Genomic DNA, 253,415 nt, shown 5'->3' on the forward strand with positions numbered 1-253,415 from the left:
GCAATTTCCTAAAGAACAACCTTGAGATGCTCTAGTTCCTAGTTTGCTGAAAGACCACTGAGCTACTGATACTTTATGCTTGTGAAGGACTACAGATTCATAGGAGGGGAAAGGGAATGCAGTAAGGAAAAGGAGAGAAAGAAAAAATGCAAACTTTGGAACAGCTGATAAGAATCTCTGGGGCCACAGGCATATAAGAAAAGCTATCATATCCCTTCATCCCTAGCATCTCAGCTGGAGCAAACTTCTTTAGAGAGATCATTCTTTTCTTTTTTTTTCACTTTTTAAAAAAAATTATAACTTTTTATTGACAGAACATATGCGTGGGTACTTTTTTACAACATTATCCCTTGCACTCACTTCTGTTCTGACTTTTCCCTTCCCTCCCTTCACCATTTCCCCTAGATGGCAAGCAGTCCTATACATGTTAAATATATTACAGTATGTCCTAGATACAATTATATTGCAGAACTGTACAGTTCTCTTGTTGCACAGGAAGAATTGGATTCAGAAGATAAAAATAACCCAGGAAGAAAAACAAAAATGCAAACAGTTCACATTCATTTCCCAGTGTTCTTTCTTTGGGTGTAGCTGGTTCTGTCCATCATTGATCAATTGGAACTAAATTAGATCTTCTCTTTGTCGAAGATATCCACTTCCATCAGAATCCATCCTCATACAGTATTATTGTTGAAGTGTATAATGGAGATCAGTCTTTTCTTGGTTGAGCTGAGATTTTTTTTTCTTGCTCCTGAGTCAAAGAGTTCAATTATTCATGTATTATACTGTCCACCCTAACCTATGTAAGGTCCTTATTATCTATTTTGCTTTTTGTTTGGATAAATGTTTCCTTGCTCTCCATGATTGTCTTTCAAGTAACAAATATTTGGTGAAAGAAAGGTAAACTGACTAAAAGGAAGCTGTTACTCTCTTCACCGGAGCAACAAGGAGAAGTGGCTTTTGTCCTGTTTGTTGTCCTGTTTGTTAACAAATTAATAGTAATTTGCATTGAATTTCATGGGAAAAGCCTAAATATCTAGTCTTAGAGTTAAGAAGACGTGGGTTCAAATCCTGAGTTTGATATGTACCGGGTACCTAGATTCCTAAGTGCACAAGGAACTCTCTAAGAATATAGGGTGAAGATCGCATTGATAGTTGGAATTTCCTTTGAAGGGAAAGATGCTCCCTGATTCAGTGAAATCAACAGATCCAGTTCATTATAAGTCAAGTACCTTAAGCAATAGTCTTAGTTCAGTCAATATCTTGTATTGATTAAACAACATTGTACCTCGAGCTGTAAATATCTGATGTATTAAAGATATAATTCCTGTCCAATAGCCCTCTTGAAGACATGAGTGTGGAGGAATGAGAACTGAGCCATGGTCCTTCTACTGAACTAACTCGAAAATTGCAGTCTTCCTTGGACACATGGCATAACAGATCTCATTAATCTAAATACATCCCTGCAACATGATCCACCCAGAGTTCCAATGCCCACAGTTTAAAACTCTTAATACTGATAAACTGAAGCTCACCATTAAGTGAGTTGCCCAAGAGTCAATGGCAGAACCCAGATGTAAACTCTAGTTCCCTGATTTTAAATTCATTGCTTCAAAACTGGAGAAGGCATAAGTGTTATATTCATAGTTTATCTGTGAGAGGTCTGCATAGCTTATGCGTAGCATGAAGTAACTGAAAAGTCTTAGAGTGCCAAAAATTTTTGAGGAGAGAAAAAGAAGGAAATAAGGAAACCTTACTTGGTCCTAGCAAGTAATAATTCTTCACATTTACAGAGTGCTTTAAGATTCACAAAGCACTTTACATTCACAATATTAATTGATCCCTGCAATGAACCTGCTATAAAATTATTATATTTATCATTCTCTCCATTTTTCAGATGAGGAAATTGAGACCCAGATAACAGGGTTACTACCAAGAAGCAGAGATGGTATCTGAACCCATTCAAACCAGATTACAAATACAATGCTAGTTTCCATGATGATCCCCAGTTTCATAAAAGGAGAGTGGACAGTTATTAAAAGATTTCCCCAAGTTCTTTCTACAAGATATTGACTGAACTAAGACTATTGCTTAAGGTACTTGACTTATAATGAACTGGATCTGTTGATTTCACTGGATCAGGGAGCATCTTTCCCTTCAAAGGAAATTCCAACTATCAATGCGATCTTCACCCTATATTCTTAGAGAGTTCCTTGTGCACTTAGGAATCTAGGTACCCGGTACATATCAAACTCAGGATTTGAACCCACGTCTTCTTAACTCTAAGACTAGGTATTTAGGCTTTTCCCATGAAATTCAATGCAAATTACTATTAATTTGTCAACAAACAGAATTATATGTGTGTATGTGTATTTAGTTAGTTCATAGGTTAGAATGAAAGGAACTTCAAAGATTATCTTTTGTTTTCCAGACAAGAAAATTGAGAATCAGTCATAATAAGTGACTTGCCATTGATGAACCAGAAAGTTGCATTGAAAGTAGCATTTGAAACCAGCTTTCCTATGATTCCATGACCCATGCTCTTTGCACTATCCCTTATTATCATCAACATTGTAATCACCACTATCATCATCATCATCATCATCAACACTATCATTATCATCACCACCACCATCTTCATCATTATTATCATCACCACTATCACCATCATCATCACACTATCACCATCATTATCTTCATCATTATCATCACCATCATCATCATCATCATCATCATCAACACTATCATTATCATCACCACCACCATCTTCATCATTATTATCATCACCACTATCACCATCATCATCATCACACTATCACCATCATTATCTTCATCATTATTATCGTCACCACTATCACCATCATCATCATCATCTCACTATCACCATCATTATCTTCATCATTATTATCGTCACCACTATCACCATCATCATCATCATCACACTATCACCATCGTTATCTTCATCATTGTCATCATCACCACTATCACCACCACCATCATCATCATCTCCATCATTGTCATCATCACCATTATCACCACCACCACCATCATCATCATTATTATCTTCATCATCATCACACTATCACCATCATCATCATCTCCATCATTGATTGTCATCATCACCATTATCACCACCACCACCACCATCATCATCATCACTATCACCATCATCATCACACTACCACCATCATCATCATTATCACCATCATCACCACCACCACCATCATCCTAATTCTCAAAAGTAGAGGCAGTGAGGGGTATAATGAAGAGAGTCATGGGCTTAGAATCATGGACATTTTAAGTTCAAATTTGTTTTTCAGATACTTCTTGACTGTGTGACTCTGGGCAAATCACTTACCATCTTTTAGTCTTTTTTTTCATTTCATTCATTAACTCAATCAATCAATAAATGCTTATTAAGAGCTTAATATATCAGGTACTTTGCTAGGCACTGGTAATAGAAAAGAGGTAAAAGTCAGTCCCTGTCCTCAAGGGAGATCATAATCACCAGGTAAAATGGGCTGGGCTGTCTTGATAAATATTGGATGCCTTCTTACTGAATTTCTTCATGTATAGTCATGGGAATTCTTGTCCTGATATGAGTTGAATTGGATGCTACTGGGGTTCTTTCCAACTCGAAGATTCCACCACATTTGCAGTTAGAGCTGCTGGAATAATAGGGCGTGGAGACTAAATATCCTGAAAATGTTGTCCCTTGAGCAAGTGCTGTAGGCAAACAAACTCTACAATCCCTGAGAAACCAATTACTACAGCAAATCTCAGGCACCTTCACTCTGTAGATCTATGACTTCTGAAAATGCTTTCAACTATGCCAGTGAGAGAGATTGGAGTTAATTTCATAATGCATTAGGCACTTATGGGAATAACTACTGATTTTTCCCTCACCCCAAATAACTTTCAATTAAGGAGCATGTACAAATCCAAACTATCTGGAGTACAAGCAATGATTCATAATTTATTTTTTTTATACACTGGTTCTTCCCATCTCAGCCAGTCTGGAAATTCAGCAGCCCAGTCCCACTCAGATTGGCCCAGGAGCTTTGTCCTACTCCATTTCTGATCCTAAATTCCATATGTAGTCTGGTTGCACCCCACCCTTCTGCTTTCTCCCAGGGTTTTGCCATCTTAATTACAGAACTCAGTTTGGCGGACTGATCAGCCTCGCCTTCTGCAGCTCAGAACTCCTGAACTCAACAAATCTATGCAGGTTCCCCAGTGCATTTATAAAGTAGATTTATAAAATAACAAGGGTCAAAACCCATGCAATAGTTCTAGAGAGGGCTGGAATATCTTGTACAAATGTCCTGCTGCAAGGAAAATTTTTCCAGAACCGTGTACCGCTGAATAAAATCAGCTTTAAGAAAAAATGACTATGCTATTTTTTAATTTCTTTTCTAAGTGTTTCTTAAGAATATATAGAATAGTTGGGACACAGAGAAATTGAGGGATGTGCCCAAATTACAGAATCAGAGGCAGAATTTAAACTGAGATCTGACCCCCAGGCCAGCTCTCTATCCATTTGATTAGTAATGTCATCCTCAAATAGAAATGGGAACTACTCACCTAGACACAAACTGCATATTGATTTAGCTTTAAAATATGATATCAGTTGTTTTAATGCATTTTAAAAAATATTTTTGAATATATGTTTCATTGTACTTTTATTTATTTTGTCAGATATTGCCAAATTACATTTCAATCTGGTTTCAGCTGCACTTGGGAATGCTGAGGCTGAGTATTTGACACCTCCACGCACAAGCTTGCTGCCTTTCCCTCAGGCACACTGCAACTTAGACCATATATGGTATATTATCTGCTGTCTACACTGGTATAGGGAGTTCCTCATGGAGAGCTCCAGGTCTAGACCAATAAAGTCCCAGATCCAGGACAGAACAAAATTGTAAATTTTACAAACATCAATGAACAGGAAGATCTTGATATGCAAGAAGAACAAAAAGGAGAATTGTAAATGAACCTGTGAACTTTGGTTCACAGTTAGTTATAGTTAGGAGAGCTCTTTCATTCTGTATTGTCTGCTATATATTCTTTCTCTGATTACTGTTTTGCTATCGGTTTGGATAAATTGATTCTTCATGTATGTACACATATTTTTTTCTTACATATACATACACATACATGAAGAATCAAATCATTTGAGTAAAATTATTTTTTATCAAAAAAAACAATTTATTCAGGTCAATAGCAATATAAAACTTCATATAATAGTAACACAATTGTCCTCTTTGCAGCCTTTTTCTGAATTTCTTTTTTTCCCTAAGTATTTTTAGTGCTTTATTAACATCTTTTCCCCCTTTTGGGGGCATGTTTTTGTTTTTTGTTTTAACATGTCTCTTACTACCTACTAACTCTATCTCTCATTTTCCACTAATAAAATCTAGGTCTACCAGGCGGTAGAGCCCTAGGTCTGAAGTCAGGAAGATATGAATCAGATACTTACTAGCAATATCACCTTGGTCAAGTCATTTATCGGCTGCCTGCCTCAGTTTCCTTAACTATGAAATGGGAATAATAAAAGCACCTCTCTCTCAGAGTTGAAGTAAAGATCAAATGTGATAAAATTTGTAAAATGCTTAGTACAGTGCCTGACACACAGTAGGTATTGAATGGATACTTACTTGTATCCTTCCTCCCTTCCCCTTTAACAAATATAAAGTGCTTAGCACAGTGCCTGACACACAGTAGGTGTTAAATAAATACTTGTATCTTTCCTCCCTTCTCCTTTAACAAATAAGTGCCTGCCACACAGTAGGTGTTGAATAGATATTTGTATCCTCCCTCCTTTCGCCTTTAATGAATACAGTTATGCAAAGTCAATCGATAAATGGTTGCTCTTGAGACTTCTCATAGCATCCCTTATCTGGCAGAAACCTAAAGAGAAAATACTATAAAAATATTCAACATAGCCTATATTAGTTCAGTTCTACTTTTCTAAAAACTTAGATGTTATCTATTATAAGAATGGACTTACTTCTTCCACTTCTCTCAATCTTTTTATGTCCTTAAGCAGAAGCATTGTAGATAGAGCTCTGGACCTGGAGTCAGAAAGACCGGAATTAAAATCTGACTTACTGTGTGACCTTGGACAAGTCACTCTTCTTGCCTCAGTTTAAAGGAATAAGGAACTTTAAAATGAGGAAAACAATAGCACCTTCTGGATTGTGAACTGATCCAGCCATTCTGGAGAGTAATTTGGAACTATGCTCAAAGAACTATCAAACTGCGCATGCCCTTGGAACCAGCAGTGTCTTTACAGTGTCTGTATCCCAAAGAAAGCACAAAAGAAGGAAAAGGACCCAGTTGTGCAAAAATATGTAGCAACCCCTTTTGTAGTGGCAAGAAACTGGAAACTGAGTGGATGCCCATCAGTTGGGGAATGGCTGAATGTTATATAATATTATTGTTTTGTAAGAAATGATTTCAGGCTGATTTCAGAAAAGCAAGGAGAGAATTTCATGAACTGATACTGAGTGAAGTGAGCAGAATCAGGAGAATATTGTACATAACAATAGCATTATTGTATGATAATAAACTATGACAGATTTAGCTCTTCTCAGCAATCCAAAATAATCCCAATGGATTTGGGATGGAAAATGCCATCTGCATGCAGAAAGAACTATGGACACTGAATGCAGATCAAAACATAGTATTTTCATCTTTGTTTTTCGTCTGTTTTTCTTTTTCCTCATGGTTTTTCCTTTTGTTTTGATTTTTCTCTCCCAACATGACTCATATGGCAATATGTAAAAAATCAATATATACATATAATCTAAAAAAACTTTAAAAATAATAACAATAGCACCTATCTATCAAAGCAATTGTAAAGATCAAATGAGATATTTTTAGCCAAAATTGCCATTTTTATCATAGTAGCTTTGCCTAGCCATGAACAATTAATATTTTTCCAATTTCTTTAGGTCTAATTTTATTTGTGTGAGAAGTGTTTTGTACTTATGTTCAAGTAATTCTTGGATTTGTCTTGGCAGATAGAACCCCAAATATTTTATTTTGACTATAGTAATTTTATCAAATGGGATATTAGTAAAGTGTCTAACACATAGAAGGTACTTAATAACTTTTGGCTCCTTTTCCTTCTTCCTTTCTCTTGTCTTTCTGAACTAGATTAGAGCTTCTCCTAGTAAAGGCTTCCTTTCTCTTCATCCTGTTCCCTCCAAACTCCTCCAAGACTTTGCTCCATTGCTCTCTCATGCATATCCGATATTTCCAGCAGCATAATAGAATAGAAAGAAGATTTGATTTAGAGAGAAAGAATCTGAATTCAAATTCCTACCCTACAACTTATCTGAATGACCTTCGATAAGGTTCTATTTCTGGGCTTCACTTCCCTAGTTTATAAAATTGGGGGATAAGATCATTTAACACTAACATCTCATCCAGTTCTAAATCTATGATCCTTTGATTTCCGCTGTATCCTTACCTTTGATTTCCGCTGTATCCTTACCTTTGATTTTAAAATGTGCTAAGGTTTTCACCTATCCTTAAATAAAACAAAATAAATAATTAAAAACCCTACATTTCTTTGACTCTGTTGTGCCTTCAAGCCATCATCCTATTTTATTTCTCTGTGGCAGAGAGATTAGGAATCTGAGGATTTGAGACTGAATTTTTGCTCTATCCCCTCAGTCACTCCCTTCTTCCCATATCAGGTTCCCCATCAGTGAAATGAGTGTTACATCTGATCTTACCCAGCTCTCAATCTCAGATCCTCTGATCTTCCACTTCCTGACCACTCCTTAAACTTTATCAATGGAGACTATCTATTCCTTGGGCGGGAGGACCTGTCACAGACTGAGGCTGAAGGAGATCTACGGGTCCCAAGTGACCCAGGACAGCAGTCCCGGTGAGGAGAGTAAATCCAGAGTCCATCTTTCTATATAAAGAAACTGCAATTAGACCTATCACCAGGTGGAATGTTGGTACACTGATGATTGAGCATTCTGTAAAGGTGACAAACACATAACCAGTGGGCCCCAAGGGACTCCTAACACTTCCTACTACTGCCCAAACTGAATTAAGATGTATTCAGGAAATAACTAACAAAATAACTAAAAATATATTAAAATATGATTTGGGCTTCAGTGATTTTTTAGTCATGTTCAACTCATCATTTGGAGTTTTCTTGATAAAGATACTCGTGGTTAGCTAGTTTCTTCTTCAGTTCATTTTACATATTGAAGAAACTGAGGCAAAAAGAGTTAAGTGACTTGTCCAGGATTACAGAGTCAATAAATGTCTAAGACCACATTTGAATTCAAGATGAGTCTTCCCAATTCCAAGCCTAGTGCTCTGTCCATTGTGTCACCCAGCTGCCTATTAAAATATAGATAATATTTAATATGTGATTTTCTAGGTCAACATGTATCTGAAAGAATCCCTATACATGTCTTAGTAAGGGCTCCTTCCCTTTTCATTTGAATTTGATACCACTGGAGAAATCACAGCAGGGGAAATGTTGCTGATGAGAGTGTTTTCAGAAAAACTAAGCAATGGGCTAAGGTTAGTAATCTGGCATAGATAATAGAAGTAAAGTTTTATGGGCAGAAATTGGTATCTGGAATAGAAACAGGGTCAAATCAGTTCCAAAGTAAAGTGTGAAGAAATACACCAGATGCTAGTAAGGAGATCCAGGATCAGCCTTTGAGATAATCAATAATGGACTTTTAACAAAAAGTTCTCTTTAATTTGTTCCCCTCAATTTTCCTGAGGGTTGATGAGTTAGGAAGAAGCAAAGACAAGACAAGTTAGCCATAATCACACATTTAAGTATCAAATTCAGGCTTTAAGGCCATCACTCCTGATTCCAAAGCTCAGGTTCATTGTTTAAATACGTTTTATTGATGTCTTTTGTTTTTACAGCACAGTCATTTTTGGACATTGTTCCTTCTTCCACCTCCTTTTAGTTCTTGGCTTTCAAACTTGAAAAGACAGCTTTCAGATCTAGTTAAATGTAAAAGAAATGTAAGAGAATCTCTTTATAGGAAGCTTTCAGTTGCTACTCAGACCTAACAGTTTCATAAAATACAAATTAAATAAAAATTAAAAATAAATTAAAAATACATATTAAAAAATAAAAAATAAAATTTAAAAACATATGAATGTTATGAAGGTGAGAAAACCAAAGATAATTTTTTATTCAACATCAAAAGTTTCATCCTAGAAAAAAATGGCCTAAAAGTAACAAATGTTGTGAAAGCTTTTAGGGAAAGGGAATCCTATATTGCCCAAATTGGTAAACTGGTTTAAATGAGGTCTATATGAGGTCTTGCAATTGAACATGGGATCATGAAATTGTAATTTGTATCAATAATGTTTGATTTATATCTTATTTATATATGTATTTTATAAAGCTATATATAGTCTTGTAAACATTTCTCAGGTAAAAACGGGTCATAAGTGTTTAAGAAGCCCTGTTCTATTACATATATGTAAATTTGTCCCATAAATAGAGAAATCATTTCTATTTAATGAGTATGGAAAGTATTCCACCATAATGGAAACCACAATAAACATAAGAAAATTCATACTGCAAAGAAACCATTTGCTTGCGTAGCCATTGTATGTGGGTGTGGGGGAAGAGAAGGTGGGATCTGGTGGTTACATTTGTCCAGGCCTTTCTATTTACCGCCTAATATCAACTTACTTCCCAGATGAACTTCCTGTTATAAACACTTTTTCCACTTCAAGAAATAGTAAGGGAAGAGCTTTGTCTTTGGGTTTTTTGTTAGCTCCAAACTCTCATCTAGAAACAGACTTATAAATATCTTCTCTCTTTCCCCCTCAGTTGCCTCCTACCCACTGTATTCCCAGTCAGTACGCTAGCAAATACCATAGTTAACAGATTAAACATTTTAAAGCAATCATTTGAAGTGTCATAAAGCTCAATTTTTTAAAGAGGAAGAGAGAAGATAATGTAACTTCTTTGGATTCCCTTTTTGTTTACAGAAATAGTGGAAAGAAAAAAAAATAAAGTCTATCTGCTATAAAAATCTGGACCTGTGGTTTACCAGAGCAAATAGGCAATTCTTAGATTACGCCTGAGAGCCCTAAAAGGGGAATTTGTGCAAGATCACCCAGACAGTGTAGTCAGAGAGAATACAAAAAGCCAAAATTCCCCAACTCTGCAATAGACCCTCTATCCAGCAGGGCAAATCTCATTTCTTTTTTTCCCTCTTTTCCCTCTTATAATTCCATTTATTATTCTTAAAGAATGCACTCATCAGTGCCCATCTATTAGTGAAGATCTAAACAAAGCATGTGATGGTAATGGTATATTATTATACCACAAGAAATGACGAAATGGATGGTCTAGGGAGAAACCAGACAGACTTGCATGAAGTGAGACACAGGGAAGTGAGCAGAAGCAGGGAAATGGTTTATAAAAGAGCAACACTGAAAAACTTAACAAATTCCGTTCAAGACAATGGCCAGCCACTTCCAGAGGGCTGATGATGAAACCTGCTGCTCCTTCAGCTCACTAAAGAGAGTGAAGGGGCAGAATAAGTCCTTAGATAGAACCAATGTGCAAATTTGTCTTGCTTCACTTGGTATATATATATAGTCAGGAAGACTGAGTTCAAACTTTTGGTCTCAAGTCACTTAACCCTAAATTTATGCAAAAAAAAAAAATTAGCATTGGTTAAGTTTAGAATAATTTTTTTTTTCTAAAAAGCTAGAATAATATTCACCAGCTAAGAACAGGCAAGCAGCTTGCTGATATTTTCCAGGATCTTAGGGCAAAACTGCAAAGTATAAATTTGTTTAGTAGAAAGTAGTTCTAGTAGTAGTTTCTCTTCTTTCACCCCCTGTTATTCTCTCTCTTAGGGATTCTTTAGGTTGCATCCTAACACTCTAAATCTCTCCATCCCTGCATCCAGTCCAAGCTTCCCAACATATTGCACATCCTCTCTAGGTCACTTCTCCCTTTCTCCACTTCCTTTCCATCATCCATTCTTCTCTAGATCCTGCCAAAATTTGTTTCCATTCCTCTCTGATCACATCTAGGTATTAAGAGGAAATCCTTTATGATTAAAGTAGTTCATACAAAGCTATAAATGACTGGCAAATAATTTCTTGGTTCAGTGCTTCCGACCAGGACCAAAACAGGGTGTTAGCAACTTGACACCCTATTTTAGAAGGTTGTCCCTTAAGCATAGCTGCAGATTTGGACTCCAGGCTCAGCTTTTAAGTAAAGCTGCTACACAAAGTTTCCTGCTCTACAGAAAGAGAACAATTTATTCAATAACAAGCATGTGAAAATACAATTTTGAAAGTCAAGACTTTGGTCGAGACAACAATCCACTGTGATTTCAGAGGACCGCAGCGAAAGAACGCTAACCACTTGCTGACAGAGAAGTGATGGATTATAAATATGGTGAAGGAGATATACAGTTTTGGACATGGCCAATGTCAGAATTTGCCTTGCTTGACAATGCATACTTATTACAAGAGTGTTCTTTTTCTTTCCCCTCCGGAGTAGTGGTGGTGGATGAGATGGAGAAGAATAAAAGAGTGAGGGGAAATTAATTCTTATTAATTAAAAAAAATTAATAGAAATAGGAGTTTCTCTACTCTAAAAGTAATAGCATTCCCATCAGCCCCACATTGCATCGCATCTAGGGAACCCTTAATAGATATTCTTTACTTCCATCCCCACCTCTGAGAATTAAAACTAGGTGATAGATATACTAAGGACAGTGTGATGAACTACAGACACTCAAGAAGATCAAGATTTACTAGTATTACTTCTGACTGAGTCAAGTGAAGTTAAGTCAAGACTGAGAAATCTTTTCAGAACCACATCAATGATTAGAGATGGAAATAGATATAATTGGCTTTTTTGAGGAGTGTGCTTGGTACAATGGACCAACATTCATAAAGAGATAGATATAAACATATACTCTCTCTATATATATATTAATATATAGATAGCTATATATTATATATAACATATATATGACTTTTATATTTAACTTTCTCAAAACAAGATTTACTTCTCTCCTCATATATATTATGTATATATATACAAAATGTAGTCACAAATATACAAACTTAGTTTTCTTCCTCCCTTGTTCCACCTCTGTTTTTGAGATGGAAAGGGAATTAGAATCATAGCTTAGTTCATTTCTATGTAGTTCCATTTCTAAGCCTCACACCCCATTCCTACCTTTAAGCTGGATCCCAGCACCCTGATCTTTCCAGATTTCCCTGCCAGATTGGCTGGCTACAAAATCTTCCCTGGAACCCCAGCTTCAATCTGAAACTAAGAAGGACAAACGAAAAGGAGCAAACAGAACCTCTGTCAGATCCATTTCTTGAAGCCGAGGGGTAAAACCAGGAAAGCAAGAGAAGGATTTCTTCTCCTCACTGGTTCAGTTTATGGCATCTGTGCTGTGGGTGAACTGTGATCTTCACCCACTGGACACAGCCGGAAGGTACCCATCTTTTTATTCCCCTAATTGTCCATTTCCCAAGATTTATACTTTTATCATTGTGTTCTTGGATTTGGATTGGCTTTTCTGGACCAGAAGCAGATCTTATTTTCTTCAAGAAATATGGGTTATCAAATCAAGACTGGGTTTAAGCTTTGTAAGGTCTCATCAGCCTTACTACTCCCTTTCATCACTATCACATCATCTGATTAAAGGAGGGGTATATGAGTTTAGAATCTAGGAGGAAGTGCAGAAAATTTTCTGAAATTCTCAATCTTGATCCTAACATGTAAATCTTGCATTTAGGTTTATATTAAAATGTATTTAAATTTATTATATTTTCAAAATGATTTTATATCTCTTTACCCACTCAACTCCCTCCAGGACACAGAAGCCCTCCAGGATAACAAATTAGCATAGCCAAGCAAAAAAAAAATTCACACATTAGTTGAATCTGAAAATTTATCTCATTCTGTACCTCTAATCTATCATCTCTGTACCTAGAAACTGGACGCATGACTCATCAGGCTTCTGGAGGTAGAACTGATCATTAAATTTGACAGAATTGTTCTGTCTCAACATTATTTTTCTTTTTTTTTAAATTTTTAATAGCTTTTTATTTATAAGCTATATGCATGGGTAATTTTTATTATTTTTTCTTTATGTTGTTGAATAATACAAATTGCTCTCATCGTTCTGCACCATTCTTAATCAGTTCATACTACTCATATTCTTCAAAATTATCTCCTGTCATTTCTTGTGGTGTAATAAGGTTTCATTACATCTGCAACCCAAGTTTCTAGCAAAGCTGGTGGAGAGGATGCTGATGTTCTGACTCTACAAGCCTGCTTTGTAAAGGAGAGACCATCTTCATTCCTTCAATAAAGTCACACATAGTTACACATTCCAGGAAGGAGACATCCCTAATTTCTAGTTTTGATTAGAATATAGTAAGGCTTCTCTGATTTCTGTTTGTTATTTGCTTGGATAAATAGATTTACCTTATTCATTTTTTGCAATGGTCTTTTCTATTACTAGGATTTTGTGGAAAAGTGTCAAACTGGTGAGCATAAGCTATAATGGGATACTTACTATTCTTGAGTTATCAGTAGTAATGAACCAAAATTTTTGTACTAAATTAGAATCATGCTCACAAAACAGCAATATGGGAGGGGGGACAGTCCCTCTTTTAAAACAATCTCATATCTCCTTTTGCTCCATTCTAAGAAGTTTCCCGTGAAGAGGAATGGGCAAGATTCCAGAGGCTGGATTATATTTTGAAAAACATCAGAAAACTCCCTTGTCGGGGACAAGTAAGAATTGTTATATTCACTGTCAGAAGCAACCATTATTCTTTTTGCTTCTTCTTTTTGTTTGTTTGTTTTTAATAACAAGGAAGAAGGACAGGAAAGACTTATAGAAAAGTTTCAAGTATAAACAAAATTTTAAAATAACGAACCCACTTGATAGTAAATGGAAATAAAGACTTAATAAGCCTCAGTTGTATTTAGCTCTAAAACCAAAGTGGTGGCCAATTAGAAAAAAGCAAATTACCTTTTCTATAAAAGGTCAGTCCCAGATGATATTCATCTAGAAACAGATGAACTTTTTCTTAGACACCCAAAGCTTGAAAGGGGCTTCAGGGAATGGGAGTTAGAGGCTAGTTATAGCTCTTTTACTAATTGGCTATGTGACCTTCAGTAAATTATTTAATTACAGAACTAAGAGCTAGCGGATACCTCAGAGGCTCTTTAGCCCAACCTGTACCTGAAGAAGTGAATTCAATTCCACAAAAATGTGTTGGATGCCTACTAGATGCTGGGCGCAGTGCAAGTTGACAAAAATGGAGTCATCCTTGAACTCAAGAAAACACTCAATAAATAGTCATGTAGCCTTTTTTCCTGAATACTTCCAGGCAGAGTGTGACCACTACCTCCCAAAGCACCCCATGCCATCTTGGTACAATTCTAATGACTGTTCCAAGCCCAGATTGTCCCTTTCTCCTCCACCACACGGGTGCAGACCCCAACCCTGCTGCTAACTCATTTAATTTCATGTCAATATAAAAGTCATTGCAGGTGCTGCAGTATGAAGGCTGCTTGTGGATGTGAAGTGATTTGATTGGAAAATTGATGTCAGTGAAAATGCCACACAGACACTTTCCATTTAAAAGCCTTAAAGTCACAGCATTAAATCATGTAACCGCATGCCAGGAATACGGTGTCATTAGCACGCTTCCATTATCAGGAGAGCAATCAAATATGAGGTAGCTCTCACCTTGGTCTGATGAGTCAGAAGCCCTGACAGTTATTCAGGACAGAGCTGCACAGACCAACCTGCCAAAACAAAAAAAAAGAGGGGGAGGAGGAGGGTTTACTCTGAGAAGATGGCTACATATTCTTTTTTTTTTCTGTCAATAGTATTTTATTTTTCCAATTACATGAAGTTTATTCCACATTCATTTTTGTAAGATCGTGAGTTCTAGATCTTTTCTCCTTTCCTCTCCTCTCTCCTCCTTGTCTTCCCTCTCCCCAAATAAACAATCTTATCCATATACAATCATTTAAAAAATATTCCCATATTAGTCATGTTGTAAAAGAAAAATCAGAACAAAAGGGAAAAATCACGAGAGAGAAAATGCTAACAAACAAACAAACAAAAAAGGTGAAAATAGTAGGCTTTGATCCACATTCGGTCTCCTTTGTTCTCCTGGATGTGGATGGCATTTTCCATTCCAAGTCTATTAGAATTGTCTTGGAGCTGAGAAGAGCTAAGTGATCTAGTGGATTACATATTCATTTTAAATGACTACACTGGGAGAATACCTGGAATGTTTTAAGAATAGCAGCTCTGAATCCTGTTTCCTGACTTAGAGTTGGTGACCTTGTGGATTTTCCAAGGTCTGGAAGTGTTTAGAATCAGCCTTCTCTACTAGCAAGATGGGAACAACAATACCTACAGATAAGGCAGAAGAAGAATGCATATCAGGGAGAGGTCACTGGAAAGGAGATTATGTTTGCCAACAGCTGGTGCTGGAATTTGAATGGATAATATCAAGCAAGGTGAAATGGGAGATGATTAATTAGTGACTTTTCAATTTTTTTTTTTTTACATTTAAATGGTATTTTATTTTTTCTGATTACATGTAAAGATAATTTTTAATATTTGTTTTTTTAATAAGATTTTGAGTTCCAATTTTTTTCTCCTTCCTTCCTAGGCAATTTAATATAGGTTATGTATGTGCAGTCATATAAAACATATTTCCTTATTAGTCATGTTGTGAAAAAAGAAACAGCACAAAAGGGGGAAAAAACTAAGAAAAGGTGAAAATGATATGCTTTGATCTGCATTTAGTCTCCATCAGTTCTTTCTCTGGGTGTGAATAGAATTTTCCATCATGAGTTTTTTACATTGTCTTAGATCATCATATTTCTGAGAAGAATGAAGTCTATCATAGCTAATCATCACTCAGTATTACTGTTACTGTACAATGTTTTTCTGGCTCTGCTCACTTGACTCAGCATCAGTTCATATAAGTCTTTCCAGGTCAGACTGTTTTGTCTTGATCAGATTTAACTATAGTTATTAGTGAATCACATTTAAATGATTTTGTTAACATACACCAGGACTCTTCCCGGTTTCATATTGCTTTTTCTATAGGAATTAGATAAACTATCCTGGAACTAATTCATATTGTACATTGGAGATATATCTTTTTTCTCTCTCTTTGGGAATGTCCAGATAGAAGCCATAGCTTTGACAAAACTAGACCCATTCCAGAATTGCTAAGTTGGAGGATTTATTAGGGAGCCAAAGAATGTGAGAATGAGAACTATATCGGCTCCTAATAAATGTCAAGGTTTCCTCTGCAAAGAACTAAGGATCATGTGGCTGAGTATGGGTGGAAAGTATTGGGGTACCAAATCCTTTATTCCCAGCTCTGTGTTTCCTTTAGCAGGACACTCATCATCCTCAACAACTTCACATTCTAATAGAAGGAGATAACATATATAGCAGAAGGAGAGTTTTTGTTGTTTGGAAAGTATTTTCAATATTAGAGTAGGAAAGTGAAATAGTGTAGGGATTGTATGAGTTTTAGAATGCCTTGGAAATGGTAGGAATAAGAGTGTAGTTCCTTGTGTTGCTAACTTTACTCTAAATCAGGGGTCCTCAAACTACGGCCTGTGGGCCAGATGCAGCAGCTGAGGACATTTATCCCCCTCACCCAGGGCTATGAAGTTTCTTATTTAAAGGCCCACAAAACAAAGTTTTTGTTTTTACTATAGTCCGGCCCTCCAACAGCCTGAGGGACAGTGAACTGGCCCCCTATTTAAAAAGTTTGAGGACCCCTGTGTCTAGTTATCATCTCTCTAAATTCATCTTCATCACATTCCCCACAAAAATATTCAACACAATAATATTCCATTTAATTCACATACTACTAGATGTCTTATCTTAAATTCAATATGTACAAAATGTAATGTACACACTATCTTTTGCCCTAAACCTTACTCCACTCCTACAACACCATCCTCCCAGTTCCTCAGGTTCCCAACCTGGAATCATTTTTAACTATTCACTATTTCTCATTTTCCATAGTCGGTCTCTTGCCAAGACCTATCAAATTCACCTTTGCAACATCTTCTGAGCATTCCATCTTCTCTTCTCTGACACTGCTACTTCCTGGTACAAGCCCCCATCACTTCATGCCTGAATTATCACAATAGTTGCTGATGGGTTTGTCTCAAGTCTCTCCCTACTCCAATTAATCCTCCATTCAGCCACTAAAGTGATTTTCCTAGAGTTGAGTTCTAATCATGTCACCCCTACTCGAAGGGGTCCTTATATGCTTGTGCTTTCCTAACTCTTCTTTCCCTCCCCTTGAGGCTCTTGGTCTTTCTTTTAAACTCCTCCTCAAGACCCATTTTCTGTGGTTCGAGTTTGGCTTTGGACCAATCCTTCCCTTCATTTTATTCCATCCCTTCCCCTTCCTTCTTATTTGCCTGCTGAGTGAAATGTAATTGTGTGATGATCTCTTCTCACAATACACTGATCCAAGCCCATTCCAATAGACTTGGGGTAGATATATCATCTGCATCCAGAAGAACTATGAAGACTGAATGTGGATCAAAGCATACTATTTTTATTGTTTTTCTTTCTCATGGTTTTTCCCTTTAGTTCTGATTTTTCTTTAACAACATGAATAATATGTAAATATGTTTGAAATGATTATACATATATAACCTACATCAGATTGCTTGATATCTTGGGAAAGGGCAAGGTAAAAGAGGAACAGAAGGGGAAAAAATGGATGTTGAAAGCTATCTTTACATATAATTGGAAAAATAAAATACTATTAAGTGAAATTTATTTCTGTGCCCAATTGTGTCTATTATTTCCTCCTTTGATGGTTTAGATGAATGTGAGATTTCTATGTTGTCCTTTCTCTCACCCCTTTTCTCCTTGTTTTGTATAGCCCTCTACTTATGCATCCAAATTATGTGAGATAATTTGTCCACCTTTCCTCTCTCTTCTATCTTCTTTCTCCAGTGTGTTATTTTCTCATTCTTATCACTAAAACATAACAAAACCACACCCAGGAACTTCTGTCTTCCTCTATAACCCCTGATAAGGATAGGATTCCAAGGGAATATATGTATTATTTCCTTATATTTATATGTAAACAGTTCATCATTATTTAGTCCCTTAAATTGCTCACTCAAAACAAACTTAACAAAAATTGTTAATCTTTTTGTATTTCTGTTCACTCCTGTGTTTATATTTCAAAATTTTTGTGCAACTCTGGTCTTTTTGTCAGAGATGATTAAAAGTCTTTTTATCTGAAGGTCTATTTTTCTTCTTGTGGGTTTAGATTTAGTTTCCAGGAGTAAGTTGTTCTTGTTTTTAAGTCAATGTATTGTGTATTCTGGGTTTCCCAATTAGGATTTAGTCTGATGTATTTTCTAGATCTTTGGGAGGAATTGTAGGGAGAGTTTGGCTGTACTACTTCCTTGTGTTCTGAAATCTTCCATGGTTTCTCCATTACCTCAGTGCACCATTTTCTAAACTACTTCCCCAATGATGACTATCTAATTATTTTTGGGAACTTTCCTTCTAACTTTGACTTTACTGAAGAACATGGTTAATTTTAAAAATATACAATATTTTATTTCCCCCAATTATACTTTAAAACAATTTTTAATTTTTGTTCTTTATTGTTTGAGTTCCAAATTCTATTCCTCCCCTCTTCTTGAGACAGTAAGCAATCAGATGTAGCTAATATCTGTGAAATCATGTAAAATGTTTCCATATTTAATCAGTTCATTTATATATTTTTCCTGTTACATATGAACATTTTTTTACATTTGTCTTTAAAGCTTTTGAGTTTTAAATCTTTTCCTTCATTCTTCTTCATTCCCCAACCCCACTGAGAAAGCACATGTGAACTTATGCAAACTGTATTTGTCATTTTGTACAAGAAGATTTAAATAAAAGAAAAAAATGAAAGAAATAAAGTGAAAGATGGTATGTTTCAGTCTATAGTCAAACAGTAGCAGTTCTTTTTCTGGAGGCAGAGAGTATTCTCTATCATTAATCCTTTGGATTGTCTTGAAGCTTTATATTGCTGAGAATAAGTCATATTCACAGTTCTTCATCAAACAGCATTGCTCTTACTGTCCACAATGTTCTCCTGATTCTGCTCACTTCAGTTTGCATCAGTTCGTGTAAATCTTTCCAAGTTTTTCTGAAATCATCCTGCTTGTCGTTTTTTATAGCACAATAAATAGCCCTTCACAATCACAATCCACAGCTTGCAATCATTCCCAATTGATGGGCATCCCTCCAATTTCCAATTCTTTGCACTGCAAAAAGAGCTGCTATAAATATTTTTATATAAAAATAGGCTCTTCCCCTTCCCCCACCCTTTTTTCATGTCTTGGGATATTGATCTAGCAGTGGTGTTGCTGGATCAAAGGGTTTTATAGTTTTATAGCCTTTTGGGCATCGCTCCAAATTGCTCTCCAGAATGGTTGGATCAGGAGAACACACTTAAAAGAGTAGTCTGCGATAAAGGGTATAAGCATTTTTACTAACTTTCTTAACATAATTACAAATTATTTTCTGTAATAATGTACTAAGCCTTAAATGACACCACCAACAATGAATTTATGTACTTTTTGGTCCACAATTCCTTCAACAATGGCTATTTCCATTTTTTGTCATCTTTAATGATTTTCTAGCTATGAAATAAAAACTCAGAGAAGTCTTTTAAAAGGAAGTACCCTTTAAAAGTCTCTGTGCCAGAAGTCACATAGCAAGTGTAAAACTTTCCAGTCATACTTATTTCACTTTCCCTTCTACCTAGATATAGACAAAGGATATTTTTGTGAAGAGGGTTGAGAAAATTCTTATCTTCCTACTTCTAGAGAATGAAGGATTTATAGGGAGATTCAGAAAAAATTAAATTTAACTGGGAAAAAAAATCTTTGCAGAAAGTTTCTCTGATAAAAGTTTCACTTTCAAGATATATAAGAAACTGCTTTAAATTTGTATTTTTTTAAAAAGTCATCCCCTCATTGATAAATGATTACAGTTTTTCAAAGAAGTCTAGTTATCAATAGCTATAAATATAGCTATAAATGCTAATAATTAGAGAAAGACAAATTAAAGCAACTCTGTGATTCACCTCATACCCATCAGATTGTTAAAAATAATGAGAAAAATTATAAAAGTTGGAGGGGCTAGGGGAAAAGGGGTAACTTTACACATTGCGTGGTTGTGAATCATTTTGAAATACTAGAGTGGTTGAAAAGAGTTAACTCCATCACAGTTGATCATCACATAATCTTAATGTTGCTGTGTATAATATTCTTCTGGTTCTACTTACTTACTTAGCATCAGTTCACACAAGTCTCTCCAGGCTTTATTGAAATCATCCTGCTGATCATTTCTCATGGAACAACAATATTCCATTACATTCATTTATCATAACTCATTCATCCATTCCCCAATTGATGGGCATCCATTCAGTTTCCATTTCCTTGTCACTACAAAAAGGCTTATACAAACATTTTTGTACATGTGGGTCCTTTCCCCTTTTTAATGATCTCTTTGGGATAGAAACCCAATACAGACACTGCTGGATCAAAAAATATTCACAATTTGATAGCCCATTGGGCATAGTTCCAACTTGCTCTCCAGAATGGTTGGATCCATTCACAACTCCACCAATAATGAATTGTGTTCAAATTTTCCCACATCTTCTCCAATAATTAAAAGTGTTCTTTTCTGTCATATTAGCTAATCTGATGGGTGTAAGGTAGTATCTCAGGATTGTTTTAATTTGCACTTATTTAATCAATAATGATTTAGGACATTTTTTCATAAGACTAAGGATAGCTTTAATTTATTTATCTGAAAACTGATTCTATCAATTGGGGAATGACTCTCATGCTTACAAATTTGACTCAATACAGGCTGCTTTCAGATTTTCAACTATGAAAGGCTTAGCTTTTCTCAGCAACGTAGTGATCCAAGACAATTCCAATAAGATAAAAAATATCATTCACAAGCAGAGAAAGAACTATGAACATTGAATGTGGAAGAAGCATAATATTTCCATCTCTTTTTGTTTGTTTGTTTGTTTTGTTTCTTGTGATTTTCCCCTTTTGTTCTAATTTTTTCACAACATGACTAATATGGAAGCATATTTAAATCATTGTACATATATAACCTCTATCAACTTGCTTGATATCTTGGGGAGGGAAAAGGTAGGGAGGTAGGAAGGAAAAATATTTGGAACGTAAAATTTTACAAAAGTAAATGTTGAAAACTTTAAAAAGTGTTCATTTTATTTGAACTTGTTAAGTTCAGAGAAAAAAATTAAAAATAAAAAAAAATAATAATTACAATTTATGAATGAATAATGTAGGTGAATAAAGTGATGGGCCTGGAATCAGGAATACCTGACTTCAAATCCAGCTTCATATACTTACTAGATATGTGATCCTGTAAAAGCCACTTAATCTCTGTTTGCCTTAGTTTCCCCATCTACAAAATGAGAATAATGATAGCACCTAGTTCCCAGTGTTGTTGTGAGGATCAAATGAAATAACATATATACAAACCTTAAGGTGCTATATAAATGCTAGTTATTATTATGAATAATGAATCTCAGTGGGTTTCATTTGAAAGATACTAGAAGGACTGTGTTTAAATTATACCTTGTTCTGGTCCCACAGTCTCATGTGTGCCTTCTAGTCAGTATTGGAAGTTTATAATTAGCCAGTATAAAATGACAGTAGCAGGAAGTAAGATTGCAAAGGAGACCCTGTCCCAAGATCAAAACAATATAATTCACAAATTGTATCCTATATTATCCAAAAATCACATCCTGCTAATATGTGCTAAATCAGAAGAAATCATCTAGACTTTGTGGTCAGGAACTATATGATTTGTAAATCTCAGACAAATTCCAAATACAGCCCCAAGACCAGAAGAACACCAAATAGTGCTTGATAATTTTGAGATGATGTGGACATGTTGTTACCAGAGAGAAATTAGATATGGTCATGTACTAATCCCCAAGGTAGCACAGGTAAGTTTTTTCATTCTATCCTCCCAAAAAAAACTATAAAAATGAGACCTCAAACTCCTGCCCTCAAGAACTCTTCATGGGGTCTGTACTGACCAGTAATTCCAATTCCAATCTCTGCTTATGTGAGTGATTCTCTGTGCTTCTCCTCTTCCTCATACTGCCTGCTTTCCTTAACCATACAATATCCTTTCTCCACACTCTCTGCCTCTGTATCCTTTTCTCTGCTTATCTCTTATATTTATCTCTATATCCTTCGTGCCTTATTAAAGCATGACTGCAGCTTCAGTTCCTATTGCCAGCTCAGTCAGCAAATGTCCAAAGGATCAGGTGTGAATGTCCCATTTCATAATTTCACAAATTAATTACCAATTCAATGACAAAATCTGCTAGAAGGAAGGAGAAGCTATTCTAGCCCTAAGCATTAGAATGACACAAGATGGGAGGACCTTTTAAAATAATAATTTTCCTTGGCTCATAAGGATGTAGGTATTGGCTACAGAACAAGGATACATATTGATAATCTTAATTCTGGTTCACATTGACCCAGTTCTGTTGCATTTGAGCTGCCAAGACCTCTTCTGTTCTTCTACTTCCCCAGGAAGATGTCATTTGGTGTCTGGTACAATTGTCAGACCCGAGGAAGCACTATGTCTCCTGAGCTGAGTTGCGTGGTTTTATATGTCTTTAGGGCTACTTGATACCACAATTCCAGTGCAAAGCCTTAAGTTATACTTAAAACAAAAAAATCTTCATGCTCTAATTGCCTCCATGGAAGGGGGCTACTGTCTGTTAGCATCCCCCAACTCCCAGTGGCTTGTAATCTTATCCCTTCTATAGGCTGGAGACTTCTTTGAAATCCTATCTGCAACTCCGTCTAAGAACTTCCCCCATGAAATCTTAGCTGTTCCCTTAGATCTGGTTCCTCCTTTTAATGTACACAAACTTGGTTATAATCTACCACACAGTATTACTGAGTAATACTGTAATTCTACTTATTTTGATGTGCCATCATCAAATAGTCCCAGATATGAAAATATGGTAAGTATTGTCAGGAATACTTTATGGTGTTGACTAGACACATCTTTTGCTTGAAGGTTCTTACAATTTAGGGAGTAATACAGTGCAGAGATACAATTTAATTTGAATAACTTTTGTCAGTTGTGTACAACTCTTCATAGTGTTTTCTTGGGAAAAATACTAGAATGGTTTGCCATTTTCTTCTCCTGTGGATGAAGGCAAACAGGATTAAGTGACACAGCTAATAAGTATCTAAATCTACATTTGAACTCAGATCTTCTTGACTTCAAGTCCAGTGCTTTGTCTACTAAACCATTCAGAATAGATTTATTATTAACTAAATACTTTAAAAACTTTTCCTTTCTTCTACCACTCCCATAGCGGTAAGTTCACTATAGTAAGAATCACTGTAGAGGATCAGAGGGACATAGATTGAGAACTTCTTTTATAGATGAGGTCCTTGAGACCCAAAGAGCTTAAATAATTCACCCAAAATACACAAAGTATAAGCCACACAGCTGGAAATTAAATCCAGATTCTATGACTCCACATGGTTTTCCATCAAGGTACAAAATTAAGGTCCCTGAAAATGACTAAATACAGAAAGGACCAAAGGAGTTTCTGTTTGACCAGGGAAAGTTCTCCCGAATCCATACTCTTTAATATCCAGAGAATCCAAGACTAGAATCTAGACTTCTGAGTCCTTTAACAAATAGTTAGCCTTACTGGATGTTGTGAATCAAATTTCAATTTAGAACTGCATTGTTTTTCCCATCCTCCTTTGTTACTCTTTGACGCATCAGTTATAGGGGACTAAACTGTAATCTGTCTTTCATGAAACCTGGGAGTTTCTGCAGAAATCCTGGGAATAGAAGAAGCTATGGTAGTACAGCTGCATGATACATGTTCTATTATGTATTGTTTATTATTATTACTTTATGTATTATTAATAAAATTATTAATTATTTAAAATTATGTATTATTATTTTATGCAAAAAGAAGAAAACATTGTATATTATGTCCAAGTAATCTATCTTTTCATATAAGTGGTTGATTATTATACTAAGACCATACCACATGCCTAAAGTTCAGTAAATTACAGCAGATTCAAGACTGGGATGAGATGGGGGCTCAGAGCTATTCTGACTGTCATTAGTAGATTCTGGTAGGAGATGGTGTTTCTAATTGGTGGACACTCAGAGCTCTCTAGTTTTGCTAAATGCACACTAAGTTCAACAAGATCAACAAACAAACCCAGAGAGAGACAGAGCCAAGGGATAAAGGGTTATTGATTCTCTGAAAAGCACAGAAAGCTTGTCCCTTCTTCTCAGTGAAGTACAGTACAAAACCCCACAGTCAAGTGGGACAGAGCAAAAGTCTCTACATAGATATCAGGTTAGTTGCTAACAATTTTGCTTTGGCATAAATACACCCATTTGTTTCCAGTAAAGGTGGTGGGAAAAGTTCTGGATTTGGAAGCAGAGGAAATAATTTCAAATTCTGACTTAAAAAACTTGAGACCATTTTTTTCTTCTTTGGAACTTCATTTTCCTCATTTATAAAAATAAGAGTTTGATTATCTGCTCTAAACTAATAAGGCTAAACTGATTTCATTAGAAGTCTACATTAATTATTTGCTGATTAAATAAAAGTAGTCTCCATCACAGCCACTCAAAGGATTATTGCAGATCCTCCAGATCCCCAGGGCCTACTGTGTATTTGGCTCTCATTCTTTAAAAACTAGACCAAACTTCAGAGTTTTAATGTCCCCCTTTGCCTCTAGCGTACTTCACAATCCTATTCAATAATGGAGGCAGTCAGATATTTCCTTCCTTCCTTTCATTCTCCTGGCAATCTCTACATGGAGGAGACTATTTTAAAACTGGCCAACTTCCTTCTTATCTTCCACTCCCCTTTATCCTGCTGTCAACGGATTTATTCCTTTTTTAAAACGATGAACACTGGAGATGAGCCTATGGAAGATGGATATCTTTATAGTTTTTCATTTTCTTTCATAACTTTTTTTGGGGAGCGATGGAATGTCTGGTGAGATTTCAAATGACCTTATGTCATCCTCCCATAGAGCTTATTTATTTAACTCTTAAAAATCAAATTGGTGGGAGGCAGAGTACTCTTTCCAATCTGTTTTGTTTTATGATGAGATAATTCAGCAAGGTTTTAACATCATTTGAGCATTATAAGCTTCTGCATCTTTTTTGTGCTGAAATTTCTATTTAAATTATTTTTATTTCTTCTGTCTCCCTCTTTCCCCTTCTCTATATCTCCTCTTTTTCCTTCTTTCTGGTCCTTTTTCTCACCCAGATTTTCTTAATAAATTTATGTTTTGTAAAAGAATTTTATTGTACCCAGTTTGGAATGGCTACATTTCTTTTTCCATCTTTTTATGGTTCTTCATCCACACTCCCTTTTCTCCCCAGAATGTCTTTTTGTTATTAGCATCCCCTCTATCCTTTCCTTACTAGTTCCTATCATGTCTGGTCACTGTTTTGGTTTTGACACCATTAATATAAATGTACAATTGTTCTTGCTAACCAACACCAGGTATATCTGATGTTCAGATGAGTTCTAATAAATTTTTTTTTCAGAAGAAAAGAAAGAAAAACAGAAAGACTGGGACCCTAATGCATTGCTGGTAGAGATTTGAAGTTATCCAATCATCCTGAAGAGCAATTTGGAACTATGCCCAAAGGTCTATAAAACTGTTCATACCCTTTGCTCCAGCAATACCACTAGTGGGGCTATATCCCAAAGACATCCAAAAAAGGAGAGAGACCTATCAGTACAAAAATATTTACAGCAGCTCTTTTTGTGGTGGCAAAGAATTCAGAATTTAAGAAGCCCATCAATTGGGGGCTGTTTAAACAAGCCATGGTATATGATTGTAATGGAATATTATTGTAGCATAAGAAATGAAAAACAAGATGACTTCAGAAAAAACCCAGAAAGAATTATATGAACTGATGCATAGTTAAGTGAACAGAACCAGGAGAACATTGTACACAGTAACAGCAATATTGTACAATGAAGAACTATGAATGACTGAGCTGTTCTCAGCAATGAAGTGATCCAAGACAATCCCAAAGGACTAATGATGAAGCATACAATCTGCCTCCAGAGAAAAAACTTATATTGACTGAATACAGACTGAAGCATGCTTGAAAATAAAATAAAAAGATGCATTTTAAAAGGACTTTTCCCCTTCCCCTGGCATGCTAGGATGAACCTTTCGATGTAAATGTGTGAAGGTTTTTTTTTTCCATAGGCATTTGGATTTCTCAGAAATTATCCAAGAAGCCATTGCCAAGATTTTGCTTCTTGCTGTTGCATTAATGATGATCCTGTTCTCTGTAATTTGCAGCCAATCACATGTCTGCATGTGTTGAGTAATCCTGACTGAATGACTAACAGGAAGAGATGTCTGGCAACAATACTGTCTTGATGAATGAAAAATGCAAGCCCAACATACCCCTCCACATTTAAATCCCCTGAAGCCACAATACTCACTGTGCCGACACATTTCTAAAAAGTCTGTATTTTTAAAATGTGATTTGCAATCTTTAGAGGCTTTGGAAGGGCCCCCCAAACTACCTGGCCCCCATTAGATGAGATTTCTAAGCCAGGAAGACATGATGTTTGTGATGAAATAAGGAAGTTTGCGAGGGTAAGTTCCGGGGAGAACTAGGTCACACTCACATCAGTATCGATATCAGCATGCATTTACATGTCTTCTCTATTTCCAAATATAATCATAGCATCTAAGAGCTGGAAAAGACCTTAGAGGTCATTTAGTCCACTCTCTGACCCACTGAGTCATCCTGGTGAAGTGATTAGAGAGATGTCCTTGGAGCAAAAATTTGTAAGTTTAGGGCCTGCTTCTGATACATACTGACTGGGTGAATTCTGGTAAATCACTTAACCTGCCAATGCTCTAGCTAACTCTCTAGGGTACAGGTTATTTACCTGAGATCCACGAACTCCTGGAGAGATTTCAAGAAATCTATGAAATTATGTGGGTAAAAAAAAAAAATACATCTTTATTTCAAGAGAATTGATTTCCTTTTATTTTATTCCTTTAAAAATATTAGTCTGATGTATACTTATATTGTATTTAATTTATACTTTAACATATTCAACATGTATGGGTCAACCTGCCATCAGGGAGAGGCAATGGGGGGAAGGAGGGAAAAAATTGGAACAAAAGGTTTGGCAGTTGTCAATACTGAAAAATTTAATAAAAAGCTACAATAAAAAAATAAATAAATAAAAATATTAGTCTGAGAAAGGGCTCTATAAGCTTTGTTGCTCTGCCAAAGGAGCCCATGGCACAAGAAAAACTTAATAACCTCAATTCTAAGGATCTAAATTTCAGACAAAGTGTCTAACTTTACTGTTACAATATTCCTCATTCAATTATTTACTATGAAAACATAGATACTGTCTCTATGGCTTGCTACATTTCCAAAGAAATGGTCATTTTTTTTTTTTTGAGGACTTCCAGAAGTAATCAATCCCTTCTTTTCTAGGGTTGCTCATTTCACTTTTACAGAGTAGTAATTGATAGTAAAACTTTCCTATTGAGCCAATTTTTTTCTACTGTGTTCTCGGGCACTGTACACACCCACAGCATCTATGCATTTCCCCGAAGAGAGTGACTGGAGGGTGGGGAGGAGATGGGTGGAGAAAGATCCAGCCAGTTGGCTGGATCTATAAGTTTTGCCCTTCGCAGTTAAGTGTATGCTCTGGAAGAACCAAACTGCTGGTCATTATAAGGAATGGCCTCATAAATTAAGGAAGACTCCTTAATGGATACAAACTTAATGGAGGAAGGAGATAGAAGGCAGCGAGGGAGGCTAAGTGCTACCTGGAGAGTGCCTAAAGATCTAGAGAGTAAAAATTCACAAAGCTGAATTTTATGGCTCAAAATCCAATTCACTTTTACAGATACCTGGGATGGGTGGCTTGTTCTCAGAAAGTTAATCATTAGGAGGTGGCTATAGTCTCTGAAACCTCATTACTACAGATTATGGGCAAGTTTATATTCCATGGAGAGCTGTCCTTGAGGTACCTCCAAACAATGATCCATGCCCACTAATTTCATTGGGTTTATGGGGAATTCCTCAAATTGATCAGTAAATTCTCCTAATCACTCCCAATTATATTCTGTTCAAATACCTTCATATCTATGGTGCATTAAAAAAAAAAAAAAAAAAAAAAAAAACAACAACAACAACAGCCATAGTTCTTTGTTTTATTTTCCTAACTTTAGTTTCCAAATTATTTATTCACCTTTACTTAAGAAGGGAAGGAACAAAGGGGTAAAACCATGGGAAGTAGAACATAGCTATTCTGTCTCTTAGTAATTTACCTCTTTGGGATGGGAACTGAAAATGAATTCCTGGCTTTCAGAAGTTAGAATTAAACCAATCTAATCTTTTTAGTTGTAGATCTGGACCTCCCATTAGCATTTTTCTTCAGATAGTCATTTAAACTCATCAGCATTCTTGCTCCAGTTTCCATTTATTCCTTCCACAAAAAAGTAAAGCAGTATGATTTTTGTTTTGATTTAATTTGAATATCAGAATTGTTTAGAATCAGAATCAAGTAAGTAGATGAGCTCTCAACTTGGTATGAAAAGGTTGTTCAAATCCTACCTCTGACAATAGATATTTGTTCACATAGGGGCAAGTCACTAAATCTCTCAGTTTTCACATAGATAAAATGATAATTATTGTAGACCCACCTCAGAGCCTAATTGTTGGAGATTCAAATGAGATAATGTGTATAAATCATTTTGCAAACCTTAAAGTGTTATATAGAGAAAGGGATCAGAGAGTTCTGATTTCATTTATGCAGGGATCTCCCATATAGGGAAACTCTTTTTACGAATACAGGTTTATATCCTTTATGTAAGTTAGAATCTTAAATTTGCCTAAACAGGGGTGGCCCACCACAAGCAAGAAGCCTGAAAAAATTTCCAAAATGGAACAAAATCATATTAAAATGTTGAGAAATATTTAACAAAATAAGCAAAAATACAAGTTAAATAAAGTTAATTTATGGTTTTCTAGGTCAATATGTGACCTCCAGGGATCAGTTTCTATTTGAAATGGACACTATTGGCTAGAGCATTGAGGAAAGGTGGTGATCCAAGCAGTAGGATATTGTTAGCACATGTCAAAAGTACGCTTTGAACTCAGAACTTACTAGCTGCAGGGACATCTCTATGCACTGAACTGCCCTCCTTTTCAGGATTGCATAAATATCAATTGTTATCCATTTAAACATTTGCATTTGTCAAAAGAAGCTCAAACAAAATTTCCTGATTAAAATAATTCCCTACAAACACACACCCACACCCACACCAGTGCTTGTCTGAATGTTAGCCCTTAGTGTCACCATTGAACAGATTCATTATTTTCTCCCCATCATGTACATCCCAGAAACACAGTGCTGGGCAGCAGACAGGGCATCAGGCTGAGGGTCAGGAAGACTTGAACTGAATTCTGATTCTGTGATATATACAGCTCCCGAGCAAGTTATTAAACTGTTCAGTACCTGCTGGTAACTAAGTTGATTTGATTAAGAACAGTTCCTTATTTGTATAGGTAGAAGGAATTTTTTTTTTTTTGCAATATCAAAATTTAATTTTAATAGAGATATAAGTATTACATGAGCAATTTTGAATAAAAATCAAAAATGAAAGAATTCTGAAATTTTGTAAATAGTATTTTATATTTTCCAATTGCATGTAAATATAGTTTTCAACATTCATTTTTATAAAATTTTGAATTACAAAATTTCCTCCCTCCTTTCCCTTCTTTCCCTTCCCCCTTCCCAAGACAGCAAGCAATCTGATATAGGTTACACATGTGCAATCATGGAAACATATTTCCACATTAATCGTGTTGTGAAAGAATACTCAGAACAAAAGGGAAAAGCCAGAGAAAAATTGCCTATTCATATCCTTTGACCATTTATCAATTGGGGAATGACTTGTATTCTTATAAATTTGATTCAATTAGTAAAGGGAATTTCTTGACAAAGAATTTTAAGATACCAATGAAATCATTATCCCAGATCAAAATATATTCTTAATCATGTTTTTATACTACTTCTTAACTGCAAGACATCCTTGATACCAAGCTATAGGTTGATTGGTCCTTACTACAGAACCATGCCTTATCTCCCATGATTTCTTCTTTTTAGCTAATTTTTTAAAATTCCAAACTTAAGTACCAAAATGACCACTTTCACCTTTAGCAGAAAGGGTATTCTATTTGAAAGTCTGTATTTCCATTTTACATGCTTTTAAAATTGTTGTTGTTGTCCAATTGTTTTCACTCATGTCTAATTCTTTGTGATCCCATTCGGAATTTTTATGGCAATAATAGATAGTTTGCTCTAGTGGAAATTTTTCCAGCTCATTTTACTGATGAGGAAACTGAGGCAAACAGGACTGAGTGACTTTCCCAGAGTTAACTCAGATAGTGTCTGAAGTCAGATTTGAACTCAGGAAACTAAATCTTCCTGACTTCAGGCTGGGCAATCTATCAACTGCTTCACCTAGCTGCCCCCAAAAGCATTAAATAAATTCTGTTATTTTCAATGTTTTGCTTCTCAATTAATTTTTTCAGTTTGATAAAAAAACAAATGTCTCTTCTTTTCTAGGATTGAGTCAAATATGTTATTTCTTTTCCATTCTTTGTGAGTTTTTTTTAAAAAATTTAGATCATTGAAATAGTTGGAATTTAGTGTAGTGTGATGAGAAGTAAATTCAACCTTTTTTAAAAATTACTGTTTCCTCAACAATTATAATTGACATCTATACACAACTTTTTTTAGTATGAGTTTATCAAACACTAATTTTAAAAATAATCATCTGATTTTGAGTTTTCTGTTTGGTTTCATAGTGACAGATAACTTTTTCATAATTATTGCTCTAGAAAAAGTCACTCAGGAAACTCACTCTTTGGTTGTTTTTTTTTTTCCCCTTGATTCTTCTTGATATGTTTGTCTTTATTTTTCCAAATTTTGTTATGACCTCTAATTATAAGAAAAAAAAATCAATGCATTAGTTTTGGAAATATAGCTACTTTTACTCGTAATGGATTGTTCAGTCTGATCAGAGAGAGATCAGTTACAGAAGGAAAAATTCAAGAACATAACTATAACATAACATAAGCAGTTGAGTTTTAACAGCTTATCAATCAATTGTCCCAGTAACTGTCAGAGGGTGGAGCTTTAAAACTCCCAAATAGCATTAACTAATTAACTCTAAGCCCCAAAAATTTTACCTCCAATAACAAATATCATAACAGAAAGAAATTTCACCTCAGTAAGTTCACAACTTAGAACAATTATCATATCTAGGTAGATGTTACATGAGTGAACATTATACATACAAATCAGTTTGCTTTTAAAATACGCAATACATAGAAAAACATCCCAAATTGCATATTGTCCATAACAAAAACATTTTCAAAAGGACAAAGAGAAAAAACTATTATGTTCAGAGGCCCTTTAAATAACCTCAGAATGACCCAATACAATCAATTTAAACTTATACAAAAAACCCAATTCCACATAAAAGAATTCAAGAAGGTTTTTTTTTTTTAACATAGCAATTAAACTAGAAATACTCGGACCAAAGTATGGATCACATTTATGACCATATCTCTTAACCAAGAATTATGAAGAAACATAGGCATGTCCTTAAAAATCACACTTTGCTGCACTGCCGCAATCAGATAAGAAAAAAAAAGCGGCAAGAACATACTCAGGGGGGTGAGGGGCGGAGAAGATTCCATATGGCCACCCTTTCCCCACTCCTGCCCCCTAGAAAAAGCTTCCCTCAGGTTCCCCACTCAATTTCCTACATGGGGATCCTTTTCCCATCAGTTTCCCAATATCAGGTTTCTTCCCAAATCCACCCATTTCCAATTTTCTCTTTCCCCCTGACTACATACTTAAACAATCTCCTTTCCTTTAAATGTTAGCACCTGCTCTTCTATATATATTTAACTTTCCGAACTTTCAAATCCTTTTCAATCTATTTTTTTTCCTTTTTTTTTTTTTTTTTTTTTAATTTCTTCCTTTCTCTCCCTTTTCTCCCTTTTTCTCACAGGCTGCTGCAGTCAGCCAGAGACAGAGAAAGAGAGAGAAAGATTTTTCAAACTTCTTGATATTTTCTAAGCCTGCAACACAGAGGCTGAATCCTTATCTCTTACAAGCTTACTAACTTTTAACACAGACACACACAAACAAACATGGAGCTCCAATTTACTATGCACAGTTGCAACGTTGTTTTCCAACCAACAACATAACAGACAAACCACACAGAACATAGAACATATATGACAGACTACACAGTTACAACATTAAGCAAACATACCATACCCAGAGGGTATTCTCCAGCGTCCCAGAAAATACCCGTCTCAGAATTTGTAAACCCGTCGGCATTTATTCTGAGACCACAGGTTGCAACAACAGAACAGACCAGAACCAGAACCAAAACCAGATGGTACCCCAAAAGGTACCCAGACATACTTACTCTCCCAAATGCCGAATCAAATGCCGAATCGATTTCATTGTCCACTGTAGGCCGGACTGAGGCTGAAGAACCGCTTCCTTTTAGCCAGAGTGCTGGTCTTTTCTCAAGGAACAGACCCAGGTCCTGAGCCCCCCTCAGGCCTAGGTGGAGACCGAGAGGTCTCTAATCTCTAATGCAGTTCTCAGTTTCTATTATCTCGGTGGGAACCTCCAAATTGTAATGCCGGAGAAACTGAGGCAGGAGAGAGATTAGAGAGTTTTTAATATTTTATTAATGGGAGAGTAAGATTGACTGGACAGGACTCTCGTCTCAGATTATCCAGTCAGACAGAGATAAGTATACTGGGACCAAGGAATCCATATTGGTCCCAGGGCTGGAGGACCCAAAGAATCCAGCGTCCAGCATACAGCTGCCAGATGCCATTCTCCAGCAATGAATGGAAGAACAACAACTTCTTAAATACCTTTTTGGAGACAAAGAAGAGAAAGGGAGGGAAGGTTTTTTTATCAGGGAGGGGAAGCCATAAAACCTAAAAATTCCAGAGACAAAGAAGTAAAGATATCATGGGTTGGTCTTGGAATATTCTAAAGGAATATTGTAAATCCATAAAAGAATCAGGAGAGCTACTCTTTTATCTTGCTAATTCATAACCTGAGAGCAAATAATCCTTAGTTTTACTGGGTCAGAGACAGAACAGTTAAGGTAACTGAGACAGGGAAACTGAGTCAGGACAGTTAAAGAAAACTGTGGCATAACAACTTAAGAAGGGAAGGAACAAAGGGGTAAAACCATGGGAAGTAGAACATAGCTATTCTGTCTCTTAGTAATTTACCTCTTTGGGATGGGAACTGAAAATGAATTCCTGGCTTTCAGAAGTTAGAATTAAACCAATCTAATCTTTTTAGTTGTAGATCTGGACCTCCCATTAGCATTTTTCTTCAGATAGTCATTTAAACTCATCAGCATTCTTGCTCCAGTTTCCATTTATTCCTTCCACAAAAAAGTAAAGCAGTATGATTTTTGTTTTGATTTAATTTGAATATCAGAATTGTTTAGAATCAGAATCAAGTAAGTAGATGAGCTCTCAACTTGGTATGAAAAGGTTGTTCAAATCCTACCTCTGACAATAGATATTTGTTCACATAGGGGCAAGTCACTAAATCTCTCAGTTTTCACATAGATAAAATGATAATTATTGTAGACCCACCTCAGAGCCTAATTGTTGGAGATTCAAATGAGATAATGTGTATAAATCATTTTGCAAACCTTAAAGTGTTATATAGAGAAAGGGATCAGAGAGTTCTGATTTCATTTATGCAGGGATCTCCCATATAGGGAAACTCTTTTTACGAATACAGGTTTATATCCTTTATGTAAGTTAGAATCTTAAATTTGCCTAAACAGGGGTGGCCCACCACAAGCAAGAAGCCTGAAAAAATTTCCAAAATGGAACAAAATCATATTAAAATGTTGAGAAATATTTAACAAAATAAGCAAAAATACAAGTTAAATAAAGTTAATTTATGGTTTTCTAGGTCAATATGTGACCTCCAGGGATCAGTTTCTATTTGAAATGGACACTATTGGCTAGAGCATTGAGGAAAGGTGGTGATCCAAGCAGTAGGATATTGTTAGCACATGTCAAAAGTACGCTTTGAACTCAGAACTTACTAGCTGCAGGGACATCTCTATGCACTGAACTGCCCTCCTTTTCAGGATTGCATAAATATCAATTGTTATCCATTTAAACATTTGCATTTGTCAAAAGAAGCTCAAACAAAATTTCCTGATTAAAATAATTCCCTACAAACACACACCCACACCCACACCAGTGCTTGTCTGAATGTTAGCCCTTAGTGTCACCATTGAACAGATTCATTATTTTCTCCCCATCATGTACATCCCAGAAACACAGTGCTGGGCAGCAGACAGGGCATCAGGCTGAGGGTCAGGAAGACTTGAACTGAATTCTGATTCTGTGATATATACAGCTCCCGAGCAAGTTATTAAACTGTTCAGTACCTGCTGGTAACTAAGTTGATTTGATTAAGAACAGTTCCTTATTTGTATAGGTAGAAGGAATTTTTTTTTTTTTGCAATATCAAAATTTAATTTTAATAGAGATATAAGTATTACATGAGCAATTTTGAATAAAAATCAAAAATGAAAGAATTCTGAAATTTTGTAAATAGTATTTTATATTTTCCAATTGCATGTAAATATAGTTTTCAACATTCATTTTTATAAAATTTTGAATTACAAAATTTCCTCCCTCCTTTCCCTTCTTTCCCTTCCCCCTTCCCAAGACAGCAAGCAATCTGATATAGGTTACACATGTGCAATCATGGAAACATATTTCCACATTAATCGTGTTGTGAAAGAATACTCAGAACAAAAGGGAAAAGCCAGAGAAAAATTGCCTATTCATATCCTTTGACCATTTATCAATTGGGGAATGACTTGTATTCTTATAAATTTGATTCAATTAGTAAAGGGAATTTCTTGACAAAGAATTTTAAGATACCAATGAAATCATTATCCCAGATCAAAATATATTCTTAATCATGTTTTTATACTACTTCTTAACTGCAAGACATCCTTGATACCAAGCTATAGGTTGATTGGTCCTTACTACAGAACCATGCCTTATCTCCCATGATTTCTTCTTTTTAGCTAATTTTTTAAAATTCCAAACTTAAGTACCAAAATGACCACTTTCACCTTTAGCAGAAAGGGTATTCTATTTGAAAGTCTGTATTTCCATTTTACATGCTTTTAAAATTGTTGTTGTTGTCCAATTGTTTTCACTCATGTCTAATTCTTTGTGATCCCATTCGGAATTTTTATGGCAATAATAGATAGTTTGCTCTAGTGGAAATTTTTCCAGCTCATTTTACTGATGAGGAAACTGAGGCAAACAGGACTGAGTGACTTTCCCAGAGTTAACTCAGATAGTGTCTGAAGTCAGATTTGAACTCAGGAAACTAAATCTTCCTGACTTCAGGCTGGGCAATCTATCAACTGCTTCACCTAGCTGCCCCCAAAAGCATTAAATAAATTCTGTTATTTTCAATGTTTTGCTTCTCAATTAATTTTTTCAGTTTGATAAAAAAACAAATGTCTCTTCTTTTCTAGGATTGAGTCAAATATGTTATTTCTTTTCCATTCTTTGTGAGTTTTTTTTAAAAAATTTAGATCATTGAAATAGTTGGAATTTAGTGTAGTGTGATGAGAAGTAAATTCAACCTTTTTTAAAAATTACTGTTTCCTCAACAATTATAATTGACATCTATACACAACTTTTTTTAGTATGAGTTTATCAAACACTAATTTTAAAAATAATCATCTGCTTTTGAGTTTTCTGTTTGGTTTCATAGTGACAGATAACTTTTTCATAATTATTGCTCTAGAAAAAGTCACTCAGGAAACTCACTCTTTGGTTGTTTTTTTTTTCCCCTTGATTCTTCTTGATATGTTTGTCTTTATTTTTCCAAATTTTGTTATGACCTCTAATTATAAGAAAAAAAAATCAATGCATTAGTTTTGGAAATATAGCTACTTTTACTCGTAATGGATTGTTCAGTCTAATCATGAGCTGGGGTAGGGAGATAGGCTTTTCTGGATTCCTTTCTTCCATAATTTCCTTCAAAAATACATTTGTAACTATCTTTATATAGGTCTTATATGTCTTGATGAATTAATGTCCACATATTTGGTGTATTTTATTGCTGGCATAAAAGGTTTCACTCAATCTGTTTCTCTGTATTCTTGCTGGTGGTTTATGGAAATACAGTTGGGTTTCCAAGTTCATATTGAATTCTGCTATTTTACTAATATCATGTATCGTTAACAATAATTTTTTGTTGGATGACTTTACAATTGTACTGTTTATAAACAGAAACAGTTCAACTCCTCCATTGTCAATTCTTATTTCTTTGATTTCTTTTTTCATATCTTATTGCTATTCCTAAATTTTCTAAATCTATGTGAGATAACTGTGCCAAAAAAACAGCTCTTTTCAATGTAAATACTTTTTAACATTCCTCGATCTTAAATATCTATTTGTTGTTTGAGATACATCTTTATAGAAAGATGAACCCCCTAGGCAGTATGGTGGAAAGAGTATTCGTCCTAGAATCAAGAAAACCTGAGTGAGTTCAAATCCCCTCTCAGATTCTTATTAGCTTTGTGACTTTGGACAAGTCATTTAAACTGTTTGCCTCAATTTCTTCCACTGCAAAATGGAGATGATAATAGCACCTATTTCCCAGAGGTTTTTTGTGAAGATGAAATGAAATAATAGCCATAAAGAGCTTAGCATAGTGCCTAAGACAGAAGAGATACCATCTATTTTAAATTTTTTAAAATACAGATAAGTGCTGTATTGCATTAAAGGTTTTCTCTGCATCTAATGATATGATCATGAAGTCTTTATTTTTTTTTCTTGTTCATAAAATGTATTATATTGATTGTTTGCTTGGTATTAAATCATCTACACATCCCATTTAAGCATATTATATGGCCTTGATGGTGGTTTTAAATACTTATCTTTTGGCTGGAAGGCTTGTTTGTTGTTCAAAGTCTTTCTTAAAGTAAAAATGCCTTTCAGTAAAGTTTTCTAAATTTGCTCCTCAAATCTCCATCTTTAGACATCATAAAAAATGCTGACTTTTACTGATAATTTGCAAGATAATTTTGGGTTCATGGACCAAGTATCTTAATGTCCTAAATATTATATTCCAATTTTGATAATCTTCCATGAAAAGTTAACTGTAATTTTAAAAATATTTCCTTGGTAAATGAAGTCCTGTTTTCTGGCAACTAATAGCATTTTAATTTTATCCTTGAAGTCTTTTGAATTTAATCAGGCTATGTCTAGGCATGTTAAATTTTGCATTCTTCCTTGTGGGTGTCCAAAGGATTCTTTCTATTGAATTTCATCAGATGTCTTCAATAATTCTGGAAAATTTTTTTGGAGAATTTATTGAAATACAAGCTCAAAATTCTCTTGTTTTTATTAATCCTGTACAATGTCTGTAATCCTGACATTGCTATTCACGAGTCTGTGTTTTTTCCCAACAGTATGGATTAATTAAAAATTTGTTTTTAATTTTTATTTTTGTGATTAATTTTGTGACTTTAAAAAAACCAAAAATATTTCTAGCTGATCTATATTGTGTGCATTTTGCACTGGAGTAGGTCTAGTGTTTTTTATTTTTTTGGATTTTTTTCTATTGTAATCTGTATTTTGGTCACTTTGTACTCTGTTTCTTGATTTTTTTTTTTTTTTTGCATTGTAACAACTTTTCAATCACATTCAATTTGCTAGAATGGCTTTTAACTTTTTTTTTAGATATTTATTTTATTTATTCCTATAATTTATTTAATAGTGAGAATTGTTGCTTAATTTCTTTAAATGTATATTTTATTCACTTTAAGACATCCCTAGATATAGATGCTATTTCTTTTTCTATGTAATTTGCTTTTGATAGTTTTCTTGATTCAATTGTTCCTTTGATACATCTCATCTCTGTTGAGAGGTGGGAAGCAGACATGTTTAGCATCACAAGATCATAGAATTAGGAGCAGTTAGATGCTGGCCCTGAAGTCAGAAGGACCTGAGTTCAAATCTGACCTTAGACACTTAACACTTCCAAGGGCCCGCATATAACTTCCTAGTTAGCTATATGACCCTGGGCAAGTCACTTAACCCCAATTGCCTTAGGGAAAAAAAATGGATCATAGAATTAGGACTGGAGAAGATCTTAGAGGTCATCTAGCAAAATTTACTCATTTTACAGGTGGGAAAGGTCCAGAAAGATTATGTGGCTTAACCAATATTTCCATAATATATCAATATCCATGTTTCTATCAGTTTGTTCATCTGCAAAATGGACACAATAAAAACACCTATCTCCTACATAGAGAAATAGAGAGGAATATAGATATGGAGAGTTTGCTTTACTTTTAAATTTTATAATAAAATAAAAAAAGAAATTCCATTTAAAATAACTGTCAATAGTATAAAATATTTGGGAATCTATCTGCCAAGGGAAAGTCAGGAACTATATGAACAGAATTATAAAACACTTTCCACATAAATAAAATCAGATCTAATCAGTTGGATAAATATCAAGTGCTCATGGGTAGACTGAGCAAATATAATAAAAATAACAATCCTACCTAAATTAATCTACTTATTTAGTGCCATGCCAATCAAATTCCCAAGAAATTATTTTACAGATCTAGAAAAAATAGTAACAAAATTCATCTGGAAACTAGTATAGAAGAAATTAGGGCTCAACCCACACTTAATACTATATACCAAGATAAAATCTAAATGGGTTCATGATTTAGACAAAAAGAGTAATATTATAAGCAAAATAGAGGAACATAGGATAGTTTACCTCTCAGATCTATGGAGACGAAAGGAATTTCTGTCCAAAGAAGAACTGGAACTTATAACTGAACATCAGATAGATAATTTTGATTATATTAAATTAAAAAGTTTTTGTACAAACAAAACTAATGCAGACAAGATTAGAAGGGAAGCAATAAATTGGTAAATCATTTTGACATTTAAGGGTTCTGATAAAGGCCTCATTTCTAAAACAGAGAGAACTGAGTCAAATTTATAAGAATCCAAGCCATTCTCCAAATGATAAATGGTCAAAGGATAAGAACAAACATTTTCAGATGAAGAAATTAAAGCTATTTCTAATCATATGAGAAGGTGCTCTAAATCACTATTGATCAGAGAAATGCAAATTAAGACAACTCAAATACCACTATATATCTCTCAGATTGGCCAAGATGATAGGAAAAGACAAGGATGAATGTTGGAAGGGATGCTGGAAAACTGGGACACTGATACATTGTTGGTGGAGTTGTAAACGGATCTATGCCCAAAAAGTTATCAAACTGTTTATACCCTTTGACCCAGCCGTGTTTCTACTCGGCCTATATCCCAAATATATGGGATATGGGATTAAAAGAGGGAAAGGATTAGGGTTAGGGTTTTGTGGCAGCCCTCTTTGTAGTGACAAGAAACTGGAAACTGAGTGGATACATATCAATTGGAGAATGGATGAATAAATTATGTTATATGAATGTTATGGAATATTATTGTTCTGTAAGAAATGATCAAGAGGATGATTTTAGAGAGACCTGGAGAGACTTATATGAACTGATGCTGAGTGAAATGAGTTTCTTCAGGAGATTATTATTCATGGCAACAACAACATTACACTCTAGTCAATTCTGATGGACGTGACTCTCTTCAACAATAAGATGATTCAAACCATTTACAATGGTCATGTGATCAAAAGAGCCATCTACACCCAGAGAGAGAACTGTGGGAACTGAATGTGGATCACAACATTAAATTCTCACTCTTTAAGAAAAATAAAATTAAATAAAATATATAATAAGATCAAACCACAGCTGTTAAAACTTTTTTGCTTTTTGATCTTGGAATATGAATTCTTATAAAAATCAAAGAAAGTATTTCCTCTTAAATCTAGGTAGATTGTCTTCTTGTACCCTTTTGCTTCAATTATCTCTTGTCAAATATCTCAGAGTTCCATAAACTTTTATTTATCTACTTCTTAATTGTTTAATATACCTTTAAACACAGCGTCAAACATGAGCATACTTAGAAGAACAGAAAAAGAGGATAATAAATGGAGCCATGAATTTCATAGTTACTTATTGGAACAGCTAGGTAGTGCATAATGGACAGACCATCAGGCCTGGAGCCAAAAAACTGGATTTCAAATATAAGCACAGACACTAGCTGTATGATCCTGAACAAGTCACCTATCTTAAGTCAGTTTTCTCACCTATAAAATAGGGATAATAATAGCAACTACCCTTCAGGGTTTCTGTGAGGATCTAGTGAGATGATATTTGTAAAGGCACTTTATACAATGCCTGGCATAATGTAAGCATTATATACACATTTATTATCATTACTTATACATATATACATATATCAATTGTTTATTATAATTCTTATATAATTATTAATATTTATTATATCAATGACATTCTCCTTGTATTCCAATTCATATATATGTATATATAAACTGTTTATTATAATTATTATTTATATTTATTATTATTATATCAATGACATACTGCTTGTATTTTTAAAAAAATTATAATTTCAACTTTTAACTTTTAAAGTTCTCTTGCTTAATTGTGTTTCCTTCTGAACCTCTTCTTGTTTTCTTACAGACTTATCTGGATTCTTACAAGAGCTTCCTTATAGATTTTCTGGCCTGTATCTCTTGTAATTCTTCAGATTACTACCAGAATAATTTTTCTTATATATACATCTGATCACGTCCTATTGCATGCTATTCAGTCTGGCCCCAGCTGATTTTTGTAGCCTTTTCTCATGACATTCAACTCCATATGCTCTACTCCAGTCAAACTAGACTACTTTATGGCTCCAATACTCCTTTCTGCTTTAGTTCATAGATTATGTGATACTTTGGATGGAGAGCCACTTTTAGAATAAAGAATACTTAGGTACAAGTCCCACTTCTGATACATACTTTGATTAGGTTCCCCCAACCTCCAAGGGCCGGCAGGCAGCTCTCTAAGACTAGATGTTGTTGGATTATCATTAGAAGGAGCTCCCTGTATCAATGGAATGATCCTCATCTCTGTTCTAAGATTAAATCTAAAGCTATGCTTTTCCAGAAAATCTGCCCTGAACTTCCTCTCACTGTCTTCTCCCTTCACAGGTCCCTCACGAAGCTTTCTTTAAAAGCTTTCTCCTGTTCTCATCAAGGGGCACATTATTATTATTATTTTCCGTTATGCCTTCTCCTCCTAATGGAATGCAAACTCCATGAGAATAAGAACTGGTTCATTTAAGCTTCCTATTTCTCCCAACTCTTAGAGAAACTCTAAGTATAGATCATATTTAAGCAATATTTTTTTTTATAGTTTTTTATTTACAAGTTACATGCGTGGGAATTTTACAGCATTGACAATTGCCAAACCTTTTGTTCCAATTTTTCCCCTCCTTCCCCTCACCTCCTTCCCCATATGGCAGGTTGACCAATACATGTTAAATATGTTAAAGTATAAATTAAATACAATATAAGTATACATGTCTTAGCAGTTATTTTAAGCAATATTTTTTATTACTCTATCTGCTGGTCTTCTCAATAAAGAAGTCTAATGGTAAACCCAAATGGAAATCCCAAAATTGTTTAAGTGTCATCATAGTAAAGGGAGGTGGTTGTTCTTAAAGGAGACTTATTGATTGCAGAACTCATAGCCTGTTCACAGAGGATGAACCAATTCTGTACTCTATGGAGTGGGTGGGACAGATAACAGAAACTACGTAAGAAAGAAGCTCTGTAGAGTAGAGCCAAAGGGGAGCTGAGCTCTGTCTCAATTGCTACTGAGAAAAAGGTTGCTACTGAAATGACTCGGTGACCCAATGGTGCAATAGTGTTCTAATGTGATTTTTTTTTTAAATCAATGATTGCTTAAAAGGGGAAATGGTATATTTATTAAAGATGAAGATGATATTAAAGTGAGAATAGGTAATAATGGACAGGATCCAAAAAGACTGGATCTCTGGTATGAGATTTATACCAGATGAATTAAAATGTATTAATTCATTAAAAAGTATTACTTTTAAATTACAATGAGAATGAAACAAAATATGAGAGAGAATGAGTGAGAGAGAATGTAAGAAAGAGAGAGAGAATGAAAGAAAATGAGAGAGAAAGAGACACAGAAACAGAGGAAGCCAGAGAGATGATATTCAACAAGTACAGATAGAAAATCTTATATGTGGGGTCATCAACTCCACAAGTTGGAAGAAGCATGATTTGTCTGAAAAAATCTAGGGTTCTGGGGCACTAAAAGCTCAGCACAAGTCAACAGTTATGACATGGCATCCCAAAAAACAAATGCAGTTTTCAATAATAATTAGAGAGGTAGGATGGTACAGACCATGAGGGAGGAAATAAGATTACCTGCTTTGTGACAAGCACTGTGCTAAGTGCTTTACAAATATTATCTCATTTGAGCCTCACAACAACTTTTTGAGGTAAGTGCTATTATCCCATTTTAGAGTTGAGGAAATGGAGATTAAAGGATTTGCCCAGATTCACAATTAGTAAATGTCTGAGCCTGGATTCCCATTCAAGACTTCCTGACTCTAAGCCAAATGCTCTATCAGCTACACTACCCAGCTGCCTAAAAATCTATAATAAACTGGGGGGAAAAAAAAAAAAGATTGAGTGAAACCCCAAGTTAATCTAAAAATTAGCCACAAATAGTGAATGGTAGGTTCTCCCTTATTGAACTGCAACAGCCACTAAGCAAGGGGAATAATAGTCTTACTGTACTCTGTCCTGGTCAGACCACAAATGCCACATTGTGTTCAATTCTCAATGCCACATTTTGTGAAAGACCTTAATAAACTGGAGAGTGAACAGAGGAAGGTAACCAGGATAGGGAAGCGGCTGGCGTTCATGGTTTAGGAGGATTGGTCGGAGAAACTGGGGATATTTATACTGCAGAAGAAAAGACTGTTGGGAGACACAATGGCTGTTTTCACATATATCAAGGATTGACAAGTAGAAGAAAGGTTAGATTTGTTCTGTTTGGCCCCTGGGAAGATGTTCAATGGGAGAAGTTGCAAAGAGGCTAATTTAGTCTTGATGGTAGGAAGAGCTTCTCAGCAAGAAGAGCCATCCAAAAGTGGAATGGCCTGCTTTGGGGGGGAGGGATTAGCTTTCTCCCCCTCTCTCTGTCTTCCTCTGTTTCTGTCGCTTTCCCTCTTCCTCTCTCATTTTCTCTCATTCTCTCTCTTTCTTTCTAATATTCACTCTCACTCATTCTCCCTATCATTTTGTCTCATTCTCATTGTCTTTTTTAAAGTAATACTTTTTAATGAATTAATACACTTTTAAAAAACTTGAATGTCTTTCACATGCTCCTTGTGCCCCAGATATCTTTTTTTTTTGTTAAACATGATAAAAATATATGTTTAATCTAATATAGGTATACATATTTATACAATTATCTTCCTGCACAAGAAAAATAAGATCAAAAAGTTTAAAAAAATGAAAAAAAACCTCATTGTCTTTATCCTTCATTCTCTCTTACTTTCTCTCATATTCTGTCTCATTTTCTCTGTCTCTCTCAATGGAGATCTTCAGGGAAAGATTTTATGTCCCCTTGTCTTTTCGGGGAAGGAATTAAGTTACTTATCAGATTCACAAAATTAATTCTGAGCTTGGATTTGAATTCGGGTTCTCCTGGTTCCAGGGCTTGTGCTTTATCCACTTACGTGCCTTCAGCCCTTATCAAATTTAATGTGAAGAGGATTTTTGTTCAGATCCAGTGGCCTTTGAGATAGCTTTGAACTCAGAGATTCTGTGATTCTCAGTTAAGTCTCAGTTAAGTATAAGTTTTATACAGAGTCCCATCCAACAGCTAGGTAGTCAGCTGGATAGAACTCAGGCCTGGAGTTTAGATGACTCATTTTCTTGAGTTCAAATCAGGCCTCAGACACTTACCGTGTGATTCCTGGCAAATCCTTTAACCTTGTTTGCCTTAGTTTCCTCATCTGTAAAATGAGATGGAGAAGGAAATAGGAAGCTACTCTAGTAACTTTGCCAAGAATACCCCATAAGAGGTCACAAACAGACAGACACAATTTTTTTTTAATATTTTATTTTATCTTATTTAATAATAACTTTATATTGACAGAATCCATGCCAGGGTAATTTTTTTACAACATTATCCCTTGCACTCGTTTCTGTTCCGATTTTTCCCCTCCCTCCCTCCACCTCCTCCCCTAGATGGCAAGCAGTCCTATATATGTTAGATATGTTGCAGTATATCCTAGATAGAATATATGTGTGCAGAACCTAACAGTTCTCTTGTTGTACAGGGAGAATTGGATTCAGAAGGTATAAATAACCCGGGAAGAAAAACAAAAATGCAGATAGTTCACATTCGTTTCCCAGTGTTCTTTCTTTGGGTGTAGCTGCTTCTGTCCGTCATTTATCAATTGAAACTCAGGTCTCTTTGTCAAAGAAATCCACTTCCATCAGAATACATCCTCATACAATATCGTTGTCGAAGTGTATAATGATCTCCTGGTTCTGCTCACTTCACTTAGCATCAGTCCATGTAAGTCTCGCCAGTCCTCTCTGTATTCATCCTGCTGGTCATTTCTTACAGAACAATAATATTCCATAACATTCATAGACCACAATTTACCCAGCCATTCTCCAATTGATGGGCATCCTTTCATTTTCCAGTTTCTAGCCACTACAAACAGGGCTGCTACAAACATTATATCTCTTTGGGATATAAGCCCAGTAGAAACACTGCTGGATCAAAGGGTATGCACAGCTTGATAACTTTTTGGGCATAATTCCAAATTGCTCTCCAGAATGGTTGGATTTGTTCACAACTCCACCAACAATGCATCAGGGTCCCAGTTTTCCCACATCCCCTCCAACATTCATCATTATTTTTTCCTGTCATCTTAGCCAATCTGACAGGTGTGTAGTGGTATCTCAGAGTTGTCTTAATTTGCATTTCTCTGATCAATACTGATTTGGAACACTCTCTCATATGAGTGGTAATAGTTTCAATTTCATCCTCTGAAAATTCAGACAGACACAATTGAAAATAACTGAATAAATCAGACATTACAACACAGGAAGCAAAAATTCACATTTTCACCCAGACTACATCATATTAAAACTACAATGGTCAAATAAAAATAGCAAATAAGAGCTCTTCTGTGATAGATATTAACATAAAAACACAAAGTATCCTTATATTCATCTAGGTCAGAATTTTATAGAATTTCTGTGTGTGCCCAAAATGACTGTGTCAAACATGTTATGATTTTATTTGTATTTGGTGTGGATCTGAGGTTTCGATAGTCTTGGTGGTATCATTTCCATATGGATGAGCAATTCACCTGTAATTTAGTCTGAGGTAGTGACCTGATCACCAAGAGAGATTTACTCATGGTTACACAGCTAGGGTGTGTCACAGGCAGCCCTCAAATCCAGGTCATCCTGATCCAAGAGCAGTCTTCTGGCTACTACTCTCTCTTCAATGACTATTAAAGCCTTAGGAAGTAATTATTCTGTGTTTTTCTTTGCTTTTCTATTCCTGTCCCTTTTACTTTTTTGTTGTTTTATGGTCAATATGTAAAACTAATATTTTCACATCCTTTGGAAAGAAATACATTATTTTTCAAAATGATTTGTTTTATTTAATAATCATCATCTTTTCTCATATTTAATTCCCATTGGTAGTGTTTCATACAGTTAACAATTTATGCTATTTTGTTATTTATAAATTGTATTACTTTATTATAATTTTAAACATAATTTTCATTATTATAGTTTTATGTTACATTCTAAAAATAAAAGTGATGCTGATGGTTTACAAGTGCTGACATAAACCTATTTTCAATTTGTAAAAGTAAATTCCCTAAAATTTTCTAATATAATAAAAACCAGAACTCTATAACAAATAGAAACACATTACAAATGGGTTTTAGTCCTGGTTCTGCCATGCTATGTGAACCTAGATGAAACATTTTTCCTCACTAAGGATGAGTTTTTGTATCTTTAAAATGAGGGGATTGAACAATGATATTGTGAATTTCTTCCAGTTTTATATCAAGTGATTATTTCGATTGCAAGAAAAGGCTTCCTTCAAATCTTGGTGCTTAAGGATCATAGAAAACCTTAAATGTCCAGTGTCCTTAGGCTAGAAACAAGAAGTAGAGGGATACTAGCAAGTCCTATTCAAAGTGTGACAATAACAACAAAGTGTGACTGGATATGCTGGGTAATGTTTAACAATCAGCTAGGGAAGGGGAGTTGGGGGGAGGGGGGGAGGAAATATATACACCACACTTTTAAATTTAGTTTGCATTATTTTACCATCATTTCTCAAGCGTAGACAGGCAATAAAAATTCTGGTTTGTAGCATTTGCCAATTTCTGAAGTATAAATGCTCTCACCGAAAAATCAACAGTACGCTTTTGATTGTAACTCTTGTATCAGAGATTCTCTCCTAATCAGAAGCCCTTTGGAGTCACTTTGGAGATACTTAAATTTGGGGGAGTTTGTTTTGTCCCACTTAGTGTCATATCCTCCAATAATTAAGCCAAATCCTTTTAAATGCACTCAGTTTCACTCTCTTTAAATGCACTTAAAAGAGATTTTATCTACAGAGTAAGAATACAGTCAAGATTCACAACACAATCCCAAGTCAAGAGAGCCTCTTTCCCCCTTCCTCTAATTCTAAAATCCTATATAGTCCCTTTGATTCACAGTAACACTTGGGAATTGCATATACTATAAAGCAATTATTAGTATCTTTTAATCAGTTCCTAGAACTGAGTTAGTGGTAAAATGAATGAAATGAACTTTCCTTTCTATTTAGGATTACAGATACAGAGTTAGGAAAAAAAAAAAACACAAACAAATTAGAACAATTTAGAAGTCACCTAGTCCCCATCCTCTTATTTTGTACATGAGAATAAGGATATTTATTGGGAAGTAAAAAGCAGGAACTGGTACTATGACTCCAAATGAAGCACTCTGCATCATTTTCCATCTTCACAATAGAAACTCCCTTAGAGATACTCATTTTTCTTTCATTGAAAATTTAAACAATTTAATCCAGCCCATTTATTTTCAACTAACAGACTGTAATGGTAATATAGATACTTTGAGAATAATATGATTTTTTTGACAATAACATATGACAGAGAGAGCTGCTATAAACCTAAATGAACTTTCAAAAGAACTTACATGTGAACTCATTTAAAATTCACTTAAAAGGATAATTAAAGACCTATAATATGGAAAATGTAGAACATGGCCCAATGTTTTAGGATACAAATAAAAGTATTGGAATTTTAAACTGAGAACATTTTAGTTTTAAAAAGCTAAATCCTCTGGAACTCTGGTATACTTAAAGCATAGCATTAATGTCATATCAAAAAGGACATATTTGGATTGTATTGAAGTGAATTCTGAGGTTATCTCATACATACAAAAACTGAAAAAATCTTGAGTTCATAGTTAAAGAAAGATATTGAGTGCTGAGAAGAGAATGACAAAAATTTATAGCATCAAATTTTAGCAAAAAGGTCCCCTAATCTCAATCTTATTTTCTATTTGGAGGTCATTTAATCCAACTTGGAGTCCATTTTGGGAGTCATTTAATTTAATTTGGAACCATCTTGGAGACTAGCTAATCCAATGCCCTCATTTTGCTATTGAAGAAGTCCAGACAGGTTAAATAATTTGTCCAAGGTCACAGGTCCTTCTGACAACACAGCAGATTGGCTATCCATTTTTTTTTAAATTTTGAGTTCCATATTTTTTTTTCTTTCCTCTCCCCAAGATGGCAAGCAATCTGATATAGAAGATACATATACAATATTATTATTACTACATTAACATGTTGTGAAAGAAGAATCAGAGCAAAAGGAAAAAAACATGAAAAAGAAAAAACAAACAAAAAATGTGAAAATAATATCCTTCAATCTGCCAGACTCTATAGCAGTGGTTCTCAAACTTTTGTTCTCAGTATCTTCATGTTGTTAAAAAACTATCGAGGATCTGTTCGAAGAGTTTTTGTTCACATGGGTTATATTTATAGCTATTTACTCTATTAGAAATAAAAAATAATTTTGAATTTGTAGACCCTCTGAAAGGGTTTCAGAGATCCCAACAATTTTTTGGACTACACTTTAAGGACCACTGCTATAGGTTCTTCTCTGGAGGCAGAGAGCATTTTCCATCATGGGTCTTTTTTTATCACCTTTGCTTTGCTAAGAGCTTAGTCATAGTTGATCATTGCACAATGTTGCTATTACTGTGTACGGTGTTTTCCTGGTTCTGTTCCCTTCACTCAGCATCAGTTCACATTTAAATCTCTCCAGGTTTTTCTGAAATCTCTGATGACATACTCTCACTACAACCGCACACACACATAATATTCTTAAGGAGAATGCACTCGATCTTGAACTACAAAGGGAAAGAGACATAAATACAGGGCTGATGGGTCAGTCAGTTGCTGGGTTAGTTCGAACAGGTTTCTAGTCAGGAATGGTTTCTCACTGGACTCAGTCACTGTGGCCACCTGGTTCATCTCCCTGCCACCGGTCAGTCTTCTCCTCCAAACTATCCTCCATTCAACCGTCCAAGTGATCTTTCTGAAGTTCGAGTCTGACCATGTCACATCCCATCCCTGCTGGACTGAATAAGCTCCTCTGCCTTCCTCTCACTTCTAGGATCAAATATAAAACCTTTTTGGTGTTCAAAGCCTTACATAACCTGTTTCTTTTACTCCCTGCCTTCTACAGGAAGCCTTTCCTGATCTGTCTTAATTCTAATACCTTCCTTTTGTTGATTATTTTCAATTAATCCAGTATATATCTTATTTGGACCTAGTTTTTCTCCCCTGAGGCAATTGAGGTTAAGTGACTTGTCCGGGATCACACAGCTAGGAAGTGTTAAGTGTCTGAGATCATATTTGAACTCAGGTCTTCCTGACTTCAGGGCTGGTGCTCTAGCCACTGAGCCACCTAATTGTTTTTAATACTGGTTTCTCCTGTTACTGATTCCAGTTGCTGATGTGATGATTGTTAGCTCTTCTGACCTTTAGAAGCTCACAAGGTTGTAATCTGATCCATTCTGTCTTCAGGTATTCATTCAGATAAGATAAAAGAGGAACTCCAAAAAACAGACAAAAGAGCGAGGGGTCACACATCTTCATAGACACATGGTGGTTGAATGGGGAGCTATAACAACGATTAACTTTTCCTGTAGTAGAATGACAGTAAAACATACTTCAAACATGGAAATGTATTCAGTTGTTTAGCTTAATCATATTTCCTTGTTAAAGGGGAGGATTCTATTAGAAATGAGAACAATTACAAGAAAAGGAGAGTCATTAGGAACTATCAATGTTAAACATTTCCTAAACATTTTTTTTTTAAAGAGATAGGTATTGGCATTTTTTTTTTTTTAGCTTTGTAGCCAGCAGCAATGGCATTTTAAAATATCTGAAAGCCAGAAAATTGAGGATAAATTCAATTAAGAAAAGTTTTGATCTTCCAAAAGTTTTAGAGTCATGTCCCAATTATATGAGGGATTTAACTCCAATATAGGCAGTTGAATGTTAGAAAAAACTTTTCTAAAGATGTCCTTGAGGTAAAACTGATTGATAACAGATAGATTTGAAAATCAATTAGAAAATTATATGATTATGCCTAGATATCTTTTTTAGATATTAGATTTAGATTTTAGATAGATATCTATGGCTAGATAGATTTTTTAAATCAGGGAGGGATAATTGGCATGCAATGTGACAAATTTTGATGATTCCAGGTTTATAATACAATTTCAGATCTAGAATTACTACTTTATCTTTATTCCTGTTTTAAAAAAAGTTTTTCCTTGAGATGATTCTAGATCTTTTATTGTTAGAATTGAATTTCATTATTTTGTTTAGCTCTATAAATTTTACCCTGGATCGTTTGTATTGTAAATCTATCCATGAATCTGTAAATGATTTTGTACAGTATCAACATGGTTCAGCTATGAGTAGTATTTATCCCTTCGGTAATTTTTCATAATTTCTTTAAAGATTGTCATGCAATCATATCAAAATGTCTTGATTATACATTGGTAGATTGGCTTTCAGATATTACATATATTTTGTAGCAGTTTTACATGATTTCCTTTCTATTATTTCTACCTGAATTTTGTCATTATGATGTAGAAATGTTGCTAAATTTTTTTGGATTTATTTTGTATCCTCCTTTCTTGAAAGTATTGTCTCAGTTTCTTTTGCTCATTCTCTGGGATTTTCTAAGTTCATGTTGCCAGAAAATAGGGAAAAGTTTTGCTTCCTTTTGGCAGAATATAGCATAACAAAACTTTAATAAATCAAATTAGTCAATTTAACAAATTCAACAATTCTTATGCGCCTATTATATATAAAGCACTGTGTCAGACACTTGGTATAAAAAGACAAAAATGAAATAATCTTTGTCCTTAAGGATCATATACTAGATAAACAACATAGGTCATCTATAGATACAGATCTAAAAGGAATCTTCAACATCTAGTCCAATTCCGTCTTATTTATGACAAAAACTGAGGAAAAGAAAATAACTTGTACAAGGTCACACATGTACACATACAATCACATGTTGTGTTCTGAAGGGGAAGGGGAGGTTGGAAGTTGTGATTTCTCTGGAGTAGGGAACTCACAATGAGAAAAAGTCCTCTACCAAAGCAGATCAGCAACTCTTTTGTAATTATAAAGTCAGAGAGAGTTGCCTGGAAGGCATTTAGAAGTTGAGTGACTTGCCTATGTACACACTGCCTGTATGAGTCAAAAGCAGAACTTGAAACCAGGCTTTCCTGACTTAAGGGAAATTCTCTATTGACTTCCTATGCTACTTACCTAAATGCAAGTTATATATGAAATTTTTATTTTCAAGAATGAAAGTGATTAAAACCTGTGGGATCAGAAAAGATCTCATATAGATCTCTATAGCATCTTTAGCCCTATGTTGTCCTTTCAGATATCGCAATTGTCTAGTACTAAATGCTGTACTACTGTTTTTGAGAAAGTTGATCTAAAGTTAATAAATTGAAAGTATAAGATTTTTTATATATTTAATTCCAGAAAAGGTGCACTTTTGGACCAAAGTTTATACTTTTCCCCTTTTATCTCTCTTTAATATTAACACCAAACACATTCTTCCCTTCTGTAGTCTCTGTCTGCAGTTAATATGTGAATTAAAAAAAAAAACAATTAAAATAGCTTATATTTTATCCAGAGTGGATTGGTTTTTAAAATATAGTAAATAACTTTAAAACCTCTTAGACATGAAGGAGAGGGTCAAAGGGAAAGCATCTTCACTGGCTACATAGAAATTTTACCAAGAATGGAACATTCTCTACCCTCTGGTCACAGCTGTCAAGTTTGCCATAGTAGATGAAGGTATCAACTCCTCTCCTGCAAGCTGTTCTCACCATATCATGTGGACTACTTTTCTCAACCAGTCCTCAGGTCGAAATCTCTTCCCTAATCTTATCCTCAAGTTTCTTTGATAAAAGTTTTCCATCGGAGAACAGTACCATTCTCCAAGACATAAATAAGCAAAAGATACATATGTGTGTGTGATCTTCAAAGGGGAAAAAAATCTAAGCTATCAAAACCCACCAAAAAATGCTCCAAATCACTAATTAAAGAAATGAACCTTTGAACAACTCTGAGGTTCCACTTTACTCATGAAAATGACAAAGATGACAAAAAAGAAAAATGACAATTATTGAAGTAACTAAGGGAGAACAGCCACACATTAAATGCACAGTTAATGGAATTGTGAATTGTTTTAGTCATTCTGGAAAGCATTTTGAGCTATACTTTAAAAAATCATTAAAATATATATAATACTCTGATTCATTATTACCACAGGTATACTTCAAAGAGATCAAAGACAGAGGAAAGGTACACATTGTGTGAAAAATATATATAGCAACTCTTTTTGTAGTAGTAAATAAATGAAAGTTAAAGGATTGTCTAATTATTGGGGAATGGAACAAATTATGACACGTGAGAGCAATAGGATATTACCATAAGGATATTACCATTGCCATGAGAAATGTCAAAAGGGATGGTTCCAGAGAAATCTGGGAAGATGGATGAATAGAGCAAAATAAATGAAAGTAAGATAAATCTAGGATAAAGAAGAAGTCACTGAAGCATTTAAAAAAACATACAGAAGAGAAAAAAGTCTAGGAAGAATCATATGTAATCAGGATAGGTTTGAAAATCACACATTGAATTTATTATATATTTTAAAAGAAAAGCAACTGGACTTAATGGAGATTATTTATATACAATTTTCCTTTTCAGTTCAACTACATATATAGAAACACTAATTTTATTTGAATTTATTTGAATAAAAATCAATAATAATTAATAAAAAGTACAAAATACCTTCCATATTTCAAAAGTACCAATCCCTCGACAATTCACCAGTTTTTGCCAGGGTAGAAAGAAGACAGATCTTCTCTCCATTAAACATCTTCTAGGAGTCCATGTTGCCAGGTTCTCTCTTAAAAAACTTACAAAGAATATATTGTTTTTAATACTTCAGGAGTTCTATGATCTAATTAGTATATTTTCTTTCTCCTGAACTTTTTCCCAGTTGAAATCATACATGAAAGATCCTTATAGTATTTATATGTGAATTATAAGATTAAAATTAAGAGTAGACCAATGGCTAGCAAACTAACAATTCATACCTTGAAATAGAGTTATTAATTCTGGTAAAGATGTAATATGAATACATGCAATGTTATTTCCAGTTTTGTGCTTCCTTTTCTCCATCTGCAACAATTGGTGACAAATCTGACAGATGTATTTAAGACACACATCTTTCTGACTGTAAATCCAATTTTAGGCAACATTTCTGAGCATTAAATTTAAAATTCATGAGAAAAGTACTAATGCTTTCAAATCTGGAGTCATTTTAGGATACTCATGTAAAAATGTGCAAATAAATAGATTTTTTAAAAGTTATGTGCAAATTTTAATTTTTCTAAAGAGATGTATTATTAGCAACTGTTCTCTTCCCCTTCTTTCTCCTACTCCCCCCATGAGCTTTTGAAAATGGCACTGGATTTAAAGCCAAATCAGAATTATAATTCAAGATCTTCCATTGTAATGTCTACGTGACATTGTGAAAGTCACAACCTCTAGGTTTTCGTTTCCTCATTGTTAAAATAAGGGAATTAGACCAAATGATTTCTAAGGTTCCTTAAATCACTGATTCTTATAATGTTACTCCTGATTCATTGGTTCTCTTAGACATTTCAGAAATCTTTACTGTTTCTTTCAGAGCCAAATGGAATGTGGCAGGAAAAGAGTTAAGGCTAGTAACCTGAAATCAAATTTTGACTGTCATTTCCCAAGGGACATAGAATCAGGGACAATCTATGTTTATTTTTATTATTTATTTATTTAAATTAATTATTTTACTTTTTTTATTACATATTTCTTCATGAATCATGTTGGAAGAGAAAAATCAGAACAAAACAGAAAACTCACGAGAGAGAGAAAAAAAACCAACAACAACAAAAAAGTGCACATAACATGTGTTAATTTACATTCAATCTCCTTAGATTTTTTTCTGGATGCAAGGGCATTTTCTGTCAAAAGTCTATTGGGTTGCCTTGGATCACTGAACAACTGAGAAGAACCAATCTTTTATAGTTGATCATCATATATTCTTGCTATTACTGTGTACAATGTATTCCTGGTTCTGCTTGTTTCCCTCAGCATCAGTTCATGTAAATCTTTCCAGGCCTTTCTATAATCAATTTGTTTATCATTTTTTATGGAACACTAATATTCCATTGCTCTCATATACCATAACTTATTCAGCCATTCCCCAATTGATGGGTAGCTACTCCTTTTCCAATTCTTTGCTGCCACAAAGAGCTGCTACAAACATTTTTGCACATGTGGGTCCTTTTCCCTTGGAGTTTTCCCTTAATTTCCTTGGGATCCAATAATGGCACTGCTGCAAAGGGTATGCAGTTTTATAGCCCTTTGGATATAGTTCCAAATTGCTCTCCAGCATGGTCGAATCAGTTCACAACTCCACCAACAATGCATTAGTGTCCCAGTTTTCCCTCCAACATTTATCATTATCTTTTCCTGTCATCTTCGCCAATCTGTGAGGTGTGTAGTGGTATGAATTGTATTAATTTGCATTTCTCTGATCAATAGTGATTTAGAGTATTTTTATAATGGCTTTAATTTCATCATCTGAAAATTATTCATATTTTTTGACCACTTATCAGTTGGGGGATGATTTGTATTCTTGTAAATTTGACACAGTTTTTTATATATTTTAGAAATGAAATCTTTATCAGAAACATTAGCTGTAAAGATTTTTTTTTCAGCTTTGAACTTCCCCTTTAATTTTGTTTGTGCTAATTTTGTTACTGCAAAAACTTTTTCATTTGATGTAATCAAAGTTGTCTATTTTGCATTTCGTAATGTTCTCTAATTCTTCTTTGATAATAAATTCCTCCTTTCTCCAAAGATCTAATAGGTAAACTATCCCTTGCTCTCTTAATTTGTTTTTTCTATACCCAAATCATGTATCCAGTTTTACCTTATTTTGGTATGGGATGTGAGATATAGGTCTATGCCGAGTTTCTGACATATTATTTTCCAGTTTTCCCAGAAATTAAAAAAAAAAATCAAATAGTGAGTTCTTATTTCAGAAGCTGGAGTTTGGGGGTTTATCAACTACTAGATTACTCTAAGCCTTGCTTATTGTGTCCTGTGTATCTAACCTAGTCCACTGATCCAACACTCTTATTTCTTAGCCAGTACCTAATGGTTCTGATACTTGCTGCTTTACAATGGATTATTAGGCCTGGTACTGTTAGGCCACCATCCTTTGTATTTTTTGCCCATTAATTCCTTTGAAAATCTTATCCTTTTGTTCTTCCAGATGAATTTTGTTATTTTTTCTAGTTCTATGAAATAACTTTTTGGTTATGACATTTGGTATGGCACTGAACAAGCAGACCAATTTAGGTAGAATAGTCATTTTTATTATATTAGTTCAGCCTACTCATTAGCAATTGATATTTTTTCTGTTGTTTAGATCTGACTTTATTTGTGTGAGAAATGTTTGTGTTCATATAGTTCCTAGGTTTGTCTTGGAAGGTAGACAACCAAATATTTTATTTTGCCTACAGTTATTTTAAATGGAATTTCTCTTTCTATTTCTTGTTGCTGGGACAATGTATTTTTAAATTGGATCTATGTAGATATATAAAGGGCAGCTGAGATAGGCAGAGGCTAGAGTCAGGAAGACTTGAATTCAAAAGTGACCTTAACCACTTCCAATCTGTGTAATCCTGGGCAAGACACTGAAGGAAATGCAAGGAAAACCCCACATGAGGTCTGACATGACCAAAATGAGGGAACATTAACAAAAGATATAGGAAGGGATTATTGAGAAGATAAAGAAAGAAGGGAGTGAAATTTCTTTCTTTTTTAGAACTGTCAACAATTATTTTATGAAGAAACATCATAAAGAGAATTTTATCAGTGAGTCTAGAGAGAGACAAGATGAGCAAAGAGAGAAGCTGAAAAAACTTTTCTTGTTAGGGTTAAAAAAAAGATAAGAGGATAGAAAGGCTTTCTTTTATGATGGACATTTAATCTTTGTCTTGATAAGAGGCAATTATTCTTGAGAAGACCTTAAGTGATGTCTTGTGTGAACCCAAATGTTGGAATTGTGTTTCCAGAAATAAGGAAATATCATTTGCAGTTATACTATTGGTTTGCTATGACTGATTGCTCTCACAACTAAAATGTTGCCTATTTCTCTTTGATCATTGTTAATAAATTTTATATTGAATTATTTTAATATTTATTTAATTGTAGGAGGTTAAGGGATTTAATATCTGAAAGGATATGACTAACTTTTATTCGGAAAAGTTTTCTCAGTTTACTTGAAATAACATTTAATTAGCTGATAGGATTTTGAGTTTAGTTGATCAGATTGGAGTTATGTTGAAATTAAGAAAGAAATGTAGGAACTAGTCAAGTAGCAGAGAGTCTGAGCAATAGTGAAATTGGTTGATCTGTGTAACCCTATAATGAGAGGCTTTCCTTATGCTACCTGTCTAAAAATCAGAACATACTGCATAGTTTTGTGTTCAGTCTCCTTTCAATCTCTAGAAAAAGACTCAAAAACTACAACTGAATTTGATATATTTCATGCAAGATTATTTCGGTAAACATATTAGCATTAACTATTTGGAACTAATTTTAATTTCAAGTAAATTCCAAGATTAATTCAAAACACATTTTAAGATTACCTACTATTTACTATCTTGGTAGATAGCCATACAAAACTAAAAACGTACCCGCCCTCCGAATAGTTTGCCAGGGGGAGAGATAGTCTGTCCAAGATAAGTAAATATAAAATTGAATGCTCATAATAAGGAAACTAATGATGGGAGATGAACTCCATAATCATAGCTAGTGTTTATATAAAACATCAAGGTTTGCAAACCACTCTATCCATCTTGATATAGGGCTAGTAGTTTAAGGACAAATTTTGACTGTCATTTCAAGAAGTACTTCACTATACACATGGGGACAATGTATTTTTAGATTTGATTTATGGGGATTTATGAGAGTTTTGTTGAGAGGACAGAAAGATGAAGTGAATTTTTTTTATTGATATATAGATGCATCATATCTAGAAATAGATATATTTATACATATATAAATATCCTTTTTTCTGTATCTTCTCTTATTTGATTCTTATAATAACTCTGGAAAGCAGTAAATACTATTGATATTACCATTTTAGAGATGTGAAAACTAGGCTGAGAATAGTTAAGTGAGGATTCAAACTCCGATCTCTTTCTCTTTGCTACAACCACCTCGATGCTTCTCAAATAAATCTCTAGATGTAATGGTGGTATGGATTGGAATGAGATTATTTTATTTGGGAACCAGAAAATATTAGGGGTTCTGCAATTCATAATACAACAGAAGAACTTTTTTCTTGTTGAAAAGTTCTTTAAATTGTCTCTATATAATGCTGTGGTTAATCTCCCCACCCCCGACAGACACAGTTCCAGCACAGACCCACACCCCTTTCATTTTTCTCAGTCTAGGCAGATTCTCTTCAGTACTTTGTGTTAACCACTTGTTTCCAATGTTTGGGATGCAAAAAAAACTGTACACTATATATGAATAAGGATCCAGCAGAACAGAAAACGTTTGCATAATTTTAGACATAGTGATTTCTAAAAAAGAATCTTAATACAGAATTTAAAAATCATTTTGCCTTTACCAGCATGGAATCTCAGATTTCCTAAAATCACAAGATTTACAGATGGAAGAGTCCTTAGAGGTCATCCAGTTCAGCCCCTCACTTAACTGAGGTGGAGAGCCAGAGAGGGTGTGAAATCCAATTAAGCAAATGAAATAGCTTATCCAAGATCACAAAGCTAGTAATTACCGAGTTCTTATCCTATGAATGAAGAAACGAACCCAGAGAGATTAAGTGAAGAATATTTATTTTGGAAATCGGTATAAAACTCAGAAGATGGGAATTCTAGACTTCTAATTCTATCACTGTGTGACCTTAGGCAAAATGTTTAATCCCCCCATGGGCTTCAATTTCCTCCTTTGTCTCTAATTGATTGTAAATTCTTTGTTTTTCATCTTTCATATCCAGCTTTTATTAGTTTCTTGCAGTGTGTATTTAATAGATATTCCTTGAAATGTATGATGATCTATAATCAATGACAAAGGACATTAGAGTCCTTCTTTAATAACCCCAGTTAGTTCAAGCTACTATATTCCTCCAACATCATCACTTGCTATTTATATATATATATATATATATATTTATGTGTGTGTGTGTAAATATGTATTTATATATGTATATATGTTATATATAAATAGGTATATATGTGTATTTACATATGTATGTATGTTATATTTATATGTGTATTTATATACGTATGTATATTATATATATATATATATATATGTGTGTGTGTATATATGCATACCATTTCAGTATTTTTGCCAAGAAAATCCTAAATGGAGTCAGAATCAGCCATGGCTGAAAAGATTGTAGGGAAAACTTACATATATATTTATATAGACATATCTGTATACACATGCACATATGTGTAAGTATACACATATACAGCACATACATAAATACACACATATATACACTTTATATATGTAAAAGTAAGGCCTGATTGGTCCCAGAGCCAAGAATTGTTGCTATTGTTGACTCGTGGCCAACTCCTCTGGCCCATAATGTCCATGAGGTTTTCTTTAAAGATTCTGGAGTGGTTTAGCATTTCCTTCTCCAGTGGATTAAGGCAAACAGAGCCAGGAATACCTGTATTTAAATCCTATCTCTGACACATATTGGCTGTATGACCCTGAATGATGGACTTGTGTTTTCAGAAGTCACTTAACAAGTGGGCAAGTTATTGCAACTCTAGGCAACTATAAATTACTGAGAAGTTGCCAGCCTGCATTGGTAAAGGGAGGTTCCTCATTCAGAATTTCCCCAAAGCAACCAGAAGTCCAGCCTCTAGATTGTTTTTGTTTATCTAAGAACATGTTATATTCCTATAATTTAAGTTTTTGGAGGGCAAGGGCCTTCTCACATTTGAATTCCTAGTATCCAGCAAAGTGCCTGACACATAGTAGGTGCCTAATAAATACTTCTTGGTGGATCAAATCCACAATTCTAAATTTCATTAAATGCTTCGTAGTTCAAGACCCACAAAATAAATCGGGGAAAGTTCAGTTACGTGAGCTGAAATTTTCAACATCTTTAAAAGCTAGGCTTATGGGTATTAACAAAACAAAACAAAACGCCTTATTATTATGAAATGGACTTTAGTACCAAATCATAAACATTAGGTACAACTCGTTCTTTCAAAAAGTGAGTAGTTGGTTCTTAGCCAGCACAAGCCAAGAAAAGTGGTAGAAATTGATCACAGAGGTGAATGATCGCAAAATGTTACTGAAATGATGATAGCTCACCTTTAATTAGCACTTTTGGCTTTGCACAGACCTTTACATGCATGATCTCATTTGATTTTACTGCGACCTTTTAAGGGCGATGTTACAGGTATTATTATTTTCATTTTACAGGTGAGGAGACTGGCTCCCATGCTTACCTAGCTACTGTTAAGAGGCAAGATTTGAACTACAAATCTCTCCAGATTCCAAAGCTTTCACCTTTCTTTCTGCCTCACACAAAAGCAGTTGCTGTGGATGATTAGATTAAGGTCTTTTTCCCATCTAAAATTCTATGATTTTGCTCAGTAAATCAACAAGAATTAATTTTGGTTAAATTTAAATTAGCTTATTCTTTCCCTCCAAAAACTTTTTTTTTTTTGGTTGTTAGGTTAATTCCCATCCTGATCATCGATTAGACTCTTATTTTTTTTTCTGGTTGCTGGCAGGGAGCAGGTCTCATTCTTTCTATTCTCTCCCTCCCAACCCCACCCAAGGGCACGGATTTAGGAGCAAATCCAGCCCCCAACATTTCAGATAACCTTCTCAGGGTCGTTCTGCACATTCTTTCCCAGAGAAAATTCCAAAACTTCTTTTCAACCACATAGGAGGAAGGAAAAAAAAAATTAAACACACAGTCCAGATGGCAAAAACGGAGATTTCTTATTTCGGGGTCTTCCTTCCCCAACCTCCCAGATCGGCGTTCTTACTCAGGGAGCCTGCCTGGTCGGGTTCCAGCCTCCAACTTTCAAGGCTAAAAGAGGCTCCCGTAAAAGTCTCTTGCCCATCGGGGAAGTGGGGAGGAAGGGAAACAGACATCTCGCCATTCCCGGACTACAGATCCCAGAGTGCCTTTCCTGCCCGTCTCTGCTCTGCCCTTGTTGTTGAGCTGAAAGGGCTTTGGCTGAGTTTCAAGGGAAAGTCTTGGCCTCTCAGTCCGGACTGGGAGAAACAACCACCAGGGGCCAAACTTGGGAAAGGGGAGGAGGAAAGAGAGGAAGAGGGAGTGGGAAAAGGCAGGGGGTGGGAGGAAGGAGAGCCCGAAGGGGGAGGGGCGGAGTGGGGGAGCGTGTGTCCAACCTGTCACCAACTCCTAGGCTGGGAGCTGGATCTCGGAAGAGAAAGTGGAGGGGCGGGGGAAGAGGAGGAAAAAGGAGGGCTAGGTCTGTGGAATCCACTCCCAAGAGGGGAGCGGAGGGAGGAGAGTCTCGCTGCAGCTCTGCGCCGAGCTGCCTGGCCCCCTCCTCACTCTTCCACCTTCTACTGGAGGAGAGAGAAGGGAGGATTCCCCCCCGCCCCCTCCCCAGCCCCAGGGCGGTTCTCCCCCAGCCAATCCCCGCTCCAGGGCCTTGCGGGGCCCCGCGTCCGGACGGTGGAACTTTGGTGGCTTCCCAGTTCCCAAAGCCCCTGCGCTCCCGGCTCGCTCGCGCGCCCTCCCCGAAGGCTTGGGAAGCGGGAGGAGACGGGGGTGCTGCGGAGACAGGGAAAGCTGAGGAGGAGGGTGCTTTGGGGCACGTCTGTGTGTGTGAGTGTGAGTGAGTGTGTGCAGGGCTGCCTCTCCAGCAGGGGGTGGAGCGAGTGCGGAGGCCAGGGGCTCGGGCTCGGGCTCCAGCTCCGGGCAGTCTCCGGGAGACGCTAGGCTCGCAGGGGCGGCTGCCCGGAGCGGGGCGCGCCCGGGGGCTGCGGCTCGAGGTCGGGCTCCGGCTCGCAGCGCCCCGCGCGTCCCCCGCGCTTGGGCTGCGGGACGGGCTCGGCTGCTGGGCGGCGGCGGCGGCCGAGGCGCGGGAGGGGCGGACTCCGTCGGAGCCTCCTTTCATGTCTGTGTGAGCCGGGAGCGGAGACTGGGGCGGGGGGCGGGGAAGGGAGAGGGAGCGAGGAGGGAGGGAGGGAGCGAGAGAAAGAGAGCAGAGCCCAGGAGGGGGAGTGCGCTCCCCGGCCAGCCCCGGCTCATTCCAGAGCCGCTCCTCTCCGCATCTGCTGGGGAGCCCGCAGAGGCGCCTTCGTCTCCCTCTCCGCTCCCGCCCGCCTGCCCTTCCTCCCGGACCGTCCGAGGAGGCCGGAGCGGCTGGGGGCGTGCGAGGCTCCGGCCCGCCCGGGCTGTGGCTGCTGCTGCTGGCCGCCCCTCGCCCCCCGTCTCCCCCACCCTCGCAGGACTCGGCGGCGGCCACGGCGGCGGAGCTCGGGACACACTCGCTCACCATGAGCGGCGGCGAAGTGGTTTGCTCGGGATGGCTCCGAAAATCCCCCCCGGAGAAGAAGTTGAAGCGTTACGTAAGTACCGCGCGGGCGCACTACCTGGAGCGGGCTTCGCACCTCGGCGCCTGCCTGTCCTTCCTTCCCCCTCCCCGTCCTCCTCCGGGTCCCCGACGGGGCGGGCGGGTGTATGCGCCCGGGGATTTGCACCCTAGCAAGCTCGGCCGCTTCTGCTGCCCACCCTCCCAGGCCCCCTCCCCCTTCCCCGGCCAGACACACGCGCGCACACACTCACAAATTCACATACTCTCATGCACACTCACACACACGGACGTGAGACTTTCTCCAGCAACTTTCCTCCCTCCCCTTTGCAGACTACGTCATTTACGACTTCTAGCAGTAAGACCCAGACCCTGGAGTTCTCTGGGAGGAAAGAAAAAAGGCTGTTAGGGTTTTTTATTATTCCTTTTCCTAGGGGCTGGGAAGAGATCTTCCTTAGAATATGCATCTTGAAATCTCAGTCAGTACTCGCGCATATTAGTATGATGATGCCCCTTACCTCCCCTCTGCCCCTTTACAGCCTAAAGGAATCGGAATTCCCTGTGGATTCTCCCTTACCCCCTCCCGCCTCTTTTTTCCTCTGTCTCCATCGCCCCTGTTTTTCTGCTAGATTCTTCCCCCTCCCTCTCCCCGCCACACCCCTCCCTGCTCTTGGGGGGTTGGGGGGTAGAAGGAAGGAGGATGGGGAATCTTAGGGGGATCGGATCCAGGAATTGCATTTCAAATGTCCAAGGGACGGGTTATTACCGTAGGACACTTGGTTTGCTGAACCGAATTGCAGGATCGAGGTGACATTGGAGTTTGGGGAAGGGGGGTTGTTGTGTTTTTGTTTTTGCAAGGCAATCGACGGTGGTTTGCTGAGAGACCAATTAATTTCTTCAGCCGGGGAAGGGCTGGTGTTTCGGGCTCCTATGCGCTGTCAAGTCACGTAGGAGAGGGAGTGCTGATGTCAGACTCCCGATCACTGAAGGGCTTCTTTCCGTGGGCACCGAAGCCGATTAAAAACACTATCCACATAATTGATATTGGGGGCTGTTTCCTTACCGAACCTCTAAAGCTTTTGGAAAAACAATTCCTTGAAAGAACCAGCTTGACTCCAAGCAGAGATTTGCGTCTTTATTCAGGGAGTTCCAGGATCCTGTTTCCTGGAGCCTTTTTTTTTTTTTTTTTAACTGATTGATGTCTTTACCACTGCTTCCTGAAAAGGAAAGGGATGACACTTTTGTCTTGGCCACATGCTTTCCTTATAAAAATGTTTCCATAAGTTTTTACTGGTCCTCAGAGACAAGAACTTTTTGTGTTGGGCACCTGTGCCTCCTGGTAGATGTTTATCTTTTTTATGATTAAAGGATAGGATTTCAGCTAAAGTTACTGTTTACTTTCTGTAGAATGGTCAAATTGCAGTCTAGCTTAACCCTCCAAGGTCCCACCAGTGAGTTTCTGGTTTCCTTTCTTCTAGAATTGTATTTATTGATAAGAATTAATTAGCAATTTAAAAAAGATTTGATACGACAAATTCCACCTAATTAGCATAGTGTTACCGTTTCCTTATCTTCAGTTTTGTCTGATTGCCCTAGCAAAGAAATTTGCTTTCACCTAAAACTTAGGGTGTTGAAAGGTCATTTATTTATTTATTTATTTATTGTAGGCAGAAGATTTAGAGCTGAAAGGGGCTGTAGAGATTTTTTAGTTGAGTCTGTCATCAGATAGACTTGGAATAGTGATTAGGAGTGCTGCTTTGAGCCAAGGAGATCTTGATTCCAATCCCACCTCAAACACATACTGGCAACTCCACTCCACCTCTCTAGATCCTTTGGTGTTGAACTTAAAAACATGAGGAGCCAGCCACATATTGACTTAGAAAATCACACATTAATATTATCTATAGTGATCTAGGTGCTTGGCCTGAAGTCAAGGAGGCCCAAATTTAAATCTAGCTTCAGACACTTAGTGTATGATTCTGAGAGCCCTGGGCAAGTCCCTTAATCCTTTCTGCTTCAGTTTTTTGATCTGCAAAATGAGCTGGAGAAGGCATGGCAAACTTTTTCAGTATCTTTGCCAAGAAAACCCCAAAGTGGGGATCACAAAGTCTCAGACAAGCCTGAAAACAACTCAAGAACCAAGTATTGTATTTCTATTAATTTTATTAAATATTTCCCAATTATATTTTAATCAGGTTTGCAGACACTAGGCAGCCACAAAATCTCCTGTTTGATGCCTCTGTTCTGGCTAGACAGCTCTCTAAGGCTGTACGTTGCCAAAAAAAAAAAAAAAAAAAAAAAAAAAGTGTTGACCTGAATTGGTAGAGGGAATTTACTATACCTGTGGAATTACAGGTCAAGCCCTTTCCACTCCCTTTTAAGGGATGGGATGGGATGGGATGGGATGGGAAAACTGAAGCTTGGAGAGTGACTCAGGTAGTAAGTTCCAGAGATAGGAAGGTAGTGTAAAGAACAGGCCATATCATCCAGTATAGATGTAGCCTGACTTTCTTAAGCACTTTGGATGAAAGAAGAAGGGAATTCACTGAAACAGTTACTGTCTGCAGGGGTTTAAATCACTGCTTTGCTTGTCTGGTTAACATGTGTGGCCATCTTGAAATGAGCATTATACCAGGGAGGCTCCCTTGAGGCCAGAATGCATAGTAGAGAATAAATGGTTCTAGCCTCCAGGGGTTACGAGTCTAATACATTATAAACCAAGGGGAAAATTCTCAGCCTTAACAGGCAGCCTTGTATTTGCAGGCCTTTGCAGTAATTCATTCAAATGTGCTGAAAATAATCACATGAAGTAGGATGGATTTAGTTTTCTTTTTGTCTGGACCTGTGATTTCATCAGCAAAGAGAACTTCTAGTGTGGAAACCTTCTTGATTTGTCATTTATAATGTTAGAAAGCTGCCTAAGAGCACCTGAGAGAGGTGGCCATCCTCATCAGGCTAATATGCATTACAGTCAGAACCTGAACTCGGGTCTTCCTGATTCTATTGCTGGCACCAAGGGATAGAGATACAGCTTGGAGGAGAGAAAGATGAGAAACGGGGTGATTTGTGTGAGAAGCAGCAGGAGGACCAGTTTCACTGACCCATAGAATTTGGGAAGGAGTGGGTTGTCAGGGGGAAAAAAAATTTATTAAGCACCATTTATTTACATGCTGGGTACTGTGCTAAGTGCTTGGGATGCAAAGGTAAAAGATGCCTTTTGTTCTCTAGAAACTCCCAATCTAGTGGGGGGAAACCCAGAAGGGAGACTGAGGCGATGGGCTTTAAATGCAGAACAGAGAAGTTTGTATTTGATTTAGAGATAATAGGTAGCCTCTGAAATTTAAGGAAGGGAATGCCTTGGAATTACTTTGTGCTTTAGGAATGGCGTTGTGGAAACTGTAGAGTGGATTCTAACATGGAAGAAGACTTGAAGAAGGGAGACTTACTAGGTAAGAGGGGGTGAGGGTCGGTGGAGAGAAGGGATAGATGTGGAATCGGATCCACAAGACTTGGCAGCTGATTGGAAAAGAAGGGTGAGAGAGCGCAAAGAGTGGTTTTCTCCTTTGTTCCTCTCACATATGGTGTATGTCTTGTAGTCTTCCTAGTTTGTGATGTTCTTGCAGATAAGAGTTGTTGCTTTTTTTTCTCTCATTATGTTTCTTGGGGGGAAAAGAGGGTTGAATTGGTATTAATTGGCTAATGATTTGTCACACAAGAACTTGACCTCAGACCTTCTGACTCAAGTCTTGCTACTGACATCACATCATGCTGCCTCTATGGTGATGGAATGAGCCAGGGCAAATTCTCCAAGACCATATACACATGAAAATAGGAAAGGAATGGCTTAGAGCCAATAAGTAATCATAACAGCTGATATTCTCATAATGCTGAGGCAACCAGTGGTGCAGTGGATAGAGCCCTAGGTTTAGAGTTTAGAGAATCTGAGTTTAAGTCTAATCTCAGATATTTCCTAGTTGTGGGATTGTGAGCAGGACACTTCACCTGCTTGCTTCAGTTTCCCTAACTGTAAAACAGGGATAATTATAGCACTAACCTTCCACATGACGATCAAATGAGATATTTATTAAAAGTACTTATCACAATGCTTGGCTCATAGTAGTTGCTTAATAAGTGCTTATTCCTTATCCTTTTTAAAATTTACAAAGCACTTTGAATTAATTATTGAAGTTGAATCTCAAAAAATCTGTGAGTTAAATACAACAGATACAAGTTTTTTTTATGGATGAAGGTCATAGAGGTTAAGTGACTTCCTTGCTTGTGGTCAGCCTGATATCTACTTTTTTGTGATACCTTTTGTGTTTATTGAAAGTAGAGCTTCTGGATTTGGTTGTAGGACACATCAGATAACACATTTCTTGCCTCAAGCAGATTATAATTTCCATGGGGAGATGAGGGAGAAATTGCTGGATGTAGTAAAGTATAAGACAAGTCAGTATATTTTTAAGCTAGTATGATTTATACATACTGGAATTCAATTTGACATCTATTTTTAAAGCACCTATTATGTTCACGGCAGTATAACATTGTTTTTTCATGTTTCTTTTTGCATTCCTGCCTTCTACACTCTCTCTGTCTCTCTCTTTCCTCGCTCTGTCTCTCTCTCTCTCTCTTTCTCTTTCACAATCTCTGTTTACCACACCATCGATGGGAATAGGTCTTTCTGTTCTAACAGATGTCAGCTGGTTTCAGCTCCACCATCATAATCTAAGACACCCCCAGACTTGGATAAGGGAAAGAGAGTTTGGTATTGACTGGAGTATTTAGGCAAAGGTTTCCCCTGGGAGGAATGCCCCGCCAGGTAGGCAGACGGGGGCAGAAATGAAGGTTGAAGATACTGGTCAAGGAGACCTTAGGACAATGTAATAGAACGAACATTGAATTTCATTTCCAGCTCTCTCACAGTGGTTCTAACTTTGGCTGGGTTGCTTTACTGGGTCTTATTTTCCTCCTCTATACTATGGGGATACTTAATATTTGTGGACAGTTGCGTAGTAGATAAGACTGCCAGAAAGACTCACTTTCCAGAGTTTAAATCCAGTCTCACACACTTACCAACTGTGTGACTTTTCTATTTGCCTCAGTTGCCAAATCTGTCTGGATAAGGGAAATGATAAATCACTCCAATATCTTTGCTGAGAAAATCCCAAATGAAATCCCAAAGCAATTGAATAAGAGTAATATTTGCATTTTCCATCCAACCAGGTCTCTGTAAACCTTAATTGTCAATTGAAATGTTATTCAGCTTTAAGAAAAAAAGTTTCTTTATTAATATCTTCTATATTAAAAAGTTGGGAGAGTGAAATGATATCAGCTAGAAATTGAAGGGAAAAGGTAGAGAAAAGGTATGATATAGGTTCTGACTAAATATCAAGGGGAATTCCCAGAATGGCAGTAGGGGATAACTGGTCTATCACCTAGATAAGCCCTGTGACTAGAGTGCATAAGAGGTAAGGCTAAATTGTATGAGATGGGGATTTAATGCAAAATAAAGTCCTCTTCACTAGAGGGGTCAGGAAAAGTTGGGTTCAAATCCTGCTGTAGGAACATGGTAACTGTGACTCTGGTTAAGCCAAATTACCTTAGCCTGTTTTCTATACAAAGGGGACAATACTAGGACATCACCCAAAATTCCCCTTCTCCTATTATTATGTCTGATAACGATGGTTGGCATCTGTATAGCAGTTAGCAAGCTTTAGATTTGTTGTCTGATTTGATCTTTACAAGTTTTGAGGATTGACAATGTCAAATATGCTACAAACCTTAAAGTGCTTCTTAAATACTAGCTATTATTATCCACTCTGCTACACTTTCTCAGCTTAAATCTGGTCTTATTGATATTTTTGGGCTGTCATATTAGGTGACTAGAAAGTTGCATTATTCTCAGGTTTGGTCTTGGTGCCTGCCCATCAGAATCGCATCTGATAAAGTGCTTTCTGAACGCCAGAGATGTATTCCTGTACTGATGCAGTGCTCATACTTGTCTTGGAACATTCTTGCTTTCTGGAAGAAATTGTAGGTAAGCCGGTGCAAGAACAGAAATAGCTTGTTTATAATTTTATACTTTTGACTCTCTGGAAAAACAGCTTGAAAGTGAAGGAAAGAATACTGGAGAGCATTCTGGATTTGGAGTCCAAACATCTCTGTCACTTACAATTTACTTGTAGTCTTGAACTGTTTAATTCCTGTTTCCTCCAACCCCACTCTCCCTTTTCCACCTCAGTTATTTTATGTATAAAATAAATTAATATTTAAGGTCCCTTCTTGCTCCACATTCATTCAGTAAGCATTTATTAAGTTGATGCAGTATGAAGTTGTGCTTCAGTGCCTAGGATTTAGACAAAGAAATCATTCTACCTGCATAGAGCTTATATTTTACTGGAGATGAGAGGATAATAGAGATACACAGAGAAGCAAATACAGAGATTTTGCAGGAGGGCTTGAGCATTAATGATTTTTTTTTGGGGGGGGGAGCGGTAATTTTCATGGCATTAAAAAAAAAAAAAGATGTTCGCCCTGAGTTATATTCCTACAGTATATTTAAGCTCTTCTTGAGTTGCGTGTTGTTTTTTTTTTAATAGAAGAGAATAATATTAAATTAAGTGCGAGATTTCCTTGTATTGAGCAAATTTTCCTCCCCAACCTTCTTTTATTCCTTTGGCTTTGTTTTTTTCTTTTTTAAAAAAAATTCCTGTGTTTGCCCAAGAGTCAATGTCTTTTCTCACTTACCCCATTCTTGGCTTTTCTAAAATATTAAAAATCTATTCTTTAATATCTCTATTACTCCTTAACCTATTACTGTTCTCTAAATATGCTGAATTTTAAATTTCCACTTGTTTTTAATCTTCTGGTGATATTCACATACAGATTAGCCTTATAAGGGCTTCCTAAGAATGAAACCTTAGCCTTCTCCATAGGGAAGGTCCTCTGGAAAACTTTCCCATGTTATTCTCACACAATATCAACAGAACCCTCTTCCTTTAGGATGCTGTGTTAAAAGGGGAGGGAATTTAAAGATCTCCTAAAATTAATTAAAAGATCTCCAAACCTCTCATTATAAAAAATAGGAAAGTAAAGTCCCAGTAGGGTATCAGAGGATGTCAGAGAATTCCAATCTCACCTCTGCTAATTTTCTGTTTCTGTGGCCAAATATTTCAAAGTAACTTGACTTTCCTTCTCTGCTCCAGTTTTCTCATCTATCAAAGGGGAGAGCTGAACTCAGTAGATATTAAGTTCTCGGTTTCAGCCCTAAATCAGGGAATCTCTGTGGTTTGTCCAGCTTTAGCTTTATCAGTCATAATTCAAAAGTAGGTCTTGGCTCCAGACGAGTGAGTTTTCTGGTGCGTCCAAGTGCATCCTTCTCATCATATAATTCTGTTTGACAGTGTGCATGATGCTTTAAACAGGTCTTTAAATTCTCGATAAGGCTGAAACTCAGTGGTTAGTCTTGGCCCAGATCGGGACCCTTTCCACCTGCAGAGGAGTCCTCCTGTATACCTTGCCATAAAGTCCAGACACCAGGTTTGGGCTCCTTCCTTATACCAACCGTCAGCTCTTAGGCAGGTGTGTGCTCACTGGGGGGGAATTCACTTCTGGCTCCACAGCCCAACGACCTGTTCACTGACAGTTGGCCCCAGAATGGGGTCCAAGCCACTTCTTGGGGTTTATATTGGGCACCCAGCTTGGCTTCTGTCTGCAGAGCAGCTGTCAATTTGTCTGAGCCCAGGGAGTATGCCTGAAAACAGAAATACCCTGCTGGGGGGCCGGGGCACATGTCTGACACCTGGTGCCTGACCACATACCAGCCCCGCAAAGGTTTAAGAAGGATCCTTGGACTCCCGCTGCATTGTCTGTTTGAAGCCTCCGGTCTGGGTGTAGTGAGGGGATGTCTGGGGCTCCATTTTATTCTCTTTCCTAAAGAGCTTCAAACTTGATTTTGCCATTAGCAGGCAAAAGATTCTTTAACCCTCAGTTGGAATTGATGTGAATTGTACAAGTGAATTATTAATTAAAAAGTACTTTAGTTTTAAATGACTCACGGAGACTTAAGTCAGAGCCCCTGGAAAGGGACCTTAGAAACCATCCAGTCTGAGCTTACTTTACTCTCAAGGAAACTGAAGCCATCAGGAAGCAGTCCGTGTTAATTTATATTAGTATTTCCTCTTTACTTTGCAGTGTGATTTATCTGCTTCTTAGATTAAACACTGAAATTGGGGTCAGGAAAATGTGGATTTGAATCTAGTCTCAACACTCAATAGCTGTGTGATCTGGGCCAAGTCACAAGCCTCAGTTTCCCTATTTGGACAGTGGTCATGGTGTAATTATTCCTGAATCAGGAAGATTTGAATTCACATCCTGCCTCCTGGTTGCTTAATTTCCATTTCCCTCAGTATGTTCATCTGTAAAAAGGGGGAAATAAAACTCTTCAGGGTTATTGTGAGGATCAAATAAGATAATCTTGTAAAGTTCTTAGCACAGTGTCTGGTACATAGGAAACACTATATAAATGTTAGCTGTTATTATTATTAAAGAGCTTTGCAAACATAAAAGCCCTATATAACTATGACTTTGGGGGAGGGGGGAACCGACTGTATTTTGGTTCCTGAGACTGAGGCTAAATTACCCAAAATCTCTTGTAAAATTTGCCACATCCTCACATCTGAAAGCTGGCATTTTGGAGATCATGGACTAGTTTTTGGAAGTTGTCTTAGTTTGGTGTGGTATTTGCAGAACCAGGGCTGTTGTTTTAGTAATTTTTCTTTTAAGGCTATTTTTCTCCAATAAAAATACCATTCATGATACAGCAGGTTTTTGTTGGGCTTTATCAATTAAGTTGTTTCTGAACATTTGATTGGTTGGGTGGTTGTGTTAGTTGAGTATTGAAAATAGTAATTAAATTTACAATATTTTAATTTGGTGAAATTCTAGGAAACTCCTATCTCTCAGTTGTTGTGCCAGTAGGGGCTGTTATAAGCATACTTGGGTAATAGAGCTGACAGCTGGACTGATGTTTTCAGCGTGTGTTTTGCCACAAGAGGTTTCTGGAATGGACACTTAAAGAATAAACTAACCTAAAGTATTTTTTGAAGCTGAAATGAAAAAAAAACCCAAACCAATTGAAATTCACTATATCAACAATAACAATTCATATTTCTACATTGTTTAGTTTGCAGAGCAAAAAAAAATTTTTACTTTTACCACAGAAACACCATGAGGTAGGGGGTAGTATTATTCCTATTTTGCAGATGATAAAATTGAGTTTAAGAGGTGAATTCATTTGTCCCAAAGTCATTGTCAGAAAATATTTATGGAGTTCATATCAAGTGTGCTGAGTCCTGGAGATAGAAAGTTTAAAGATTCAGACGTCCTCTGCCTGGATTAATGGAGAGAGGGATCCAGCCTCAGAGTCTGAAACACTCAACTACCTCAGACACATGGTAATTCTGTGATACTGGCCAAGTTATTTATTCTTTCAGGTTCCCCTGAGACTCTACTTTCTCTCCACCTACCCATAACCTCCAACTGTCCAAGATCACTTTTTTTTTTTTAACAGTATTTTGTTTTTCTAAATACATGCAAAGATTATTTTCAGTATTCATCTTTGCAAAATCTGTTCCAAATTTTTCTTCCTTTCTTCCCCCCCTCCCCAAGACAGTAAGCAGTTCGATATCAGTTAAATAAATGCAGTTCTTCTAAACATTTTCATATTCATAAGACTGCAAATTAACATATGAGTTGAGCTCTCTTTGTATTGGTAATTCTCCCTGTCAAAGGTCCAGCCCAAGACACGTCTCAAATATGAGGCACCATCATAAATAAATATGTTTATATTTATTTTCATTTTTTTAAAAGGAAACTGATGCTTTTAGTCACATATTTCGAACAGTTAAGGCTACAGCTCTACCACTGCCGAAAAGTAATTTAACCTCAATGGGCCTCAGTTTCACCATTTGTTAAGGGTGTAGACTGAATGATCACTTTGGTTCAAATTCTATTATTTTCTATTGCAGTATTGCCAGTTTTTCTTGTTGGCTTCTGCTGTAACTTTTATGAGATGTTGAAAACACTTGAGATTTAAAACTGGAGAAACCTGGTGTTATTTGGATACTTGGATAAACTGTGATGCAGAAGAAACCGGGCAGATTCTTAATTGAAGTTACTTTTGGGGACCCATAATAACAGTAGCATTTAGAGATTAGCAATTATATTGTCCTTTAAGGTTTACAAAGGGCTTTGCTAATAATTATCTTGCTTTGTCTTCACAACCACTCTGGGAGATAGGTTCCTGTTGTTATCCCCAATTTACTGATGGGAAAACAGAAAAACAGAAGTTAAGTGATTTGCCCACCTAGAAAGTGGCTGGATTTAAATCCAGATCTTCCTTAGTCTAGCCCTAGCACTTTATTTAGCTACTTATGCAAAGATTAAGTCCTTGCTTTGAATTAGGAGGGCAGCCAGGTGGCGCTGTGGCTGGAGAATTAGGTCTAGAGTTTAAAGACCTGTGTTCAAATTCAGCCTTAATTACTACCCGACCCGGGCAAATCACTTAACTCTGCTTACCTCAATTTCCTTATCAGTAAAAAGAGCTGGAGAAAGAAATGGCAAACCACACCATTATTTTTTTCCAAGAAAACCCCAAGAGAGTCACAAAGAGACACAACTGAACAACAGCAATCTAGTTAAATAAGGCATAAATTAAAAAAAAAAAATTTAAGTAATATAGGAATTGAATAACAGTTGGAAACAGCCAAGGCAGTGTATGGTCAGTTGCCAAGGGGACTTGAAAGGTGTCCATCACGACTATTATACAAATTGTCTCTTTCAACTCAGGTTTTTTTTCCCTGAGGCAATTGGGTTAAGTGACTTGTTCAGAGTCACACAGAAAGGAAGTGTTAAGTGCCTGAGAGCAGATTTGAACTCAGATCCTCCTGACTTTATGGCTGGTGCTCTAACTATTGCTCCACCTAGCTTCTCCAACTTCCTAGATTCTTTCAAGGCATGTGCTGCCTCCTACGGGAAGCCTTCTCTGATCCTTTCTTGCTATACTTAATTATACTAAACAGTCTGAAATAATCATGTCTACACTTAGGGAAAAGCGGTTTCCTTGAGGCTAACTGATTAAAAATGATACATATTATGTATGTAGGATTGGATTGGATAGAATTATTTGAAGCTGAATTGAACTCCTTTCATGCAGAGTTTTTTTTTTTTTTTTTAATGAGAGGATGATCAGGATAGAGAATGATAGTACAATTATAAAAATCGTGTTTAATGCCCTGAATTTGAGTTTTGAAGACTTCTGTTTCTCAGCTCCTAGTCTGGGTTAACTTTTGGTCATTCATTTAATCTCAGTTTCGTTATTAGTAGATTGTAAGGCAGAGAGAGTTTTCTCTCTAGATAGTTTGTCTTAGCTCTAAATCTTACAATCTTGTGAAATTAGGCAAATCAGGAAGCATAGGAGTCATTCCTTTTGTTTGTTTTCTAGATATATTAAATTTAAAAGTAATGTTGTGTAGACAGTTGCAACTAGGGGATCAGAGTTACTAAGATCCATATTCATTCTTATGGTCATGTGGTTTTTTAAAACCTGTTTCTGTGTGTGTGTGTGTGTGTGTGTGTGTGTGTGCTAAGGTTGAACATCATTTGAAAGCCTGTCCTGTCAGGAGTCTGTATCTGCCCTGACCTCTTGGTCTAGGTTGAGATTTGACACCAAGTGAATTTTCTGTATCAAATTGGGAAGGAATAATAATAATTAAAAAACAGGTCAAACAAGCAAAAACAAAATAAACCTTGTTTGGTCACCTGGGCTATGAGAATTCTGAAGGATTTGTGGGGCTTAAATTTTCTCCATGCCTGTTTTTTAACCAAATAATTCATTTGGGCAAAGCTGTTGGTTGACAAGGGGAGGGGGGGGGGATGTAGTGTGTTGTGGAGTCAGAATAAAGGAGGCTTTGATTCGTCGCTTCTGAGTTTAATCCAGGAAGGACCAGGGCTGGCTGCCCTGGGTGGCTGGTGTCTTATTCTGGACTTTGGAAGCCATTTTAGCCTGATTGCAAATGTCGGTTAGGGGAGAAACGCGAGCACCACTGGAGTGCATTAAGCTACTTGGAGCATTTTGTTAGAAGGCTTTAGTCATTTTCAGCTCTCGTGGTTCACATCCCCCAAGTTTAGGTCAAACTGTACTTGGCTGTTTGACCTTGGACAGGGTCAGATTTCTGTGTTCCTCAATTCTTGGTTTACCTCATCATTGCAACTAAGTATGTCCAGCCAACCTTTTTATTAACCATCTATTACTATTCCCTCCTACTCCACACATTAAGAAATAGACAATTATACTTGCTCCTTTTTTGTTTGTTTGTTTATTGGTGGATAAGTAGGATTAACTGGCTTCTTCCTCTTATTACTAGAGATCTTCAGCTCTAATGGTAATAGACAATTATATTTGCTACTTTTTTGTTTATTGGTGACTAAGTGGGGCTGACTGACTCTTCCTTTTATTAACAGAGATCTTCAGCTGTAACAGTACTGCCTTTATTTCCTCCCTTTTATAAATAAAGGGATGAGCTGTTAGTGTCTTCCTGTAGAATTGTATCTCTTTTGTATAGACCTGTGTTTTATGTGTGGTCTTTAAAAAAGGGAATGCTTTAGTCTTGGTTGTGTATCCTTAACTTGTTGATTTTTTATTTTTATTTTCAGAAAAATGAAGGTGTTGGTGTTTCCTAAGCTTTCTTCCAGTTCTAAACAATCCTATGAAAATATAGAAGTCAGAAGGATGACTAGGTTTTGATTTTTTTTTTTTTTATGAGTTTAAGGTGGATGGTAAGTGAAATGAAATATTTAATAATGAGAATATCCTAAATTTCCTTTAGGTTTGCAAAGCATATTACTTAGCAGTCTTAAGTGATCAAAATTTCATATAGTAAGTATACATGCATGTAGTCATATATATTCTAATACAAGATTAGCTGATTTAAGAAATCATGAAAAAAACCTTACATCAAACCAAAATGTTTGTTCAAACATTTTATAAGTTCAAATGTAGTGTTACAATTTCAATATGGACCAGTAACCTACAGTATACTGAAAAGGGACTATGGATCTCCTTTAATTTGTGTGGATTTTTTCCCATTAGAAGGAGTTTTCTATTCAAAGATAGAAAAAAAAAAAACCCCAACCAATTGTTGTTTCCAAAATTTAAGGCAAAACTCTTGCTGAATGCATACTATTGTGAGATTACAGTTTCCACAGAAGCTCTTATTCCCTGCCCCCCCCCCTCAAAAAAAAGAAAAAAAAAGAAGCTGACTATTGCAGTAAAATACATGTTGGGTTGTTATCTCCTCTACATTAGTTCTTGAACCCTTCTGATTACGACTTGTAACTGCCAAGCCCTGTTCTGCAGTATTATCTATAACAAAAATTTTCCACGTGGTGCTGGTTAGTGGAGCAGTAGCAGGCGTACAGTTCAGAAGGAATCTAAATCTCAAAGGAATGACACTTCTTGAGAAACGTGAGTTGCTACATGAAAAATATGGCATTTCTGTTATTCCTTGTTTTCTTTTTCTAAGTTGTTTCTGCTTGGGAAATTCCTTTTTAACTCAAGAAGTAGATTTCTTCCTTTCTTATGAACAGTAAGGAGAATGAAGGGTAATGCTTATGTTGTTTTTTAAAGTTGTTTTTTCTGAATTCATTTGACCTAGGTGCATCCTGTGTTATGATTTTTTTTTAAAGTGCCCCTAAAGGGAGAAAAAACAGTCACATTGTTTTATGGATTAAAAACAATATTTTGTAGGGCCAAAGAATTATTATCAGTGTAAAAATCTAGATCTTTTTGAAAGGGAAGAAAAATACTACACTTTTATTCTCTTCATTGTTTTGCTTTTCCTTCATTTATTTATTTTTCCTTTGCTTCCACTCCTGCAGTTAAAATATTTGGAAACTTTTTCTTGATACATTGTTCTGCTTTTTACAAAAAAAAAAAAAAAAAAAAAAAAAAAAACACCCAGAAAATTCCACTTTTAGTTTCAGGAAAAATGTGTCAATTCTGATGTTGAATGGTTCATTTGGATGTTAACTTGCTTGAATGGAAGATGGGATTGGGAAGGTTAAAAATATTGAGGTTTAGTTTAAGAAAATTATTTCTCTAGCAAATGAAAGTGTGATTGCTTAATCTAAATTTAGAGTTTTGGAAGTAAATTAGTTTTTCTTTCTTTCATTTCCTCCCTTTTTCCTCCCTCCCTTCCTTTCCTCCTTCCTTTCCTCCTTTCCATCCTTCCCTCTTTTCTTCTTTTCTTTCCCCCCCTTCTTTTCTCCCTTTCTCTCTTCCTTTCTTTTTTTCTTTCTCTCTTTTTTCTTCCTTCCCTTCTCTCTTTTTTTTTCTTTCTGTCTCTTTACTTCCTTTCTCTCTCTCCTTTTCTTTCTCTCTTTCCTTCTTTCTTCCCTCCTATATGAACCTAATTACTTATGTATGGACTATACCATTAAAACGTAAGCTTATTGAGGACAAGGTCTGCCTTTGCCTTTCATCATATCTACAATATGTAGAGTAATAAGAGAGCTTAATAAACACTTATTGATTGATGGATAATTTTCAGAGGGAGAATCTTATCTCTCATGGCCCCTGTTTTCGACTTTTTTCTTTCCTTTTTAGGATCAGAGATCTAGAAGTTGAAGGTACCTTAGATCATCTTCCAATCCCCTTATTTTCCACATGAGAAAATTAAGATGCAGGGAGTTCAAGTGACTTATCCAAAGTCACTTAGGTAGTAATTGGAAGAGTTAGGATTTGAGCTCCAGCCCTGTTTCCAAATTCAGTTCCCTTTCCATTTCATAAGGATATCTCTTTTCTAAGTAAACTTTCAGCATTGTCAGATAATGGTTCTTCCACTGCTTCTAAACCTAGACACAAAATGGGACCCTTATTTCTCTGTTGCTTGAGCATATCAGTAATAATCACTATGAGATTGGAATGCATTCTTCCCACAATGCGAATTTTCTATTTCCCGAAAGACAGTTTTAAGTTACTAGTGTTTCAGGAAATGTGGTTGGGCTACTTTCAGACTCTTAGAGCTCCTCCCTTAGATGACTACCTGATTAAAGAATTAAGTGCCTGCCCTGCTGGGTCAGCATAAATCCAGGGCACATTTCCATCCATGGCTCTTCCAGAGCAGCAGTAGTAAAGATGAAAGCTTTTGGGGTGGAAGGGGGTTGGGGGAAAGATGGCCACATTATATGGCCATCTGATCAATGTGAAGAGAAATGCTTTCATCTTTTATACTGAAGAGAAATACTTTGACTTAAATGCCACCTTGCTGTTTTGAATTCCAAAGGTGTTGTGTAGAACTTGATGAGGAATGATTACCTCATTCTGTCAGGGAGGTATTAATTGAACCCTTTCCCTCTGGCAAAATAATAATTGACCCCGAGTTGTGTGGGAGTCTAGGAGATCAAGTCCAAAGAGACATAGAGAAAGAGAAAGAGACATAGAAACTCATCAGCATTTAAAATATTTGGAAATACCATTATAAAAATGTTTGTGTTCTCTTGTGTCCATATAACCCAGGACTGAAAAGAGCAGCCCAGTATTGATCATGGAGTGCTGAGCCTTGGTTCCAGTTCCACTCCGTCAATAGCAATGTGACTATGGACAAAGCCACTAAAACTGTCTCAGCCTCAGCTTTTTTTTCTTTTTTTTTAAAGCTATAACTTGAAGATAGACCTGTAGAATCCATCTCCTAGGGGGTGGACTATGTGACTAAATGAGATAAAAATGTATGTATGCAGTCTTAGAGTGCCAGGTAAATGTGAGTCATATAGGATGTCCCTAAAACTCTTAGTGCAATCTTAAGCATGAATAGCATGAAGACTTTGGGGAACTTTTATATTATTGTTATCTAAGCAAAGGAGAAGTTAAAATAGGACTGGTGTGTTTGAGGGTGTTCCCTTTCATGTTTTTTCTCCTTTGAAGACAGTAGATTTGTGGGGCAGATTCACAAAGAATTTTTTAGGCTCTGAAGCAAGCCAGTAATTCAGTTCATTTCAGCCGGCATGTATTAGGCAGGAGGTACAAAAAACCAAATCACAAAGTAGTTTAATATAAGGGGTTTAATAGCAATATTAATTAATGGAATTAATACCAGTGTAATTTTAACTTAATTAATCTTAGTCCCATGACAGAGGATACTCCTATTTTGTCTTTTAAACAGTGGCCTAACTCTATTTGGCCAGGATTGGAATGACTGGCTCAAAGGTTATAAATTTAATTTAGCGTCCATATCCATTTATTTTGACAAGTAAAACCTCAGATGCTGGTCAGTAGTAACATTCTACAATAATATTAAATGTATATATCTGGTATATACCTGGCAATATGAAAGCTCATGATTTTTGTACTTAAAGACTTTTCCTGAGTAGTAGGATGACATTTAAAAGGTGTGTGTGTGTTCTCACAAGAGAATCATGAACTTTTTATGATTTTAAATCATAGATGTATGAATGAAAAGCAGTTCTCCAACATGGTATCATTCAAAGCGTTTTTCTCTCCTCTGGCTAGGATTAATCCCCTAAAACTATACTAGTCTATTCATGGCCCTAGGTTTCCATTAAAGAACATGATTCTGAGACAGAGTTGCATTGTATTCCTAGTGAGACAAGTTCAGTTTTATGTTTTGGGAGATGCTGAAGACCAAAGCACTTGGTGATATTTACCAGCCTCTAGTCCCTCTGCAGCAGGCTATATTATTGGGGTAGCTTCTCCCAAATGATCTATTGTAATTTAAATCTCACCAGAATACTCATTTTGTCATCTCTAATCCTAAAACTACAACTAGTGTTGTCTCTGGGGATGCTGACTCATTTATTCAAGCTTTTTATTACTTCTTGGCTGGAATCTCACCATTCATTGTTTGCAAGCTTTCGGTTTGTTTACTTTTTAAAAATAAATTACTTCTTAATCAGTCCTCTCACAGGTCCAGATACTACAACTCGGGTAATAACCACATTTCTAAGCTGGCTATGATACATTTATATTGATATCTAAGAATTCAATTAATTGTTCTACATTTTAAAAATATTCCGATCTTTGTTGCTTCTGTAGTTGTCTTGAAAGGGGCGTACAACGTGTATTCTCTTCATATCATAAGGTTTGAAAATTACCTACTTGGAAGCATCTGCCGTTGAGGGAAGGAAAGAGAATAAAAGATGTTGCTTTATTCTGAAAATGAGAAGAGACCTTAGGAGTCATCTCCTTCAAGCCTTTCATTTTAACAATGAGGAAAATAAAACCCAGAAAGGTTGTGACTTTCCTAAAATCATGCAGTCCTCAGATTTTTTTTTTTAATCTTAATTCATTGATTGTTTTTAAAGGGCAGGGTTTTATTCTCTTGAGAATCCAGGGCCAAGTGAAGAACAGGAAACCTGGAACCTGGAATACAGAAAGCACAAAAGCTTCATGCTCTCATTGAGTTACTGTTTTTAAAATGGGTGTATCTTTTTAATTGTTCCTTCTGATGGTTGGGTTCTCTAGATTAAGATCACAAGGGTAGTATTATAGGTGTCTCCAAAATGGGACATATTCAGAGAGCACAAATTGAGGTGGGAGGATTTTTAAAAAAGGCCCTTAGTTTATTATGAGGCACTGTCAAACAAATGAGTAAATTCCACCCCACCCCCCTTTTTGAGGCGGGTTTTATCCCTAAATCAAGTTTTAAAGTTGAAAGATTATTTGGATTCGACACACACAGATTAAGTATTGAACTGCAGAAATATTCTATTGAGGGAATATACCACCTAGTCAAATAAATATCAGGTATATAGAAAAAGCAATATGTAATCTCAATTTTAAGAGACTGTTTACTAATTATTGGGAGGTTGAAGAAAGGCTTCCTTCAGAAAATGGCCCCAGAGAGGTGCCTTGAGGATTTCTTGAGTCCAGATGAGGAGGGATTATATTTATTCTAGAGGTAATTGGGATCCATTGAAGATTTTTGAAGAAGTTGGAAGGAAAAGGGTAGTGATATAATATAACTTGACATAGTCCCAAACTTAATTTTTAAAAAATTCCTTTTTTTTTTTTTTTTGGGGGGGGGGGGAGCTGAGGCAACTGGGGTTAAGTGACTTGCCCAGGGTCACACAGCTAGGAAGTATTCACGTATGAGACCAGATTTGAACTCTGGTCCTGTTGATTTCAGGGCCGATACTCTATCCACTGTACCACCTAGCTGCGCGCCCCCCCCCCCCCCCCCCCAAATCCTTTTAAAACAGAGTACTGTCTAATTCTTATAACTATGGTCAATGTTGAATTTTACCTCTTAGGAATGTTTTTCCCACAGGAATGAGCTCTGCAGTCAGTTTCTTAAACCATCTGTCTTGAATTCACTCTTGCCTCTTTTAACTCTGTTCAGTTTTTTATTCTATTTGCCAATTTGATACCTCTCCCTTTTCCATCCCCCACCCATCATCCCACCACCCCCATTTCAAAAAAGAATACATCAGAACTATCCGAAGTATTTCCTGAGACAAAATTTTCTTCTCTTCAGATCTCTAAGTAGAACAATTATGAAGAGGGTGTGACAACCTTTATTTTATTTTTTCTTAAACTCTGACTTCCTTGTTTCTATTGAACCAAAGCTGGAAGCACAGGAAGACTTCAAAACTTTTACTCCTTGGAACTTCAAATTCCTTTTTTTTCCCCCTCCCATCATTTTCTTCTTCACTCTCACTCTTTCTACCAGATTGAGGAATCCATTGGATTAGCTATTTTGAGCTCCCTTTTATACCTTGTGATCTCATGAAATCTTTATATCTGCTACGTAAGTATATAGTATTATTACTGTTATTATGCAGAGTATCCCCACCACACCCTCTCATTGCTATAAGGATACCCATAAGACCTGGTTGGAGCTCATCTCTTCAGAAATGAATTGAAGAGGGAGGCTTGGAAGCTACTTTCCCCACTAGTGAAAAAGAAACAGACCCTGTGACTTTCAATCCTTGGTATCCAGAACTCAGGATTTAACCTTTTCATTCCAGGTAGCATTTTTCTTCTTAATAATTATGTTCTTTTCAAATGAAGGTATTTTAATTTGATAGATTTCTTTCTTCCTCAAATGATAGAATTTCTTAAATTTTTATTTTTTTCCCTGTAATTTAGATTATTAGAATTGGTAATGTATATACATAGCCATGTAATCTCACTTAGTCATAGGTACCCATCAATGGCTTGGTTTTTGCTGGGAAAAGTATGAATAATTTTTTAGGAATAGTCATCATATTTAAGTAATCACTTACAATAAGACAAAAAAAGAAAAAATCCTTTGTAGTTTTGAATTTGTTATTGTTATAAGAGTATATTAGAATGACATAATTATATTTTTTCTTTCTAAAATAATACTTTATTGATATCTTTTGCTGTTTTTATTAAAACTATCCCTTATAACAAAGAATTCTTTTTTTTAGAAAAAAAGGAAAAAAGTGAAAGAAGAAGAAAAAAATCTAGCAAAATGTATGAATGACATTATTAAATTTTAACTTTTCTTTTAATTTATAGGTATTGGAGAAATAGTGATGATTAAAAAAAAACTGGGAATCCTGGGGAATTTTATATAATCTACTGAAAACTTGCTTTAAAAATGATTATTGTTGATAATAATTTGTTATTATAAATAATAGTCATTTATTGTTAAATTATAGAACATCTTTCTTTGGTCCCATAATAGCTTTTCTATTTAGATTTGACTAGAAAGTAGTGCTTGGCGTAAAGATTAGTATAGGATTAAAAACTGTTTTGATTCTTTGTGAGTGTAGGTTGTAGGTTTATATCATCCCTTACGTATTTATTTAGTGGCAGTATGATTCTGAACAAGTCATTTTAGCTTAGTTTTCCCACCTGAAAAACAGGAGTAAAAATAGTACTTCACAAGGTTATTAGGAGAACCCAAGGAAATGATAAATGCAAAATTCTTTGCAAAGTGTAAGGCTTTATATAAAGCCTTTTATTTTTAACTATTTTTTACTATTTTAACTATTATTTAACTATTATTGAAAAAAGAAATGTACCAGCCTTACATTTTAAATTTTTCCTGAGTTAGTGTTACAGTTCTAGTGTGAGAGAGAGCTCATTATTTTGCTGATTGAACTTCTCTGGGATTTGGATATTGAAAATTTGTGCTTGTGTCAAATCTCTTGCCTTCTTTTATGGCTATTTTTGATTGTAACTTTGTATATTTTCAAATCCTATTAACAGAATGAATTTCATAACTGTTTGAAATGTAAGTTTATATATTTGTTTATTGTTATGTTATATAGTATATGTTTTATATATATTCTATTTAGAGGAGGGAAGACACTTAGGGTATTCCAGGAAAAATTATATTGGATCATAGGATTTAGAGCTGGAAGTGACTTTAGAGATCCTTTAGTCCAAGCTTCTTACTTTTCAGATGAGGAAATTAAGGCTGTAGATTATCTGTGGGAAGGTTGGGATTTGAATCCAGGCCCTCTTCCTTTAACCAGTGTTTATTACACTTGGAGGAAGTAACCATGACTAAGAGGTTTCAATGATCTTCTTTTTTATAGGTATGTAATTTGTCCAGACCTGTACTTGCATTAGAGTAGGGAAGCAACCACTGTGGAAATTCCCTCCACAAAGGTCAATCACCAACCCTTTATGTTATTTGTGGTCTTAGAGAGTGGTCTGGGACCCTCAGTGGCTAAGTGATGTGCTGTAGTCACCAAGTTAGTATGTCTTGGGAAGCAAGATTTGAACCTGTGTGTTTTTTTTTTTTGTTACCTCTCATGGATATAAACCCATCTGTTTGAATGTATCTTTTAAATGTTCTTATTTAGAATTAAAATTCCTATTGTGTGTATTCCTAAAATTTCCAATTTTCCTTCTCTGGTTGGCATTTGCCATTTTCAGTATATTGCAGGCATTATACTGGTGTCTTACGTATTGCTCTTTAACTATATAATTATTTCATTATTAATGGGAATAATAACTGACATTTATATATTACTTTACATATTATCTTATTTGCCCTTAATTTTAATTATAAATGCATAATTCTGAAAAACAAAACAGCACCCAGAAAAAATTGACAGTGAACATGTGTCAACATTGGGCTAATTAAGTTCAGTAATTCAGATTATCTAGAAGGGGGGGCAACATTTTTTAAATTGTTCCTCATGGCCCTGCAATAACATAATTTCACCCAGGAGTACTTTAGCCTAATCACACAAACTCTGTATGGTGGGGACATTCAAAGAAACCATAAAAGCAGAAGGCAGGAGAGATGAACTGTTGCTCATCAGAACTTGCTTCTTTTTACAGTAGTTGGCAACTAATTATGTAGGATTTGTTCATCTGATCCCTCTGGATGATCCTATGTGTGTGCAAATTTGGAAATCCCACACCTCTTCCTTCCCCTCTGCCCTTGAGGAAAAAATGCCTTTTGAATCTCAGAATGAGGGATCACTTTAATGTTGGCTGTGTGAGAATGAGTCACCTTAAGGAAGGATCTAATCTTATTCATACTTTTACTCCCAGTCCCTTTAATTATTTTTTGAAATTTGAGCCTTTGGTCTGATATGAGAGATTCAGACAAATATGGTCAGATAGCCAGTGTCAGAGGTAAACCTTGACCCTAGGTCGTATTGATTCTAAGAGCAGACCTTTTTCCCCCTAGTGTACCACATTTCCATGTCAAATGAACAAATTTTTATTAAATGCTTATTAAGTACCAGACACTGTCCTTGCTTTCAAAGAGCTCCTGCTAAGAGGGAGGACAACATAGAAACTACTCAGTCAGTCAGTAAACATTTATTAAGTTCCTACTATGTATTGGTACTATGCTAAGTGAGGATACAAAGAAAGGTAAAAAAACAACCGCTGCCTCTGTGGAAGAGACAGCATGTATACAACTGTGTACAAATAAGATAAGTAGATTTCCTGGGAAATGAAATTTTTTGTTTAACTGATCCTAGAATGTTGTAGTCTAAGTTCTTGAAATTCTGACTGTGCATTCAAACAAATATGAGACATCTCATTAGTTTTCCTAAGGATTGTCAGAGTGAGTGTAAATCATTGATGAGCCTGACACTGGTGAAAGTTTGGAATTTACAGAAAATTTCTGGGCACATGCTCCGAGGATGGCGATGAGAATGATAATAATAATAACTAACAAATACTTTTCATCCTCACGATAACCCAGGAAAGTAGGTGTTATTTATTTATAAATTTATAAGTGAGACAGATAGTAATTAAATGACTTGCCCAGAGTCACACAACTAGTGTGAGTTTGAGATTTGGTTTGAACTTGGTCTTTTCCTGATTCCTGACATGGTGCTCTATTTTAGCTGTCAAGGAGGTCATTGATGGGAAAAGCTTACAATTATCAAAAAAAAGTAGCAGAAAACTGAACCTGAAGTGGATAACCATTAATTGGGACACATGAATGTAAGTTCGTTGAGGAGAGAGATACTTTTCATCTTTCATATATTCATCCTCATCTCCTGGCATGGTATCTGGTAGATAGTTGCTTAATAAATTGCTTACTGAATTGTTGAAATAAATGTTTTTTTTATGTGGATTCTGTGAAATAATATTGGGCTTTTAGGGGAAATAACCTATAAGAAATGATGAGTATGAGAAAATCAAACAAACATGGAGTGCCTTTTGGAAACAGCAGCAAAGAATACAGAACCAGAAGAATAACATACAGTGACCATGAAAATCTTATGTGGATGTTGTGACACATTGTTGAGTTATTAGAGAAAATAACCTGTAAGAAATGAGGAACATGAGAAATTTAGGTAAATACAGGGAGACTTTTGGAAACAGATAGCAGCAAAGAACACAGAACCAGGAGAATAATGTATACGATGACCATGATAATCTAAATGAAAAGCAGGACTAAAAGGCATCGGAATTCAGATTAGACACAGTAGCTCATCTCGATTCCAGAAAACTTATGATGAAACATACTTCCTTCACTTCCTCAGGTAGAGAGGAGGCAGTGGGTGTGGGGTTGGGCAATACATATTGTTGTCTGTGTTGTTTGCTTGTTAGCTGTTTTGCTTTGGAAAATGTCTCCCTTTCCGGACCACTTTTCTCATCTGTGAATAAAGGTGCTAAACCCAGTTTCCTTTTAGCCTTAAGTCTGTAATTAATTGATCAATTTGAAACATTTGTCTGTTTTTTAAGGACATGGAATCATAAATTTAGAGCTGCAAAGCAATCTTAGAGCTTACTTCATCTGACACCTTCACCTTACAGATAAGAAAATTGAGACCTAAAAGAGGCCCTTTCTCCCGGCCACGCAGGCGACAAATGAGGATCCCTTTCTGAATCTGGATTTGAATGTATTTCATTCCATTGTCCCACTTTGTCTCATGCTTCTTCATTTGCAGAAAGGAAATGACCAAATGTTTCCCTATATTCTTGAAACATGAAAGAAGTCTTAAAGTACTTTTCAATCAGCACAGCACAGTGAAATGCATGTTGGATTTGGCAGTAGGAGACCTGAGTTCTAATCCTGCCTCAGATATTACCTATAGGACAAACACTTTGACCTTGAGCTGGGTAATGACTGGATTTTCTTTCCTTGTCTGTAAAATGAGGAGATCCCACGACCTTAAAAGCCCTTTCCAACCCTAATCCCTAGATGGGTCACTTAAAAAGTATAAATTGTTAATGATTAATGCTTTTATATTGATAGAAATGCATATGGGCCGGGAGTCAGTTGAGCATCAAGATGAAAAAAATTTATTTTTGCTTTTGTTTGTGACAATGTTTTTGCAGAACCAATCTCCCAACATGCGTAGCTGAAGCTGGAAGTGATTCAGACAAACAATAATCTCAGATAGCAAGTGTTTGGCACATCTCTTTAACTTGCACAGGTTAGATTCATACAAGGAAGGGGAGGGGTTAAGTGATGTAAGTTTAATGTTGGTCTCATTAGCATATTGTGAATAACTGTATTTGAATGCATGCTATTGAAACCCAGACCCTTGGAGGAGGGCCAAGTGAGCAATGGGTCCCTGGAAAATTCTGGGAGGATTAACATTAGGGATTGTAAAGATATGGGCTTCTCAAATTGGTAGTTTCTTCTTACTGGGGTGAAGATTAAGAAGATGCTGTACACATTATGATTAAAGGGGGAAAAAAGCTTTTAATTTTTTAAAATTAAAACTTATTTGTTTTTTTTTTTTCCCCCTATCTTTATTTCCCAATATATCTTTGCCCTTTCCTTGGCCCACAGAACTATCCCCTATTAACAAAAAATGACGAAGAAGTAAATAGTTCAGCAAAAATTACCAATGAATCAACCAAGTCCAGCATGTGGTATTGTCTACCCATAACTTCCCACTTCATCAAAGAAGGGTGATGTGAATTTCTCTCTCTTCTTGGGACACGCGATAAATTGAGCTCTTCCTAGACTAAACAGGTGGTATAGAAGGCAGGAAAGAAGGGAAATTTTAGATTGCTCTTACTTCATCATTTGGGTTCATCCAACTTAGTGTGCCTCTTTTTTTTCCCCCCCAAATTAAGTGAATCTGAGACAAATATAGCATTCTTTTAGAGATCTCCTTTCTTCATCCCTTTACTTTATAAATATATTTAGATAAGGAGCAGGTAGGTGGTACAGTGAATAGCGCACCAGCCCTGAAGGCAGGAGGACCTGACTTCAAATCTGATCTCAGACATTTCATACTTCCTAGCTGTGTAACCCTGCCCGAGTCACTTTAACTCCAACTGCCTTAGCAAAAGGGGAAAAATAGATAGATAGACAGATAGATAGATAGATGGATAAAGGGAATAAAGAACTTTTATTTGTTTTTTTATATCACAGCAACTTCTTGTTATTCCTACTCTCTTGCCCTAAAGTGAGCTGACGCCTGTAAAAAGGTTATTATAATCAAAATTAAACAGCATAAGGACAAGTCTGACAGTATGTACATCATTTCATACCTGTAGTCTCATACTTCTAAGGAAAAGGAAGAAGTGCTTTTTTTTCTTTTATTTGGGGCCAGGATTGATTAATATAATTTTAGCATTCAATTTTATTTATTTATTTTTCTTTCCATTATTATAGCCTGTGTATTAAATATTTAATATATGTCTGTATATATCTGTATATGTATATATGTGTATGTATATCTATATACGTAACACACACATATATAGTTTTTCTGGTCCTGTTATTCCATCATTAATCTGATTATAAAAGCCTTCTCATATTTCAGAAATGCATTTTATTGACAACTCTAAACAAACATGATTTCTTGATCTGCCTTTTCTTATTCCTTCCTACATCACATGTGAACTCCCTTTATATTAGCCAATAGAACTCTTTGAGATCAGGGGATTTTTAAAAAGAAATGCTTTGTTGGTGTGCCCTTTTCATTATGCCACAGTATTGTACACTTACTATTTGAAGAATACTGAGATTTCATGAATGCTAGCCCAATTTAAATTTCAGATATCATAGAAATCTTATTTCTTAGCTTTCAACATCGTGGCTCCTTTTGTATGTTCCAGAATTGTTTTTGTTTTGTAATGAATATTTATGATCTTGCTTCTTGTTTATCTGCTCCAAACGTCAAGTGCTGGTTAGATATTTTTCTCCATAGTAATAAATTCTCTCAGGTTGCCATTCAAGGATGAGAAAATGAGACTTGTTTGGCTGGATGTTTGTCTTAGTTCCTTTGGCAAATTTTGGAATAGGTACCCACTCATATTTTTTAAGCAGCTTTCCTGTTAAGGTGGGAAGATTTGAGAGTCTGGATTGGTTCAGCAGTGGAATTTAATAAGTTGATACTTTGGGTCTGGGGACTGTCAGAAGAGTGGACATTTGCAATAATGGTATGGCTTTTATAACTGTAGAGATGGATGGGTTCTACGCAACTGATTCATGTGTGATTTATAGTGGCAAGAACAAGTCTGAGAAAAAGCAACTCAGACAAGCATTTATTAAATGCCTACCATGTGTCAGGCACTGTGCGAAGCACTTATAAATATTTTATTTCGTTTGATGCTTACAACAACCTGGGAAGTAGGTGTTGTTATTCTCCCCATGGTACAGATGAGGAAACAAAGCCAGAGGCTAAGGAATTTGTGCAGTCCTATAGCTAGTAGGTATATGAGGTTAAATTTGAACTCAGGTTTTCCTGACCCAGGACCGAGCATTGTTTAAAAAAACAAATTAATGGACTACAATTTAAGAAACTCGAGGTCATTTTACAGCTTCACTCCTGGAACCTCCTCACCGTGGAGCACCATTCCACCAGGCCAGCCCTCTTTCGCCATTGGTGAGTTCCTGCCAGGAAGAGTCCCAGGTTGACCAGCCTTCATTGACCAGCCTTCATTCCCCTCTCATTTTGACCCATTCCCATGAGGATACCAACAGCCTTTTCGTCTTTTCAGCTTTCTTTTTTGTGTTATCAAGAAGATAAGTTTCTTAAGGGCTGTAATTAACTTTCTTTTAACTTGTATTTGTATTATTTATCACAATACCTGGCACATAGTAAGTACTTAATAAAGCCTTCTTATCATCTAATAGGTTAAAACAAACTTTTAGTTTTAATCCAATTTTTAAAAAATGAACATATGAATTTAATTGTCTCTTTCAAATTGAATCATCATCAGCTTTGATTGACTTTCTATGATTATTCCTATGATACTCTATTAGATCTAACATCCATCCAGTGTTGGCTAATTGCAAAGGATTGATTCTGGTGAAATCACAGTTATTTTTAGTTGTTTTTTGTAATTGTTGAGTAGTTTTTATCTGTGTCCTGCTCTTCGTATCCTGCTCTTTTTGGGGGGTTTTCTTGGCAGAGAAGCTAGGAGTAGTTTCTTATTTCTTTCTCCAGTTCATTTTATAGGTGAGGAAACTGAGACAAACAAATTAAGTGACTTGCCTAGTGTCTGAAGTCATATTTGAACTTAGAATAAGTCTTTCCTGACTCTAAGCCCAACATTCTCTCCTCTGAGCCACCTGGCTGCCCTTATAAGTGCTTAATAAAGATTTAAAAAAAAATGTTTGATTGGATATTACAGTCTTATATAGGTTTTTGTACTTCCCAGTAATATCTATAAATAAGCACTTCTGCTTATTGATTTTAGTGATAGTCGTGAAATTTTTTTAAACAATGAGAAGGCCTTAGCCTGTTTGGTGAACCTTTTTAAGAGGTTTTAGGGGTTTAAGAACAAAAGCTCTTTCTGGTGGGCAGGTACAGGTAGGATGGAGAGGACTCCAGTCCTTTGGAATATTGGAATAAAATGCTGCATCCATTACGTAGGAGTCACAGTTAAAAGCTTATATTGCAATAACACTGAAGCATCCATTCTAACAGCATTCATCATTCAGTGGCTCTGAGGATGACGTCAGCACCTGTGAGGGGTGATAAAGAGCTTTCACTCTGAAACAGGTGAACACAAGAAGCTAAAACAACTTCCTGAGCTTCCCCAGTGTCACTGAGACTAGCCTGGCCCTTCTGGCCCTGACCGCATCCACGCCAGGCTAGCAGCCTGTGGGTGGCAAGGAGATAGCAACTGCAGATTATTTCTGTAGGATGCTTTGAGAATGTATGCCCAAGTGCCATTTTCTCCAGCTTCATATGAGTTGTTGGTGTTTTTTTAAACAAGTTATATTTGGATAAAGGCTTCTCTTTCCTAGTCTGGCCTACCTCACGGTGGTTCCTAGTCATTCCTGAGGAATTTTGATTGTGTACAATGTTTATAATCTATTATTTTGGTTACAAAGTGTGATGGGAAGTGATAGGAATGAAGAGGCTACTTCAGGTGTAGTGAGGTTTAACTAATTTAACCAATGTTCTGACTTGTCCTGCTCTGGGTCGGCTCTCAGGCTTGTTTACATATTGTATAATCCAAACTGGCCTGTCTTGTTGGGTAGGTTTAGTTATAAATTGCAGAGCTAAGTAAATGCATGATAACATTTTAAATAGCGTAAGAAGTTCAGTAGGACTTTCAGGGATGATGATGACACTGTGCTGGCTGTCCTGGGTGGGGTGGGGATGAGGGGGGGGGGGGGCTTCCTTTCTGTGAGCTGGCTCATCTGGGTAGAGAGAGTTTCTTATTGTCTTGTAGCTGACAGAAAGTGTATCCCAGCCACGGTGAGGTAACTCCTTTTGTCATCGAGCTCAGAAAATAGGCTCACAGAATCATGCATTTAAACTGCTAATATTTCGTGCCATACCAGTGGTAACATTGTGAGCATTTGTGTTGAGTGAGTTTTGCGGGCGGCCTAAAAATGTAGCAGCCTCTCAAACCCGTGCTACAGTTCGGGTTTTCACCTGCCAGGCTTATGGATGAGAGAAATTCAAGATTGAGTTTCCCTTTGCTTCAGTGAAGTGCATTCACAGCCCTCTGAATATAGACACCCAGTACCCTCCCCAGTTGTGGGCAGGATAGAGTTAGCAAGTTCCACAAACATTTATTAAGTACCTGTTTGGGTGCAGCCTTAATTAAAGTCCTACAGCTTTCTAGATCCTATAGAATTCATCATGTGAAGACAGGAAGATTATACTCTGATATTTCTTGGGGTAATTGCCAGGGCAGGTGAAAATTTTAGCAGGAGTCTACCAACTTGGGAAAGTTTGGAGTGTGTCTGTCTCAAGTATCAGAGAGGCACAAACATAGCCAGGTTGGTCTTAAGGTGATGAATGAGCCTTTGGCCATAGTATCACCATTTCCTGAGTTGAAGAGGGATCATGATCTATGGTAGTGGAAGGAATACTGATCACTACCACCACCACTGTCATCATCATTTTCTTTCTTTCTTTCTTTCTTTCTTTCTTTCTTTCTTTCTTTCTTTCTTTCTTTCTTTCTTTCTTTCTTTCTTTCTTTCTTTCTTTCTTTCTTTCTTTCTTTCTTTCTTTCTTTCTTTCTTTCTTTCTTTCTTTCTTTCTTTCTTTCTTTCTTTCTTTCTTTCTTTCTTTCTTTCTTTCTTTCTTTCTTTCTTTCTTTCTTTCCTTCTTTCTTTTTTCTTTCTTTGTCTCTCTTTCTCTTTCCTTCCTTCTTTGTTTCTTCTTTCTTTCTCTCCCTCTTTCTCTTCTTTCTTTTTTTTTCTTCTTCCTCCTCCTCCTTCTTAATATTCATCGCAGCTAATATCTATATAGTATATTTGATCCTCATTTGATTCTCAACACAGCCTGCTTGGTACAATGTCTGACACATAGGTGATTAATAAATAGGTGATTATCATTCCCATTTTAAAGATAAGGAAACTGAATTAAATAGTGGTTAAATGATTGTTGTCCGTCTCACAGAGAGTATCCCATTTGACCATATTTGAAGTTGGGTCTTCCTGACTCCAGACCCAGTGCTCTAGCAATTATGTCCTCCAGGTGCCTCTGAGAGCCGAATTTTTTAGTTCCTGAGAGTAGTAAAGAGTATAAAACATTGACTAGGGGCTCTGGAAATTATAAAATTCACGAAATTTAGATAATATATCCTTTTCATATTCCTTGTAGTCTAATTAGTAAATGATATTTTAGAATCAGTGATAATAGATACTTTATTAATCTGTCAAAGAAGAGACACCTGCCACAATTTAGTCACTCAGAAAACATCTATTAAATACTTACTATGTTCTGGGCTGGGCAATGTGGCAGATTGGAGATTTAAAGACAGAAATGAAGCTGCTACAGAAAATCACATGTGCACATGAACATAGAAACAAAATAAATATAAGATAATTCTGAGTTGGGGGGGGGGGCGGGAAGGTGTAAGGCCAGAAAGTACTGGCAATTGCATAACAAAGTAGGGAAGGGACAAGTAGGAGAGGCTTTTTGTGGAGAAGGTTGCTTGTTGAGCTGAACAGAAACTGAGAGAAGAAAGTCAGGAGAGTCTGAATTGCAGGCAAAAGTGTGTGTGTGTGTGTGTGTGTGTGTGTGTGTGTGTGTGTGTGTGTGTGTGTGTTCGTTCTATGCAGAAATCAAAAGATGAGACATGCGGTATTTTGTGAGAAATAGTAAGCACGTCAGTTTGACTGAATAATAGAGTGTATAAAGGACAATAAAGTAAAACAATGGAAAAAATCAGTTCCTTGAGCCTGCCTGAATAATTCCAAATTGCAGAGGCAAAGATTATAGGATTTAAAAATTGCAAGAGACTTTTGAGATCTCTAGTTTACTCCCCTTATTTTAAAGATGAAGTTGGAACTCAATTAAAAAACTTGCCCGGGATCACACCTTCACCAGTGTTTTGCAAAATACCCAGACAGTGACTTTGGACTCTAGACTATGGAATTTTCCCAGATGAATGGAAACTCAGGGATAAGCCCTTTTTTAAATCTACTATAAATTCGTTGACCTTTAGAGCTGGAAAGGGGGTCTTAGAGACACAAACTCTGGTATCCTCATCTAACATTTGAGAAAACTGGAGCCTAAAGAACTGATACAATGGGAAGAACACAGGATTTCATTTTGTAGTATTTGACATTTTACAATCCTGTGTAACATTGAGCAAATCATTTGATCTCAGTTTCTTTATCTGTAAATGACTAAGATCTTAAGTTGTGATTATTTTTCCTTTAAAAAGGGAGTTGAAAATTGGCCCTGTGGTTTTTTTTTGTTGTTGTTGTTTGTTGTCCAAGGACTTATTCAATGTCATACAGCTAATAAGTGTCTGAATTCAGGTCCTCCTGACTCTAGGGCTGGTGGTCTCTGGAGCATCTACCTGGCCTGAAATTTGACATGACATTTTTTTGAGGTTATTCAGAATTTGTCACAGATCATATTGCCTGAATCCTAGCTCTATAGTTTCTGTTTTATAATGTTGCATTATAGCACTAGAAATAAAATGGTGGGTATCCTGAGTTAGAAATCAATGTATTTTCCATTTTTACAGCATTTTCACTGAGCCACTGATTTTCCTAGAGATACTTAAAATTAATTTAGTGACATTTGTAAACAGGTCTTAAAAGCTGTGAAAAGTATATTTTAAAAGCAAACAAGATAAAGCTGATCACATCTATAAATTTTTCTATATTAAGTGCTGTGAAATGGGTGAGATTATAAATTATTACATATTAGAGTCTCTTTATCTTGATATTTCTTTAGCACATTATAGCATTTGGCTATATGGTTGGGAGGAAGATTCACCAATTAGGAGGCCTTTTGCCTTCCCAGTGAAAGATGATGAGGATCTAAACTAGTTTGATAATTGTGTGAGTGGAGATGCTGTGAAAGTAATAACAGCAAGATTTGACAGTTGATTAAATGTGTGAGGTTGGAGAGATAAGAAGTCTAGGATAACCACACGGTTGTAAGCCTGTGAGAATGGTGATATCCTTGACAGTAACAGATTTCAAAAGAAAGAAATTCAGAAGAAAGTTTGGAGGGAAATTCTGTTTGGGACATGCTGAGTTTATGTATGGGACATCCACTTGGAGATGCCCAATTGGTGATGTAGGATATAAATCAGAAGATAAACTAGAAATAGGTAATGTATAGTTTAGAATCATTTGTGCAAATGAACATGTTGAGGGAACAACACAGGAGCTGCTATCACCAAGTGATAACTCATGGTTGGTATCTCATGGGTAGTGGGAGTTTAGCCCAGAAAGGGAACAGTGCAATAAGACTAAAACTAGCAGGAATGGTGGGATTGAATTTGGATTTTTTAAGGTTAGGAGAGACATAGTTATGTTTATAATCAGCAGGGAAGGAGGCAGTAGACAATGAGAGTGTATGTGTGATAAGGAGAGCAATATGTTACGGAAGCCTAGAGGGATTGGAATTAAGGGAATTCAGAGGAATTTTCCTTGGCAGTGAAGTCTACCTTTTCATCCGAGACCATCATGAAGGAAAAGTTAATGGAAAAAGATATCTGAACAGTATGGGATTAAGATGCTCATAGGTCATCTCTGCAAATGTCCTCAGTTTTTTCATGAAAGTACTATATCCTGAAGAAGTTCTTGGCTAGGAAGATGATGAGAGAAGGTGCTGTGGAAGAGATTAGAGTGTCAGAAGCAGCTTTTTTTACATTGGGATAACAAATTGATTAGGTGGGAAATGGACTGATAGCCTTCCTGCAGTGAAATTAGATGACAGAGATATGTATGTGATTTCCTCTGACTCAGAGCAGGTGAATAAAGTGAAGAGGGCTAAAGGTGGGAATAATTTAATTCACAAAGTCTCATCTGCCCTAGGATGAAGATCGAAGGGATTTTAAGTACGGTTGAATTGGAAGAGAGGAAAGAGCCAGAGCCAGGTAACTGAAGGGTTCAAATAGGTAATACATATAATAAAGTATAATTTGAAGTCAAATTTTCTTAACTCCCCAATATAGCCTGTCTAAGATACCTACTTTAAAAAAAAAAAAAGACTTCAAATTCCTTACTTAGAAGAGCAACTTGAGTTCCCATGAGTCACTGCTAGCTGGAAGTGTCCTGAAGATGATGATTCCAGGCAGGTTTCAGCCTGCTTACTTTTATAGAGCTTGTAGTTTATAGAGGCTTGAGGGAATCGAGGAGGAAATGGCCTTTTTACCAATGCTGCAGAAATTGAAGTGACCTCAGTGTAACCTGATCTCCCTTCACATGACACCTTTAAGAAAGTGAATTCTCCTTGGTATAAATTTACTAGTTCATATATACTGGACAGACTAGAATAATGAGTAAAGGCTGAATTCCATCTTCATTTCTTCAAGAAGGAAAGCATATGATATGAAGCTGCTAGTATTTCTAAGTAAGTAGTTTTAATTTGATTCAATTCTGTGATGGTCTGGGTAGCTGGGTTGTGCAGTGGGTAGAGCAGGAGCCCTGGAGTCAGGAGGACCTGAATTTAAATCCAACAGCAGACTACCTGTGTGACCTTAGGCAAGTCACTTAACTCCAATTGCAACCCCCCCCCAAAAAATTTTGTAAGAATCTGCAACGAAATGGTATAGCCCTTAAAGATTTACATTCTATATCTTTTTCCTGTTATTATATCTATCTTCCCACATTTTGGGGGGAGGGGAAGAGATCAAGAAAATATATTTTTCATTGTAGTTATGTATTTTTGATATGAAAGTTAAAAAAAAAATCCAAAAAACTTTAATTCTGCCTGTGGTAACACCAGAGTTATACATAATATATAGACAGAGAATTATATTGAGTATTTTGCAAGGTAAAACCTAAAAGAAAATTAAGATTTAAAGAATTGTTTTTAAAAATTAAAAAGCAATGCATTTTAAAAATTCATCATGCATATTAATTTTAAAATCTAGCTGAATATTTGTAGGATAGACTTTTCCTTCCACATATATTTTTTCTTTTACATTTTTTTCTAAGCTGTTTTTCTTTTAAACTGCTGCTACTATGAATAATTTCCCACATGTGCCAAAAATGTTTTTCATGTTATTTCTGTAGACAGTCAAGTCTTACTAAAAAGATTTTTGTTTTTTAGATATAGTTCTTCTGTGAAGATGATTAAGAAGCAAATCCAAAGTAAAATTTAAAAAATGGAACTCAGGGGTTCTGTTTAGTTCTAACTACAAACCTAATTGGTGATTCCAAAGTGATTTGAAATTAAAAGACTTTAAGGGAAAGGTGGATTTCCATGAATTGTAGCCAAGGAAAAGAGGAACCATTTTTCAGAAATGACTTTATTCTTTATTTATTTGACATTGAAGACTTGTTATGGCCTTGAGCTTTTCCATCCAGGCTCATCATTTTACAGTACAATGTTAGGGGCTAAAAGGAAGGACAGGCTCATATAAAGTGATGCTGTTTCCTGGATTAACTAAGTCGGTTTAATGACAGAGGAACTGATTTGGGAGCATTTTAGGAAAGCTCAAAGGGGTTGCATCTATGTGATAGAATTATCCAAATTATTATTCCCTTGTTCCTTTTTCTAAACTTCTCAAATCAAATAATTCAGTAATGTCATTTAGAAATTAGAGCTGACTGTGACCAGAATTAGCTTAAGGAATAATGGAGGAGGTAGAGCTATACAAGATAGACATATCTATATATTGTTTGTATGCATAAACATAATCAATGCTTAATTTATACATGTTTTACAATGTTTATTGATTACATTTATGTATATACTTATATACAACAAATATATTTATTACATGCAAACACAAAGACTCCATGGTGTATAATAAGTATAAATGCAATTCATGTTTATTATATTTACATATACATATAAGCAATAAATACTTATTGCACTTATGCATATATTATATGCATAAATGTAGTACATATATATGCATTACATATATCATATATACAATAAATACATATATATTATACTTACATAGCAGTGGCTGTATTAATCTAGTTCCAGAACTGTAAAGAGGGGATTTGGGAGTGATTTGGAAAGCTATGGGCAAGGAGCAATAGAGAAGATTTAGGAGAAGTAAAGGGAAGTATAGTTGGAACACTGCCTGATTTTAGAAGGTTTTAATGAAATTGAATTGATTCTTTTCTTCTGAGATTGCAAATAGTTGAACAAGATGTATTTTGTTGTTTATTTTAAACTATTCTATTAGTTTTACTTCCAGCAGTGAGCATTGAGCTTTAGGATTAGTAATTTATTGGCTGCAAATAACTCCAAATTCATCTGATCTTTCCCACTTGTACAATATCAAGATTTGTTACAAAATAGCAAATTTCCACTAACATACTGTTGGTGAAACTATGAACTGATCCAATCATTTTGAAGGGTAATCTGGAATTATTCCCAAAGAGTTCTAAAACTGCTCTTTGACCTAGCAATACCTAGCAAAGAACTGAAAATTATGGGGATGCTCCTCAATTGAGGAATAGCTAAAACAAGTTGCAGTATGTGATTGTGTTGGAATGCTGCTGTGCTGTAAGAAGTGATGAGGATGATTTTAGAAAAAAATATAGGAAAAGACTTGCATGAAATAATGAACAGAATCAAGAAAACATTGTATACAGTAATAGCAATATGGTTCTAACAAAAACTATGAACAACCAACTTATTCTGAACTCAAAAGGTAACAAATACATTTTTAAAAGAAAATAGCAAATTTCAGTTTCAAATCAATATGTAATTAAAGAAGAAAATTTAGTACCAAATGTTGTTAATTTCCTTCCGTGTCTGTAGGTAGTGTGAGCCATGTCACAATAATATTTGTCTTTTGGATATTTGGAAATATGTTGTAGTAGTCAATTTCAAATAGGTTTTACTAAATTTACTAAATTACTAATTGCTAAATTTTCCCCTCCTCACTCCTTCCCCATCCCCATTGGGGCAACAAATTCACAGCAAAATCTTGAGCAGTATGACAGTGGACTTGAAGCTGTGGGTGGACGTTTACACGGTCCTTTCAGACTACTGAAGTTCCATTTGGCAAGCAGAGCTCAGTGAAATACCTAATTGACTCTGGATTCAATTCTGGTGGTTATTTGATTTACAAATAATTTACTTGAAAGGGATTTTTAAAAATACACAAATTTTATGACCTTGTTGATTTCATATCAGTCATTTTAGCGGCTTCACTGAATATAAAATCAATATTTAGCTGGAATTTAGTCCTAGTAATTATGGGAAATTGGAAACCCACATTTGACAAGCTGTTCAATTTTGGTAGAAAAGCCATACCTAAATTATTCAAGAATTAGCTTCTGTCTGTGATCTTTTAAGTGCTACTTGGTGTTGCTACTTAATACAGGAATCTAATTCAAACAGGTGATGCTTTTTCAATATTTCTATTGGCAAAAAGGAGACTATTTTCAAGAATTGGCAAGGACTTTCCCCTATTTCTTTTCAGAAGAAAAAAAAAACTTTGAATTATTAAAGTGAACTAGATAGAGATTAACTTGCTTTGATCAATATTTATTACTGTTTCATCATTACAGAAATGAAAAGAGGAAGCATTTTTATAAGTGCATAGAAAGATAATTTATTTTTCATTGAAGACTCCATTTATTGGGGGGCAGGGTGTAGACGGCATTACAAAGTTAGGATGCAGATTTGGATGTCTGGTTTCTGTAATAATAATGTAGATCTTGTATAGCCTGGGGCAGTGGGAGGAGCATTGGATTTGTTGTCAGAGGAGGTGAGTTTGAATTCTTACTCTCCCATTTACTAATTGTGTGACCTTTTAGCTCTTGGACTTCAGTAACTCTAAAATGAGGGTGAAAGGGTTAAATTGCGCAAAAATCTCTTCTAGCTCAATATCCCAATTGGGGTCGTGAAGTATTGGACTTGACTGAACAGTAGGATAACATGGAGTTAGTTGTTCTTCCATTCATGGTCACTTTTTTTTTTCTTCTGAAGTTATATTTATAACTTGGCTAGTTTTGAAAATGAAACCTAGGGAAAGTAAGGAGCTCTTAAGATTAAGTAAGTATTCCAGATGGAAGCTAATTAATTTGGGTATTAGTTTTTCTAGGGAGCTCTGCCTCTAAATTGCCTAGTAGTAGCTAGAGGATAGTCTTGGATTATTCTCTCAAGTAATGCTCAAAGGCTTTGTGATAGAAAAACTTATTCCTTTTCCTTTTGAGAGTCTACATATAAATACTAATCCTGATCCTACTGGGAAGGGAGAATACATTCCCAACCAAAAAAAAATTTAATATGGAGGGAAAGGTCTCACCTGTGAATCTATATATAAATATGTACATGAATACATATATTTATTTTTGTTTTCGTTTTTTGCTTTTTAATATATTTTTCTCAATAGTATTTTATTTTTTCCAAATATGTGTAAAGGTAGTTTTCAGCATTCATTTTGTGTTTCAAATTTTTTTTTCCTCTCTCCCTTACCTCCCCCTTCCCCAAGACAGCAAGCAATCTGATATAGGTTTATACATATTTTAGTTTTAGTTTTTGCAAGACAGTTGTAGTTGAGTGATTTGTTCATGATCTTACAGCTGGTAAGTGTAAAGTGTCTGGTCTTCTTGACTCCAAGGCTGGCTCTCTCTATTGTGCTCTATCTATAGGTACTCTAACTGCCCCTCATATATTTTTATTAACAGGCAATTTTAATTCATTTGCATTCTCAAGAGGAAGACTGACATTCTTTCTTGCCAAAATTCTAAGAAGTAAACATCTTTATACATGTCATAAGCAAGATCATATCACAAACCAGATTCTCTTAAATGAAATCCAGCTATCAGAGTCTAGTGGGCTCTATAAAATGGAAACTTTTTTATATCCCCAGAGACTTAGGAGTGCAATAGTTGTTATATGATCAATGAGGTTGTGAATGTCAAAGCTGTGACTTAAGATGTCAAGAGTTATGACATGTGAGACTTGTACATGATTGCTTAATTCTTCTTCCTATTTTAGAGGGGAAATGGGAAGGGAATGAATAAGGTACAGGCAGTTGGTTCATCCAGTCACTATTTTGCATTATGTGCAGTTACACATCTTCCCACTTTGAGAAGGTGAGTAGTTCCTTTTGGTCTTCAGTTTGTGCTTTCCTGCCTCTGAGTTGTTTTCTCTACCTGACTTACTCTCTTTTTGTTCTAAATCCTGAATATTTACCCATCATTTATAGCTTAACTCACTTAAATGCTAACTCAACTTCCTCTAGAAGGCTTCACTTCTTCCCCTAGATAGTCTTGGACTGATAACATCTTTCTTCCTTGAGACTGCAAAAAAACTTTTATTTCCTGTTGAAGTCATTTTTTTTCCCCCAAGTCTTACTGATATCTTTTGGTGTCCTTTTGATTTCTTGATATCCTGTCACCCCAAGAGTAGAAATTTAAAATGGAGTATCATCTGACAAAAATAGCACATTTGCCCATCTTTTCTCTGCTTAGCAGTACAGCTAGGTGGCTGGGGTTTTACATTTCCAGGGTCTTTGTCAAGAAAATCCCAAATGGGATCATAAAGAGTTGAACATGACTAACAGACTAAATAACAAATATCTCAGTTACATTCAACCAACATTTCTTAAGTTCTTACTGTAAGCCAGGCATGGGGTTACATGGCCTAGCAGCAGAAGGTTAAGCTTAGAGTCAGAAAAATGTGAATTCTAATCCTGCCTGCTATGCTAACTAACTGTACAACCCTGGATGTAGCTCAGTTTCTTCATATTTAAAATAGGGATAATGAGGGAATGATTAAATATTAATTATTTACTACATACAAACCTTCAGGGTCGTTGTGAAGATCTAATTAAATGAGATCATATATGTAATGTATTTTGTTAATCTTAATGCACTATGTAAATGTTAATTATTGTCAATTATTGCAAAGATGAAGAAGATATTCCTGACCTCAAGGATCTCCTTGTCTAGGGTAGATAGGACAAGTATAATATCATATAACTAATGTACAGCAGTGACATTATATTATAGTGAAGGCACAAGAGAAGCATAAGATGTGATGAAAAATCAGAGAGTGGGAAGGGAAGACTTCATCTGTATAGTGAGGTCATTTCCAGCCCAGACCCTTTGGCCACTCGGCAGCCTCATTGGCTGTTCAGAGAATGAAGATTGCTGTAACATAATGCCATTCATTCACTCCTTGAATCTGCTGTATTAGCCTAGGACCTCTTTGTATGGAAAAGGAAAAAAAAAGAATCTCCCCCCCCCCCCCTCCTTTTTTTTTTCCATGTTTATATGATACTGTTGAATGTGTGGGAAAGAATCTGTTCTTCTAAAGGGTAAATTCCATGCTGTCTGCAGGTTTTAGCCTCTCCTTAAGCACTTCAAAGATAAAACTATTTCAGTTTTTAGACAATGCAACTATTTAGGAAAGAGATTGGAAACTACTCCAAACCTTTCAGGAGGCCAGACTGCTCTTGGCCTGGGGTAGACTCAAGGCAGTTATATTTGGATTATTAGATCATTCAGTCAAATTAGAGTTTGTTTCTAAACTCAGAGCCTTAAAAAAGATTTCAGGCTATATTGAAAAATTGAAGTCCAAGACAAACTTGCATAACCAGGCTTATTCAAACAATCTTGCTATTAGCTTTCCTTAATTATTAATGTTTGGTTGTGCAAATAGATTATTTGCTTATGTCCTCCTGAGGTGAAGTGTAATAAGAGATGATGAGCATGATTGCCTACTTCAGCACCTGTAGCTGTAGATTTGAAGGCTGTCTGTCTCTCCTTAGTGGGTGACCAAGACCATTCTTGTGCATGGTCTTTCAGAAATCCTCTAAAGGACTTTTGGCCATTTACTAGTTCTTTTAATCGGCTGCAGCATTTGGGGTATTTTTTCATTGTCATTTGCACCCAATGACTTAGCCCAACTGGAAAAGGAAAGGTTCATGGGGCTACCATGATCATTTGTTCATTCTTTTGAGGAGATGGAATATTTGGGATGACCATTCATTTTCTATCATTATTGCAATTGGAAAAGGGAAGATTTATGGGGGCACTATGACCATTCTTTAGTTCTTTTAATGAAATTCAATATTTGGGAGGACTGTTCATTTTCTATCATCATCCCAATTGGAAAAGAAAAGATTCCTTGAAAGTTATTTTCAGGTATTTGAAAAGCCATTATATGAAAGAGAGATTCTACTTGTTTTATTTGGTAGCAGGGGAAAAAAAATCAGGAGCAATAAGTAGAAATTGCAAAGAGGATAGTTTAGGTTTGAGATTAAGCCAACTTTTCTAAAGTAGCCTGGGCTCATTTGAGAGCTTATAATGTGACATGATATCTTTTATGCTGCTTCTTAAATTTGATATTCTTTGGTGATCTGATGCAGCCAATTTATACCTGTCTCACCTCTTTCTGCAGCCCACTAGCTACTGGGCAGGTGAATTATGTAACTATAGCAGTCTGTGGGCCTCTGGGTACCACCCTTGGTTAGGGCTGCATTTTGGCAAAGGGAATAAGCCTCCTGACTTTGGAGTTACCTCAGCTGGGCACAGTTTCTGATCTGAATGTGGAGATGAGGGGACACTTGTGTGTGTGTTTGGGGGCTGCTGTTTGCTGAACTTAAGAGAAACAACTGTATGTCTACACAATAGCTGCAAGAAGGATTTGAAGACCACAGCATAAAACATTGTGTGAAGTAAAATTTTTGGAAGAAAAATCAATAGGATATAATCACCCTTTTTGTATGTGTGTGGGGATTTTTTTTTTTGTTGGTTTTTTTAATTGTTGCTTTTGGTCTGGATCTGTGATTTTTATCTTTTTGGAACTCCCCTTATGGAAACTCCCAACACCTCCACAGATGCAGATGGGCAACTCAGCTCTACCTGATAGTTTTAGAGATTGCCTGGAGCTTATCACAGGCTGGGATCTACTAAGGCGCCCCTCTTGCATTTATGCGTTTATATAGCACCTACTGTGTGCTAAGCACTATACTAAGTGCTTTACAAATATTATCTCATTTGATTCTCACAACAATCATGCATAGTATGTGTTGTTTTTATCCCCAATTGAGAAAATTAAGGCAAATAGAGATTGAGTGACTTGTATAGCATCACACAGCTAGCAAGTATCTTAGGCTAAATTTGAATTCAGACCATTCTTCCCCTTACTCCAGACCTAATTTTTCCATCCACTGCATAATCTAGATGCTTTAGCACTATTGCTGAGGCAGTTCAGTGGTTAGAGGCTGTTTGATTTTCTTCCCTCTCTGGCACAGAACATCATGGGTCTGTCTACTTCAAATTGATGGTGCTATTTCTGGGCAATATTAAAGTGCAACTTTGTGAAAAATAGAATAAACTAAGATACCCAAGCAGTTCTACAGAAAGACTGCTGAGGGATAATGCAGGTTTAGGAAGAGGAAAGCAAACATTTTTCAGAGCCCCACAAGAATAGCTTTCAACACTGTGGATTTTGAAGCTTCAAGTTGCATTCCATCCTGTGACTCTGTGGGTTATCACTGACTTGAAATTCTCATCCTCTTCATCTCTACCTCTTGGCTTCCTTTAAGTTGTGTTTTTTTTTTAATTACTTGAATTGTATTTTTCCAAATAAACTCAAATAGTTTTCAACATTCACCTTTGCAAAATCTTTTGCTCCAGAGTTTTCTCTCTCTCCTTCCCTTGCCCACCTTGCAAGACAGCAAGCAATCTGATAGAGGTTAAACATGTGCAATTCTGTCAAACCTATTTCCATATTCATCATGCTGAAGTTGTACCTTCTGCAAGAAGTCTTTCTTGATCCCTGATTCCTTCTTATGGCACTAGCTCTCTCTTGTTAATTATCTTTATATTGCCCTTTATATAATTTGTTTTGTTTAGTTATAATTTTATTTTTAAATCTTTTTTTTTCATTTTTCTCCCCCTCATCCCCCCCAATTTGTCATTGTTGAGTTTTGTTTCAGGTTTTAGCAGACTCTTCATGACCTCTTGGGTTTGTGGTGTGTGTGTGTGTGTTTTTTTTTTTTTTTTGGCAAAGATATGGGGGTGGTTTGCCATTTCCTTCTCCATCTCATTTTACAGAGGAGGAAACTGAGGCAAACAGAGGTTATAAACGAGGGAAAAGGACCCACATATGCAAAAATGTTTGTAGCAGCCCTTTTTGTAGTGGCAAGGAAATAGAAACTGAAGGGATGGCCATTTGGGGAATGGCTGAATAAATTATGGTATATGAATTTAATGAAATATAACTTTCTATAAGAAATGATCAGCAGGATGATTGCAAAACATCCTGAAAAGATTTACATAAACTGATATTAAGTTAAGTGAAGTGAGCAGAACCAAAAAAACATTGTACACAGTAACAAGATTATGTGATGATCATTATGATGGACTTGGCTCTTCTCAACAGTGTGGTGATTCAAGGCAATCCCAATAGAACTATGGAGACTGAATTTGAATCTTACAAAAAATGAATGTTGAAAGCTGTCTTTACATGTATTTGGAAAAAAAAAATACTATTGAAAATTTAATAAAATAAAAAATTGTTTTTATATGTAATTACAAAAAATGAATGTTGAAAGCTGTCTTTACATGTATTTGGAAAAATAAAATACTATTGAAAATGTAATAAAATAAAAAATTATTTTTATATGTAATTGGGGAAAATTATTAAAAACAATTTTTTTTTTTTAAATGTTTGTGGACTGGGTGATCTGAAAGCCAGTGAGAACAAAGTAGGCAGTCCTTTGGATAAGATCTTGGGTAAACCACAAATCATAGGGGTAGAATTGTAAACTAGGACAACTTCTTCATATAGTGTCTGTAGTTTCAGAATAGGGGATGGTATCCTCCTGTGCAGTCACCAGACTTTTTAGCTTCATATCTGTTTTTTCCACCACACCCACAGATCAGTCTCATCTCTGACAGTGAAGAACCAGCAGTATCTTGGCTGGAGATTGTACTTTTGTGGATGCAAGGGAGCAGAAATCCACATGGGTTGGGGATGTTTACTCAACAGAAGGCAATTTCCTTAATTAAAAGGTGAAAAAGGAGAAAGTCCCTGCAAATGGTCTTTTCTGGTATGTGTTCTTTAAATTTCCCTGTCAGTAGGAGAAAATTTATGTTTTGTAGGAGAATCTTCTGGTTTCTAGACCAGACAATGGGGTGAATAATTGACTAAAATGGAAAATCAGCAAGCAGGTTGAAGATTTGTTGAGGTAGGTAAGAATGGTACTTGGACTTTTGCTGTACAGCTCTTTCATATAATGCCTGCTAGTCACTTATTGGTTGCGGGGTCTAGTTTATGGTCTGTATTTGCTGCAAATATGCTAATTAGCACAAATGGCACAATTTTGTTTTTAAAAGCTGCTAATTACCTTTTAATTATAGTATATAGACAGTTATGCTTGGTATGGTAGCTAATAGATCCCCATAGAGCTTCTTTCTTTATTCTTGGTTCAGTTTGCAAAAATAATTCTTTTTCCCTTGCCTTTGTAACTGTAGAGTTGCTTTTGTCTTCCTTTGTCTGGGTTTTTCTTGCTGTGATTGCCCCCTGTCTTAGATATCTTCTTAATATTTGTGATGGCAGGGAAAAATATTGAGCTGGTGCTCAATAATAATTCACTTTTTTGCTACTTAGTATAGATTCGTGAAAGAAAAAAATGAGCATTCACTTTTTTGCCACTTGGTGTTCGTTCGTGAAAGATAAAATGCCAATTTACTTTTCTACCAGTGAAAATTAGTGAAGGACACTCTAGAACCCAGTTTCTTAAATTGTGGCTCACAAACCCATATGGGGTTTCGTAACTGAATGTGGGGAATCACAAAATTATAATTTATTGTCAGTAAATGTTTGATTTGTATGCCTATTTTGTATACCAATTTATGTGATGGCACATAAAAATTTCTCTGGCAAAAAGGAGTCACTAATGGAAAAAGTTTAAGAAGCTCTACTCTAGAAAACAAAAATACTTCACATTTCAATAGGAGTTTTAGGAAAGAGATGAGAAAATGGTTTTTCTAATGGTTTTTGTAATACTAAAGAAAGATTCCAATCTTTAAAATTAGTGAAGAACAGCAGCATAGCAGTGTCTCACACATCTGGAGAGAGTATATTGTGTGCACAGTTTCCGATTTCCTGGTAACTGCCTTTACTGTCCTGAATCTGTGATCCTGTTACTGATAACTTCAAGTCACTTCCTGTTTGTGAGGGAATGAATCTCCAGCCAGAGTGTGTGCTTGTTGAACTGGTCAGCAGTTATTAGGGAACGAACAGGAAACCAATCTGCTTAACAGTTGTGCCTTAACAGCATAGACAAACTGTAGCTGAGTGATAATTGCAAAATGAAATCATGTGTTGTAAGTTTTCCTTGTAAAAAATGAAGCTCCAAGAATAGAAATCCTTTTTTTTTTTTTTTGGTCATTATCTTTTTTCATTTTTCTATATTCTACATTTATGTTTTATTTCTATATATTTCATATTTGTATTTTTAATTTATATTTATTTAAAAGTTGGATGGATGTTATTATATACCACAGTCATTTTCCAATTTGTCATCATTAAACTTTTTCTTGCATCTTAGTGGCTTATGCAGTATTATAGACTTAAGACTCCTACCTCTCTACTAAGAAAATTTAATAGTGTTTCAAACCTGTTCTTTGGATTCAACTGATAATTGTGTCCATTATTCTCTAGATTCTTATTCCTTTGAGAATGGATGTTTCGTCACATATTTCTCTAAACTGGGAATTAGTTTTATAGAGGTTAAAGATCTAAAGGCTGCATCCTGTGGTCATCCTATAATTGTTCCTATTCTTCTTCCCCTTTCTTCTTCTCCCTCTTTCTCCTCTCCCATCTTTCTTGAGCTGATTTGTATTTTGGGCCTGGGATCACACCTATATTTTCTGAAGTTATTGAAATTTATTTTCTAAATACCTAGGGCCATATTTGACTTTTTTTTTTTTTTTTTTTTTTGCTACAGAAAATTATTGAAAGACATGGTCCCTTTCTCCTAAGGTTCTCATCAATTGCACATCTTCAAGTACTTCTTTCTTGTTTTCATAGACCCATCCTCATTGTTGCTGCTTCTGTCTCTGGGGAGCATTTTAGCTGCCCTTCAGGAATTTGGTGTCAAGTAAAGTGTGTTTAGATTAAATTGGGAATCCCTCAAAACCCTCAGAGCATCATGGTCATGCACTGGTATTATTTCACTGGTTGATGTGGTTTTTAACTAGAAAGGTTCCTGAAGCCAGCCATTCTTTCCTGATTCTAAATTGAGGAAATTTCTATAGATTAGTATGTGAGAAAACCTAGCCTGTTTCACTGAAGTGATTTTGAGCTGGATCCTAAGCCTCAGAGATGCTCTTGCTTTTGCTGGCAGAAGGGTGAATTATTCGATAAGGCTTCAGAGAAAGAATCTGCTTTGCAGTAATTCTGCCACAGAAAAAATGGCTAGTGCCAATTATTGTGGGAATGTTACAGTTTGATTTTGTCAACAAAGTATGCTCTCATTTTCCAAATCTGGCATTGATCTGAATATTTTCTCTTCTGTAGACTTGTGTTATAAATTTCACTTGATATTATTCAATTTAATTGGCAAAAACTAAATGCTTTTCTATGTGCAAGGCACTACTTTGTAACACCAATGCTACCAAGATCAATTCTCCCCCCCAAAACGGTTCCTGCCCTCATAGAGCTTATACTCAACTTGTATGCAACTTATGCCTAGACAAGTGTATTTTAAAATATATTTTAAAAATAAACATTAAATTTATTTTAAAATGATATTTTAGAATATATTATTTTTTAAAATAAAGTTTTATTGATATCTTTTGGTTTCACCAAAATGTCTTTCAATATCCCTCTTCTTTGTTCTTCCAGAAAGCCATCTCATATAACAATATTTTCTAAAGAAAAGAAAAAGAGGAAGAAGAGAGGAAATCAGTAAAACCAGTCAATACATTAAAAAAGGCTGAAAATACATGCAGGAGAGGGAGAAAGAAACATAATGAGTTTTGTTTTGGAAGTATTGGAATTGTCATACCTATAGAGACAATTAGGTGAAGTTGACTAGGAGACATTTGAAAATATGGCTCTCCAAAGATGGAAGCCTTTTGCATAGTTCTGGAGACCTAGTGAGATCACAGAAAGAATTAAATAAGAGAGGGAAAAGGAGAAAGCTGAGGGTAGTTCTTAGTATCCACCCATGCAAAAGGAATTAGATGGTAATCCTTTAAAAGAGACTTAGAGCAGTGTCATGAAAACCTAGTGAGAAGAAAGTCTCTAAAAAGAAGGCTTTTGTCAGTTTTATTAACTGTTAGCACCAGGTTAGAAGGATGGAGACTGAATGAGACAAGGCCATTGAAGGTTCTAGTACAGAGATCATTGGTGCTTTCATTGGTGAAATCATTGATAATTTTCAATTTCATGGTGGAGCCCAGTGCCAGATTGAAAGAGTAAGTTGAGTGAAAGATGAAAGAACATGCAACAAATGTAGCAACTCTTTCTAAGAGTGAATGTTGAACTTTATAAAGAATAGAGAGAAAAATAGTTTTTCAAATTGAAGTTAAGATTGATGGGAAATCTTATATTGTGCTTTAGGAATCTTAATAAGAGTTTTAGTTTTTGGATAATGACTTCTGCAAATGATAAGCTTTTAAAATGTGCCTACGTATGAGAGACAGCTTAGTTTTCCAGACTGTATTACTCTATAGGAGATGAAGTATATGTGTGTGTTCTTGCCTTCATGGCAAGAGTGGCAAGTGAAATGTTAGCTGTCAGGTGATTATTTTATAACTTCTTAGTAGCTAAGACAGTTTGTTTCTTATACTTTGTACCTTTAGACTAAAAATAGGAGGTCTTTGTGTTCTTTCATCAAAAACTATATGTTGACTGATAGGGCCTTCATAGAATTTAAATTAAACAATTTAGAACTTCTTAATTATTGAGTATAGTAATATTTGACTATTATTACTCTGTGTTATTTAAAGATTTTGTTATGCTGTTCTAACTTAACGTACATCAGGAAAAGAGGAGATAAGTAAACCATTGAGTTCACTTACATATGTCAACAAAACTAATCCTTTCATATGAAAATTTTCATTAATGACTTGAATAAAAGCCTAAATGGTATTTTATAATATTTGAAGATGATGCAAAATTAGGAAAAATAAATATTGCATAAGAGCCAGGCTCTTGATGGACTGGATAGAATAGTAGACCATATCTGTGTAATAAGATGAAATTTAATGGGGATAGATGTAAAGTGTTATTTAGGTTTTATAAATCAATTTTGTAAGTACAAGATGTAAGGCATGAGCAGTAGTATTTTTTTGGAGGAAAAGACCTGGTTGTAAGAACAATATGTTTCAGTTGTGTAATATGACTGTTGAAAAAGCTAGGGCCATCTTGGCTTGCATTGAAAGGCATAATTTCCAAGGACAAAAAAATGGCTTATTTCCTATTTGCCCTGTGCTGATCAGACTACAACTGGGATGTTGTGTTTACTTCTGGGCATTATGTTTAGAAAGTACAATGAAAAACATAGAAAACTTTTCGAGGCCATTGGCAAAGGACCTCAAGGTCTGCTGTAGGAGGTTCCATCCATGAAACTGGGGATGTTTAGTTTAAAGATAACTGTTCTCAGGGAACATGTTATCTATCTTTAGAAACTTGAAAGTGTTGTATGAAAGAGGAATTTATATTTGTTCTGCGTGGCCCCAGATGGCAGAAGCAAGATCACTGGGGGGAAATGGTAAAGAGAAATTTAGGATTCATTTAAAGAAAAAAATGTAACAATAATTAGAGCTGCTCAGAAATGGATCGAATTATAGAGAAGTGAGGTTTTCCCTCCTCCTTTAGGTTCTCAAGCAAAGGTAAGATGACCATTTGTGGGATGAGTTGTAGTACAGATTCATTTTAGGAGATGAGTTATATTAGATGACCATAAAGATCTCTTCCAACTCTGAAATTCTGTGTGTTTTGTGATTTCCTTTGTGCAGAGCACAACTCATCCAATATGACTTATGCTTGGGGTCTTGCATATCTTTAGGGAATCTGCCCAACAACATATTGGGGGCTTTCCTTTGGAGGTCTTTGCATGGCGTGGCTACCAGTCCAGCATGTAACCAGTCCCCCGGTTATACACAATACTTTGTTTTTCAGGAATCTTTTTCCTTTCCATGACATCCCTTACACCAGTGACATCAAGCTTAAATAGAAATGGCTCTTTGTGGGCTTTTTGGTAACTTAGAAAACCACAAATTAGCATTATATTGTATATTGCATATAATTGTATAGTTTGTTAAGCATTTCTTAATTACATTTTAATCTGGTTCCAATCACACTTGGGAGCTTTACAGCCTTGAGTTTGCACCACTTGGAATCTCCATCACAGTTTTTTGTTAGTGATATGTGAAAGCAAACTCATGTCCACACTGCCTCTTTGTTGCCCTTTGGATAACCCTCAACTTTAATTGTTTCTGGGACATGTTTTCCGTGACTCACAGACGTATGGCATCACTAGAACATTGTTGTAGTGTTAAAAACATTGGGTCCACCAGTGCCCTTCATTTGATGTAAAGGCTGGTTAATAAACACTATTGCAATCTGTTAAAAGAAGGCTTGACTGAAATGTACAGAGTGCAGATTCAAGTTTTTTTGTTGGCTTCTTATTAAAGAGTTTGTCTTGGTTGTTGTGAACATAATACTTACATCTAGCATCCAAATAGTCTATAATTTAGCTGCAAAACTTAGCTTATACCCTGGGAATCAGAGAGGTTAAAAATTACACCCTCCATAGTTAGATAAATTAATAAGTAATGTTTAAATAGCACCAGTTATGTACCAGACACTACGTATGCTAAGTACTTTATAATAGCTAACGTTTGTAAAGTCCTTACTATGTGTCAGGTTCTATGTTAAGTACTTTACAATTATTATTCACTTGAGCTTCACAACAATCCTGGGAAGAAGATTGCTCCCAGGAATAATTAGATAATTACAAAAGTATTGTAACTTTTAATTCCAGATATTCAGCATTTTGTATAGATTCTTTATGACAATCTTTTCACATGTGCATAGATAATACCTATATGATCTAATTTACCCTTTGGTTTATTTATATTCTCAAAATGTAAGTAAATTTGTGGATATTAAATCATATGTTAAAGGGTAATATTTAATGTATTTAAGTGAAGTGTCCCTGGCCATATTTCAGCTCAATGAATGAACCTTGCAGAGGGAGCATGGATATGTAAGGCAGGAGACCTAGTTTTGAACTCCATTTCAGTTACTTACTATCTTTTTGACTTTGAGATAATCATGTTGCCTCTTCAAATTCCATTTTTTCCCCCCTCATTTACAAACTGAGAGAATTGGACTAGACAATCACTTCCAGCAGGAAGGGACTGAATCTATAATAATCCTCTCTTAATTTTTTTTTTTTTTTTGGTCATCTAGGATTAGATTTTTTCTATGCTCTTTCTTAAAGCTTCTCCATCAGCTGACTTAGAAGCATTTTACCTTATCTCTGGAGGGTTTGTCGAAAAGTGGAGAAATAGGTAGTTCATTCCTGAAAATTCTTCGTTCTGTTTTTGGGTGCTGACTTGTAATTTGAGAGAGGTGCACTTTTTCTCAGAACTAATTTATGTGGGATGCTTTTGAAGGACTACAAAAAATGGATTGTTCGCTCAAGAAATCCCTTTTGACATTTTGGGTTGCTTGCAATATTATACCGTGCTATTTGAAAATTGTATTAAGAGTCGATTATTCTGACTGCAATGTCCTGGCAGACATGAGTATGTCAGATGTCTTGGCACAGTTTTTGACCAGAAGGGGACTTTCCCACTTCTTTATATAAGCAACAGCCAGAATGTGTGGGAGATTGATGAAATCTCTTCTGTTCTAGTGAAATGCTTTGCTCTATGTGCTACTTAATGAAAACAGACTCTGTGTGTGTGTGTGTGTGTGTGTGTGTGTGTGTGTGTGTGTGTGTGTGTGTGTGTGTTTAAATGAGATTAAGAAGTGAAATTAAAACCTCATAATGCTTTCCTTTGCTGTGGAATGTATTTTTAGACCATATAATGCAGGCAGTTTCCAATTTACAACTAAGTTGTATTCCCAGACGAATTGGTTTATGTAACTTGGAGTGTATTTTTTCCGTAGAAATAGTCTTAAAAGTAACTTTTCAGGTCTGAGGTCAGCCGGTAAAGTCTGTTTAACTCAGATAATAGCAGAAATACTGTATATGTACAAGGGGGAAAAGATAGGAAACAATACAGTGGCATTAAAAAAGATTTCCAGCAGGTCTCAGTACTAGAAATTGAATGAATCAGGAAAAACAACTCAGCATAATTGGATAAAAAATAGATTTTTGTTGTTGCTGTTGAATGCTGGTGCTTGAGGAAAAACAGGATGATAAAAGAAGTTGGAGCTGGTAGTTCAAATGGAGGGTTTGAAGGGGCTTTTGATCCTTTCAGGGATTTTAGAGGTTGATAACTCTGGTTTGTTATAATGTCTAATTTCACTTCAGTCCATCCTGTTTTTCTTTTTTCTTGATACATGTGTGTGACTTAACACAACCATGCTTATCAGCCATGTTTAAGTTCACAAATGGAATAAAGAAAATAAATGCTTTCAATCAGGCAACAAAATTTCCTCAATGCCCTCAAAGCAAGTTTTATCTTTTTGATCTGCTTTTGAGTCTGTCTGTAGCCGTAACTCAGATTTCTCCCAAACTATCTTTAAAAGAAAAATTCTACTTAACACTCTTAGTGTTTCTCTTTCGTGGTCTCGTAGTCTGTTTCAAATGACCTCTCCAAAAATCATCATAAGATCGTTCATGACTTCTTCAGCAAGCAAAGCCCAGTGGCTATTAAACTCAGATTTTTAGATCTTCATCCAATTCAGTCTTATTCTGAGCTGGACATTAAACCATGGATTGGTCAGTGGGACAGAAGTAGGAGCCAGTACAGGCCTAGGATCATTGGTCAGCCCCTACCCACACTCACACCCTCCTAGCCACTTAAGGACTGTTTATTTTTCTTTTTTATCTTTGAGCAGACATAGTGGTTATTTCTTGGATCACAGATTTTGAGCTGGAATTTCAGAAATAGTTAGTCCAGTGCCCTGTTTTATAAATGAGAGAACTGGGGCCCAGAGATATTAAATCACTTCTCAAGATCATACAGATGCTAAGTTTTTCATTTGGCATTTGAACCCAGATGTTCTTACTGAAAAATCCAGTACTCTTCTGAGACTAAATTTCAGTTTCTGTTGAATTTAATTGAACTGGGAACTTGAGGAGAAAATAAAAATGAGAAGAGGTTGTCTGTAGGAGGTGGTGGAGAGGATCTGGGACCGTTTGATTTTGGCTTTAGATTGCTTTCCTGATAGCTATTAGGCAACCAGATGGTAAACTTAAGATCAGGAAGATCATTTTCCATTTCCTTATCTGTACAATGGAGATAATAATAACATTTACCTTCCAAGCTTGTATGAGAGAATATTTATAAAGTGCTTTGCAATTGCTTAAACCAAAATGCTTAATATTGTTGTTATTATCATCTCCAACCTCTCTTAGTTTCAAAGCAACCAAGCTTTAGAATTAAAAGGGCTTATTATCTATACCTCTGTCTTCTTTCATATAATCTAGAAAGTCAGTTAGACAGCTGAATAGGTAGCCAGTATTAAGATGTGGAGGGGAATTCCTTATAATAACTGTACAAAAGGATTAGAGATCCCTAATGGTGGGTGACTTAGAAAACATTAAGGATATGTGACATCTGGGAGGAGAGAGGAAAGGGGGGATCTTTGGGAAGGAGTCCTGACCAAAAAAACCTTTGTGACTAGAAAAGTGACCATCCCATCAGGGATGCTTAGTAAATGTAAGGATCAATTATAAGTTTATGGCTATGTTGTATATATGTGTTAAAATTTTACAACAAGCCTTTTTAACAAAGCATCAGGTTGAAAAATATTTTATTAGAATAATAGTTTGTATTGATTATTTGAGAAATTTTATTGTATTATAGTATTGATTATTTGGGAAAATTCTAAAACTTTAGAATTGGAAGGAACTCATTTACTTTAGTCTAAATTCATATTGCAGATGAGGAAACTAAGGGTTAGTGAAATGAATTGACAGCTAAAAATAAAAGCAGATATTGATTGAGTTGATGCAATACAAGCATCACTAAAGGAACTTTAATGACGCTAAGATTTCATTAACTTGGTTATTCCCTTCAGTGGGGCAGATTCTAGGCCATCCACCATTTCATCATTTGTGATTCTTGTCCATTTTCATTTTTAGGATCACACACCTACTGCTGGCAGATATCTAAAAAGCTAGCTAGTCCAATTCCTGAATTTTATAGATGAGTAACTGAGGCCAGAAGAGATGAAATAATATACCCAAGATCGTTTAGGCAATAAGCATCAGAGACAGGATTGGAATATAGATCCTTGGACTCCGAAGAGTGCCTAAGTGGTGCCATAGTGCACAGAGTGCCAAGCCAGAAGTCAAGGAGACTCATCTTCCTGAGTTCCAATCTGATCTCATGTTTATTAGCTGTGTAAGACAGTGCAAGTCACTTCATCCTGTTTGCCTCAGTTTCCTCATCTGTAAAATGATCCAGAAAGGACCACTTTAGTATCTTTACCAAGAAAACCCCAAATAGGATCACAAGAGTCAAACAACTGAAAATGACTCATCAACAACAGCAATAACAACTTTGGATTCAAAAACTAATGTTCTTTCCAATGTACCACACAAAACTACTTTACAGGAGGTCCATCCAATGCTTTGGAGACTTTATTCTAGTTTTCAAGATTACATGACATTAGTGGGGCATATGGACTTTGGTTAGATTTAGGCCACATCTTCAGCCCTCTTCCTTTTCTTAATATATAAATCTTTCTAGAGGCATCCTTTATGTCATTATTCTTAGTTTCATTCCTCTACAAGCCCACCTTTGTCTTTGGGTATGATAGTTTCCATTCTTTGGGTTTATAGAGTTCTATAATTGACAATAAAACAAATGGGCCTTTGTTCTGAGGAGGTGCTTTGGGGTCATTAAAATCACTGCACAATTTAAATTTTCCAAGGACAAATCAACTTCTTATTCGAGGACCACTCAATTCTTACTCTGGACCTAACTTATAGCTCATATATAGCATTTGTCTAAGATGAATGCAATGGTGGATAAGTGCCATAGGTTGTCCATGCAAATGCATGGCATCATAATGGACAATACATATTCTTCATCTTTTGATTTTTTTTTGTATGAATGAATAGTTTGAACTCAAGTAATTAATGGATCAAATTAAATCATAGGTACTCCTTCTCTTTCTCCTCTTCCTCCTCCTCTTTTTCCTTTATCAACATCTTCATTTTCTTCTTCATTGTCTTCATCTTTGTCTTCGTCTCCTTTTCTTCTTCTCTTCTTCCTCCTACCTCTTTCTCTCTCTCCATATGTGCACACCCTCCCAGATGTATATGTATGTGTATGTGTTAACACACACAAACACACACACAGAATATTCTGAACTTAAGTTACAAGGTAAGGTTTCAGTTCCTATCCTCCTAGAATTTACAATCAATCCTATCTTGCCCATACTAGATTTTTAATGTTTATTGAATTAAATACCTACATTTCTTGAAGCAAATCACTTCACTTTTTCCTGCCTTAGTTTCATCTTTTGTAAAATTAGAGTTAGACCATATGAGGTTCTTTTCAGTTCTAAAAGTCTGTGGTTCCATGAGTCACAGTCTTGTGATACTTTTGTTCCCCCTCCCTCTTTCAATAACCAAGCTTTTTAATCCTTCCCACTCCCTTCTTTCATAAAATTCTTTTCTAGTTAGAATGGTCTGGGATGGTTGCTTACAAGCACAATTTATTTAATCATATATGATCACAAGCTTTGAGGGGGTATCTGGTCTATTTTTTTCAATAACATGAATTTAATTTTCTTTCCTCACCCCCTTCACAGATGACAACAACAAAAGAAAAACAAATCTCTGGTGTATGTGTGTATTTATACACACACACACACACACACATACATACATATATAATCTATATACATACTCAGTCAAGGAAAACAAATTTCCTACATTGGCCATATCCAAAAAGTATATGTCTTATTCTGCATCTTAAGTCCATCACATCTCTGTGAGGAGGAGGGCAGCATGTTTCATCATGGATCAATCATTGCATTGATTAGAGTTTTTAAGTCATATTTTCAAGAGAAATTTGCAGAATGAAATACATTGTATAGTAATCTGAAACAGTAATAGAGCACATACAGTTCCTCTCCCCATGTGTGATGGCTTTCAGTTGGTTTTTGCTTAAAGAATTTGCGCTGTTCTATCTACTGTGTTTCCCCATCTGTTCTCTTGATCCATTTACACTGACTTGTGAGGTGGTTGACTGCAATTAGGGTTACAGACTTGCTGTAGAAATGAATTAAGCCAGGTGTTACAGACATAATGAACTGGCAGTTCCCAAGTCTTGATCTCAGCTAAACTAGCCAGCTTGCTGCCATGGCAGCCACAGGGATATCCCAAGCCTTATTGATCCTCTAACCAGACTGATATTGGTACTGAAGAGGTGAATCAGCAAACTCTTTGGCAGCAGAATCTAGTCTGTTACTTGGTTTCAAGACAAAGTGCTTTAAAATTTCTCAAGAAATCTAGATAGAATTTTAAATAAAAGTTTTCGGTGATGTCTTTCATTTTTGATATCACCTATATTTCCCAGTATATCACCCTTTTCCTCTGGGGATTTCATCTCTTAAGTGAAGGAAAAGAAATTCATCAAAATCAACCATTATATTAAAAAGTTTGATATTACATTCAGTGTTCTTTATTCATAGTCTTTCACCTCTTTACAGAAGTGTGAATCAAGGGAGAAGGGGAAATATTTTTGCATATATCTTCTTTGGAATTAAATTTAGCCATTTTAATCTCACAGCATTCTATTTTGATTGTATTAACATTTGTTCTTTCCATTTACACCATTATAGTAATTGTGTTTTACTGGTGTTGGAAAGATTTATATGGACTGATGCAAAGGACAGAATGAAGACTTATTGAAACGAAGAGACATTTCTAATGGAGGGTTGTTGTAACTGATGTTTGTAGCAATAGATGTGGCTAGACAACAGTTATATGAAAAGAACTTGGGTGTTTCGTTGGACTGCACGTTCATTGTGAGTCAGCAGTGTGACTTGGCAGCCAAAAAAACCTAGTGCCTTAAGAGAAAGAATTATGGTGCTTTGATCAAGGGATGTGAGAATTCTGCTACCCTTTACCTTGATTAGAGCGCATCTGGAATATTTTATAAGTTCTACACTTTTAGCTATACCACTGACAAGTTCTAGGATTTCCAGAGGAGGAGGAGAGAGAGGGAGTCAAATCATTTTTGAGAATAATTAACCAGAGATGACAATATTTGAGCCCTCCTCATCCCCCAACTCTCATCCATTATTTTGTTTAGGTATTTTTAGGAGTTAGCACAGGATAAAGAGATTTGGCTTCCTCTGTTAAGCCCTAAAGGTTAGAATTAGGACCAGTAAGTAGATCCTACCTAGTGGCAAATTTCAGTTAAATTAAAGGAAAATTTTCTTAACCACAAGAGTTAGGCAAAAAATATTTACTGAGATGACAGGTTCCTGCTTGTTGGAGGTCTTCAAGGAGACACTTGATAAGTGTTTTTTCGGGGACATTAAAGATTTCTGCATTGGGTATGGTTTGGGACTAAAGTCCTAAGAGGTTCTTTCCAACTCTAAAATGCTGTGATTCTGGGCTTTTTTGGTTCTTCAGAATTATTTTAGGTTGCTAATCATGGTAGAAGGTCTGCCACATACTTCTTTTGTTTCCTTGGAAAACTCAACCTCTGGTATTCTATTTTTTCATCTATTTAAAAAAAAGGGGGGGGGGATTGGACTCCTGAAGTCTTCTTCTAGGTCTTAAGTGCATGATCATATATTCCATATTTGTGAAGTTCCCCCCACCCTCCAACTTTGAGAATATTGTCAAGCTCTTTTAGAAGTTTGGATTAAAATCTCCAATCTGCTCCATTTTCTGTTATTATAGTAAGTAAAACAGTTGAAGTGAGCAGCTAGATGGCACAATAGATCGATCATTGAGCTTAGAGTCAGGAAAACCTGAGTTCAAATTCAGTCTCAGATGCTTATTATTAACTCTGTGACTCTGATGAAGTCGCTTAACTGTTTGTCTTAGTTTCCTCATCTGCAAAATGAGCTGGAGAAGGAAATGGCAAATCACTCCAGTATCTTTGCTGAGGAAATTCCCAAAGAGGGGTCATGAAGAGTCGGACATGACTGGAAAACACCTAACTAACAAAATGTGACTTGTAGGTAAGACAGAGTAGATTTGATCAGTTTCTGAATTTAGAACTTTAACTGGGAGTAGGAGGTGGGGAAAGGAAAAATATGCACTAGATTTGCCAGGCAGATAAATGGTTAGAGAGGTGGGAGTAAAGTGAAGAATAGCTTTCCTAAAAGAGTATTCTAGGAGAGACAGGGGACCACTAAATGGAAGAGCTCACCATCCATTCAGTCATTTGAGTTTGAGGTTGCTGTCATTTTATGTAGCCTAAATGAAGCTTGTATTTTCACTTCTTGCTGCCTCTTGCTAATAATATTTTCCCTACCTTCACTTTGTACACTTCTTTAAAATAGAGTTTACATTCATATCCCCAATATCTAACACAGTGCCTGACACTTAGTAGGTACACAGAAAATACATGATTTCTCTCTGATTTGGCAAATGGATATTTTTGCCAAGGAAGGAATGAACCTTTTTTATTAAATAAATTGGTGGTACTGATGACAATTTTTTTTTTTTCAATTCAGTTAAATTGGTATTGATTTAAGGTTAGAATTTCTTAACAGTCTCATTTCTTAAGAATTCTACATATATATATTTCCCTTTTCTTAGAGTCTTCAGTTTTGTTGTCACAATTTTATTGTGACTAAAATAGTTCCTTAGTGAAAATATTAGTTAAAATATTACATATTGCATAACCCCACAAAGAATTTATCTTTGTTATTTCTCTAGTAGAATATAAACTCCTTGAAGTTGATGATTATTTATTGTGTTTTTGGGGGGAGGAACAGTAGGGAAGAAGAGTGGTCCCTTTCCTTGGTGCTTATAAGATTGAATGCAACTGGAGTTGACTTGGGAAATTTAATTTTCTGTCCAATTCCACCAATCTTTATTAAAAGTCTATTATGTGGCAAATGCAGTGCTAGCTAAGGGAATTCAGGGACAAGGAGGGAAAAGAAAAAGCTTCTGCCTCCAAAGAACTTCATTTCCCCATGGATGGAAGAGATGAGAAGAAAATATTCTAGGTGCCTGTGCACCTAGATTGTACCAATTGAAGTAAAGAGAGAAAAACACTTGGGAGTAGGAAGTGGTATACTAGTATACCACTAGTATAGACAGTGGTACCAGAGCCACTGAAGGGAGTCAGGGATTCTGTAAGAGAGAGGTGGGGACCAGAGGGGATTCATGTTCTAGCTTTGGGCTTATCTGGATTAATAACTGGAGATGGAAGGAGGATTTTAAACAAGGAGGATAGCTAGCTTTGATAATGAGAACAGGAGGGTATCAATCAGTTTTCCTGAAACTTCCTGCCTACCAGAAAAGGAAAATGTTTATATATATATTTTGAGTTATTTTAGCATTTTCTCTTTAAGAGAAATGAAAGAACTAGTTTTCAGATTTTTGGTCTGTTATCTTTTTAAATAAGAGAAGTAATGCTTAAATGAATCCTTGGATTATTAACATATAATGAAGAATATAACAAGTTGCTAATTTGATCAATTAATATATTTTTTTCCCTTTCCCTTGTAATATCTGAAAAGAAACATATGGTTTCAAATCATTGTTACTGGGATAAGTAGAAATGCATTCCTGCTTTGAATGTGATTCCTTTTGTATTTCCCTAATTGTTGTAATTTCAGAGGGATTGAGTTCCTCCCAATGGGGAATAGAACATGACCTTATTTTGGCTAGTTTCTCTCTCTTCTCTCTCTCTCTCTCTCTCTCTCTCTCTCGCTCTCGCTCTCGCTCTCGCTCTCTGTTTTATTTTATTTTATTTTTTTTATTTTTGCTAACTTATTGTTTTCTATTGGATGTTCTTATAAGGATTTTTAGACAATTTTTTGTACGTTAATAATGTAGCACAAATTTTTCCATGCCATTTCAGAATGACAAGTGTTACAGCCAAAACAAAAATAGAAAGGCCAGACGTCACCTATGTTTGGCTTTGGAATAGTCAGAGGTGCACATTTACCCCTTTTATGCCTTTCTTCGACCTAGTTTCCAAAGACCTATTTTCATTTGCAGTAAGTGTTGGAAATAACTTTCAGGTAATTGTGAGTTGATAGTTGTCTTTTAATGCTTAAATTGCTGAAATCATCAAATGTGATTTAGATATTAAATCATTATATTTTAAGTAGCTCTCTTCTTAAATTGTGGGAAAAGCTTATAAAGAAAGCTTTCTAACTAATGTCATAAAGATCTTTGATAATAGAGCTGTAATGAGAATGGAACAGTGAGGACTTTTAACTGAGAGTGCCAGTTACAAAAGGTACTAATAGCATCTTTGCACTCCTTAAGCAATATAGAAACAACAGAACTGAGCCTTTAATTAGCAAGAATAATTAATTAAAATAGAAGCTACAAATTCTTTTTTGTTTTCCCTAACTGATGACCTAGCTTCTTGTCCTCCAATTGACAGCCATTTTCCCATTAATATAGTTTGTGAAATTTGTCCCATTTGCAAAATTTCCCACTCGAGGTTCTTGGTTATATATAATCATGTTAAATAACTGTTCATGATCCACATTTTGACTTACCTTAGCAGCGAACATTAGTATCACTCATTTGATGTAATATAAGTTATAGATTTTTAAATATTATTATTAATTTACCATGATGTAATAAAAATCTTAACTGTAGTGATTATCCAAACTATTTGTAAGACACCATTCCCCTAGTCTATTATTGTGACTTAAAGTCACAGAAGATATCAGTTTCCCAAAGGAAAAACTCAAACTAATTCATATATTACCTTCCCTATGGTTTAGAAGTAGAACTAAATTTATTTGGATTATAATTCTAATGGAATTAAAATTCAACTATTGTGGGGTTCTTGATGTAGCCATTGCTACTCTGTATCCTTTTAATTTTACCCCTAGGCAACAGCGCAGTGATGTGATAGGTGGATTGGGCCCTCTTCTAAAAGCTTCCAGTACCAGGGACTATGTAAGTCTCAAAAAACAATATGCTACCAAGGACAACCAAATGGATATAAGGCAAATGGAGTGAAGGTTTTCTGTGTACCCAATGAAGTATGCCCTTGTGTCTGGATGGACATAGATGGTGTCCTTGTGTAGAGAGAAGAAGGGGAGGTACTTGTCTGCTGGAAGTCATGGGATCCATATTTCTTAATCTAACTTTAGATTACCCAATGGCCTTGCATGGGAAGGTAGGGAAAGAAAGTCAGGGATTATTTAGATTAACTTAGATTTAGGTTCTGTAGTGGCTAAACTCCCACATGAAATCATGAGTTTTATTTTATTCTGGGGTTGTCATGTAGCCTTTCAAAGACATCATAAGAGCTGGATTTAGAACTAAAAAGAACCTTAGAGTATGTCTACTACAGCGCTTCCATTTTATGGATGTATTTAGGATCTATCTATTTTGCATGAGCCTGCTTCACTGTTTACTTGGCTGTAATTGAGTTTTCACATGAGGGATTTTATGAGGACCATTTCTCTCTAGAAGAGTTTCATCTAATCTACATAAGTAGTCCCAATTATACAGCAAAACTTAGAACAGCAGAATATTGATACTTCTTTTAAAAATGACTAAAAGAGTAACAATTAGGCAATAAAGTATTTTGGAATATTAATTAACCAATCAACAAGCAGTTCTAGCTTTCTTTTAGAATTGTTATTCTGGAACTAATAATTTTGAACATAGAAACGTAAATGGTATGTATAAGGTCTTGAAACTTAGTCCCTGGGAATAGTTACTAATGCGAAAACTTTGTTGTTTTTTTATAAAGATATTTTTTCTTTTTTCCTTTTGAATTCTTCCTTTATTCAATTTGCCTTCAAACATTCTTCCTTTCTAATGTGCTATTTTGGCACAAAAGACTTTAATTAGATGTCCTTTTCTTTCTTTTAAAAAAAGTTTCATTGCTGTTTTCCTTCCTCCCTCCCTCCTTCCCTCCTTTCCTCTCTCCCTCCTTCTTTCCCTCCTTTCCTTCCTTCTTTCCTTCCTTCCTTCCTTCCTTTCTTCCCTTTACAAAGATCACATACCTTCCCTCAAATAGACTTCCCCTTCCTTGTAATCAAACAGAACAAAATTGAGGTCATTGGTCATGTCTGTAAATGTATGTTGCCTACCGATAAAGTCCATATCTCATACCTGCCAACAGACAAGAAACTTGCTTCATCATTGGGGCACTGAAGTCAGTACTAGTACCACTGTATTGATCGGAGTTGTGAAGCCTTTAAGTATTGTTTTTCATTATATTGTTGTCAACGTCATTAGTTGGATCTTCCCACTTTGTTCTGTTTAGTGTAATTCTTCCTATGTTTCTCAGAGTTGTAAGTATTTGTCACTGATTGCAGCCTTATAATAATAATATTCCATTAATCACAGAGTAGCCCCTCCTTTTCTTCACCCATTTCCAGTTCTGAAGCACCTAATAAAGTACTGTAATGATTTTTTTGGCAGAGTGTATGCCCTCCTTGGGGCACATGGCTACTTGTATCAACCAGGCAGATGACAAAAGGGGTTGTAACTCTAATAGTCACTCCTAGATTTGTTAAATGTGGAATGAATCTTTTTAATTCTTGTAGCACCTGGTTCACTGATGCTGCTAAATGTTTGACCTTTGGCAAGGTAGCTAGAGATTAGACATGTTCTTTTGGGTCATTGGGGGGCAGAATAAGGAGCAATGAGTAGAAGTTGTAAAGAGACAATTACAGACTTGCTATGAAAGGGAAAGCAAAGCAAAGCAAACTTCCTGTGAATTTGAGCTCTTCTAAAATGAGATGGGCTCTTCAGGAATGAGTATTTTCTTCTGATTGAAGGGAAACTTAGATGATGTTGGTGATGTTGTGTAGGTTCAGGAATAGATGGAATTAAATGCCTTCTCAGTTCCTTTTCAGTGTTAAGATGCTGTGGTCTCCTGCTTCAGCTTTGGGCCTTTCCTCCTCCCTTCTGATGATGGATTTCAGTATGGCCATTCTCCCACACTTCCCCACTTCCCCTTGTGGCCAGCATTGTGCGTTTGCCAATTGGCTGGCATCCTGAGAAGGCAACGTTAAGGAATTTGAATTTAAATCCTGACTTCCGCCCTTGTTAGGGATGTGATTTGAGGTAGGTCCTTTGAACCCTTAGTTTATTTAACTCTAAAATGGGAATAATTGATTTCTCTATCATAGGGTTGTTGTGAAGACAGAATTTTGTAAACTCTAGTAAGGAAATTTTAGTTTACTTTAGTAAACTTCAATTAAAGAAATTTTAATTTACTTTACTAAACTTTAGTTTTGATAAATTTTAGTTAAGGAAATGTATTATTATGACTTTAAGGGGATAAAAATCCTGTTTATGATATCAGAATTGCAAACTTGGACTCATTAGCACCCTGGATTAAACCAAATTTGAAAATGTACAGCTGCTGTTGGCTCCAAGTAGCATGTGTTTAAAAAAAATAGAGGGGTAATGAGCCAGTTGATTGGAAGCTTTTAAAAAAAAGTGCAGTTAGGACTTTACTTTTATTGTATACTAAGTTTAGATTTGGAAAGAATCTTAGTGGTCATCTAGTGCCATCTCCTCACTCTGTCAATTATAAGAGGAGAATTTAATTTCTCAGCATCACTGGACTAGTAAGTAAATGAGCCAACATTACATTCCAGGTTTTCTGAGTTCTATACTACACTAGTATACCAGACAGGCATTTGAGAAATGAGTGAATGAATGAATGTAAAGAAATACAAACATATCTGCATACACACAGAGAGACATATAGAAAACGAGGGGGGGAGGAAGTTGGAGATCGAGGGAGAGAGACAGAGAAGAGAGAAGGAGGGAAGGAGGAAGAGAAGAAGGGAAAGAGAGAAAATAAGCAAATGAGATGAGAACAAGAGTTATTAAGGGAGAAAATGATGGTGGCTAAATGAAGTGCAAAGTGTCAGCAAAGTATATGTAGCTGTATATACAGTTGAATTTGGGATTTAACTACTTTTTGTCATTCATTATTATGATAATTTCAGTTGTGCCTATCCTTGTGAGGCTATAATGGATAGAAAGTCTGCCTGAAAATCAGAAAAACCAATGTACTTTGTGAACTCAGAAAAAAGTCATTTTAATCTTTCAGGCCTGTAGATAATCCTCTAAGACCAAATTGACACAAGGCTTCTGACTTCCACTATGGACTGAGCTTTTATACCTAGGAGTTCCCTGTAACAACACAACACTTAACATTCCATATTCCTAACTTACTTTAAGTTCTCCCTTGAAAAGGAAGTAGACTTAAGAGTAAGGGATAACTAATGCTCTGTCTGGATGGTACATAAATGCCCCCAGAATGTTAACAGAAGGAAGCCTCCATAGCATGGGTCTTTTGTGGATGCTATATGAGACGACTTAGATAAGAATTATGCACAAAGAGATTTTTTCCATACCTCCATGGATCCATATTGACATAATTTATCCATTGAAGTAATGCCATATTCTGAACAGCAAGTTCAGACTATTAGGAATTATTAAGAATAAGTTATTCTACTGGGAAATGAATGTGAACTATTTGATTTTTGATTTTCTTCCCGAGTTATTTTTACCTTCTGAATCCAATTCTCCCTGTGCAGCGGGAGAACTGTTCGGTTCTGCAAATATGTATTGTATCTAGGATATACTGCAACATATTTAACATATATAGGACTGCTTGCCATCTTGGGGGGGGGGAGGAGGGAGGGAGGGGAAAAAAAACGAAACATAAGTGATTGCAAGGGATAATGCTGTGTAAAAATTATCCTGGCATGGATTCTGTCAATACAAAGTTATTATTAAATAAAATTAAATTAAAAAAAAAAAAAGAATAAGTTATTCTTATTCCACCAGAACTATAGGAAACTTATAAATCTGTCATTTGTTGTTCACCTCCATCTGAATGTTGCAAAGACATCTCAAATTCCACATGTCCCAAATAGAATTTTTTATATCCCTTCTCATAAACGGACCATCCCTCTAAACTTAGTCTCTTTTCTGTTGAAGGTACTACTATCCTTTGGTTCACCTAGTTCCAGAACCTTGGATCCATCCTAAATTCTTTTCTCTTCCCCACTCTCCATATCTAATCAGTTACCAAGATCCATCCACTTTACCTTGACAGTACCTCTTATTTTTGTCCACTTCTCTTCATTGCCAGTTAACACCCTAGTTCAGTGTTATCATCTTTCAGCTGGACTACAAACAACAGGGTTTCTCCTATAAGTCTTCCCCCTTTGCGATCTATCTTCTATTGCCATCCAATTGGTATTTGTAAAGTACAAGAAAAGTTTGACCATGCTATACCCTTGTTCAATATGGTGCTTGGCCAAACTCTTCTATTTTGTGTTTAAAGCTCTTCACAGTCTGGCCCTAACCAGATCTGATTTTATTTAACTCTCCTTAATTTACTCTTTGTGTTAGCAAAACTTGCCTCCTCCTTATTCCCTGAAAAAGACAAAAATGTTCCTTCCATCTAGAAAGCATTTGTCCTTCTACCTCCGCTTCTTAGAGTCCAGAACAACTTAGCTTTAAGGCTCAACTCATATGCTGTCTTTTCCTGATTCTTCCAATTGTTAGCTTGCTTCAAGTTATTAGTCATACCAAGCCCTGAAAACTGCTTTAATGTGTGTGTGTGTGGATGTGTATATATTTTTGTACATGTATATACATATACATACACACATATCATAGATATATACTACATTCACTTATTTGAGTACATATTGTGGATCTCTCTTCTCAAGACTCCTCCAGATCATATATAACATTTCCTAAAGACAGAGGTTTGTTTTTTTTGTTGTCATTGGGGTTTTTTGTTCAGTTTTCTCATATACTCTGTGCCCATTAAACATTAAGCTCCTGATAAATGCTTACTAATTTGAGTCAAAAGGCTGCCTAGCTGGCCTAATAGTTGTTCATATCCTTCATGCTAAGTCACTTGGTCTCTCAGTTCCTTCCCCAACCTCCTCTTGGTAACTCTAAGGAAAAGGTAAATTCTCTGTCTCTCCTGAGGGAGATTGCTTCCATGATGAGATAGTCCTTACCTAGATAAAATTTCTATTCCACACTCAATTAAAAAAAGAAACACACAGATTAATATTTCATTATTTACAGGGAAAGCATAATTGAGTTACAACTAAGGGATGGATAGGCTTTTTACATTCTAAACTCAATATCATTGCTGTAGAAATGCAAACAACAAATATATATTGAGTGCCTACTATGTGCAAGTCACTTTTTTAGTGCATCCAGAATGCATCCCCTAGTTCTTAGTTTTTCCTACTAGTTTTTCCTAACTACTGAGTTAGAAATTCAAGAAAATAGAGCCCAAGGAATTGGAAAGAAATTTTATGTAAGATGTACACTTGAAAAAAAACAACCCGGACTGATTGGTATCTCAGTTTCAGTGAAAGATGATGCCTTTTTTTTTTTTTTTTTTTAAACTTGGTTCCTTGAGAACCAAAGCAGCCCTTTCATGACTAAAGATATGGGCATCTTGGCAAAATTCTTGAAAGGAGCAAGAATGAACCAAGACGTCATCAAGCCCTTTTACAAAGAAGCCTGAAACGAAACATGTGAATTGAGCCCACTGTGAGTAAGATCTTGGATTGTGGGTCAGTATCCTTCCATTCGGTAGAACCATGGGTTGGAAATTTTTCCTAATGATGCTACTACAGATTGCAACTTTATTGGCAGTCTCTGGTAAAGACCCATTCTTTTTTATCATTTATTATTTGCCTTCACAGCTGAGCATGATTCCCACAGATTGATCTTGCCATAGGCAAGTATCAAAGGTAACATGAGCTTTCACCTTTTTGTTTTAGCTTAAATGGTTTGCTCTAACGAGCATTGACCTCCCCCTACCCTTTTAAAAAAATCTCTTTATTACCAACCATGGAAACAAAAACTGGATCAGATCTGCATAGTAAAATAATTGTTCTATTCTGGCAAAGGACATGTAGTGTTCACTCATCGTCTGTTAATTAAAACCCTGTAAATCTGGCTGTGGTTTTGAAGAGCAGATGGCTAGCCCAGTTTCATTTTGTGCCCTGTTTATTTTTCTGTTCACATCAATTTGAAATGTGTCTCACATTCTAATAAAGACAGAGTAGGAAAACTGTATTCTAGATAGACTCGGTAGAGCCAGCAACTGTATTAGGCTTGAGTTCTAAGTCCAGCAAGCTACATTTGTCAGCTAGCTAACATTTGTATAGCACTTTTAAGGATTATAAAATACTTTTCACCTATCTCATTTGTTCCTCACCACAACCACATTAACTTGTTAACATGTTAAGCATCTTAACTTAGGAGAGAGATACTGTTATCATCCCTGTTTTATAAATGAGGAAACTGAGGCAGAAAGGGATTTTTCACATTGTGTCACAGTTATTAATTCACCCAGTTTTACTGATTCCAGCTTCTGCAACTGCTGCCAGCTATTTTTTGGGGGGAGGCCACTGGGATTAAGTGATTTGCCCAGGATCACATAGCTATTAAGTATCTGAGACCGACTTTGAATTCCTATCTTCCTGATTACAATCCCAGCACTCCATCCACTGCATCACTTAGCTGCCCCAAGGATCTTAGTATCAGATTTAGAGCTAGAAAGGAACCTTATTTATAGTCTCTCTGATTGTACCCCCTCATTTTAAAGATGGCAGAACCGAGGTCCAGGGAGATTAAATAATTTGCCAATGGTCACACTGGTAGTAAGATAGGAGGCCCTAGGAGTCAAGGACTTTTACTCTTGGAAAGGAAAGATAGCTACCCATTTCTTCGTAGGATTTGTGAGTTTTATAATTCCTTAAAGCTGAGGGGCCCTCAAACTTAAGCATATCACTGTTTGTGTGCCACACCATTATCATTCCCTCTTTATAAGGCCTCTCCCACTGAATCTTACCATATAACTTCCAAAAAATATTTAAGCAAAGGCAACCAACCCCAATGAACACATCTACTGTAGTCTCCTTCCTCTGAAGTCTACCATATTTCTTCCTGGAGAAGAATATTCTCCAGGCTGAGATTTTTTCTTGCTGCTCCTCTGTTTTCATATTTGTAGCTTTCCATTTCTGGGGTCATTGTGCATGTCCTTCCTTTAGTCCTTTTTTTTTGCATTCTTCATCACTTTTTACAAGTCTTTCCCTCTTTTTCTGAATTTCTTAAGAGGTATCATTCTCTTTGGCATAGTAATCTTTGATCAGAATCATAGTTTCCAACTTGTTCAGCCATTTCCCAAACATTTCTTATTGTTTTTAAAAGATTTACTTTGCAATTTAAACTTTTTCTATAAATTAAAATTTTCTATAAAAAATTTTCTATTTTACAAACATATTTCTATCTAAAAATTCTATATTAAAAATATTTCTAATATTGGCCTAATAAAAAAATTCTATTTGTTGTTCTCTATCGGCACTTCTAATCTCTCTGGTGTTCTCAACACTGAATTACCATCTATTGCCAAAAATGGCTCCAACAAGGTAAAAAGATGTCTTAAAAAATAGGGGAAATCAAAAGACAAAAACTTTTTTTTTCCTTCTCATAAACTAGATTGTTTTTATTTTTTTTTAAAAATGTGAGTATGTGCCAGTGTTTGTGTGTGTGTGCTGACCTGTGGTACTGAAAGGAACCCCCCCAATATTGTGTAATTATTGCATGGATTTGTTTCATAGTAAACATATTGTTTGAAACCACTAGAACAAGTTAATTTTGAACTAATTTTCTGTACTGTTTCAATACTATTGTGTTGCTTTAGAACTGACATTCAATGGATTCAATGGATCTTGACTTTAAAGGCAGCATGATGGGAACATTAAAAACAGAAGCAAACTTTCACCCAAAAGACTGCTTTTGTTGTTGACTGCCATAAGGAATGAGTTTGTGTGTTTTTCTTTTGGGAATTCACTATTTGGTATAATAGTGCATCGATAACTCTGGGATTTCTTTCTACTGTTAGTTTTTAACCCATCCCTGATTGCTCGTTCTTTGTGATTTTTTTTGTCCACATATTTCTGTCAATTCTAGGTAGAGGATCTCCAGGGCTATTAGAGGCCTTCATTTGGATATTAGAGTATTCCAAGGTTACCAGCGAACTCATCCATCCCCCATCCAGCCTTCCAACCATTCATCCATCTGTCATCCCTTGCCCCCATTATATGATTTGATCCATTTCTTTTTTTTTGCTCCATGGGTGGCAATGGCCCAGGAATTATCACCATATAAGAGTAGTCTGTTGGTCTTGTGCTTCTCCATAATTAAGTCGACTGGTCCCCAGAAGACCCGGTCTGTAATAGGAACAATAATAGAATCCTTTCCAGCATGTGAACATTTTTAGAGTTCATACTTTATCGGCATAGCTTTCAAGAACCCAGGGTCATTTCTGCCAGCAAGAAGCAATCTGACAGTGATGAAAACAACGCAAAATGGCAGTTCAGATAACATAGAACATCTCTTACTTTTGCTTCATGACCATCTCACTTCTCTTTCCAGATTTATGTGGTTTTTTTGTGATAATTTTTTTTGAGACTTTGCATGTAAGTCATACTAGTATGCCCACTTACCGCCAATAAACATCCTTTCTCTGTCCTGTTGGATCTCTACAAGTTTTGCTCTGCTGAAATGATGGTATTTCATGATATATAGCTACATAGGGAGATTATTATTTTTTTAAAATATGGGCTTTTGTAGCCATTGCCAATTTGGTATCATTAAAAGTACTGCACAGCTTCCCAAGTGCAATATGCTCCATTTCTTCCTGTTTAAATTTGGATTTAACTTGTCCTACTCAAGGATCAGATGGATTAAGATCTAGCCCATTCAAGTGGATGTTGATGTCTCAACAACAACATACTAGTTGAACATTTATTTAACTCTTTAGGGCTCTCAGGTGATTCACAAGGAATATACACTGAGGGATCATCAGGAGTTCTCTACACAAATCAAATTCAAGATTTGAACAACAACAAATTATTGTTTCATTTCCTTATCAAATTCTAGAAGTCAAGCCTTTATCTGATGTTGTTTTAAAAAAAAAACCCTCAACAGGCTATTTTTTTTTTTTTAATTTTAAAGATTTTTTTTTAATGGTACAAAATAGGGCGAATTTGTTCTCCACCTTGTTTTTTCTCAGTGGATGTAAAGGCCAACTTCTACTGATACTTGATGTATTTATTTTCATAAATAAATAAATATTTGCATACTTTAATTTTTGGGTTCATAACATCTTGCTCAGAGAGAGCCAACAAACAACTTGGAGAATGAAGTGTTTTTGCAAAGAGTGAAAGTTACGTTCTTTTCCTACCAGGAATTTTTTTTAAATTTCAAGTTTGGAGCTTGAATTTCTTAAAAGGTAGTGCAGAGGCAAGATGGGGTGGGGAGAAGGACTTGGCTGCTAGAATATACTGTTTATGACTCTAAAAGATTGGAAATTGCAGGCAGGGTTCTGACAGCATGACAACCCCAAACCCAGAGGGAAAAACTTCAAGGCATGGTGAAAAAAGATAGGGAGAAAGGTAAGAAGGGGAATGAATGGCTCTTTAAAATTTAACCCCACGTCTGATTTGGCAAATGAAGTTAGTTTAGAGAAATCTCTACTGGGAGAGTAGTAGCTATTTCAAAGCCAAAAACAAACAAACAAAAAAAACCCAAGCTAGCAAAAATAAGTAAAAAGGAAAGGGGAAATTAAGTAGGGAAAACATTTCCCTTTATTTTCCTTCCTAAAAACATGTGTGGGAACATGCGAGAAGACAAAACACATAAATAAACCCATTAGTTATAATATCTCAGACCTTTTCAAAAGAACAATCAAGAGAGAAGTAAACTCATTTCAAACCTTTTTGTGACTGTTATAAACTTTACAAGTTTATCCAAACATAAATTGATAATTATCAAGGAAATAAATGTAAAAAATAATTCTTTTTTTAAAGAACCTTCTAAGTTCTTTTACTTCTTTTATACATTTCATAGTAAAACTCTTTACCTGAATTTTTGCATGGAAATAACACAAACATTCAGGCTTGGCAAAAAGTCTGACATCATTTGGATTGTGAGCATTTTCATGTGTTTGGTAATGAGGTGGTCTTCAACAGCAGTCATCTGTTTTGTTTTTACAAGTTACCCATGGCCTCATTCCTGAAAATAGCAGCGGTTATCTTTAACAGATGGCTCTGAATTACTAGGGAAGGGCCGTTGTAGTGCAGTTCCTTATATGTTTATGACATCTTTCCCAAGAGTACAAATAAAGCATTTTCTGTGGTTGTTACCATGTACCAGCCAAATCCGTACCTGACTTGTGGGCTGCACTTTCCCCAGTGACCACAGATCTATCAGATAGAATCTCCTGGGTTGGTCAAGTTGAGAGCCACCAGCAGTTGTGTTACCCCTTTGTGGTCAATGTTACTTCAAAACAAGCTCCCATGATTATATAGATGTGCTAGTATAGATGTGCTTTTTTGCCGTCTTGGGGTTAATGTTGAAAGTTTGTTCAAAGATTTGAAAGCGTGAACTAGTTCAGAAGTTCTTGTGTCTGATGAAGGGTGACAGATGTATGTTTTGTTTTTATGATAATTGCCTTAAAGATCATAGCTCAACCTGATTGTTGAATTTTCAGTGTTATCACATGTATCTGTTGGAAACTAACAAATTCTACAAATCAGAGATTGATTTGTGGTTTGTTTAGACCTAAGAAAGTGATGAGGAAAATGTTAATTGTGCAGATTAAACTTTTGAAATGTGTTGTATTTACATTAAAAATATTCTGAAGAGCTGATTATTAAATATTTGTAAGACCAAGAAGAGATTGTTACTGTATCAGAACTACATTGTCCAATCCAAACCAATAAACATTTATTAGAATAGGTGAAAAACACACACAGAGTCTTTTTCTTTATGGAGCTTGCCTCAACTTGAATATCAAAATTTCTTATTTATTCCATCTTCTAATTTAATTATTTTTCTCTGACATTGAAAATAATGATAAGTAGATAACAGGCACCATTTGTGAAATTTAACCTTTATAGATTTCGGGGGGGAAGGGGGGGCTCTGAAATTGCTTAGAGCTAAAGGAACCTTAAAGGTCATCTAGTCAAAACTCACTTTCACAATGAAGAATGGAGGTCTAAGATTACACTTTTGTGGTTTTAAATTTTAATTTAATTTTTTCTCAGTCACATGTGAAAATTTTTTAACATGTTTTTTTTTTTTAATTGTGAATTCCAGATTCTCACTTTCCCTCTTCTCCCACCCTCTTTGAGAAGGCAAGCAATTTGCTATAAATTATACATATTCAGTCATGCAAAACATTTCTATATTAGCTGTTTTGGAAATGAAAATTTTAAAAAAGAGAGAAAGGAAGTTTTAAAAGTATAGTTCAAACTATACTCAAACATTATCAGTTATTTCTTTGAAACTGGGTAACATTTTTCAGCATAAGTCCTTTGGATTTGCCTTAGATTGTTATATTGCTGACACTGTACAGTGTCACTGTTGTTGTGCCTAGTATTATCCTGGTTATATTCACTTCTCTTTGCAGCAGATCATATAAATCTTCCCAGGTTTTTCTGGAAGCATCCTGCTCATCATTTCTTATCTTCCATCACAATCATATACTGTAACTTGGTCGATCATTCTCCAATTGATAAGCATCCCTCCAGTTTCTAATTCTTTGTCTCCTCGCCCCCCCCCCCCAAAAAAAAAAAAAAAGCTACTGTAAATATTTTGGACAAATAGGCCCTCTTCTTCTTTTTTTTGTTTTGTTTTGTTTTTATTTCTTTGGAATACAGACCTAGTAGTGATATTGCTGGAACAGAAGAGATGCAGAGTTTTATAGGCTTCAAGCGTAGTTCCAAATTGTTCTTCATAATGGTTGGATCAGTTCACAACACTACTAATAGTACATTAGTAACTCAATTTTTCCCATATCTCCTTTAACATTTATCATCTTCCTTTTCTATCATATTAATCAATGAGAGTTCTTTTAAATTTGCATTTTCTAATTATAGTTAGCATACAGGATGCAAATCTAAATCTTCTGACTTCAAATTCACTTTTTTCACTGGAGCACTCTGTTCCTTTATGCTCCAAAATATTTATAGTTTATGCTGATGGTTTTATTCATATCTATGTATGACATAGACAATTAAAAAGCCTTTAGATCAGGTTGGTTTTTTTTTTTTAAGATAAGTAACTTTGGGAAACAATAAGAGAAATTAAATGTTCAAAAATTTGGACAGTTCTAGTGTGAGGTTTTGTTTTGTTTTTACACTTAACCATTTTGTCTTCAACTTCAATTTAAATCATGTCAGTTCCTTTCAACCTTTTTATTGCTTCACACTAATCAGTAGACATTTCCTCTAAGTACAGAATTATCTTTATCATTCTTCTGTGAACCTTCTTTCCAGGTCCACCTCCCCCTCACTCCTTCCTTAAAGCAATATGGCAAAACTTCACACAGACAATGTGAGGAAGCTCTAGAAACATTTTTCTCCCCCTAAATGGAATGTAATCAATTAGCTACTGTCCCTTCCCTTCTTTGTGCTTGGGTGGTTTGTTCCTTTTATGGATATTAGAGTGTTCGGATCAGTGCTCAAGATGGGTACTTTGGGAGTGTCAGGGGACCAAAGGAATGATGGGCTGCCATGGAAATTACACTGTGAAACCGCACTTTGATTACCTCATCTCATTAGCTGATTGAAAGAGGACAGGGTTCCATTCCAGAGCTTTCAAAGAGATAAGACATGCAGTCAGTCACTAGAATCCATGGTTAAACGCTGCCTTGTGGAATAGATGGAGGTAAAGAATAATGGTGGCTCTAGTGCCCTAAAATATGTTTTGTGTGATAATCGCGCTTCATTGCTGGGGCTCAGTTTCCTTTGCAATTTTAGACAAAGTCATCATTGCCAATCAGCTTAGGTCTCAGAACTGAAGGTGATTTTTCTTTTCTCTGAAATCTTACCCTGAACACCATCAGTTTATTTGCTTTTAAACATAGCTGTGCTGAGGAAGGGTTTTTTTTTTTTATTATTGTATTGATGTATTTTGTTTCTTAGATCATAGTTTTTTCCAGATTCATCCCTTCACCAGTAAACTTTGTCTTGTGACAGTGGAAAACAGTTAAGGAAATTAGCATAGTGATCATGTCTGACCACGTATATAAATAATACTAATCACCCATCATGTCCGTCCTTTCAAATAAAAGGAGGGAGGCACATTTTAACCAAAGTGTTTTAAGAGTGCAGCTATTTCTTTAGAATGATTTCTCTTTCAGTAAAAATAGAACAGAGGCTAAAATTAAACTGAACCAGTGAATGCTTTCCAGATTTTCATATATTGTTTTTTTTTAAAAAGATTTAAAAAGATTCTGCAGTTATTAATTTACAATAAAAAGCATTAAAATCTGATCGCTGTTGTTATTTTTTCAAAGATGAGGAACTTTGGGGAGCAATAATATAAATTAAATATACATTCAAAAATTCAATTGAGTTCTAAATGTGAAACTTTTTTTAGCTTCTTTTACTCCCTTTTCTGTGAGTTGTTATTAAGTTGACTATTGAACACTAGGGATGTTCAATAGAGACAATTTCAATGATTAACAGTGTATTTCTCCAAAATGTTAAAATATGGCATTATGTAGTCAAATTAGGTCCAATTCAAAAAAAGTATCAAAAATTCTTTAGTGGTACCATTTTGGGGATATTAAGCTAAACTAAATTACCTGTTTTGTATTGAAATTTTCCCAATTTATCCCTGTGGTATATCATACTATTCCAGGAAACATAGCTTAGTGGATTGTGGGCCAATTTTGGAGGCAGGGAGGCTTTAGGTTAATATTCTGCCTCCAACCTATATTGGCTGCGTGACCATGGGCAATTTGCTTTTCAATGTTTCAGGCAACCTCTAAAACAAAAGTGTCAAGAGCCAGATGGAATCCAGAAACTTCTGAATAGGGTCTGAACCTCATTGAAATACACTTGGAAAATATTTAACAAAATAAACAAAATACAGTAGAACATAGATAATGTAAATATATGGGTTTTTAAAATTGTTTTTAACATCCTTTTAAAATTTTAAGATTTAAATTCCCTCCTATAGCCTCTTCCCCCAATCAATGAGAAGACAAGCAATATGATAACACTTATATATGGGAAATCATGTAAAACAAATTCCCATATTAGCCATGTTGCAAAAAAGAAAAAAAAAAGACAAGAAAAAGAAAATGAGAAAATTATATTCATTTTATACTCAAAGTTCATCCTTTCTCTCTCTAGAGGTGGATAGAACTTTTCATCATGAATTCTTTGGAAATATCTTGGATCTGTATAGCAAAATAATTGTATGGACATGTATACATATATTGTATTTAACTTATACTTTAACATATTTAACATGTCTTGGTCAACCTGCCATCTGGGGGAGGGGGTGGGGAGTGGGGAAAAGTTGGAACAAAAGATTTTGCAATTGTTAATGCTGAAAAATTACCCATGCATATATCTTGTAAATAAAAAGCTATTAAAAAAAAAGGGAAATATCTTGGATCTTTGTCTTCATTAGTCATCAAGTTTTTCCAAGTTATTCATCATTACAATATTGCTATAATTGTATACTATGATCTGGTAATGTTCATGTTATTAACATGTGGTTTTCTAAGTCAATATATGGGAAGGGATTCTTCTATATGATTTGGTCACTCCTTTTTTAATTTGAATTTGATCACATTGCTGTAAGGTCTATAAGTTACAGAATAGTTGCATGTGTGTATATAGAGGTGAAGAGAATTTCTGTACTGTAATTCACTAAATGATTAAATTTCAGGGCTGGACCTCTCCCTTTTTCCCTTAAAAATTCAATTTATATTTGTTGAATGTTTATTGAGCATTTATTAAGTGCTTAATTCAGACAACTAATAAACATTTATTAAGCACCTACTATGTACTAGACATTGTGCTAAGCACTGGGAATACAGATAAGAAAAAGAAAAACGATCCTTGCCCTCAAAAAGCTTACTTACAGTTTAGTGGGGAAAGACAAAATTCCATGCCCTTTATTGTTCAGTCATTTCTAAGTCTTCATGGACCATATTGTCCTTGTGATTTTATTGGCAAGGGTACTGGAATGGTTTACCATTCATTTCCTTCTTTAGTGGTTTAAGGTAAACAGAACTTAAGTGTCTTGACCAGGGTCATCCAACTAGTAAGTGTCTGAGGCCAGATTTGAACTCAGGTCTTGACTCTGGGCCCGGTACCCTACCACTGAGCCATCTAGCATGCCCCAGACCAGTATTAATGCTTTTCAGCTCACCTCCAGAGAGTTTTGGGGCTCATTTATTTTGAGAAGTACTGCTGTTACCTATGGATGATTTTACTGGGGATTTTTACCCATTCTTGGAATCCCCATTCTTGGATGCTCCCCCTAGTGGTATCATTCAGGGAGACTTACTTTAAGTAGAAGATGGAGACACCTACAAATATGTAAAAAGGAACAAAAGCCAGGGTGAACATTGATTTTTTTATATACATACATATGTACATGGAATGGCAAAGTTGTCATAATAGATTTGCAGTTTCATGTACAATCATCTTTCAAAAAGTTATACTATGCTATTAAAAAATGCTTATTTTATCCTAAAAATTAAAATGAATAATATAAATTTATAAATTTGCCAACAGGGATAGAACTATTCAGGAGATTGCCTAAACCAGCTCATGATTTTTTACCCTAGAGAACTATGGAAATGGTATGTTACAATTATCTCCCAAGTATCCACATTGAGATTATCAATAAATGATCCCAAAAATATTTGCACAGAAGAAAATCAAATTGTTTTTGTTCTGAAGACAGCGCTGGTGGATTTGGGGAAAATATATCTCCTAGGATTTGGTAGTCCCAAGAAGTTTTGGACATTTGCCTTCACTCTCTTCACTTTACAGATGGGAAAACTAAGGCCACAGTCGTATAATATGGCAGAACCAAAATTCACACACAGATCTTTTGACTTTAAATTCAGCAATCTGCATGATATTATATAGTGTTCATACCTTAGTAGTATTTCAGCATAGGATCATTCAAAGCTCAATTTTAGAGATTGTCTTGTCTAGTTTACAGATTTATATTTATAATGTTTCATATATATATATATATACATACACATATATATGTAGCTGTATATGTGTGTACACACATACAAACATGTATATGCATATATATGCATGTATGTTATGTATGTGTGTGTATATATACACATACATTGTATACACATATATATCCTCTATCTTCAGTAGTTTCTAGTTTTTTTAGTAAGAAGGAACTACTTGTGGAAATCTGAAGATAAATGTTTTCATCCCTCTGCTTTTCTCTTTTTTATGATTGAACATTTTGAAGACTACTTTATTTTTTTCAGTAATTTATTTTTTAAGTTTTGGGTTGCATGTGAGTGTGAAGTTATAAGACCTATTTGAATCGGATCACCTATGTGACCTTGGGCAAAATATTTGGCCCTCCCTTTCCTCATTTATATAATAAAGTAATTGGATTAGGTAATTTCCAAAACTCCTTACAATTCTAAATCCATGATGTTATAAATGACAATATGGGAATCATATAAAGGATGCATTGCTCTTTGAGCCCTCTGTTTATCACTTGTTTGCTCATAAGCTTGAAACTTTCGTTTTCATTTTTACATTAAATTTCTATTCCTGAATCTTGGAATTTTACATAAGAACAATTTGATTCAATTCAATAAAGATTAGTCTAAACCCTATTTCCCCCAACAATTTCTAAGCCAGCACTAGGAAAGCTTTTTAAAAACAAGCTTGTTTTGCTTTCCTAATAATAAGAGTCCAGCCCACCAAATGCTTATTTTTATAGAAGCAGATTCTTTCAGAAAGAAACTAGTTGTAAACTAGTCTTGAAAGCACAATTTATTGGGTGGGACATCTATTTTTACCCACTGTGTTTCTCATGTATTATTTCCTTTCCTTCACTATTTTGTTTGTTTGTCTTACTTTTATGCTGATAAGTCTTCAGTGTCTTCCTCCTTTTATACTTATTTTTATAGGATGGTTTTTTTTCCCCCCTTCAATAGTGCATCTAGACTCAGAGATGGCCTAGGTAGTTTTCCTTTGCATTTATCCTGTGCAATTAAGCCTTTCTCTCTGCCCTGAACTAATTTTTCTGCTCAAGATCATAAAATTTTGGTTTTGAAAGACTAGTTCTCTAGATGTGCTCTTTTCTCTCCTCCTTTTTTTGTCTTTTATTATTTTAAATGCTATGGAATATTATCTCCTCATTTCATTGATGACTTTGTAAAAAAAAAATAAACCTTACTTCTTATGCAAACAATATTCCCCACACAGATCATGGAATTGATTTTGGTTTAGATGGAATTTTTAGCGTCTAACAAACAGCCAATAGGATTTCTGCTGCCTCTGACCCTGGGCTCTCAAAGGCTTTGCCCGGGGGAGCACAAGCCCCAGCAAGTTTTAGTAATTTGTCCAAATTACTTAATGAGTTACAAAGAAACAATTAAAAGGAAAAATGTTCAGCTTTTGCGTTGTGTCAAATCAGTTATAGATATTATTGACAGAAGTCCTATATTTAGGGAGTAAGAAACTCTTTAAAAGTTTTAAGAGCTTCTTACTCTCTAAAGATAGAACTTATGACTATATGTTACTTGGAAGTGGGCCCAGTGACACTATGTCCTCTCTCTTTTTGGAGATCCAGCCTAGCCAAGTTCAGGGAGAATTAGCCATCACTAGCAGATTCATTTTTTTCCTCCATGGCTATTCACTGAAGGCTTTTGATCTGTCTTCCGAAGTAGAGGGAATATTCACTCAGGAGCACTGGCTTCATAATTGGGTAGCCTCCAGGTGTGGGGTCCTCTAAATACATTGTATATAAATCAAATATAGAAGTTGCTTGCCTTCTTCCTTTTGTTTTATTTCTTTGTAGCTCATCCAATGATATGTTTATTTAGCTAGATGCAGAAACATTCCTTTAGAGTCCATTTTAATTTCATTTTGATGTCAGTTACAGGAATAATTAAGCTTCAGACATTTTCAGGATCCCTGGATTCTTTGGCATGGGGCTTGCCTTCATTGATACTGTTGGCAACCCACTGCCTTAGGTAGACTGTTGGAGAGTACTTCCAGACCAGAGTCATCCTTTTCCAGCCAAGCTGGTCCTCAGATGCCAGGCTGTGGCCTTTGCTTGAAGCCTTCTTAGCTCAGTAGAACTGCCAGTACTTGTGTGGTGCTGGCATAGACTTCTACTAGGGTCACCTTCATCCCAAGATGCAGCTTTTAGAGAAAGACTATAAATGGAGAATGATTGAAGTGCTGTAAGTTTAAAGAAATTGGACTTCAGCTGGCGCAAGAACAGTGGATTAAGTGCCAAAGGACTAAAGTTAAAATCCCGTCCCTGTTTATTAGCAGTTTATTAGTTTTGCCACTTAGAGCAATTCACTCCCTTCTAGTTTCCTCATTAATTAAATGAAGAGTCTTTTTGATCTCTGTAATTCTCTATATATTTAATCTATAACGGACCATGGAACAAAGTAGACATCTTAAAGTAAGTAAAATCTACTTTTATTTACATAGGACTGAAAAATTCAACCTGTATATTCTAGTTATATGTAAAACATTGTATTAAAAATAATATACACAGCCCCTGCCTTCTAGAACTATTATATGCATTATATGTGTCAGCTTTTAAAAAAAAAAAAAGACCCCTTTTTAGATTTAGGATTTTAAAAAATTTTAAATTTCTAAATCTAAAATTTTATTATTTATAATTATAAATTTATATTATTTATTTTAATTTTTAGAATAAAACAAGCATTTCTATAGCATTGTATAATTTTTTAAAAGGTGATTGTGTAGGGCAGCTAGATGGTGCACCAGCCCTGAAGTCAGGAGTACCTGAGTTCATATCTGACCTTAGACATGTAATACTTCCTAGCTATGTGAGTCACTTAACCCCAGTTACTTCAGGGGGGAGAAAAAAAGGTGATTGCATAAGAAACTGCAAATTTATTATTACAACTTTGTTATTTCATATACATAAGTGTCTATATACAAAATAGACTTACATAGATTTCTTTTTTTCCCCATTTATTTCTTCCTTCCCACTTGTTTTATTGGACTGGGCTGTGTAAAAGGTGGGAAATAAGTTTGAGAGATCAGAAACGAGGTTAGAAACCGTAAAATTAGCAGGCAGTATGGTATTATGGAATAAGCTTTAAATAGGAAATCAAAAGATGTAGATTCCAATCCTAGCTTTGTTTCTTGCTACCTATGTGACATTAGATACCTGCACCTCTCTGGGTCTTAGTTCTTTATTGGTAAAAGGATTGTAGGAAGGAGAATGCTGATGGAATAATGACCTCTGTTGTCCCTCAGTTTGGGTTTTGTAAAAGTCTTTACATGAAATCCGCGAGTAGGAAATTTAGAAATGTATAATACTAAGCAGCAGTCATATGACAAGCTCACATATTTCTCTGGCTGTTGACGTTGGTGGTGGCCCAGTCCTGGCCTCCCATGCCCTCTCTGAGTCTCACTGCTGAATAGCAATGCAGAAAGTCTTACATAGAGTCATCACTGAATTGTAAGGACTAGGATTCTGAGGGGGAATAATATAAAGCCTTATTCTAAAAGGACATCGTTGTATCTTTACAAAAAGATGCCCTTAAATAAATACTTTTTTAAAAATATGATTACAGCAGTTATATTGCTTTCTCCTTGAAAGGGCTTGTGGTGAGCCATATGCTGACACAGCAATGTTCTCTCTGTGTCGCAATGCATATATGCACAAGATGTAGTCATAAGCCATAGACTCCAGGCTGCTTTTTATGCCAGAGTTCTGATGGTAATGAAGTTTTATATGCAAACAAGGTGTCTCCTCCACAAACATTAAAATGATGTAAGACTATGACCGATTCAGCAGCAGAGATAACTTTGTTTAACCATCTGCTTGCATGTTGACACCGCATGAGGTCATCAGAGACCTGAGGAACTTGCCAGTGTCTGGAAGATGTCTTGCAGAGTCCAAATAAAAAAATAAGATTGCATATCGATTGCATGTCTTCTGCCCCGTGACCTTGCTGATGTGCTTAAAGTCAAGAAGGTTGGTTGGGAACACACAAAAATACACATAAGTACACACAACAAATAATTACCTGATGAACCTTTTATATCTTGCCTCCTCATTTTGTGACCTTTCTAGTCATCTCAACTTCTTTGATTTTAGCAGACCGTAGAAAACCCGAGTTCTTGACTTGAGATAGCTTTTGGTTTCCATTCAATAAGTCTCCATTCAAATCTGCTACCGCCGCCATCATCCTACTTGTGGAGTTTTTGAATTATTAATTCCTTTGGATGATGGAACAAGATAGTTCTTCAGATGCTTCAACTTACAGATATTGTACAGGTTTCATCAAACTTCAGAATGCCACAACTATCTTAATGAAATGACAGTAGTATGAAAGGGGTGTATAACTATCTACTTTAGAAAAACAAAGTGGATGACAAATTCTGTTGTCAAAATTGACAGTTGGATGGACAGCTCAGCCAGAGTGTGTGTGTGTGTGTCTATCTTTATATGTGTATATTTCTTATATCAAAAGCTTTAGAAATGACAGTTTAACAAACCCTTTTAATAAATCATGTCAAAATGAAAGGTACAGTCTAAAATGCCTTAATATCAGAATGGCACAGAATAAGTGTTGAATAAATGTTTATTGATTTACCAAGTGATTATATAATCATCTTACTGGCTGTTCATCTAGTTCCTTGAATTCTCACTGATTTAACAGAAGTTTCAGACTTGTAAGTACTTTGGAATTGAATTGTAAGATTTGGGAAAATATCCAGAATGTTCTACTGGAAATAATTTTGTTTATAGTAACTAAGGGATACTATGACTCCAGAGATTAAGAAACAAAACAACCAGATCACTTGAGCCTAGAAACCAGGGGTCAAATAAATATAGCTCTTTTTTTTTTTTTTTAAAGGTAGTTTTCCTCTGTTAACTGGCCACACTTTAAATGCTTAATTGTGGCTAGCTTTCTTATCTATGTGTGTCATGGGTCAAAAGGAGGAAAGAACTGGGTTCAGGAAGAAAGGGTAGATATTAGTCATTACTGATCTCTAGCAGTTGCAAATTTGTATTAGAAGGAAATTGTTATTTTGACAGAGTAGCAGTCTATTTTAAAGTGCAGATAGTCCTGTCTGTGTTGTTAGCTGTTCTTCATACAGGAGATTGCATCTTTTGCCACTTTTCTATTTCCTTGCCCTCTGAAATATAAAGTCCTTTCTGAGCAAGGATTGTTTTATTTTTTGTCCATCTCCACAGTAGCCTCATAAAGGGTCTGACTTATAGTAGGCATTTAATACTGAATTTAACAGTTTTGTTTTTTCCTCTCAAACTTCATATTTGTTGAGATTAAATTAACAATACATTTTTAAAAAATAACATTCCCCAGTAGCCATATCCAAAAATACATATCCTTCTTATTTTCAAATCCATCACCTCTTAGGCCAGATGTCTTTGTCTTCAGTCCTCTGGAATTATCATTTGTCAATGAGTTGATCAGCATTTTAAAGGAAAGGAGAAAGAATATAGTATCTTTTTTCTCACCATGTTTGTCATCAGTAAGTAGAGTTTCAATTTCCCATCTGTCCCTTGATTCTGTTATCTTTCTTTCTAGTAATGAGATCAGCCTATTCTCTTAATGTAATACCAAAGCATCAGTTTCTCTAGAATGTCAGTGATAAAATAGTTATTGCTGCATTTGGAAATTAAGTTGGTATTACTGAGTAAGGAACAAGTTTTGTCTTTGGGTCAGAATTGTCAGTGGTGATTCCTAATTGCCAATGGAATCTGTCTCTTCTCTATTTCTTTGGGGCTTTGGCACCCCCCACCCCAGCTTTGCTCAGGGTAGTCCCATACTCATTAACACTTCCACTAGGGGGCACTTGGAGGACAAAAGAAAATGAAATCCAAGGTCTTATATTGCAAATATTGATGATCACTCTGGTACCTTTCCTGCTTCTTCCTGCCTATTAGAAAGCCTTTCTGAACTTTTTTGTAGAACAGACTGTTGGAGATTCTCACAGTGCTTTACCCTACTGTGCTGTACAAATTTTGGAATAATTAATATTGATCTCTATATTTTAACTGGAAGTGCCTTTATAAAACTTAAATAGTCGTATTGGTATAATGGAAAGAGCCTTGATCAGACCTCTCAGGACTTGCAACACAGAGCAAGTAATTTCACCTTTCTTGGATGCAGCTATAAAGTGAGAGGACTGGATGAAATGGTCTCTAAAAGACCTAATAGTATTCACACTAATGTTCTTATCTTCATTAAATTTCTTAATGTAATACTTACCCCAGCACCATCTTGCCTTTTCATAAAACAGTGGAAACATGGGGGCTGACTACTATTGATTGCATTTCAGTTCAACAAATAAATGCCTACCTACCATGAATAAAACACTGTTAGGTGGTGGGTATTCAAAGACCAAAAACAAAATATTGATCACATATTCAATAAATGTTTACAGATAATGATGAGTCACTGTAACATTTCAAGGGTCTTAGAATAGAATAGATGTAGAGTAAGTCAAAGGTATTTATCCCTTATAGCCTACCTCTTGATCTACACCAAGAACACTCTACTGAGAGAAAACACTGGAAAATTTCTTTGTTATTATTTCATTTTTGCAAGCCTCGTGGTGATTGTTCAAGTCCCAATTGGGATAGAATCAGGTGCAAATTCTTTCCCTTCAATTTTTATGATATATTTTAGCCTGTGGATGATTAACTTAAATAATCTGATGGCATAGGTAGAGTTTTGGGCCTGGAGACATGAGTTCAAATTTGATCTCAGACTCTTCCTAATTGTTTGACTCTGAGCAAAGTCAAAGTCAAGTGAACAAGTCCTATTTCACCTCTGTCTTAGTTAAAATGAAAATTATTGTGATGTTCAAATGATAACATTTTTAAAGTGCTTAGCACAGTTCCTGGCACTAGATAATTATTCTTCCCACCCTTTTGTAGTCCTTTTTCACCATCCTAAAGAAAATACATTAAATATAAGAGATATGAAATCTTCCAGTGTTAGTTACTGGTTTTCCACATAATATAACTTTGTCAATTTAAAAACAAGAAAAAAAAAAGGGTAAAGATAATTCTTATAATTTGGGCTAAAGAAAGCTATGGGATAATAGAAAGAATATTGGATTTGGTATCAAAGAGGGGTATGGTCTGAACCTTAGCAAAGTATATGCTTTGTGATCTCAGTTAACTATCTTCCTCCTCTCAACTCAGTTTTCCTTTTCTCTGAAATGAGTAATATTGGACTTTAAGATGATCAACATCCCTTCTCTCTAAGTAGATGAAGCATTTTTCTTTTTTCTTTTTTTAAACAATCTTTAAAATATAAAGAATTTCATTGGCTAAGCAGAAAGAACCTAAGTTGTGAGCATTTCCTCAAGTTTCCTGCCAGACTTTGAATTAAAAGCACCAGGAAAAAAAATTCTGGAATGAATCCCTCATGTTAGTCAGATTTCAAGGACTTTTCCTTTCAATATGGAAGTTTGATGGGTGAATGGCAAGCAGAGTTAGGATGCTTTGAGAAAGACCTAAAGCTTTTGTTTTATTTGATTTTTGTACATTGCCCAAAATCAGACGTGACATAATGGGACCAGCTTTGAAATAAATTTAATTAAGCTGGAGCATTGTGATAGGCTAGCATTACTATCATAAGACATATTTTGAATTATTCACCATCAGAAAATACCTTGCATTTATGAGAATTAGCACTGCTGAATATAGTCTACTGTGGAGATCAATTTGGTACAAGAAGTCACAGCCAGGGCAGCTAGGTGGCACAATGGATAGAGTCTTGTATCTGAAGTCACAAAGACAGGAAGCCATTTTTCTGACCTCAGACTCTTTACTGTGATCCCAGACAAGTCACTTAACCCTTTTTGTCTCCGTTTCCTCATCTGTAAAATGGCAAAATATTCTAGGATCTTAGGCAAGAAAACCCCAAATAGGAGTCAAAAAGAATCAGACAGGATTGAAAAACAACTAAACAATACAATAAATCCAGACCTCTTTTCTCTTCAAGACTCTTCAATAACTTCTTATCACTTTGAGATAAAATACAAATATAAATAAATATCAATAGAGTAAAATGCAAACTCTTCAATTTAGTCCTTAAAGACCTTTCTGGCTCCTAAAAGTCCTGATTTCACACCAATTCCCCTCCTGCGTTTTCTGTTCTAGCCAACTGTTCCGTTCACTGTCCCTACAACTCTACATCTCCTACAACTCTAATTTCATCTCCCACCCTCACACCATTGCAAGAGTTATGTTCACTATATTTGGAATATTCTCCTGCCTGGGCTCTGCCTTTCCTTAGCTTCTTTTAACCTCAGCTTTGGAGCCACCTCTGAAACCTTCTCTGATTCTCTTGATTGTTTGTGTTCCTGTCTTCCACAAATTATCTTGCGTATATATATTTATTTATTTACACGTATCTCCTAGTAGAATGTCAATTCTTTGAGATCAAGAGCCATTACTTGTGTACTTCCAATTGAATTTGAAAATAGACTTTTTCTTTGTTGTTTAGAAAACACTAGGAATTCCCCCCACCATTTTATTAAGGATAAAATGCTCTCTTCTATTCTTTTCATCTTTATTGGCATTGCCATCTGTTTCATAGATTTCCAAGGTTAAAAAAGGAGACAATGTCTTTTTTGTTTGTTTGTTTTTGTTGTTGAATTATTTCAATCCTGTCTTGTGATTCTATCTGGACAAGATATTTGAATAGTTTGCTATTTTTCTCTCTCTAGGTCATTTTATAGATGAGGAACTAAGGGAAATAGGATTAAATGACTTTTCCCTACACCTTCAGGTATCTGAAGGCAGTTTTGAACTCGGGAAGATGAGTCTACTTAACTGTAAACCTAGGAGCTATCTGTTGTGCTATCTAGTTGCTTTACTTGATGACCCTATTACTGATGATAGGTCTTTATTGACTGGTCCTTGCATATTGAGACTGAGACTAAAAAGACTTTCTAGCATCATGGAGTCTTCCCCAGCTTGCATTTTTCAGGAGAAGCCTTCAGGAGTTTAACTGTCAGTCATCTCCATGATTGAAGAATACACAAGTAGGACTTTGAGACTTATGGTGGATATATGTTGGTCAAAGCCTGTTACCAAAGGTAATTGATCAGCAGCTTTGTACAATGGCAGAAGCATTATTCCCGAGTCAGAATTCTAAATGGGGTTTCCAAAATTGTAAAAGGAGGAGATTAGATTAGACTCAACTTTCTGGTTTCTTTGAACCTTAAATCAACAATACTACATGCCATAAATACAAAATAACATGGATCACCAGAAAGTGTGGTAGACCTGTCATGTACTGAAAGAATGAGATAACTGATGTGTTAAATTGATCTTTTCTGGGGATTTGTGAAAGGTCACCACAATAATTCGATGGGATAAGGTATTGAAAGATTCCTCAATTCACCAACAGAGGGAGAATAGTCACATTGGTGACCCAGATTCATTTAAGTGTCATTCTCAGTTCAACAAGCACTTATTTACCAAATGCGAGCAATATATATATATATATATATATATATATATAAGCTATTGGATATGAAAACTAAAATGAAAAAACAGACCTTTTCTGCAGAAGGCTTACTTTCTTCTGGTGGTATAGAGATATTATAAATATCTCATCCATCCATCTCCCTCTCTGTCCATCTTTTGATCTATCTCTGTATTTGTTCAGGACTCATGGAAAGTTGAAGTTATGAACCATAGTTCTTGCCGTCGTTCATCCTTCTTTCTCAAAGAGCACCAATGACATGGTGCATGATGCCCTGACTTGGATTTTGACCATGAATTGCTGATATTTAACCGAAGGGAAGTGGGATGGGGGGCTTGTGGGGCAGGGGATAAAAGGGGGGAGGTTTCTCTTTTATCCCCCCTAATTTGAGAGCCTCCAGAAAACATAAAGCCCACCAGCTCCTTGTGGCAGACTCTAACACAGATGACACCAGAAAATAACGCCCAGGAATTGGATTTTAAGTGAGGCAGAGTTGCACAGAGTCATCAGTCCCACTCTTTCCTCCAGAGTCATGGAAATCCAGTGACAAAACAAAAGTCAGTCTAACTGCCGATGGCTCAGGGTCTTAAATGACTTTTTGAATCAACCTAGACTAGACTGTGCTAGAGATTGTTTTAACAGGAACACATACGATGCATATGCCAGATAACCAGGATCTCTTGTAAACTTCTCGAAGTTAGTATGAGTTTTCTCACCACAATAGTGATTCCATAATAATATACTATACTATATATACACTATAGTATAATATTCTGTAATAATAATAACTATTTTTAAAGTTAGATCCCAAATATAAATGATAACACTTAGACGTTCACAATTAAAATTATTAAATATGTAGGCCACCTTTTGGAAAAGAAAATATTGTGCTCAGAAACACATGGATACATTGGCTTCCTTTCTTATGTTTATCTATTGCAGAAGCATCGTCTGCTCGCTCTGTGTACAAGGAAGGGGACCCTCTGGAGTGTATCCGCTGAATGGAAACTTTCAGGCAGGATATCCCCCTTCCGTTATTTTCTGGTGTCATCTGTTAGAGTCTGCCACAAGGGACTGGTGGGCTTTGTGTTTTCTGGAGGCTCCCAAATTAAGGGGGATAAAGAGAAACCTCCCCCTTCTCATCGCCTGCCCCACAAGCCCCCTATCCCACTTCCCTTTGGCTAAATATCAGCAATTATAAGTTTAAAATACTGTGCTGCTATTTGACATGAAAATCCATCTGTGGTAAAGTGTGGGAGTAGTGGTTCCTGCTGACGTCCCTGAAAACCCCAGGTCGGTCCCTGAACTGTATACAAGGGTTATATTTAGAAGACACTGTGGATTCTGTTTTTTAAAATGCCATAAACATGTTTGTATGGTTATTTTTAGTATTTGCAGACTTTACTGAACTCTCAGGCTGGCGAGTCAGATGCTGTCTGCTGTCAGCCTCTGACCACAGCTGGCAGGAAGGAACGCCGGAGTGGGAGGCAGGGAACCTGGGTTCAAATCCCAGCCTGCCACTTGCCAGCTGGGTATCTTTGGGCAAACAATTTAAATTCCCTGGACTTTGGTTTTCTTATCTATAATAAGAGAGACTGGACTTAGCATCTGAGATTTCAAACTAAAGATGATTCTATGACAGTTCCTTGGCTAAATGAATCCCAGAATAGTAGAGCTGGAGGAAACCTTAGTGTTTTAGGCATCTTCATTTAACATCTGAGGTCACTTCAGACCTGAGGGGGTCCCAAATGACTTTCCTAAAGTTATACTGACTTCTAGCACTCAACTTGAACCCTTCCAATTTCAGCAGCAGTCTGGGCAATGCTTGAGAGTTTGAGATTTTTAAAATGTATACTTTGCTTTAAAACATGATTTTTATTTCTTCTAAAATATAGATTAAAATATATCTTTTATAAGTTATGATAGAATAAAATAATTACCCTGTGGCTTTACTTATTATATAATTATTTATATAATATTTTACAAATAGTATCTCATTTTAATGTCACAACAATCCTGGGAAGTAGGTAATAGCATTATCTTGTTTATAGATGGGGAAACTAAAATGCAGAGAGATTGATTGGTCTTTCCCAGTCACAAATTTGAACTGAGGCCTTACTATATCAAAGTCAGATGTTCTCTTTCCACTGCAGCACTCAGGTGTCTCCTTAAGAAGATGAACCTCTGTAGATTTAGCTTAGCTAAGCCATTGCCAGCCTTATGATTAAGACTTACAAAATCAATTTGGTAGGACCTTTCTGTCCTTGTACTTTGGTGCAAAGCCTTTAAGAAGCCAGCCTACAGAAGGGGGAATCAGAATAAGGCTTTAATGAAGGAACACTTTAAAATCATCTATGAAAACTGAAAACAATGGAATATTGTAGAATTCCGTGGAATAATCTTGAGCCTGATGAAGATATATTAGAAAATGCCTCCTCCTCCAACTCCCTACTTCTTTGCAGAGGAAGGGGAAGAAGATTGTGGGGAATATGGAATGTATTGATAAATTTTATATTGATCAGTTTTGCTGATTTTTTCTTTTTTAGAAAAAGGAGGGAAAAAAATCAGCAAAACAGCAAAAAAATCTTTGTTTTAAGGGATGGATCGATCTGAGGAGGGAGGGGAGAAATACAGCATAGAAGGAGTGAGGAGATTTGGGCAATGTTAACACCAAAAATGTTCAATCAAAATTTATTTTTAAAAATTCATTACATTTCCTATCTTAAATTTAAATGGCATAGCTTCATTTTAACACAAATTTTATTTATTTATTTTTAAATAATCATAATTTTTTTATTTTTCAAAATACATGCAAAGAGTTTTCAACATCCACCCTTACAAATCTTGTGTTCCAAATTTTCCTCCCATTTCCCATAGACAGCAAATAATCCAATAAAGATTAAACATTTGCAGTTCTTCTAAACATATATCCATTTTTATCATGCAGCTTATGAAAAATCAGATCAAAGGGGGAAAATGAGAAAGAAAAAAAAACACACAAACAACAACAAAAGGTGAAAAATACTATACTATGATCCACATTCAGTGTCTATAGGTCTGTCTCTGGATGCAGATGGCTCTTTCCATCCCAAGTCTATTGGAATTGTCTTTAATCACCTCATTGTTGAGAAGAGCCAAGATTATTATATAATCTTGTTGCCAGTACAATGTTTTCTCGGTTCTATTCATTTCACTCAGCACCAGTTCATGTAAGTCTTTCCAGGCTTTTCTGAAGTCAGCCGCCTCATCATTTCTTACAGAACAATAATATTCCATAATGTTCATACACCATAATTATTCAGCCATTCCCCAACTGATGGGCATCCACTCAATTTCCAGTTTCTAGCCAAAAAAAAAAGGACTGCTACAAACATTTTTGCACATATAAATCCTTTTCCTTCCCAAAATCTCCTTGGGATATAGACCTATTAATAATCCTGCTGGATTCCAAATTGCTTTCCAGAATGGTTAAGTCAGTTCACAACTCCACGAATAATGTTCTAATAGTAATTTTAATGGCAAGTCCCCGTTCCCACTCCCACTCCCAACCCCAGGACCTGTGGAAGTGGCAATAAGGGACATGGAGGAATTTTCTGGATTGGGGCAGGGAGTACTATCACTGAAATTCCAGATTCATCCAAGTTATAAAGTAATTCATGAGGAGTTTGTAATTTCACCAACAAACTAATGCAACCCTTTGATACCTTAGCATATATAAATCTGGGCTCAGGAGACAAGGATTTGAATCCTAGTTTCATCCCTCACTCCATCTTGGTCAATTCATTTCTCTGAGTTGTGTTTTTCTCATCTGTTTAAAGAAAGAGGTTTTGACTAGATCAGTCATTCACCTTATCAGTTCTTTATCTTCACCCTTTAATCGTGGATGGGAGTCCCCAGATCTCCGTTCTGCACCCATTTCTTTTCTCAGAAGCAAGAAACTATCTTCTCTTCTCCCTGCACTCTCCCTTTACACTTACTACTCATATTAAATCACACTTTACTCTTATAATTGATGTTATTTTCAGTCCATTGTGTCTACTTCCTGTTGGTCAAAGGTTAGGATTGGGTGGTGTAAAGTGGGATAGAAAGCGAACAGGAAAAAGAAAGACTGGATTATTTTCATACAAGACATATCCATAGACATGGGCAGGATTGCACTTGGATTTGTTGATAACAAAGAAAGGTAAATGGTCCTCAATTTTTCTTCGATGCTGGAGCTGTTCTGTGCATGTTGTATAAGGAAGAAAGTTTTATTTATTTATTTATTTATTTTTTTTCTGAAAAAGAAAGTTTAAGAGAAACTGATTTCCTAATCCTACCCCACTAGTGGGGGAGGGGAGAGGTTGCTTACTTTCTGAAAACTGTCAGTATTTTAACTCAGGAGTTATATATGAGGCTTTATTTTATGTGTAAAAGGCTATTCATTTCATGATTTAGAGTGAGTGCATGTTTGTTTGCCTTGCCCAGAATTGAGGATTCGGTTTGGATGAGATTCCTTTTTTCTTTTTTTAAAAATTTAGCTTGCTTTAAATTGAATGCATCCAGAATGAATGATTTCTGTCATTTTGGAAGGCTGCCTTGAGGAGAGTTGAGGAGAGGGTTTTTTGTCTGTCTGTTTGTTTGTTTTACTTTGTAGTCTTTGTCCTTGTAGTGTTAGAAGGATAAAGTGTTTACTTTCAGAAAAATTACATGAACCATTGTTTTGACTAATCCCAAATAAATTTAAATTTGGAATCTTAAAAATGATGTTCTTTTGTTCAGTGTCTTTTTACTCTCTTTCCACTTGTTTTGGTGTTGAATATTTTTGTGTTTCCATTCATATTAAACCATGAGTGATTTGTTTTGAAATTTAATAAGTCAATGTGAATGTATGTGTGTTGGGGAGGAAGGGAAGTAATTTATTACCTTTGTAAAACACCAGAGTGTGATGGTTTTCCACTCAGAAAACCTGGTATAGAATAATTTAAATGTGTGGAATTTAGAAATGTTGATATAAAATTTTGATAACTTCATGGAAGACGTGTTTTTATTTTTTACAATCATGTGCAAATTGATTGATAGACTGTATTTGAACTTTTAAAAGTCAATTCTGTTTTAAATCAACTTTTATAATATCTAGCATTTATACAGTGCTTTAAGATATACAAGCATTTTACAAATATGACACTAAAAATGGCTAACATTTATATAGTACCTACTATATGTGCCAGATACTATAATAAGCACTTTATAGTTATTATTATTATCTTATTTGATCCCTATGAGATTAGTAGATTTTTATAAATATGCTAATTGAAGCAAACAAGTCAAGTGATTTATTCAGGAGTATATAGGTAAATTGTCTGAGGTTGGATTTGAACTCGGGGCTGTACAACTTGAACTTTGAACTTTGAAATGTGAACTTGGGCTCTGTAGACCCAAACCCCTCTCCACCATACCAGCTAGGTGCCCCACAATGACACTGGGAGTGAAATGCAATTTTTATACCTGGTTTTATTTCTTATAAATGTGTTTGCAGGACAAAATAAGGGAGGAAAGTTTTTTTCACATACTATTTAAAACAGAGATTGAAAGCTGGCTCTGTTAGAGGTCATGATCCTGGATTAGGAGCAGGAAGGTCTTGCCTCTTTTTATAGATCTAATTTGATCTAATCCAGATTCGTTCACTAAGTCCAGTTAGGATTCAGCCCAGATCCTCTGAGTTTAAGTTTCCTGCACTCTCCCCAGTCGAGTCATTTTGCCTTTTTCCCTGTGTGTGATAACCCTCTGACTCACTTTTCCTTGCCTTTGCTCCTTGGCAAGATCACCCGTTAACTCCAGCTTTCATGGACCAGAACTCCTAGCATTTCATCTGATTCCTGACTCATTAATTTTTAGATGAGTGAGACAGATGTTACAGGTTTCCTGAGCCTATGAAAATACATGCGTTGTGAGTTGATGAAGAACAGAGATTAATGATGTCCAACCTAGAATCACTGACATGTAGAATTTTATGTAGATTTGGAAGGGATCTTAAAAGCTGTCCAAGTCAGTCTAGTCCTAAGGAGTATGGATTTTGTGCAGTCTAAAGAATTTTCCCTTTGTTCTGAAAGAACATGAGAGAGAATGGCTACATTATTCCCTTCTCAAGTTATTTAACAGTTGCCTTTGATGCCTTTCTCCCCTACCTGGAAGGATCTCCTGCTACCTTCTGCCCCCTTGGGTACTTTGTTGTCTCAGCTCAAGTACCTTGTACATACATGACTCTTTGCTTCTTGTCTCCCCAGTAAGCAAAGGTGATCCTTAAAGGCAGACACTATTTTGGTCTCTTATTTTCTTTTAAGAAGCAGTAGGAGTAACGTGGCTCACCCGGAGTCACACACCTAGTAATCGTCTGTGGCCAGATTTGAACTCCTGACTCCAGGACTGATGCTCTGTCCACCATGCCAGCTAGCTGCCCCTTTGGGCTGTCTCTATATTGAGTGCTTGGTACATAGTAAGCACTTAATAAATGCTTGTTGGTTGACTGACTGCTCTTAGTTAAATCTCTTAAAGACATTGTGTAGAATAAGACCCATTATGTGGATCCAGTGGTAGGTAACTATTTAGACTCTTAATAACCACTTCAGAAACTGGTTATACAGCTTGCAGATCATCCTTGAACCTTCTTCATTTTCTCTCTCCCCCAGTCCAAGTATATGCAACCTAATGAGAGGGTTGTTGTTGTTCAGTCATTTTTTCAGTTATGTCTGACTCTTTGTGACCTCATTGGCAAAGATACTGGAGGGTTTGACCTTGCTTCTTCGGCTCATTTGACAGATGGGGAAACTGAGGCAAAGTAGATGAAGTGACTTGGCCAGAGTTACACAGCCAGTAAGTGTCTGAGGCCAGATTTGAACTCAGGGAGACGAGTCTTCCTGCCCCCAGGTCTGGCTCTCTGTGTGCACTATGGCACCATCATGGGAAGGAGTGGTGGGGGGGAAAAATGGAAGGGGGTAATTAGAAAAAAAGCTTTGGTTTGAAAGGGTGGAAGTGATGATTGACATTCCTTATGTGGGGGACAGCTTATGAAAAAAGCCAAGATACAGGAGATGAACTGTTCCTTTCTGGGAACAAGTTAGACCAGTTTGGCTCGAACCAGAGTTGCGAAAGAAGTTTGGAAAGATAGGTTGGAGCCTGGCTGAGAAGGTCTTTAAATACTTCTTGGAGAAGTTGCATATTACCCTGCATACAATAGGGAAACCCTGAAGGATCCTGAGACAGGGAATTTAAAGTCCAAAGCAGAGACTGTTCGTTCCCCTGTTTGAAAAGTGCCTTGCTCATAGAACGCTTAATAAGTGATTGTTGAATGAAAGAGTTAATCAATTAAGCCCCAAATTCCAGTTAAAAACTCCAGCAAAATCGTGTCAAAGCAGAGTTCCTGTAGACTTAGAGTACTAATTATGACAGAGTTTGTTCTTTTTTAATGTGGTGCTGATTCCAGGACTCGCAATTAGCAATGTTTTCAAAGAATGAGTTGCCAACATCATCCGTTGGTAATTTTAAACCCACTTCCTCCAAACTACTATGAGACTTATGAATTAGGTTTGACTTTTTCCATGAAAGTGTAAAGATTTTTTTTTCCTCCGTGCTGGCTAATTTGTTTTATTTCAAACAGCATGTGCGAAACTACATTTATTGGGGCCTGTGAAATACCAAGTGGGTTTTTTGGGGGGGAAGATTGGGGTAACCTCGTATCTGAGCATTGTTCTGCATTATTCTCAGTATTTTCTTTTGTTTATATAACCAAGCTAAAGTTAGAACCTAGAGTGCAAGACTAGAAAATGGTGACAATAGTTGAAAAACAGGAAATTTTAGACTTGTGTGTGTTTGGAACAGATGCCCATGATGATAGAGCTAGAGGAATGGAAACTTCCACTGAGCTTGTTCTTTCCTTGTTTTGCTTAGTGAGAAAAGATGGGGCTTCCTGGAAAACAAGTCAAGGAGGTTAAAGCAAATACTTTTGTTGTTTTTCCTTACTTTGGAGTCTACAGCTATTTTTTTTTTTTTTGTCTATTCCCTCCTACTGGTAAAATTATGGAAAGATTATGGAAAAATAGTATTATAGAGAAATAAATAGAATTGTAGAGGAATACAGCTTGTGGATCCAAGAGACTGTAAGTTACCCGAGGGCAGAGTGATCTTCAATCCAAAATATGAGTTATTTTGTTCACTGAAGTGGTTTTGAAAGAAATATATTATTATGATTATTGAATTGTAAAAGAAGAACCCAAGGACAACTCTCTATCTCTCTGTTTAAGAGATTTTTTGTTTTCCTTGTTTTGTTGTCTTTTCTCCCCCCAAGACTCTTAAAACAAAAGGCATTACTATCTTGTTGCAACCTCTCCTGTAAAAAGTCCTATATTTTTATATTTCAGACAAAAGGTATAGTTAATTCCTTAGCTATCAGGGCATTAATAGAATAATTTATCAGTATATACTTAAAGCTTTTAAAGATATTCTTTTCCTTCCCTTTTCTATTTCTTTGATTTTTCAAACAAAGGTATGATGGGGTCATTTGAACAAGAGATGAGGGACCAGTTTGACCTCAGCTAGACTTTATTGCCTCTCCTCCCCTCCCCTCACATATCTTTTCTATCTAAAGCTATCAACCCTCCCATTAGCTAATGGACTTTGTAAATCAGCTAAAACTTGGATTTTTAGATCTTTGGATGAAGACCTAGATTCAATACCTGTCTTATCTCTAGGATACTTACTGGCCATGTCACCTGGAATCTTGAGTGTTTCCAAGTAGTTTTCTAAGATTGCAAATCACTGATGAGTTGTCCAGTCAACATTGGTGGAGGGAACTTTCATGCTTGGGATTCCTCCCACCAATGAAATTTCTAATTCTTTCTGCAAAAGCCCCACAAGCATTACAACAAAGGAATCATTAAGCTTATTGTTTAATCAAGCATTTTGAAAACCTCATCATCATTTCCCTATACTGTTGTTTCTAATTTCTTCTGAATAAAATAGCATTTAGTCAAATTACAATAGTACCAGTCCAGTGTGGCTGAAGGAATAGCTCTCCAGAATACAGGAAATGCTTCAGGCTTATCAAGTCCAAATTAAACTTTGGTTCTGTCTCAGTAGCTTTCATCAAGGAAAAATTTTCTGTGGTCCCCCTGATTTTTTTTTGTTTTCCATCCATCTCTGTTGGTTAATCCAGAATGGTAACAGTTAACTATTGAAATACAAACATTAACATTTAGGCTTATTCTAACTGAATAATCTAGTTTGTCTTTTTACATACTCTAAGATACTAGATAATTTTGAACTCTCCAATGGACACTGTATTTAGTTAGTTTGATCCTTAAAGTTGATTATGTCTGAGTGAAATAATATCCTAAGAGTTCCTATCAGCCATAGTTTCTTACTATGTGTGAAACAGTTTTCTGAGCTTTTGCAACTTGAGAACTGAAATCTAAAAAGTAATATCTTCTATTAACACATAATTTTGCAAATTGCTGTGAGATTTTTTTGGATGTTTTCATTGGAAAAAATAATTAATTTGTATTCACAATATTATTAAGCTCTGATTATATTTTAAAGAATTATCTATTTCTAAAAAGTTTACTTGGCTTAAGGAAAAATCAATTGCCACATTTATAATAGAAACAAGTATTCTTTATCTCTAGGATATTCATCTCTATTCTAACTCTAATAATTTCATTAAAGAAAGTAAGAACAAAATTTAGTGTCATATCTGGTAGAGGTTATTTCCTCTGGTATTGGGCATTTGTGAAGAAAATGTTTTGTAACTTTATCCTAGTGTTATTTAAGGTGAGTTGTTGTTATGAATATGTGACTACATAGAGAACTCCCTGTGTAAGAAGCACCATGCTAACTTAGATAGCACCTTGCCTTTGCCTTAGTAGAGAAGTCCTCTGGAGTTGCTTGTAGCACACAAAGGTTAAATGATTTACTTGCCCAGTATCACACAGCTAATACCAGAGATTAGATTGGAAGCCCATGTTATTCTGATTTCAAACTCGGCAATCTATAATGCTTCATTTTCATTATTTTTTTTAAAACAATGGAGTTCAGATTTTTTGGGAGTTCAATGAAGTTCACATAGAAATGGCAATATAGGACATGCTATTTAGTGTTCTACACATATATAGATTGCTGTTTTTTCAATGATATTCAAATAGAAATGGTAATCGGATGTCTTATTTAATGTTTTGTGCAAAGGTAGATTGCCGTTTCTTCAATGGAGTTCAAATAGAATGGTAGTAGGACATGTTATTTAATGTTCGGCACTTAAGTAGCTTGCTGTTTTAGAACCTATTGCTTTATAATAATTACTTTGTTCCATACTATTTCTATTACTTTCTAATAATTGTTTTTTCGTAGCCTATTACTTTATAAAAAGCCATTCAATTTTGAAATTCTGGGCTCCCTCTCCTGCCCTTTTCTTCATTTCCCAAAAGCCGGATCATCTTCCCCCTTTCTTCCTCTTCTTGCTAAGATCAACTACTCTGTGCTCCTGATTCTCCTGCAAATTTTAACCTCAGTCATTCCTCCCATCCTAAATCTTCAATTTCTCCTTATTTTTTTCTCCGTTCCTACTTCCTTTAGTTATATTCAGAGTTTCCCTCTCTTTAAAGAACCATCACTAAGTCATAACATCTCCTCAAACTGTTATCCTGAACCTCTCTTAATTTTTTCTATTATTAGATGCCCATAAAATCCTTTCTATATTAACAGCTACTGCATTTCTCATTCCCTCCTAAACCCTATAGTCCAACTTCTGATATCATCATTCAACTGAAACTATTCTAAGTTACCAGTGATCCCCTAATTGCCAAATCCACTGGTCCTTTCTCAGTTCTCTTCCCTCTTTACCCATCTGCTATATTTCATACCATTAACCTCCTTCATTCTAGAGACTCTCCTCTGGTCTCCTCTTGTCTACCTGACTGATTCTTTCCCATCCCTTTTGTTGGTTCATCTTCCAATTCTGTCCACTAATTGTGGGTGTTTTCTCAAGGTTCCTTCCTAGACCTCCAGTCTATTCTCTCTCTGCCTACCCCCCTCTTTCTGTAACCTCATCAGCTCCTATGGATTTAATGATCATCTCTATTCCAGGACCTCCCACAGATATAGATGTGACTTATCTCTCCCTGATCTTCAATCCTACATCCTTGATTGTTTGACATTTCAAACTGAATGTTTGAATTCAGTCACAAGGTATCCCAAACAGAACTCATTATTTCCCCTCTTGCTCCCCAAATATTAATACTTCGTTCACAAATTTTACTATTTCTTTCGAAGCCATCACCATTATTTTAGTCTCCTCCAGCCACTCGACAAATCTTACTGTTTCTACATTCGATCATCTTTCACATTTGACCTTTTCTATCAGCTACCTCCTTAATAAAACCAAATGGGACATGATCTCTGTGATTCTTTCCTATTACTAAAGTTACAGTTATCTCTAAGGTTCCTTCTGTGAAGTTAAGATACCCATTTTTCTCTCAATAATGACCATAAAAAATTTAGATTTGAGACTAAAAGAAATCAAGCTGTAGTCTAAGAAAACATTATTTAAAAATTTAAAGATCTGCCCCCCCCAAAATTTATATTTTTGTACTTTCTTCAACTGTAAATACTCCCTAATCCCATAATATGGGCAGATAAGGGGAATAAATAGCATTGTGAATGCCAAAATGAAGGGAGGGGAATATAGTGATCTCTCTGAATTATTTTGCAATTGAAGAAACTTAGCTTCAGAGAGGGGAGATGTCTCACCGACAGCCACAGACCATGTTAGGTGCAGACCTGAGACTTCTAACACAATGTGCTTGCCGTTTCATTGTACTGCCCCAGAATTCTTGGGGGGAAGAGGAAGGATTTTGAGTGTGATATCCAATGCCTTCATCTTACAGAGTTTAAGTGTGCATTCTTAGCAAATCTAGGGCAGTGTCAATTTACACATTTCTTGTCCTGGCTTTTTCTGGTCATATGAGGATGTCGGCATGATCACCTAGGGCTGACCTTTCATTCTATAACATGGAGGGTAAGGGGAAGAGAAGTTAAGCAAAGGAAAAGGAAAAATATATACACAGACAAAAAGTTAATAGCAAAAGGGAAGAAATCAGCAATAATTAGATATAGTAATAAGAGACATTCTAAGATGATACAGGATTTTCAAATGAATAACATAGGCATTAAGTCCATGAATGGGAATTCAGTGTCCTGAGCTACTGTGCTCCCTGAAAGCTGTTCAGAGGAATACTTTCACTCAACTCTTAGGATTCGAGAGGATTTGTGAAGTTAGGAGGAAGAAGGGAAAGAGTACTCCTACCAGGTCAGAGGGAGACAGAATAACCAAAAAAAAAAAAATGGATGTTTTTCAAATCATAAAGGACACCATCTTTCTATAAGTATGTATTTGAAGAAACAGAATTGTACGCCTCCCCTTTGTAATGTCAGTTTAATTCAATTCAACTAGCGCTTATTAAATACCTATCATATGCCAGATGGAGAAGCTGGGTAGTCCAGTGGATAGAGTAGTCTGAAGTCAGAAAGAATTATCATCTTAAGGTCAAATCTGGCCTCAGGCACTTACTACCTGTATTACCCTGTCTGCCTCAGTTTCCTCATTTGTAAAATGAGCTGGAGAAGGAAATGACAAACTACTTAAGTATTTCTGCCAAGAAAACTCCAAATGGGGTCACAGAGAGTTGGACATGACTGAAAACAATTTAACTACAACAAAATATGCTAGGTTCTATTTGAGGGATTGAGGATATAAAGACCAAAAAAAAAAAAAAAAAAGAAGAAATGGTCCTTGCCTGCAAGAGGCTTACATTGTATTAGACTATAGTCTTATCCTATTTATTAGTCAGCTACCTCTCCAATTCAGTTGAAACATTTATCAAGTACCTATAGTGCAATGTGCTATACTTACTGCTGGGAACATAAAATTGGGGGAGTGGGGGGAAGAAACCAATTCTTACCCTGAAGTTGTTTACAGTCTCCTGGGGGGAAGGAAGTAGGACATTTCCAAGGCTAGTACATGAAGCAAGAGAGATCCAGGCAAAATTCTGTTGTAGAAAATATTTGCTTTTCCTTTTGGCCATCTGCTTGCTAAAGGCATAAGGAAAGAGAAGAAATAAAACATCTGATTCCTGAATTTTCATCAGTTACTCCACAAAGGACATCCAAAATAGAAGGCTGTGTTGAATGGTGGTTTCTATAACAAGCTGCTGTCTCCACAAAGCTTATGAGTTCATGCCTCATTTTCTGTCCATTGTTTAGGATACCCCGAGCATCCTCACTGTAAGATAAATGATAAGCTCTTTGAAGAGGTCCACCCAGCAAGTCTTTCTGGCCTGTGTACAAGCTCTGATGGAATTTGCCAAAATCCTAAGGAAGTCTGAGGGAAATTCAGAAACAAGGATCTTAAAAAAAAGAATCTCCTCAATAAGGAACTCAGGGGCCAGACTGGTACCTTACAGGTGGTCATCCAGCCTTTTGCTTGGAGATACCCTGTGACAGGGAAATCATTACCTACATGGGGGCAGCTCTAGAAGTTAAAAAATTTTTCCTCATACTGTACACTTTCCTTATGCTGAGCCTATTTGACCCTGCAACTTCCACCTAATACATCTAATTCTGTCCCCTAAGGATAATTGGGAAATTAAGATCTAGGGAAGTTTTATGACTTCTCCAAGTTTACATATTAGTAAATGTCTTTAGGTGGAATTTCAACACAGGTCACTTTTTCTGACCTGCGAAGAAGTACTAGAAATGTAGTTGAGTACATGAAAAATCAGCTTTTTGTCCCCATTTGTCCCAAGCACGTCTCTTTTCCCAATGAAAGTGAACAATTAGAATGGACTTTTACATGCAAAGTTTTGTCCCAAATTTATTCTGGGATTTTGGTTTTAAAAGGCATTTTCTACCCTGCTACTATAGACTTGGTGGGTTAACCTATGGCTTTCATTGGGGCGACAAGTGCAACAAGGTTAAAAATAGAACACGCTTTAAGAATCCCAGATATTTTCAGATAACAAAGAGTGATTTATGTGGGCCCATTTTGTGCTTTGAAAACATAGAGACGCCTTTGTACTGTGATTAGATAGGGTGCTGAGGTCAGTTCTCTTGTCTGGAATCCAGCTTTATTCGGTTGCTAAATTGTGCTTTGTACTGGGATCCAGAGAATCTTTGTATCTGCCTTATTAAAGTGTGTAGTTTATGTAATTGCTTTTGTTTTCTAGTTTCAGTGGTGCCAGATTCAATGAGAGTGACTCATTATGTGACTGAAACAAACATTCTCATTTGCGTTCTGTACCCCCCTTCCCACCCCCAAAAAAGTAGCAGGTGCTGGTTGGCTAAATTCAATATTTTAGAACTGTAATTTCCTGTGTAGAAAGCTCATCTCGCATGTGGTGTTCCCTCACCGAACCAGACTATGAAATCACTGCCTTCACTCTCTGTGTATATTTGTGTGTGTGTGCACGTGTGCATTTGCACGTGTGTGCAATCCCTTTATTTTTTCCCTTTCCTTTTGTCCTTCTCCATTTCACCGAATTCTCAAATAAATGCCCTTTAAAGTTGGACACTGGAAGAGGGAAGGGGCAGGAAGCCATGCTGCTGCAGCCCAAAGACAGACTCCATTCCTTCTGCCTGCATGCCTGTGACCGCACAGCCACTGAATATTTGAAATGACAACACAGAATTGGCTGCTCTCAGGCTTGGGCATTTGGACCTTGACTTAATGGTAAACATTGGGCTCTTAAAAGCAGCTTGATCCCCAAGGATCCAGGACATGGAGAGCTGGAAGGAGCCTCGGAGGCTATGCGGTCCAACTTCCCCATTTTATATATTCCCTACATATGCTTTGCTTGGATTTGTTTCCATGTTGTCTTCCATATTAGAGTGTAAGCTCTCTGAGGAGAGGGACTTTTTTTGCTTCTATCCCCGGTACTCAGTATGGTGTCTGGTACAAAGTAGAAGCTTAATAAGTGTTTATTATTTGAATGAATAATTGAAATGACTTGCCAAGGTCACATACAGATAATAGACTTCAAAGTTGGGATTAAAAGCCAATTCTTCTCATTCTAAGTCTGCCATATCAGCTGCTTCTTCATCCACCTAATTTTGCTCATGGCTGAGTTCTGGTGTGTTGTAAAATTGCTCCCTCAGTGGGGCAGAGCCAGGATTGTAAAAGCAGGAATTAACACAATGAAGTGACCACAAAGAAGAGAGCAGTTTATTTGTTGAGAAACCACCAGTGTCCAGCAGCCTCTTAAAAAGACAGCCTACTCATAGTTCTGTAACTCTTCAAGCTTTACAAAGTTCATTCTCCACACCAATTCTGCAAAGAAGCTAATTCAGTTATCTCCCCCCACCACGCCCACCCCCTATTTTATAGTTAATTAACTTGTTCATGGTCACAGAGTGATGATTGCTGGGTTAAGCTTCCAACCCAGGACCTTGGGCCTGAATGGAGGGAGAGGAGGTTCTATTATGTGCAGAAATTGAATATTGATTTATTTTTATTTGAAAAACAATTTTTGCAGCAACCCCCATCTCCCCCCTCAAAATTAGACTTCTGGGAAACTCAACTGTCTAAAACTTTTCAGAAGTAAATGGAAAGGGTAGTTAGGTGGTTTAGTGGATAGAGCACCAGTCCTGAAGTCAGGAGAACCTGAGTTGAAATCTGCCCTCAGACATTTAACACTTCCTGGCTGTGTGACCTGAGCAATAAACAACCCAATTCTCTCAGCATAAAAAAAAAAAAAAGTAAATGGAAAAGATCTTTAAGAAGTCAAAATAGCTGGTCACAAAGCTCCAGAACTTGACTTTCTAGGAAGTTCCTGGGGGTTCTAGGAAGTCCACCCTCAAAGACTGTTGACTAGATACTTTTAAACAATTTGATTATGTATTTGATGAGGAGTAGAGAAGAGCTCCATCTTTGAGACTACATTTGTTTTTTCTTCCTGTTTCTAGTTTTTCTAGAGGACATCTTGATTGAATTTGAAAAGCTTTTTCAGTAAAAAGATTAACATGTCTGTGTATATCTAAGAATTTTTGGTCTTAGTCTATATCCTCTAAGCAGTTTCTTATGTATCAGATTTGTCTTCCTCAGGCAGCCAAGTGGTGCATTATCCAGTCAGGAAGTTCCAATCCAGCCTCAGATACTTTGTAGCTGTGTAACCTATAGTCGCTTAACCCCTGCAATTTGTGAAATGGGAGAAATAAGTGTTTACCCACCAGGATTGTTGTGAGGACCAAAGGAGATAATAATTGTGTCGTGCTTAGTACAGTGCCAGCACATAATAAATGCTTTATAAATGTGGTCTATTAGTAACTAAGGCGCCATTTCTTGGACTTCTCCCCCTTCTGGGTAACGGGCACCTCGTAGGTCATTATTGGTACTCAGCACTGTTGGTCCCTTAGGGAGATGCAGTATTTCTGTTGTTTTGGAATTATAGGATACAGTATATATATGGATAATTGTAACTGACACTGCAGTCCATGGTAAATCTATTAGAAAGGGCTATATATGAGACTGGAAGGTCATTATCATCGTGAGCATCCAGGAAGGTTTCATGGAAGAATTGTTCTTAGTGATGGGCTTTAAAAAATTCAGGAGGTAGTGATAGATGGAGGAAGGATTTTCCAGGCACAGAACAAAAGAGACGATGTAGACCTCATTGTATTTGGTGGGGGTAAAGCCCTCCCATTTGGATGTGGCAGGCTGTCCCAGGAGGTAAGTCCAGAAAGGACTTTCCATGAGAGAAGAGTTTGAACTTTACTAGTTGGAATCATAGGTTCCTGGCTTTAGCCCTGGCAGGAACTTGGGAGGTCCTTTACGATCTGCTCTCTGTGGGTGTGTATGTGTGTGTGTGTGTACATGTATATTTTACAATCCTGCTTGCGTGTTTTCTGGAATGCTTTCCAATTCTAAAATTCTACCTTCAAGTTTGACTTAGAAGTCTTTACTTTAGTTTTTCAACTCTCAGTAATTCAGGAGTGATTATCTAGTTTACAAATTGCTCAGCCACCTTCTTTTGCTCTTTCAGCCTTGTTCAGCCTGTAGATCATCTCATAATTTATTAATTAATATTTCCCCTGGGAGATTATAAGGAGTACAAGATGAAAGTATAAATGTTTTTCCCTCTAATATTATTGACATTTGGGATAAGATTTGGTAAAGAAAGAAGTTGAAGCTAAAAGGTATAATTTTCTTTAGTGAAGAGGGAGTTTCTCCATGTTCTTGATTACCACTACCATGTATTTAATTTGATTTCAGGTCAAAAAAAGAAATCCTTTTTAGTTAGCATAGCTACTGTCCTTTGTTGTGATTGCTTCTGATTAGGTGTGTCTCCAGTAGCACTTTTTGTGTTGGTAGCCAAGAAGAAAAAGAGAAATCAAATAGAAGCTTTCCCTTGTTTGGGAAATAGCTTAATAAATTATAGGATATGAATGCAATGAAATAGTGTAAAAGTGCTGTTTAAAAAAACAAAAACAAAACAGTAGGAGGAATTCAGAGAATCCTGAGGAGATTCCTCAAATTGTACCAAATTGCAGTAAAATGAGCAGAACCAAGAGAGCATCATACCTCATAACTTACAGAGAATACTTAAGTTAGTGACATTTGTTTAAAACATGGAGTAACTGGATGACAAAATAGAGTGATCGTTGACCCCAGAATCAATAAAACTCCTCTTCTTGAGTTCAGATTCAGCTTCAGACACTTTTATATGACATTGGACAAGTCTTCTCATCTGTCAAGTGAGCTAGAGAGGTAAATGGTGAAACAGTCCAGTATTTCTGCCAAGAAAGCCTCAAATAGGGTCACTGTCAGATACAACCTAAAAAAAGAAAAAAAGAAAACAAACTGAAAAAACAACAAAAAACCTGTCTGAATAACACATACTGACAGATCAGATGAACTTTATGTATGCCCCATTCTACTATATGACACATCATAATGATAGATCTCAAATATAAAGACTTTGGTTTTTATTTTCAAGAAACTGTCTTTCATAATTCCATAGGAAAAGGATAACTATATTTGTTTTGCTATGTATCATTTTTTATTTTATTTTTTCATGTCTTAGTTTAAAAATCATTCTTAATTTTTGCATAATAAATGGATTTTTTTTTTCTTAATTTCTTCCACAGGCATGGAAGAGGAGGTGGTTTGTACTCCGAAGTGGCCGTTTAACGGGAGATCCAGACGTATTGGAATACTACAAAAATGATCACGCCAAAAAGCCCATCCGCATTATTGACTTAAACTTATGTCAACAAGTAGATGCTGGATTGACATTTAACAAAAAGGAGTTTGAAAACAGCTACATTTTTGATATCAACACAATCGATCGCATCTTCTACTTGGTAGCAGACAGCGAGGAGGAGATGAATAAGTGGGTTCGTTGTATTTGTGACATCTGTGGGTTTAACCCTACAGAGGAAGGTAAGTACCAGGTTTCATTAATTGAACTAAAACTAAGATATTGGGGCATTTTTCCTGCTGTGTTTTGAAGAATTATCACAAAATGATTTCTTGGCTTAAATAAATGACATATTTTTTGGTTCCCCTTCCATAACATATTAGGAAAGATACTTACCTCTTTAATGAGGGAAATATTTTGGGCCAGGCCTGTGATTTAATCTATGCAGGAGAACCACACATTTGTGTAAATATACAACTCATCTATATTATCTTATTTGCCTGGGATGTTACGCAAGCGGGCTTTTTAGAAAGGTGGTTCTGCTCATCTTAGTGGGGCAAAGGCAGATTCAAAATTAGCTCCTTAAATGAGACCTCATGGTACATGATGTGATGACTTTGTGTGTGACCTGGGGAATCAAATCCCATTAGAGATCGAGATAGAGAAATTCTTTTTTGATATAAGCAACTGAAAAAAAAAATGTGGCTCAGCAGAAAAGTTAGAACAAAAATATTCAGTAGCATTTAATAGAACACAGCCCTCTCCCACTACACAGTGCACGTGTGACAGTCATACGTGAATCCTTGAAAAGGGTAATAACAGATAATTTGTTCAACACTCTGATTACTAATATAAAGTGAAGCATAAAATAAGAAAATATGCTATGTATCTTGGTTTTCCTCATTTTTAATTTGTTAATTGTGTGTGTGCAATACTAAGGAATGGGAATAGGAATTGCTTTGGAAGGAATAGGAAAAAAAAAAAAAACATGTAAAATGTTTAAGTCTCTTTGATGAGACCAGATATATCCATGTGAATCAAATAAATGATTACAAAGCACTATAAGAGAGGCAATATAATATAATAGAGAACTTGAGTTCAAATCTTTCCCTTCTGACACATACTGGATTTGTCAACATGGACAAGTCACTCTATGACCCAGACGACTTGCTATGACTATAATTTATAGGTGAGTTGCTGGTCAACTTCAGCAGGGGAATTTTCCACAGTGAGTATTCCTCGCTCCAGTGAAGTTGAAGGTTTAAATGGAAGGGAAAAACACAAGAAAATATAGTTCATATTATACATCAATCCTCTGGTAATACCCTGAAACACTGGCATCAGGATTGATTGGACCATAGTCAAGGAAGTCTTAGTTCTAAGAAGAAGTGAATTTTGCGAAGGGTTTAGAAAGGAGTTGATTAATGGAGAGGATAGCATTCCAGGTAGAAAAGGCTTCTAAGCAAAGGGAAGCAAAATAATAAGTTGTAAGAAATTATGTGGCTAGGGTAGAGGTGAGTTGTTTAAGAACCTAAAATTAGGAGCTGAGATGTGATCACTCTCCTATTGCTCTTAAATAAATTGATAAAGATTTGATGAATTAGCAAATGTTTATTGAGAGCCCAGGGAGAATCTTACCCACCACTACATCAAATACTCAACCACTACTGTGGTAGAAAAATAACTGATGATTTATTAGGTTCCCAAACTTAGAAGACTTATTTCTGGAGCCTGCCAGGTTTGATGGTCACAAAGATTATTTTAGAATGAGCAGAAAAAACTTCATGTTGTACTCCTGGATTATTTCAGATAGATTAGGGCCTCATTAGCGCATCAGTGTCAAAACCAAGATTCATATACAACAGTTCTAAAATGATATTTGTTCATCCTACCCAAAAACTATGCTATGAGGTGACTAACATAGGTGAGACAGATCAGCTCTCAGTGAACATATTAATTACAAGAAAACAGAGCAACAAAGAATTATAATACAGAGGGGAGCAAGATGAGGGCAAGAGAGAGGAACAGGCAAAATGCTGTGGGGATTTGGTCTGCCAACCTTATGTGGGTTGAACTGTAATAGAGGAGAAACTGGAAACAGGGAAACCAGCCAGGAAACTGTTGAATAACTCTAGGTGTGAAAGGATTGGGACTTAAGCCAAGAGAATGAGTAGCAAAGAAGGGGCAAATCAGAGAAACTAGAAAGTATAGGGAGAATTTTTTAGCATTAGGATATAGGAAGGCAAGAAAAATAATCAGATTAGTTCCAGTATTATGGTCCTTGGAGCCAGCGTTCAAGAAACCTCAATCTTAGAAAGGATTGTTAGAACCATTTAGAATCAGACTTTTAGAGCTGGAATAAACCTCAGAATTGTAGTCCAGCCTCTCTTCTCTTACAGAGGAGGCCAGAAGAGCACAAACCTGCTAAAGACAGGATTCAAACACCTGACTCCATCTTCAGAGCTGTTGTGTACTAGAAGGGGTTCTTCCCTAGTGAGTCATGATATCCACTTTTCAGTAATTACAAATCTCATTTATGAGGCAGTACAATATTCTGGGGTTGAGGTAGTTATTGAATTATTGTAACCAACCCATAGGCCTGGTCAGTACTGTCCCCTTTCTACAAAAAATTTATAAGAATAATCTTTGATGAAGGTCTGAAAGAGAACAGGCAGGTGTTTTTAGATTACTTTAGGCTAGAATAGATTAAACATTGTTTGGCTTTTTGCTAAATTTTGGAAATAGAGACACAGAATCCCTACTCTGAAAGTGTTCTCCAATGGGGAAAGACTGAGTGAGAGTATCAGGAGAGTTACAGAAGGGAGAAGGAGAAGAAATCTGATTTGGGAATGATTGGGAAAGTAGTTTTTTGTGTAGAGTGTATATGTTTGTACATGTATGTGTGTTTCTATATCATTGTTCATAAAAACACACTAGACTTGGTAGAGCAAAATACCTTTAAGATCTTTAAGATCTATGGCAAAACTCACCCATCATAGCAAATCCTCGGAAGGTGAATTAACAGGCAGCTTCTTCAACCCCCTGATTATTATCAAGTGAGACAAAAGTGGAAGATGAACAATATATTTCTTGGCTCTGTTCATCTGAGCTGAAATTTACTTTTTGCCTTTAAAAAAGGAGGAGAGGGGTGTTTTTAAGAAAGCAAAGATATGTTTAACATATGTTGGATTACTTGCTAGGGAAGGGGGGGAAGTTTGGAACACAAAGTTTTGCCAGGGTCAGTATTGAAAAATTAACCATGCATATGTTTTGAAAATAAAAAGCTTTAATAAAAAAAATAAATCTTTAAAGTATTGTAAAAATAAATAAATAAAAAATAATGCAAGCAAAGGTATAAAAAGAATCTTTCTATTTAGGAAGAGCAGGAACTGTTTTTGAGTACTTGAAAAAAATTGATTCCATTGCCCATTTCAAAACTGCTAGTCTATGTCCAACTAGATCAGGTCTCAAGACTTGGTTTTGAATACCAGATGCATGGTATGTCATTTAAACTCAATTCTGTGGACAGTACTTCAGATGACACATTACACAGAAGGTACTAATGCTCTTTTTTTTTCCCCCCCCTGAGGCATTTGGGGTTAAGTGACCTGCCTAGGGTCACACAGCCAGGAAGCATTAAGTGTCTGAGATCAGATTTGAACTCGGGTCCTCCTGACTTCAGGGCCCGTGCTCTATCCACTATGTTATCTAACTACCCCTAACTGTCTTAATTAGTAGAGTTTCTTCATTCCAAAGTTCTCTACATCTCTGATTTTTATCCCTGTGTTAAAAACCAATCCTAAAGGTACACAGATTGTCAGTCATCAGGTAGCCCAGTAAGCAAACTGCCTTTGAAAAGGGCAAAATTGTCTTTCTTTGAATGTTCTTTAATTTGTTTTTTTTTTAGCAAGTTATGACCTTTGTGATTTAGTCTGAAATGGTAATGTTTTATTTTATACAGACCTGGATTTTCTGGAATGAAACAGTTAAATCTGAAATGTCCCCCACCCTAAAAGATAGAAATAGCTGTAGTCTGTTTTTATGGATTTGTAGACAGAGTAGCCAAATGACAAATCCAGCTTTAAAACATCTGGAGTCTGTGCTTCCTTGCTGACTTTGCAAGATGTTTTAGTTTGTTTTTTAACCCACAGGTTAAGCTAGGAGTTCTTAACCTTTTTGTGTGTGATGGACATTCCTTCCCTCATCCAGGGACAGCGTGATGAGGACTAGAGATCCTTTCTTGGAATAATATTTTTAAAATAACATATTGTATTTAACATCTACTGTCATCCTGCCATCTAGGGGAGGGGGTGGGGGGAAGGAAGGGAAAAATTGGAACAAAAGGTTTGGCAATTGTCAATGCTGTAAAATTATCCATACGTATAACTTGTAAATAAAAAGCTATTAAAATCATAAAATAACATATATTGGATAATAAAGGATATCAATTATTCAGGAATAGTTGATCAACACTTTTTTCAGAGGAAGCTCACAGACTCCAGATTAAAATCATTAGATTGAATGATGTTAAACTCTATATATGGTATGGTCTATAAGCCTTTTATAACCTCATTCATGCTGTTTAATCATATCTGCATCAACATTTTATTCTCCTTTCTATCAGTGGGCCTTCTCTTACCATCCAGCTGCCCCTTTCAGCCCCAAGAAAGGGTTCTGTTTTTTGGGAGAGCTGAATTCATCTCCAATTGTTAGCTTAGAAAATCTCCCAAGATGATTTAAACTCCTGTCGTCTAGAGGTCTGTGTAGGCTTTTGGAGGGAGGGACAGGGACAGACAAAGAGTAGATTGAACTGCTGCTATCCCAAGGTCTAAGAAAATAACTGATTTTGTTCCTTAGGAGAATAACTAATTTCTTCTTTAAAACGAAAGGAAAGAGGCTGGGAGGTGGTAGTGGATTTGACCTATGTCTTGGTTCCAGGAATTTCTTAAAATATCATGACCCTATTATTTTCCCCTATGATTGAATGCCTGGAAAGTTGGCTGGTGCTCTCTGTTTGTCGATTACAGTTAGTTGAGATTATGTAAAGTTTCTAAGAAGTCTTGTATTTAGCAGAGTGGAGGGTAAAGGGAATGATTGATTTGTCGTGTGTGTGTGTGTGTGTGTGTGTGTGTGTGTGTGTGTGTGTGTGTGTTTTCTGGGAAGTCTGCAGATGGATTGTTTCTGAATCATCAAAGTCACAAGTTGCTGAATCGATTCACTAATATGTTAGCAGAGTTCTCTTGAGCCGATAGGTGAGACCAAGGGTATCCTAAAATTATCAAATACTTGGGTGCCCAGTGCTCTGATAACCTGGGCAGCCCCTCTAGACAGAACCATAGAGTTAGTAATTTTGGTGGCTCTTCACTTGTTTCAGTCATGTCCTGCTTTTTGGCAAAAATACAGGAGCGGTTTACCATTTCCTTCTCCAGCTCATTTTCCAGATGAGGAAACTGAGGCAGACAGGTTTAAATGAATTGCCCAGGGTCATATAGCTAGTAAGTGTCTGAGATCCTATTTGAACTCATGAAGAGGAGTTTTCCTGCCTCCAATCCTGGTGCTCTATCCAGTGAGCCGCCTAGCTTGCTACAAAGACCTGTTTTCTTCATAATAATGATTAGCATTTACATAAAGTTCTGCAAATTATTTCCCTGCCTTTCACAACCTCCTTTTGAAGTAGTTGCTACTATTATTCCCATTTTACAGATTGGGGTCCTAAAGTGTCCAAGTTAAATAACTTGTCATCTAGCTAGTGAGTATTGGAAGGTTACGCATTATCTGCTTTGAGCTTGAGTCTTTTCATTGCTGATGTTTTCTGGAGAACTGGTCCTGGGAGGCAGACCTCAAGAGCCCTATATCTAGAGTGAGGAATCCTCTTTGAATTGATAATGACCCTTCCCCTTGCGCCTGCAAAACCAGAGGATGGGGCTCTCTCAGGCAGGACTGGAGGCCAAAGCTGAGCTACCAAATCTATTAGCATTTCCCAAGTCACCGGGACTTAAGGGACAGGTAGGAGTAGTGGGAGCCACCAATTTATATGAGATCAACACTGTCAGTTTCTAAATTTCAGGCATAGCTCTTCATCAGTGAGCTCCTGGAAAGTTTCTCTGTAAATTCAGTTACAAAGATAATTATGTTTAAGGTATTCTTTTAATTAAAAAAAAATAATAGTTTTCATTCATAAGAGTGTTTCATGGTTACAAAATACAGGATCAAAACCTAGAAGGGACCTTAGAGATGTCTTGTTCAGTCTCATTTTATGGCTGACGAAAGTGATAGTCAAGAATATTAAGCTACTGATTTATTGATGGATTATTCAGTTCCCTTCTCTCTCTCTCTCGCTCTCTCTCTCTCTCTCTCTTTTTCTGTTTTCTGTCTCTTTCTCTCCCCATCTGCAATGTGCATCATCAATAGGACCCGATTCAGGGCTTCTGGTTCCATGGCTACCACCCTAACCACAACACCATGCTTCCTCCCTCCCTCAATTCCCTCAGCATTCATTGGTGCCCATTATCCTTGCAGGATGCATATGTTGTATTCCTTCCCTTCAACAGACTGATCTCCTTGAGGGTGAGAATTGTTTTGTTCCTGTCTTTGTTTCCTCAGCACCTAGATTATCTTGTTCATATGGATGCTCTTTAATAATTCTTGATTGATTATGCAGCCTCCCAGACTTTGGGGTAAACAGATTCATGATTGGGGCTCTCTAGTGTCAGCTCCTGGACAGCTGGCCCTGCAAGGATCCATCAGAGTCATAAATGCTGGATAGTGTAGTATTGGACTCTGCTGTTCATTCTTCTGTTAAATATATTTCTGTCAAACAATCACTTCAGGGTTTCCTGCACTTGAAACTCTGTGGAGTGTTTTTCACTTCTCAACAGAAGCATTTACTAATGAGAGGAAGAAGAGAAATTTTCCACTTGAAAGCTTTAATTAGATTTCATTAAAGCAGGGAGCCCTAGAATGGGATGGAATCAGTGGAACCAGTTTGGGTCATTCTGGACTAGCTCCTTTGAAAATGCATCTGCAAACGGTTTGTGTTTAGGCTCCATTTACTGCGTTTTGGTTTGCTAATTTTTAATACTTTTTTTTTTAAAAAGATTTTCCTTACAAGGAAGAATTGACCCTGCTTTAGGTCCTTCTTTTCTTAGTCCATCCCCATAGATAACAAACAAAATGTTTTCTGGAGCATTAGTCTGACCAGGACATTCTCCTGCTCTACATCTCCATGGCTCCCGAATACCTCTAAAAACAAACACAAAATCCCTTTGTTTCATTTAAAGCCTTTCCCAACCTTATTACACATTATTCCTTTATAAATGCTCTTTATTCAGCCAAACTAGTCTTCTTGGTGAAAATGTCCTGAGTTACTCTCACACACTGACCCTTACCCTCAGTTTTCCCAGAATTGTAGCGACATTACTCAGTTTAGGCGAAACAGTAAATGGCACACTGTACTTGGATTTATTCAGAAGATATGAATTCATATGCATCCTGAGGTCCTTACCTCAATGAGCACTAGCCATGTAATCTGGGCAAATCCTCAGCCTCTGTCTCCTTTAGTTTCTCTGTCTGCAAAATGGAGACAATAACAGTACATACCTTCCAAAGTTCTGGAATAATATTTGGGATAATTTTTGTAAAGTACTTTGCTAATCTCAACATGCTCTATAAATGCCAGCCATTATTATTAAAAACAGATTGAGTGTGTTAGTGATGAGGATTTAAAACACCTCTTTAATTTTATTTAATTGGCCACTTTTAGGAGTTGGGGGAGATGTAGGAGTCAGAGATTCTTCAACCATTTGAGAGCAGGATCCATAGGCTCCTGAGAATGGCTGCGGATGTCAGCCGTGTTTCCATTTTCTTGAACAGGAATGGGAGTTGGAAGTTGACTTAGTAGATCATGCCAGAATACTCAGTATAAGAGCTTACGGGAAATAACAGCAGCCTGCTCGCCATATTGGCCACCATTACTGCAGAAAAAGCCAGGACTTTGCACTTTTTAAAAAAACTATACCAACTTAGTAGGTATTTATTTTAGACAGTGTTCACTCACATATTCTCTTTCAGGCAGGCTTAGAGGGCACACCAAGTACAATTGGTTTCAAGCAAGTAAAACTGAATAAATAATCCAGGGTTGGGAAGGAAGGAGATATTCCTCTTGGTTGTAGGGTTTTTCACTTAGTAATGGACTCCCATCAGAAGAAAAACACCCGAGATTTTCTCTATTAGTCATTATCTACTTCTAAAGTAAATTTCAATTACGATTTTGCTCCAGCAGCTTACAGCGCCTGTAATGGGTATCAGTTACATTCTCCTTGCCTTCCAGCAGGAGAGGGAGAATCGTTTCCGAGGTCCCGAAGCTCACCCAACTGAGCGTTTACTCTCAGAAATCTGACGCCAGCATTGATCCCAAGCAGCCAGAAGCTGGCCAGCTCAGACCCACCCCAGAGCCGCCTCCAGAAGGGAGGCCGATCTCAGCACCCGGAGGCTGAGCCGGATTGTCCCCCTCCAGCTTGTTAACTCTGAACGGAGGTTTTGTCCCGGGTAGGGTCTGAAGGGAATCGGGGCAGTCGCACACATCAGCTCGGAAACCAAAAAAGATGCCGGGGTACGTCCTGTGAGCCCAAGCTTTGTGTGTGTAGGATGCTGCGTTTTATGAACTAGAGGTCGAGTGAAAAAATTCAGAGGGGATTCAGTTGGAAGGTAATCAATCCCTTCATCCTATTTTTCAGGATTACATTACTCTGAAAATCTCTTATGGATCATTGTTTCTTTTGGAAGGCGATGCTTTCTTTTCATGATTATTCTTTCCTCACTTAAAGTAAACATGGAAAATGGTTTGCTTTTGTTCTTCTTGGTAGTCTACATTGTGAGCGGAATATTAAAAAAATATGACATAATACAGTGGGGATATCATCACACTTGAAAGTCAAAAGATCAAAGCTCAAAACTCCTGTAGGAGGCCTGTTGTGATACCCCAAGTTTTAGTGTCTTCTTCCAGAAAGTACTTTTTACATATTTATATTTAGTTTACCATGCAAGCTCCTCAAAGGCTTGACATTTATCTTTTTTTTCCTTGACTTTATGTCTTTTTTTTTTCTTTTTTAATTAGAGCTTTTTATTTACAAGTTATATGCATGGGTAATTTTTCAGCATTGACAATTGCCAAACCTTTTATTCCAATTTTTCCCCTTCTTCCCCCCACCCCCTCCCCCAGATGGCAGGTTGGCCAATACATGTTAAGTATGTTAAAGTGTAAATTAAATACAATATAAGCATAATTTGACTTTATTTCTTAACAAGCACCCAATAAGTACAATTCCAGACATGTGGAATGATTCTCCCTCTTATCCTTTCTGGGCCTCTGTTGCCTTATCTCTAAAATAAAATTGGGGGCCAAAGCCCCAGAGAAAAGATGAAGAAAAATAACTGCCTCTTTCTTTATTTTATTTTTAAATGATGGGAACTTTAGGTGCAGAAGTTGCATTCACATTCAAGTCATATCTCCAAGGTGAACTCTTTGTTACCAGGAAAAACACTTTTTAAGGAGGAGAATATCTGTTAGATGCACCTGAGTCATGGACCTGCAGCCAGAAAGACTCTAGCTGTGCTTGTTGTGAGTCTAAAACAAGATTTCAAATCTTAAAATGCTATAGAAATTGTGTATATTTATTATCTAGAAATAACTTATGAATTTCAGTAATACTGAAAAAATGAGATGGAGGAATTATCTTTTGATTTAAAATCCTCTATGAATTTTTGCATTTAGCTCTTATTCACAAAACAGCAACCTCTTATGTATATAGAGGTGGTAAAAATAATGTTTACTATTTATTAGCAAGGAAATTAGAAAGTGAGAACCTTCCTCTTGTGGGAATAAATGGAGCAGCAGTAGAAAGGGATTATCCTGCTATATAAGGATGTCTTGCCTTCTCTCTTCATTTCTAGTCACTCAGTTAATTTGCTGTATGGTTTTTAAATCGGGAGGGAAAGGAGAGGCAAAATCTTTCTATCAGGAGAATCAATTGGAGCAGAACTTTTCTGAGTTACATTATCAAAATTTAAAAGGAGAATTGATAGTATTTTACATTGTGAACTTATTGTTTAAAAGGCAATATGGAACAGGCAAATGAGCCCAGAGAACTTGAGTTCAAATCTCATCTCTTTTTACCACTTGTATGACCCTGGGTAAATCTCTTAAATTCTCTGAGCCTCAGTTGCCTCTTCTATAAAATGAAAGGGTTTGAATTTGACCCGTGAGGTCCTGTGAACTTAAGCCAACCTAGTGCTTAGGAAAGGTGTTACATCACAGGCAGCACGTTACTCACACAATCCCTAGGGTGCATTCACCTTTCCATCATCCCCATTCTTTTATCCCTTTGTTCCCAGTGACATGTATATTTTTTTTTCTTAAGCCCTTCTTCGAGAGTTAGGTAAATACTTGCCTTAGATCAGATTTTGCTGAGTCACCTGTTAATTCTGTTGCATTAAATCCCCTTAAATAAACTTATGTGTATCAAGTAGGTACATGGATGTAAAGTGCTTTATGACTGTACAATGGTATAAGAATGCCAAATATTGGCACCGGTGCTACTGACTAGAATTAAGCCAGAACAATAAAGCACTTGGCAACCCCAAGTTTACATGGAAAATGCCCTTTTTTCCTCACCACGTGAGATTTTTCTCACCACCTGCTTTCCTATAACTCTTTGCCAGCCTGGGACCATTCAGCGTTTCCTTGCCGTGTCCTCCGTTCTCATCCCACTGCAGGGCAGAAGGCACAGTTTGCAATGGCAGACCTTGAGGAGACTAGAGAGGACTTGAGCCACTTTTTATGAATAATCCAGTGTTTCAAGCCCTGCCTGGCCCATCTCCTCACTCTACTCCCTTTCTTGATGTTTGTTTCTTCTTCTCCCAGTATCCCAGTTTCAGGCCACGGGAGCCATGGGTTCAAAAGCAGAATGACTGTGATGTGAAATATCACAGTGTTAATTATATGTACAAGGGGGTCTTAAAAGTCTTCTCATCTAGTCCCCTCATCTTTTTACTGAGGAGGAAGCAGATTATACACCTTATAAGGAATGACATAGCTTATCAACACAATCATGTTTATTTATCTATTCAGCCTATTAACTAAGTCAAGTAGGGTCCATGTGGCTAAAGTCAGGGACAGTCTATTCTGATTTCCTGATTCATCTTTTGAAAAACCTGGCCTTAGTTCACCTTCAAGACTTTTAATAACCTCACATACTTGATACTGTTATCTGAGGAGAAACCTGCTATTGGCAGGTTCTCATAATAGGTTTAAGAATGACATAACCTCAAGATGGGATCTTGAAATTATCCTGAGAATTAATAACTTTGGTAAAAGTTACTTTTATCTTCAAGTGGGGGACAGAGGGTTTGGGCAAGAGAGAAGCCCATTCACTTTTTTATAAAAATTAGAAGAAAACTCAAAACACTGTTGATATTTTTAGCATACGATCTAATTTATTTAGAGTAGTTATAATTTTTTTTAAATTAACATACAATTTAAAATTATGATTTATACAAATATTTCTTCTACTTAGGGAAGGACTCTACCAGAATGGGATCTACATTTGCAGGCCTCACTTTACAATAATTACCAAATAGCGGGACATGCTCCATCATTTACTTAACCTCACTTCCCTCAGTAGAAGTTCTTGCTGTAATAATATCTCAAGTGAGGGGATGGGTTTATGAAAGTCAGAATAAACCACTGCCTAATGAAAAAAAAATCAAGTTAGGACAAAAGTGCAAAATATAAAGCAGTATATTATAAATAGGAGCTAATACCCAAAGATGAAGAAATTGCCCAAGAGAGAAGAAATGACTTATCCAAAATCACATAGATGATAAGTGACAAGCAGGGTAGGGATGTTCAGTTTCACTGGTTAGTAATATACTGGTGGGAACCATTGTTATTTTTATAGACTTTACCCATGGCAATGCAAGATAAAATGCATTACAAGCTTCATCTCCTGAATATAATTATTGACCTTTCAGGGAAGTGATTTATTCTTCTATTTATAAGCAAGACTACTTATGTATTTTTCCCTATGCATATATCTTTTAGCTGAAATTATGATTTGGCTAATAAACAATGCATACTAAATTCAATGTGAGTCAACAGTATGATATGGCAACCAAGACAACTAATGTGACCTTACATTTGTTTATGTGAGTATAAGTTGAAGGGACTGGGGATATTTGTCCTGGAGAAGAAAAGATCTGGGAAGGACATGATAGATATTTTTAAGGATTTAAATCCCTTCTGAACTGTCCATAAGAAAGGGCTGCTTCTGGAGGTAGTGAATTGTCTATCATTGAAGGTATCCAAACAAAGCTGAGCAGTTGATGGATATGTTGTAAAGGAGATCCTTTTTTAAGCAAGGGTGGGTCAGATGGCCTCAAGATCCCTTTCAGATCTCAAATTCTGTGATGCTTTGAGAGAAATGAGCCATCTGAACAAATCACCTGGGATGCTGGGAGACCTTCCATGAGCTCTTAGGCAAGTCTAGGTGCAACAGATTTGTATTGATTTTTGACGGCTATATTTTCAGTATGAGACAATATGATTTTTTTCATTTAAGGGAGCCTGAGAGTATATTAAACACTATAATGATTTTTCTGCCATTTTAATATCTCTTTTCAGGTGTATCTTGGTTTAAATGTGACTTCCAATAACCAATAATCTTTCAGTTAAAAAGAAAGAAACCCTTCAGGATCTCAGTTACAGCATTAGGCAATTGAGCCAGAAGATTCTTGAATTTTATAGCTGAGACCTGAAGTGATGTTTTTCCCCCAGATTACAAGGAGGGGTAGCCAATCACAAGAACCAGATTCCTAGTGCAATGTTCTCTGTACTCTAGAGTACTAACTTGGTTAGTGAGGGAGGTTTAGTGGTTTTTCTGTCAAGGACTTGTGCTATATACACACACATATATATAAAAATAATTTAGAGACTGAACTATATACGTATACTTCTGCACATGTATACATATATGTGTGTACATTTATGTGGTGGTATTTTTTATGATGTGAACACAAAATAATTTAGAGCTCAAATTATACAAATACACATATACATATATTTGTGGATGCATGTATTCATACATGTGTATATATGTGAGTAGGAAGCTGTGTTTATGTAATATATAACATGGACACAATATCAGGATCACATTATAGATGTATATATGTGTGAGGATGTATATATGTATGTATGTTATTTTATGGATCTGAAATTATGTATTATATAATATCTACACACATGCATATAAAACCATTTAAAGACCAAACTATACATATATGCATACATTTTCTGAGTATGTATATGTGTATATTCACATGTGATTTTTGTGAGTGGTTGTTACACATGTATGAGTATGTATGTGCACATATGTGTGTGTGGTTTGATCTCTGAATTAGAGACAGTATGTTTTACTGAAAAGAGAGGAGTCGAGATCCGGGTCGGGTCTGTCTCTGACACCAGCTGTGCGGTTTGAGTGGTTTTCTCATCTGCAAAATGAGAGGAAGCAGTGGAATAGTGGAAGGAGTGTATTGTCTTTCCCTATTAGATTGGAGTGTCCTTGGCATTTAGCATACTGCCTGGAACTTAATAATTAATTAGTAGCTTTAAATTAATATTTATTCAGTTGAATTGAGGAGAGGACCCATCCTGGACATTCAGAGTCTCTGAATTAGAGACCAGTTGTCCGTCTGCATCATTGGAAGGGAGTTTCAAAATTCTGTACATCAATTAAAACACAGATCCTGACAAAAGAAGGAAGGGACCTGACATTAATACTGGTTATTCTGAGGAAAGGGTTCTGTAAATCCTAAAACATTATATGTGGGATTTGTTAAAAGCTGCCCAGTGCACTGTTAGAGCCTGGAGTCAGGAAGACCAGAGTTCAAGTCTTACTTCAAAACTTACTGGCTGTGTGACTCTAGCCAAGTCTCTTGACCTCTTGCCTCAGTTTTCTGAGCTATAAAATGGGGTGATGACAGCATGTACCTTGCAGGGTTGTTGTGAGGATAAAATGAAGTAGTATTTACTAAATGCTTAGTTCGCTGCCTGGCACAAATATGGGTGCTTATTCTCTTTCCCTCCTTTCTCTTGCCTTGTCATCTTCCATATGGAAGCCACAGAGGAAGATGATGGTAGGAAAAAAGAATGGACTGATCTATCTGAGGAGTTTGAAAGAATGGATGAAATAGAAAAAAATATAGACTAGATATTTCTTCTACCTGAATTAATCCCAACAAAAACAACATCAGCAACAGAAAGCTTCATATTGGAGTTCTCTTTGTTTGAGGACTTTAGGGGCATCAGGAGGAGAATTCTCTTAAGCATCAAGAGGAGAATTCTCTTAATAGTCCATTTGCTCAGAGAATGAACAGTCCGTGTGCCAAGTATGAAAGGCTCTCATCTCCAGACATCAGCTGGGTAAATCTTTAATTGAAAAATTCTTGTGGCTTTACTGTAGCTTTTTAGGTTGGTTTGTGTTATTGTAAAGGATAGAAAGTTTTATTCCGTGTCAGAACTTCTAGGAGAATTGTGGATAATGTAGTTTTTAGTCTTCCTTTTTAAAAAAAATATTGTTGTTGCCACTTTTTGGAAAGATATCATATACAGAACTGTGACCTCAGGAAATCGAAAGATCCCACAGTAGAAAGAACACTAAATTTGGGATCAAATCTCCAGGCTTACATTGGATTCTGATTCTCCCTCTTGTTACCTGTGAGATCATGGCCTAGGGAGTTAATCTTTTTTGAGATTTATTTCCCTTATCTGTAAAACTAAGGGATAGAAGGAGTTGAACTAGATGGTCTCTATCTCTCTAGGAAGTGTGGGACCTCACTAGAACTCAATAAAGGATTCATTGCATTAGTTAAGATAAATTATTCTGTTAAGGTTTACAAAGCTGACCCTTGAAAGGAAGAAGCAGCCTATTTTTAAAAAGAAATTAATCTTATTGAAAGCAGATATTTATAGTATAGATGGGTTTTCTTTCAGTATTAAGGATGCATGATGGGTAGGTAATAAAATTGGACTTTGTCCAGGTCCATTTATATGGTTCCTATCAGAATTAGAATTGAAAAGAGAGAGGGAGAAGGAGAGAGACAGACAGACAGAGACAGAGACATGGAGAGAGAGGAAGAAGGGAGGGAGGGAGAGACAGAGATAGAGTTGCTTGCCCAGAAGTAAAGAACATTAGCATGTTATTTCCATATTTTTGCAGATCTATGATTTCATCTTTATGGATAACCTCTCTATAGAAACCACTCACATTTCTTTTTTCTGTTCTTTTTGAGGGAATTAGGGTTAATTGCTATCCCCAGAGTCTCCTGATTTTAGAGTGGAAGAGAAGTGAAGGAGCCCCACGTTGGGTGCCAAAATGTGATATTCTCTCTAAAATGCAATATTCTCTTGTTGAGGTTATCTTGGGATCTCTGGGAGCAGCCTTTGTTTCAGTTCAGTAATCACAAGAGTAGCCAGGGGTTAAAGTCCAAATCCTTTATTGTCTCCTTCATTGGGGCTCGGCTAGCTTTTTGGAGGCCTTCTGGAGTCTTGGTTCAGTGGAGAAGGGAAGGAGGAAAGCCTGCCATCACTTCTCTGTCTTCCCTAGTCTTCCTCCTGGCTGAGTTTGTTTGAGCTTATATGCTCTCTTATCAAAGGTGTGAATCTTGTGGATCTATATTAAGCACTAAGTACTTGTACTGAACTAGAGAATTGTTAAGCACTATGCTAAATAACCATTGTCTCTAGCAATTCCACTGACTTAGCACCTTGTTTCAAGTTCTGGCCCATAACAGACTTGGTTACTCAGATTAAGACAATGATCCAAGAAAATTCCAAAGGACCTGTGATAAAAAATGTTCTCTTCCAGAAAGAGAACTAATGAACTCTGAGCGCAGGTTGAAGCATGTTTTTCTTACTGTCTTTATTTTTCTTGTTTATGTACATGTGTATGATCTTGTATTTTCTTTTTCAACATGTTAATATGGAAATACATTTCATATGTATAATTTCATATTTATAATCAGTATAATATTGATTGACTCCTAAAGGGAGGGCTGCGAAGGAGGGAGAGAATTTGGAATACAAAATTTTAAACAATGAATGTTAAAAAAAATTTTTTTAAACACATAATTGGGAAATACTTAATGAATTAAAAAAAATTTAAGTGCTTTTAAAAAAATCATCAAGTGACTCAGAAGGCTGTTATATTCTCTATACCTTTCAGTCAGTTGTATGCCTCCAAAGACATGATTTTCTACAGGAATATCACAGATCTGTTCCCTTTGCATGTTTTCATAACCAACAGCTTTGATAAGTACTTAGACTATTCTCATAAAAATTTTATGGAGATGAGAAAACTAGTGTATGAATCAGTAGTTGCTGATGTCTTTTTAGTTTCCTGTTTTTTGGTAAAAAGTATTATCCAATATTGTCTGCAATTTTTTTACATTCTTTTGGAATTTGACCTGCTTTGAGATGCACATCTGGTGTGATCACTTGAGCGCATTTTCAAGACACTGTTTCCTCACCTTTGGTCCAGTCTAATTGCTCTTTTCTGACCTCATATTCTCAAGTGCCTTTGTACGTCCTTCTCCCATAACCTGGTGGCTCGGTTGTCACCTTATGAGCCTCTCTTGGCTTGGCTAGGCCAGTCAGGGCAGCAGATCCCTTAGTCTCTAGCCTGACCTGTACGTAACACCTTGCCAGCCTGGTAAAACCTGCCAGGGCTTGTGTTGCTTTGGCACAGCCCTCTTGAAGCCAGGGTCACATTCATGCCACAGGGAGGCAGACGCAAAAAGAATTTTTTTAGAGGTGCCAAGTGACTAATCCTATAAAATATTATAAAAGAAGCTTTCCACTAGGAGGAAGAATGGCTTGCTAAAGTGTTAATATCCTTGGTTCCTGCACCTGTATCTATTCTGTCTCTTACCTAAAAAAGGCAGGACTCTTTAAAATAAGGGGTACTTAGTAAGTACTTGTTTAATGATGTAACTGTTTATAATTGTCATTTTAATTAAGCATATGTTTATGTAAATTTAATAAATGTATAATAGTAACATTACTTATTAAAATAGCAAACTATAATTTATTTCAAATTATTGTAATAAATTTATAATTTTTAATAAAATTATAATAATTTAATTTCTTTAGAGAATTTCAAGAATTTTATTATTTTTATATTTGGTATAATTATGTGTAATATAAATTATTATGTATTATATGAATTACATGTAATTTGCATAATATTTATATATTATAAGAATTTATTTATTAAATGTCTATTTAGCAGGCACTTGTTTCTAGTGTTAGGCCTTTGGCCTAATGATCCTTTGATCAGATTGTGTAACACAATCATTTGTAGAACACTTTCATAGGTAGAAATGGATTTTGGTTTTGCTGTTCCTAGATTTGGCAAATTTTTTTTTATAATTTATAAGAAAATATGCTGAAATATTGGATAAAAAAGAGAAAATGTGTAACAAGATAATCTCAGGGTCAAGAGCTGTATCACTATAATGCAGAACTCTTTTAAACTTTGAGAATGGAGGATCTAAGTAAGAAATGGGCCTTTCTAGGAGTCTGACTTTGCTTATCTTGCTAGAGAGAAGCAGCACTGTTCAGCTAAACAGAGCAATGCATGCTCATCAGACTTTTTTTTCCCTTTTAATTACTATGAACTTGACAAATATCCACAAGCACAAACATGTTCTTATAAAACAAACAAAAAAGGAAAGGAGACTGCAAATGAAAGCACTGCTTCTCGTGTGCAGCTTGTAAATTATTTTGTATGGTTCAGATTTAATTTAGTAGCACAAACACTGCCCTTGTTGCGTGTGCTCTTCTGAATTTCCTTCTACTTTTTCTGTCTTTTCTATTATTCTTTGACTGCTTTTTCTTTCTTTTTTAGTAGCCCCCCCTCCTACCCCCATCCTTACCCTCCTTCAACGGCCCTTCCTTGTCACAAGTAAATATGTTCACTCAAAACAGATCCATAAAACTGTGTCTGGAGATAAATGTCTCAGAAAGCATTTTTAGAAGTAATAATCAATCACTGCATTACTTGTGGTTTTTGAGTCTTTCACAGTTGTTCTCCTTCACAATGTTGTTAGGCTACATAAATTGTTTTCTTGGTTCTTCTCATTTTACTCTGTATCAGGCTTCAAAAAATCTCCCAGATTTCTCCAAAGTCAACTTTTTCATCATTTTAAAGGCACGATACATTCATGTACCATAATAAGTTGCCCACCTCCTAGATTTCCTCGCTTCCTTTATGATACAGCTTCTGCCCAAAGCCTTTCCTCATCTCCTCCCCCAGTATGGATGTGTGGGACGGGCACAAGACCCCCTTCCCAAATTAACTAGTCAGCGACATCTTCAGGGACATCTTTGTACTTAAATAAATACTTGTTGATTTATCTGATTGTACTTAATGTCTGAAAATTTGGATTCAACTCCTGGCAGAGCCACTTACTACGGTGTGATTATGTATGGGCTGTCACTTTTCCTCATTCGCTTATAAACTCTGAAGACCTGTCCCACCAAGTCAAGATTTCCTGAAGGAACAAGAGAGACCCCGGCTTGATGTTTTCTGTTTTGCCTTCCAGATCCTGTGAAACCACCAGGCTCCTTGCAGCCCTCAGCTGACTTCCCCTTAGCTGTAAGTACGTCGCCAGCCTCTATGCCGATAGACCTGTCCTCCGGCACTCTACCTCCTCCCTACCAGCTAATTAACCTACCACCACCTCTGGAGCCTCTTCCCCTTCAGGATGATCCCCAAGACTACCTCTTGCTCATCAACTGTCAAAGCAAGAAGCTTGAACCCACAAGGTAAAAATCTTGCACTGTCTGATCTTTTTACAGTTTTTGCCACTCAAGGTTGGAGGTCCACTTTGTGCACAGGAATAATGTCACATATTGAGGTTAATTGATGCAAAGAGAAATGGTAGGAGAGATCTTCACCATGGGTTGCAGGGTGCCGTAGTCTCATTTCATAAGGTTCTGTCAGAAAGCTGTGTGCTGCAGGTGGTCATACGTAGCCTCTGTTGCAGACTTAACTTGCCTTCGAGATTTCACTGATGTGTAAATGGTGATCTTGCTCCATTTCTTATGTGATTATAAACCAGCCAAGGGTCCTCTTTTGTTTCTGAAGAAGGAGAGGAATATCTGCTTCTTGAAGACTTTGAAAGCAAAAAGATCCCATTGCTGTGAGTGTTGATGTTATGTGGCTCTTTGAATATTATGTGTGTGTGAGGAATTAATTACAACAGGTAAAATCCCTACATAACAAAGGCTGCAAGATATCCAAATTGTTGGGTTGGAATGGAATTCAATTTAATTGAAATATATTGCTAGAACTCCTCTTCTTCATCCGAGTGACTAAAGAGAACAAATTTGATTGTAGGACTTAGAATACAGGTCTGGGGACCCGGAGTTTAAAGACCAGCTCCCAGATCCCAACTTTGATAATTACAAATGACCTTTGAGAAAGCCTTCTGTGATCTTCCATTTCTTCACCTATAAAATGAAGAGGTTGAATTAAATGACTTTGAAGGTTTCTTCCAGTTCTGAAACTATGATTCTATAAAGTTGGAGGGAATCAGAACCTTTGCAAATCCCCCTATCCACTCCCACCCTCCCCAAAAAATCCTATCCTTCTTTCCCACAGGCCTGGATTTATTCATGGATTCTTGGCTGAGACTTTAGATGGGCCTGCATAGGTAGCTGGTATATCGGAGAGAGTTATTTGAAGCCTTTTTAGTTTAGGAGATTTAAATCAAGAGACCTGCTTTGTTGCAACTAATTGTATGAACTCTAGGTGAGTCAGTACCGGATAGCATCTCTTACAAGATGATTGTGAAGGTCAAATGAGATGACCACCTAAATCCTGAAGGATCTGTATGACTCCCCCTCTTCTGTGATGGTGCAGCAGAGTGGTTCAATTTGGAATCACAGAACTTGATTTTGAATTCAAGATTTGGAGGATAGTTTTTCCTTTCCCCCCAACTTTAGTTCAGTCACTCATCTGTAAGACAGGGGAGTTGGATTAGATTGTCTTCATATTCTCTTTAACTCTATGAGCCTGTGATTCACCACAGTGCCAGAAGGAGCTCTTTCTCATCAGAAGATCTCAGAGCCCTTGACTTAACTCTGAGTGGGTTACTTGGGGCATGCTAAGGGTTTTGCCAGGGTCTCACAACCAGTCCACCCCAGAGCCCAGTGTTTCCCAATTTTCCTAACAGTGATAGATAGAAAAGCATTTCAAGAACCATAAAGAGGGAAATTCAGAGCAACCCTTTTCTTTACCCTTAAAGCACATGGTAATTAAGTTGTCAAACAAGTTCTTTCTCTATGGTAAATGACTATCATGTGAGCTGGGACCAGGCAAAGACTTTATTCTTTGGTCTGTTGGATAGAGCCTTGTAGTAAGATCCACAGAGCTCTTGGCTATGGCCTTTTCACCTGGGAATGTGGAAGGCATTTGCTCCCTTTTTCCAGAGAAGAATCCTCTCTATTTGTTGTGATGGGATTTTGCCTGTAGAAGAAAGGTTTGTTGTTTTTTTTTTATCTCACTATTTAATGATGCACATTCTAACTTGATTTTGCACTGTTTGCTGTGCATGTTTTAAGATTTCACATCTCCAATTCTATTGCCTCAATAACTAACCTGGATTCCTCTTAAAAGTAGGAGAGTACTATTCCATTTTTGATTCTTTTAAATGGACTGCAACATTTAGGTTTTTTCTATGTTTTCCCTTTTGCTTATAATCATATTTTTTTGGGTAAGGCAATTGGCGTTAAGTGTCTTGCCTAGCTAGTAAGTCTTAAATGTCTGAGGTTGAATTTGAACTCAGGTCCTCCTGACTCCAGGCCAGTGCTCTAACTACTTCATCATCTCAATGTCCTTCTAGAGACATCTCTTGACCAATAACAATTCACATTTACATAGCTCTTTAAGGTTCATAAAACACTTTGTATGAATTATGAGTGCTGTGCTGCTTTGGCAGAAATTGCCATATAATCAATCATTCTCCAATCATTTTTTTTTAATAAATAAATTATGAATAAGATATATCTTAATAAGTAACTAAGGGTGCTAGGGAGGCAGTAGAATGTAGAGAGGTTGGGGTCAGGAAGCCCTGAGTTCAGGATCTGATTCTGACCGATGCTATCTCTGTGGCCCTGCAGCTAATCATTGGGTATTTCTATTCCTTTTTGAGGCATCTCTGTGTTGCAGAACCAGTTTTCTAACCCGAGATTCTCTATACCAGAGAAATCAAAGGGCTGGTTAAAAAAAAAGTCCCTTCAATCTGCCCAACCAATTCAGTTCAACTCAGTCATTTATTAAAAAGCTCCTCAGTCTCAAGTACCAATGTTCCCTCAAGGAGTTTTCATTCTGTTTAACACATAATGAAATAATTATTGAACAAGACTGTATAAATTGAAAGATTAAAATATAGGGAGCACTGAAATGAAAGTTCAGAGAAGGAAAAGCTTCCTATGAACTTGAGTCATTGCGAAAGACTTCAGAAATATGGGGAAGAATTAGTTGTGCTTGGAATTTGGTAAGGATTTGGATGTGCCGAGAGCTAGAGAAACCATATTTCTTTTTTCTTCTTTTCTCAGTAGTATTTTATTTTTCCAAATATGTGTAGTTTTCAACATCCACATTTGTAAAATTTTGTGTTCCAAATTTTTTTCTCCCTCTCTTCCTTATGTTTCCTCTCCCCAAGTCAGCAAGCAATCTGATATGGGTTAAACATATATGATTCTTTTAAACATATTTCCATATTTGTCTTATTATACAAGAAAAATCAGAACAAAAGAGGAAAAGCCTCAAGAAAGAAAACACAAAACAAACAAAAGGTAAAAATACAATGCTTCAATCCACAATCAGTCTTTATAGTTCTGTCTCTGGATGCGGATGGCATTTTCCATCCCAAGTCTATTAGAAGTGATATATGTAAAATCATATTTGAACACCTTGAAGAAAGGTAGAGAGGACAGAAGTAAAAAGAAGAGTAAAGAGATCAGATTGAGTGATGTGCTCTAAGCAGAGCAAATCACAGGGTGAGAATTGTAGGATATACAGCTTCAAGGCAGATTCTCAAAAACCTTGACTAACAAATTTGGACTTGTCTCAAACTGATCTTTCATCATTCCCTTGACACCTGCTCCTCCTCCTGGTTCATCTCTGTCACTGTTGATACCTCCATCCCCCTTGTCACCTGAACTTGAGAACTCAAAAGTTAGTTTCTTCCTTCTTCTATCACCCCTTCTCTCTCTCTTCTCAACACACCTGGGCAGTCCTGCTATTTCTCCCTGTGCAATCTTTCCCATTCTCAACCTACTTCTGCCATCCAAGTTTGAAGCTTTATTATCCTCTGCCTAAATTCAGGAGTTTCCAGTTGTTAAATTTCTTTACACTTTACACTTCCAAAGTCAACAAATTGCACACATTAAGGCTCTATTTAGTGTTTTATTGATTATTTAAGCTTTAAAAAGTGTTAGAAAAGCTGTTAATAGCAGACTAAACCTAAAAGTGTGTTGTGTCCACTTTTATTTTTCCCCTTAAGGAACACATTAATAAGCATTTACCCACATACTCCTGACTAGATTGTTGCAATAATTTTCTCTCTAGTCTCTCTGCCTTTAGATTTTTTTTTCCTTCCTAATTTGTTATCTATTATTCATTTGACAAAATAATCTTTATAACATACAAATTAAAACTCATCAATCTCAATAAGGTGGGGTGGAGCCAGGGAGACCTGGGCAAATCAATCACTTCATCTCCCTTTGCCTCAGTTTCCTCAGCTGTAAAATGGAGATAGTAATTGCACCTAAGGTAGCAAGGTGACTCAGTAGAGAGAGCACCAGGCCTTGAGGCAGGAAGATCTGAGTTCAAATATGGCTTCAAACATTAGCTGTATGATCTTGCGCAAGTCACTTAACTCTTTGCCTAATTTCCTCATCTGTAAAACCCCTCCAGTATTGCTGCCAAGAAAATCCTATTGGCTAGCAAGACAGCAAGTACCCCTATCTCCCAGAGTTGTGAGGATTGAGATAATATTTGTAAAAAAGCACTTAGCACAGAGCCTGAATGACTTTATAAATCCTTATTCCCTTTCTCCCTATCTCTAGCCTACTTTTCTAGCTTTCTTTCTCATTTACTTGCACTATCTTTCCAGGTAAATTGGACTACAAGCTAGCTGTTCCCTGATTTAATTTACCTTTAATAATTAAATTTTCACACTTCTTTGCTTTTATATAAGTTGTTACCGCTTGCCTGGAATAGTTCTTGTTCCTGTTTATTTTTTGAAATGCTCTTCTTTTAGACCATCCCTCCACCCCCTGACAAAAATGATCTTTTTTCTCAAATGTTCCTGGAGCATTTTGACCCTTGTGCTTTGAGTAGGGGTGAAAAAGCAAAATTACTGAATGGGAGTTGCCTGAGTTAAACTGAGCCCTAGGACGGACCATAGTTTTAAAAAGGCCAGTCTGCCATTTTACCCACGGTCATCTCTCGTTGTCCTGTATTTTTCTTGTATAATATGACAAATATGGAAATATGTTTAAAAAAATTCTATATATTTAACTCATATCAGATTGCTTGCTGTCTTGGGAAGAGGAAAAATAAGGAAGGGAGAAGAAATTTGAACACAACATTTTACAAAAGTGAATGTTGAAAACTATCTTTACACATACTTGGAAAATAAAATATTATTGAGAAAAGAAGTCGTTCTGATCTCTGACTACTGGACTAGATGGCTCTGGAGGGGAAAATGAGGCCGGTGACCTTGCCCAGCCCCTCCTCACTTCAATTCAATTCACATACCATCCAGAACAAAGACCAAACAGTCTGGGCAAGTCACTTAAACTCCTTAATTGAAAAATGAGGGAGTTGAATTAAATGGCCTCTGAGGTTCCTTCCCAGCTCCATATCTGTGATCCTAAGACAAGCCTGTCATATGCTATTGAATACCTATAAATTTATAACTGATATCTCCTGCTAGCATGCTAAGATGCTAGAATCTTCCCCTTCAGGGGAAGGATGAGGTGGTAATTTGACATATCCAGTCCCTAAAATGGGGTCTGTTTCATAATAGCTCATTGAATTGAATTCATTGAAGTAATTGAATTAGAAGCATCAGGGTCCAGTGAAAGAACTGGATTAAATCCTGGTTCTGCCCCAAGGCTGTCTTATACCTCCACAGCATTGGGTTGGACCTCCGAGCCCAAGTTCTAAGCCTGTGAGCCTAGGAATTAAACCCAACCTACTCCTTACCAGAGCACTGTTAGGGTTTTTCAGGCAGGGGACATGGCTCACTGAAAATGGCTTTTATGCAGAAATATGCTGGTAGATATCAAACAACTGGCTGTTCGAGGGATGGGATGGGATGTGCCCTTTTAAGTTTAATCAAACTACATAACCAACAAAACAAATCAGGCCCTAATTTCTAGGTTTTGCTGGTTTCGGACACAGAAAATTTGATTAACTCTTATAGGAGGGTCAGATTGGCTCTAGTTCACCTCTGAATTTAAGCACTTTTTTCCATCCGTTATCGTGTGCAGGATGTGACCAGACTTGGTAGCTGATTAGCTGTGGAGTAAATTTAAAAGAAGGATGGGGTTAAAGGCAACTGCAAGGCTTTAAGCCTGTAGGATTGAGGGATGGTGCTGTCCTGGATCCAAATAAGAAAGCTGGCTCTTTAAGCAAATGAATTTATAGGGAAGGTGTTGATGGCAATCGAGCATCCACTGTAAACACCTTTGGGCAGTTGAATGAGTGGTATTCTGGCAAAAATTGGGATCAGGGGTGTGGGGGATGAAGAATTAGATTAATGGTTGAATCCATGAAAATGGAAAAATCCTATATGACCCAGAGCTGAAAGGGACCTTAGAGATCATCTTGGCCAAGAGTTCTTGGCTCCGGACCTATGATAAATCCATATCTTTTTAATATTTTGATAAATTATGGCACAGTGACCCCTAACACTTACTAGCCGTGTGACCCTGCACAAATTTTAGTCTCACTTGTCTCAGTTTTCTCTTCTGTAAAATGGCAATAATAATTACACATACCTTCAAGACTTCTCTTGAGAATCAAGTGAAATAATAATTGTTAAGATGCTTGATGCAGTACCTGACACGTTGTAATTGAGAGAAATAAACACACATGTATGTGCACATATATACATACACATATAAAATAAATACATGTGAATATATTTATTTACTTATAGGTGTATATTGGCTACTGTTAACTCTATTTCAGTTTAGCCAGTTTCTTCTCTGTTTGGTATTGTGCATTTTAAAACATTTTGGAAAAGAGCCTTTAGGTTTCATCAGGCTGCAGAGGTTTAAAATTTCTTCTTATTATACCCATACTGTGATTTTTACAGAGGAGGAAAGTAAGTGTTTTACCTAAGACCCCTCATCTTTTAAAAAATGCAGCTAATCCAGATGTTCTTGACTCCTAAGCTAGAGTATTTTCCACTGTATCCTGCTTTCTCCAAAGGGAAAAACAGAGCAAGAAGAGCAAACATAATTAAGATGTATATGATGCATTATGGGTATTGCCCCCATTGTAAGGGCAGAGTGGATAGAACACTGCACCTGGAGGCAGGAGGACCCGAGTTAAAATCCAGCTTCGGACACTTGCTAGCTTCGTGTGACCCTGGGCAAGTCCCTTAACTCTCTCTTATAAAATGAGCCAGAGAAGGAAATGGCAAACCCCTCCGGTGTCTGCCAATAAAACCCAAAATGGAACACGGAGAGTCAGACATAACTGAAAAATGACTGAACGGCCAGTTCTCACAGCTACCTGGTGAAGGAGGGAATGTAATTTGTTTTATTCTCATCAAAAGGGAAACTGAGATTCAGAGGATGCTTACATAAATAATCAATATTGGAGCTGGTTTCCTCAAAACATGATCTTTTCTAGCTCTTTTAGTACCATCTCAGGCAGCCAGGAGAAATATGGAATCATGGGGGGGAAATTCTGAAGGTCAGGACCATGTCTCATTTATGCAGTTAGCCTACTATTTTCTCATTTGTGGCTACCAGTGAGTTTCTGTGACATAGTGGAAAGCGCACTGTATTTAAAATCAGGTTCAAAACATGAGATTTCATTTTCCGATTCCAACATTGATTTTATGATGATTACAAACCTTGAACCTTGAACTGTGAGCCTCAATTTCCCCACCTGTAAAATGGATGTAATTTCACAGATACTTACTGAAAGGGCTCTTCAGATGAGATGATGTGCACAAAATACTTAGCAAACTCCAGAGTGCCATATAAACATCAACTACAATTGCCAGCATAAATAAATAATAGGTGAGCCAACCCTCATTCTCATTATACAAACCTTACTAGTCATAAGCTTTCTGGGCTTCAGGTTTCCCGTTTGTAAAAGGATTATCTCTAAAATTCCTCCCAGTGAAAAATGCTGTGATTCTATGTCCCAGGGATACGAGGGACTTAAACTTGGACCCAGAGAAGCCAGCTTAGGGAGACAGTGAGAGAAACAGGGTACCTGAAGTGTTACAGAACCAAGGGAGAAAAGTTCCTGTTTCTGTTGTTTGTTTTTTTCAAAAAGTATGGTCAGTAGTTATCAACTGCTACCTTGAGGGCAAGGAGGATGGAAACAATGTATTCCAAGTTATTTCAGTAAGTAATTCCATTGAAATGCATCAGGGTTTTGGTTCAACTTAAGCAGATGGTGAGTGCATCTTGTTTAGCTATCAACCAAAAGGTATGAGTTTGCTAATGCCATGAGATTTGTGTTGGCTTGTGTGTGAAAGCTGATTGAAACCCTTCCCCTACCCCCACCACGTTTAATTCCAATCCTAATTTAGCTGAACGTTTCTCTGCATATCCAAACAAAAGGTATGATGTGAAGAAAGTCATTAACATTTCTTAAGGTTTGTTATGACTTGGAGGTGGTTAATTAAATTTCTAAGATTTCTAATTCTCTTCCCATATGGTACTTGCATCATTGGCTGGCTTCCAGTGAAGGGGAGTAATTGCAAATTAGAATGAAGAAAAGACAAAATCCATCAAACCCTGTACTGCAGATTTACATAGATCCTACCAAATTCTAACCCAACTATGTCATCTTTATATTCTAACTTTCCCAGGCGAGGGATTTGGCATCAGTGGGTAAAATAACCGGGTATAGCTTCATATAGTGTGTTTATGTTAAATATTTACACTTCCCAGAATATAATAATTCTCCTGAGTCTAGTCATGAGATAGATTGGGGGAGTGAAGGACGGCATGGAAGGTGGAAGACCTGCGGTAAATGGCGGGGCCTGTGTACTAGCTGGGATATATATTTTATGCCCTCCAGTCTGCTCCCTTCCATTCATTTTACGCATAACTATGTTCATTGCCCTGGTTAAGCCACATTTTTGTTCCATTCTGGCCTCTGTATCATAGATAATATTGCACAAATTGCAAAGGGTCTTGTGCATGTGTAACATGAATTGAAGGGACTGGAGATGTTTTGTCTGAAAGAGGGAAGACTTTGGGGGAGCAAGATAGCTGTCTTCAAGTGCTTCAGAGACTGTCCTGCAGAAGCATGAGGTGTTTTTGTTTGTTTGTTTGTTTTGTTTTGTTTTGTTTTGGGGTGGGGTGGGGTGCCTCAGGGTACAGATCCAGGAGCAATTGGGGGAATTTGCAACAAAACAGATTTAGACTGGTGGAAGAAGAAGCCTCCTGACAATTGGGTGGCTAATGAGGAGACGTTGATGAGCCCTGTCACTGATCCTTCCTTTTACAGGGCAGGTTTGATCAGATACTGGATGAGTTTCCTTCCGTCTCAGAAGCTCTGTGATTTGGGGCATTAAGTGAACAGGACACTCAGGCCCCGAGAAAAATTAAGCTGCACATTGTAATTATTGGTTGAAACTGAGTAAGTTATCCCGTGCTTTCCCCGTACTAATAATCTGTTCTGTCCTTAACAATTCTCGTCTAGACCACACGCTGATTCGGCAAAGTCCACCTCTTCAGAGACAGACTGCAACGATAATGTCCCTTCTCATAAAAATTCTGCTTCCTCTCAGAGCAAGCACGCGGTGAACGGCTTTTTTCAGCAGCAAGCCATGTATGACCCCCTCCCCTCCCGAGCGGTCTCTGTTTCCATTGACTCCAGCCTGTACAATCTGCCGCGGAGTTACTCCCACGACGTCCTCCCCAAGACGGCGTCCCCGTCGAGTACCGAGGCCGAGGGAGAGCTCTACGTCTTTAACACGCCATCCGGAACGTCCTCCCTCGAATCCCAAATGAGACACATCTCCATGAGTTACGACATCCCCTCCACGCCGGGGAGCACCTACCAGATCCCCAGGACTTTCCCGGAGGGAGCTCTGGCCCAGACGTCCAAGCTGGAGACGATCCCGGACGTTCCTCCGCCGCGGCCCCCAAAGCCGCACCCCGCTCACGACCGCTCGCCTGTGGAAACCTGTAGCATCGCGCGCACGGCCTCCGACACGGACAGCAGCTACTCCATCCCCACCGCGGGGGTCCCGCCCTCCCGGAGCAATACCATATCCACTGTGGATCTCAACCGATTGAGAAAAGGTAGGTTGCTCCGCGTTTTAGTGAACGGGTGGTCCCTGGGCTTCTCAGAGGCTCCCAGTTGTCAAAAACCGTTCAGCGGGTAGGATTTCTCTTGTTCTTCAGCTACTTTCAGTTCAGTCCTGGCGGCTGACGCCTGCCAAAACCTATCTTTATCATCAGGATGTCATCAGGAATACAGTCCTGTTCCCCACTGCCTACCCACACCAGCCAAGGAAAATGAATTGGGGTGGCCACGTGGGGCTCTTCCTCCTCCCACTCCTATGCTGGTGGATGCCATTTTTTAAAAACACTTTACTTGTTTCTGCTCCCCCTTTCTGTGAAGTGTCATGGTTCATGGTCTTTCTAAACCTACATAAACCGAAGTCCCATTTCCCACATTTTGTTATAACAGTGTCCTTAAAGCCCATTGTGTAGAAGAAAAATATTCCAAGTAAAATGGTCTGATGAGGGGGCCTTTCTATAGAAATCTCCTTCACAGAAAATGTATACTTTTGGCCGTGTATACAGATTCAAGATAAGACCCGTCTTCTCCCAGAATCCATGCTATCCACACCTGCCAGGACATCTGTGTCTTGTGAACATAGCTCACAGATGCATACTTAAGTATAAGACTGTAGTCATGAAAATAAACTGGCTAACATTTAAAGCAATTTCCTGAAAGTCACATACACACCTAGTCCTTGTTAAATGTCTCTCTTCCTTGTTCTTTTTGAACTGTCCAAAATTAATTATTTTTTTCCTAAAGAAATTTGTGTGTTGTTATACAAAAACCATTTCCCCGTCCAAAATCCTCTAAGCCTTTTGTGGGTCATCCACTCCTTTGGTATCTAGTAAAAACTTGGACTTTTTCTCAGAATTAGGTTTATAAATGTGTAAAATAAAAAACATAATTTACTTAGGGAACCATCATATTGAAATACAGTTATCAGAATATTAAAAAACAAATCTGATATCTATTATGTAAGAATATTAAATAACCAGACAATAGTTTCAAAATAAGGAAAAGTTGATGCTATTATTGTCTTTTTTATGAAAAAGATATTAAATTTCATTTAGAGGTTAGTGGAAATAGAAATGTCATTTTTTCCCCATCCAAGTTCATGCTTCTCCTTCCTTCTAATAGATATGTTAGGCTCTATACTAGTTAGTGAGAATATACAAATAAATGAAATTACCCCCGCCCACATTCTGCTTGCAGTCTTACAGCTTATAACAACAAGAGCTTACTCAAGTAAATACAGAATATATGCCAAAAAAATAGGGTTGCCCAGGTGCCAGGAGGTGACTTATCTGTTCCAAACACATCTTTAGGAAGTGTCAGAGGCAATGTTTGATCCCAAAGTTTCCTGATCCCAAGCCTAAGCCACTCTATTCAGTCTATCAAACTGCCTCCTTTTATAGTGCTGAGAATCAGAATATATAAGCTATTACATTTTATTTTCTATCTCATTTTTCCCCTTTTTGATCTGATTTTTCTTGTGTAGCAAGATAACTGTATAAACATGTTTAACATATATTGAATTACTTGCCATCTAGGGGAAGGATTGGGGGGAGGGGAAGAAATTTTCAAACACTAGCTTTTACAAGACTCAATGTTGAAAAATTATTCATGCATTTGTTTTGAAAACAAAAAGCTTTAATTAGAAGAAAAAAAAAGAATATGTAAGCTATTCAGTGTACCAGCCAGATTGATTCCATTCTGTTAAAACGAATTTTAAAATCGTAATTTAAAAAATTTTTTTACTTATGCCTTTTTAATATAAAGAAAATGAATCATTCCTGATTATACTGAAAATGACTCGTAACAGGAAAAAAAATGTATAATTGATTATTTTTTCTTTCAGATGCTAGTTCTCAAGACTCCTATGATATTCCACGAACATTTCCAAGCGACAGATCTAGTTCACTTGAAGGCTTCCATGCCCACCTTGTAAGTATAACTGATCTCTGCATCTCACTACCTACTCCCTCATCAAAACTTTTGTGTCTTAGCTTAACTAAAATAAAAAGCATTTAAGTGGACAAGTAGCTCCTTATTTCCAAGGAGTAGGGGAGATTTATCACACTGCTGTCACCTCCCATCATCACGTCTGTCTTTATTTTAAAAATATATATGTGTGTGTTATGTGTTTTAGAAAAACAAAAGCATATTGCCAATGGGGAGTGTATCGAGTGAAGAATTGGACGAAAACTATGTCCCAATGAATCCCAACTCTCCACCACGACAGCATTCCAGCAGCTTTACAGAGCCAATTCACGAAGCCAACTATGTGCCAATGACCCCAGGGACGTTTGACTTTTCATCATTTGGAATGCAGGTCCCGCCTCCTGCTCACATGGGCTTCAGGTCGAGCCCCAAAACGCCTCCCAGAAGACCGGTTCCTGTGACGGACTGTGAGCCCCCTCCTGTTGATAGGAACCTCAAGCCCGACAGGAAAGGTGAGGAGAGCATGCAATAGTCTTTTCGATTTTTTTTTTTTTTAATGTGGCTACAAATAGCATTGAACTAGTCTAATAATGTCTCAAATGGAGAGGAGAGACAAAAAATGCCTGAAGTTGTGTGTGTGTATGTGTGTGTGTGTGTGTGCTGTGATCTGCTGAAATTAAGTAAAGACATAATTGTTTTAAGGATTATTAATTAGTCTCTTGGAATAGTGTTTCACTAGGTTAACTTGAGTAGATTGTTTTCTATTACCCAGAATAGAATCTAATCACAGGGAGAAATATATTTACAATTTGATGTCATTCTTTATCATCTTAATCACTCTATCAGATAAAATACTCCTCTGTTTGTTATTCTAGAAAAGATCTTTTTTTTTTGTTTGTTTATACCTGTGATGGTGTCCCAGAATAGAATCTAATCACAGTGAAAAATATATTTACAATGTGATGTCATTTTTTGTCACTTTAATCATTCTACCAGGTATAATATCAGTCTATTTGTTTTTATAAAAAAGGTCTTTTTTTGTTTGTATCTGTGATGCTGTCCCAAAATAGAATCTAATCACAATGAGAAATATAGTTACAATTTGATGTCATTCTTTATAATTTTAATCATCACTGTACCAGATAAAATACTCCTCCATTTGTTATTCTAGAAAAGATCTTTTTTTGGTTTGTTTATACCTGTGATGGTGTCCTAGAATAGAATCTAATCACAGTGAGAAATATATTTACAATTTGATGTCATTCTTTATAATTTTAATCACTCTACCAGCTAAAATAACCTTCTGTTTTTACTGTAGAAAAGATCTTTTTTTTTGTTTGTACCTGTGACAGTGTTACAGGATTTTCTTTCATACTGTTTTTTGACCTATATATGCATAAAATACAGTTTAAAAACACTTAGGTCACTGCAGCAGTTTTGGTTAAGATTTGTATACAAGTATACTTGAGAGAAAGTTATTATTTGTTTTTCTGTGGGAGCTAAGTATTAGATAGAACATAGGTCATCGATGGAAGAATAGATAGATTCTAGACTTGAACTTGGATCTTGTATCCCAGGGAGTCCTGAGTATCCTCAGCTGTAAAATGAGCAAACCCTCAGTAGGTTACTGTGAGGATTGACAGATACTCTGTATAAAGTGCTTTTGTTTAAAGGGCTATTATTATGTTCCGAGCCCTTCATGGTTCTGGTCTAGCTAAGGACTTGGGACCCGAGAGGATGGGCGTTCATTTCATTGTGCGCTAAATGGTTTCATCCTTTTTAAAAAAACTTTATGAATCATGAAATTATCTTTATTGGGGAGAGGTTTTTGTCCAACTCTTTGTGAGCCCTTCTGAGGTTTTCTTGGCCATTCTGAAGCAAACTGAGGCAAACAGTTTGAAGCGACAAGGCCAGGATCACACAATGGAGGGAAGGTGGAGTAATGGACAAAGGAATAATCCTAGAGTCGAGAAGGCTTAAATTTGAGTTTCAACTCTTACAAGCTGTGGTACCACAGGCGAGATAATGTCTCAAGTTCTAAGACTTTAAGTCACAGATACCTTATTAATCAGCATTAATAATGCTGGTGGCTACTATTTCCCTTTATTTCTTTGTATTTATTTATATATCCTTATGTATAATATATATATGCTTTTTACGTTTACACATATACTTACATATACATACATGTATAATACATAATATATATATTTGTGTATATCCATACACATACACATTTTCCCCTATTGAAGCTCCTTCAGGGTAAGAAATGTATTTTATTATTTTAATGTATATAAAGTGCTTTGAAAACTTTACTATAACACATTCCACATGCTCTTATTAGTACTAAAGAGAATGGGATCCAACTCCGATACAATTTATTTTCACAGATGATATGCGACTTTTGATATGATCCACTGAGCTACAGGGTAGATTAATACTTTTGCTTTATAAAGGACTTTCTCAGTTATATTATAGAATGGTAGAAAGTGATTCTTTATGACAGTTTGACTGTCCTTTTCAAATTTATTTAACTGATAAAAAATTAGCAGATTTTCTTGCCAGTTTATATATTTAATTTTCTCTATTTTTAAAACACCTATTTAGATTTCAGAAACTCTATAGTAAAAAAACAAGCAAACAAACAAACAAAAAACAAAACAGTTTATTCTATTGTTGGCAGTGGGATATAGAATATACCTAGCAAAATATTAAATAGGCTTGCATACAATCACCCCCAAAAAAATTGTTTTTGATGTCTCCCACATCAACGTGAGGAACTCCCAATAAAGGTCAGCAACTTGCCTGTAACTTTTACTCTTATGAAAAATTAAGTAAATTATTGTGGGTCACATAGTGAGTATGAATGTGTCAGAGGCCAGACTTTAACCCCAGTCTGCCTGTCTCCAAGATTGGCTCTCCATCCAATAAACTCTTCTGACTTCATCCTTATTAGAACCAAAATATTTCTCTTTGTTTTAACTATTTAGAACCAGAGAAATATGGTGAAAGTAGAAATTGACATTCATTGTTTGAATGAAATTTTAAAGCTGGGATTTTTACAAAGTGTGTTAAAAAGTACATTTTGAAAAAAATTGCATATTGGTAGGAAAGTCTCTTAATAAGTCATACTTTTGTTATCTATTTATGATCATTTATGAGAGGCAAACATGTTAGAGTAAGCATTTATTAAGCAACATCTGTATGCCATGATGCAGTAGATAAGAGTGCTATACCTGGAGTCAGAAAGGCAGGATATCATCTTTCTGATCTCACTCACAAGCTGTATGGATCTGAGCAAATCATTTATTTGCCTCATCTGTAAAATAAGGTGGAGAAGGAAATGGCAAACTACCCCAGTATTTTTGCCAAGTAAATCCTAAACGGGGTCATAAAGAATCAGATAGTATTAAAAAAAAAAATATGACTGAACAACGTGCCAGGAATTGTGCTGGCTTTTCACAGCACAAATGTAAAATTAACAAATACAAAAATATACAAAGTAAAAAAATAAACAATTTTGAAAGATGTTGGATTTCTGATCACTGATCAATCATGATTCCAAAGGACTGATGATGAAGAATGTTTCCCATGGATGAACTAATATACAAAATGAGCAGATATTTTTCAGACATGGCTAAGTTAGGACTTTATTTTTCCTTGCCTTTTCCTCATTTTGGGTGGGGAGAAGTTGGAGATATAAAAAAAATAAATGTTTGGTTTATGTTTATGTGTGTACATGTGCATACACACAAAGCAGATTTGATAACCCAGAATGTAATAGCACAGTCTGGGAATATATAGGCAGTGTCTGTTCCATTTAGTAGGATCCCAAATATGAAAGCACTCTTGATTCAAGCTAATATTTCATGGAAACTCATTGAAGTCGTCGCTTTTTGGCATGACATCATTTTCAGTGAATGCTTCTCCTATCCCCTATTAGGAAGAGCTAAGAAAAGGAGCATGGCAGGCTTACTTATGGTGACAGTTACAGAGGTCAGCTGCTACAGTGTACAGTGCAAATGAATTTTTAGAATATTTTTGAAGTGATTGTATGCAGAAGAGTGCACACAGCCTCCAGAACCTCTTAGGTTTAAGGAATAACCCTGAATTCTCCACCAATGAGTGTCTTATAGAGTGTATGTGTCCTCCTTTCCCCTCCAACCACGATATTTTTTTGAGTTTTGGGTTTTTGTTGCCTAGCATTGGATTGGGGAGAAAATATACATTTTGGAGATATTAATCCCTGACATAGAAACCTACAAATTATGAATGAGACCACAATTTTTGAGAAACTGAGGCAAGATGAAATTTATCTAGTTTGATCACTATGGCTGGGACATTATACAAAAATTATTGAGACAGTGCTGAGCCCCAACCCTCTCAGATACCTAACATGATCTGACTTGTGATCACTGGGGCTATTTTTCAATCATTCTCATTTATGAAAGGAGCAAGGTGTTAAACTGACATTTATTAATCACCTGCTGTGTGCCAAGGAACACTGGGAAAACAGTAACAGAAATAATCCTTGTGCTCTTATTCCTTTCAGCAGAAACAGTAGATACAATGAGAAGTAAATGAAAATGTCTTTCATCCTTCTATCATGGACCCAAAAGACTTGTCTAAAGAGTTTTTCTAGTGAACAGTTTTTATTTTTTTGGTAGTATATTATTCTAAATGTTTCATCAAATGCATAAATTTTCACTCAACTTAGTAAACATTTTGCCCCCAGGGATATAAATATAAGGTATGATATGGCTTTTTTTGTGATGAACCTCATGAATTTGTGATAAAAAATCATACATTTTCTTAAGCTTGATCTCAAAAATATTGATGGGGACTGATATGTAAAATGGTGAATTCAGATTAATTTTTTTTTTTAATGAGACTTTTCAGAATCAGCATTGATTGATTGCTAGAGTTCCAGATTGGAATCACAAAATTCCAGGTTCAAATTGTGCTCCTGGCTATTGCTCACTGTGTGACTTGGACAAGTCACTAAATCTCTCATTGAACCAAGCAGCTCTTTTAAGAGAAATTGCAGAGCAGTTTGCCCTTCAGCTGTACAAAGAATTCTCTCCAATGATGAAATCATAGATTAGATCCTTTCCTTTCCTTTCCTCCTCCCCCTAAATAAATAAAAAATTAGGACTTTATATTTAAAGGTTTTAAAATCAAGTTTTGAAGTTATATTTTCAGAAAAAATTTGCTAAGATTTTTTAGGACCATGTACCCTAAGTCAGAGCAGCCAGGTGGTGCAGTGGATAAAGCACCAGCTGGAGTCAGGAAGAATCATCTTCCTGAAAAGAAAAACCCTAAATAGGGTCATGAAGAGTTGTATAGAACTGAAAAATGACTGAACAGCAAACCTCCAATTCAGAATATCAATGGGACTTTTTTTAATTTTTAAAATCTAATTTCACTTAAGATTGACAACGGTTATTCTCCACTCATGAATTTTGGGATGCCTACTGGAAATAGCTGGCAGTTGAATCAGCTAAATACTTGGCATCCCAGATAATACAGAGGAAAAGCCTTTTCTGATGGAATTTTCCTGGGTTAGTGACATATTTTCATAGTGACCAATCTTTAGGAATTTTGTAAACATCCTAAGGGAAAAACCACTCGGGGACAGTTAGCCCCTTTTAAAAGATGTGGGTATGTTCATTTGAAGTCCTGCCTGTCTCTGACATTCTTGCCCACTCAGGGAGCAGTTCACAAAACAATCTGACCTGGTTTTTCCCAAACAGAAAGAATCTCAAAAATCATGGAACAGTGGCAAAAATACTGAATTTGGAATCAAAGAATCATCTCTTCTTTGGCAGCTAAATGATTTATTTAGTGGGTGAGATCTGGAGTCAAAACAGCCTGAATTCAAATGTGGCTTACTATGTGACTTACTGTGTGACTCTAGACAAGTTAATTCATCTCTTTAAAAATGGACTTAACAATAGCATCTTCTTTCCAGGGTTGTTTTGAAGATAAAAGGAGTTCATATTTGTAAAGCATTTTGCAAACCTTCAAGTGATAGATACATAGACACACACATTAGCTATTATTAGTCATTGTTTTGTTTACTCAAATTATTTTTCTCCATTCAAAGTCTTTAGAAGCTATTAAATAAGGTAAAAACGGTGCACTTTTAATGTAAAATGATGCATTCATCACTATCTCTCTGCAATACATTTTCAATGCACTGATTTTTTATTTTCTAAAATTCTATATTGGAAGCCTGGTATCCAAGAGGGCTTTAGGGTAAGGTATATTTTCATTCATATATATATATATATATATATATATATATAAGTCTTTTCCTAATTCAACCTGATGCTTTGGGATCTTTTTAAGTCTTTTTAAGCTTTTAAGAAAAATGTTCTGCTTATTTCTGCTCCAGACTGCTCCAGTTGCAAAATTGGGCACAGTATTGTTGTTTTCATTCAGTATTGTCTAACTCTTTGTGACTCCATGAACCGTAGCACAGCAGTGCCCCTGTATCTCCCAAAGTCTGTCCAAGTCAGGTTCATTGCTTCCATGACACTATCTATCCATCCTATCCTCTGCCATCGCCTTCTTTTGCCTTCAAACATTCCCGCATTTTCCAGCGAGCCCTATCTTTTCATTTTGTAGCCAAAGTATTTACACTTCAGCTTCAGTATTTATCCTTCTGATGAATGGTCAGAGTTAATTTTTTTAAAGTATTGATTGATTTAGTCTCCTTGCTATCCAAGAAACTCTCAAAAGTTCTACAGTTCCACATTTCAAAAGCTGGATTATTACAGTGCGATTATTTTTGGTAAAAGGGAGTACTTAGGCTAATCATAAAGCTACATTTCTTAGCAATAAGGATTACAATTCTCTGATTCTTTTTAAATGATTGTTTTGCTTTTTCTGGTCATCATTTGGCATTTGTACTTTCAGAGGATATAGCCAAGTTGATAAGATTACAGTTGTGATTAAGCTAAGATTACAGCTACTGCCTGGGGACTAGATTTCCCAAATGGATAGGGCAGCAGAATGGAATGATATAGGACTAGAAACAGGAGGCCCAAAGGCTAGTCCTGGCAGCAAACTGAATCTCACACAAATGATCTTCTCTCTCTGAACCTTTTTTCCCTCTTTCCACACAAGGGAGTTTGAGCTAGGTGATTCCACAGTGTCCCTTCCAATTCAAAAATTCTGCGTCTCATCAAGTTGCAAAGAAGTGGGACATAAATCCACATCAATTCTTGCTTCTGGTATGTAATATTCCCTCTTTAAGAGAGATTCCCCCCACCCTCCTACCTCTGTCAGGTAGACTTTGGGCTTATGGGACCATCTTTCATCAAAGAAAAATCCATCTCTTAGCTTCCACCAGGGGATAATTCCCTTATTAATAAAGTCAATGAAGGTAAAGCTATGAATGTACGGTATATGTTCTTCCCACTGTTGAAGGGGAGAGGTTAAGTTAATAGGGAATTAGATATTCTTGTATCAACTAACCTCAGAAGGTGCCTTTAAAGCAAAGGTTGAATCATAAAGGGAGATCAATGGCATCCCAGGTCATCAGTATTTTCAAGGAGACCTTCAAACTTGAGGAGACTCTCCTATCCCCCCACTTTTTTTTTCCTCCACTCAGCTTTAACTTTAAATTCTCAGATGTTATTTCCTTCTCTGTGATCCTGGGCAAGATATTTAACAATCCCAAATCTCATTTTCTTCTGCAAAATGGGAAGATTATTTGTTTCATCTCCATCACAGGCTTATGAGAAAAAACTTCATATTTTCATATTTTATGAATGATTTTGCTTGTATTTTCTTTTCCATATTGAAGTTGTCCTATAATGGCATATCAAAAAATTCAGATGTGAAGGATGACTTCTGGGACTCATTTCCCCAGAGGACAGGGATGGAGCAAGTGGAAATTTCTTCAACAGCTGGTATTATATTTGAAGGTCTTTATCACAGCTCTTTCCCTTACCCCCCAACTTTGCACAAATGTGTACATGCATCTACTCTGTCACTATCTCTGGCACTTTCTGTTACTATTTCTCTGTCTCTGAACATCTGTCTCTCTTCTTTCTCTCTCTCTTCTCTCTTCCCTCTACGTTCCTTTATCTTTTCTAATATTAAACCACACTTCTAGGACTTTATGGAGTAGGAAGTTACCGTTTGCAAACTCATTTCTCAGGATTTTGCTTAGCCCTGATTGTCAGCTCAATACATTTCCTGGGTCCCACCTACCATCAAACTGAATGTCAGTCCTGAGCCAAAGTCAGGATTCTAAAAAATAACAATTCTGCTCTTAGTACCTGTCCCTGTTCTTGAAGAGTTTTATGTATTCTTGCATCAAATCCAGCCTGGCAAACATGACAGGTTAAAATGCATTTTTTAAAGGTCTTTGTAGCCATACCTAGCCAGCCCGCAGCTGTCAGAGGCTACTTTCTGGAGCTCCCCCAGATTCCCTGCCACAGTGTCAGCAGTAGAATCAGCGGCCCACATCTCACAAGGATGAAGGTTTTTTTTTCTCTTTTCTTTTTACCTTATTATTTTTTGTTCTGTTGGATTTTCACCTATATCATAATATTTTAGAATATTTATGGAAAAGAGGAAACAGAAAGACAAGACATTCCAGATCTCTTTGTATTAGGGGCAAGAGACAGATAAACATATAGATACTGCGAAAAAATAATCATGGTATTCCCAGATTAACCTGTGACCAACCCACAGAGGATCTGCTCTGTAGAAAGCCTGGAATTCACTTTTTTGTCTTACATCCTGATGTTACATTCTTCACCTCCTATTGGTCACATAATGGATTTCAATCAGAAATATCATTACAAAGTGATGCAGATTTTTCTTTGTATCTTTGACTATATGAGGACTTTGTCCTGTTCACCACTGAAAAAGGAAGAATAATGTATGTTTGAGATCGATTACTTTTTTGTTACTTAAGACATTAAAACTGACTTTGAATTATACTTGGGTGTAAAATATAGTTATATTTTAAAACAGCATCTTTTAGTATCTGGAAATTTAGACTAAGGAAGAAGACAGTGGTATGATTATATTTTAAAACATCATCTCTTGCTATCTGGAAATTTAAATGAAGGAAGAAGACAGTGGTAAGATTGCACAACCAATAGGACTGATAAATCTAGATAGATTTTAAGAAAGACTGGACCTGACTTAGCAGTTTCATGCTCATCCATCTCTATTACCAGGATCCTCTGCAGTGTATAAGGTATGCTGGATTTTGACATCAGGGAAACTAAACTTAAATCCCATCTTCTAGGATAATGTCTATGGTTTTGGTCAAATCATTTAAATTTTGTACAATTGATAAAACAAAACTTTTTTTGTAGGACAATTGAAGGAATTTTTAGGCTGTAATAAACATTGTGAATACACTAGCAAGTCTGATTTTATAGTCTCTCCTATCATACATACATACACAAACACCTCAAAAGGAAGAAAGGAACAAAATTTTGCATATGGAGTCATGGAATCCCATAATTCTTCTTTGTGTGTTAGAAGAGAAATCTATTAATTGGGGACAATAATGCCAAGAAAAATAAGCCACTAGGTAGGAATAAAATAATAATTTCATACCTTCCAATGCCATGAGACTAGTTAATATCTTTTCCCACAATTTTAGCTCAGTGTACTGGGGGAGGTTTTTTATTTGTTTGTAAAATGCATCTACCACTAAAAATTAATAGGAAACATTTAGAAGCCATAAGCGTAGCTGTAACATTTGAATGAATTTCTATTCAAACTCTTTCCTCGTTCTTTCTATCAAAGTTTTCCTTGTTTATCCTGTCTCCTCTGGACCGATAAGCCTGACTGACTTGAATGACCTGCTTTTATGACATCAAGTCACAGTGGGGAAAGCTGGGTGCCCATGAATGCAAGTCTGTGACGTTCGGGTTAAACGGGGAAACGATGGCAGTCACGGCAATATTTTTCTGTGTCAATCTAAAGTAGCAAAGAAAATTATCTTCAGCAGACCCAGATGCATGAACCAAATACAAGACTCCCTGAAGTATATGTCCCTGTTATCACGGTTTGGGGAGAAGAAGAAAGGTGGCCAATCCAGTCTTAAATTTACCAGGAAAAAGCCAAATGGGAGAATTCCAAATTTTCCATCTTAGACCTACCAAAGTGTATAATTGTTTGGCTGGGAAAATAGGAGCAATTTTGGGCTGAAAATGGCAGCTTGGGGAAAAAAGATGGCTGTTAATAGATGGGGTTTTCAGAACAGCCACTGTTCCTATCCATCCTAAAGCCTGTTGCCAGTACCACCTCCTCCATGAAGTCTTCCTTCTGTTGGTCAGTAATGACTTTATTTTTGTCCAGTCCACTTTATCTAAGCTTGTGTCTTACGCCCCTCATGAACTGAAAGGCCCATGAAGAAAAGGATTGTAAATTATCCATGCATGTCTTTTGAAATTTAGAAAGCTTTAAGAAAGAGAGAAAAGGAATGTCTTGTGGAAATTTTGTTTCTGTCATATAGTATTTGGAGAGTGTTCGATACACAGCAGGTACTTAGTACATGTTTATTGAATGAATGAAGGGATGAATCAAAATATGGAAAATGGGGACATGTAGGAAAGATTAGGACCTCATTTGTTAAAAGAAAAAACAAGGGGGGGAGGGGATCTACAGGAGAGCCTTGGAGATCTCTTTCAGCTCTAGATGAATGATCTTATAAATAGTGTGTGTGTGTGTGTGTGTGTGTGTGTGTGTGTGTGTGTGTGTGTGTGTGTGTGTATGTGAAAAACTAGAGGAATGATGACATTGAAATGTGTTTGCATTTGCTCTGAGAATTTTATTTGGGTGATGGATCTTTTTGTCATGTTAGCAGACAAGCTCCTAACATGGAAGGAGTTGGGGTTTTCTGTAAAATGCTTTAAAATTACCTAACCAAGAAAAATCTTCATCTTTTTTTAACCCTTTGCTTCTTTTGTCTATTTTTGCATGTCACTTATCACTCCTTTCAGTTGTGGTGCTTCCTCTACCCTAGCATGAGACATGACTGGATTGCCAGATTCTCCATGGGCTTTTACTTTTGGAATTTAACCTCTCTGAACAGGGTTCTGTTGCTTTTTTACAGAATTCCAATTTTCCCATTAAAAAAGAACATTCTATTAAGAGAGTCTTCTTTCTACCAATTAGGTCAAAGTCCTAAAATTTTAAGACCTAAACCCCATGGTTTAGAGCGAACTGATTCACAAACCATAGGTGACTTTGCTACAAGACGAAAGGGTATGTACTTTAGCACCGCATGTTGTATGGGACTTTGGGATTTAAAAAATTTTTCACATTAAAAGAAAATTGGGGGGGTAAGGTCTTTATGACTACTGCTGTTGCAAATGAAGCTTTTCTATCTACGTTTAACTTTGGGAAGGAGCAAAGGTTCCCCTTGAAAGGAAACCTAACTCATAAAATAGATAATAATGGGCAGTAAGTAGCTTTTATGACTACTGCTGTTACAAATAAAACTTAGCAATCTACATTTAATTTTGGGAGGGAGTAGAGATTTCCCTTGAAAGGAAATCCAACTCCTATTATATGGGATAAATAACTAGATTCATGATCCTGGGCAAGTCACTTAACTTCTATCTGCCTCAGTTTCCACATCTGTCAAATGAGGGGATTGGATTCATTGCAAGTAGGAACAAAACAAAACAAAACAAAAAACCCAGAAACTCATACTAATTTTTAAAAAAGGAAGTATTTGGTATTGAGTTTTAACCTGTTATGTTTCTTCTCATTTCCTCAATCACTTTTCTGTCCTCACGCTTGTGGATAACTTGTGTTGTTGCAAATGGTATCTCTTGCTGGTATTTAACTACGCTTTAGAGAATGCCATACATGTAACCAATTTCCATGAATTTTATATTTAAAAAATTTAAATTTTGATTTATATAAATATAATAAATAAATATATAAAATTTAGTTTATATTTGAAAAATGGCTGCACTTCATTTGTCAGTTTAACAAATATCTGGAGTTTAAGAAATAATTATGATCTCAGAAGGCAGGATCAGCCAAGGCAAGATCAGACCCCATAAGTAATTACTGCAGATACAGCCACCAGCAGAATTCTCCCATTATCTCAAAAATTTTAATGAAGCAATTCATAGTTCATGCCTTGTCATCCCGTCCAGTGCCCTCAGTCATGTGCCATGTGGGGCCTGTTAGGGCATCTGATAATAACCACACATTATGTATGATGACCTTATTTATAGAAATAGATGATTGGAATCAATTGAGATGTTTTTCTGAGCTCATTATCTTTGAAAAAAAAAACCTTTTTTTTTTTTTTTTTTTTTTTTTTTAATTTTAAGAAAACATTTTGGTGATGAGGGCCAAGAGCTGTTCGGAATTCAAAGAGGAATTCATTGTCTAAGGAAGGCAGTGTCCAAATTAAGTCTTTAAGCTGTCATGTGCATATCTGTGTCAATTGGCTTTTCAGACTGCCTAGCGTTATGATTTACTGAGCAAATCAGGATCACTCATAAATCAAACTAATTTTCTCCAGTTGTCATTTGTTGGTTGTGTAATAATTCAGCAACAGGAACTAGGCAAATTTACCTTGTCTTCTGTAGAGAAGGAAATTAGTTTTAAGCCTCCCTAAAAAAGATGACTAATTTTTTTATTGCCTTGGCTTATCTTTTTTAAAGTGGAATCACTAGGGTTTTTTAAAGATGAGACATAAATCAAATGTTAATAAAATGTTACATTTCATTATTATATTTTAAAATAGAGGTTCTTAACCTTTTTTGCATCTTGTAAACCTCATTGACACTCTGATGGAGCCTGTGAAGCCCTTCTCAGAATAACATAAATACATAAGAAATCAATTATATTGAAACACAGTTACAAAAATGTATGTTTTTTAAATGGGCTTATCAACTCCAGGTTTAGATCTTCTATTTTAAAGGATAAAAAGATATCTTTATTTCTTTTTAAAATACATTGGAGAGAGCTGTATGATTGCTATTGGGTTTGGGATGCATTGTTCTATAGTAGAAAGAACTCTGGGGTTTGGGGTTAGAGCATGCGAGGTTAAATATTGCCTCTGCGTTTTAACACCTTTGGGCCTTGGCTATGTCTCACCTTGTAGGATGATCCCTCACACCTACCTCACTGGGCTGTTGAGAAGAAAGAACATTATAAGCCATTGAAGCACTATAAAAATAAGCCAGTATTATGGTTTAAAAATTCAGGAAGAAATGTGCTTTAAAATGCATATTAAAAGAGAATGGAAAAAAAAAAAACCCTCCATAATTAAAAAGTAGCATTCAGCATCAACTAATCAAGATAACTTTAATTGAGAAGCATTAAACAAAAATGAAGTGCTTATTCACAATTTTTCTTTTCTTTCTTTTTTTAAATGTTCATGAATTAAATAGCCATTTAAATTGAGAAGTCTGGTAAAATAAATCCTAGACCAAGAACTATGAGACTTTGAGTTCTAATTTAGATCTACCACTAATTAGCTGTGTGATCTTTCCTCTGTAAAATGAGGAGATTGAACTAGATCTTCTCTCAGGTCTCTTCCAACCTGTTCTTTTTTTTAAGAAGTAAATATGTAGGCAAATGTATATCCACATCAGGATTACAATACCATATGTGTTTTACATTATTCTGTATCTTAAGAATCTGTCTCTGTCTCTGTGTTTCTCATATAGTAAAGCCAGCACCACTGGAAATTAAACCATTGCCAGAATGGGAAGAGCTCCAAGCCCCTGTGAGATCTCCTATTACTAGGAGTTTTGCTAGAGAGTAAGTCTTTGATTTATTTTCATTTCTTTGAATAATTACCATTGTTCATGATCATAAGTAATTTTAGAAGCTAAGGAATGAATGCCTAGGAAGCAGGCAAGCATAGAATGAGGAGACAGGAGAGCTAATCATCTCTTTTTTAAAAGTGGGAATTATGAAAAGTATTGCCCAGATGTTTCTGTATGTGGAAAATTCATTTCTCTGTATATGTATGCAGGCAGGCCAGAAGGAATTGACTATTGATTGTGTGTATATCTGTGAGTGTATATCAATAGGTGAGGGTTCATTTATACATGATATAATTTGCATTTTTGAAAGGGACTTTTAATATATCCCACCACTCCAAAACAAAGACGGTTCCATCAATGTTGGATATTTTGTTGGCTACGTTTACAATGGAAAGAACTGCTTAATTCCGGTTAAAAGTTAGTCAAAATAAAGATGTCATTTTTTTTTTTCAACCAATTTCATGAGCCCCCTGACTTCTATGCATGGACCTCTTCCATGGACCTCTGGTTAAGAATAAACTTGCACATTTAATCTGTATTGGATTTTTAGCTATCTAGAGGAGGAGAGAGAGAAAGAGGGAGAAAAATTTGGAACACAAGGTTTTTCAAGATGAAAACTATGTTTGAATGTATTTTGAAACATAAAAAGCTATTAATATTAAAAGAAGAAAAAAGGAGGAGGAGGAAGGAGAAAGAGAACTATCCTTGTCCTACACCATTTGCTTTTCCATGATTTCTCAGTTGTGTGTATAGCTGCTTCACTGGATGTATTTTGCTCCCAGTGCTCATCCTTTTTTTCCAGCCAAACATCCTGTAGACACATATAATATAGGCTGGATTTTTAAAAGAGGATTTTCAAATATCCTTTTTTTACTGAAGTTATTTGTATATGGCATTAGGTAAACAGTCCCTGTCTATTTTCATTAACAGAAGCAGCATGACTTGGATAGAACACCAGACTCAGGGTTGGAGGAAGGGAAGCCTGAGTTCAAGTACTGTCTCAGAGATTGTGTGACCTTGGGCAAGTCAATTAACTCCTCTGTGCCTCATCTATAAAAAGAGGGATTAAACTCAGTGACTTTCAAGAGCAGTCTGATGATCCTGCAATTTGGTTCCCACACAGAAATAACTGTGCATGAAAAGAAAGATGACCTTTTAAAGATTAAACTCCAGAGATTCATTATTTCAGTAAGCTAAGAATAAAGTATTTTTTGAGATCTTAAATAAAATTCTGATGAATGTACACAGAGACTAAAAAAATTAAAGTTCCCACCCACCATTATTATTATTATTACTTTTTAGTAATTTTATTCCAATTTATATTGCTTATAAAATATAATTTCTGGTGTTTAGCTATTCCAGGTTTCCTATGTCTCCCAGACCGGACTCTGTTCATAGCACTACTTCAAGCAGTGACTCCCATGACAGTGAAGAGAATTATGTGCCCATGAATCCAAATCTATCCAGTGAAGACCCAGTAAGTAAAATCTGCATATAAACCCCACTCTTCTCACATAACTGCTGCTTATAACTTATTCAGATTGAGAAAAAGTACATTTCTTTTAGGGTACAACCTTAATCCTATATTTATATATATATATATATTTTTTTTCTTTCTATATAAGAAAGAAGGCAATTCCTTAAAATTCTTCCTCCCCTTCTCTCTAAATAATTACTGATGATATTTATGATTAATTTAGTGTGACATTCCAGATACAGATTATCTAAAGAGCAGAATATTTTCTCAGTAAAGTTAATTAAACAGATGTAAATACTTTTACCAAGATAATATCCTCTTCTTGGGTTAAACTTGAGGTTTAAAATATATTTGTGTACTTTACACTTAATGTTTGGTTTTGTTGTTATTGTTTTGAATACCAAAATAGTCATACAATGACATGTCAAAATCTACCTATTTACAGGATAAATTTCAGGCCTCGTTCACTCTAATTCTATTGAATATACCAATCAAGGTGAAGGAAATGGCAATTTCATTATATTCTTTCTTGTTAATCTGATGTTGAATTTGCAAATTTGTCTCTTTTCCCCCTTCTCCAGCACACTCTTCTACCACAGATCTCATCATTAGATTAAATTTCTGCCCTCAAATAAAAGATGAACTAGAGCTTTTCTGGAAGGAGAAATTAACTGTTAGCAAACTCATTAATTAAGGATTTTGTTTGAACTTTAGCTGCCTCTCAAGTTAATCGACTTCTAATCCTTACAATCGAGACTAGTTTATATCTTCAACATGATACTGTAGAAAGAGTACTGGATTTGAAGCCAGAGGAACTAGGTTCACATTTTAAATTCTTACTACCTCTGGGGTCCTGGGCAAGCCATGTGACATCTCTGTGTCTCAGTGTCCTTATTTGAAAAATCAGGAGTTTGACTTCCAAAGTCTCCCATCCTCGACATCCCCTTTCCCCCCCAAACTTCCATAATGTATATTATTTCAAGGAAATGCACATACCAGGTCCTCTCTATGGTGATAGAATGACAAGTATGATCCCTGCCCCTCAAAAAAGGAAATTACAGAGAGAGAGAGAGAGTACATAATACATAATATAAATATATAATATATATGTAAAATAATCCTTAACATAATACAAACTCCTACCGTGGGAGTGAACAATGAGAAATAAGGCACTGTTTAAACAAAATATTTCTGATACTTTAATAATTAACCCAATTCCACTCTCCTCCATCTCCAAGATAGAGCCTAAGGCAAAGTCCATGCTGGAATACCCTGTTACCTCTTGAAACATTGCAGAAAGTGTTTCTTCCACAAAGACAGAAGAGAAAATAAATATTAACTCAGTTCCATTCAAACCATGTTTCTTAAGCACCCACTCATTCTCTGCCAGTTACTGTGGCAGAGATGGGCAATATCAAGACCAAATAATTATTCCTGCCCTCAATGAACTTAGATTCTGCTGAAAGGACACAGATGTGAATACAGAAATACGAAGAACACAGAAAAGCATTGTCATCTGAAGGAATTAGATGGAGTCCCCTGTAGAAGGGGGCACTTGAGGTGAATCTTGAATGGATATAAGCTTTGAGAGGTGAAAATGAGAAGTAAAAACAGACTTAGAACAGGAGGTAGAATGTCCTGCTTGGAGAAGCAAGTAAACCCGTTTGGAGGGACCCAAAAAGCAGGGTGAAGGAGGAGGTCTAGAAAATAATAAATTGGAGCCAGATTGTGAAGGGCTGGACATGGCGTGTTTTATTCCATTCGAGACCAGTGCATTTTGCTGCATGGGGCAGGGCTGTGGCTTGATACAGGCCTTAGGAATGTCAGATTGATGGCTTAATGGAGGATAAATCAGAAAGGTCAAAGACCAGAGTCAGGGAAAACAAACGGGGAAAACTTACACGAAATATATTCTAGAGAGAAGATTTAAAGAGAGACTTCAGGAAGAAAGATAGAAAGGGCTAAACTAAGGATTGATATACAAATAAAAGGAGAAAGTTGGACATTGGGGATTTGGGGATCTGTAAACTGAAGGAAATTGGGATGTATGAAATATTTCTACACAGACACTACCACCCCCTGCGCAGGGGGAAAGTTGGCTGATGAGTGGATAGGTATGTAAAGTACCATGCTCAAGCATTGTTTTTAAAAATGCCTGGCGCCATTTTGGAAAGCTGAAATGTTTGCCATTCTCCCTCCAGCTGACTACAAATAGGCAATATATTCTAAATGTGTGGCGCTGAACCACATATTTATGTAATGGATTATAATATGGCATCGAGGCAAATTATTCTGAGATTATAAGAAGAGAAAATAGGCTTGGATTATAACAACCTTAGTTTTGATCTGCAATAATTAGCATGAAGAAATTTGGAACAGGAAGGAATCTTAACAATCATCCGATCCAACCTCCTCATCTTATATATATAAAACTGAGTACCAGAGATGCTAATGCGACTACCAAACGTGAAGCTGGGATTTTAATCCTGGCCCTCCAAATTTAAATCCATTGCTTTCCCCATAGTATGACATTGCTTATCAAGTAATAATTTTTAACTATAGTAGTTGTCATTAGACATAAACAACTCTATCTTTTAGAATATTAGATATATTCCATCAAAGAATTAAACAAAATTGTGTATGGTTATTTGGGTACAAAACCAGCTAAAAAATTGCTTAACACCCAGGACTTTATCCAGTTTTCTCTTTGTATTTCTTGTGCCTTGTGAATTAAGACATTTATATGTGGTTTTTTTTATTATGATTATTCCCAATTAAGATAAATGGGTTCCTCCTCAACTATGGGATTCTGTGAATCTAAGTATTTTCCATCAAATAAACTCAGAGGCAAAGTTCTTTCAGTGAATATTGCTTTTTTTCCTTTCTGTGTGAAGTAATAAAAGCAAGAATAAAATATTATGCAAAGAAAAGAATCTCTAGAAATATTCATTTTCCTATATAAGAGAAACATCAAATAGAGAAAAGAGCTATTTGCACAAACTTGCTAACTAAAGTTCTGTTGTTTTTCTTATTTTTATTATCATAATTTAATCTGCAAGCATCAAGCTAAATACAGAATATAGCCTGATGGAGTAGTAGAAATGAGAGCATGGATTAGGAATTAACAGAACTACATTCTAGTCAGAGCCAGAGTTTTATAGCTAGAAAAGGCTTCAGAGGTCATTTTGTACATCACCACCCACCCACCCACCCCCTCATAACTGGTTTATGGTAATAAAATTAGTAGTCTTAATAATTCTTCCTACAGTCTAGTACTCCTAGTCTTTGATGAATATATATTCTATTCTGTAAAATGTTGGGCCTGGGCTAGTTACTCTCAGATCTCTCAGTTCTAAAATTCTGATGAGTCCAGAAGAGGCAGGAAAGAGCCTAGATTTGAAGGCAGAAGGTTTCGCTTAATATCTGGGCCCTGCAATTGGGACTTAGGGCCTCAGTTCCTCAACTTTAAAATAAGTAGATTATAATAGATGCTTTTAAAGGCCCTTTTTAGCACCAAACCCATGATCCAAAAATGTGTGACTAAATTTTAAAATTAATTTTTTTAGAAATAATATTTTGTTTTCTGAATTACATGTAAAGGCATTTATTAACATTTTTTGGAAAAAAAATTTTTTTAATTAAAAAATTCTCTCCCTGAGAATGAAAGCAATTAGATATAGATTGTACATGTGTAATTGTGCAAAACATATTTCCTATTAGCCACATAGTTAAAGAAACACAGGCAACAACAAGATTATATGATGATTCAACTATGATAGGCTTCCACTCATTTTCTAATTCTTTTCCACCACAAAAAGGGACGCTACAAATGTTTTTGTACATATGGGTCCTTCTCCCTCTTTTATGATCTCTTTAGGATCCAACAGCAGAGACACAGCTAGATCAAAGGATGTGCAGTTTTATAGCCCTTTGGGCATACTTCCAAATTGCCCTCCAAGATGCCTGGATCAGTCCACACAATTGCACCAACAATATATGAGTTATACCAGGGTTTCTTGAACTTTTTATAAGTTATGATCGCTTTTTACACAACCCTGGATATAGAGGTATATAAAAAAAGTATACAAATCAAATATTTACTGATAATAAATCATGATTTTGTGATTCTCACATTCAGTTAAAAGAAGCTGGGATCTATAGTAGGTTAGAGTTCATTGAGATATCTTGAGGTTAATGATTTTTTTTTGGTTACAATTTCAGAATTTGTTTGGCAGCAATAGCCTGGATGGAGGAAGCAGTCCAATGGTAAAACCTAAAGGAGACAAACAAGTGGAATATCTAGACCTAGATCTAGATTCTGGGAAATCAACCCCTCCACGGAAGGTAAATGAAACTAACACATTAGAGAAATATAGAGACTAACTGTATTTTGCAAATCTGAAAAAAAGAGACATTTCCTTTGAAGAGGATAACAAGCATAACGTCAGCTAAATGTGTATGCTATTGTTCATATGTTTTTCCATTAGAAATTTCACATTTGATTTTGATGCATTTCTGACATGCTTATTCATTGATTGATAAAGATTATGAATGCTTGATATAGGTAGATGGCCAGTTATTCCTGCCACTATTCTCTTCCCCTTCTCGCTCCATCCCCCTCTAAGTGTTTGAGGGTAGATGGTATTTATTTTTAGCTTTATATCACAGAATTTGATGGGGTACCTTACATGTAGTGAATATATAATAAATTTTGGTTGGATGGAATTGAATTCTTATAAACAAGGTACTAAGAGGGTACCCAAGAGAGAGAGAGAGATTGAAGGTAATTCTGATAAGTATGGGAAAGGGCCCAGAACAAATGCTGATTAATCGGGGAAAGGGCCCAGAACAAATTTTGGGATTGGTGCCTTTCTAGAATATATTTAGTTGGCTGGTGTTCATAGAGTAATTTGCCTCATTTCTTAAGCAGGCTTTCTATTGGATAACCCTATTTTTCTCTCAGAGTCAATGTATATTTGTTTAGCCTCTCCTTTCTCTTTCTCATTTTTTCCCTTCTTGCCTTTTAGCAAAAGAGCAGTGTCTCCGGTAGCAATGTGGCCGATGAGAGAGTAGATTACGTCGTGGTTGACCAGCAGAAGACCTTGGCCCTGAAGAGCACCCGAGAAGCCTGGACTGATGGGAGGCAGTCTACTGAAACAGAAACTCCAACCAAGAGTGTCAAATGAGGATCCTTCTCTAGCTGCCTTCCAAGAACAGAAGAAACCAGAATTCCCAAGAGAATTCTTGGTAACCCATGGTACAGAGCCACATCCGCAGCAGTGTTTGAAGAAGACTTGACTGGTCAACTCTGGATATTAATGGAGTTGAAGTCAGTGGACATTTCAGACAAAATCAAGCAATTGATGACCCTAAATGGTGCTTTGTGGTATCTGAACAAAATTTAAAAATGTAAATAACATAGAAAAATAGTATTGTTTAGCTCCCAGAGAAACCTTTGTTCTCCAGTTAATACATTTGTAGTATTACTATATTTATGCACTTTTTCAGTTAAAATATGGGTTCAGGTATCCCCAGATAATGTACCTTAACGCAGTTCTTTTGGGAGTTCTCATTTTTCCTCACACTACTCTAACAATTCTAGGTTAATTAAGCTACAGATAGAGTAGAAATTGGTGGCTAAACTTCACTTGTCCATTTTAAAGTGCATTAGAAATAGATTCACAACTTAATCGACTACCTGAAACTTTAAGTGGTGAACAGTACTGTGCTACTGTTTTGTTTTGTTTTTTAATTTAATGCCAATCATAATTAGGGGCTTACCATTTGCCCTCCTAATGCATATGCTATAAGTTAATAATAATGAACCATTCTGGATTTAGGACCTACTATTCTTCCTTAGACACATTTAGTTTAGCAATGGAATTTCTATCATTTTTTGTTTTGTTTTGTTTTTTGTTAATGACAGTGTTTGGGATTCATTGGGTGAAGATTCTGCAGGGTAGGATCTTGCACTTTTAAAAGACTCAATAATTAAATATCAAGTTAGCCTGCAAACCACTGAGGGCATGCAGTAATGTTGTGATTCACATTTATTAACCTATATTGATCTTTACATTATTTACAAAAGGTAGAAAGTATATAAATAATCAGGTACGTACAGAGCACAGCTGTGCTAATCACACTGATCAGGTTTAGACAGTGAGCTTTTTGTCTTACGTAGAAGTCCTGGTATTTGGTTTCCAACTTGAAATTAATGGGACAGTTGACATTCACTGTTAGTACTAGTAACATACTGTGACTTTTTAATTAGACAGTAATACAGGTGTATTATTCTATGAATGGAAATAACTATGTTTTGACACCATAGTGCCCTTTCTATGAATTTTTATTTTACTTAATCTTCTTCTTGGCCTTATATTTAAATCCCTATGCAACTGATATTTTATATATATGTATACCTTTTTTTAAAAAAAGAACAGATGCTGTTATGTAAGTAATTGCCATGTGTGACACCTGTTGCTTTCCCAGTAGAGGATGTAAAGGTTTTTTGTACTGTGATTTTTATTCACTGCCCCAATTCCAGATACACTTGGAGCCTCGGTCTAACATGACTTGCTAGAATGGGGAATTCAGCTTTGGACACCCATAACTAGGTTTGTTCTTGAGAGCACCAGAAGGACTTAAGGATAAGGATATTTCTCATCTTAAACTTGGTCCTGGGCCAAGGCGACAGCATTAAAATCAGACTACGGTGTATTAATCTGTCTTGGTTTAGAAACGTGATTTAATTATCAGGAAAAAACTACCATTCTTTACTTAATGGACGTATATATAAGGCCTAGTATATAGGAATAAAATATACTAACATGGAGGAGGGAGAAAACTAAGTCTCCAGTTGTAAGACATCTCTCTCTACTTACAAGCAGACTTCTGACTGTTGCCTACTTAAATCATTGTGTCCTGTTTTCTAGCATGTCGGCCTTACTACTGTGCCTAATCATCATAGTGGATTTTTTCCCTCAATCCGCAGTGTATAAATTGTCCTAATAAGGTGGCTTGTAGAGTTAGTAACATTTTGATGCTTTCAATGTTTGCTTCCTTTTTTTGGGGGGGGGAGGGGGCTGGGAAGGGAGGGAAAGGGGAGACACAAAAAACAAAAAGAACAAAAAACTAAAACCGGGACGTACTTTATAAGGTGATTTTAAAAAATAAATCAGATTGTTCAAGAGTGATGTGTTAAACTGTTTTGCCATGGAACCATCAAATAAAAGCTAAGTGCTATGAAATGTGCCTAAACTACCAGATACAGTTAGTTGGTCTGTGAAAATGCTAAATTGTGTTGCCTAGTACATCTTAAAACATTTTCAGAAGTTAAAAATAACTGAGAAATAGGAACTCTATGTTGCTCTTTAAATTGTCTCTAGGATTTCAAGCTATGGTGAAAAAATGGGAGAGTGTCTTTTTGTATAATTTTGTCAAGTTATTCATTGTTTCTCCTAGGTATACAGCACTCCCAGCAGGCCATCATTGCATTGCGAGTGTTTTCCCATCATACAGGGTGAGCACTTGGTACTTGAAATACTTTAGGAAGGCAGATTGCTGTAGGAAATTAACATCCACTGAAAAATTTTTTTGCCAATATTGAATGGAAAACATATGACATTCTCCCGGAAAATGTGTCTGGTGCTAAATCAATCAGTGGTGTTATGGAAATCCAAGAACACTGTGCTGGCTTTGGGTATCTTAACTGTCTCTTTTTCCACATGATCAGTGTTCATAAAATGTTGAATATGTATTGTAAACATTAAAAATAGGTGTGTTAATGTCTTGCTTTCTAAGCAGCTACTATACTTCATGAAGGTATCTGGTCTTTCAAAACTTAATCTTTATTTACATTTTTTAAAAAATTCACATTTTTTACTCTCCTGATTTTCAAAGGAGTTAAGCTATTTGAACCCCACAGAGGGCATCTCTTAGTACAGTTTTTAAGCTGTCAGTGGTAATGTTTTTGTCTGTACTCTAGCCAATTATATGTACACACAAATGTATCAATACCACATGAACAACTGTGAGCAGAATAGAAAATACTACGCAGATACTCTGAGGTACATATATGTAGGCATCCGTGACTTCTGATTTAAGAAAAAAACAACTACACACAACAGAAGTAATACAAAATCAAATTTAATTTGATATATAAACACTTCGGTGTATAATCCCATCATAATTTTCCTTGGCCTGTTTTTTTTTCCTCCTATTTTTTTCTCCTCATTAGTAGGAAAAATAAAGTTAGAGTGATTTTTGAAATATGTTAATATCTGTGGATGTTAGAAAACTGAAAATATATCAATTTTATTCCCACCAGTGCGAAATTACCAGGTTTTAAAATTTCATGGCCAAATAATACATCTGAAGTAGAACATGCATGCTTCTTCCACATATACTAAATGCCTTCTTATTTTGCCTCCCTGAAAGTGGTGAAATAAAGTATTTTATAGAGCTATGCAAAGCCATTAACTTTAAAAATGATGAGAGATGAGACAATGGCCATTGACACTGGCAGCAAGGTGTACTAAGTAATGATGGGTAATATAAGTATAAATGAACAAATCAAGCATATATATGTTTGTGTTTTTGCATATGTATTTATATGTGTATATAAATACAAGCATCTGTATTTATATACATATATAATTTTCCATAACAGCACAGCTATTGTTAATAATATCCTCATTTTTACAAAACGTGTGGTATTGTCAGAAAAATTGTATTTCTTAGCTATATAAGATGAGCTTTGGCCCAGTTTACTAACTGAATTTGGCATTTTTTGCTTTAACCACTTTATTTACACAGATATATCAACAGAACCTCATAAAAATCTATGTGAAAGAATGCCATTCTGAGGAAGGCTAATTGACTGTTCAGTTCACTCTTCTGTCTCTGAGGGTAGCTGATTTGTAGGGAGATATCGGTGCCCTCTGCAAGGTCAATCTCAAAAAAGAAAATAGTATAGAGCAACAATTCAGTTCCCAAATTGTCTCCTTTTCTATATTTCCAAATGTAAAGTGAGGTCATGTAATTCATGAATATTCTAGTCATTCAAATGTAAATATATTTCCTGAAAAGAAATGAATCATTTCTAGTTGTGATATAGAAACAAAACTTCTGATTGCTGTTTTGTTGAGAGAGGTCTCCTGGAGAACTGCCCTGTTCACAGAAACTTGGGGGTGCTGCAACTTCAGAATGTTATCCATTCTACAAGGTGATTGAGTGACAGGTTACGCTTGTTTACTGTTGACCTAATCTGGTAATACTTTCCCTAAACTTATCCATTTTAACACTAAGTAAAATTATTTTTCTTAAAGGTTATTAAAATAAAATGGAAAACTGTAAAAAACTCAAAACAAAGCTTGTTTCTCTAATCTGTGTTTGGCCAAAGACCAGGTTTTAAATTTTTTTTTTTTATTTTTCTACTCATTTCATTAAATTGCTGCCTTTGACAAATTACATTTGTATGCATTAATTTAGAGGGATTTGAAACATCCTATTTTTGTTCTGAGATAGCACTTCAAAAACAAATGTGGGTGCTTGCTAAGTAACCCGAAGGTTCATTTGAATGAATTCTACCTGTTTCACTGGGGTGGTTTGGCCTTTGGGATGAATGATAAATTTTATGCCTTCTCCGCGCTTTATCAGAGGCTACCCGTCCCATTTGATGGAAGTTATGAATATAAATGTGAATAGCTTGACCTATTTGTCAACAATGATGAACAAAATGATCTTTCTCTGCCTGATTTTCAGATCTGTATTCCAAGGTATTATTTTGGTTTCACTCAGTGTGTGTATATGTCTTATAGAAAACAAAATGGTCCATTTTTCTCAGATGCTTGCATAGGTTTCAAAATATGATTTTAAAATGTATTAAGAGTGATAAGTCCAAAAATATGTTATCATTGTTGTTGTTTTTTCAATATTGAGAATTCTGTGCATTTCCTATAGTCCAACCCCTTCATTTCACAGATGGGGAATTTGAGACCCACAAAATGGAAAGGACAAACCCAAGAGTCCTGAAGGCAGAGATAGGAGTCAAAGCCAAGTCTTCAGACTCCAAAACCAGGTCTTCAGACTCCAAATCCATTTTGCTTTCTACTAGTACCAACCTCAGGCTCTCATTGTCATACTTTCTTCCAGGATGTTGGCACTGAGGGGGAAAACCCCATTGAGAAAATGATGGGCTCAAGGAGAAATCATGATCTGATCAGAGGCTCTCATCCAGGGTGTGAGAGTACATCATTAATAAATAATCAGTTTGTCATTCTACTTGTAACAGAGAGCAACCAAGTAAAGCAAAAAGGGCACTGAATTTGATGTCAGAAGACCTGATTCCAAACTCCCATTCTGCTACTTCCTACCTTTGTGACTTTTAAGAGTCTTTAACGTGTGGTCCTAGAAGTGTTTATGCAAACAAAATAATGCTTTGATCCTGATTGGGTTTTAGTCTTGACTATGTCGAATTTGGATCCTGGACAGGTCATTTAGTCTTCCGTGATTTAGGTTTGCCCACAATTAAAAATATATAATTCCTACAAATAAAATTTTGTTTTAGTTTTTTAAATCAGCTTTATAGAAAGGGGGGAAAGGCAACTTTAAACCACTTTTTATTGAAGTAAAAGAGTTGATTGATGTACCCAAAAGATGCCAAGAAATAGCATTTTATGGGAAAATTGAGTCTTCTTATACAAGGCTTACAAGCAGCATAAGTATTTTTTTAAAAAAATACTTCCATGAAGATAATTCATTTGTGCATTATTATCTATAATGAAGGAAGAAGAGAAAATTTACCAATTATTTCAACAAAATTGACATATACACTGAGGTCATAACTGAAGTAACATATATCCTAAAGCTACAAACCATTATTTCATTGTAAAGGTGACACAAGAAATGACAAAAAATATAAAATAAAAACATAAGCACAAAAACTACCAAGAAGAAAATTACAATTAATGCGCCAACATCTGTAACAGAAGACAGAGAATTTACTCCCTACCTCCAACAATGCTTCTCCTGTATATGTTAAAGTTAGAAAAAATGGAAATAACTTTGTTCAATTCTCAGTCTCTTGAGCATCATTATCAAGCAAAGCATAAAACAGGAAGTGGTATATTCACTAAAAAAGTGGGGGAATATGACTGGTTCAGAGTTCAAATATAGGAGACCTTGCTAACAGAAGCTAAGGTTCATGGTCTCTTGTTTGTGGACACCACGGTGCTAATTGCTGAAAGCCTCAGAATACTATAGAGCCTTTACAATGAGCCTTTACTTACTATATGGAGCCTTTACAATTTACAAAGCTCACTGGAAAGCCTTACAATCCAAACGAGAAACCAAATGAAGATGAAAAATACATCTTGTCCCCACTAGAACATTCTCATTGAGTCCATCTTGAATGATTAGTGAATATAATCAATGAATTGGATAGTAATTGACATTCTGAAGCTCAGAAACTCAGTTCTTTTTCTTCAGTAGGTGCTATATGATTATGAAGTCTGCAGTAACTTGCCAATAATTGCACACCCTCAAGTGGTATAAAAAGTGAAGGAAATTATATCCTTAGAAAAGAATGTGGACCAGTCTTGTAATGAATATACGGGAAAACAGCCAATTAGCAATACCAAATCTTGAACTGTATTACACAACAGTGAATGTTGATGTGAATCAGGAGGATAGATTAGGTACATAAAATATAGACATTAACATAATAATAGTGTTTGATAAGCTTAAAGACTGAACTAACGCTCATTATTTGACCAAAAAAGTGTTGGGAAAACTAGAAAACAGTTTGGCAAAAATGAGGTTGAGACTAACATCCCACCACATAGCAGTATAAACTCCAAACATGTATTATTTAGATACAAGGGTGATACCACATATACAACTTCATATCATAAACTAGAAACTCAAAGGTTTGTACTTGTATTATATACAAAGTACTAGCAATGTTCTGGCATGAAAAGCTGTAAATGGCTTTGTTATTCTCAGCAGTTCAATGATCCATAACTATTCTGAAGGATTTATGATGAAAAATCCTGCCCATACCCAGAGAAGGAATTGATTGTGTCTGAATACAGATTGAAGCATTCTCTTTGTGTATGTCTCTAACTTTCTTTGTCTCTGTGTCTGTCTGTTATCTCTGTCTCTTGGTGTGCGTGTCTGTCTCTGTCTCTTTCTCTCTCTTTCCTTCCCTGCTTCCTTCCCTGCTCCTCCCTCTTTTTCTATCTGTCTGTCTCTGTCTGTCTCTGTCTCTGTGTATGTCTCTCTGTGTATCTCTCTCCCTCTCTGTCTCTATCTATGTCTCTGTCTTTCTCTGTGTCTCTCTCTGTCTCTCTGTTTCTCCTTCCCTCCCTTCCTGCTTCCTTCCCTGCTCCTCCCTCTCTTTTTCTGTCTGTCTTTCTGTCTCTGTTTCTGTTTTTCTGTCTATTTCTATCGTTGTCTCTGTCTCTCTCCCCCTCTCTCTCTGTCTCTCTCTTTCCCCCTCTTTACCTTTCTCTTAACTTTATTTTTCTTGAGGGTTTTTTTCAGTTAGGGTGGAATATCTTTTTTTTTTTTTTTCACAACATGACTTTTATGAAATTTTTTTGTATAACTTCATAGGTGGTTTCTTAATGGGGTTTGGAATAAGAGAATCTGGAACTCAAAAGTTTTTAAAAAAACAAATGTAAAAAAAGTTTTAGATGTAACTGGGGGAAAATATTAAGCAAATTTTAAAACAAAAAAAAAAAAGGTTTGTACTCCTTTGTAGCTATGAATAGGGGAAGAATTCTTGATTAAGCAAGAGATAGAAAGGGACCCAGAAGTGGACAGTTGTGGTGAGATAAAACTAAAAACCTGCCTAAACAAAATCAATGGAAGTAAAATTAGAAGAAGAAAAAAAAATACTTGGGGCAAACTTCTTTTAGAGAGATAGGGAACTGATTCAAATATATTTAATATATTCAAACATTAAGATTAAGGATATTCTCCAATAAATGATCAAAGAATATGAACATGGTTATGGAAAGAAACCCTAGATGTCAATAGCTCCATAATAAATGCCCCAAATCACTAAACATTACAGAAATGCACATTTAAAGTCTTCTGATAACCCAACTCATACCCATCATATTATTGAAAATGACAATTGTGCAAGAGCCATGGGAGAATGGATATACAGGCACTATTTTTGGAGCTGTGAAATTCCGTATGTCCCCAAAAGCCACTAAACTATTCTATAGTAAACAAGCTTGGTTCAGGCCAGTCCTCTAGTAGTACAGGTCCTATACTGAAATTAGAAGGAGATATTTGTAGTTTGTGCCATAATTATAAAAAAGGAAGTATATTTAGCCATAGCATAGAAAGGATGTTCTACAAGCATACTGTAAGGATACTTAGGTAAACGTGACTCCCATGTCTCTACAAAGGAAAACATCCATTCAGCAGGATAGGGCAGCAAAGCAGTAGCTTCACAGCCTTCAGACCTTTCCACGTCTGAAGGACCCTCACTATGTGTGAATGGGTCTTTTTATGTCCTTAGGTGACATAAAACGGCCTGATTCTTGTCCATATGACAAGTTCTCACAAGGAACCTACATAAATGAAGGTGCTCCAAAGGAGATGTAGCTTAACCAAGCTTGATGTCTTCTTGGCCAAAGCTTGACATTTTAGTTATAGAACTAGCTTCGCTCACATAGGGATGGGGAGGAGAGGGGAGCAAGAAGGGGAAATCCTGATGGATTTGGATACTCTCGCATCACTTTCCCTTCCACCCAGTGGTGTCACTCAGGCTCACACCCCAGACAGATCAAAGGCGAAGGGTGAATCACTGGTATTGACAACTTCTGAACGAAGTGTCCCTGAAACACTTGGTTAAAGCCTCTGTGGATTCCTGTAAAAGAACAGATAAGAATTCTAGCAGATGAGAAAGCTGAGATAGGTTCCAGTCCGTACCAGTGAAAATGAAGTTTGGACACAAATGGTCCATATGAATAGCAATGAGATGCCAGAGTGTATAAAAGCAGCGCGAACCATGTGGAGACAACAGGTTGTGCTCCAATAAGAACATAGGTACAAGTAGAGTCTTGTGGAAGTCCAGATGAGAGGCAACTCAATGAAGAAAGGAGAAGGTACCAAGAGGAGACAAGACCGGATCTCAGGTTTGAAGGATCAGACATAGCGATAAGTTTAATTTATAGAAGGTTAATTTATAGTTAATGAAGTGGCTATTACATATCCTTTATTAGCTCCTTTTGATTTTCATAATCTGCCCTCGATATAGATAACAATTATTTTAGTCATTTTAGAGATAACACAACTCAAGGCTTAGAGTAGAAATATTTGCTGTAGGTCATTCTGTGCTACTGGCATAGAAACCTGGAAGAACAGAGATCAACTGAGGCCCCAGGGTCTTCTGATTCCAAGTCCAGCTTTCATTACATCACCACAGTGCCTGGATGGGGGGGGGGGGCGTATAAGGGTGGCGGTGATGGTTATTGTTTGTTCTTCAGGGAAGGGTAACAGTGAGGGAATGGAAGTGGAAATGAACATGGCAGATTCCCAGGAGGAGTGAATGGTCCGACGAGAGCTGAGAGTGTATATTTTGAAAAAAAGTGGGAAACAAATAGGAGTTGCTTTAGTACATTATTCAACATGATATAGCAGAAATACCATTGGATGTGGGGTAAGAAGACATTCAAATCCAAGCTCTGTTGTTTCTTTGGAAAGTTGCGTTTCTTTAGGTTACAGTTTCTTCATGATATACAGTGAAGGAATAGATTTCTCTACGTGTTAACTTCAAGAGTCCAGGATTTTGTTCATGTGGCTAAAAAATAGATCACAAACACTGATATGCCTTAATAGATGGTCTTCAAGAGTTGTGATTGTAAAAAATAGATAGATAGATAGATAGATAAACATATCTATCTATCTATATGTAATAAAGATCTATCTATATCTATCTATATATAATAAAGATCTATCTATCTATCTATCCATCTATCTATCTATATACACATATACCACCACTCTGTGGCCACCCTAGTGGTGAGCCTTTCTGAATTTAAACTGCTCTTCAGAGGAAAGACACATAATTAATTATTGGGGCCAAAATGGAAAAATTCTACTTGGTCGGAACTCCTAAAGCATATTTATTTTCTGCTGCCAGGATGAGATTCTAGAATAGGACTTAAGTGGAGTATAATTATTAAATATAAACATAGCACAATGAAAAGTAGGACTAAAAGAAATCCCTAGATACTGACAAATACTGGCTATATTCACCATTACTAATCCATTCTTATTCTAACATGAATATATCCTTACAATCTTCAGTCCCTGAATCTTCGCTTAAGGTTATAAGCTTTCCAGAACCAGTTTTCTAGAGCCTTAGTGGCTATACCCGTTAAGGTCAATAAGTGCGTACTATGTGTTAAGCACCCAGACATTGTTCTCAAAAAGGACCAAAATGACATTATCGAGTTGAGTTACAGGGTCTCCAACTATGGTTGCTCAGACCAATCAATACAAGCCCGAAATCCTCTGCCACAGGGTGGACCAAATAGTCCATATCAACATTTGACATGGTTTCTCTACCTTTGCACTTCTCCCACTTTTTCTGGGGTAACTCGATTCTGCTTTGCTCATAGAGCACAGCACCTTCTCTGATGAGGGCACGCCATGCTGACTGGTCCTGTGCCAGTGTCTTCCACTTCATACCATCAATTCTAAAGTTCTTAAAAGAGACCTTGAGAGTGCCCCTGTGTCACTTTTTTCCTGACTACCACGTGAGCACTTGTCTGTGTGAATTCTCCATAAAATAATTTTTCTGGCAAGCGTCCATTTGGCAGCCGAACAATGTGACCAGCCCCATCGAGTTGGAATGCTCAGCAGTTGAATTTGAGAAAGCATCTTGGTGTCTGATATCATTTCCATTGGAATTGTCTTAGGAACATTCTGAAGCACCCAGACAGACAAAGGCGAAAGGATTCCCATAATCTAATGCAAAGAATTATGTATGGGCAAGATATTTGCAGGATAAACTAGATACTTTAAGGGATGTGAGCAAAGGTTTCTTGCAGCAGATGCAAAAGTATTTTAACTGAGACTGAAAGAGAAAACAGGGCTCAGAGATGAGTAGAGCAAAAGCCTTACTAAAGTAGCTCGGCTCTGGTTTTATGAGACCTCCTACAGTTTATAACTAGCATCCACCTAGGGGCTGCATTGACTGAATAGAGTAGGAAGACCAAGGTTCAAATCTTGTCACAGACACTCATGACCCTGCATCAGTCCTGTAACACCTTTCAGACTCACTTCCCTCCTCCATAAAATGGGGATGATAGTACAATAACATGTGTTTCATAGGGTTGTTGTGCCAAAAAGATAATGCATGTAAAATGATAATATATATAAAATGCTTTGCAAACCCTGAAGTGTTTTCTCTCAGTGTTAGCTTGCATACACACACACACACACACACACACACACACACACACACACATATTATTTATGGATGAGTTAATTTCTTTCTGATCTCTCTCTGCTAGTCCTACCCCATCCCACCACCCCTTCTTTGACCCCCTCTTTGCACAAAGGAGCTGCCTTGGACTTCCTAAGTTCTAAGTTGAGACTACTTGTGTTTTTTCTTTCTAATGAGGGAAACTATCAGTATAATTGGCCATATTAATAACCAAATTAACAAAAATCATATGATCATCTCAATAGATGCAGAAGAAGCATTTGATAAAATCCAACATCCATTCCTATTAAAAACACTTGAGAATATGGGAATAAATGGACTTTTCCTTTCTAATGAGGGAGAGGAGAGCAGAAACACTCTGAAGAGCCGTGCCCCATGATTAGTGTTTCCCCACCTTCCCCCATCAGGCAGCTGATTGTCAGTCAAACCCCCTCTCTCTTCTGACAGGTAGGGTCAGTATTTAGTTTTGTGCACCAGACCCCCTTTTTCCAGCCTGCCTCTGTCAAAGCAGATTTGGATCTAGAAGTCATTGCCCGGTAATAGTATGTATCCATAGGTTGGAATGTATCCAAAGCCTTGCTTTACGGAGAAGGAAACAGTATCTTGAACAGTGAGTTGCTGAAGATCAAATAAGTAACAAATAAGAGAACCAGATTCACATAACCAGAGATTTAGATCCGGAAGGAATCTTAAAGGTAGTCACCCTCATTTTATTGTGTAGCGAGATGAGCTCCTAAAAGGTTAAGTGATGAAAGGAGGAAGGATGAGAGGAACGATTTGGACCCAAGCTAGCTGATTCCAGGTCCAGTCTTCTCTCTCTCTGCCACAAAACCTGTGGCTTCTCTGCCCCAGGATCTCCAACCAATGTTTTTTTGACCACACCACGTCTGGCACTTCTGGGACATTTCACCCATGTGCACACCTTCATTTCTCACCTCCCTTCAGATATCTCCCCGCTCTGGCTCCAGGGCTGCCTCCAAACCTGTTGTTTTTTTGAACACCTGTTGGATGTCATCACTAGCTAAGGCCAAAATCATTCTCTGTCACCCTTCCTCCTCCCTGCCAAAAAACCCCACCGGTCCTCTCGATGACCCACTTCCTGACTTCCCTAGTTCCCTAGTTCCTTAGTTCCCCATCCTTCCAATCCCTTCTGCTGAAAACTCCAAGTATCCTCAATTCTACCTGCTTCAGTGCTCCACATCTAATCTGTTTTACATCCTTTCCACTGCCATTGCTACTGCTCCGTGAGCACAAGGTATAAAGTATCAGGACAGGAGTCAGGAAGACCCATGTTCAAATGCAGCCTCAGATACTGGCTGTGGGAACCTGCACAAGTCATCTCTGTTTGCCTCAGTTTTCTCATCTGTAAAATGAGGATCGTAACAGCTCCCACCTCTCAGGGTTGTTGTAAAGAAGCAAATGAGATAATTGTAAAGCTCTTAGCACAGTGACTAGTTCATAGTAAAAGCAATATAAATGTTAGCTGTAATAATAATGGTTATATTTATTTAATAGTAATTATAAATAATAATAATAATAATAAATATTATTTCTTTTTTTAATTGTATCAGCAAGCCTTTCTTCCTCTCATTTCCAGCTTCTCTGCTCTTTAGTCCATTCAGCCCATCCTGCTCTACCTTAAACTTAAATTTTCCTGATATATAGCTCTGATCAGACCATTCAGCTGCTGGAATCTCTTTCTTGAATAGAATACCTCCTGACACTCAAGGACATTCATAATTTGCCATCAACCTTACCAGTCTTATCTCTGGTGCACTTATCATATTCTATCTAGCATAATGCCAGTTTTATTTCCCCCAAAGGATGAGTAAGCTTCTTGAGCTCTCATTTTTTTTTTTTTACCCCTCATAAGATCTGCACAATAAAAGATATTTATTGAATGAATAAATGGAGTGAATGAATAAATTAATGTATTTTCCATCTGAAATTTTAATGGCAGTGGGACAAAACTTTTTTTGGTAATAATACATGTTCCTAATATCTTTCTGCAAATGATCGATGGGATTGTTCTGGGTTGATTAGAAGAACAGCATTTTTTGTTCATTTTGTTTGCTTTGGTTTGTTTTTTTGGGTGGGATAGGCAATTTCACCAGACTAAGAGAATATGTGAAAATTCCCTCCACAAATCAGATAATAAGCATGAAGTACTTACTATGCACCAGGCATTCAGAATGTAAATATAAACAAAAAGGAAGACATTTCCTTTCTTCTGGAATCACATTCTAATGGAGAAGACAGCACTTAAAAGGACGCTGAGCCGGCCTAGGAGGGGAAGGGGGATTGCACAGAAGGGAAATCTGGAATCCGGAGCAAAGCCAGGAAGGGAATGCAGTTTGGCTACCCTTGCTGGGGCCCTTCCTCATAATGGATGATGGGGTTGTAATCGTTTTAGATGCTAGAAAACTGAGAAGGTGTGATTTGTCAAAGACTTTATAAAAGGGACTTGACCCCTTCTCTGTTGATTCCAAGACTGATCCTCTATCAGATTTGTCCTGATGCCTCCCATTAAATGTAATTCTATTGTTAGTATGAATTGAGAGGAGTCAGAAAATGATTTACCAATGATCTCATGTATTACTGATAATCAAGAAGCATTTATTAAATATTTATTATCTTTCAGATACTGTGCTATATGCCAGTGATACATAATCAAAAATGAAATTCCTTGACTTCCAGGATGCTTATATTGCTTATATTCTATTTAGGGGGCAGGGAGGGAGAGACTCTATGTACTCATACACATAGACACAAAATATATATACAAAAAACCAAGATGACTGGGGACAGAGAGTACTAATTGGAAGATCAGAAAAGAATTCATGCAGAATGAGGGTCAGCAAATTTTTTCTATAAAGAGTCTGATAATAAGCATTTTAAGCTTTATGGGATAAGAAGCAAAACTGAGGGAGGATATTATATGTAGGTACTAATATAACAAGAGAGAAAACAAATGTGCTGAAATTTTTATTGCTAATTTTTTTTATTTTAGTGATCATGTTTACTATTTATTGAAATTGAAAGTATAATAAGAGTAATAATAATTTTTGGTAATACAGATCTATTCATGAGAATAAAATTCTTCTGCAGACAATATTTTGCTTAATTGGAGTTCAAAGTCCTATCAACAAAATCAATTGCAAATGTTTGTCTGTTAATGCTGATCTGTAGCAAGATTTTGTGTTCATCTTCACACAGACAGATAATGCCAAAGGCTGATACAGATCCAAGAGCATATGATTTTTATTATGTATTTGTTTTTTAGAAGGCATTCATAGAATTCTATGACATACATATTTGCCCGTTAGCTTATCATTATATTGGAGAACTGAAGATTAGATGGAAGTTCCTCATCTGTACAATTAAATATATTTTGAAATATGGCAATTTCTTTTGCACTTGTGCTGAGCTCTGAAAAATAGTGCTAGAACTGTAGTTTAAGCTTGCAAAATAAATCTACTACAAATGTGTGTGGGAATGGAGAACTCATTTCTTGTTTTAAGTATATAAATAAGCTTGACATTACTTATGATTTAAACAAAATTGTCATTAAATTGACTTTACCACAATCTAATTTATATATATAAGCACTGTTTTGCTTGGAATTTTAGATTTTGGATTCATTAAGAAACATTTTCAATCCTGCAGCAAAAATTGATTTTTTTTTTTCCTGAGGCAATTGGGGGTCTTGCCCAGGGTCACACAGCTAGGAAGTGTTAGGTGTCTGAGTTCGGATTTGAACTCAGGTTCTCCTGACTTCAGGGCTGGTATTCTATCCACAGCGCCACGTAGCTGCCCCTAACAATTGATTTTCAAAACTATTCAGTGTTTGATATTAGTGTTTGAGGAAGAAAAATTTTAATCTCAACCTTGAGCTCAAAACACAAACATTTTTCTTTCTTTCCTTTTCTTTCTTTTTCTCTCTTTTTTTTTTTTTTAACATTATGGGTATGCACTAAAAATAAAATAAAATGCTTCAATCTAGAGATAAATTCTATTAGATTATAATCGTATCACTGCCTTAAGCAACTATAGAAAATGAGAGGGTCACATACAATTTCTGTTCATAACTATTCATTCAGCTTTGCTGTTTTAGTAGGAAAGCAGCCATAACAATACATAAATGAATGAGCATGACTGGGCTCCAATAAAATTATTAGAACCCTGAAATTTTAATTTCATGAAATTTTCTTTTAATTTTAACTATTAAAAATTTTTTAAATTAACTTTAAAAAACTACTAAAAATTAAAAAAAAAACTAAAAAAATTGACTATTAAAAAACTATTTAAAAAAAGAATTCCATTCTTAGCTTGTGGGCTTTCAAAAAAACAAGTATTGGGGCAGATTGGCCCAGTCTACAGACCAGGCTGTTATTATCTAATCCCCGATCTAATAAAATGTGTTTAAGCTAATTCTTGAATACAAGGGATTGTAGGAGGGAAGGAAGGAAAAAGTAAATTCTATACAGCTGGAGCAAAGAAAGGCTGTTGGATAAGAAGGCAGTTTGATCTACTTAACTTTAGGATTATAATAGGAACAAGCACATTAATCCTCCCCCCAATTTTTTTTTCCACTTTTCCCCATTATTATTATTATCATCACTACTTAGATTGTTTTCTTGAAGATAATGAAGGTGTATTTCCTTTGTCCCTGGCCGTGGGACCTTGCACAAGCCACTAAATAGAAGATTGTGTAAATTAAGGTCATTCTGAGCATTAATATCCTATCACTCAATTCTGTGTAGATATAGGGAGTGAGACAATAATCGCCACGGTATAATAGAAAATAATTCAAAACATAAAAAACACCCATATTTATGGCCCTTTCCTCGGTTTTTAAATGTTGTTGTTTAGTGGAGAGCTCCCTCTTGTGCCTATATAATGCAGAAGCTCCAGCAACCAAATATACAAGAGATTAATGACTCAGAAAATGCGATAAACTCCAGCAATGCTCTTATCTGGTCGTAGCATCATAAACCTAAATGAGCCTTCAAGTGGACATGTAATCTAGCCCTGTGCTTCCAAGACCAGATTGCACCTGCCTTTTAAAAACAATCCTAAAGGCTGTTTCACATCCTATCTTGATAATGCAACACCATTTCACCCAAACCATATAATTCAAGATTCTAATTAACTTTTAACTAGAGATTCTGGCCAATATTTCCAGCCCAACACCACTATGTTTTAGAAATGTTTAATCTTTCATTTGGGAAGCTTAAAAAAGTTTCCCATTTGTTCTCCCTAAGACCTCTCATGGCCTTTCATTCTCTCCTACTTATCAAAATCTTACCCATTCAGGCTTTAAAATTTAAATTTAACTGCTTCCATGAAACCTTCCTTTGTATCCCCTCTTGGAAGTATTTTTTCCTTCTGGACTTTTTACTATCCTTTTGGCACTTATCTGCAGCATGATACCTTTGTGGGAAATTGGGTGAAGAGCTAGAACTAGGGAGACCTGGGTTCAAGGCCTGCCTTGGTTTGTGTGACTCCAGGAAAATCACAACCTCAGCTGTCTAGGGAACTCTCAAAAACTGTAAGGGGCAGAGGATGGCCATCCCCAATTTGAGTGGGCAGAGAGAGGAGTTTCCTATCCCAGTGAAATCCAGCACTTAGTCAGTACTTGGCACATAGTAGGCTCTGAATAAATAAACAGTACTTTTTCTACTTGGCTTGGTTACTATCTCTATAATTAATAATATTTTTAGGTGCTGTATTATCTCTTTTTTTTAATAACTTTTTTATTGATAGAACCCATGCCAGGGTAATTTTTACAGCATTATCCCTTGCATTCATTTCTGTTCCGATTTTTCCCCTCCCTTCCTCCACCCCCTCCCCCAGATGGCAAGCAGTTCTTTACATGTTAAATATGTCACAGTATATCCTAGATACAATATACATGTGCAGAACCGAACAGTTCTCTTGTTGCACAGGAAGAATTGGATTCAGAAGGTAAAAATAACCCGGGAAGAAAAACAAAAATGCAGTTTATATTCATTTCCCAGTGTTCTTTCTCTGGGTGTAGCTGCTTCTGTCCATCCTTGATCATTTGAAACTGAATTAGCTCTCTTTATCGAAGAGATCCACTTCCATCAGAATACATCCTCATACAGTATCGTTGTTGAGGTATATAATGATCTCCTGGTTCTGCTCATTTCACTTAGCATCAGTTGATGTAAGTCTCGCCAGTCCTCTCTGTATTCATCCTGCTGGTCATTTCTTATAGAACAATAATATTCCATAACATTCATATACCACAATTTACCCAGCCATTCCCCAACTGATGGGCATCCATTCATTTTCCAGCTTCTAGCCACTACAAACAGGGCTGCCACAAACATTTTGGCACATACAGGCCCTTTCCCTTCTTTAGTATCTCTTTGGGATATAAGCCCAGAAGTAACACTGCTGGATCAAAGGGTGCTTTATTATCTCAATGCGAAATTTCTGGAGGGAGGAGACTTTATATTTCTTTATGAGTGCTTGACAGCATCCAGCAAAGCCCACTGCCCAGAATAGATGCTTAATAAAATGTCTTGTTCCATTCAGTACATATCTCAGCCTCTGACCTACAGTTTCTCACTCTTTCTCCACCCCAGGCATTTTAGGAGAAGTACACTGGATTGCAGAGATTCTATTTTCCTGAACATAGGAAACATACAAATTTATCTGTGGAGACAGTATTTTTTCCTGGAACTAAACTCAAATGGAAATTTCTTGTGCTGGACTTTTTGTATCAATCCTCTGAAAAAGGTTATTGAAGAATGTATAAAAATTAAATGTTCCACCATGGTTTTAACAGAAATCTTGTAAAACTGGTTGGTTCTCATATTGTCTGATCTTCAATAAAGACAAATGGAAAAATGTTGATTTATAACTCAGTGAAGACTTTGAAAAGGATAAGATTTGTGCAGCTAGATAATTATATAAATATGTATGTATATGTTGGATTTAATATATATTTTTACTATGTTTAACATATATTGGATTACTTGCCATCCAGGGAAGGGAGTGTGGAGAAGGGGGGAGTGGTGGTGGAATTTGAACACAAGATTTTACAAGGGTTAATGTTGAAAATTTATCCATGCATATGTTTTGAAAATTTAAAAAGCTTTAATTAAAAAGTTAAATAAAAAGATAAGATTATGTATTTCAGGTACTCTGAGTTTTGATAGTTTAGCTTAATACTGAGGTAATGGTTTTCAGAATATTGGTCTCTGTGAGCCAGGCCCCTAATTAATCCTTTGGGGAAGAGAAAGATAGCATCTTAGTACTATGGACAATTGGTGGATCTTATTCCAAGAAAAATTAAATCTTCCAAGTAATTGTATCAGTATTATTCATCTGGGTCATAGATCTAGTCTTTAAAGGCTCATTAGAGGCCATCTATTCTACTTCTTCTTTTTTTCAGATGAGAAAAATTAAGGGTCAGAGAACTTAAGTAATTTATCTAAGTTTTTTTTTTTTTTCTAATTTTTTGGTTTGGTATTTTTTTCAAATATTTTAATTCAATATCCAGTTTTCTTTTCATTGTTCTCTGCTGCCTAGTTGATCTTTGATCTTATTTAAAATGAAATTAAAACAAGAGCTATAAAACTTAAATATCAATAGATATAGAATTTAAAGGCTTATCTATTCCACTGTTTCTTTTTTTTTTTTTTTTCAGATGAGAAAAGTGAAGGATCAGGGAACTTCAGTGATTTATCTAAGATCCCATTCATATCAAGTAAAGGGATTTGAACCCAGGGCTTTTACTCAACATCCAGTTTTCTTCCCACAATTCTCTGATGCCTATTTGATCTTTATTCTTATTTAAAATGAAATTACAACAAGAGCTATAAAATTTAAATGTCACATGAGAAGGAGACAAAAGCAAAAAAATGTTCTTGCCCCACATTAACCTGCTTTAGCATGGTTATCATTGATGTTGCAAATAGGTAATATTTCTTCAGAAAGGAACTTTGACTTTTTTCAAACTGTACTACTGATTGACTGAGACCCTAAAAGTCTGGATCATATAGCACCAAAAAGAGGTTTAAGCCCTAATCATTGGATTTTTAAAAATCAATCGTCAATCATGGGAAAAGCCTGGTGTTATATCTCAATTAATTACTCCTACAGTTTATTTCTCTGGCCCTCATCTTTAAATTCAAGGGATTGGATGGCATTGTCTTTATTGCTTCTTCTATCCCTTAAATCCTGAGATCCTATAATTCTATAGTAGTTTAATTCATGCGACTGTACTGATTACTGCCATTTGGTGGCACCATACTTCAATTTCAGATTCAGTTTCTTTAATTACTGAATAAAACTCTTAAGCATAAACTTTGTAAGCCTCAAAGTTGAAAAACGATGAAAATAATGTCACTAGTTGCACGAAGTATAAGAGTGTGGATCTAGGAAATCCATTCTTTAACGGTAGGCAGTATAATAAAGCTTAGTACTATGGACAATTGGTGGATCTTATTCCAAGAAAAATCAATTCCTACAAGAAAAATTATAGCAGTTTACTTCAGAACAATTCTGGTGCCTCAATTTTTAGTTACTATTTAGTACTATTCTTACAGCTAGGGACTCTGAGATGTACATGTCCTGCAGGAAGCAAAAGAAATCCACAGATACCATTCTCCTGCTATTCCCTACAAGTCCATGCGGAGAATTGAAGTGACTATCACCAGAGAGAGACAAATGCAAAAGGGAGTAAAGGAGAGCTGCCAGAACCCCAGTGGCTCCCCTTTTGCCTCTAGGATCAAATGTTATCTTTGGCTTTTAAAGTCTTTTGTAGACTAAGTTCTATCCTTCATTTCCAGACTGTTCTCACCTGGCTCTCACCTGGTACTTTTTGATCCAGTGGTTCCAGTCTACTAGCTATTCTCAGACCAAAGACTCCTTTTCTGATCTCTGTGAATTTCCTTTGGCTGTCTCTCCCTCCTTAACACTCCTTATTGATCTTCCTGGCTTCCTTTAGGTCCCAGTTAAAATCCCATTCTTAGAAAAAGCTTTTCCCAATCCTTCTTAATCATAGTACCTTTCCTCCATTTATGATTTCCTAGTAGCTTGCTTTGGACATGTTTGCATGTGGTCTCACCTATTAGATGGTAAGCACTCTGAGGGCAGGGATTACCTTTGCCTCCTTTTGAATCTCTAGCACTGCCATATAGTAAGTGCTTAATAAATGTTTATTGATTAATTGATTCAGGTGCCACACTCAAAATTGTCTTCTGATCATATACAGTCTCTTTTTGAAGGTCACACATTTGTAGCTTTCTCTAATCTTCACCTAAAAGCAGAAGTAAATAGCTATAAGAATCAAGAGCAAAGCCATTTCCCCTCCGAGTCATGCTGGCTCTGAGTTAGAGATGCCTTCCTCCTAAGAGGTAATGGGGGAGAAGTACACAACAGCTCTTCCTCCATGTCCAAGGCTACTCTATCCAGAAAAAGCCAGAGCAAAGAGACTTTTCTTGACTTACTCCATTCAACAGTCTACCTCTTCACCACAGAGTTAATTCATGCAAACCAGCTCTCAAATATCTGGTCCTGCTCCAAATTGGGAAACAGGGCACTTTTGGTACAAGTTATACTCCTCTACGTGAAGGATGGAATCAGTGGCAAGACCCCACTCCACTTATCCTTGTTTCCAAATCCCCATTGTTTATTTAGTTGCTTTGCCATAATTGGTGCTTGTTGTATATATATATTTTTATCATTCAGTTATATCACAATAATCAATCCACAAATATGGCATGATGTCCTACAATCATAGATTTAGATCGAGATAATACTAGACTTGAAGTCAAATCTGAGTTCAAATCTAGAGTCAAATACTTTCTAGCTGCGAGACCCTGAATAAGTCTCCCATACTCTGTCTCCTTTAGTTTCCTCATCTGTAAAATGGTATGATAACAATAGTGGTTGTGAGCACCAAATGAGATGGCAAATGCAAAGAGCTTTGCAGACCCTACAGATATAAATGCAAGCTGTATTCAACCCTAGCTCTTCTGATGGCAAGACCTGTGCCCTATCCACCCTGTCACACTTACGTGCCAGCTTCATTCAAGGCAATAACATTCTGGAGATCTGAGTTCAAAACCCTTAACAGTCTGATTATGCCCCTCCTAGCTCCTCTTCCTTTTAGTCAACTCTAACTGCTGTACTCAAGGGACTTACATTCTATCATGTGTGTTACATGTATGCAATCATATATGTATTGTAATATATGTGTGGTATGGGTGTATGTGTGTGTGTGTGTGTCTAAAATAAAAGTCATCCCCTTGAAATATGCACTTTGGCCAAGTGGGACAAAGGTTTTGGCTTCTTGTTCAAGGATGTCTACAACTTAAAGCCTTTGGTTACCTTATTTGCCTTTACTGTCCCTATTGGTCACTGGCCTAAGAAGTACATAAGAAAAGGAGTTATTGTCATCTCTCTCTCTCTCTGTCTCTCTGTCTCTCTGTCTCTCTCTCTCTGTCTCTCTCTGTTTGTCTCTCTCTCTCTCTCTCTCTCTCTCTCTCTCTCTCTCTCTCTCTCTCTCTGTCTCTCTCTGTGTATGTCTTTGTTTCTCTCTGTGTGTCTCTTTGTAAAAATATATTTTGTTATTTCTGATGTAAACCATGGCTCAAAGGTCCAATTATATGAGACTTTCTCCTAATTGGCAGAAGGGAGAGGGAGAAGATGTCACTAAAGGGAGTGAATGAAAGATTCTGGGAAGAAAATTACATGTAGAGAAGCAGATAGTCTCAATCATGTCCCTTTTCTCAGCATTGCACTAGAGACTTCAGGGAATTTCCCTTGGGTGAGATCTAGGGCTCTCTCTCTCTCTGTCACTGTTGAACTGACTTATCCTTCATTCTGTATTGTCTGATACATATATTTCCCTGTCTATATTTTCTGTGATTTCTATTGCTTGGAATATATGAATTTTTTTTCTATTATTATGGAACTTGCATCTTATACAAAGGGGCTTAAGCTCTGGATGTAGAGCCTGGGGTCCTCCTTCCCCTATTAAGGCATAACAATCAGGAATTTAATTTGAATTATATTCCCTAGACTAATAATATTTAGAAAAAACAGACAGATATATTCCAGCCTGGCATTTCTCTCTTAGAAGAGCAGAATGGTTAGCATAGGCTCCCAACTTTTTCTTTTCCCTCCTGGCAGGAAACAAAGTCTCATTTGGAGAAGGGGGGGAAGAAATGTACAGGATTTGTATTCTTGACTCTATAAGCTAAACACATCAAACTAGTCACACTACACTAATCTACTTTTATACTGCTTACCTTTCTGCAAAATATTCTGTTGACCTCTTTGAGATACACTAGACTGGAGCCTAACTTAAGCTTTAAATGATTTTTCTTAGGACTCTAAGGTGGGAGTAAAAAGAGTCATTTCCATGGCTTTAGAGTAGAAAGAGACTTCAGAGTCCAATTGAGACCAACAGAAGTCAAGTGACTTGCATCCCCAGCATGCAAATGGAATTTGGACTCAGGTCCTCTAGCTCCAGTTCATGGTCTTTCAGTTTATACTACCCTGCTTCCCTCACCCCTACCTTTGTAGAATGGAATAGTAAAGGCTTCCTTTTTCTCATTAGGTTTGATTTTTCACATCTAGTAGAGATAGCCAAGCACCAAGACCTTTTGGAAGAACATTGCTTCTCCCCTAGGGACTTCAGTGCCAAGGTCCTCGGTGAACATCCTGTAATGCACCCAGAAATGCAACCCGGGAATTGCTCCTTTGAGCTCTAAAACCACAGTTACTGAAGACCTAGAAAAGAAAGTCTTTTGGCAGCAAAGTTCTTGGCACTATTAAATCATTCAGCATCATGATGATAAAATCATACCAGAGGAAGTGACACTAAAGGAGAGTGATTACTATCTGTTTGTTGTTGTGCCCTAAGGGACATGGGCCTTTTCATCTGGCTTGCAGCTGAAACTTTCCATTATGTGTTTTCTCTCACATTTGAATGTAAGCTCCTTGAAAGCAGGGATCCCTTATTTTTCTATTCACTTAGCATAGTGCTTTGCTTAACCATTCATTCATGCATTCACTTAAGCCTGGCATTTGCAAAATGCTCTTCTCACCAACAGAGAAAAGGGCAGTTCCTCCATAAATCGGCTTTTTCCTGAAGTCTTTGTCTCCTCCACCGACCTCTCCCTAAAGAATATAGAAACATTTGTGACCTTTTTCCAAGCCGGAAGCCAAAAGAACAGCATCTTTCTTTCCCAAACTCTCAGCAACTCTGCCCCTATTAGGATTGAATTTTGAAAAGACCCACTAATGAGGAGAGTTTGTACAAATACAAGATTTATGTTCAGGATTATAGTAAAATGAAACTGAAAGGTGTTTACAATGGAATAGAATTCAGACCTTCAAAAGCTAAGGTCCCCCTTTTGCTACTATTATATTAATTCTCCTGAGGAGCAATTCATGTTTGGATTTTCATTCCCCCCCTCCACCACCTTTCACTGTTTTGTAACAGAACAAACCTTAGTGTTGCAAAAGGAAAGTATAGAGTGCGTAAAGTTTTTCAGTGAAAGATCACTTTAATTGTCCATGCAATAATAATTGTATAAAATAAAATAAAATATTTTATATGTATACATATCATTAATAAAAATAAAATAAAATAAAAAATAATAATCCAAGCAAAGGCATTGGAATAAATGATCTCTAAGGAGCTGAACCTCATTTGTGAATTTATGAATCTCATTATAATGATATAATAACATCTCAAAGAAATATATAATAACATATATAACACATATTTTCACTATATATCCTATATTGCTTGTCTTCTGTAACCTGATTGTTGAATCCATTGTTCTAAATGCAACTCTGCTTCCTCAGTGACAGAAGTTTTTTTGGATACGTGATCTTGAATTGGACATAAATTAAAAAAAAACCCTATCCTAGTGATGCTGATTCAAGAGACTTCGGTGCAGCGGGGTGAGGATGGAAGGAGAGGAGTAGAAAGAAAAAATAAGATTAGACTCAAATAGTATGAAAGACATGGAAAGAAATTAAAACCAGTTTACTAGCACTGATGACTTTTTTTTTAAAAGCAGCTCTAAAAAACTCAACTGTAATTGGGATTTTTCTCCTTGTATTTTGACTTTTTAGCTGATAATATGTTTTTTCTGACTGTACTTTGCAACACAGTTCAGTACAATGTTTCCAGATACTAAACACATTCTAATCTCAGTCTGATTAAATTCCCAAATATCTGCCAGGGTTTTGGTTTCTCTCTAATCAAAGTCCTTGACGTTTTGTTTTTCTCTCTCTCCTCCTCTTCACGTTCCCATACTCCTTTCATGAATTTCCTTATAATCTTCTATTTGTGACCTCTATTAATGCCCTCTCCATATAATCATAGTTTTAAATTTCAGAGGGAATAGATCTTAAAATCTAAATCTAGTCTTTTATGGGCCCTGAATTAATGATTCCATCAATCCAGACCCTACCTCTGCTAGCAGTTTTTTTTTTTTTTCCTTGAATTAGAAAAGAATTAACTGAGAAGAAAAATAGAGGCTACCATTGGTTTTTTTTTATTTTATTTTTTGCTACTTTTACTTTTTGAAGCAAATTTGTATATTGAGAATATGGAGAAACTTTTATAATAAATGGAATATGGAAGCTGAAATCCCTAGTAGATACAGCGACCGATCTTAGCCCTCAGCAGGAGATAAAGCGCCTCACAGGTACAGAACATCGCCCTCTGCAAGGTGTAATCACAGCGAGACTTAGTTTTGCTTTGCTGTTTTCCTTTATTACGAGGAAAGGCTCAGTGAGACAGGGGCACACGACGCCCCAAGGGGCGATGATATCAAAAACAAAAGGTATCGATGATTTTTTTTAAGTCACTCATGGCTTAGATTTATGACCACCCCGGACGAGAGCGGGCTCTTCCCATCCCAAACTCGGGCTGGGAGACAACTGATAATTCAGTCAGTCCGCGAAAGCTTCAACGGGAAATTAAGCAGACTTTTATTACGTGCTTACAAGGGCTTACAGATACGGAGTGAGAAAATGCTCTTTCTCCGGAGCTCGCGATCTGTTCCGAGGGCTTTGTCCCGGTCCTCAAATGTCGGGCGAGTGAACGCATAAAGGAATCTCGTAGGAGATGGTCGTTAGTAAATAACCTTGAGCCAAGCTCGTCCCAAAACAGGGCGCTGCTTCCTCCATTAGCTTCTGGCTGTGGCAGAGAAGCTTAGAAATCAGTCTTGGCCGCCCGGCTTTCTCCTCCTCACCCGCGAGGCGGTGAGCGGGCGCGCGGCCCCCGAAGCCTCGGGGAGATGTCGCGCTGCACCTCGAGATGGCGCTGTGGGGCAGGAGCTGAAGCTCCCGGGGAGAGGAGCGCTGTTCTCGGGCTCCCGGCCTTCGCGCAGTTTGCAAAGCCAGGCCGGTCCCCCCTTCCCTCCCCCCCCCCCCCGTCCGCCCGCACGTGTTAGGCCCCTAGTCTGTGCTGCTCCCCCCGGCTCTGGGAGCTCGGGGCCAAAGGTGGAGGACCACCCCCGACAAAGAATAAAACAGCAGATAGTTGGAGATAATGGGCAGAGGGGAGGTGTGAGCGTCAGAGATCAGGAAAGGCTGCTGGAAGACGAGTTCTGGCAGAGAGCCAAAGGGAGGGAGCCGGGGAGGCCGGAGGGGGGAGGGCGGGGGGGGGGGCAGCCGCAGAAAGCTCCCAGAGCCAACAGATGGAGTATCGCGCTCACGGGAAAGCCCCCCAGAAGGGAGCGAGAGGCCAGAAGGCTGGGGGAGGGGGCGGGTTATGGAAGGCTCTGAACACCAAGCGGAACATTTTGTGTTCCTCCTGGAGGTGATGGGCAGCCACGGGAGCTTAATGGAGGCTACGGGTGCTATGGCCACATCGGCACTTGGGAAAATTATTTTGGCAGTTGGATGGAGGATGGGCAAGAATGTATAACCGGGGTGGTTACAAATCTAAGCCATAAGAATATGTGATTTAAACATTTTTTTATTGAGGCCGGGGGGGAGGAAACCCCTCAAGCTCTTGTAATGGCCCAGGGGTCAAGGGACGGGAACGTGGGGTAGGGGAAGCGTCAGAGGAGAGAAGGGAGCTCGTGGGACTGTGAGCGTGAAGAGAACGGGGAGGGGGCGGTGTCCTTACAGTAACAGTGAAGTCTGGAAAAGGGGAGAATTGGGGGGTTTGTTCAGGAGGGTTGTATTCTGGACATCCTAGGTTTAAGAGGTCTGTAGATATCCAGTGGATTTTTTGTTCAGGGGGGTTGTATTCTGGACATCCTAGGTTTAAGAGGTCTGTGGATATCCAGTGGATTTTTTGTTCAGGGGGGTTGTATTCTGGACATCCTAGGTTTAAAAGGTCTATAGATATCCAGTGGATTTTTTGTTCAGGGGGGTTGTATTCTGGACATCCTAGGTTTAAGAGGTCTGTAGATATCCAGTGGATTTTTTGTTCAGGGGGGTTGTATTTTGGACATCCTAGGTTTAAGAGGTCTGTAGATAACCAGTGGATTTTTTGTTCAGGGGGAGTTGTATTTTGGACATCCTAGGTTTAAGAGGTCTGTAGATATCCAGTGGATTTTTTGTTCAGAGGAGTTGTATTTTGGACATCCTAGGTTTAAGAGGTCTGTAGATAACCAGTGGATTTTTTGTTCAGGGGGAGTTGTATTTTGGACATCCTAGGTTTAAGAGGTCTGTAGATATCCAGTGGATTTTTTGTTCAGAGGAGTTGTATTTTGGACATCCTAGGTTTAAGAGGTCTGTAGATATCCAGTGGATTTTTTGTTCAGGGGGGTTGTATTTTGGACACCCTAGGTTTAAGATGTCTATAGGGTATCCAATTCATAACGTCTAAGAAAGAGGTGGCTGGAGATGGGTGTCCACAGGTCAGCAGAGAAGTGGATTCTGATGACCCCAGTGGAAGATGCTCATTGAACCCATGGGAGATCACAGAGTCCTTGGTTTGGGGCTGAGGCTCCAGTTGGGAGGGCCTGGGAACATAGCAACCGCAGCTCTTGACCACCAGGAAGCCAGAAACATGGGGAGGGCTCTGTGTTGGGGCCTGTGAAGATACCAATCCCAGGGCTGCTGCTTTATGGAATGATTCCCCATTTTTCTTTCTTCTGACAGCCCCCCAAGGATCGGCTTCCCATTCCACAGACACTAACTTTTGCTTCTGAGCAGGATTTCTCTCATTTCTTGACAAACTGAAGAACAAAAGATTTAGTTACAAATTGTCCCCTACTTTCCTGTCCTGAGAACAAATACACATTATCTTTTAATTTTTCTGAAGGCTTTTGCTGTTATAATACAAGAACAAGTTGTTGTTGTTTTTTTTAAGCTCATTCTGTAGGTAAAAAGAAAAGAACAGATTGTTTATTACTGGTATTCTTGAATTAGATAATATCAAAACAAGATTCATCTTCTTTTTAAAAATACCCAGAACAGTAAGTTTCTTGGGCATTTTTAACACAGGAACATTATGACACTCACAAAATACCAGAATGAGAAGGGCCATTAGGATAATCTAATACAATTTAATTTGAAATGATTTACCCAAGATCACAAAGCAAGGTGACAGATTAAAGTTTAACTATAGCTGACATGTATAACTCTTTGTAGCTTACAAAATATTTTCCTCAAAAATCTGTGAATCATATTACCCAAACTGATAAAGAAAAATAAATGTGATAAAGGTTGAAGGGGCTGTGGGAAAATAGGCATATTAATGCACAGCTGAGGAAGCCAAGAACTGGCAGTCATTTTGGAAAGCAGTTTGGAACTTCACCCTAAAAGTTACTAAATCATGCATACACTTTGACCCAGAGATATTGCTTCTAGGCCTATTCTTCAGAGATCAAAGGGGGAAAAGATATGTAAATATTTATCATAGTTCTTTTTGTGGTGGCAAAGAACTGGAGATTAAGGGGGTAGCTATCAACTGGGGAATGACTGAATAAATTAATAGTATATGAATATAGCAATGCTGCTGTGCTGTAAAAAATGATAAATAGGACAATTTCAGAAAAACTGGGGAATGTGTATGGATTGAGCAAGGAGAATGATTTATAGAATACCAACAACACTATAAAAACAATTTTAAAAATCTTAAGAACTGATAAAATCAATGATTATCCCTCATTCCAGAGGACAAATGTTGGAGTACAGAGACTTCTGCACCAACTACCTCAATTGCCCTCCTGCTCTCTCTGTTTTTTTTGGAGCTTCCTTCAGGATACTGTCCTCTTTCCTGAGTTAGAATGTAAAAAGGCATAAGTGGTAGGATGGATAGGCCTGGAGGTCTGGTCAAATGTGGCCTCAGACATTTACTAGGTGACACTGGGCAAGTCATTTTATCTCTGTCTCAGTTTCTTCATTTGTAAAGAAGGGATAATAAAAAGTGTTTACTTTACAAAGCTGCTGTGGGAATCAAATGAGATAATTTTGAAGCACTAAGAACAGTGCCTGACCCCCAATCAGTGCTACAGAGGTATTAGTTATTATTGCTATTATAATTTTTGAAAAGGCGAGGACATATAATAGAGGTCCATAGTTTAAATGTACAATTTATATGGGAATACTCATTTTATTTGATATTTAAGTTCAGAATTTCAAAAAATGTTTCAGTTAGATTGGCCAAGAGTAGGAAAAAAAGGCTGATGGGAAAGCTGTTGCCCCACACATAGGAGGCTTTTCTTTGGACCCTACTTCATTTCCTTCTCAGTTTCTGAGGAAGAGGCTGAGGTAGGTAAGATCTGCACGTCTGGCCAGCTAGCCAAAAACAGGGCTTATGATTCTTATTTATTGGCTGGACTTGTCTGTTCATGACAACAAATGCATCTTGCCTGGCATACAGTAGACTTAATAAATTCGTGTTGACTGACAAAAAGTCAGTGACTACCCAAAGCCCTATTTGTGTAATCTATCTAAGCCGGTAGTAAATAAGACTGCCTTTCTCTTTGCTTTCAGCTTTCACTTCACATAAAAAGGCCAAGGTCTCTCCTGTTTTCAGGGCCATCTCCAGCCACCCTGACCTTGTCACTGGACCCAATCTCTCTCTTCATGGGGGTAGGGAAATCTAGAGATATGATATATTGTGTTTTTAGGCTTTTTCAATGTATCAAGGCTGACTTTTTTTCCTCCCTAAAAAAATTACTATTTGTCATAGGGGATGGCTTTTGGGGAGGTGGAAGGGGAAGGAGAGATATGTGGAAAACTATGGTGAGATAAATATCAATAATTATCAATAAGGTATTATTATCATAAAAACTTGCCTCTGGAGGGGAAAGTGAGGCTGGTGATCTTGCACATCCTTCTCTCACTAGTTTAATCCAGTTCATTTGCAGGGTTACAGCTCCTGCTCCCCAATATCATGGTCCTCTTCAAGAGTGAAGGACAAACAACAACAACAATTTGTATCCCACAGTGCCAGCACTTAGTGCTTAATAAATGTCTCTTGTCCATTTTATCTCCTTCTCAAGGTCCAGAATGAATATACATTTTTATATATAGTCAATGTGGAATTTTTTTTTGGCTCTATTATCCATTTTTATGTTGATTTTTCTTATAAACAAAACAATTTTTTTTTTAATTAAAGGAAAGCCTCCCCACAAGTATCTGGACACAAATAAATTTATTTACAAATGACTAAAAGGCCCCTGAAAAGACTGAATTCCAGGTTTAGAGACTCCAGAGTAACTATCCTCCCCAAGGTCCTCTTTACACATAGTCCCAAGGGGGCCCCAGCAAAGGAGTCGGTCAATGTTCCCTTCGTTTGCTTTTTAATTTTAGATATTCAAAAGTATCTATTTTGCTTTTTTGTGATTCTCTCTAACAGTCATTTGACATATAACATAGAAAAGGATTTGTAATATGGCGTACTTCTTTATCTCCAGAGCCACTGAGCTGTGAATATTGCCATGGAGACATCAGACTTAGGAAGTAACTAAGGAAACTGTCCCAGAATTCACCGGTTTGATGAAGTGGAACTTTTTGTTGTGCGAGAGATTTCTGGGAAAGAGAAACCGCCTGAGAATTCACTTCTGCACTGTGCCAGAGGTCAGCTGTGGTCCTGGGCTGTAGTCCCAAGGGTATTTCTCTTCTCCGCCGCACCCCCACCCTTCGTCCCCAGACAACAACAACAAAACGCTTGGACTTTCTGATGCAGATGCTAGAGGAAGAAAGCTGAGAATCAGCCTCCTCTCCAAGATTGCAGGGGAATAGAAAGAATAACCGACAAGTAGGAAAACTTTGAAGGTCACATATTGACCTGAGATTTTACTCACCTACTCTAATTATGTGAGAAGCTTGGAAAGATCTATATGAACTGATGCAGAATAAAGTAAAGAGTCAAGAACTACAACACTGTAAATAGAAAGAGTAATCACACAATCTAAATTAATGTAAATTTAAATAGTATAAAACTGTGAAGATCAATTGTGACCCAAATGAAAAGACAGAAGAGACCCCCCAACGTATCTTTTCAGGAAGTCCAGAGGTGTGATACATTATGTGTTTTCAGACTTTTTCAATGGATCAAGACTGACTTTTTTTTCCTTCCTAAAAAAATACTATTTGTCACAAGAGATGGCTTTTTGAGAGTTGGAGGGGGAAGAAGAGATACGTGGGAAACTATGGTGATGTAAATATCAATAATTATCAATAGGGGCAGCTAGATGGTGCAATGGATAGAGTGCAGGCCCTGAAGTGGGAGAAACTGAGTTCAAATCAGGTCTCAGACACTTAACACTTCTTAGCTGGGCAAGTCACTTAACCCCAAATGCCTCAGCGGAAAAAAAAAAATGTCATTATCATAAAAACTTTTTTTTAAAATTTATATGTTGTATTTATGAGCAACTAAGTGATAGGATGGATAGGCCCAGGCCTGGTCAAATGTGGTCTCGACCACTGGGTGGCACTGGGCAAGTTATTTTATCTCTCAGTTTCTTCATTTGTAAAGTAAGGATAATAAAAAGTGCTTACTTTACAGGGTTGTTGTGGGAATCAAATGAGATAATTTTAAAGCACTAAGAACAGTGCCTGACCCACAGTCAGTGCTACAGAGGTATTAGTTATTATTGCTATTCTTTTAATTTTTTAAAAGGCGAGAGACACATAATAGAGGTCCATAGTTTAAATGTACAATTTATATGGGAATACTCATTTCATTTGATGTTTAAGTTCACAATTTCAAAAAATGTTTCAGTTAGATTGGTCAAGAGTAAAAAAAAAAAGGCTGATGAGAAAGCTGTTGCGCCACACATAGGAGGCTTTTCTTTGGGCCCTACTTCATTTCCTTCTCAGTTTCTAAGGAAGAGGCTGAGGTAGGTAAGATCTGCACGTCTGGCCAGTAGCCAAAAACAGGGCTTATGATTCTTATTTCTTGGCTGGACTTGTCTGTTCATGACAACAAATGCATCTTACCTGGCATACAGTAGACTTTTCGTGTTGACTGACAAAAAGTCAGTGACTACTCAAAGCCCTGTTTGTGTAGTCTATCTATGGAGTAAGAAAGAGGTTTGGAAAGAATTTTTGTTGCTTTAGAGATAGGAGATAGACACTTTCCCTTTTTCAGCACTGATTTTTCAGGCCATTTGGAACTCCACAAGCAAGATAGCATCTAAATCAAAACAAGTACATCCTAGACCAAGGATTCTTAATCTTTTTTGTGTGTGTTTGTCAGACTTGTGAAGGCTAAGGACCCTTCTCAGAATAATGGATTTTTGTAAATCATCCACATTTGCAGATTCTTTGATTCTAGGTTAAGATTTTTTTTGCATTCAAAATGTGCATATACCCTTTGATCCAATAACACCACTACTAGGTCTGTATGACAAGGCCATTAAAAAAGGGAAAAGGGCATGTACAAAAATATTTATAGTTGTTCTTATTGTGGTGGCAAAGAATTGGAAATTGAGGGAATGTTCACTAATTGGAGAATAGCTCGACAAATTGTGGTATATGAATGTAATGAAATACTATTGTTCTTTAAGAAATGATCAGCAGGCAGAAAAGCCTGGACTTACAAGAACTGATGCTGAGTGAAGTGAGCCCAATCAGGAGGACATTGTATAAAGTAACAGTAACATTTTTCAATGATCAACTATGATAGACTTAGCTCTTCTCAACAATACAATGACCCAAGACAATTACTCACAATGGAAAATGTTATTCACATTCAGAGAAAGAACTGTGGATTCTAAACGCAGATCAAGCATATTGTTTTCATTTGTGTGTGTGTGTGTTTGTGTGTTTTCCCTTTTATTCTGTTTCCTCTTTCAAAACATGACTAATGTGGAAATATGTTTTCATGATTGCACATGTACAAGCTATATCAGATTGCTTGGTATCTTGGGGAGGGAAAGGGAACAAGGAAGAAACATTTGGAACTCAAAATCTTACAAAAATGAATGCTGAAAACTATCATTACATGTAATTAGAAAAAATAAAATACTGTTAACAAAAAAAAAGAAAATCCTTTGAAATGCAGGTATGTTTTTATTAACATACTGCTCTAACCAGAATCCAAGATGTTCAGGCAGAAGATTGATTTTTTGTTTCTTTTCATCATTATCACAATATTCCATGTATAAAGGTAAACATGTGCTCAGCTCCTTGTCTCTTAATAAAAGCTACCCCAAATACACACACAGACACAAATTCCCTAGACTAATGCAAGTTGCCAAGGAAATAAGTCTCAGGCAGGAAGAGCACTGGGGAACAGGTGTTGTATGTTGCTGAGGCAGAGAGCTGCTTTAAGCTGGAAGGATTTCTAGTATCTAAATAAACCCAGTTCCCCTTAAGACCTCTCCAGTGAGGCTATATCCATATTATTAGTCCTCAGGACCCTTTACTCATATTACAAGTGGGAATTCATCGTAATGTTACACTTAGGGATTCTCTTCCTACCTCAAGTTACCTGTGGGGAGTAACTTGCATTATTATTCTTGTAAAAGTTCATACTAAAGGAAGGCAGCAAGGTATAATGAAAAAAAAAATCGACACCCCATTTTGTTCAGAATCCAGAGGGCCTGGTTTTAAATCTCCCCCGTGATGCTTCCTACCCTATGACCTTGGACAAATGACTTAAATCCCCCCTGGGTCTCAATTTCATGTGTACAATGAAGGGGCTAGACTAGACCCTGAGGTCTCCTCCCAGTTCTAAATCTCTGAGCCCAGGGGATTCCCCCTAGACAGAGCAATGTAGAACCCATAAAGACCTATTTGTAATGCTTTTAAAAATCTTACCATTTCACAACCCCAATTCAAAAGGAAACTTTCAACAAAGCAGTTGAAAAATCCATAAACAGAGACGTGGTTTCATTTCATTCTTTTGAAAGTTAGGTTTTTGTTTATTCTGGCTTTTATAAAGGGAACTTCCATAAATAGAAGCTTGCTCCCCCATTATCACTTAGCCAGTTTTGTAGTCTTTATTTGAGATTTAGGTAATCAAAATTTATTTGGAGATTATGATACACTGATTTCTAAGAATCTCTTTCCTGTAGCAACTGGCAGCAAAAACTATGATTTAAAAGCAAAAAAAGATACATCAGGGAAATCTCTTGTATTATAAAACATCATAGTAAGATGATTTAAAAATATTCAAATAAAAATATGGATAAGGAAATATAGAAAATATTTAAACTACATTTTATTAAAAATTACATTAAAGGATAGACGCTATTAGATTTTTCTTGTTAACTGAAAATCCTTTTATACTTGCTGTTCAATTTTCCTTTTAAGAGAAAATGAATGAAAACTAATTGCAAAAATTGCTGCCTAGTGCAGAAAGCCTTTAACAGTACACAATATTTTTAGAGCACACAGGGTTTTCAGATATTGTACTGCACTTTCCTATCCAAATTTCATAATGTATTACAATATTAATCAGGCTGAATCATAATCTCTAAGGTCCTTTCTAGCTCTAAAATTCTATCTATGAATGTTTCTAATCTTCCACAAGGTTAGTTGACCCCATGTTAAGCAGGGCAGAGAACCTTCATTCTTTCCCAGTAATTATCAGGTTTATTCTTTAAAAGAAATTTTTATTATGTTTTATTTTTCATGGCCCATTATTTCTCTTATCCTCCCTTCCTCTTCTCAGAGAGTCATCCCTTATTCTTTATGGCTACCCACTAAGGGCATTTTTGTATCAAAAATCAGGCTTCTGGTATCATGGCTTTCTCAACTCTCTCCTCCTCTCCATTTATAGCCCTTTCCTTCCCTTCATTCACTTCAGTCTAGAAGATAAAGGGAACAGCTAAGCTCTTATAAAGTGAGAGTGAAAGTATTACAAATTATATACAGCTGAGATACAGCTTATTTTTTGGCATAGTTTTAAAGCACTAAAGCAAAGCTTCTCAAATAATGTAGTCATGGAAGACTTTGGATGCTGTGAAAAGCATTGAGGAAATACATAAAAGATTAGTTGGGAGGGTTTAGAATGCTCTTGAGAAAATTCAAGTTGGGAAAATTTGAGTTTAAAATGAAGGAAAAGATATTTTCATATCCCAAACTTGCCACACATGAATATTTCTGATATTTAATATATTTAATTTCTTAAAGGGATAACATTATCAACTTGTTATAGAACAATATTCATATTGTACAGAACAGTTTGGGAAGTAGAGAACTATAGGACTTAGAGCTTATCTGCAAATCTTTTTTCTCTTCTTTTTTTTAGCTCACCAGTCTTGACCTTTTGGTAATGGTTTTTCGGGATAATCCTTTCTCCAAAAGCACACCGCTCAGGAAATATCCTTTTCTAGGGCAGAGGTTTGTAATCTTGGGTATATGACCTTTGTTCTAGGAGGTCTGATTCTGAAACTTTCGAACTTGGAACCACCTAAAAGGCTGGCACAGCCCAGGAAATCTCTCTTTTTCTGGCTAGCAGGTTAGACTCTCATCTTGGACGCAAAAAAATAAAAAAATTCTATCTCTTCTACATAGAAAATTGTGGTTCAGAAATATTGTGCATTAACTTTTCTCTCAAGTTGAGTGGGCAAGCATGTGGGAACTTTGGTGGGAACTGTATCTTAGATTTCCACTGTTACTATCCCTTTGGGTTAGGAAAAGCCCACTCTTTGTTTTCTGATCTATGCAGAGAAAGTTATGACAAATATATGTAACTCCCAAGTCAACTTCTAAACACTTTCATATAACTACTCTGTTGGGCTTTGTTCCGAATTCTAAATAAGAAAAAGGTCAAAAGAAAAAAAACCCTGCCTATTGACAGTTTTCTAAGTATTTTTTTTTAAAGGATGAATGCTTCATATTTTGAATTTGTCAACTGAATATTAAGGCTTTTGATTTGGATATATGAATGTAAATATGTAACACTTCCTTACACGAATAGAAGCTGGCTTGGAGCCATGTCCTTGGCTTAAAAAACTACTCCATCCAAAAGTCTCCCTCCTTCCTTTCTCCTCCCTCCCTCCTCTCTTTCCCTTCCTCCCTCCATCTCTGTCTGTCTCCCTTCCTTTACTTCCCCCATTTTCTCCCTCACTCCTCAGATGTTCTCTAAAAGAATCTGCTGTACTCAGGTACACAGTGCTCATTTAGAACAAGTGTCAAACACTGCTAGCAAGCTGCATTGGGGCTAGCAACTCCAGTTGGGCCTGAACCAGATTAAAATATAATTGGGAAATAAAGATGTTAATATGTTTTTCTCTAAGTAGAGGCTGCAGGGATCCTCAGGTATGGCTTAGTGGTCTTATTTCTATTTCTGACACCTCTGGTTCTGATCTTTTTGAGCCAATAGGACAGTAACATCTGTCCTATGCAGCAAGAAGCAGGCAGCACAAGACTACCTTTTAGAGCACTGTCCAAAAGAATGCTAGATTCTTTAAAATCTAGATTCCTGGATGGAACTATTTTTGTTCATTTCAATCTAGAGGATATACTTAAATTTGAGGAAGAAAATAAAAACTAATGTGATGACAGAAGTAGTTTCTATAATGGCAAAGACAAATATTGACATCCTAAAAAAAAAAAAAGATACAAATTAAAAAGTATTATATAATACATATTAAACACGTATTTACTCTTATTCAGGGTAGGAGGAATTCTGCAATATTAGAACTTGAAGGCATATTATTTGATGTAATCTAGCTCAATGGTGTCAAATTCCACTAAAAACAGAGAACTCTAAATCATAAAGCTCCCTGCTGGCCACATATTGATTTAGGAAATCACATATGGATGTTATCTATTTTATTTTGTTAAATATTTCCCAACTACATTTTAATCTGATTTCTGTATAATTTGAGACTGTGGCAAGTGGGAAAGGGGTAAAGTTTGACACTAATTTAGCTCATTCACTTCATTTTATAGATGAGGCTCAAAGATTTGGTGAATGATTTACTCAGGGTCACCAAGCTAATTAATGGGAGAGCAAAAGAGTGGGATTTAGAAAGAGCTAACATTAAATGCCCACTGTCTTCTGGGCACTGTGCTAAATACTTCACAAATATACAATCCTCACAGCCACCTTGCTATTATATGTCATCTCCATTTTACAGGTGAGAAAACTGAGGCACATAGCCACCAGGTGACTTGCCTAATTTAGGTCAAACTGGCCCTCAGATCTTCCCGTAGTGAGTCTCTTGACCTCCAGCCACTATGCTTCCCACTGCCTCAGCTAGCTAACACTAGAACCAGTCCTTGTCCAGGGCCCTTTTTACAATTTCCTCTCACACCCCACCCCCTCATCTTTTTCTGACTCCGAGGGTGGGTTTCACAGGTACAATCGCTTTCTACTTGTTCTCCCTGCCTCAAGGTTCTCTTCTCTCTGCCAGTGCCATTTAACTGCTGCATCCGTTAAAAGAGGTCTGGGCCCTGCTAACGAACCTCTCGTGGCTCCCCATTTCCCCCCAGAAAGGTCGGCTTTGTGGGAGCCTGCCAACCCTTCTCCAGGCTATCTTCCGAGGTTTGCTGCATAATTGCCACTCCCATTCTTATACTCTGATGATCCCCCACCCCTTTTTCTCCTCCCAAATGACCTTGGCTTTGCTCTGATCCCATTCTGGTCCACGAGGTTGCTCCTCTTCCTGATTAGTAGCAGTGTAGAGCGGTATTACATTCAGGTAGCTCAAAACTTAACTGTCCCCCTCCTGAAGAGCCGAATCTTTTGAGGTCTTTGCTCCGAGAAAGAGATTCTAAGATTTGTAAAGGAGGATCACTGCTTTTTTTTTTTTTTTTTAGCCTCTTGGGGTCTATGCATAGCAATATCGTCCTTAGGTCATGGCCATTTTGGTCAGGAATTCCAAGTAGACCTCCAGGATGTCTGTCTCACCATTGCCCCTTCGTTGCCTGCCTACTATAAGCTTATACTCTGCAACAATTATTGCATTTTATTGGAGGACTCTCAGCTGAGACCCACAAGGTGCCCCCTTACAAGGGAGGAGAGGAAAAAGTGAGGAATTAGTTGGGGATAAGCCACATAAGGGCAAAACGGAGGGCACCAGAGCTCGAGGGACGCCCACACTTGAGGGGAGCCGCAGCTAGCCCAGGGAACGTGGACTCCCAAGGGCCTGGGTTTGGGCCCACCTGCGACCACGTTTGTAATCTCAACACCCTCGAGCAGGTGCTGCTTTTTTACAAGCCAGAAGACACGGGTCTGTGTCTGTTGGGTCCTTCTAGGTCGGACTGGATAGCATTTAAGATCCCTGGAAACCCTGCAGCCCTATAGCCTGTCAGGACTCCATCTGACTTCATTCACACTCAGACACGAGGGGGATCGTTCAGGAGCCGTTAGTTGCCCGGGTCACAGCCGTAAACCACGCGGGGAGAGTGACAGGCAGTCATTCTGCTTGGAACAGCAAAGGGCCGGGTTCAGATCCCGAGTCCTATGACGCAGAGACCCTGGCCGAGTCACTTAACGTCTCCCGGCAGTCCCGCACACTACTGCACGTTCAGGTTTACTCTCCCCTCGTCCCTGCTGGGTGACAAAGGCCCGGGGCCAGGCTCCGAGTCCCTTGGGAAGGCCAGGAGCAGGTGGCCCTGCTCCGGACCACGTCTCCAGCCCACGAGGACCGGGGGCTGCCCACAGGAACCCGGGCCTAACTCTTCATGGGGCCTGGCATGAAGGAGTCTCCTTCAGCGCTGGGAGCCCGCCGAGGCTTCTCCAAATACC

At 36.6% G+C, this 253,415-nt stretch overlaps 1 protein-coding gene and 1 long non-coding RNA gene across 8 annotated transcripts; both read left to right on the top strand.

The window, feature by feature from the left end:
• The first annotated feature begins 61,447 nt into the window (after positions 1–61,447).
• GAB1 (GRB2 associated binding protein 1) lies at positions 61,448–219,189 on the top strand. Of its 4 annotated transcripts, XM_051966155.1 has the most exons (12): positions 61,448–61,603; positions 163,947–164,241; positions 182,657–182,879; positions 183,176–183,256; positions 192,031–192,635; positions 194,480–194,565; positions 194,771–195,074; positions 205,720–205,809; positions 208,242–208,335; positions 209,697–209,820; positions 214,042–214,164; positions 214,848–219,189. In XM_051966155.1, the coding sequence occupies exons 1-12, from the start codon at positions 61,532–61,534 to the stop codon at positions 215,004–215,006; spliced, it is 2,256 nt and encodes a 751-aa protein (XP_051822115.1). In that variant the 5' UTR covers positions 61,448–61,531; the 3' UTR covers positions 215,007–219,189. The 4 variants fall into 4 exon arrangements, with proteins under 4 accessions (XP_051822115.1, XP_051822117.1, XP_051822116.1 ...); XM_051966157.1 differs by lacking the exon at positions 205,720–205,809; XM_051966156.1 differs by lacking the exon at positions 183,176–183,256.
• A 21,800-nt stretch (positions 219,190–240,989) lies between these two features.
• On the top strand, positions 240,990–242,105 carry LOC127540478 (uncharacterized). Of its 4 annotated transcripts, XR_007948156.1 has the most exons (4): positions 240,990–241,577; positions 241,644–241,766; positions 241,834–241,899; positions 241,967–242,092. It is a non-coding gene; the product is annotated as an uncharacterized LOC127540478 (long non-coding RNA). The 4 variants fall into 4 exon arrangements; XR_007948158.1 differs by lacking the exon at positions 241,834–241,899 and having other exon boundaries at positions 242,033–242,105; XR_007948155.1 differs by having other exon boundaries at positions 241,644–241,899.
• The last annotated feature ends 11,310 nt before the right edge of the window (positions 242,106–253,415 follow it).

Source organism: Antechinus flavipes, chromosome 6, assembly GCF_016432865.1.
Source record: "Antechinus flavipes isolate AdamAnt ecotype Samford, QLD, Australia chromosome 6, AdamAnt_v2, whole genome shotgun sequence".
Taxonomy (NCBI): domain Eukaryota; kingdom Metazoa; phylum Chordata; class Mammalia; order Dasyuromorphia; family Dasyuridae; genus Antechinus; species Antechinus flavipes.

Coding starts and splice junctions, on each gene's coding strand:
- GAB1 (XM_051966155.1), top strand. CDS start 61,532: ATGAGCGGCGGCGAAGTGGTTTGCTCGGGATGGCTCCGAAAATCCCCC. Junction 61,604..163,946: donor AGAAGAAGTTGAAGCGTTAC/GTAAGTACCGCG, acceptor TTTCTTCCACAG/GCATGGAAGAGGAGGTGGTT. Junction 192,636..194,479: donor TCTCAACCGATTGAGAAAAG/GTAGGTTGCTCC, acceptor TTTTTCTTTCAG/ATGCTAGTTCTCAAGACTCC.